The sequence below is a fragment of the Pyrgilauda ruficollis genome, unplaced genomic scaffold (genome assembly GCF_017590135.1).
Source record: "Pyrgilauda ruficollis isolate IOZ18807 unplaced genomic scaffold, ASM1759013v1 scaffold5, whole genome shotgun sequence".
Lineage (NCBI taxonomy): Eukaryota > Metazoa > Chordata > Aves > Passeriformes > Passeridae > Pyrgilauda > Pyrgilauda ruficollis.
The window spans coordinates 5,956,010-6,219,304 of NW_024526599.1; the positions used below are offsets into that span (position 1 = coordinate 5,956,010).

Below are 263,295 nucleotides of genomic sequence, written 5' to 3' on the forward strand. Positions count from 1 at the left end.
TGCTACCAGTGGACAATTTTGTGGTACACTTTTACTTTATTTAATCATAATCTTTGGTCTTCTGCAACACCATTCAGAAATTTTGGATGGGGTCCTGCACTTATCTGTAAGGGATGACTTTGTTACTGCATAGATCCCCATGTGATTGTTGTCAACACTGTGTCTATATGTGGCCATTTACAGGACAAAAACGGATCTGGGCATATAGGGAATTTTGAGCCCATGAGTTACTCACTAGTGCATTTTTGTTTCAAAGAGTAAGAAATTACTAAGATCCTATTCTGCCCTTTTGTATCTGCTTGGGTACTGCAATTTCTTTTATCAACTCGAAGAGGTAAAGAGCTCAGTAGGCAAGAAAGCTGAACTTTTAAGGTTTATATTCCCATATAAAGGCAAGCAGGAATGTAATATTTCTATAATTTCTATTGGTGAAGATTCCTCTGTGAGTCTTTCCTAAGCTGTGTGCTGAACAGTTGGAAGGGCACCGGTGTGTATGAGATTTTTATGTGTGTACGAGATTTTTATGTGTGTACTTATATGAACAACAATGGATATTGGGAGCTATTTCCAACATATTTTTTCTGGTTTGATAAAAATTTTATAGATATCAATACTGGTTGGCTAATTCCCATGAAAGCAGTTTGCAGAGGCTTCATACCTGGCTGAATGTAATGTTGGTGTAATGTAATCTTTGGTTAAAAGATCCTCCATGGTTATCAAATCCCTTCATATCAAACCAAACTACCTTTGCTTCAGGTGTGAGTTAGAACTTGCCAAACCCTGAGCCGAGAACCAGTGAAGTTTGCTCCAGCTAAAATATCAGAACACCCCAGTTTACGTCACAATGTGTATCATCTTCCAGTAGAGTCAGTATCAGGATTGGTTTTGGTGGAATTCATAGTTGTCCTACTGTAACTGTCCTCCTCTCCTTCAGATGGTTTTCGTAGCTCCACTGAAGTGTGAAAGACAGGTATCTTACATGATCTGCAGTGTAACTTGGAGCAATTTACGTGGTTGAGCCATTGATCTGACTTAGAGTGACTTGAGGCTTGATGTTAAGCAGTGAATGGAGAATAATTGAACTGAGGGCAGTGGCACAGGATGTAAAAAGGGATATGGAAGACTAATGAAGTCCTGGAAAGGAAAATGAATTTATATATTCAAAAAAATTACAAAGCTGAACAAATTCTTTTGAAAAACAATTTGGCTGGACCCATCCTATAAAAGTCTTGTGTGGCCATAGCCAAAGAAGAGGTAATTCTTGTCTTGGCTGTGAGTTGACAGTGCAGTACTTTTAATGCTAAATATAGAAAGATATATTTAGCATGTATATATAACAGTCGCTTTGAATAATGTATTGTGCTATTACAGCTAAATGTTTCACCCAAAGATGAATTCACAGCAGATTTGTTTTTCCTCCTCTAAAGATTTTGATTGAATGTCAACTTTATAATGAGTAACAAAACATTTATTTGATAATTTAAAATCTGGAAAGTAGATCATGAGTGTCAGACACCGATTTTAGCAAGGGGGTGCAATATTCTTAACAAATTTTACCTCTTCTCCTCTGTGTTTCCTTGTGTACGTTTGATTTACTTGACTATCACCATATTTTTAACCTGTAGTTTTGTAGGTATTGTCAGTATTTCAATTAAGGGATTGGAGGGCTACAAAAGACTGTCTCCTGGAATGTTCCCTAATTTTATTTTATTACAAAGTACTTAAGTGTAATATGTGTTGCAGCATTCTGTATCCTAAATAACCTGATTGATAGGCAGCCATTATCATTATTATCATTATCATTTCTTCATAACTCATTTCCTTAAAGTGAAGCTATGTCCAGTTGTTCATTTACTTAAGGAGAAATACTGTTAATCTGTCAATTCTGTTATGCTCTCAGAATGCATGAAATTAATTCTCCTTCCATCTACCTACATACTTGCTTAGTACAATATATTTTTAAATCATGCTTGGGATGTTAGCGGATTTTTTTGGTAGCTTACATTAAAAATTCACCAAACTGTAGGCTTTTTAAGCCACTAGTCTCTTTTAATCAGTGAGCTATATATATTTCAATTTACTGAGCAGTTTATTTTCTTTTAATTTGTTTGAAAGGCCACCTTACCTAATTTTAAAAGTAAAAATAAAGTGGGGTTTTTTTTTTCCCTATTGAAGGGTTGCAATTTATTGTGAATGCTGCAATCTTATTGCTCTGTTTCTAGGAAGACAACTTCAATAAATGTCAGATGTAGAATGCCATGACATATAATGACATTGCTGCAGCAAAACTTGTAGACTTGTCACATGTTCCTTAGGCCTTGGTCACCAAAACTACCTGGGGAAAAAAATCCAGAGTGTTTTTAATTTCTTTTACTTTCTTTCCTCCCTAGAGTGATCCCTTCCAGATGCCATTCCTAATTCTTCTCCCTGATATATTGGGGTAAATGAAGACTGAAAAGATCAGTGTCATAACTGTAATATCATTGTCCTTGTTGAAGGAGAGAGGCTTTTGCCTGAGAATTGTGATGATTCAGCATTGGGTACTTATTCTGGAAGAGTAATTTTTCATTGATCTGTTTTTGTGGGGTTTTCTTTGTTTTGCCTTTGTTTTGTGTGTAGTAGTGGTTTTGTTTGGCTTATTTGAATTTTTGCTGTACGATACATGGAAGGTATGAATTTCTTCAATTTCTTTGTATTTCATGTGTTATTGCCTTTTGGGAATGAGAATATTGTGTCTTCTCAAAATTAAATTAAAGTCTAGCATCAGTCACTTGGAACAAATCTCAGTGATTTCTGTCTGTAGAAGCAGCACAGACATGGATCACATTTAGTCCAACCTGTTGTGCATTCTGAAGTTATATATAAATGCCTTAGGAGTCAATTTGATCACTCATGAGGTTGTCAAAGGAACTTGAATGACAGCAGCCACCATTTAAGTATCACCAGCTGCCTCCAAGCAGTTGCAGAGACGTCCATCTAGCACTGCTGTCCATGAATCTCTGTGCCTTCACTGTGGCCTGCTAATAGCCAAGGGACAAATACAAGTGGCACCTTTGCCTCCCAGCTTTGGGAAGGGGAGCTGTCACAGTGAACTTGTGCCTCATACTTCAGGAGAGGTGAAGGTTGCAGTGGCCAGGACAATGAATCCTTTGGATGGAATAAGAGAGAAAGGGAGAGTTTGACCTCCTGCAGAGCACCTGGTTGGGGTATTTGCCAGTGTTTTAGGACATCGATGTCCCACCTTGGAAGCTGTGTAAAAATAAGGGTGTTGTCTACTCTGGAGGCAGGTTATAGAAAAGCATAAATGTAAGCACGTTTTAATTTTTGTGTATTGGTACTACCACCTTGGTGCCAAGCTGGTGATCTGTCACTGGGGTTCACCGTGCATCTCCTCCAGGTTTTTTTTTATTTTCTTTGTGATATATATATATATGTATATATCGAGTGTTCTACATTAATTTTACAGGCAGCTGTAGCACTTCTACTGGGGAAAAATGAGCATAATGTAAGACTGGCTTTCCTGACCTTTTTAATCATGACTTTACATTATTTTTTTCCCTGTAGAGTCACCATGGTAACACTTGTATTTTTAAAAGTGATAGTTGCATTTACTAATAGTAGCTATTAATACAGTCATTGACCTGCTAGCAGAGGGGAAACTAGTGCCTTCACTAAATAAGTTCTTATTTGCACAATCCAGGTGTTCAATAAAACCCAATTTTCTATGTAACTAATGTTCCTTAGCTTTTGTAATTTTAAATTTGTTTTATCCTACTAATTGTTTAAAATCCTGGTTTTTAACTGATGCATCCTTGTTTCCAGAGCACCAGCAGTTTAAATGACTGTAAGAGAGTCTGTTCTGTTTCTGTCACACAAGAGGCAGAGTCTCTCTCACCTTTTATATGTGCATTTTTAAGTGTGTATAACTTTAAACTTGCTTGCAGTGCAGTGACAGCTGCATGCTTACTCAGCAGTAATATTTTTAGCTATTAATTATTTTAATTGCAAACTTTATTTTAAAAACTGAGTTTTTTCATCAAACAAAAGATATGGTATTCTTTTCTAGTTTACTTTTAGGGATGGGTGATGCTGTAAAATAATGTAGAACAAGAATGTAGAATGCAGAATTAATATTCTTGTCATCTCCACAAATGAATGTGAGGTTTTCAAATTGTATAAGGTGCCATGCTGGAAGGATTTTAATTCCTGATATCTATTTACTTGAATTTCAGCATTGCACAGCTTAGATGTCCTTTGTCCTTGGACTCTTCACATTTATGTGTATAAATGTCTTCCTGCAATGTTTACAGAAACTTTGTATGGCAGCCACATTCATGTGGAGTAAGGGTGGGGTCTCTGCTGGGGATTTAATACAACTGTTTCTCAGTCCTTGAGAATTTTGTCATCCCTACTTGATTTCTCTTTTCTTCTCTCCTCTCCCTGACATTTAAAGAGTTTGTTTTTTAAATTAAGTGTTATAAGTGCAATGTCATCAGCTCAGCTTCAAATAAAAAGAAAAGCATATTCTGGAGGGCAAAACAGAGGCAGATCTCCATTGCACATTATCAGTGATGGTGGAGAGGTGTTATATGTGGCTTGGAATTACAAAGGAGTTTATGCATCTGTTTAATATAGTAAAGTATTTTAAAGAACTAATGCACAGGAGCTCATGCACAAATTAAAAAAAGAAAAAGGGTTCATAGCCAATGGTGATCTTGTAAGAAAAGATGGATGTAAATATGAGGGGACAACAGGAAAACTAAGTAAAGAATATGTGTGGGGGGGGTTGTTGTGGTTTCTTTTATTGTTGTCGTTTTTGTTTTGGGTTTTTGTTTTTTTTTTTTTTGGTTTTTTTTTTTTTCATTTATGAATCTAATTAACTGATGCTGAATCACAGAATAGTTAGGATTAGAAGGGACCTCTGGAGCTCATCTAGTCCAAATGCCCTCCAAGACAGGTCACCTGAAGCAGATGCCATAGTTGGGTTTTAAACACCTCTTGAGAGGGAGACTCCACAGCCTCAAGGGTAGCCTGTTCCAGTGTTCTGCCACCCTCAAAGTAAAGAAGTTCTTCCTCAGGTTGAGGTAGAACTTCTTGTGGTCATTACTCCTTGTTCAGTCTCTGAGTGCCAGTGAAAAGAATCTGGCACCACTCTGTTGACACACACCTTTGATATGTTTAAGTGTCGTGAGTCCCCTCTCAGTCTTGTTTTTCTCCTGACCAGGCCCAGCTCCTGCAGTCTCTGCTCATAAAGGAGATGCTTCAGACCTCCTCATCTTGCTTGGTTTGCAGGGAGTAGAACTGGATACAGCACTCCAGTAGGGCTAAGTAGAGTGGCAGGATCAATTCTCTTGACCTGCTGGCCACACTCTTCCTGATGTACCCAAGGATCCCACTGTCCCCAAGGGCACTGCTGGCTCATGGAAAGCTTGTTACCCCCAGAGACTCCCAGCTCCTTCCCCTCAGAGCTGCTCTCTAGATCAGTACCAGTGCCAACCTGTGCTGGTACTCAGGATTATTCCTCCCCAGGTGTGGGACCCTACACTTGCCCTTGTTGAACGTCATTAGGGTTTCTTTCCATCCAGCTCTCCAGCCTACCAAGGTCCTGCTGAATGGCAGCACAGCCTTTGAGTGTATCGCTTCTCCCACACTGTTTTTATCATCGTAAATTAATCTGAATTATTATGTAACGTATCAAAATACATTGATCTTGTGCTTCTGTAAGAAAATATTTTGTATTGTGTCGTGGAACAATAATTTAAAGCAAAATTGTGCTGAAAGGAAACAGCCAGAGGGAATTCTTTAAAACAAAGCACGTGAATGAACATTTGAGCCAGAGCTGCAAAACAGTGAGTGCCAAGACTAACTATTGCTGTGTCTGTCAAATTTGGGAATGTATATGTCATGCCAAAAATGAAAGAAACCTTCACAAAGAAGTAAGAAATTTCACTGTTGCCAAAACTACACAGGAGTTCATTTAGATGCTTAGCAAAATCTCACCAGGGCAATTCATGGTGAGTTTAGAAAATGTGAGAGCTGTAACTGTTCAAACTGTTGTAGAAAAATGATCATCTATAAAGGCAATCCAAAGACCAAACCAGTGAACAAATCAGTAAAGATTTTACTTTGACTATTTAACATGAAGCGACATTTTGTAGTTGATTTCCCAGATAACTAGGAGTTAATAATGAGCTAGGAGGACAGCAGGGGTGTGATTGATATTAGTTTTGCATTTGTCTGCCTCTTCTAGGTTTGGGGATGGTGCTTGCCTCTGTTTCTCTGCTTTTATACTTTCTCTTCTGGAACCTGGAAGACTATCTTAGGATTTAGGGAGGAGGGCAAGACAGTTGTGCATAGATGTGTTTGATTTTTCTCCTCTAAAAGACTGACCTGATTTTGAAATACACAGAGGAGAAGGGCAGGGAATTTGGAAAGTTAGAACTTGAAATAACATGCAGGTAGAATTTCTGTCACGTGGAACAAATTTTTCTCCACAGTGGATTTAATGTAACACATGAAAGAAACCACCATTGCAAAATACTATGATTGAGATTGTTCTTGATTCTTTATGGGATTGCTCAACCTCCTCAAATCAAATTGTTGCTTCAAAATCCTAGTTCTTTTGACCCTAATACAGTATATATGTGAAGTTGTATAAAGATGACAACACATGCATAATGGTAGTTGGTCTGGGTGTAAATGCAAGAGTCTGAAATACTGTGCTGTGCCTTTTGGTGCCTTATAGCTGGTTTACATTGATATTGTAAATTTGTTGTCCTCCTGCACCTGATTCCAGTGCATTTAGACTATAATTTGGCTTTACAGATAAATCTAGCATGAGGGAGCAGGTGGAAGAGGGAGTACAAAATATAGTAGCACATTGGCAATTACCATATCTACTTCCCAGCTAATAATGAGTTTTCATTCTTCAGTGAACAGAGAGCAAGTGAACTTAAAAATTAAAAACCTTTCAACTGTTGAAAAACATGGCTGCATCCACTGAGAAATAAGATCAAAGCAGATGCTTGAACAGCCTCTCTCTCAAGGCTGCTCAGTCACAGTTTTGCTTGTGGAACACAGAGCTTTGAACCCCTGCTCAGTTCTGGCAGCTGGCAGCAGTTTATAAGGCTGTGTTTTAACCCTCCATCTGCCTTCCCAATGCTATCTTTGGTCTGGTTCCATGGTATCTCAAGGATTAGCTGTGTGCATACTCCAACAGCTTTGCATGTCTCTTGGCAATATCCGGCTTTAAACTTAATACAGTAGGAGGTCATTCTTCCCATTGCTATGCTTCTTATTTGTTTAGATTTCATGCGGTCACTGGATCTGCCACAAGCTTTAAATTCTTGCAGGATTGGCTGGCCAGCGAGAGCACGTGTATAACTTACTGATAAGTGACACATTTTTGTCATTGTTTCCACACTGGTGCCGTTTGCTGTGCCTGCCGTTTTGTGTTCAGTGGTAATCTCTTTCAGCTGTTGTACGCTAACGCATCTTAATAAACTATTGCTTTGGACAAAATACCTGAATAATTTCATTATGCTTATATAAACAGTTATCTTTGTTGTTTTAACAGTTATCTTTCTAAGCAGAGATGGTAAGGCACAGCTGAGATGAGAAAGAAGTAAACCAGTTTTCAGGGCTCAGAGTTGTAGAGTGTGGATATGTACCCAACACCTCACTCACACCTGTGCCCAGTGAGGATAATGCATCATAAGGAAGCTCAGAGTTGACATTGCCTTAAAAATTTTCATTGTGGGGGATGTCTGTGAAATTTTATTTACTTGAATATACTTACTAGAGAAAAAGCAGGTATGAGTCCAAAGGAAAAAATGGAAAGTATCTTCTGGGATACCCCTAGCTGCTATAAAGAGAGGTGTAAGGGCATCACCAGGAATTTTGACTCTGATCAAAGAAATAAAATGAAATATTTAAGAACTGACTAGTAATAAATATTCTCTTTGTTTCATTTTCCAGAAGTCCTACAAATGTAACACTGTAAAAACTGTACTGAATATTATCAAATAATTTTGAATAGGCTGTTACTTAAGAAAAGCTCTGCTCTGACTCATGTGGTACTTAATCAGAATGAAATGTGTCAAGAAGCTCTTAACTCTCGCTGATGTTGCCAATTGTTTCTAGACCATGATTCCTTGCTTTAAACTTGATGACTTATTGAAGCCCGGCTAGTTTTACCTTGTTCAAATTTATTTTAAGCCTGACAATGTCTCCCTTTAATTTGGAATTCTTCTCCAATAACTTAATACTAAATAAATGCATTTCAGTCCTCTAATGTTTAAGAATAGATAAACTAATCTTCCCTACCTTGGAATAGCAGTTTTTGGTTTAATCCTGAGCACGCACAGTCATACTTTGGAAATGCCACTCACCCACTGCTAGCCCTTTCCAGAGTGAAATAAGAAATTTAATTCTGAGATTTCTGTGCCCATTAGCCAGTAGTCTCATGCACCTGTATAAAAAAGAAAAAAAAAGGTACATAATTAACCAAAACGTTATGTGTCTCTGTGCCCATTAGCCAGTAGTCTCATGCACCTGTATAAAAAATTAAAAAAAGGTGCATAATTAACCAAAACACTATGTGTTACTCAAAATTGGTATGCATTTCAATTTGTAATCCACACAGGTTTTCCCTGCTTTTTTCAGATTGTGAGGAGAATTTCCAGCTGGTGCCCGGCTGTCACACAGCGATGGCTCCTGCCCCTGAGCCCATCAGGGAGGCTGGAGGGCAGGGATCACACCGTGCTGTTCGCTTTGGTGGCCACCGGGTGTCATTCTAGGAGCAGCCTTTGGCCAGCCCTGGAGCACGACTGTGGCAGCACACTGTAAGTTGCTTTGCACCAAATCAGCCTCTAAAGCAATGACTATTTACCTTCTGTATCTATTTTTTTTTTCCCAATAATTATTCTAAAGTATAGACAGTGTTGTCAACTTCCATCTCTGCATTCAGAATGTGAAATGCTGCGATGTAACAAAAAGTGCTGAGGGAATCAAAGGCATTTGTGTTAAGATGTTCTGTAAATGCTACACTTGCAGCTAGGGAAAATTCTGCATCTACTCATCAAATTTGTATGAGCTTTAATACAGCATTTGTGAAAATATATTTTCAATGACTATTTCATGGGTAGCTGTTTTGAATCTGTACATAACTGACATTTTACAATTAAAGTGCAGGAGGAATGAGGAGGCAGAATGACTATTAGACACAAAAAATAATCTCTTTACAGTTTTTTGGGTTTTTTTCCCCCATTTCCAATAGAGAGGGAAATCCTAGTAAAGGTCCATAGCACCATGTAAGGCACCAGTATGGGCTTAGGTGGGTGTTGCACTGAAGAAAGCATGCTGAATTCAGTGTTGAACATATTGTTGGGCTTGTTTTAAATTCGTTTTAGGATTTAGGGCTTCATCTGGAAGAATGAGAAAAATGGGTGCACTGGATATCTTCAAGAACAGAAATCGTAGTGTGAAAAGAGCATGTGGAGAAAAGGAGATGAAGGGTTTAATGAAGTGGAGTAAGACAATAAGGGCAGATTTTGGTAGGGCAGAGCATTATGGTGCTTTAGAAGTGAAAATGTGAAACCTGAACTTAAAGCAGAAGTACAGTAGAAGAAAACTGGGTTGTAAAGAGGAGTAGGAGTTAGGATATTAGAGAGCACTTTCAGTGTACTGTAATGAGGAAAAGAAAGGGCTTGTTTTGTCCTGTGTGTCCCTGTTTATCTTCAGCTTAGTGTATCTGCTTCTTTAAGTGATAAAATACAATGAAGTTGAAAGCATTAGTGTCAATCCTAATAAATAAATCTGGAGATCCATGTAGAATGCTACTAAATTGCTGAGAAGTTTTTCAGGACAAATGGGAAAGGATTCATAGTGAGGCTTTTCAAGTAATATGTACCAGAATTTAAGGTAGTACTGGAATTATTGTTGCTGCATGTTGCATATGATCCTCAAAAAAAACTCCAAACCCTCCTGCTCCGCCCCACTATTTAATCCATTTGGCATTTATTCATCAACAAATATACTTGGTGTTTAAATTTTAAATATATTTGTGTATAATTATATAAAAAGTCACATATTTAAATGTTTTTTTTTCCTGGATGACACACACAGAGACCTGTCAACCCCACCTTGACCTAACAAATTGAAACCACTGCCTCTTGTTCTGTCACTGTCTGCCTGTATAAGATTGCCTTTCCTTTTCATAAAACCCTTTTTAGCTACTGGAAGGGTACATTATGGAAGTGGTTTCAAACATAAAGGGGACAGGTTTAGATGAGATATTAAAAAGAAAATCTTTACTGGGAAGGTGGTGAGACACTGGAAAAGGTTTCCCAGGGAAATTGTGCCTGCCCCAACCCTAGAAGTGTTTTAGGCCAGGTTGGGGCCCTGAGCAGCCTGATCTAGTAAATGGCATCCTTGCTCATGGCAGGGATGGGGATAGGCTGGAACTAGATGATCTTTAGGGGTCCTGTGCAACCCAAGCCATACCATGATCCTATGAATGCCCAGAGGCTGTCAGGGAGCAGATATTTTCGGTCTTGATAAGTGAGAGCAAGTTTTATGATGAGTTTATATGATGCAGGGGGTTTTGGATGTTGGTTGGAGAAGGGCAGACACATTTGTGGCAGCCCTGTAAAGGCTGATGCTCTTCCTGCCATCTTTGAGCTGAAATAGTTCTCATACTTAGAATTCCCAAATGCAGCTGGGTTGATGTACGGATTTTTTCTGAAGCAGTTGGATGACTTGAGATTGTCCAAAAACTCATGAGTTAAATGAAATACAAATTTTGGGTTTTAGTCAGATCAGACAAAGGAGCATTACATTTTTTGTCATTTCACTATGGTTGCATTTCTAGTAGTGTCAGATCTTGAAAACTTACCAACTTTTAAACCAATAGCTGCTTTAAAGACTGTCACATCTACAGCCAGTAAGTTTTCCTCTGAAGGTACTTCCAGAAAGAGTGCGGAGTAAGGCTCTCAAAGAAGTTGGTTTCATTTGAGCTATTTTTACATTAGAAAATAAGTAGCTTTTAAAATCCACATTTTGAAAAATGTTTTTGTCCCTATTCTTTGTACTTTGCACCATTATTGTTGTACCAAACTATCTGAGCATCAGCTCATATTGGGTTAATCAAGATGATTACTCTCTCATGTGGTGCTTTTCTTTCTCTTCCCTCTTGCCTCCCAAATTTCTCTCCAGGAAGAAAATAATGAATATTACATTCTGTATGTATGTTTGAAAGGTCTTACATACACACGTTCCTGTGCAGGTGTTAGAGATGGCAAAGCCAAAGCGGTGTGTGAGTTTAATTCAGAAGAGACATTCCCTGCAATAGTTGCTGATGGGAGGGACTGCTGATTTCAGTTCAGGTCAGAATCTGCTTTCTGGGGATTTTGGATGTCTTACGTGTCACGGGTTTGATGGTTTGAAGGAAAAAGTCAGGGGACTCAAAACCAGCTGGATGGCAGCTGAAAAAACTTGTCATCTCTCAACAGCTGAAAGTAGCAAAACTACCAAACATAGGAGTCTGGCAGGGGTGTAGTGTCGGTGGAACCTGAGGGACAAGAGGGTGAATCAGCCAGGTGTGGCTGAGCAGTTTAAAACTCAGTGGCACAGCACTGCGTTACCAGCTGCTCCAGAACCTTTCCTGTGCATGATAGCATATTCCTCTGCTTAACTAGCTCGTTTTAATTACAGTACGAAGTCATTTAAGTATTTCTTTGGCAAAAGCAATATGATCAGTGATTGTGAATGATCTTACTGCTGCTATTTTCCAACTTTTGGAGCTCTATTAAAAAATTATTTCGTGTCATTTCTAATCACTGCTCTAAAGATTGTCACTTCTGTTGCTAATAAAGTTTCTCACTGGAATAATGCCATCAAGAAAATACAAGCCACATTCATTCAATGGCTACAGATAAGAGTCTGGAGGTGGATTTCAGATTTGAAATATGCATATTGGTGTTCCTGTTCCTTCCAGGGTTTTTAACATTTTTTAGTGTTTTCTGCTGGATGCATGCCACCTTTTTGGGAGTGAAAACATTTGTCAGCTTCGTTTTGCCAGGGGTTATAATAATACACAGTTCACCCAGAACTCTTGGTGTGTCTCTCAACCACCTTTCCTTTGCAATAGAGTATTTATTGACTTATACCTGCCTGAGGGAGCCTTCTTCCCAGAAACTGTCATGGGCAGTGCTATTCCCACCTGGGCTCTTTGCAGACTGATCCTTGACAGGAAACACTCCTTAGCCCTTGGATGCTGTTAAGAACTTCAGTTTTCTTCTGATTCAGCTCTCATCTTCCTCCTCCTCCCTATCCTATCTTTAGACAAGTTCAACAATAAAACAGAAGGATCTGTATATCAAATATTTGCAAACAGGATTTTAGCTTAAAGATGGAAAATAAAGATATTTGTGAAAATCTTTAGACTAATTTTTGCTTTATAGCTTGGATTCATAGCTTCCTAGCTTTCTTAGTCTTCTTTCTACCCCAACAGCAGTGCTAGGAATTCAGTGTGCTGCGACACCTTATCTCACAATGGTTGCAACTGCTTCTGAATTTTCTTCCAGTGCCTCCTTCTGCCTTAGTGGTAAATTTTAGAGAATGGATGAAATGCCATGGAAAAAAAAGGACAGCTAGAAAGAGAAAAGCTGGATACTTTGCAGTGAATTCAGCTACCCCAACTGATACGCAGTTTACTGGGCCTTAAGTGAAGCACTTTTGACTGGATGGTTACTGAAGAGCCACTCATGTTTTAACCAGTTCAAGAGATTGCACACCAGCTGTTCACTTTTACTGAGTAATTTCATTTATATTAAATGCCACCACACACATAACACATATTCTATGAAGTCCGTGATTTATTTTCTGGGTACCTAAGGTCTTATTGACACAAATAACTGATGTAGCCACATATTGTTGGCTTAGATATATCTATTAGATCTGGTCTTGTTTTAAAGTGAATTCCCAGTATGTCTTAATCCTGTATTGGAGAAAAAGGTTTTGGTTTTTCTTTTTTTTTTGGTTTTTTTATATCTTTTATAACAAGTTATGCTAAACAGTTTGGGGTGTTGCAACAGACCTAATTATACTATTGTGTTCTTAACGAGACAGAAAAAATGGTATGTTACATACAAGTAGTAATTACTGGAAGACTTAGAAGATATATTTGAAGAAAGATCCACTGGTAATGGCTTAAAATATTGTAGCTGCTGCAGAGTTTGCTTTTAATGTTAGGTTGGATATATATTCATATACAATACATCTAGTTACCAAGTTTGACTTAACTAGTAGTTGTCTTGCTTATGATGTTGAACAAACAAAACAGAGAAAAAAACTACAATTTTTTTGAGGTTTACTTTCAGTCTTGGTTTTGTTTGGGTTTTTTCCCTTCTTTTTAAAGGAATAGTATTGTTGAAAATCTAAGAACTATAGGGTTTGAATGTGTTATCTTGGGCTGGGTACTGCCAAAGATGAATTTCACCATCCCTCTATCCATCCTTTTCAATGTGGAGCATCTTTGGGGAAGGGAAATCTTAGTTTTACTAGAAGAGAAAATTCTCTGCAAATGTCTGCCTGTATAGAGGGACAGAGAGAAAAATCTGTTTCTTCCACAGTGATATTATACTTTTCTTGAATAGTTATGGACCACGAAGACCACAGAATAAGGGAGGGAGTTCAGGCAAGCCCTGTTAAGACTTAACTACCATGTTTAGGCACTGTTTTTTACTCAGGAGCACTAAAGTGAGTATTACCTTCTAGCTCAAAAAAACTTTTTTATTTCTTTCTGGTAATATAGTTCTAAGTTGAGACCCTGCATCTGTGCATGAGTGGCCTGATCTATTCTTAAAAGACAGAACTTCTTGGGGTTTCCCCTACAGGAGAAAACTCTATTTGTGGTTGTTAATTGTTGCATGGGATGGGATGCTCCTGGTAATCCAGTGTGGTGCAATGTTTTTGAGTATTGGCCATCTTTACCTCTGCTCAAATATATTTGAAAAAGAGAGTGTATATTCACATGTAACTTGAAGCATGAAAATGCTTTAATCCAATGTCTCTATTGCAAAAAATAAGAATAATAAACATCAGAAAATTATCTCTGTCCTTCTGCCTTGTTTTTAGTGTCAGGCACAAATGAGAAACTGATAACTCTTATAGTAAGATCTGGTGCTTGAAAGAAGGTAAAACAGAATTATTCTCCTTCCTTTCATAAGACAATACTTGGGTTGTGAAACTAAAGACTGACACACAGAGGTTTGTGCTTGTTGGGAAAACAGTGTTTGGTGAAAATCTTTCCCTCCCTTCAGGTATAAATTAATTAAAAGTTATCTAACAAACCTATGCAATAAAGTTCCATTCAGATAGTATAAAAAATAGCTGCATTTAGTAATAATTAATACTGTGTAAATATTCCCAACAATTAACTAAGATATTAAAATCTCTTTAGTTTAAATATTACTTTATATGGTCTTAGTTTGCTCGCTCCAAGGCTTTCACTTCTATCTCCAGCAAACAGCCAGAATCAATATACACTCTAGTATCATAGGATCTGCACTTCCAACCAGAGATTTACTGCTGCTCTGATATGATTATAGCAATAATGAGCGATCCATGTGCTCCATGGCTGTGCAATTCATGCCTTTCAAGGTTGATTTTGCCCTAATCCCACTAAGTGCTATGCAGTATTTGTAGGGAGTTACTGAGTGACTGGAAGGCAACAAATTCCATTTTGGAATTAATTTTGTTCTCTGGAGATATTAAGTGAAGCTTTGTTGAGGGTAGTACAGATCTCCTTTGAGGGTTAATTGTCTGGCAACATAGAAATTCTCAATGGCACTCATTTTATTTTTTTCTTTTAGAAGATTACAGATTCCTAATCATTTTGTACCACCACCTTTTTCTGTTTCTATTGGAACAATTGCTCTAGTTCATCATACTTATCTAGTTAAGCATGGAGTTTCATATTAGTTTCACTGACTGATTTTTCTCAAATATCTCTAAAAAAAGTCATACAAATTCTTTCAGCTTTAACAGTTTTTGCAACAATCATGGCACATCCAAAAGGTCAGCTATAATACTTTAGAAATGAAGCCTGGAACATTTCTTTAAATTGTGTTGTAGAAGTCTACAAAGAAATATCATGTCTTTGTACCAAATGTTTGAAGACTTGATTTTAGAGGCTGTAGTTGCAAATCATCACAGTTTGTGTGTCTCAGGTGTGGAGGACCTAAATCTGATTCTAGAACCAGATGTTTTCTCCACACTGTTTCAGCAGACCCCTGATTTTTAAACTTCAGACACAAAGCAGTAAGGTAATGATATGAGTGAAGGTGAGAAGGAGAACTTGATCAAAACTTATGTAGAAAGGTAGTTGCAGTTTATGACATTGATAATAGCAAACCAAATACACAATAAAAGAGGGTTGACCAAGATTTATTTCTTGAACCATTTTGGTGTTTTTTGTTTTTTTTTTTTAATTAAAGTAACTAATGGAATATTAGGAAATAATTTGGGCCTGTAGGTTTTAGTACCCACTGCCATTTTAGTAAGTTCTCTGACACTTGAGTTGGAACCATACACATCTGATTTGTTTAGTTTTAGTTTGGGGGTTTTTATGTTTGCTTGTTTTCCTTGCAGTGATCACTTGTGACAGACAAAATATGTTCTTCAACACCACTGATTTTTTTATAAAAATAATAATAATAAGCTAGGTATTGCTTTCTTCTATGTATTTTTCATCTGTGTATAACATGTTTTTCTGGTGTAGATCATAGGGCTGCTAAAATTCTAAGTCTTTGCTGAGGAAATCCCAAAATCAATGTTTTGGGAAAATAAGGATCAAGGAGTGGGTAGACATAAAGATTCTTACTGGGGAAAGGGTAGATGCAGTGAGGGAACATAATTATTACCCTTTTATCTCTAGAAAGATTAAATTTTCAAACAACTTGATGCATGCTTTGACTTCTTATGTATGTATTTTAGTAACATAGACTAGAAACCCACACAGTTGTCTTTTACAATTAATTTTTGTAACTTCCCAATGAGTTTGTTGTTTTTCCCAACCAAAACCTATTTTGTTTCTTTGCCAGGAACCAAGTAGATAATTTTGCAGATTAAACCTCTGTGGGTATACTGGAATAAAAACTGGCTTGGTTTAGATGGAGGTTGAACCTTGCATTCCCCCTAGTCAGTGGGGACTTCATCTTTTTCTACAGGTGATGTAATTTGTATGACTGTTTGAAGAGACTTATGATACAACAATTATGGTTATAGGGAATCTGGAGTTCAGTGACTTACAAAGTCACTTGGATTTCAAGGTAAAATACAGCTTTATGCAGTAATCCTCATTTCAAGACACTAAACCAAATGTGGAACACTGAATTTGTCTATAGCTGTTGCAAACATTTAATTGATGGGATGGGTAGGTTGTTTCAGCAGACCACAGCTGGCACCTGCAGAGAATGGCATTGACATTTGTGTAGGGACAGGTAATAACACTGATTACATTTTGTACTCATATACAAATACCATACTATACATAAAAAATTAAAAAGCTAAAACTCTCCCCAGGTCAAGTACCATTCTCTGTTAGTTCAGCTGTGTCCTTTTACAAGCTGTCTTTAATGCTTTCATTGGTTGTGTTCTTAAAAGGCAAACACTGCTCCCTTTGGAGGCAGTTTCATAATCAATAGACTTCATTACAGGCAATGTTTTCCCTCACTTTGTTCTTTTTATTAACCCTAGATGACTCTTGCAATCTCTCAGGAATCTAATCCCTAACTCTCTTTGGATCACTTCCATACTTCAGCCCCCACCCTTATCCCACATATTTTGGAGATACCACACAATGCCTCCCAGCAAAAAACCTTCAGGAATTAACTTCTCTTTGCACTGTTGAACAAAGGGTGCACTTGATTAGTCATCTGATATACTTGCCAAAACTATTGCTTTTTTTTTTTTTTTTGTTAATGACTTTGTTTCCTATTCTCTTTCACTACCTGGTCCCATTAGGAACAAAAAATATCCTTTTTTTTCTTTTTTCCAAATGTTTGGAAGAACAAAATTGTTCACAGGACTAGGTTTGGAGGATGCAATAGACATTCAGCTTTGAAGGATGTTAGATTTCCAATTGCCTTCCTAACCAGCATTTAAAATCTCTTGCAATGAGAGAGATACAAAGGCTACACTGATGCAATGTAGTGGAACAGTAATTTACCTTTTTTCTTTTGTATTCTTTATTTGCACAATTTGATGGAATGGGTCCTTTTGCAAAGACAAGATTAACAGGAAGCGATCCAGTGTTGGTATGAAGTGAGAGATTTTGACTTTTTTCCTCAGCAGTGTAAGAAATAGCGCATGTACGCAAGGATTAGCTCAACCCAGTATGTGCCAGTTTATGAAAGATCTTTAAAAGGTGAATCCTGAAGTAGTTTGACAAAAAAGTGCTGTGAGTAAGGTGAACATTAAGCAATTTACTTTTCATTTAGAATATATTTATTACTTACATGGGCAAAATGTTTACAGGAATATGCTGAAACTCCTGTTTTTTCTCTTACTTGCCATAAAAGCATATCTCACTATAATCTTATTCATGACTTCTATTCTTTAATAGTATTTTTAAACCAGATGACAGTATGTCTTTTCAGATGGTGGGAAAGATGGTGTTTTCTATGGTAGAAAACAGCTAAAATTGGAAACTGAAATGCTTTAATGTTCACCAAGATGAAACAAATTATTAGCCTCTCTATATTTTGTAATTAGAATGCAAGCATTGAAGCCTGTGAGAGATGAGAAAATGAAAAAGCAGATTTCTTTCATTCTGCTTGCTTCTCATCAGGTCAGAAAATGGCATAAGCTATTTGTGGTCTGGCAGTGCAGGGGAAAAAAATAGTAAAGAACATGAAAAATTATTGATGGTGTCTGAAATATTGCCTAGTTGCCACAGATGTATCATGATATTTTTTTCAGAAGAGGGCAAGCACCTGCCTTATTCAGCACTGCCACACCCCATAAACTCTGCTGCTTAAAATCAGATTTCACAGTTTTTGACATAAAAGCATACTAATTTTTGATTCTTGTAACTCTTTATATTGTTTCAAAAGCAAAATACAATACTGCAGAGGAATTAAAACTCTCCCTGCTCACTCTGTACTCTGAAGTACTCATATCCCAGGACCTGAAGGGAAGATCAGCACAGGATTCTGCCTGTACTGTTCAGTGCCTGAGGTTATTAATATTTATTAAGAACCAAGCCTCTTTCATAATTTACTGCTTTCTCAATGAACAGATAAAAGTCTAGAAGCATAACTATAGTTCATGTAATAAGGAAAATTATGGCTACCAAGTTTCTACTATATTCCAAATTAACCCCCACTATTTACTGCTAATTTCAGTTTTAATCTTGCTTAGAAATATGGATAAGCCCTATCTTGCTCAGCTATTTTTCTGATTTTTTTTTTATTTTATTTTAAATGGGCAGGAAAAGGAAAAGGTTAAGATATGCCTTTATTGTGGGATTTAATGCTTTGACCATTATTCCAAAAGTCACTTGTGACTTTTCCTTCAAAGACCAATTGGCTCCTCAGTGACTGAATTCAAAAGGTCACTCAAGATCCTGTGGTAAGTAAGCTGTGTGCATTGATCCAGTTCATAAACTCGTACAAAATATGATTCAGTGTGCATGCTCCCATGAAATACATGATTAATTGTGTGGAAAGTCTTCACCCTGAAATTTGAACACTGCTGTGTGATGCAGGAAAGACTATTTTATGTCTCTGTGGGCTAATAATTTATTTAGAACTTAGAGAAACATCTGTTTGAGGACAACAGATGACCATGGCTCATCCAGCCATGGGACATCAGCATTTCTAAAGAGGTGGAAGCAGTTTATATTCCAAAAAGGAATATAAACCTTCAAGCTGTTCTGTGAATAAAGAACTGGCACTAGTTTTGGGTAAGTATCCCTCTTTCCTAATGTAGTCCTGGGAAGAAATTGAGCTTTTTAAATGGAGGAAAAAAAAAAAAATGGGGAGGTTGAGAGGAAAAAGTGTTTGTGCACAAACTGTACTTTTGCTAGCAAAATTGAAGAAAAAGCTCTTTACAGTCAGTACAGAGAGTGAGAGGCCATGGGATATGATCCAAAAAAAACCTTAGCATGTTAGATTTTGTAATTTAATTTATTCTTAATTTTTAATTTTTATTTATATAAATATATATTTTGTATAAATATAAATTAAATAGATATTTAATTTTTATTCAATACCATTGGGTAACCTGCCATTATAAAACCTTGTGTATGTTTAGAATTGCTAATTAATAGTTTTATTCTTTTCCCAATCCCTTTATGTAAGGTTCCTTCAGAATAAGAGTAATACACACAATTCTATTTTACTCATTGAGATGATAAAAAAGAAACCAAACCAACCAAGCAACACCAAAGAAAAGGAAAATAATGGATAGTTGGATAACTTTTATAGATATCTAAGAAGATTCTTGTTGTTATGCAGAAGAGGTTCCTTTGTGAAGTTGGAAATACATGTATATAAATCTATGTCTGAGATATTTGTGGTGCTCAGAAATATATTTCACATAAAAATCATAAATGGGAAGAACAAGAAAATATTATTTTCACTCTGAATTGCAGGAACAAAGACTTTTTGAGGGTTTTTTTGTTTGTTTTCATCTCTCACCTTTAGCCAGACTATTATTTTTCTAGACTATTGTCTTACAGGTGTAAGCCTGAGTTCCAAAAGGGACAATTATGATTTATTTCTTCTTGGTCCAGGCATTGGACTGTCCTACGAGCTTTCTAGAGACTGCAGCAGATCACTTATCTAAAGTTTATGTCACTTCTGAAGCTGCATTTATTCTAGTCCAGAGGGAGTAAAGCACTCATCTGCAAGCTGCTTCTTTAACAAGCACCTTCCCTAGACCATTTGGACAACTGTAGTATCAACTCTGTCCTTATAGCCTGCCATTATAATTAAATGCTTCCTTGTTCAATGTGAGGTGATGAATATGCTAGTTGTAATGCTTCAGCACTTCTGTTTGCCCTCCTTATTGGTAGCTTGTTTTATTTCACCTGATAAAGAGGAAGAAACTGTAAACAGGCATGTTTTCAATCAAGTCAGATTAAATAAATCCTGTTTTGAATTTTATTTAATAGTCATCATATTTGGTGACACTAGAAATTCAAACAAGCGCTCTGGCAAAGCTGATGAATGAGTCAGGACTAGAAAGGTTTATTGGTTTGATGGGGGCTTTTGGCAAGTATCAAGTATTTGTACTACTAGGACATTGTTTTGATATCTCTATGCAGTCTGAGTCCCTGATAAACAGTCAGGCTGAGTTTTCAAAATATGTATTGAAGAACAAAGTGGGCTACATGAAGGTATCTTACAGACCTGTAGCTCATCTCTCTGCTGTTTCCTTCTAACTCTCACTGTCTACACTACTCCTTGCTGCATCAGGTGGTCTGTACATATTGTATATTTTTTTGGGGATGTAGCTGAAAAAAATTCTATAATTGCAAGCTTAGAATGTGCCATTCCACCCTCTGCCTTTGCTCTGTGTGTGCATTATACTCCAATTTTCCCTTGACCGCCAGAGTAATTTCTGTTGTCACTATGAGCAGTGCATTAATTTCTCCCTTTAGATGAATCACTAGGCACTCCCACAGTAATGAGGGAAGGGTATGAGTCTGTGCATCCACCAGGATTTGGGACACCAGGATTTATATCAGTATATGAGGGAAGAAGGTATGTTTCTGTCAGAGGGCAAAGCATCAGGAGCTGCTATAATAGTTAAAAAGAAGTATTCATAACAGTGCTAGGTATAAGAGTAAAACCAATAAAAAGCTCAGCCCTGGCTCTGGATGCAGAGAACCTGCACCTGACACAGGAATTTCTGCCAACAGCACAATTTGGATTTCCTCTGGAGTCAGGAAGTTCAAGCAGCTGCATGATGACTACCTTAAATGCACACACTCTAAGTTGGGGGCTACTGTTGGTTCTTTCTTTCAGGCGTATCCAAGTCAGTATTTGGGCATCTCTGTAGCCAAATTGTAGATCTGCCACAATTTACTGTACATTTTTCTGCTTTTAAGGTAAATGCTGAACCCAAGAGCAGTGTACATACTTTGGAATGTACTTGCACAATAATGTTAGTACTCCCCACTGAATATTTTGTTGACCTCTGTAGTACAGTATCTTTGATTTTTTTTTCCCCTTTTTTCCTCATTTGTGGTGGATTTTTTTGTTTTGTTTAGGTTTTACACTCAAGAAATTATTCAGGCTAGTGGCCACTGCAGCTGCCAAGTCCACTCTGACCTGACAGAGAAAAATGCAGAGCATTTGAACTTTGTAGATCCAGCTGTATCAAAGAAGGTCACTGTAATATATGATTTTATATATGATGTATTAAAAGAAAGCAAAATTGTTCTCCATCTTTCATCTTGCCATTACTAATTTTATCTTGTTTTATCAAGGATTAGCAAAATGTGAACCTAGAAAGGATTATCTACTGCTTCATTTTGAGAAGATGCCCCCTCAGGAGAATAACTTAGAATTTTTTTGCAGTCTGTAAAACGTACAGAAAATAATACATTTTATTTGGCAATCTTTTATTTGAACTGAAGGAAAGTAAAATAAATAAAATTTAAATGAAAATAAAAAGGAGAGAAAATGGTGGTCTGATGGGGTCTAATGGGGAAAGCAGACTAAAAGGTTTGCTTTGGTTTAGCTAAAATACATTTCCTGAGTGTTCCTAAACAGCTGTCTGCTTGTGCTCCTTTCTGAGAACTTTTTGCCTTCCAGATTGGATATTGCATATTTAAATGACTGTTTTAAAAAATTGAGCTGATTTAAAAATTCTTACCTTGAGCAAACAGTCATAATTGATTCCATTCTCTCTCATGGGCTTACCAGCTTTTCTCTTTTTTAGCTCTTAGATGGCTATGCTGCCAAAAGTACACACATAACACATCCTATTTCTGGTCTTTTGACAGTTAAATTACACACAACTAATATTTTGGCAAATATTAGGTTTTAAAACCTAGTGCATGCATCACCCCAGTCTAATATCTAAGTTAATTAAACAATAAAGAGAAATGGGGCACAGAGAGTAAAATCCTTTTTTTATTTTGTAAGGCTATTTCATGTCTAAAAGTAATAAGCAACTATTCGGCCTTCTGGTCTAGAACTGATGGCACATCTTTTATTTCATCTTTTGCTAGATTTTTAGTACATAAGTACATTAGCATTTATATGAGATTTTGACTTGTATTTCTTCCTATCTTGCAGTTCTCCTCTTCACGGCGTGCTTTGGGCATCAGTTACAGTTGAGGAGAAGAACCCTAGTTTATTGTGAGCATTCCTTTCACAATTATATTCTGCAGTTAAAGGCAACAGTCATGGCAATCAGTTTGAGGTAAAGATGGGTGTTAAAAACATTGCATGTCCATTTTTTGAGGTGACCATAGACCATAAACCTTTTGTCAGATTAGGAAGATGGCCTTAGAACTGATTTTTTTGAAACGGCATGAGGTCGCTGGGAAAAGAAATGTTTACAAATGTTCGTATTCAAACAAAATGAAATACACAAACAGCTAAGCTATGCATCTTCCCTTGTTACTACACCACCACAGAAAGCAGACCTCACACTAGCAAAACAAGCAGGGAAAACCCATCGTTTCTTGGTTTGTTTAAATTTTATTTTATTAAATGGAAGAGAAAGAGCAGAAAGAAACGGAGTTTCTGGTAGATGATGAGGTAGCTATGCTGACCTGTTGCTGGCAAAGAACAAATGAGTGCAGAGGTGGTGGCTCTGGACTTTTACTTTTTAAATTGCCTTAAAACTAGGGTTGTGTGGGGAGTTACTGCACCAGAATTGGTTATCCTCACTCATCCTTAGTAAATTTAGACTTTTTATCTACAGGAGATCTGACCATCTGCATGGTTAGGTTTCCAGGAAACCTGGAAAAGCTTTGTAAACAAGCTGTTCCAAACAGCCCAAATAAAAAACTGCCCTCATTTCTTGGAGGGAAGGATGATCATTTCTATGGTGAAAAATTTTTAATCTTGTAAGTTTTGAATTCAAATTTTGTAGAGATGTAGAACTCCAAACTTATGTTCATGCAAAAGCATTCTGATTTTGCATCAATTATGTTCTCTCTGTATAAATGGTTTCATATAAAATGACAATGTGAGAGTCCACAGTTCAATTTCATGTGTGTAGAATTATGTCAACAGGATTTGGCAAATACTTGGATATATCCAAATATATGGTCTGTGCTTGCTTTAGTCTGATACCTGATAAAAGAGAGTCAGAGCTGTTGTATGATAGGTAAGCACAGCACTGAAATCTATAGAGACAGACTTCTGTATGTTAAAAAAGGACCAAATCCCATAGAAACAATGTTGATAGCTCATCCTTCATCTTGATGGTACTGGAGAATATTTTGTAGTCAGTCTAAAGAATTGCTCTGTAAGGTTTGATGAGGATCCAGGATTTTTTCTGCTTTAAGGACCCCACAGGGCCAAACTCATGCACAGAAAAGAGATACTAATACCATGTCTTTTGGACATCAGGCACTCAGTATTAAGCAGTGCAAAAATTGAGGCAGGAAAGACAGAGGAAAAGATTTTACTACTGTATTTTTATATAAAAGGATATTATTTAATGTTGCATAACATAGTACTAAAGGAGTCTTAAGGCTGTGCAACTGGGGAAAGAGGGATAATTTTCCTCTGCATATTCTCATGACTTTCCTATTTCTGTGTCTCTGAATATACCAGTGTCAATTTAGTCAGTTTGCACGTCGAAAAACATTTATTTTATTTTTCTAACTTCTTAAATGTGTTCTCTGCATTGAGAATCTAGCTCTGTATGAAATAGAGAAAAATGGGTTCACATTGTCAAATTCCAGCTGGAGTCTTAATAGTGAGTACCTCACTATTAAGGTATCCTGAACTACAAGGTATCCAGAACTATAGGGCATTAGCAGTGCCTGCTCAGCTCCTCTGTGCTTAGATGGCATCTTGGGAGTGCCTTGATCTTCCTTGAAGGTCTGTGGTGCCTGCATGGTAGGATCAGATCCCATGAGATAGAAGTGGGTAGCTCTGCTGAGGACCTGAGCCTTGACATCTGTTGAAGAATACTGCTGTGGCAAGAAAAGCTGTACATGCATTCTGATATGGATTAAGTGGTAAAATTGATTAAAGGCTTCTAACAGATCTGTTAGGATGTCATTGCATGCTTCAATTCTATTGGAAAATGTTCATGAATCTCACCAAGACATGGATCTGTTAGATTCCCTTCCTCTTTTGAAGTTTTGAGTTATTCATGTTACTGCAGTCTGGATTTCCATTGATGTTACCTTGCAAGCAAGTAAATCCCAAAAGGTAAGTGTAGGGGTGAATGAATATTGGTATAATCTATATAAACATGAACTCTTCAGCAGGTGACTAACAGGAAAACTCTAATCTAGTTCTTGACCTGAAATGAGAACTCTTTCTGTTGAAGCTGATGAGGGACTGCTGCCATGTTCTCCATTGCTAACTTTGAGCAGAATCAGCAGCATGAGTGAAAATAAGAGCTTCAAGGATCTTTAGTAAAGATATTGTGATATATAAGAACTAGAATTCAATTAGCGTTTATGATATGGGATTTTGTAAGTTAGGTTTTGAACTACTGTGACTAGAGAGTCTTTCACCAGAAAACTGTATTGGAGACTTCACAACAATTTTGAAGTTGTTAAAATGTTTTTCAAAATGGAAAACCAGTTAGATTTTGTTTCAAGAAAGAAGCATAAGAAACAAGACCTGTTTAAACAGTCTCTGCTCTAAGAATTTCTTAGGACTCTGAAGAGCTTTATAGACCCTGTAACTGAGAGAGGAAAGGGCAAGCTTGAAAGGTGGATGGGACCCCATTTCATAGTTCTGGGAGTCACTGTAATGGGAATCCTGTTTGTGAAAAGGAGAATGAGATATAGAAGAACAGGGCAGGAAAATCAGCTTCTTGTAAAAAAGAAATGTCAGCAGTAAAGGGACAACAACTGACATCAATATTGCACTTGGAAAAAGCCAACAAGCTTGGAGTCCATTGTGTAAAAATTTCTGGAATTACGGTAAAAATGTGTTGCCCCTCACCTGATGTTTCCCTAAATACGAAGAACTTTTAATCTTGAATGGTTGGCAATACATCTTTTTCCTCTGTTTTTAGCCCTGGGAAATGTTTCCAGAATCTTGTGTATCGACCAGCTAAAGCTGAAACTGAAAGAGGTGGGAGTGGGAGGGATCATCTTTTTTGTTTTTATGTTTCTAAGGCAACCTTCAATGAAGGAAGATGATTTTTTTTTTAAAAAAAAATCTCTTATTATAATAAGTCTCATGCTTTCTTTTCAGAAAAAAAAAAAGGTGCCTAGTGCAGGGAAACTTCCTCATGGAGAGTAGGATTTAAATATTTTGGGTCCCATTAAAATAATATAAAGCACAGCACAGAATGTTGGTAATAATAAGAACTGGCAAAATCCTTACTTTGGATCACATACTGTGTTCTGTGTTACTGAATGTACTTGCAGAGGACTACCAAAATCATCACCTCACCTTGCCAAGCCCCATGTTATTAAGTAGCAGATGCAGTACTAGAAATGAAAGAAAGAGTCATTAAGATTCTGTAAGGGTGAGAAATGCAGGCTCCATGCAGCAGCAGCTGCCAGCTGTTGCAGTCTTGTAGGACTGTGGTTGTAGGGGTAGTTTTGTAGGCATTTCTGATCAGGTTATCATTAGGAGAGGGTGTTATGGAGGGATTTCAGTGTACTATGTCATATCTTCAGATCTGCAGCATGACAAGTTCTAAATGAAATATGGTTGCTATAGGAGAACTAATACTTTTTGCATATCTTTGTAATGTACTGCAAGATTCCATTCTTTTATCAGCAAAGATAACCCAAGCAGTGCTAAAGATTGTGAACATGAGCAAGGAAAATTAATGGAAAGTTAATTTACCAGACATTTTGAAAACAGAAGAAAATGATGGTGAATGATGCAAATTTCTGCAGGATGCTACAGCATAAGTTATGCGTTTTTCAAAAACCCAAATGCAGAGCATTCATTTGCTGTCTCTCTTGTTAAAAGATTTCAAGGAATATTAAAACTGATGGACTGCAGTTAGCTCTGGACATATGCTGCAATTTCCTCAAGCCAATACACAAAGCCACAATTTTTAATCTTAGCCTTTGTATCAGAACAGACCTGGAAAATTCAGTTTTTCCAGGTCTGTTTCAGCATCTTTATTTGGAAAGTCTGCCTTGCTCATAATCTAAGTAAATTATGGTTACATCCTATGCTATTCCAGTGTCTGTTTTTGTCAGTTCAGTAACATAATGTACCAGCATCGATGTGTGTAGTTGAGGATGAGGATCCTCAGGCAAGGTAGAGGCCTAAGAGGTAGGCTTTTTTGTGCATATTACAGCATATGGCAGTCCATTCCCCACAACATGCACAATTATATTTTTCTGTAAGGAAGATAGCAGAAGTAAATGTCTAAATCTGCATTTAAATTTACAATTGCATAAGAGATGCATATATCAGAGATGTTTATTAGCAGTAACCAGTGCTTGCTCAGCTTGTTAAATCAAAGCTCTGCAATCTCTGACGTTTGCCCATGCCCCTGCTCCCCTCCCTGGAGCCTAGCTACCTGTCCCAGTCTTGCTTGGGACAGGTTTCTGTGCTGGAGTTACAACTTTAACCACATTCACTGAATTTGGACATATCAGGGAGTTGTTTTTTCTCAAATCTTACTGCTTTCCATTCTGTAGAGCGTACTTACCATCTGGAGTGAAACAGAAAAGCCATAGCAGTTGGTTGCTGGATACGTAACCAAAAGAAAAGGAATTTGTAAGTAATTGTGTCTGAAATCTGTTAACCAGAGAGAATAAATGGATAATGAAGAATACAGAAAGGTAAGTGATTGTTGAAGCTTGTAAATGTATAGGAAGTGTCAAGTGATATAACATAACATAGCACTGAAGGAGAAGCTGTATGAACAAAGCTCATTTGAGAAGCTTTGTACCTTTAGCCACTCACAGAAGTAAGAATAATTTTGTGTAGAGTACAATAAGAGCTCTCCACTATGCTGCACAGTTCAGTCCCACCAGAATTCTGTTTGACACAGTTCCACCACGGAGAACTAATACTTGGTGTTTCTAAGTCGTGAAGCACATTGCAGGTCTGTTGAGGAGCAGCTGCTTAAAAAAAAAGGAAAAATATAGATAACTCAGGTCTAGAAAAGTATTGTGTTCTATTCTTAATATTTGGGTGGTCATCAGATAAAAGGCTTTTTATTCAGAAACATTAGAGATTGTGCTACTTCCATCGGCTTAAAAATGGAGAGAAAACAAACAACAGAACAACCTATTGTTATGTAACATCACGCAAGTAAGTTAGAATGGGGCAAAAAATAATTGCTACAAAAGATGTGAATAAGCATTGTCTGTTTGAGTCCTATCCTGAGCTGCCTTAGCTGACTCATAAAACACAAATGAAACTGTGGAATTGATTATTTGCTGCACATTTAGGTAACATTAACACAATAACTGGTCACAAAAATTCCTTTTGCTAATGATTTTTATATCACTTGGTGTAGCTGTGTCTGTATATTACTATGCCTTGTGCTTTAGGACATCCTGGATGTACCAAAGAAATGCTGACAAATCAGATCATTCAGCTGTAAAGTTCTCCTTCTGATCCTTGCTTCTCTGTTATGGCTCACATTATCACAGTACCTCTAATTCAAGCTCTCACATTTTTGTAGAGGGGAGTAAGAAATATTGCTTAAATTATATAACCCAAGGAAAGCAGGGAAGGAAAATTAGCATGGGATAAAGCAGGATCTAAGGCACACAACCACAACTGCTAATTATTTCTATATAAATAGCAGGTAGGCATGGGCTAAGGTAGACCTCACAAGGTAACTGTGAGGACAGCTACTTAATTGTTACTAAATTCATAAAACAATATGTGAAAGTAAAGACATATTTGCAAAAGCCCAACAGCTTTTTTCTTTTCCTTCCCCTCCTCCAACCCCCTTCAGGTAAGAGGAGAAATGAAAATACCATCCAAGTGAAATAATCCCATCATATCTGTAATACAAAGAGAGAAAAGAGGATTTTTATAGTTTTCCATTTTAAAGCATTTTTATGGATTAGAGTACCAGCAGATCTCATGTTTGCTGTGTTTTGTGCCAAAAGCTTACACAGTCAGTACCAAATAACTAACGTAATAAAATTTCAGTGTGTGCTATTAAATGTGAATAAGTGTGCATTGAGGACAGCTCAAAATTAAATTTCACCAATGTTAATAAGAGCTTATAAAATATAGACATAGAAACAACACTCGAAAAAGGAACATATTCTAGGATAAGAAGGCTTGTAAGAGACAGTGCTGGAAATGCAGCATTTTCCTCTTTTCCTTTCATTGATCTCACAAAAGCATTGTATGTGGTAAGTTGCTGTGTTCTTTGCAGCCTCACAGAAAATCCTTATCTGTTTAAGTCATTTGCAGTGGACTTCAGAACTGCTTCATATGAATACCAACTGCTTCATATGAATACCAAAAATGAAGCTCAACAGGCTGATACTTTCCATAGGATGACTCAAAGAATCCATCTTGTAACTAGTCTTGTTCATGCTGTTCAGTACAGTGAGGTACCTGATTGCTGTGACCTTCAAATGAGCACTTGGATTTTTGAAATTCAGGAGTGTCACTTATTCTCTCCAAATAGTCTAAAAAAGCCAAATGGACTAGTTAAGAATTCTTGATTATAGCCACACATAGGGTTTCCACTCCAATTTCTAATTTGCAAGTGCTGGAACAGAAATTTATTCTTCTCCAGACAACTTTTAATTTGGCTGTCAGATGAAAAATTAGGGCTGCTAGAGGGAACAACAAAAGAATGTCTGCTGACCCTCTAAACTGAACTCCTTGTCAGAAAGCTGCTTGTTTTTTGGTATTTGCTGAGTAATAATTAATGCCTAGAGATGGACCCAGAAAAAAAAAAAAAGGTATTCCTGACAGGCACTTTCAAGAAAACAGTAGTCTGGCATCAGGCTCTGCACCAGGTGCTTTAAGGTTTTGAGCTTCATTTGTCCTGCAGGATAACTCTTTGGGAGCTGGACAGAAGATAAATCTGTGAACTGGAGTTCTGCTATGGAAACAACAGCTTTCCCCTCTCTGGAGGACAATGTGCAACGAATTGATCAGTGGCAATGTTCAGACTTTGTGTTCACCAAGGTGTTACTGACTAAAGTCCAGCTGTGAGAGACCAGAGAAATTGTCCATTTGAACTGAATGTAAGTGCTCAGCTCCTGTGCAGTGAGGTCAAACGGGTCAAAAGGAAGCAGGGTTACTGCCAGAGGGGCTGCAGAGCTGTAAATGTGCTCCTGACTGCTTGCAACACAGCACGAGACTCTTCAAGATGCCAACCACAGGTAATGGTGCAAGCAGCCTGGCTTTTGGAGGGAACACATGGGTCTATCCAAACTCTTTGGCTGGAGAATCATTCAAGTCAAAGGATGCACCCAGCAGCAGGAATGCCTTAGCCCACAGACTGTGGCAGCATAGGTTATTTAATGCCTGTGTACTCACCACACCTTGATTCACCATTGCCTCAAAATGCTCTCATCCTCAGCTATAAGAATTTTCCTCAAGTGACATCAAGATTTATATTAAGTATTATATTGTCCCTAATTTTAAACTTGCATCAAATTGTAAATAATAAGCTTTTGACTACTTGAGTCAGAGGTGAACATATTAAAACCACATTTGCATACAATCCAACTAGGATTAAAATTTTATTCTCCCTCATGAAATCTCCACAGAAAGTTCAAGGTTGGGAGGGAAATGTGAAAATTAGATGTGAAATTACACCAGGTTCTCTGGTAGGTGTGTGTGCGGCTTTTTGTGAGAGTTTAGTGACGTGAATTATCTTTTTTTTTTCTCTTCAGGGCAACACTGCACATGCTTATTTTAATATGGTAATTGGCAATGTAAATAATTGCCAATTACCATATTGCAGTGAATGTAAATGTGTGCTAAGATCAAACGATGCAAGACAGAAGTTTGTTTTTATGTGGGTAGTAGTCTGCAACAAAGGGACAGTAGGAGGTGATTCAATAGTGTCAGTGTTTTGAAGTGTTAAAGCCAAATCTGCCAAAATTACTTCTGTCTGAGACCTAGGTCTCATAACTACTGCTTTCTGTTAGTCCTGAGACAGTACTTTTATACCTTAAATTTTTCCCTGAGTTTACAGCTAAAAGCAACTTAAGTTTTGAAGAGCTCTCTGTATCTAATAGAATGAGACTAAAATTCTCCAATTATGTGTTGGTTAATATATTGTATTGTGAATGTGAAAGATGCCCATTATTGCTCAAGCAGGAGAAAAAGTAAGACTCTCTGCCTTCAAGTGCTTACAATCTTTGGACCTTATCCCTCCTGAAGCAGAGTTCTTCAGTTGCCTGTAAAAGGTGCAAGACTCAATTCCAGATCACCCTGAAAAACATTAAGGCCCTGTTAAATAAATGTACTTTTGCTAAGGAGCTGAAGAAAAAGCCACCAGACTAACTTATTCCATATAACCAAGAGGGTGATTAAATGTTCCAAATATGCACAAGTCAAATGTCCCATTTCTGCTTTAAATCTTTTCCTTTTATAGGCTGTGGGTTATACTCCCTGCTTTGAAAACCTGTGCTGTTTAGGAACAAGAATTTATTTACAGTTTTAAAAACTTGCAACTAATCTTGGATGAATAGTCTGAATTAACCTTTGGCAGAGAAGTTGTAATTTCTAAGCCAACACATAACTGTATTTTGCATTAGTTTAGGAATATTGGGTACTTTGAGGGGTTAAGAATGAAATATTTTCCATGATTCATATCTCTTTTAGCTTGAAAAGTCAACAACTCGATTCCAGTGTAGCCAAAAGGGGTTTTCAGTCCAAAATGTCTCATTGCTTGCAATTAATTTGGGCTCTTGCAATTAGGGTTTTGTATCCCAATGCATTAATGCATGAAAGCAGCTGCACAATGAGTAGTGCCACATGTTAGAACTAAAAATAATCTGTGTACATTGTTGCTGTGCAAACAGTTGTACATTTTGGTCACTGAAGATAATCTCTATGTTAGAACAGCAGAGATGTACATGAGATGCAAGTGGTACAACTGAGAGGGGGCAATTGTGTGCCTGCTTGTGCCACTTACCCACACCCTGTCCCTTTTTGGCTTAGCAAGTGTGCTGAATCCTGTTTAAATCCATGGTAAAGTACATCAAAACTTTTAGAGATAAATATACTTAGGCAAATGGAAACAGCTTTATTTTCCATGAAATAAGGATTTTGGAGCTTAGACAACTGACATTGTGCTTTAGGGAGGGGGGAAAAAGGTTGTGCTAGTTTAGAATGAATTCCGTCTTGCAGATGTATACATGGGAGAGGGTAAAAAGCCCCCTCAGCTGAAAATGGCATGCTTTCCAACTTTCTGAGCTCAATCCTTCTTCCACCATGCTGGTTTTGGCTGGGGTAGAGATAAATTTCTTCATGGTGTCTAGTACAGGGCTATGTTTTGGATTTGTGCTGACCACAGGGTTGATAATACAGAGATGTTTTTTGTTATTGCTGAGCAGGGCTTAAAGCAGGAAAGGCGTTGGCTCTGCCTTTGTGCTTCCAGGATGGCAAAGACATTGGGGGAGCATCAGAGGTTTAGAGGGGACACAGGCAGGACAGGTGACCCCAACACACCAAAGGGGTATTTCAGACCACATAGCATCATGCTCAGTATGTAAAGTGAAGGGGGGACATTTGGAATGACGGCGTTTGTCTTCCCAAGTAACCATTACATGTGATGGGACCCTGCTCTCCGGGAGGTGGCTGAACACCTGCCTGCCCATGGGAAGCAGTGAATTGATTCCTTGTTTTGCTTTGCTTGTGTATGCTGCTTTTGTTTTCCCTATGAAACTCTCTATCTTAACCCACTGGTTCTCTGGTTTTTATGTTTTCAATTCCCTCTCCAGTCCCACTGGTTGGGGGTGAGTGAGTAGCTGGGTGGTGCCTGATTGCTGACTGGTCAGTTTTGTGGCACCATTGAAGAGTCTTTGCCTTTCAAGAAACTCAAGCAAATTTATTCTGATCCCCATCCTCTTAACAATCATGAGCGGCTTGCCAGTAAGTGACTCATTTATCCCAAATAAGAGTAACCCTTGGGTCTCAAAAGCACTTGCTTCTACTTCCAGCCTTGCACCTTAATCTCTGCTCCCCATTCCAATGTAAATTATACAGAGGAATAGATTATGTCTAACTTTTTTTTCTCTTTTGTTGCAATTCTGAAGCCCACATCTTACACCATGTACACTGGTAGGTGTCCAGTGCAATACTGCACTAGACCAGAGCCTGGGTCCTCACAGGTGCTAGAAACTACTGGCAAAGTGCACCATAATGAAAGAGACTGTACCATGTTCCATTAGAGGATAACAGGACTGCCAGCTATCGCTGCTTTGTTGGTAATAACATCTTAGGCATGTTGCCTGTCTTTGTTTTCCAAGCTTCAGTACAGCGCAATGTGCTTCACTGCCAACCACCGTTACTGACAGACTTTGGCTGCTGCCTTTCAGCATGCACCCCTGTCTCCAGTCAAACAGCTTGGATTATAAATTTCCAGTGGAAATTATGAAACTCCATTACTGCAAGTAAGTCATGATCTTATTTGATGGGATGTAGTTGCAGGTGGCTGTTGGTCACCAAGCAAAATCTGAACAGTCTGTGTGTGCCCTGAGCACAACATGATGGCAATATTGGTGAAAAAACATGCCCAGTTATAGTACTAGCACATAATTTCTAACAGAGAATAATATAATTATGGTTTATATAAACTAGGTGCTTTTAACCATTTACCTGTCATTAGACAAATATCTAATGTTTTCCATAGTTTTCTTATGTTTGTTAAGTTAGGTTAATGACAATGTATTATCAAGCTGATACATGCACTTTCTTTCTCCCAAAAAGGCAGCATCAACTGAATACTGACAGTGGAGAAAGAGGGGCTGGGATCCTGCAGCTGAGCACACAAGAAATGCAGCACAAAAAACAGAGAAGTGTTTAGTTTCCCATTCAGAAGGAGACAAGAGAGGAAGTTTTTAAGTCCAGACTGTTAGCTATAAAGAGACTTTGATTTGTGGATAAAGAAACTGATTGCTATTGCATCTGTTCCTGAGAGAATGGGAAACAAAAAGGGATATATTCCCTCTAATTAGAATTACAGCTAAACCTGGTTATTAACTACTTGTAAAGGTAAAAAACTTGAGTACTGGGGCTAGAAAGAATGATGGGATTTGAGTACATCTTTCTCTTATTTCAGATATGTTCTCTGCTTTTAACCCTGTGTTCATTTTTTCCTTTAAGTTTTTTTACTCTTTTTTTTTTTTTCTCCCCCTTTTGAGTGTGAGACAAGAGTAATGTGTGCCCGTGGAAGGACTTGCTGTGTACAAGGGTTTCCACTCCATGTTGGCAGACAAGTAGATGTGGTTCTGGCATCTCATTTGTGCTCATTTGGGTTTATTTACTGACAGCAAACAAACAAAAAAAGAAAAAGCTGCGAGATAGCAATTTTTTACTTGTACTTTTGCCAAGTACTTGTGTATTCTCTCTGTGCCAGGATTTTCAGTAACGATGACATTAAACTATACTCCCTTCTCCCTTTGTCCGTAACATCTAAGCTCATTTATTTTTATTTAAATTGGCTATTTTAGAAATGCTCTTATCCATTAACCAGCTTCTCTTTTCTAGAATAATAACATGGTTGTGTGATGAAATCAAAATTTCATACTGCAAAAAAGATCTTGTAATGTAGAGCTAGAGAAAATTAGGCATTAATTTTATAATGTATAAAAGATTTCTGTGTTTCTCCCTCTTTACCATAATAGTTTGTTTGGACAAATTTTAAGGTAGGTTTGGCCCTAGAAATTTCAAGGTTCTGAATTCTGGATTTTTTTTCTTTTAAGAAGCTTAAAGACCCTGTACATCCAGCATTCCTTTATATGAGTTTTGTTCTCCACCTTTGATTTATAGACCATGAGAAAAGGAACACAAATATTTGTAAACAAAAAAAAAAAGTAAAGGAATTGCAGGTTTTGTGCCTTCCAAAAATATAAGCGGTAGCTTATTAACCCATGAAAATTTCTCTGTTGATTTATGATGATCTGTACCTCAGTAGTTTTGAGAACCAGCCCTAGGCTTCAAAGCCCACCTTCATGACCATGTACACTGTGGGGAGTACTCAGGAGGGTTTCATGATGAAAATGAAATCCAAACATTTACAAATTGTCGGTTTCAAAACAGACACCTAAAGGTGTCCAGTTAATACACTGTCACATTTTTTTCTTTTTTATTTTTTTTTAATCTAATCCTTCTCTTCACTTAGTTCTTGGTGTCTCTTTTTCACCAGAATCCACGTCCTAGAACCCTCTCTTTGTAGATTGTGGAAAGAACGGAAATCTCCTTTGAATATAATAACTTCCTTGGCTAGGCTGCCTGTCCATGTCCAGCATGTGCAGCACACAGGGGAATTTCCTCCTCTCCTTGGAGAGATATAGAATCAGAAGGATACAGGTTTTTCTTGGAAACTGGGGTCTCTGTCTCCTCTCCCCTTTTTCTTTTTTTTTTTTTTTTTTTTCCGGAAGATACACCAGCCTGAAGTGTGGGAATAAAAATGCATTTTCCAGTAAATCAGAGGGTGATCATCAGAAGGTATGAGACAATGTATTAGCTTAATGTTCATCATCTGTCTGGGATGGAGAATTGCCCAATTATATCAGTATTTATATTAAATAGTAGATAAAGAAATAATACATTTAGTGTTGGTTGTCCATGTACCAATTCTTTTGGCTATGCTCAGCTGTGGAATATTTTGTCTTCATTTTAGCTTTGCTGGTAAATAAATAACAGTGGTGTTTACTCATAGGTGCTTAAACATAGGAGCTACTATTCTTACGTCTCCATTGTTTTTACTGCCTTGTATTTCAGTGTCTATATGCTGCCATCTGCTTTGCTCTTTTTTTTTCTTCCCCCCATATCCTTGGAAAACTCAGCCTTGAGGAAAATTAGATGCATCTGGAAACATTCAAAATTGAGACACAAAGAGGAGGGTTAAATACTAAGGCATTTCAGGTTCCAGGATAAAGCAAGTAATACAGGGGTTTAAAGTTTCTCTTTTGGATTCTAATGCTGAAATTCCATGTCATGCCCACATTAGGCACCTAAGTCTTGCGTTTTCTAAACAAATAATAAGGGGGTATTATTAACAAGTATTCTTTGTAGATGTACTCAACTTCCTAGTATTGTAATTCTCTGTAAAACTGAACACTAAAATAAAGAAATGTTTAAGAAAGGTAAAATCCCTTTGACTTGTGTTAAAATGGTGTTCATGCAGCCCAACTGCTTTATGAGAGACATTTCTCTCCCTTAAGAAAATGTGGATACCTAAACCCAGAACAGAGGATGAAGCTTGGCTGCTACAGACCAGCACTTATTCTCCTCAGGAAAATATTAGCTAACTTCTAACATTCTGGATATGAGCTGTGGCAAGAAGCAGAAGTGTGAGAAATCAAGGATGACAGTGGAAACCCACAACAGAAGAGAGCAAATGGTCAAAGAGGAGCTCTCAGAAATCTGAGTCCATCCTGGCATTCTGTGCTGAACAGGAACACTGAGGCGGTGTGCTGCAAGCTCCTGCTGAATTAGAACAAGTGGTATTGGAACAACAGACACAAATAATTAGCAATTCTACTGTGTACTGCACTACTAAAATACAATTCAAGTAATGGAAGACTGTTCAAGCCAGGGTATCAGGGTCGGAATGATGTGTACCTCACCCACTTCAGAAAAGTAGGAAAGAAAAGAATGGAGAAGAGCAGATGTAAGGAAAGATTTAAAATGGAGGGTTTAAAATGCATACAGCTATTTAAAGTTTTTTTCCTTGAAAAAGTTTAACTAAAAAAAAGAGGGCACTATCTAAACAAATCTGTGATTGAGCTGAAGCTCTTATTGTATTTTACATAAGTCATGTTATCAAAAAAGGAAGTTAAAGTAATTTATCTGAATCACCTAACAATACTGCTTAGAAGTATAAATTTGACTAAGAAGTAAGAAAATTAGTCTTCTAAAACATGAAATAGGGCAGTAAAGATCAGTCTTGATTTCCAATGGCAGATAATTGTTTGATCAGTAAATAGCATAGAAGGCTATCAATAGCAAAAAAATAAATCTATTTTCATTTGTTTGTTCAAGTGAAATTAATTATTTAAAGGCAATGGTTTTACAGTAAATAAATTTGTTTCTATGTAAATGTAAAGAACAGTCATTGCAGAAACTCTTCACAGAGCATAATTTGGCAGGGGTTGTTTTGCTTGTGGTTGTTGTTTTGTTTTTTTTTTTTGTTAGGAATCCCAAAGGAATCTAAATATAGATATAAACAAAAATTGCTTCCTTTCCATTTGGTGAATTGACACTCTGCAAACAATTTATGCAAGAAAAAAGGCAGTATAACTTTAAAATGCGAGCTAGTCAATCCAGTGAAACCTGCTTGAAAGAAGGATGAAAAGAAGTTCCATTAGTAACAGTAACACACGTTATGGGGAGAACAGAATACTCTAAAGCAGATTAGAAAATATTAATGGGTTGTTTACTTTAAAACTTGCAAAGATTAGTGCTTTGAACAAAGGTACTAGTGGCCTTCTCCTGCAACACTGTGTTGACTGAGCACAATTTCAGTCAGCTGAGACTGAGTGCAATCCCTTCCAGCGGGCTGGAGGCATGGACTGCTCTCCTTCCTCGTGCTCTCAACAGGTCGCGCTTCTGAACTCCAGACTGACAGGTTCAAATGCTGTGGCACAAGGGTAGCAGGATAAAGGGTCTGTTTGTTCCTTTTGGTACTTGGGAAAGCAAATAAGGAAAAGAAATAGTATTATTAAGAAGGCAAAAATAAATGACCCTTTCCCACCAAAGCACAGTAATGAGATTGAATTGTAATGAAAAACAGGAGCTGGAAAAAAATGTTTTCCCGGTTTGGGTGGTGTTCTCACATACAAGTCCTTTCCCTAAAGAAATATTGCTTGATTTCTCCACTTTTTACATTCCCAGGGAATCCCTTTTAGAGAGAGGGGACCTATTCTCTGTGCAGTATAATGTCAGGGCCTAAAGGTACTGAGGCTTAGGGTTCAGGGTGCTCTGTGCTTGAAGATACTGACAGAGAAAACTTTACACCCATCCTCTCCTGTACTTGGAAAACTTAGTACTGGCTTCCTTATCATATCCAGACCCAGTAATGGCCATAGAAGAATAATAATCACAGTGATTGCTGTGCAGTAGAAGCTACACTAACCCTTTTACAAAACCAAAACATTATTTTTGAGGCAATAATTCCTCAGATTTGCTTGTGCTTGAGCAATTTATTCTAAGTTTTTTCAACTTTATACTATTTCAGATTATTATTATTATTATTACTAATCTCTGACCAGAACAAAAAGAGAGAACTTCTCAGACAACAGGTTATCTGGATGTGAGCAGTGGCATATAGACTTAAAGATAACAAGTAGGAATGGAACCGAACTTACCCAGAGGAGATCCTAAGTCTTTTTCTCAGGAAAAAAAATTGTCCTATGAAATTGCTTTTACACTTTTTTTTTTAACTGCTTTCTAAAAACTTGCTTTTATAGCCATAGGTATAGTAGATAAGATTATGCCATTTCTGATACTTCCACCAAATAATTTCTTAACAACAACATCTTTTTTTAATAACTTTGGAAATTACCTACAACTTATATTAATGTTTTAAATTAGCATAATTAGAATCCATTAGTGAGAATATGTAGTTTTTTTTTTTTTTCCCAAACAGAATTACTGCTCTTCCTCTTTTCTATTTCAGTAACATGTAATAAAAACAGAAAACAGGAAAGTCACATTTAACAACACTGATGCAATTAGTAATGACCCAGTTTCATTGCAAGATGCAAAAATATCTGGAAAGTCTGTTTTATGTTCAATATAGCTTCTGTCATTCTTAGAAGATGCAGCCACATCTGATATAAATATTGTACTTAAATGCAAGTAGGCTGGTTCCAGTTCAACTAGTGGAGACTGCAAAGCTAGGAAAAAGCAGAAAGGACTAAACTAACATGAAAAATTACTGACAGAAATTAAGACTTTTGTAGTGTGTCAAGTTGGTTAGCATTGTTTTGAGCCATTGGCAGTAACTGGTGTTTTCATAAACAATGTAAATTAATCCTTCAAATTTAGAAATCAGTATAATGCAGGTCAGGTGCAGATTTCTTCTGCCTGTTTCTTCACCAACCTACAAAGAGAAGAACAGGGGCTTGAATAAGTCTGTAAAGGCAATGTTCTATTGGCCAGGACGCCTCACATGCTGCCACACATTGCTCCAGGTAAGTGTACCTGAAAATTCAACTGACTTTTGGAAAAAGTGTCTATTCTGGAGCTGCTACTATATGTTTCTAAATTAATTTCTAGCTTAGGAAAATGGAGGTGGCTGAGAAATGAAGTTTTGTTGTCAAGAGCTAGGTTTTTGAGCACAAAATAATTTTTCATCATAGGTATAGCATTTCTGTGTACTAAATTTTTAGTAAAGGAAGTGGTAATTAAACATTAAAATTCCATATGCTATCTTGCTTACAAATTTAGGTCTGACATATTGGTTTAGAAGTGACAAGGCAATGTATAGTTACAGAACCAGTACAGACTGTTCTATTTGAGGCTTCATGCCATCCCCTGTGACATGATAGGCTTAGCTGTGTAGGTATTCTTAATATTCTGTTTAGCTGTCCACAGAGAGTAAAAAGAAACAGAATTCTTACATGTTATTCTGAAGTTCCTTTTAGAAATACAGCTAATCAATTCCTAGTATTAATTATAGATACATGACTATACCATGAATATATGTATTATTTCATATTAACTCCATTCTCATCATAGTGAACAATGTGAAAATGAAGGTTCATTGAAAATATAAAATGGAGCAGTTTCATTAGGGTAATTATTGTAACTGACAGCAATTGCTTTTTTTCTTTTTTTAAATATCTATATTACTGAAATGTAAAGCTGAGGTTATTCTAATGTAGAATAATGGGACTAAATGTAGAGGATTGTGACCCTTTAAGGATGGTAGTTAAGTACCAAAAGAAATGATCACATAAAGATTTGGTTTATAAGTCTTGCTACAGACTGATATTTCAGTCCTTTGCGTGCTCCATCCTTTCAAACAGTATTTGTGTTGGCACTCCACTGTCCTTTCCCACACATTCTCACTACGGTTTTTGGGAACTGATGCTATTTGGGAAGATTTTTTCTTTAAATATCTTCCTCTCTAACAAAGTTCATAACATAAGGGAAGGCCAAGCCAAGAAAACTAATATAGTTAGGAAAGAAAGCAGGGTAGCCACAGCCAACACATTGGCTATGGTACATGAGCCACTTTTCCATTTGAGAGATTTTGTGGATTTGAGCAGGTCAAGTGGAACAACCCTCTATTATGGGACTTTTTCTACAAAAAAGTAGAAATCCATTCTGGTGCACCTTTCTCAACGCTCGGTGCTTAACTATCAGAGGAAAAGTATAAGCAATAATTAAAAAGATCATTTTAACTATACACATTACACAGACAGGAGAATGTTAGACCAAAGAAAACCCCGACCCCATGGAGACCACTAAATAAATGTTTCCTTCACAGGGAAACATCTTCTACTTATTGCTTTGAGCATTAGATCTTTTTTTAAATCAAGCTTTTATTCTAGTTGCAAAGGAAGAAAATAATATGAGAATGTTTATCCATCAATAAACAGCCAGTGATATCACTACTACTCTGTCATCCTCAACAGAATTATTTTCATGATGTTCTTTGCAAGCATGGAGAACAAATTATAAGACCATCTGTTACTGTGTAGTGCTACACCTGCTTAGCTGTCTTCTGGTGTACAATCTAAAAAATTAAATGTCATCATTGGTATTGCAAATGCCACAGCAAAAATAAAAAAAAATCTGAAATGAAGTTTGTGCTGAAGCTTTAATCTACAAGTAAAACACAAAACTTTCTTCTGGAAACTGATTGAGAATGTTTCTCAGCTAGAGCTCTCAGACCTTGCTCTAAAACCTCTAGTCATTCAAATAAATCCTGATCTGGTGACCTGTGAGTTATTTTGCTGTAATGCTGCAGAGTAGATAATAATGGCTTCAATTTTGGGGTATTGTATAGTTTAAAACAGCATTTATAGGGAATTAAAAATGAAGCAATAATATTGAACACCTGCTGTACCAAAGCATATCACATTAGATGACCATCTCAACATTGCTAACTTCCAATGAGGTGCTCTCTGTAATAATCTGTAGCTTCCCCCATCCCAAACTTCATTAAAAATGGCTGAAAAGGTTTACTGTTCCTTCCAAATTCAGTCAGAAAGCCACACAATGAGAAAGGGCTACTCTTTGTCATACTGAGAACCTCCTACATGGCATTAGTATGCCACATGACAAGGGAAGATCAGGGGACCATGCACACAGGAAAATACTTTGACTATGGGAAAAGAACGACCTTCCTGAGAAAGTATGTGAAAATAGTAGAAATGTCTATAATCTGGCAGAAATAAATAACATAATAATTTACACATATACTATGTTTACAGTTGGTTTTAATATACCTTTTAGCAATGCAACACAAAATGTTGAGATGTGAGGTGTAAGAACAAGTTTTCATGATAGGCATTTTCTGTCTAATATTGTTATTTATATGGATAATGCTTCTGTCATTAGAATTCACATACACAGACCTGTGTCAAATGCTAGCAGATAGATTGGAAAAAATATACCTACTCACTGATATACATTTTACAAGTGTTAATCACCTCTGTCTTTCATCTTTATAGACAGAAAAATACCTTCCCACTATGTGAACATGTGTCAGATAGGATTATAAATGTTCCATAATTATTCTTGTAGTAAAAGATTGCATTGGAAAAAATTAGTTTTTAACAATGTTCCCTTTTTCTTTTCTTGGCTATTTCCTACCTCATTTGTTGGTTTTGGCTACAAATGCAAAACCTGAGCTTTTATTTCAACACATATGACAGGATATATTTTGGTGACAGAAGCCTCCTGAGTGCCCCAAGTGAAACAAAACCCAGCATTTGGCACAAAAAATGTTAAGTCTTTTTTTTAGAGCTGGGTCATGCCACAATGCCCAGGGAAGGATGTCAATTTAGTGTCTTCTTTCCCAGTCCTCCTTGTTGTCAGAAAAGATTTGTTACCAGCAGCCTTAGGGGCTTCCTCTTATAGAGCAGCCACTGGTCAGGCAGGTGTGAGCAGGTAGGGAGCAGCGACTGTCAGGGCTGGAAAGGGATTGGAGTGTGGCACAGGCAGTGCACTCAGTGCCAGGCACATCCAGGCAAGAAAAGTGGAAGCACATCAAACGAAGATTCGTACCTCACCCACACAACCAGCTTTTGCTCAGATCCTTATGATTTTGAATTACTGGATTCTTATTCAGTCTTTGAATTCACTTTTAATTTTCTGAAAGACAGAATTAGTTCCATGGAAAGTTGTTCTTCCGGAAGGCATAGGTATAGGCTGAAACAGACCAGTTCACTGCTCCTGAGGCACTGAGAATACTCTGCATGCACATACAAATCCCAAGATCCATCTCCCTCATCACTGAAAAAATACTGAAGGGAGAAAAAAAGGTGAATACTGAAGAAGGAAAAAAAAAAAAAAAAGAAAAAAGATATTGCAAAGGGTTTAGTCTCTCATTCCACAAATATTACAAAGATGACATTGTTTCCCTGATGTGAAAGGTCTTGAGAGGAATGAAGCTGAATCTACCACATCTTACCTTTAAGCTCCTTACCATTATGCCCCTTGGTATAAGAAGAGGAGGAGGAACAAGATTCTCATTCAAGACAGATAAGACTTATTGCCAGATGCATTTTCTAAAACCTAGAAAGGCAAGTTAGCAAATACGTTTGTATTTTATGCTGATGCTGCTGAAATGCTCTGCTAGCTCTGAGTTAAGCTTCTTCATTCCCTGTGGCTCCAGCCAAAAAGAACCTCTAGTTTTGCAAAAGTCCTGACTGTGGTATAACTTCTTTCCCATGAATAATCAGTCAAACCACAGACAATTAAGTAAATCCAGTGCGTGATGATGAGACCCTCTGACCTACTGCTACAGTATGGGAGTGCTACAGCCCCTTGCTCCTCAGCCACGAAGGGCCTTTACACCATGAATGAAAAACAAATTAATAGAACCCTGTGATATCCTTCCAATAAAGCCTCACCACATTCAAAGTCTCATAAATCCTGTTACTTGAAAAACAACAGAACATACTCATAGTGCTTTCAGTAGAAGAGCTGAGTTATAAAAACCATGGCAAATCTTCCCTTCACATCTGTTAAACAGCAGAACACAAGCCACTGTTATTTGATTTCTGTCCCTGCAATGGAATTGACCTTCCAGTGAAGATGGTGGGGAAGCAAGGTAGTAGAGAAAACAAAAATCACTCTCCTGAACAACCCTGAATGTAGAAACATGCAAGAATTGGGGTTTTACAGAATCATGGAATCATTAAGGTTGGCGAGGACATCCAAGATTGTCCAGTCCAGCCTTTGACAGAGCACCACCATACCAGCTAAACCATAGTGCTAAGTGCCATATCCAGAGATGTCTTGAACACTTCCAGGGATGGTGACTCCACCACATCACTGAAGGGGTGGTTAAGCATTGGAAAAGGCGGTCCAGGGAAGAAATTCTTCCTGAGGTCCAACCTGAACCTCCCACAAAAGAACTTGAGGCTTGAGGTTTCCTCTTGTCTTGTTGCTGTCCTGGGAGGAGACCAGTCCCCACCTGGTGACAAGTTCATTTCAGGCAGCTGTAGAGCATGATGAGGTCTCCCTGAGCCTCCTTTTTAGCAGGCTGATTCTGTACTAAGCATAATATGGGAAGCCATTTGGAATGCTGCTCTCATCTTGCTCCCCACTTTAGGAAGTAATTCTTATTCATTGTACCCAAGTCCTTTTTTCATACATCCAACTGAGAACTTGATCCCTCTGCTACTACCTGAGAGCCTATTGTTACCTGTGGATAACCAGAAGTGTATCATAACTTTGTTTTCTACTGTCTTTAATGTTTACTGAAAAAACTGCTACATCTTTTGGGGAATAGAAAGCGTTAAAGAAAAGTGAACTCCACTACTTGAAGTAACATTTGAAAAACAACAATTAAAGCAACCAAAAAGCTTCACCAACCCAAAAGCAAGTGAATTTCCTTACATGATTTTACTGTTATGTCTTTTGACACAGCAAATGCACAAAGCTATTTTAATGATACCTATAATAATATCTGAATATTAATATTTCTGTAATATGCTTTTTTCAAACCAACACTTTTAGAGGCTTTTATAGTTAAATAAATGAGATGAAAAGCAATTCAGAAAATGTCTTTTCTCTGCTTTAAATATCAAACAAACTACTATGGAAGTAGATTTACCTTCTGAACCAAGACACAAGAGAAATAGATATAACAGAGAATTGATGGCAGAAGGATCCTCAAGAAGTCATAAATAGAAATATTTTTTTTCTCTACATCTTCCACTACTTTCTTTTGTGGCCAGACTCCCAGACTTGGGGGCTTGCTAATGTATCACCCCAACACTTCAGGCAAAGCTTTCATTCACAAAGAAATTAATGCCTGACAATATGCATCACCTTATCTAATGAACTCCATAAATCAAAGTTCACTACAAAAATAAATATCTTTCTAACATTACAGACTTTACCTGTACTTGATACATCTGTGCTCTTATACAGGTGCTCATGACAAAATGAAGTATAGCACTTCTACCAATTTTTAGTGTTGGAATAAAAAAGAAGTCTGTTTCCATAATTTATTTTGTAAGACATTATTAAATAGCCACTTAATTATTTTTATTAGAGAACAGAAAGTTTTCTGAGATCTAATTATACATTCACTCTGCATAAATTGGGGAGATATTTAATGATTTCTCATGTGCAGACAGAAAAATATATATAGAAATACATATATCAATGTACCGGACCTACAGCTGAGCATATCACCTACAGCTCAACAGCAGCACCTCCATGATGTGTTTACAACCCATTGCTAATATAGCTTATACCACTGGAGAGCTGAGACAAGCCTTGAGAGAAAAAAAAAAAAAAACACATTTCTAAAAGAAAATAAAACAATTAATTCAAGATGAAAAAAAAAAAAGGGGAAGAAGGGAACTTAAGGGAACGTAGTCCAGCTTGTCTTGCTGCCTGGGGTTACTTAACTCAGCTGCAATATTCAGTGGTTCTTAACGTGGCAAAGACAAAATAAATTTGAATTTTCTCAGTTCAACCACCACTTGGGACTGCAGTGTGCCAGAAACAGACAGAATTCCAATTCCACTTCTGACACAGAATTTCACCTGATTGATGGCACCCTGTCTGCTAACTTGATGCTTGTCTGAGGTAAAAATCACTTTTCAGGCCTGCCTACTCTTTGGTTCACATACCACAAATGTCCCCGTAGACCATATTTTATACAGTGGGCCTTTATGTAATTTTGTGCAAGGTTCCGAGGACATGGTTATAAGATTTTTTTCTTTCCTTCTTAAATGTATTTTGTTCAGGTTAATCTTTAAAGTTTACTTTGTTCCAAAGTATCTGTAAGGATGAATGTTTGATCGCAGTGTCTGAAAGCTCTTAACCATTTCCTTATTTGCACAGCAGAAGAAAAAAAGGAAAAGGAAGAAAATTTCTTTTAATGAGACCATTCCCCAAGATGAGAATATTTTGAAGGGATACAGACATTACTCTAACAGTGTCCTAAGTCAAACCATACACCAAATGTTTCACAATTTGTAGTTTCCTTTGCTAAGCATAATACCTTATTCTGTCTGGGGTTCAAAACACTTTTCTAAGATGTTAAGCCACTTCCCACAAACTTCACTCTCAGGAAGTTTGAATTGGCTGCTTTTCCAAAGAGGTTTGAAGGATGCCAGTGTTCTCAGCTTTGTAAACTCAAAATGAACTTGTATTTATGTTTCAGATCAAATGAATGGCTTGAGTTTTACATTTTATTTTTTAATCACTGTGGTGGCACTTTGGAATCCAAATATCCAGTTCTCCTTTTATTTTTTTTAATTCTTTGCAAGCATTTGCACTCATATTTTGCCTAGTCTGTTTGACAGAACCATTAGCTTCAGACTTTACACAGCAAAAACACACAAACCCAGATACTGTATTTCTAAATCAGAGGCTGATGGAGAATTCAAAAAGGCTCCATGACAATAAATAAAATAATAATGAAATTAAACAGATGATACACAGTGGTCTCAACACACCTAAAAAGATCCACTGAAACCATGTTTCAAGTTTATTTTCTTTTTTTAGATCATGCCTTTTAAATCTGTAAACCTTAGACATTTTGATTTAAATAATATGTTAGGGGGCTGATAAGAGCCCTAGAAGCAATATACTTTTCTTATCTCTGGAGGAAAACAAACCAAACCAACCAAATAAAGAAACAAAACAAAACAACTCCGTAGTTATCCCAAGTACTTCAAGAGCAGTATCAGGTGAAAAACAAATTTTAAGGTACAGCAGCTCATGAATATAACACAAGAGAATTTTTACAAGTACCCCACATAAACAGTGAGCAAAAATGGAACTAATAATACAAAAGAAAACATGACATTTTTTGGCATGAAAATCTTAGGTTGAAGTTCTGTCACAGCCTTGTGGACTACTACTCTGCCTGTTGAGTTAAGAGAGGTCAAGACCCAGCCAAGGACAATCTGTTCTGAAGGTATCTAGGCTTGCCAGCCAAGGGTCCATTGTCTGCACAGAAATATGTGAAGCAGTCACCGTTCCTATTTTCAGCCATGAGCTAACTGAAGACAAGGGTATTTAATGTCTCTAAGCACTTCCTGAATTGCATTGCACCAGTTTACTCTTCCAGAAGAGCAAAGTCCTGAATTTCACCCTCCTTTCAGATATTCTCTTCTCCTACTTGTGAATGTTCTCACTTTTTGAAAAAAAAAAAAAAAAGCCAGAATAACTCAACTTTCAGGTGTGGATTTAAAAGACCACAGAATTTCTATTCAGTCACTAGACAGGATTATTTAAACTAGGGAGTGGAAAATAGAATGAATAAAAGCACAGGGAGGCAATGCTTCTGCCTATTGATTGTCAGCTGGTGCACACAGCCCGTTATACTTTTGGAGACAGCCTAACAAACTCCTCTTAGTGACTGGAAGGATGTGCAGCTAAGCTGAATATATCGATTTTACCTTCATTCCTCATGTGTACTAGACACCACCCTCACACAGACAGAGCCTGTGTCCTTTGAAACATACTTGGATTCAGCAAATTTATTACAGTTGATAGCACAACTTTCAATACCTAGAAATTAGACAGAAAGCTTTCCAGAAGCTCAAAGTGTCTCCCAAATTAATGAAAGAATTGTAGGGATTAATGTTTTACATATATTGCCTGGTCATTCATTTGAAGGGTTGGATGTTCAGGTGCTTAAAATTAAAAAAAAAAAAAAAAGCTTTAGAAGAAATGAAACTCTAGAAGTCTTCAAAGCAACACAGCTACTACTAAACATAAACCAGCACTATAAAGCAGTCACATCATTTAAAAATTATTTTTCACATAACTGAGCTGCACTACAATAAATATTCTGGACAGTAGATGTCCTAATTGTAACATGGCAACACCTTTTGACTGCACCAACATATTTAAATAAAGTGTCACACAGTTATTGAGTAAAATCCACCTTATAAAGTAAAGAAAACATTTCAATTTGAGATGTGCAATAAGCAGCAAACATATACCACTAGGTTTTGTTTTAGAGATTAAATAAACATACAAAATGTGAATCTGATAAAAGTTCTACAGCTGTCTGGTTAAGGGTTTTTTTTTTTTAAATATTTGTGATGTCTTAATTATATGGACCTGTAGAACAATCCCTGAACTGTATTAATGTGACGTTCCCAAGCAGGGAGTTTCTAAATAAAACTGGTGAATTTATTCACAAGATAAAAACAGAAGATCAAAGATAACCTCCATCACTGAGCAGTGTTGGAAAGGCAAGTCCATCACACTGTTAACACAAAGGTCAGATAAGCCCTTTTTCATATAAACAGTAGGCAAAAGTACTCTGAGACTGTGAGAGGCCATAAATCTGAGACAATATATAATAATGGATTCAGATTGTCTCCAGGCACCATCCAGCCAATCAATCCTACTCTTCAGACTAAAGTTTTGTTGGCTGTATAAAGACAAACAATAATTTTATTTACTGTACTGTAAGGAAGAAAAAGGTAAAGCATGAGGAAATTCTACAAGTCACAGTATGAAGTATAAATAGCTTTAGGTTTTAAAAAATATAAGCCAGGGAACTGAGCATTTCTGGATAACAAATACAAGGGCTTGTTTTAGACAAATGCATGCAGAAAGTCTTAAAATAACTGACAGCTTTACTTTGTTGTTCTATTTCAGTTTTTCCAAGCTATTTTGGAAACTTTTGAAATCTGTCTTTTCTGTGGAAAATAAATTTCAGTTGCAAGAAAAAACTTTTTCCACTATTGCATAGTTTTTTTAATAGCAAAAGACAAGCTGCAGTGCATTCAGAGTACTAACTTATCATTTTCTACAATTATCAAATATATCCAACAGAATATAAGTGGGTTAAAGATATCACAGAACTAAACAACTGCTCAAAGTTTAAGAATTCCTTGCTTCTGGAAAATGCCAGAGATGTCAAAACAGCTTACACAGGTCAGAAACAAAAATTCAACAAATTTTTTTCTTGATACGGACACTGTAACAAAGAAAGAGCCAGAGTTCTTGACTGATGGATTCCAGGAGTACAGAGAAACTAAAGGTATTTGAATACAGACCATCAAATTATATTAGAAAAAATATCAATTGAAATATATGTCAAAGTTGGTACTAGAGTTCAGAAAAAGATTTGAGGGTCAGGAAAACAATGAGGGTAAGACATTTCATGTGTTTATCTGCACCAACCATGCAAAGTGGATTCACGCCTGAGTAGGTATTTCTAGCTACTAATATAACTCCAGTCTAAAGCTCACAGCAAATGCACAGTGGTCAGCACATGTTAAATGAAAAAGTTTCTGCTCCATACATTGAACCAACTACATTCACCCAAAATTCCAACTATTATTCCACCCGAATACCTGCAAGTGTTAACTAAAGGAAAGCATGCCCTAAAAAAGGAAGTGTTCCTAGGCCTGAGAAAGGCCACTGGAATTTTTGTTTTGAATTCAACCTAAATTAAACCATACAAGTGGACCATTGTGATGTCCATTTCAAGCATCTACAGATTCTAGATGTCAATTGAGAATATAGTCCATTATAGAAGAAGATAATAAAACATGCAGCTTTGGCTGTACATGCTTTTATTGCCAGGTTGTACTCAGTATATCAAGCTGTTAAGTCTTATCAGCTGAAATAAACAAGATCAGGGGGACTCGGGGTGGTGGGAAAATGAAACTGTCTATCATGAGCTTTTCCCTTTCTATCCTTTCTGGTCATGTCTTTGCAGCTAAACAGTTCTCTCTTTCAGTAAGTCACATGACAGATGTTAGCTGTTAACCCAATTTAAACTCTTTTTCTTTCCTTTCCAGTATATTCCAATCAGCAGCATGAACCACAAAGAGTGCCCAGCAATTGGTGAGTGGCAGATGCCCGAATACCATGTTTTTCATCTCCTTTCAAAATCCTTGACTCATGCATTCCTGTCTGAGCTAATGTTAGTTTCCTGATTGCAGTGTGTCTGTATCCTTGGACTCTAAACAAAGGCCTGAACCATCCCAGAAAGCTCACTCTTCTTTGCTAGACTTCAGCTTCACTTCAGTGCTTTTAGTGACTGTCTCTCAAAACTACCTTGTTTTGCCAATTCACATCTGGAATTTCTAGATTTGCGTTGTTTTAGCACTCCATTCCTTTTCATCTAATTTAAAAGTAATCGTAGACCACCATATTAAAAAAACACTATTCAGTTCTAACTTTATTTGACCTCTAAGAAGACAATGAGCTGCCACCACCAAGAATTAAACTCACCATACTCCCATCAATACATTATCATATTCCTCCACTTGAACAAAATGCCCCCAAAACAGATATGAACCAGAAAAAACCAATTCCTTGTTTGTAATGTACTTGTACATTTCTTTGCCCAATACTCTGAAATTCTCCAAGTTACTGTCATGTTCTAGATACTTTAGCAGTGATTTCACACTACTTAATATTTTTGTAAATTTCTCTGAGTGTGAAGATGAAGTGCAATGATACTTAGTCCAAGAATCTGTTTGAAAGTAAAAGGATGCCTGTTAAAATGGAAGAGAAAACAGAAAAAAAAAAAAAAAAAAAAAGGAAAAAAGTAGCTTTATTTTTAGCTCTGATTCAGGAATATCATCCAGGAACAGAAAGAAAAGAACAGAGTTGCCAAGTACCAAATTTTCTTAAGTACCCTAGCTGTGACTAAGGTACAAAGAGTTATAGTTCTGTAGCAAACTCATTAATAGCATTAACTATGGATGGAAAAAAGTTTGTCTTTTTTCATCCTTTCGTGGCACGAAGTTAATATAAAACTGAAATTAGGGCCATTGCCTTTATTTTTACATGCTACAGCAGCATATAAACTATATGACACAGTTGGACAAACACTTTATTAAGCCACTAGTCTCAAACTTCAGCTGCATGTACTTCCATGTTCAGTTATTTACCATGGAGTCTTTTTTCTTTACCATCAGAACTTCTCACTATTTCCTTAACATTAAAAATATTTCCCCCAGGCCTTGTGATAGGGAAATACTCATACCTCTATTTTACAGAGGGAACCAAGATACAAGGTCCATACAGAAAGTCTATGGCCCAGCCAAGATTCCAGATATCCTGAGACTCACTGCAACACTTTCTCCCGTGCAGCCTTTTTATCTTTTCTTTCCTTCACACGTGACTAATCTATAAAAGGTATCTGTCTCAAAAATAGGCTTTAAGAACAAATACACACTCTCCATTATTTACAAAAACTAATCACACAAGCATTTTGAACAAGACTTGAGTCTTAGCAAATTCCACCTAGGTATTCAACACAGGAAAGCTTCTATGAAACTACAGGCACCTAATGTTGTAAACCTGTTCAAAAGTTTCAGTAAGCCTGAATTCATGACAAATGAATGGTGCTCAAAGAGCTCACAAAAAAAGCACATAGCCATCTTTAGCTTGCAGAAGATCAGTGCATGTATGCTATTTGAGCAATGAGACAGTATACAAGGTCAGAAGCCTACAGAGTTCCAATTCAAAGGTATTTACTCAAGTACAGACTGTATGTCTGAGCAATAATTGCCCCAATAATTAGTAGGGGCAGACAGGGTCTCACCTTAAACTATGAAACCAAAGGAAGAAATAATACCAACAGCAGCAGCTGCATAGTCTAGCGCTTTGACCAGAAACTTTAGGCAACAGATACAGCTTTGTTTCATCAGCCGTGTTTTTAAAATCAGGAATAATACTATTACCCCAAAGTACAGTCCACCCAAAAGAAACAAACTCAAAAGATGAGGAAATGAAGGCAGGAAGTGGCAAAGCATGTTTTGCAAGGTATAAAATCATACCTTACTTCTTCATAGATTTCTAGATTTCTTTTGGGAAAGAAATTATCGTGTTTTCCTTTTTCCCTGGGCTATTTTCCGCTGATTACTCACAGTGTTTATTCTCCCTACCAAAGCGCTGTGAAAGCATTAGCCACTCTTCCACTAGGCAGAGTGGTCATACACAGAGCAGAATCCCACTGTGGAGGTCTGGTTGATCAAGGCTTTCTTCTGCACCAAAATAATCCAGCAGCAATGCTAACATTGAGACATTCACAATAATCTCCTACTGATGCTACAATGACCATGATAGGTAGTTTTTCTTAATTTCTGTTTTGAAGCACTGGGTACTCTATTTATGAAAACAAACAAGCACACAACCAACCCAAGCCCAGCTTTCAAATAATGTCATTTGTTTCTGATTGTACTACCTTTATAAAATAATAAAAAATTACTGATGCTACAGTTCAGTTTACAATAATCAAGTCCAACACTGATGAAATGTTGAAGACAGTAAGATGCTAAGTATCACAATCCTGTTCACATCAAGAAACTGTATAAGTTGTGCAATGCACAGCAGATTCCTATTGTGATTTTCACTTTCTTGTTAAAAAGACAGTGAAAAAGCCTAAATGAGTGGGCATTCTGGGTTTTTTTTCTGATTCAAAATTGTTCAGATAAGTCTATACTGGAATCCATCCTGTGAATCTGTATTGTTCAGATGGCACTTAATTGCTCAGTTTGTGGAAGGAAATGATAGCTCATAGCCCTCTTAATAGCTGCAAGGAAGCTACCAAAAATGTAAGAGAATAAACTCATTATTCCTCACAGTATTTTTAAACTTCCCTATTCTTGAACCACAGCGTAGACTTGACTATATGTTCAGCCCATTTACAAAGCATATTGCTCAGATTAAGACAAGAAGTCTCTTCTTCCCAGCTGTGCAAGCACTGATCACAATAGCAGTCTCTAAGACCCATAATTTCAGCCTCATTCACAAATTTTTTCCAAGCTGTATTTACAGATCTCATAGTTAGACACTTTAGAAGTTGATTCTTTCCCCTCTGAAAAGAGAATAGCATGGAAGTGATGTGCCGGCAGGGAACAAGTCTTCCTAAAATAAGCATTTTTTTAAAAATGAGATATCTTAACTGAGAAGTAACTATAAAGTTAAGTTTATAAAAAGTGCTTTAACATTGCTATCTAAATGTCTTATTGTATAGGTATACCATGATAGGTGTGATACCAAAATGGATACAAAACCCATAGAAGTGAAATACCTTCCTCAGGTTTTGGAGGGTTTTTGCTGGTTTTGGGTTATTTTTGGTGTGGGTGTGTAGAACTGGTTTGGTTGGTTCATTTTTGCCTCTACTGATTGTAGTCTTTGAAAACTATTCCTACGCTATCTTGACAAATCTTTGCTGAAGATGTTCTTTGTATCTAGAAGTGTTTTGAAAGGTTTTGTGAGTAAGAACATCACAGATTTAATTCTTGGACATATTTGGCAATCATATTTCTTTAAATCAAAGGTCAATAGTTTCTTCTCGGAAGCTGTTTACAGTCCAGTGTAGAGTTTTCCAGAAACTGAGTTGCACAGATATTATGGAGATATTTCTCCATATACAATGTGACTTACTAAGAACTCTATTCAAATATTCTGCTGGTGCAAGTGCAAAATGACAGAATGTGACATTTCACGTAAGTTGAACCCGCAACTGAAAATACAGCACACCTGAAATTATTCTGAAATAGTCTGAATGTTATAACTGACCACAGTTATTTGTATTACCACTGTCTTTTTAAGGTATATTTCATCTTACATTTCATCGGAGAATGCAAATGTACAAATATACAGAATGCCCACATTTGTCATATTTAAGGAGCTTACAGTATATATTTCTGTGGGTGGTTATGAAATATTTGTGCTTTGCCACACACAACGATTCTGATTGCTATGGAGTTGTATTTATAAACTCGTGGGAGACTGGTGGCAGTAGCACATGTCACACTGAGAAAAAGCTTACTGGATATGTATTTACATCATACTGTATGCAGCACTAATTTGATCAAGAACAGCCCAAACAGGCCTGAATATAAACTACTGTTTTCAACTTAGTCTCAAGAATGCAAAGAATTTAATTTTTAAGATTTATACCACGTTCTTGTCCACAGGGAGCAGGAGCCTTAGTAATCTATTGCTCTGGATTCCAAGATTCTTCTCATATCATCTTATTAATAAAACTGTCAGTCACAAGACTGATCTTGGTGGGTTTTTTTGTAGATTTCTTTATTTTATTATGGCAAGAAGCTCTCATAGACTATTAACTGCTTTTAATTGAACACTTACTCTATTAAAATGAAACTATATCTGTCCAAGGGAAAAGTGCATTTAAAATCAAGTTATATTTTAAAAGGCTGCTTGGAATAAAAAAAGAAGTGGTTTGAGACAGTGAAATTTTCTACCACATGGAAAACTGATCTATAGGTGGTATCTGATATACATTCTCCATTGTTTATCACCAAATTGATTCAAATCTGTACAGAGACCTCCTTTTTTTTCTGTTTTACATAGACTTACTGGATTTGAAGAAACCTAAATATCTCCTTATATTATCATATCCTCTCACCTCAGATATTCTATAACCAATCCACCCATAATGTTTTTTCTTCAAAACAACATTCATGAACTTTTAATTGACCTAAGTAAAATCAATTGGTATAGACAACAGCACAGAAAGCCTAAGGCATTTATTAGGGCAAGAAAAGTATTAGAGAATGTAATAGTATCTATCCCTTTCTTAAAATGTCCAAGTACCTCAACTAGGTTAAGTCAGCAAGGTATCCAAATTTTAATACAGGAACAAACCTATAGACAATAATGGGCATTTGTTGCACATATCCTCCTTCTTACATGCCTGGCACATAGACTTGAAAGTATAGCAGCAGATTTGAATCCAAATAGGACAACATTCCATCTAATCTCTGTGTTCTGAGCTATCTTGTCTTCCACATCTACCCACAAGGTTTACAAATCAATCCATCAGAGCTTGTCTCATTTTAGGGGGAAAGGGGAGGGGCAAAGGTGAGGGTGAGGAAAACATTTAAGAAGTTGTCCCTGTGTGAATTATCCGTATCTCACATGATCTGCTCATGAATTTGGCTTGTGAAACTGAAGCAACTCCTGCTCCCCCTTGCCCACACAGGAGTGGCTGCCTCCTTTCCTCACTCTCTGTATGTATATGCAGAGTTTCACAGCTCAAGCCCCAGCTGCTCTTTGTACACAACCCAGCTGAGGTTCATGACTTCAACACTTCGGTGACATCCACTGAATAGTCCAAAATGCAGAAGTACATGCAACTATCATTCAGCTACTGTGAGGAAGAGGCAGAAGTTTCAATTCACCATAATTTATGAGTTTTTCAAGACAGCATGATGAAGTTACATAGACATCTTGGACTGATTTTCATTGAGGGTGAAAGCAGAATGTCCTTAGAAAGGGGTTGGCAAATTCTAGGGATTGTGAATTACCTGCTAGATTGGCCCTATACCTATCCTTTCAAGGAGAAAGCTGTTTTTTTTTTTTTTTTTTTTTTTTTCCCCCATGGGTGGATGAGCACAGAGATCTAAGCACATTTAGAAGCTTATCCCCAACAATCCAAGATTTGTTCGGAGTATTGGTTATCTACTGGATTTTTTTTAATGAGAAGGAATAGCATCATTACATATGATGAGGAAAGGAAATCTGCCTACCTTAAGAATAGTTTTAAATGCAATGGGTACACGAAAATATTCTGTAAATGTGACTAGGAAACATGTCCTGACTTGTTATTTCCATCTGCTGGGCTTAAGTCATACTTTTTGCTTTCAAGCCTTAAAGACAGTGTCAATGCCAAAATGTTTTTGCTGCTTAAGAAAGAATGAAACCATTTACTCCCTTAATAATACATTGCTACTATCCTGAAGAAACTGAATTTTCATTTGAAACCAACTGTGGATGCTACATTTTTTTTCAGTCTAGTGTTGGCACAAGCAATTCATCCATTCCTGTTCCTTTTTATTTCCGTTCTCATCAAAGCTCCCAATATCCTGACTATAGATCTGGAGTAATTTGTTATTGAAAGACTGCTTCTTATGCTGTTCCTTTGACTTCTGTGAGAAAGCCACATTAGGAGTTTCTGGGCAAGAACTGACCCTGAAAACAAGTTCTAATTCTTAAAGCGGGCTGCACCAGCATTATCAGAATCTGCCTAACAACAAAATCTAAAAAAACTTTCAAGGGAATAATGTAATTATACCAAAAAATTTCTACAACATTTTCTGTGGAGCAGCCAAATTACTGTTCTAGGAAGACATGTCTATAACACTTGCTAAATCTTCCAATTATCATTGTGTTGGGTAATTTTTTTTGACTTGTATACTTTTGCAAGCATATGTTTTTTATTTCAGGGGAAACTGTAAAGACATATACATATAAAGTACAGATTATCATCAAATAACAAAAACCATTAACTCCAATGAAGCAATATCCATTAGAAGGGATTGTGTCCTCTTAGCTCAGCCTACATTCTGTAACCGAAATCAGAGTATAACACAATTTGAAGCAATGGAGGTTTTATACACTATCTTCTCTTAATATGCTGCCACCCTGAAATATTCCTTATGACAAATACAATTATTCCTATGCTATTCTTTTTATAAGTTTTAATTCTGAGCTCTAAGCATTAATGTTTCCAGCCAGTCTGCAGTTCCTTGCAGTCCTTTTTGCTGCACATAACTTGCATCTTTAAAGTCTCAAGCCTTCAGCCACAACACATCATCAAAACTCCCAAGACTACTGTTGATCCCACACATCTGGAAACCATAGCTTCAGGGCAGAAAAACAAAATACAACAAAACCCAAACAAAATGAAACAAACAAAAAACCACACAAAATATCACCCCGCCAAAACCAACCAGAAATTCCCGCTGCTAATTTTATTTGGTCATACAACATATGTTTAAGTAGCTTTATATATCAGGATTTCACTGCTAACTTTGCAGTCCATTTCCATTTTTTATGTAGTACACATAATACTGACTTAAACTGTCACTCCATTAAGTAAACTGAAAATGTTCAATTTTCTGTCAGAAAAAAAGGCGTTTTCTGCAACTAAAACAGACTTTAACTTATTAGAAGAATTATGATTTTTAGTGATTCTTTACCAACTAACTTTTTGTGAAAATAGGTATTTCCACCAAACTTATAAACAACAGATGACAAATTAACTCAGTTCCTATATTCTTTTTTGGTATTGTTTTGAAGTATGTTATAGTCCTAGACTCTAAGATCAGGATGCCAAGAACATTTTAATTTCCACTGGCAAATGCCATCACTGAGGAGGAAGGACACTGATCATCAGATGAAAGCCTTGCTTGTACTCCTGCAGCATTCTGTATTTCATGTCCACATGTCACTGTGTCTGTAGCAGTTTGGATTTAACTACATTTCTGTGGAGTATTCTGATATAGCATGGAAAGAGGGATGCTTGCACATGGTTTAGCATGTGTTGGCCCATAAATAACCCTAAAACAGAGTTCTAATAGATGCTGTAACCTGATCTGTCCAGCAAATAGACACAAGCAGATATTTCTGTATTTTGTACTAAATAAACAAGCAGTTGATTAACTCCTGACACCCCAGTGCTTGGTAGAAATACAAGCAGAAGTAGTCTCTGCCACCAAAACCCATATATATAGGTTATTATGTAGGGCAGGAGCCAACCTCCAAAACTAGTCAGCTTCCCTTCACTGTATTTATTCAGTAACATCAGCCCAGCATTTGAGCTGGGAGCCTCTGCTGTGGCAGCAAACATGAATCCTTAAATAAGTCAGGCAAGGTTAATTACCAGTGTGTTTATGTATAAAGACAATCTGTGACAAGAAAGATTAAACACAGGTAAAACACCAGGTTGTTTGTTTAAGATTTTCATTGCTGTAAAAAGTAATTTTGTATCTCATGATCACAGCTATCAGAGCACAGCTCTTTATTTTGTTTAAGAAGCCTGTTCATTCAACGTTATCTAATTTGATCAAAAATCAGCATCCACACAGCACATATTTTCCCCCTCATAGGCTATCTATGTTGCTAGGTTGGGCAGTAACTGAACACTCTCACATGCAGATGTACTGCAGACCTATAAAACATTACCACAATTTACTGAGCCTGGTGAGGGTGCTTTTGTTACAGCTTTTGTTTTAAATCCAGTACTGTGTCTGCCTCCTAGGGCAATGAAGTAAGTCTCTTTAAAAAGAGCTACAGATTTATTCTTCCACTTTGAATAAGTGAAAATGTGTTTTGTTGAAACCTCCTGAGAATAAATGGATTTCCTATAGAATCCCCTTTTGTTTATGGCTTTGATGAAAGCATTTGGCACTTGATGGTTCCCAGGCTGTCCCCAGTTTAAAAAAGAAGAAATCAAGTGTGCTGAGTGTTAAAATGTTTTCAACTAACCTCAAAGCAAGTGTAATATAAAGACTTGCATCAGGTGTCAAATTAGTATGGAAGGGTAATGCTTCCTGTCTTGCCTCTTCAACATTTACACTCAGTACACTGTCCCATTTTGTTCTTAAAGCAGAGCTAAGGGCTGAACCTATTCAGGAAACCACCTGAAATACAAACCTTTTCCTCACAGTTTGATCATCTACTTCTTCTTCCATTTCAATTTCTTCTCAAAACTATGCAGAAATTGTTGAGATTACAGGCAGGTGCTAACTCCCTACAACCAGCCCTTGAACTAAAAGGACTGCAGACTGAAAGTTATTTGAACACAATGAACTTCCATTATATTATTAAACTCCTCATAAGAGATTGTTTTATGTTCCACTAGCAAAGTGGTTCAAAATAAAATTTCTTCTAGAAAGCCATTTACACTCTAAATACACAGAGGACACAACAAATTGACACTTCTAAAAGGCTTTGTGTAGAACTGGTTAACAGCAGTGCCAGATTTTGGTGAGAAAACATTATTTACACTGAAGCAGAGAAATATTAAACAAATCTACATCAACTTTTGGGACAATAATGATTTTTCATAATAAATTATCATGAATCAGCAAGCTCTTTAACACATAATACATCACGTGCATATCTCAGAACTAACTATTCCCATTTGGAATAGTCAGGACTTTTCTCATTAATTATTTTGAGAAAACAAATACTTATCATCCTAATCTAATTAATTGTAATTATAACATTGAACTTAGCTTGCCTTTTGCTTCATTGAACTTTTTATTACTGTTCTTATAAATAGATATGATGCAGTCCTGGCAAATCCATCCTAACTCGCAAACATCCACCTGATTGAATCAACTGCCACTGACCAATCAAACATCATAGTTCAAAGTCATTGGCTTTACAGTCATTTGCAAAAGAGCCACAGGTTTACCATTTCTTGTTAGAGCTGATATAGAAACTGAAGTTTCTATATTTTAGTTATCCCCTGCTCTATCTCTAAAATAACTTGACCTTTCATGTGCTTTGAGACACAGCAACACAACTGAGCTCAAAATAACTGCTTAACTTCAAGACATAAGCAAATTAAGCATAATTTCTAGTCCATGTGATCTCATTTCACTCTCATATTTCCTATGATACAGTTCAAACCTCCTGCCCAGAGACCACCAGCAGCCCCCAACTTATGTGTAAGAGACGTGCAAAAAATAATCATGCCCACAGTTTTATGGGCCCGGTTGATAATCAAAAGGACTTCATCCTTCCCTTCAGAGTGCTTGGGTTCCCATTGCTCGCCTCTGCGAATCACTTAGATATTGTATAGAATAACTATTTCTTCAGCTTAGCTTCCTGTACTACCAAGTAAAATCAGCTCACAGAAAGGGCCAATATCCCAGTCCCAAGACAGGCAAGTGATGCAAGCAGCACCTCTTATTTACAGTGCAGTGAAAATGGTCCATAGTATAACTCTATAAGATGCAGAAAGAGAAGAAAAGTATCTTAAAGGTACAGTGAATAACGCTATGAAGACATCAGGTCAGTGCAGACATGCCTACCTTTTTATTTTGAAGCACAACTACAAGGGAAGCACAAGTCTGAAGAGAATAGTAGAATTGGTAAGTGATGAAGTGAATGCAACAGGGATTTCCAGTATTTGTTTTCACACAAGAAGCTACTTGTTTCATTTTGACAAGGGCAACATTGAAGGGTAATGTGGCAGAGGCTCATAAAATCCCCTGTACTGTGACAAAATGAGATGAGAAAAAAATTCACTGCCTGTTTTAAAATAAGGGTTAAAGAAAGATGAGACTAGGGTCAGAGTAGTCAAAACAAACCAAAATGAGGCCTCTTCTTACAGTACAATGTATACTTAAGCTTGATGCAACCAAACTGTAACTACTCACATGTATGTTTATTGTTGTGCTTTATTGGGTTTTTTTTTGTTGTTGTTGTTGTTGTTGATTTTTGGGTGGGTTTTTGTTTGGGTTGGTTTTTTTTTCCTACAATAATCTGTGCAAGAAAATTAATTAAATCCAAAGTCACTCCCTCTACTTTGGTTGGTTCCTGAACCATGTGTTTACCCCATCTGTAAGAGTATTCAGAGAAATACCACTTCCACCATGTTCTGCTCTGATACTTTTCCATAGTAAAATTATTAGGAAGAGTAGAAAAAGCTTAACACAGCTCTGTCTGGTCTGAAACAGTGACAGCGCTGGCAGACCTATGCAGAAAAGAAGTGCACTTTCACTGGAGGACATCCCCAAATCTAAAAATCAACAAGCTGAAAATGACTTACTGAAGCAAAGCTCTTATGGAACACTAATTATTTGCATCATCTTACCAAAAACTTATTAATAATGGCTCATTTTTTCTTCTTTGTTTTCTATTACCATTTGCTCTTAATCATAAAAAAAAAAAGAAAGTCTCCTCCTACTGCAACTTGAAATCAGGGGCATACCAGATGCCCCTTATTGAAAAAGGAACACACTAGATGCCTAGATGAAATTTCTCACTTTGATGTGCTTGGATCTATTTCATATGCTTGCAGACCACCCCCTCTCCCACCCCCCATAATTTAATCAAAACTGGGGACAATCCAGAGAATTGCTTCAAAAGCACATCTGATTTGAAGTGCTAGGTCAGTGCAATGTGCCATCAGCATCAGGACAATTATAAAATAAGACTGTAAAAAAATAAGGAAAGAATTTAGAGGGTACAAAACTGGATTTTTAAAATAACAATTGGACTTTAAATAACAATTAGACTTTTAAATAACAACTTAGATACCCAAGAAAACACTGCTTCTGTTCTGTTGCCATGTTTTTACATTTTATGTTCAAACAGTCATGAAGCAGAACCAGGAGCAGGCATATTCTGAGGATGCATGAAAATATCTCAGCAAACAAAGTTGGGAATACAAGCCCTGCCCCTTTAGGAATCATCTTACCTGTGGTAGCAAAGCAGTACATGTCTCACTCACCCATCATCCCAATGTCACAGAGAACACAGACATGCATAAACACAAGGTGAACTTTTCAGTTCATCTATTCTTTTATGTTTTGCATTAAGGTTAATGTTTTAAAGAAAATGGAATAGAAATGTTTTTTTCTTTATGTACTTTAAACCAGTACTGAGTAATATTTCAATCTGTGTACCTGCTTAACCATATCTGAAAGTGTCTGTCAGTATAGCTTTAAACAACGTTTAACAAATATTGCCTTCATGAATCAGGCTCGTAGCCAGAATATTTTATCTACTGCTGACTAAAATTGGATATTTCTGAGGAAGGTACAAACTGGATACTTACAGAATAATATGTTCACAAGACAACTTTCCCTAGGTCCCATTAGCATTTCAGCACTTAAAATCTAATCCATTTGTGTTCTGTGCCCCTTTGCCAAGTACCTTTGGCACTTTCATACTTGAGTGTGAGCTAAAGCAAAGCTACCAGCTACTTTCTGGATTGTGTTTCCAGTCTCTAAGGAAAAGACCACGGGGAGGAAACCTGCAAGAAATGTTTGCAAATAACTCTTTTAGTTTGTTGCACTAGCAACACATCTGCTTGGAGAGCAGCAGCCACCAGACCAAATTAGTCTTTTTTGGCATCCCATCTCTTCTGCCTCCTTTTTGCTGTTGCTTTTTCTCACCTAAGGAAAGTGCCATATCAGCCTAACTTAAAAAATTAAATCCCATTATATCTTTTTGCCCTTCATGCTGTTCCTGTCTCCTCTTTCTCCATTTGGTTCTGGATATCAACATGACAAAGCAGCAGCTGCATACATTAGCTGAAAACATTTCAGTTGTAATTGATCTGAGACATAATAACTATACTAATGTTCTCATTTGCAGTGCTCTCATCAGAGCTTCAGACACAAAAAGACTTTTACAATTTTACAGATGAATTCCCTTCAGTCTTGGTGTAACTTTCAAAGTGGCTTCTGAGAAGTCAGTGTACATTCACTGAGGTGAGTCCTAGTACATAGCAGTAGTCATATGGAAGGAGAACCATCAAAACAAAGACAGGAGCAAAATGAACACAGCTATCCCATATGGCAGGAATTCTCCTTTCCAATACAACAATGCAGACAAAGCATGATAGCCACAAGTTTTAACAGTCCCAAAATGGAAATTGCTGTTTGTAATCAACTTCCTGCTCACTGATATAAAGCTTTCCAGACAATTCTTAGGTTTTGATTGTAATCCTGGGCCTACTGCATGTGTAAGACATATTAAAACAATTTTCTTCTAAAATCACTCCAGTGACTTAAATACATTCTTTATTTTGTTACATTTATCATTAAACACAGGTACTGCTCATCCTGTTTGGGCATTTACCTGCTTAAAATATTATAGCTGTGTGCTAATTACCAGGCTACTTCTGTATCACTCAAGTCTGCAGTCATAACACACAGTTGTCATGGCAGAACAAGACATTAAGTGTGATGGTATTATTCATGTTCGCCACTACCAGCATACAAAGTCCAACCAACAGAAATGCCTGTATTTTTGGGAAATCATAGAGTCAGCTAGGAAAATCTTCCCTCATGCTCAAGAGTGGCAGCAAAGCCCCTGTTTTCTCTACTTTGGAGGACTCCCATCTCTCTCTGTGCACATCACAATGCTACCTGCAGGCACTGACGGGATGGCCAGGGACAGCCCCACTGATGAAGACATTCACTTCAGCAACACTGAATCAGCTCCACTGTCAAAGAAAATGGACCGGGTTCACTCTCTGAAAACCTACACCAGTGCCTAGGCCTCCTTGTCCAGACATGAAAGAGAAGTGCCACAGCTGGTTAAATAATTCTGCTCAGAAGATTAAGTACGTAAGGCGGGCTGTCATGCTTCCCGTTGTCCTGATAGCCATGCACTTTACAAAAGATGCCAAGTGCTATTGCAAACACAGTTTGTACTTCCATGACAGTAAGTGCTTCTCTGTGTCTTTTCATTGCCACAGACCAGTGCTTTTGATCCATCAGCAGTTCTCAGGGCACATTCCCAAGGGAAATTCTTTGAAATGTACCTTCATTTTGATCACTGACCTCAAGCTGGTCCGCACCGCAAGCGCTAGTGCAAAGAGCTGCAGTTGCTTTGTGCAAAACTTTATCTGATTACCAGATTTCAAAGAAGCTAAACCAGGCTAATCCAGCACATAAAAGAGTAAAACTATTTTTTAATGCACGTTTTCTCTTTTAAACCTAACAAGCGACCTAAAATTCAGACCACAGTTTAGCACAGCGTTTTTTTTTTTTTGTCCCAGAGCCAGTCTGTTGCAGTTTATCACAGAAGATTATGCTGTATTAAGAATATTATTCTAGAGATAATAGAGCATTAGAAATACTTAGGAAAATCAAACATACATACAGATACAAGAAATAAACCTCCAAAAACACATGCAGAAAATGAAAATATAACAGCTTAATCTACTCAGAAAAAATTAGCTGTTATTACTTTATTTTGATACACTATTATATCTTGCAAAGACATCAGGGTTTTATATTTTGCTCAAATTAATGACTAACAAAGACTTAATGTAAAGGCTAATTCATTCTCTACTACATTTGATACAAGAGTTGCTTCATGGTAAGTTGTGTGAATTTTTTTCACATAACATCTGCAACACTTAAAAAAGAAAATGCTTATAATATATTGAGAGCCCCAGCTGTTGTGGGAATGAAGAAATCCTAATGATATCAGAAAGCAGGAATTATATTTCATTCATCCTTTTTGCTATGGTGAAAAGGCAGTCAACATGATCCAGATGTTTGTTCTGAGTGTTAGAGAATATCTATGTGGTAATTATTTTGTGAGACACAAAGCTTTTTCTTTATAGTGCTGAAATAATTGATTTAACCCAGAAGTAAAGAATTCAGAAATATAGTAGCCCTCTTCCATTATTTTCAGAGTAGAGGACATGGTTTAACATTTTTTTCATATTTTGATACTTAACATGAAGACTCATGAAATTTTCCAGTGGCCAAAAAAAGCATAAGGATAATGACATAAGTAAATTATGAAGCATTAGAATGGCAAGTTAGGTTTCCTACCAAGTTGAATGAAATTCTGGTTTTTGGCAATATATGCCATTTATCACTAAAGTCACAACAATCTTTTGTAATTATTTTCAGTTCTATGTGAGAATCATTCTCCTTTTTTTTTTTTTTTTAATGCAGTGAAAATTGAAGTTTGGAGTGCAAAGCATATTGCAACTACTCTAATTTTTTTAATTTATTTTTTTAAATCTGGTGCACTTACTTGCATCAAACCCACTATATCTGAGCTCATAAATTTCCCAATTCCAGCCCCACGAGTGTTTATGAATATGGAGGACTAGAGCACCAAAGGAGAAGAGAGCTCTCTCACCACAGACCCAACACAAGACCACTGAGGTAATGAGCTATGAAAGCACATTGCTCCTCTAGACCAGCTTAGGCTTTTGTAAATACACCAAGCAGCGTCAGAAATTTAAATCAGCCATCAGTACTGACATTTAGGCTGACAGAGCTTTAACACCATTACTCTCAGAAGCATCAGGTGAAGAGACAACTATTCCTGAGTACCAGAAAAGAGAGGAGCAGTAAATAGCTATACTTGCACTTGCATACAAGTTCCCATCATTACATTTTAGTAGACTGACAGAGTGTATGTTTACACCACATCCCCTTTCTTAATGTTTTACAATAGCAGCTGTGAGGAAAAAAAAAAATTTAAAAATCACATAACATTTTCCATTGATTTCTCCAGCTGATGATCGATGCCTCTGTGACACAGACAACCATCACATTGCACAGCCCATGCAAAGTCAACAGCAGCATAAAAACAATTATACTTGCAAAATTATTGGAGCTCCTGAGGCAGGAGAAAATGAAATATTGCAACAGGCCTGCTTCCTCTTGAACAGGCTTAGGATAAAATGGAACTTACTCAACTGGAGGAGCCAGACAAATCTACTGAGAGAAGCACCCAGGGAATGCTCTGGCCTTGCCTCTCTTTGCTTTAATCTCCTTGCTGTTACTTTAACATCACGAGCATAAATTAAAAGCCTTTTTATTATTATTATTTATTTAAATGAAAATGGCAGTGATAACTACAAAACTATTCCCTCCCCCCCAATAGTGGACAATTGCCTATGATGTTTATAAAGTCTTCTCAACTCCAGCATGGTGACAATGCAGTGCAAATAACTAACACAACCCAGCAGGGTGATGCCAATCTTATATGCAACACCTGACTTCAAAGGCTACACCAGTTGGAAAAAAAATAACATGAGCCATAAAATGATTCAATTTACAGCTTCAGTTAAGTGAGACTTTATTGAAAAATACTGTTTGCTCCTTGTGCACCTGTATTATGCACCAGATAGCAATCAATCAGAAATGCTGGTCTTTGGATGCTGCTTAAGTGAACATGTTTTCATTGGTTGTTTATTTGTAATGCATAATTTATTGCCAAATGCTTCAGAACCAAAAAAGCTGCAATGGTGTTTTCTCACATCCAACTTACAGTATTGGACTTAACCACATTTCTGCAAAGCCAGACACCCTCCTGGGTTCCTCTGGAAAGAGGCAGCATGCATAGTACAAAACTTAAAAGCCACTCAAACAGGTCCTGTTGAAACTTCCCTGAGGTGATCAGGAAACTGCAAACTACAGTGAAGCTTTAATCTCTATCACACACCACATTCACATATCAGCAATGAAAGGTGCTCTCCTAGGAAGACAGACAATGTCTGACCTCTTTTTTGGTACCAAAAATGTGTAACACTACACTGAAATTTGACTGGGGGCTGGGTAGGAATGGACACTAAATACTAACACCACACTCAGAAAGCTGCCTGGAGGTTCACAACTCAGCTAAGATGCAAAACATTTCAGGAAAATATCTAAAACATAGATAAAATTCAAAAAATAAATTTCCTTAAGAAGCTGGAACAACAATTTCCTTTGCAAAAGAAGTTCTTGAATAAACTTCCAAAAAGGAAAGACATGCAAACAAAACATATTAGAGTTAAATACTATTTATTTTTGAGGCCTTCAAGAAAATGTTGAACTGTTCCTTGACTAATAATTTCTTCAGAGCTTCTTAGATGAGGAAAACTTTGGGTTCAATTTCTTGTTATTTACATTAAAAAAAAAGTTAAAATCCACTGTGCAACATCCTGTGCATATTCATAAGATGAAGAATGAAGGGACAAAAACCAAAAGAATGTAAACAAAACCCAATACATAAAATGACTTATATTACTAAATTGCCCAGATTATTCTAAACATTTCTAATATTTTTTATGGTAAATGGAAACAACAAGATCATGCCAGTTGGCTAGAAGAGTCAAATTCCTAAATAAACTATTTATGCAAATACTCTGCTTTCAGTCATAGCAGCTAACATATCAAGACAAACTTCTCTGCCTTGATAAAATACCAATTTTATATTTATTTATTTATCTAAGTGCTAAAGTAGCAGTGAAGGACCCTGGGTGGCTATAATTGTGTCAATGAATGTACCTGTCTAATTTTGAAATAATCTCTCTTTACAGACAATAGAAAGAAATATTTCTGCGTAACAACTAATTTTTTTTGGCCATGACAAAGGCATCTTAAACAGGTAAGAAGAATCACATGCTAAAATTTTCTCTTTCTTTTCAAAGATTTTTGCAAGAACATGATGAGAAACTAAGGAGCAGGTACCTAGATCAGGAAACTCCTCTGCCCTTTTCCTGACAAAGCCTCTAGGGTTGGAGTCACCCCAGCTCTTAGGTGCAAGGTTCAAACCATTATCATTTGGGGAATATTTTTTCCCCCAATATGCATACAAGCCATTTCAATGCCACTACACACACCTTGTATCCTGTTTCTCTCACCAGAAATGGAAAAAAATAAAAAGCTCAAAAAGTAGAGCAGGACAAGTTTGTTCAGAGCACTTCACAACAGAATAAAAACTTCCCAGAAAATATGACTCTCTCATATTGTTTCCTCCTTGCTAAAAGATCCATAGTAACCTCCAATTTTTCTGTCACAATAGTTATCTGGGAGTTTAGAGAACTGTATGTGTTGCAAAATCTAGATTCTGTTTCAGCACATAAAACCATCTCTAGAATGAAAGAGGTTAGGCATCTACTTATGTTAATGAAATTCCCCAAACGTATATTTACACAAGCGAAGATAAGTCTTCATACATGTTTAGCTTTGCTGGAGCCTGGGGAAAAAGAGAAGCATGTTTCGTGCCAAACTAAAGACATCACACTGTGTTCTTGTGGAAATCTTTCCCCAGATTCCCCATCTTGACTGCTGATATTGGGCCTACATATCTTGACAGGAAGAGAAGTTAAGGAAAGAAAAGGTGTGACATTTAGGCTCAAAGTGCAGCAAGTTCCACTTTCTCTTCAATGGAATTGAAATTCAACAGGATTATTATTCTTGTGTCTCGTATTCTTGAGGCTACCAACAGACAAGTCACATTTTCCTTGTTTAGTTTAATTATTCAGCATCTTCTGCAGACCAGCAGGCACACGAGAAAGTCAGGGAAGCTACATGGTCACAGTGAGCTGAGTTTTTGTGAATCCAGAGCTGTTATTATATTCAGCATAGTTGTGAAGGTCATGTACCACAGTCTGACAGTTTGGACCATGGAAACCACCATCCTAGTCCATCATTATAAACACCACAGTTATCAAATATAGCCAGCACTGGAGTTCACAACAAACCACAAAATGATAGTTTCTGCAAAAGTCAGAGTGGCCCTCCATTTCCACTCACACCTGGTTTTGATCAAAATATTTGCAAGAATTTTTGGCTACTTGAAGCCATGTACTGGAGATGATGCTATACACAGCTCCCAGTCCTGGAACAGGGGACCACAGAAGCAGCAGCCCTGCCAGCACTGCACTCCCCAACTACTTTCCCACACTCCTAGCATTGTTCTGATATACAGGATTTTTTCCTCCCCTCATTCACATAGGTAAAGATAAGGAATTCTGCCTTTGAAAGTCCAAGGAATACTTGGTCATGATAACAAGTCAACTAGCAGGGACAGTATCATGCAGGTTACTATTAAAAATCAAACATCTAATTAACAAGGTCAAAGAAAAAAATACTGAACAATAAGAAGGTGAAATAAGCTGGGCTCAAATAAGTCAACACACCAAAATCTAGACATGTTTGTTACAAATATATTTTAACATCACTTTTGTGCCTTTATGGTTTTTTTGCCATGCACAGACAGATCCTTCAGGGGGATTAATTCAAAAAAGGTGCATCTTAGTTCTTACAAAATGTGGTTGGAACAGAGATGGCACCAGAGGTGGCATTAGAAAAAGAGGAGAAGACGAAAGGAAGGAGGCAAAACTCTGAACTGTTACTGAAGTCAGGAGAAGTCTCTATTGCCAGTATAACTTGGGTCAAATAGCAAAAGGTTCTCCAGTTGCTGACACAGGAGAAGCCTGAGGAGAAACGTCAAGGTTGCCCCAGGCCTGTAAGCACTTTCTCATGGCTGTTGACTAATCTCAAGACCTTAGCAACCTCTGTCCTGCCAAAGCACTGGTTCTTTTCTCACCTAATGACCCAGCTGGAGCTTCATGGGTGACCATAGGTGTTGTTGTGACTTAGTCACATAGAAAAAAACATCTGCATTTTCACCTATGTCCATCCACTGTTTGTATGTTGAGTGGGCAGTGCCAAATGCTTACACTCAGGACAGGACAGCATTAGACACATTAGCTGACCTCAACGCTATTTTAAAAGTTAGAGGCTTTGTAGTGTTTTCTCTCGTATGCATTTTGACACTTCCTAATTAAAGGAAGGTAAAAATAAGTAAAAAGAAACTAAAATTACCTCTGGTGGTTTTCCAACTGTGTGCTGTTTTACTGCTGCAAAAGCTTTTGAAGTTTGATTGCCAATGACATACATCACTGACTCCTGCAAGGCTTTGTAAAACAAGACAATAAATTTCTCTTTTGCAAGACTAATAAAAATTGTAACCGTGTCACATAGGATTGCAGATGACTTTTTGTACAAATTATTGGAAAGCTGATTTTGGTTCCATAGAATATATAGCCATATCATTATAATTTACTAGACCATGGAGGTGGAGGGCAAATCATATCCCACTTCATTGCTCTGCTGTTTCAAGGGGTTAAACATTTTTTTTAAGCCTCTTAGGTAGGAAAAGCAATAGAAGGCAAATATAAAAGCATCTCTAGCAAGAGGGGAGATGTTTCCTTAGGAAGCTGACTGAACAAGCTTAGTTCTTATATTCTTCTCAGTAAAATACCCATAATATGTACCTACTCTGCAGCTGATACTAAAAGCAGAAAAAAAATCAAATCTGTAGTTCTGAACCTAATTGAATGATGTTAAAAGGGAATAGCAGTCCAGGCAATTACAATGTTACTAATGCATAGGTTGGTTGAAGTGCTAAGAAGTACTAACTCAGCAAAACTCAATGCTCTCTCCATTTATTTAAAAATAATTATTATCTTTGTTGCCCACTATTAAAAAATTCCCCCAAATGCCTTATGAATTGACTCTTTGTAATTTGATTGTTTGAAGAGTTTTCTTTAAACATTTAAAATAAAATATTCCTCCCAATTTTTATATTAAATATTCAAAACATTTTCTTCAATTAAAAATATTTTTGCCAATTTTTCTCTTTTAAATGGTATTGAAGTAATGCTTGTAAATAGTGTTTCTTGGCATCCTTGTCATATGGCTGTAGTGTTCAAAATGTAATGAACTTTAAAAGAGAGGAATTTATTTTGCCTAATATGTGAGTCAGTAGATAAATCTGAAGACAATGACTGAAATGACTGAACTTGAACAAGAAACCATTTGTAGTTTCAACTGTGATTTATTGCTTACTTCTGAAATAATGTCAGACAAATCATTCCAAGTACCCAGTGCTGTACATAAGATGGCACATCAAATCTGTGGAGGTAGAAATCCTTTCTTTGTAGAACAGGAGTAGCTTAGAAATATTCATGCATTTAACAGGCTCCAAACCACTATGCTTTTTCCTATGCTTAACCAGTAATTCACACAAAAAATCCATATTGAGCAGTAAAAGGCTCCTGGCAATAGTAAAGGAGTGGCAAGAGGTTTGCAGAAACAGTTTAACTCACCCACTTATTTGCATTTGCCTTATTTTAGAAAGCCACAGTTAGAGGTACCAGTTTAGAAGTAGCATAAAGATATACAGGCAACTTGACTACACCAGTCTGAAAGTTTCATACTCATTTGGCTCCTACCTTCCTCTGTGGTACCTATATTTCTTGAAGGGGTTAAAGAGGTGGCTGAAATTCTTTCTGTACAAAGGGAAAAATCTTCTGGGCTTGTCCATAACTGCCCAAACCTTGGCAAAGCTAAACTAAGTGCACAGACCCAAATCCTGCCAAGAAATCTGAAGGTGATCCCCTTCCTTGCCAGGTTTTCTCAGCCTATGATTATTCTTTTTTCCTTTATCATTCTCATTTGAGAAAAAAACATCTAAACAAACAAAAACAAAAAAAAACAAAAAACCAAAAACCAAAAAACCATCAATTCTTTTCCTAAATTACACATATTTAGAGAGAAGGGTGGGACATTCTCTACACCAGAAGCACCTTCACTAGAACACCTGGCCAAGGAACAGAATGTGGCTTTAAATCTCTGCTGAAGGCGACAGAACAGGAAAAGTAAACTCTATGGGTTTACAGGGGTCTCTGGCATCTTTCTCCACAGAAGTAGCTCTTGTGTGGAAAAAGTACTTCATGGAAAGTGGAAAAGAAAGACATTGTAAGTCATCTTATACTCAATGACTCAATGTCAGAAAATTGGGTCCACAGAGAGCAAATGTACTGGCACAACCTAGGAATTAGAACATTTATTCAGGATAGGGATAGCTGGCCAGACACACTTTGTATTTTATATTACATATGCCATTATTTAAATGGCTAATTGAACAATTCCACAAGCAAAACTGAGAGTGCTTTATCACAGAATACTTTTACACTCCATGGCTTAAAGCATTCCCAGTGGAGACAGTTAAGTAGAGGTCAAACCTTGCCATTAAAGAAGAAATTTCAGCCTCAGCTTTCCAGAACCTGATAAAATATTTTAGCTTCTTCCTAGATGTTTTGTTTCTTTTTAAAGGGGTATTGTTCCAACAATGTTTTCTTTCTGAGAAGGTTATTAAAGGTACAAGCTGCTGATGGGGTGGATATACTGCAATCATATTTTGTGGGAACAATTGGCTCGTTCTTTTAAAACACCCATCTGTGGTTTTTGTCTTGGGAACAAAACTGCATTTAGAGACAGCTTAGTATCCCAATAAGTATCTGATTGGCTGTACTTGCCAGATTATCACATTCACTGACATTGGATTTATTAAATTTGATGAAATGAAGTAAAGGAGATTGGAAAAGGAGTGCCAGAAAACAGTACCTATCTGTGTCTTACAGTGCTTCTTCCTTAAGGGCAACCGGAGGTTGCTGCAGTTTCAAAATTGCCATTTCAAAACCCTCTGGATCTTGGCCACAGAACATTCTTTTCAAAATTGCCACAGACACAGATCACTCAGATATGGGACACACAGAGACAAAGCAAAAAACCAGCGAGATACAGAGCCACACACAAGCAGCTGCTGACTTTTGATGCAGGGCATACGTGGATTTGCCCACGGGCTTAACAAAAATATTCTTTGCCCCTCTTCCCCCGTTAGACATAAAAAACCCATAAAATCCTCTCTTAACTTTCTCAAAGGCTACTTTTAAATACTTTAAAACCTCTGTATTCTACTGGTATTTTTTTTCCCTAGCCTTCTCAAACTGCAGATTTTCTTAACTTAAAATGTACTCTTACCCTTTGTGATGATAAAGGTCCCAGGTCAACAACTTGTTTCTTCAAAACAAGAATCCCTCACTGCCACAGGAATACAAAGGAGAAGAGGAATGCAAACTTCTCAGCACTGCATCTGCTGAAGGTCTTTGAGCTGGTGCAAGTACAGGAAAATGCAATGCCAAGGGCTTTGCAGGAGCAGGAAGCACAACAGGTGTTTGAAATTTCTATCAGCTGAAGAGCAGCAGCAAAATGTAATTGCACCCAACAGCTAAATAACAGTTCTAGCAAAAAAATTTGTTTAAAAACCACCAACAACAAAAAAGGCATATGTGTCCTCCTAAGCTGAGATTTTGGCAGTACTTGCAGGTACACACACTGTACCATGCCTGTGTGCATGTGCAATGGTACAGCAGGATTGCTGGGAGCTGTGTGGCCAATGCCCAGATTTCGGATAAGGTGAAGATGCTTTGCTAGAATCCCCCAGACAAGGCCAGCCCTGCCCAGCATAGTAGTGAATTTCAGAGCCCTAAGAAACACCTGGGAGGAGTGCACAGGTGTTGCAAATTTGAGTGACAAATTTGAGTGTTTAGGTGACAAAAAAGAAGGTTTTTAAACATTTTGATAAATACTTTTAACATCTTAAATCCTTCTAAGGTCTGTGGAGTGGACCACAATTAGAAAACTTGCTGTCACTTCATTTGTTTTCCAATTGATAGAGGTAAGGGGAAATGCGAACTGCAGAAAATAAATATACAAGCATTCTTACCTATCAGATGTGACAGGAAATACCCATGATAACTTTTTACCACATAGAAAACTAAATTATTTATGCAATACTTACAATTTTTTTATCTTGAAAATCCTGATAATGTAACAAGCAATTCTTAAAATTAGATTTGTGAAAGAGGGAATTCTGCTTCACAAGCAAACTATTGACAGAAATAGAAATATTTCACATAATGCCATTACATTCCATTTTGTAAACTTTTAGCAAACAGCATTACTACATCTCTCCTCCAATTTCAGATCATTTACATGATCTTTATGCGTAGTCACTAGATATGCCTGTTTTAAGAGTCTAATGAAGTCTTGAGCCTTTCACATATTAGAAAATTCTAGACAGCCAACATTTAGGAAATGAATGTATCTATGGCTTAGTATTACAGCACTTTAAATAGTGATGAGTTTCAAATCCATCAAGTCTTATATCACATATTAACTAGAAATTGTAAAGCAAATAGGTGAGTTTTCAGCTTAGAAGTGGTGGAATTCATAACTATTAGCTTTGAAAGTCCTCAGAAATGCAGAAGGAGCATATTTTTGTGACAAATTTTTGACAATGATTGATGGCTCGATTTTCCATTTGAAAAATATAGTTGCTGAAATATAGTTAAAGCTATACTATTCTGCATCTTCAAACTTTTGTAAATTAACCTGCTTTGTTACTCTTATGAAAACTGTAAGCTTACACAATTTTACAAACTTAAACTTTTGATACATGAAATATTCTACTTCATCACGATGAAAGAGTAAAACAAAACAATAAAGCTGATTTTATATAATAATTTAAAAATAATTAGTTTGTATAAATAGCCGTTGTTCTAACTTTTTAAAGTGTTGATGAAAGAAGCAAAATCAAAACTCAGGATTTTATTGTATAGTGTAAGTGCATTTCATATTTTTACTCTATGTTGACAAAAAGAACAAGAGATTAACTTGGTTGATTTATTTTTCTTACATTAATTTCTGTGATTTCAAGAACATGAGAAGTTTTTAACTTTTACTTTAGATTTTCAATAATTTTTTATTTTTTTAAAACTTACTTGTGCAATGAATTTCAGTATAGCACAAATAAGCAGCAGGATTTAGTTTTGTTCACAGGATCTTGACCTTTTCTCACCTCTTATTCAATAAGCCAATCTGGACACATAGTAAACTATGTACTGAACATAATTATGCATTTCTGAAATCCTTTTCCTGTAAACAAATGGAGTAAACCCAGCCAGTAGCATAATTATTTTCAAAGATGATGGGAAAAAATCTGGGGTCATTGGATCAGTGGAAATTCCTTTGCCTTTTTAATAGGCCAGTAACCAAATTCAAAAAGACAATGCAGAATCTTGCAGAACCAAACAGAAGATCTGAGTAGCGTGGCAGTAGAGCATGGCAATGGCAGTGTGTCAAGATTTATCAAGCAAAACACTGAGATCAACACCTGATCCACAGCTCAGGGAGTGCTATTTTTGAGTAAAAAAAGTATTTTAAAAATCTCTCTTGCCATCATAGCTCTCTGTGAGCCATTGAATTAGAAATTGGTCTTACTGGTTGTAATATGTGTCCCTCTCTGCATAGGAAGTGGGTCAACACAAACAGGAGGCTTTTGCATTGTCTGCTGCAAGAATGAGATATAAGTATTATTTTGAGACTGTATATCTTGCTGTTCAGTAAAAAATGGAGGCAAATTTGTTTTTAAAGCAATCTTAAACTCACACCAGTACTTCTTAGAGGGATAATCACAGTTTGCTGAAAAATCAGCACAAACAAAGCAAGTCTATTTTTAGCTTTGTCATTTTTCATTTTTAAATTTGAGTGATGCTCCATTTCAATCATCAAAGTGTTAGGAAGTCAGGTAGAAAGTTTCTTCTCAGTTGTCCTTGCTGATAAAACGTTTGTCTGGGGTTTTCTTAAATGGCATGCTGAGAGAGAAAACTTGTACTTCTGAAACACACACAGAAAGATACGGACCATCCTTGCCTCTGAAAATGCTTAACTGGTTTTCTGATGAATCAGAAATACTAGCCATTGAAATAATAGCTCACCAGATGTCCTGTAGTTGCCAGAAAAAAAAGCATGAAGCAGCAGAAAAATATAAACCACAGTTTATGTGTTGATTCAAGGAAAAAAAAGGAGAAGGTTAAAAATAGAATGCCCATTTACATGTAAAAGAGTGGGAGTATCTTACTCCAAAGACAGTGACTGGCAGTAGATGGAACCATTCCAGAGAGTACACTTGCTGGTGAAGTAAATTTGGACTATTTTGAGTGACAGACAAGCAAATCCTGCAGGTTAGGGTAGCATAGGTGGAAATGTGGCCTGACCAATGGCGAGGGATGCAGTGTGATGTGTGGACTCTTTACGCATTCACTGTTTTCCATCCTACAGCTCTCTGCTGTGGTCAGTGGGGTGTGGTATTCACATGCCCTCTGAAGAGAGAGAAGCTGTGAGACAAGCAGAGAAGAAGGAAAAACATAATCCTTATCTCGCTTGCTGTGCCAAAGTAGAATGCAATATGGAGATTGTTTATCCAAAGTCAAGATGTTTTGTTCCCTCGGTCTACCAGGGCCAAGAAGGTGTCTGCGTGGGACTGTCACGAGACAGCCACGAGAGAATCAGAGATGAGTGCAGTTGTGTGCAGTTGTGAGCAAGGGTGAGTACAAGGCAGATTCAGTTTAGATGCAACGTATATCATATAGAATTATAAAGTAATTATTTAGCCTTCTTATGATGGAGTCAGATGCATCATTTTCTCTCCCTCACCCACGTCAGGTCGCCTTTGGTTTGTAATAGTGGGGGACATGGAAAGGACCACAAGGACCACTCCTGCTGGCTCCTGTCTCAGCACACACAGAGCATGGCTTGGGCAAAGGCACAACAGCATGCGAGTATAGACCTCTGCCTCTGCCTGGGATCGTGTTACAGCCTCAAGCACCACCTTCAGTTCCCTTACCCAGCCACACATTTTCCTTGCAAGACACTTTGTATGAATGAATACAAAGGAATAAACAGTGAAATACCCCCTCTGTGCTACCAAGAAGAATTTGAATGAGTTCTCCTTACAGGAAATCTGCTAGCTGACATGTCTTGCACAGCACTTGATTAAACTCAACCAACTTGGGTACAGATTCTTAGTTGCAATGTGGCTGGATTTTGCCACCCTGCGCTGCTGCACTTCTCGCCAATGAGTGCAATCAAGGAGAATTTTAAACAAGACTAAATCAGGGCAATCCTCAGGCTGTTTTATGGCTTGTGGAAGGCATCCCAGTCTGCAGGGGACGGCACAGCTGGAGAAATACAGGAAGTGAAAAAAAAAGGCCAGTGTTAAAACAAATTGGTTATTCTGAGCATGTATAAGAGTGACTGCAAACTGCCTCAACTTGGAACCATCTATCTTCACTTATCCATTTGAAGAAACAAGGAACTTAAGGCATCTTTTAAAGTAAGGAAGAACTTGACTCTTTTCTCCCTGGGCCTTCATAGTGAGTAATTCTGATGATGGGAGTTCCATTCCTTCACACTTATGGTGTTACAAGTAAGGAAGCAATGAAGGCTGGCTTCCTGCCCCTTTTTATTTGCATTCCAGAAACCAATTTTTGTGATCCTGTTGCAATACCTACATGAGTAGGTATATATGAGAAGGTAATATAGATTACCTTCAGACTTCATTGTAGATAAGACCACACATGGCAGAAGGCATGAAGAACAAACTCCCTGGGGCATTATCAACAGATGTGGCTAAGTCTCCTCCTCTTACAGGTAACAATCTGATCAGCTGCTGTAAGGGCAGCACCCCCAATTCCTGCTCCCCATGTAACTGGGGACCACGGGGATGTGCTTATTTTCCCTACTGAGAAAGGAGCTTTTTATGGTCAGCCCTCTGTAATACATGAATAGCTTTCCACACTCTCAGAAGAGAAATAAATTGGCTATACAGCGATTTTGCTCCGGACCAGAACAACACAATAAATCACAAAGCTTTGTCAGGGACGGTGATGTGAACTCTGGCACCTGGTTCAGGTGTTTCTCAGCAGCTTTCAACATAATCTGCAGAGAAAATGCCTGCCTGGAGTTGCCTCTACAAAGCCATTCTGTGCATTGCCCATGGGAAGCACGTACTTCTTACATCACCCTTCTTCCCCTCACAGTGCTTTGATTTTAGTAGTATGGCAAAACACCAGACCTATCTATATTCAGGCACAGCTTTTGCATGGAAATCTCTGTATAGCAGGCAGCTTTCTGGCTTTTTTTCCATCACAAATCTTACAGGAGAAGAGCAGCAGTTTCAAAGACTTTTACAAGGAAGCCTCAGGGCTTCTTTGCCAGACTTCAATGGATATGTTTAGAGCATGGTATATGGAGGTTGAACTGCCTGACTCTCATTAACATTAATAGAGTCAGAAGGCTAAATGCCTGCGCACCATTCTGGTGACGTACCCGCAGCATCTGGCAAGGAGCCTGCTGCCATTTCTAAGTCCTTTTTGGATATGATGTTTCCTTCTTCGGCATCAGGGTGGCAAAGTAAAACAGAGACGGAGAGCCTACTTTGCTTTAGCTAAGACATTCTGAAAAGTAAAATAACTGTGAGGGTTCTGCCTGAATTTTTACACAGGACCTTCCACTTGCACATGAACTTACATGAAGTAGAAGCCTTACAAACACTAAATTCAAAACCCCATATCAAGCAGGCAACAAACTGCTGTCAACTTCTTTGCTTAATGTGGAAGAGTAGGCTAGCAGTTACACAGGACTCATGGTCTCACGAAAATTCTAGGATGTTTGGACTATATGTGCTCTGGAAATTATAGATAAAGGAGGCACTTTCCAAACAATAGGCTGTTGCACAGCTGAAGCAAGCAGCTAATTTAAAATTTTACCTGTATTAATATAAAAGTTCTTCATTCCCTGTTTATGAACACCTGCAGTTTTTATCGCACACATTTTCACTGGAAACAATCTGTTAAAACTGTAAAATTATTATAGTGTAGTCCCATAGTATGTCACACTGGCAGTACCTTTGATCTCAGCCCCTGGGAAACATTTTTTCATGTGGGCAGCAGCAGCAGCTGTAAATACAATGTTAATACTGTTGAAGTATTAAATTTCTCTTTTATTTTGATGGCTGAAGTCTGAGTGCTTATGCAGTACTAAACTTCCCATATAACTTGCTTTCAAGTTTCTGAAGTTTCAAGATAATCTAGTGTCCGAGATAATGGACTGTCTTAGATACTTTTATAATGGTGTTAAAAGTGAAAAAAAGAGGACCTCTCAGTTTCTTTAAAATCTGGGAAAATATACTTTGGTGATAAATCTTAATCTCTCAACATCTTGATCCCCTCTTTAGCTGCTGGACAATTCCCAGCTTTTCTGCTCTAACCTGATTAGAAACAACCTGTTGGCTAAATTACTTTGTTACAACCTACAGATTACTGCGTGGTTTTTCTCACAGGTTTAGTCCTACTTTAACAAAAAAATGTCTCTTTTTAGAATGCTCTCTGCATCGCTGGTGATTGTCTTATCACAACCCTAGAATTCTAGGTCGTGTACCGACTTTGGCATACACGAAGAGCCCAAGGATCTGCCCTTAGCCTGCCATCGTGCTGTGCAGCCTATCAGCCGCCACACACCCAGCTCAACCACTCCTGATGCCAGCGGTATAAAGGCTGGATAATTCCCTGAGCAGTGTAAAAACAGTTTGAGCTAGATGAATGATTCTCTAACCCCTACAGTTTTATCCTGATGGAGTTGCTTTGCAATAATATCTCACTTGTTCAAGTTTTATATGGGGAAAATTATAAATGTTGGGCACTTCTATTGTTCATGTACTGAGTGCACATCTTCAGTAAGAATATTTCTTAAACAACATTTTTATAAAACAAACAGCACACATATTCTTTTAAGTGAAAATTTATACACATATCAGCGTTTTAAGTGCTTTATGCCTTTCAAGGGCAGTTGCATTAAAATGTCTTAGGAAAAGTGATTCTACCAAATAACATGCTAACAATCTCAAGTGTCAAAATTATCTTGATTTATCCTCTTATATTCACTGCTTTTGATTCGAACACACAAGCCACAAGGCCTTTTCTGCTTTGCATGCTCTGTACACACTGCCATCAAATGTGCATAATAATATGCATTTTCGTTCATTTTCAAATACCACTGTAATAGTCAGTTGTGTGCACACAAAGCTTTTTAAATGCATACACTGTGGTTTTGTGCCTTAAGGCAAATCTCATTTCATGCTCCTTGGTATCAATATAGCTTGGGAATGCAAGGACTGAAGCCTATTTTCAGGGTCTAAATCCAGAAAAGATATAAAAGACCTGTTAGAAGGAGGTGGGGATGAAGGGAGAGTTGGAGAAAGAGGGGCAAGCAGGAGAGTACACTTCCTACCACGGCAGGTACCTCTCTTTTCTCTTCAACCTCTGAGTACAATTAGGCATCCATTTGAGACTTATAATAGCCAGGAGGCTAATGTTCATGGGGTTTTTTGTTAATCAGGTATCAGGTAAAGCTTTTAAATAACCACTTGCAAGGACTGGAAGTCAGCCTTCCCCTTTTCCCAAGCAAGAGCTCCAATTGCCCCAGGACACCTAAGTAATATGACTATTTTGGCACAAATTCTGTGCACTCTCCCCCACCTCCTCCCACTAATGAAAATAAGTGGGATAATTTATTTTATTCCTGCATATTCCTTTTAAGCATAGAGCTTTTCACAGAGGAAAGCCCCCATTAGAATAGATTTTACATGGAAGATTGGGGTGAAAGAGGGACGTAAACCCCTTCTGCTAGGCAAAGATTGAACCCACATTGCACACTCATACTCCTGGATGAATGGAGACTCCCATCACCTGCTGCTGCTGCTGTGCTTCAAACACAGCCTGCACCATTAGTCATGCTCGGAGGATGCCAGCTGGATGGAGCCCCTCAGGTGAAACAGACTGAGGAATGCCTTGCTTATGAATTCAAATTAGGTTAAATGTAAATTACGGCTGGGTCACTCCATACTAAGCTGGTTTGGGGATGTCCAGGAAAAAAGAATTTAAAGCCTTCAGGAAATACAGGGATTTTGACATGAACGGGTGGCTAAAGACAGGTTCAGTCTGCACTCCCTCCAACGCAGCTCTAGCTAAGCCTGCTCCATTTGAGAAGCTGGGCAGCCATGTCAGTGTGAAAGCTCAGAAAAATGCATGGCAACTAAAGAATTCAGGTGGCCCCAAATTTATGTGACCTCTTTATGACTTCAAGGAGTCATAAAGGTTGCAGCTTGGAACACAGAGCCTTAAAGCAAGTATTAGGCGGCTTTGTTCCTTCATATTCATCCTGTCTTGATTTTCTTCATGTTGTTTATATGGTGGAAAATCCTAGTAACAGAAATTCAAAATTTTAGGGAGGAAAATTTCACATGACTTTAAATGGCTTGGTGGAAAGGTTTACACAACTACAAAATGCTACAAAAGATGGTGGTGTGTAAAAGAACAACCTGTCACATGTGAGCCAAGAGTGGAAAAGAAGGACAACCTATTTGACTCAGATCTGCAGGTGCCAGACCTTCTTTAAGGGGGAGGGTTCCAATCACCTGTTCTATAAAAAGCACATCACATCAGTAGGACTGTATCACAGCCTCCAGTGGCCCAAATCTGTTTATCTGCCCTGACAAAGCTGCTTCTTGGGCCACTCTTTCCAGCCTTGTTCTGGGTCACAAATGCAAGTGCCTTTAGCTGTGGTGGCAAAGGAAATTGTGCAAGGATGGACATGCTTCCTGAAATGTGACAGGAGCACACATCTGTGCATCCTTGACACCAAATCAGTCAGGGATGGCACCCATCAAGAAGATAGGGAGGAGAGAGATCTCTTTATAGCTTGGAAAATCTGTCTTGCCTCATATCAAATACTCTGTCTCCCACCTCAAAGACTGCTAAGGTACCTGCAAGCAAACTCCCATTCCCTGACCACTTTTGTTTTGCAAACACCTGTACAGTTTCATAGACTACTAGAGGAATGAAATAAATATATTTTAATAGAAATCATTCTCAAAAAAGCTGTGATCAGTGTCAAGATCTACCATTTAATCTCCCATTTGTTGTGGTAGATTTCAACTATGATAAGAACCTGTTCTTTGAGTAGTTCTGATATTTATGATTCCTTTTGATATACTAGATAGAGAAGAAACTATTCTATTTACTGTATAGAAATCAGCACACTGTATTATGTACAACTTGCAATAACATAAAACTGCTTTTTGTCAGTGTAAATATTTATAAAACTGTGACTCTAAAATATTGTAGGGTTTTTTTTAGCAAAGAACTTTTCCTGCAGTTTAGAAATATGTATTCTATTCAAAAAAATATCAGGAGGTACTTTTTCCTTTCCCACAGCATCCTGATATCTGAACTGGAACATTATGGGTGGTGGATCTGGATGGGTGGCCTACTAGATGGGTGAAAACCTGCCTGGGCCCTGGGGCCAAAAGGGTGGGTAGTTAATGGCACACGTTCTACCAGGAGGCCAGTTGTGATTTTTTTCAAGACCTCTCTTGTCTAACACGTTTCACAGTGATCTGGAGGAGAGGTCAGAGTTCATTTTCACCAAACTTTCAGGGGACACCTAGCTGGTGAACGCAGCCAATGTGCTCAAAGCCATGGGCACTTCCAGGAGCACCGGGCAGGCTGGAGGGATGGGCTGGCAGGAGCCCTAAGTAATAAAACAAGGGGAACTGCAAAGTTGTACCCCTTGAATGCATGAAACCCACACAGTGGTACAAGATTGTGGAGTAGCTCTGGAGAGAAGACAGTGGTGGATCTAAAGATAAACATGCTCTGGCAGTAGGGCAGGGTAGCAGTGTTTGAGGCTGTAGAGTCAGGGGCATACACAGTGGCTAAGGAGAAGTCTGTGCCCTTTAATTTCACATGTTGACCCTATCTAGGAGACTGTGTTTGGTTTGAGGTCTCTTGAGCAGTCAAGGAAGGCATTGTTAATCCAGCAGGTTCCGTGGAGGACTGCCAAGACAGCTGGGACCGCAGCAGGAGTGCAGGCATCCTGTAAGGAGAGGCTGAGGCTTGTTCATCTGGGAGGAGGAATGGTGATTCAGGGAACCCAATGGAGCCCCCAGTGCTTATGGTAAATTCAGCATGAACACTGGGTCACAAGGGTCCCTGTCAGGAGGGTGAGAGACAGCAGACATAAACTGGAATGGGGGAGGTCCCACAGTAATCAGGAGAATGCTCTTTTACTCTGATGGCAGTCCAGCCGTGGAACAGGCTGCCCAAGGAGGCTGTGCTGCCTTCAGCCTTGGAGGCTTTCAAGACCTAACTGGATCAAACCCTGAGCAGCCTGAGCTGACCTCAGGATTGATTCTGCTTTGAGTGGCAAGTTGGACTGGAGATCCTCTGGGGCTTTTTCCAACCTGGATTAATCTATGATTCATTGCATGTTTTAAGACCTTTCCTGGAGCTTTCAAATCACTACCTTCTTTAACTTCCTTTTGCTTTGGCATGAAAATCCTCTGAACTATTTCTAAAAGTACATCTAAAAGAACTTCCCTCAAAATAAGTGTTCTATTTTAAGTAAGTACTGTCATTATATATATGCGTGTATATATATATATATATATATATATAAGTTATAAATACTGCAGCTTATTTTGAAGGGCTCTTCACAAAATAATGAAAGCAAGGGCAAACTTTTAAAAATTTAATCTAGATGAGCTATGTAGGAATGAATTATGCCTAAGGATATGCTGTCATATTTAAATGTAGAAAGGTATAATTACAAGTATTACAAGTACAAAACACAGCTTCTTAGAGAAATTAGGACTCCTTTAAGAAAAATAAAAAGAATTGAAAATGTCTGTGTGGCTTAAGTTTTCTTCTTTTGTTACTATGGCTACAATAAAGAATTACCAAAGGAGAGAATTGGATTGCTACAGTATTAAGGATTTGAAGCGCTAATTAGTATTCTCCTTCTATTACTCTGATAGCCACATAATCCAAAGCCATTTATTCTAAATCACTTAACTTTGAATGCTTTTTAGCATTGTTTTGAAAGTAAATGCCAACTTTATTTATTACACATTTGTCTGTATTTAAAAAAAAAAAAAAACTCAGCTCAATTAACACATTTTTGAAGTCTAGACTTCTTCATTTTTTAAATACTCCAGACAGCCATTTATTTTCAACTTTTTAGGGATATTATTTTCTTTTGTGCAACTGCATTACACAGATACATAATCATTTTTGTAGTGCCTCCATAATTTTGGCCACACATACCTGTACATGTATTTGGATATAAGATTTCTCTATCCCAAAAATAGCCATTTTAAACTGAAACACATTTAGATTTTGTACCATTTTAATTGCACATTTTATATTTCTCTAACATTATAGAAATATCTTTAAAGTCAAGCTGACTATTGTGTACTTAAAAACTTCCACACTGCTCTTTTAATCTGAGTACTTACATTTCTGTCTCATTTTGTAATCTAAGTTGCATGATGTACATACACCAAATTAACCAAAAGCATATAAAACTGTTTGCAAATAAAAATAAAGGAGAGAAAGAAAGCAGGTACTTTATGTGGGCACAGTTCAAATGTTAAACCAGCCAGTGAAAAATACCACTAAATGGAAAAATCAAGAGAAGAGTTTTTTCTATGTGTTAGGCAGGCACTGATTTTGATTCAGATTTTGATTCATTCTTGGCTCTGTTTCAGACTTGATAAGGGACAAGCTATCTAATCTCCTTCCTGCCTGAGGTGGTGGATCGTGGAGTTAATCTGACTGCTGGCTGCTGCAGCCCTGCCATCCTCCCTGTCTCAGCTCCAACTCTGGCTAAGGCATTTCAGTTTGAAAAGCAGTATGAAAGGGTTTTGTTCTCTGCTCCCTGCTTTTTATAGCTTTGAGGCACAGAAACAGCCAAAATCAAGGCTGGACAAACATTAGAGTTAGAGGAAGTGAAGAGAGGATTGCTGGTTTGCCAGAAAAGACAAACTGCTCCAAGTGAGACTCAGTTATACTGCCTGGGATGCCAGCTTCAGTTTCTCTGCCTCTAACATTAGTTTAGTGTTGATTCCCTCTTTCTTTTCTCCCTTTTTTATCATAATTTGCTACCTGTAAGCTGTTTTATTTTATCGGTGATACATATTTGGGAACACTTACTAGTCATACATAAAGAACATATGCATAAAAGTTCTAAAGGAAAGATGTTGAAGGCAGTGAAAGGAAGCAACAGATGGATTTCTGCCAATAATGTAATTAAAGGCTTCTCAGAAGGTGTTTCAGCAGATGTGTAAGAGTATGATAAATATTTGAAAGCACTGGAGGACAGTTATACTCTTGCTCTTCATCATTACCATAACAGGTATTTTAATAGATGCATTAATAGCCCAATCTGCAATAATAAGATCAAGCAAACCACAGGGCCTTCCTTGAAAACAAAGACAGAACTAGGGGTCACCAATGTTTGTCTGCATTTTCATCTCAAAGTAATTTTTCACTGTTATGTCTGGTCTGGAAAAAATATTCTGTTTCATGAATAGTAAATTTGACAAGATTACCACTTGCTATTTGAGCAGACAATGATTTTGTCTGTCTAGGCGACAGTAAATTTTTTTTTCAAGGCAAAAGGAACAATTGAAGATTTGACTAGAAGTAGGGCAAGACTGTCTTAGAACAAGTTAATGGTTAGAAAATTTATGGAGGGGAAAGAATTGGAAATCATTTACATTTGAACAAAATCTCACTGGTTCCCAAGAAATAATGGGACAGGAGATACTCTTACTACTTTTCGTTTTTCAAATAGTCTGGGAATACCAGGTATGAGGGAGGACAGTGCTACTGATCACGTGTTAGCACAATGTTAGCTTTTCAATACAGGGTGGATAGGTGCAATTGCCTAAAAATCCCAAACCTATGGACATGGAAGTCCATAGTATGTGTGACATGAGCATAGGTCCTAACAAAGCCTACCGAGCTTGCAGAGCTTACTGAGATATCTCAACAGCAAGGAGATATCACCTCATTTATCTGCACAAGTGGACAAAGCAAGGAGTGAGAAAGAGCACACAAATAACACAATATTCTGTGTACCTTCCAGGAAACAACACGAGACAGATAATCTCCCCCACAGCAGAAGTCTTTGGAAAGTTGAATGTTGTGTATAAGAACATGTATATTTAAAGAATTTTTAAGTAACCTTCTTCAAAAGCTCACAGAGGCACTTCATGCACATTAAAGAGGTCTCCTTGACTGTAGGAGAACTACTCATGTGTGTTGAACTCTAAGCCTTTGACAGAGGCACTTCATGCACATTAAAGAGTTCTCCTTGACTGTAGGAGAACTAGAAGAAAGCCCTTGGAAAGTACATGAAGTGCACCAGTGACAATGAGCTGCTGACAGTGAGGTTCTCTAAGAAACTTGTATCAAAACTGAGCTTTAGTAGACATTCACTGGGGAAAGGACTGGATCAAATGCCACACCACCCAGCTGCTACCAACAGATGGGTAGCAGTCCTGGCACACTGAGCAGCTCTCACAATGGTATAGTGAGAACTGGGCAGGAAAGAGGGTACAGGGAGAAAAAACATGGAAGCAGAGTGGCTGGGGAGGTTGCTAGGATCTTTTGCATAAACAGCAATGACCTCATACGAGAGAGGTTTTTTTCATTCCTTCACAATTTGCTAGGAACTAGCAGACACAGAAAAAAATCAACACGTGGTACAAAAGACAGGTCTTTGGCAGCTACTTCTGTAGGGTCAATTGCTCGGCATGCAGACTGAAGTACCCAAACAGAGTGACACAGAGTAGGCAACCCTATAAATATATTCTTCCATTAATAAAGGCTTTGTACTGTTAACATAGCTGCAAGAAGTCTGCAATATAAAAAGGTTCACAAAACCCAATGCAGAGTCCTTATAAGGAACTTAAAACAGACCTGGGAAGTTTGATCTCCGGCAATATTCAATCTCCTCCACCTTGGGATTAGCAGACAAAAATCTTTGAAGAAAACCAGTAAATATATTAGTAAAGCATTAGAAACAGAATCTTTGAAGAAAACCAGTAAATACATTAGTAAAGCACTAGAACTGAGATCCTTAGGGAGACTGTACAACAAAGCGAGGTGGATTCATTTTCATCAGCTCCATTACCAATACTCTTGGGTGCAGGGATGAAGCACAGCCTCTGTTAGAAGACAGCAGGCAGATCTAGACTTATCTCTTTTGAAAACATTTCACAGCCTTCTTTGAACAAGCCTTGCCAATATCAGTGATGCATACAATTACAGTATTACATTTAATACCACCATGTGACAACCCTGCCTCTCTGCCCTATGAAAACAAAGAAAATGTAAAAAGTAGCATTCTGGAACTGTCAAAATATTTTAATTATTTTAAGGTCCACTTTAGACTTTCCTATTAATTTTGTGTGCAGGATACTCAGGTGTTAAAGTGATTATCTACAATGAAAAATGCAACTGTCACATATAAACTCAATTTCATTGGTTTACAAAAAAAAACCCAATACCATCATCACCCTAACACAAATAATACTAATCAATTTCAAAGTATAAAATAGATGTAAAAACACAAGGGTGTTATGACTCACTCAATGACACATCACATCATAAAGGGGTATGAATAATCATTATTTCAACAATCAAGCATTCAATCTTAATTTAATGCTATTGTTGGGAATGAAATAACACGCAAGAAGAAACATAGTAATTGTTCTGTGGCATTAATTATTTATACCACATATTGATGTTCCCTACAACAGAAACTGCAGTTCAGGTCTTGTGCTTTCCCATCCAGTTTTCTCAAACCCCGGTAAATCTGCAAATTCTTCACTGCAGGTGAAATATTCACATCTAAGGTGTGCTGTTCATGGTTATCAATGAGTCAGGAATTCTCCTAAGTCATTGCTGTAGGTGGGATTATCAGTGCCTGGCTTGCATATTGAAGCACTGCAGTAGGAAGAAATCTGTTGTCTCTGGTATAATCACTTTGATAGGAAAAAAGGCATTGGCATGGCATGATGTATCATGTAGGTGCAGCAGAATCTAATTATAACTCAGAATGATTAAAGCATTTTTTCACTCCTGAAGCTAGAAGCTCTTATAATTAGGATTTTCTGTTCTCTAAATGTGTTTTCTTCTAAGAAGTGACAAAAACAAGTGTGAGAAGAAAAAGATCCATCATAGATTCTTATCAAATTCATGTTTGCAAATAGAATTTTTGTAATTCCAATATTGTCACAACATAATTGAATGAATATTGACTCATTAAAAAATATAAAAATCACAATTTCCTCCATTTCCCTTAAGGTTTATTTCAGAGTAACTTTTCTATTTTAAATAGAGAAAAAATGTACTACATAAAATAAAATAAAAGTTAAATGTAAAGAAATAAAATATAAATATTAAAAGCTTTATTTCATTATCACAATTACTACATAAATAATGTGTATGATTTTCAGGACTGATCTCTTCTGATATCTTACCATAGGAATTTCACTTTTTTGGACCTATAATTTTATGAGTGATAGAAACTTCTACAGATCACATTCACATGCATGTTCACCTAAATAATACATTCAACTAATAACTTACTGAATAGCTTTTAAAAATTCCTCTATGCTCACTGATTACATGTTATTAATATATAATATACATGCATAAAACTTATATACTTTACTGTCATTTAACATTTCTCTCAGTTTCCCTGCAGTACCAATCTCCCCTGTCCCTTCAACTCATTATTTTCTGTTCCAAATAAGGTAAACAAAAATAGAAAGAGAATCTGACATATGCATTATTCAGTCAGCTTCCTGTGTTATTTTTCCCTTGAAGTGGCTCACTGAAATATGCTCCACAGGGCATATGAAGGTTATAGCACCTAGTCAAAGGAAATACTGATAACTATTATTTCTTTTCTGAACTTCCCACTGAGACCTTTCTTCACCTGAAATAGTTTGCATGTCTAGATTCTATCTTTTTAGTCCAATTGCCTATAAATTTCCTGAAATACAGACAGATGAACAATCTGTCTTAAGAAATCTGACACTTGGACAGAACACAGACACAAGACATCAGTGACAGTCTCTGAAGAGGTTGGTCATCAGTAGCTTGAAGGGTACCATTATAATATCCCTGTATTTATTAACATTGAATACATCAGTTGGAAACACTGCATGACCTTCAAGCTTTAGCTCACATTAAACCAAGACTACATGTTTTACTACTGCTCCCTGGAATTTCATGAGTACAATATTAGTAGTTGAAATAGAGAATGTGCACAAATGCCCATGGAAATATACTTACTAGATATTCTGATGGTTATTATTTCTTCACAGTGCAATCCCATCATTCACGTTACTTAGGGTGTACTTTCATTGTTCAGTTTCTGTGCCTGTGCACATAAATGGGAAAGGGATGCATGTTATGGGATGGTAAAAGGAATACTGTACTTGCCAATTTGAGCAAATACAAGAGCTACTCAGTGAGCTAAAGATGGCCTGCATGTACCACTCATAAATTGTCAGCTGTCTGTTCCTAATTAAATACAGCCAGCTCTCACAGCTTGGCTTGACCTTCTTCAGTATCAGACCACTCATTTAAACATCTACACCTTCTTCCCTCTTCCTCTATGCTAAGTGGAAAAGAATGTTATTTATAGCTCAGTACTTCCTAGGTAATTTCTTAGAATAACTGCTAAAAAGGAGATGCTGGGAAGTAAATGCAACAAGCAGACTTCTCATTGGAGAAACTTATTATGGTCTTACTCAGGATAGTAACTTGTTCCACTGTCACCCAGTGCTGCATTTAACATCACACCTCCCCTTGTCTTCTGATTGGGTTTTCACCACAGCCATAACATACTTTTAGGTCCATTAAAGAACATCCAAACAGGTCCTCAGACTTCATACCTTGTCTTGTCCACTTGATATATCTGATTCCATGCAGACATTTGAATAACTTCAAGGACACCCAATACTTCTAGAAGAAGAGTTGGAGTTTTTGTGATGTATGCATCTTAAATTCACAGGTTCTTAACAGAAATTTCATACATAACTGAATATCCATATGATAACATTAAAACCTGTCTGCAAGGATTTTTCTGCTGCTCTTTATGAGATGCCTGAGGACTTATTCACATTTTTTAGTGAAGATTCAGGTTATTTTATAGAAATAGGTGTACATACAATACAATACGATACAACCTCTCCTCTAGCCTGCTCCAGTCTCACAATCAAAATGAACCTACAGAAAAATATGGGGGAATTAAAATATTCTGTTCAGTCTCTTTCCTGTAAAGCAAAGTATAGCATATCTTTTATATGTTAATTAATGTCTCCTATGATTTTCTGCAACTGCAGACAAGATAAGAATAAGAAATAGTTACTTCTAGCAGTGGCTGATACAAAACACAAGGAATTAAAGCTGTACATGGGGATAATGTGTGGGAGTTGCTTTTACACACAGTGAAATTCTTTGGGGGTGAAAATGCACATGAACGCCTTAACAGTGCACTGTGATTTACATAAGAAAGACAGCTCACACATCTCACCTATTGGACTCAAAAAATAATAAAATATTAGAAACATCACATTTGTGAGATGGATCAAAAGGTGCTGTTCAGAGGAGGCTGTTGTATCTCTTTCCCCCAGATAACTAACAATAAGATTGTATCAAATTGATTTTCTTTTCCAAACAAAGACAACTTCAAACAAATTGAGTTATACTGAAGTCCCACTGTCTGGAGAAAAGGAAAATATTCCTGGGGGGGGAAAAAAAAAGTAACACTCCAAATTATATGCCACTTTTAAGTAATAACTTTGAGGAATCTTCTGTGATAGTCTCGTAATTCTTGACTTCATTTGCTTTCCAGAGACTCCATAGTCTATAAAAGGACTGGAAATTCTTATAATGAACATTATAGTAGAATTTATTATGCCAGCAGAATGAAGCCTGTGTCAACACTTCCATTATAAAATCTTGGTTTTAAGAGTTTGTAACGTATCTCTATAAATACCACATGCCCCACTGTATAAGTAAGTCCAACAATTGTTTTCCCACAGCATAAAATTATTGCCATGATATCACTGATTTTAACTGAACAAAGGTTTCAATTAACAGAGACTAAAAAGAGAAAATAACCTTATTGCTTTATCAATAAAGTGTTTATTTTTTAAACAGTGTGTCTGAATTCTAGAACATTCAACACTGGTTCATAATGGGGGTAATTGGACTGGGGACAGGAAGCAGCTTTCCTGTTGTCACTGAGTGTAAGTCTAAAATATGAAGCACTGAATACTTTCCTTTGTCTGTAATTTTCACTCTTTACCACTCATTCTTTTGTCAATATTATGGGGTTTTGTTTGCATGAAACTGCCATCATGACAGGAATGACAACATAGCAAATTAATAAAAAATATGTATATAAAACTAGAATGCATTGCAAGAAGACAAAGCTAATTTCATATTAAAGGTAAGAGCTGAAACAGACACACAGGCAACCAGGGATGTTTTCACTCTAAATGCAAAGTGTAGTCTATGAATGCACAAATAAGGAAATACACGTGTATATATATAGAAAGAAATAGCACTTTTAATATTGAAACATATTGAAACTATACCACAGAGATTTGCAACAATCCAGGCCCAATCAGGAACAACATGTTATATTTAAGCTGCATAGTTTTGGGCCTTTTTTAAAGTACAATAATTTAGATACTCAGCCTCAAGTTTCATATTCTTGCTGATAAGTTTTTTCATTTGTATCTGCCAAAAGAAGTATAAATTTGGATTTCTTTCAGTCTCAAAGGAGTGAGAAAGAAGAAAAAGTTCTTCAGCAAATCATGTGAATCCTGTAAGATGTTTTAAGTTAGAGAGAAGCATTTGCCATTTGTTTTCTTCTCTAAAGAAGACTAAGAAGAGCAAAATTCTCCCAGTTACATCAAAAATGGTCCCTAAAAACAAGAATAAATACCATTAGCAAATCCATCCAGAAATTAAAATGATTGCTAGTGACATATTGAACATGGATTTCTGATCTATCACATACATGGTAAAGACATCTGACCTGATAAAAACCAATTTATTTCAATCCCATTTATGCTCACATGCCCAAATGATCCATAGAAAGTAAAATTATTTCTATATTATCCTTCAAGCTATAGGTGGTAAGAAAAAACTGCAAGGAAGACAAACCACTGAAAAAACAACTATTCCTGAATTCCTGGCTTCACAGGCAATTCCCACTTTAATTAAATTTAATTTGCCAGGCTAGAGTGTGTCTGAAGCAGGGCAGACACAAACCAACCCACAAACTGTGGAGTCGATTGCACCCTTGAAAGGGTGCAACACTAGTTCTGCTGATATGGGAACAAAGTTGCACTAATGAAGATGTGCTAAAAAAATCCAATCAAAACAAAAAGGTACCACACTTCTATTTCAATGCATGTCTGGGTTACTGTGAGAAAGCAGAAGTTTCCAAATTATGAATGCTGCATGCAGCATCTCAGCACCTCATGAAATAATTGCCTTGGGAAATCACTGTCCTCCCCTTACGCGGCAATTCAATTACAAGACAAAAACTTCTGCAGCTCCATTTCTCTTTCATTCTGTCTTCCCTTGGGTTCATCCACATGGTGTTATTCCAAACCAGCTCATAACAAATAAAGTTGCATTTAGCATTGCAATTCCATATTCAGAATTAAAAGTGCCTTGTATAAAGAAGGTACCACCACCTAAATTCAACAGGGTAAATTAAGGAAGGGACAGGGAGTTGCTCAGCAATTCACCAGGCATCAGTGGCAGCATCAAGAGCACAATGCTGATTTCCAGTCTTAAAGGTTACTAGCTTGAAGGCAGAGGAGAAGGAGATGATGTTATTACATTAAAGCTAGAAATACAATTTTCGCTTATAAAAGCCCAGAATCTGTTGTTCAGAATTACAGTCTCAATTTCTCTATTTTCTTGTAATGCAAGAAACGTTCTGGTTTGTTGGAACCCTGGTTGCTGAGAATTTTAGACTTTCTGTGCTGACAAGCACTAACCCTCAGGAGAGCACTGCATTTGATCTGAGGCCATGGAACCTGCTTCCAAAATTGATCGATAGCACTGGGATTACAGGTCTGTGGTTGGTTAGAAGTGTGTAATATCACAGGGTGAGAAACTTAGTGTTTTGGGTTTTTAGTACGGAGGTGGATAGAAGACAAGATGGAGGATTTTGGATGTTGTCTGATCTCCTTGTTCTTCATCTACTCCATCTTCTGCAGTGTTGGTGGCATGGAGTGATTGGTTAGAAAGAACCGCAATGCAGATGCTGTGTGAACAGACAAATAATTAGTTATTGGTAGAAAGGTAAAAATAAAGTATGTTCTAAGAGCTAATTAGACCAAATAGCTTTAAAAACCTTGAATCTGTGTGTCTTGTGACTTTTCGTGCCTTCTTTCTGTATGTTAAGTCTGAGATGTAGATGTGTGCTGACCTTCCGATAACAGAAAAATAAGCAGCAACCTGAAGACCAAAAAACCCAAAAGTCCTGTCCATCTCTCAATAGTGGCACAGAACTTTTTAGGTGTCTCCCCATCAGGGGGATCCTCAGGGAGTGTTTCCACATGGTCTGCAAAAAAGAGAAAATTTTCCATGCAAACTGAATGGGCAATTCATTACAATGCAATCTGCCAGTTCATTAAATGTGTTTATGTAATATCACAAGAAAGATAATAGGCACACAGTTCAGAATGTGTCTCTGTCATCAAAGAAAATTTGATTTTAAAATCACTTGGAGCTCATAACAATCTAACTCCAACCATGGCAAGAGTACATTAAGCAAAAATCAGCATTCATTTGGACAATTTTTCCTTTTTCATGCTAGTAAAAAAAAAAAGATTACCATTAAGAGGATCTCTCTGTGACAAATATTCAAACTCATTGCCTTCCAGCGTTTGTGCACATTCATTCACTTGTGAAGGAGCTACACAGGGGTACAGTGTGATCTGCTGTACACAACCTGTGTGTTTAGGTATTTATATGCACTTGTGCTTCAAAACATCCCTCCTGCTCCATGCACTGTGCAGACAGAAGACCATGCAGAAAACAGAGCAGACTGTTTGATGGGCCCCAGTCCACTTCTTAAAATGAAGAAAATATGATGGTTTCAATATCTGCACATTAGGGAAAATGTCAATATAAAGAGACGGCAAAATACTCCCCAAAGTGCATTTATGCCTGCCCAGAAGGAAAGAGGATATGTTTGTGTTTGCTATTGGGCAAATAATCCATAGTCAGATGTCTGATACAACTAACTTGACAGTCACTAAATTGACAGGCAACATATTTGGAAACAGTTTTAAACTCTCAGCTTCTTCTGAAATGACCAAATGTGTTAGGGGAAAAAAAATAAAAGTATACATCAAAAAGTTTTTTAACTTTAGGTAGAAAGCTGAATATCCCACTGCAAATAAAAAAAAATATTTTAAAGATCTTTTGTAGAGTGAATGCATCATGTTATTTTACCATGCTTCCCACATGAAGCAATTTATTTCACCCATGGGAAACACAGGAAAATACATTTCACAGTACGTACCTCTGGTAAACAATTTTGCTGGAGCTCCAGTAAAAAGAAAAGTTTGAAACAGCACAAAATTAAACATAATACCTCCGATTACTGAAAATAATGTACCTACAGTAAAAATGAAATGAAGCAAAATAGGCTGAGAGAACACCAAAGAACTTCATACAGCAAACAGAAGACTTAGCTTTCAAAGTAAAGATATTCTTGTTTGCACAGTGGGAGGAAATTTCTAATAGATGTATCCAAGCTAGTTTTTGTAAATTAATTTCCCACTTTCTAGACTTGAGTCTCAAAGTACTCATGTCACTTAAATAGAAATTGCAGCAGGTCATTCCAGCTCTAAAAGTTTAGGATTTTCTGAACTAAATGGTAATAGACTGAAGCCAAAGATTACATGCCCCAATAATTAGGAGATAGCCAATATATTTAAACATTTCTTGTTTTCTGCTTAGAGCTAAATATTAGCCAGTTGCTCAGTCACAGTAAATCTAAATCATAGGCCTGATCCCAAGTTTTTATGCATATTGAATGTTTTAATCAAATTCTCAGCCTCTTGAAGTCTTCCTCAGCCATGTGCAACCACAACTCAGCTCTTGCCATTACAGTCTTCAATGGCTTTTCAGCAAACAGTAGAAAACCTCTCCAAATCCCTGCTCCTCCTTGCAATGTTTCCCTCTATGCTTTGCAGAAAATAGGCAAAGCACAACGTGAAATAGGAACAGCTGAGTGTTTGTCTCACTGCTGGGAACTGCAGCTCAAACCAATGACATACTCTTATGGCAGAATGGCAGAGAGCAAAGCATCCAATGAGAAGAAGAAAAGGACAGGAAAAGATTCTGACCAAAGCTTTGTCTCTTATAACTTAACAAAGTAATAACAACCAGACAGAACCTTGGGAGATGAGTTTCCTTCTTCAGCCTGAGAGAAGCCACACCTCACAACACCTCCAAAGAAACATCACCCAGAGCAGCACATTTGGTACCCAGGTGTGAAGGCATGGCAGATCTCTCCCAGTAGAGCATTCCCTCTGCCTAAATGCTTTCTGCCCCTGATGGCACACCCTTGCAAAGCCAGTCAGGAGTGCTCCTGCCTTTGTAGCCTCGGAGAAGACATTTACATAGGCACCAGTGACATACCTTCAGCCTACCAGAGTCATGGTGCCCATTAACAGGTCTCTGTCATGCTTGTTTTTGGCATCCTACACTTCCAGGCAGACTCAGAGCAGTGTGAACACAACTCACCTTCCTGCAGTGGAGATACACACCCTATCCCTTCAGAGCTCCTCAAACAATGAACACCACCAGCTCCCAAACAGAACCAGCTTCCTTTGTAAACACCATCCTTTGCATTGTGCTTAGTTTCTTCAGTCTTCCTACACCCCAGTCTCTTTTCAAAGATTAGTTTCTGATGCCATTTTTCTTTGCTCAAAGGGGAGATTTTCAAAGGCAGTAATAAAGTCACACCCTACAGCCCACTGGCTTTCAAGAGATGCTTACCTTATATTTGCGTCTGTAAAGAGTTCCTCTGACTCTTCCACTTTTCCTTCTTAGAGAAACTGAGCTTTATTTTTTTAAATTTATTTTTTGGAATGGACTAGCTGCTCTTCTCCACTTACTAATTCTATTGCTTAACTGCACTGATGCTGATCTCAAACATCCAAAAAGGACTGTTTCTACTTTCTGAGGCCCGTTAGCACAGCTTGTAGGCAGGAAGAATATGCACAGGCTCAGGCATTCTTGATGCACTGCTTGCAACGCAGAAGGATGTGCACAAAAAGAATATATGAAAGCAAATGAAATATTAGATTACAAGATTTCTATTTTAATCTTGTTACATTTTCCTACGAGAAGGAAGAAAATTTAAGTTTTAAGAGACAAACCTGAGTCCTAGCTCAGGAATCAGAGTCCCCTTTCTGCCAACAGGGAATGGCGTCTCAAGCCATCTTCCTGAAATTTAAAAATAAATCTGTACCTGACCTCTTCTCTTACATTTAAATAAGATTGCTGTCATGACCTCACTGTTTCAAACTGTCCCAAAGGTCACAAAGAAGTTTTTCATTGCAGTTGTCACTCGGAGTGACCTCTAAGGATTCTGCAAGGGCAGCCAAAATTCTAAAATCCATTAAGGTTACTTTAAAAATTTGTGAACTGTACTACCGTATTTAAGGCAACAATTTTAACCCACGTCACAAAGTGCTTTTACATGGTTGGTTGTGGTTAGTATAGCAGTGATATATTAATTTAGGTACTTTTATAGAATAAATTATTTATATAGAGAAACTTGTTCACTGCTTTCACACTGGAAAGAATGCTGTCTTTACTGATCTAAATGCCACCTTGAGCATGGGCAAGGGGAACTGCAACACTGCTTAAAAGCTCTATTGTTTTTTCACATTCCATCTGGCAAAAAGAATTTTTAAGTATTAGGATAGTTTAACTAGCTCTTCATCTTTTTTCCCCTTCCAGGAAGGCTAGGATGATCTCATTTGCCTTTACATATTTTCTCAAAGTAAATCAAGGACAATTCAACTTTGAAGGAGTGCATCCTTTCCACTGTGACTCCCAGGGGTCCTGGTCCCCAGCCCTGCATCCTGTGGGTATTTACACAGTGGCCTATCTCTGAGTTGATAGTTATCATCATCCTGTGTGGCACCATTCCTGGCATTGCTGCCCCTGGACAACATGCCATAAAATTGCTCTGATGTCATTTCCCAAATGACTAGAAACTCACATTCTCTACTTGCTCCTGTGAGGTACTTTTTGTCAGGGCAAAGTATTGCTAGCAAGTACGAGGGGAAAATGTCTATGTTTTTATGTGCTACATAAGGAAAAACCAAAACACAGAGAAACTGTTAAGTAAGAAATTTGGTAAGAGTTCAAAGGCTATTGCTTATACAAGAAACTTGATCTTACTTGAAAAATAAAGGTGTGATTTCACACAGGATATTGGCCTAGATATAGGCCATTTCCTATCACATAATGTACTATTATTTCACGTCCTTATCTCCAGTTTTTATCTTGAAAGAAATGATTAACAAAGCAGATATAAACCCTTAGAAGATTTTTCTGGGAGAAACTGAAGAATTTATCAGATCATAAACATTACAAGGCAATTTGATGCCTAGGTATATCCTTTACAGCATAAGAAAGTACTTGACTCTCTGCTTATTAATTCTTTGTTCTATGATGAGTTGAATATCTCAGTGTTAACACAAAGTTTTAATGTTTGTGGAAATTATATGTGTGCTACTCACAGAAAGGGATGTTCGAAGTGACCCCTGGAAATTATGTGGTTCCAGTCCTTTGCTCAAACTGGGCCACCTACAGCCAGTTGGCCACATAATGTCCAGGTGGCTTTTGAATATCTACAAGCAGGGAGACTCCAAAATCCCTTTGTGAAAACTCTACCAGTGCTGTGTTACTCTCACAGTGAGAAGGCCTTTCCTGATGTTCAGAGGGAAACTCCTGCTTTTCAGTTTGTATACATTAGTCACAGCTAAACAGACTTATTTTTGAGGCTTTTCATGTGGAGCATATCCTTTCTGGAGAACAGCAGTGGAATTTTGTTAATTTGAATTCCATACACCTTTCAGCTAGTCTGCTGTGACTTTTCAATTATGTCAAGGCACGAAGAAAAGCCAATTTCTGCCTGACACCTCCTCTCTGCAAGTATACCAAAAGTCTGCTTCGCCTTCAAGCATAAAGATGCTACATGGTACCCAGGTCACTGATTTCTCCTCACTGAAAATATATTAGTCACAGTAAAAGAGATGTCACCCTGAAGGCTAAAACAATCAGGGGGTTCAGCCTTTTAAAATCTGAGGAAATACAGACTTATGTGTTTACTGGTTTTGAGGGTAATCACTCAATTTATGACAAAAAAATACAGAATTAAAAAACTATTAATGAGGGTGAAAAACAGCCTCTCTTCCAAAATTGTGGAAACCCTCTAAAAGAGTGAAATCAAAGTTCAAAACATTTTCTTCTTCTCAGTCTCTAAATGAAGCCTTTTGAACAAGGTACTGAAGTTCATTTTACTACCTTTTGAGTCTCAAAGTTGCTAATTGTTCTGATCACTGTGTGATGCTGTTTTTGATATAATCCTAAACATTATGGCCTTCACTCTTAAATAAGTTTCAGTCTGAGACAAGACCCACCCCACAGATGTGTGAAGCAGGACAAAGACAGATAAACGAGCTTTCTTCCCAACCTTGCTAATTTACTGGGATTCTGCACAGTGAAAGGAAAGCAAGTCTACTGAGATGTGGTTTATCACTCACCCTAAACAGGAGAGACACCAGATCCAAGTTGGCTCGCATCTGTCTTCATTGAAGCAGAATCTGAAGAAAGCAATAAGGGCTTGAGTCAAACTGGCACTTCTGTCTTTACTTCATTAGGCAAAAAAAGCTGGCCTGATCAGCTATTTGGAAAGCTATTCCAGACTCAGAACTCCTTAACACTCTTTGAGATCGCAATGTTTTGTTCAGAAAACAGGCCTGTTTATGAAGTATTCCCATGGATTAACCTTATGCACCTAACAGAGCTGCCTCAGCTGGGAGGGCCAGGCTTTGCCTCTATACTTGATGAAGACAGACCAGCTCAATGAAGGCTGACACAGAGCAAGATTCAGAGCAGGAATATAGCTTATGTACTATCACAATTGCAAAAAAAAGCTGTCATCTTTCTCCCATGACTGAGCTGTAAACTTATCTTTCTTACAGCAGTCTGGAAAAACTGCAGTGAGGCAACAGGCAAACTGTTTTCTCTGAAAAGTCTGTCCAATTTATGCTGAATTAAGCAGCCATTTTTTTACAACATGATTTTGACAGAGAAACAAAACCAATGTTCTTTGGTTTAAAAGGTGCATGAAAGGACTTTCAAAGGCAAATTGATAAAGCATCCCGTGCAAAAAGCGATAAAAAGAGCAATCTTGCTGAAAGAAATTTAAATATCATATCACAGAGTCAGAAAAATTGATCTACTTAGCTTCAGCACCTGGTTTGAACAAGAATCTTGCAACCATGAATCTTTAGCATTTCTGCATGATGTTTGGTGAGAATGTCTTCAATGGCAGCACTGTTATTGTATCTTCAGAAGTCAAACAGCAGTGTTTACATTGTAAATGTAAATGTTTATAATTTTTATTTTCAGAATTTGAGTAATCAAAATGAGAGAATTTAAGCAGCTAGCATCTGAATTGCAAATTTTTAAGAGTTTCAACACAGCTCTTTGTTAGAAAGGAAATCAGGTAACAGCTTGCATTAGCTGATGCACTAGCTAATAAAAAAAAATCTTTGCATTTCTATCTTTTTTTTCTCCACACACTCTATTCTATCATCCACATTTTATTTTTCTCCTCTTCTGCTGAAAAGGAGCTGTAAGCCTGTTCAACCAGGCAGACACAGAGCAAAAACACTTAAAGTCTTTTAAGAGCCAAGAGATCTGCCGTTAACGCCCTTGGTGAGTAAAGATTTGGTGCTTCTCCACGACTCCCATGCTGGCCACAGCTGACAGGAGGGTTCCAGGAATGTGAGTATCTACAGAATCCATAAACACAAGGCTCAACATCAGTCATCAGCTCCCCCACCTATTCCTCTGGAGGGAACAATTACTTCTGACTGAAGACATTTATTGGGCATAGGATAAAACCTACAAAATCCATTTGGAGCTACTTTATCCCACTTGGTTGTTTCCACTGTTTAGACTCATTAGAAACAGCCATTATTGCCAAACACCTATGCTTACATTAATGCAATTCAGGAATTCATGGCTTAAAGTACACAGTAACATTTAAAAAAAATCTCCACCAAGATGTAACATCAAAACTTGCAACTTCTATTCCACATTAGAAAACGCTTACTACCCACTTATGTCAATCTATTTCCACATATCCTTAGCATTCAGCTGCCATTACTTGTAGCTGTGAAAGGCATCGTTAGCTGCTTGTTAGTAATTAATTATTAATATCTCCAGTCAGTTTTTACCACACCTTTTGCTTAGAAGTCACTCACGGCCAGGAGAGGCTGCTCTGCCTGGCAGGACCGGGGATGCAGCACCAAGCAGGAGAACTGCACCCTTCACTGCTTCCTGCAGCTGGTGCCTTTCCTACATCCCCTCCTGTAGGAGAAATGAGCCTCTCCAGACTCTTTCAGCTAGGGAGGAGGTGAAGTGCCAAATCTCCTGAATGTCTGAGGAGAGGTGGAAAAATGAAGTCCTGGCAGAAGCAGCGAGAAGACAAAGCCTGAGCATGGAGATGAGGGGGAGGCACAGAGCTCAACAAGGCTCGGCATGAGGGTGGCAAACAGAAATGGTGAGAAGGTGATACAAGGAGCAGAGGGGTAAGGAGCTCAAATACAGGCCCATAGCAAGCAGCTGGGGAGGAAACTGGTTCAAGGAACTGGCAAGGAAGAAAGAGCAAGAGGGGGATAATAGGAAAAAAACTACTTGTGACATTTGGAAAACATTACTCCCCATATCCCACATGGTTCCAGAAACTCCACGTTACTCTGCTGCCACCAAATACCTACTCCAAAATTCATGACCAGCCTTTTTCTCCTAGCAAGTCTACAGAGAGGATGAGATCTCCTGCATTTTTTACAGCAGAATCTTCTGTAATAGAATTACATTTTTTGATTCTTCTGCTGAATTATGATGCCAGAGGCTATGATTTAAATCTGTCTTTATCTTGACTTGCTGCTCAAAAGATCTTTAAATTAAAAAAAAAAAAAAAAAAAACAACCAAAAACAACCAAAAAAAGGGACACTATTAATGCAAAAACATCCCCAAAGACTCAAAACTCAAGTAAACCAGGTTTCTTGTGTGACCATAATTCTGCATTCTGATACAGGGTTAATATTCAGACTGGAAAATTATATGTCACATTTACATCAGGAATTTTTCTTACTGAGTAGGTGTTTGAGGGTGGGGACAAAATTAGAAGCCACCTGAATGCTTTCCAAAAGTGGTATCAGAAAGTCATACTAACTTGCAAAACAAACCCAAATTTTCATCAGAATTCACTTTCACTATGGAAACAATAGCAGAAGATGTTATTTCAATCTGATGGCTTCACATCCACACAATTTTGAACATTTTGAATGTTTGTACAAATAGCATCACATTAATTCCTCTCCTTTTTCTTGTGTAGTTACAGTAATGCAGAATTAATGAAGCAAGTGGAAGTCTTGGCAACAGAAGACTTTTGTTTTCAGAGCTGACTTTCAAAATGGTAAGAAAAAATCACCATCCTAACTTTTCCCATTAAATTGTATACTGGCAGGTTCAAATATGCAACCACACTGAAACATTTATTCTCCCAAAATTAGCATTATTACTTTATTTTGTGATTCATTACAATCTGAAAATCCAATAGTCAAAAAAATAAACTAGGCATAATGTTAAAGCATTTTACAAGCAAAATACTTTACTGTTTCCGTTTCAATTTGCATGGGGTGGGATAAGTGTATGGGTTAAAGAATAAAACATACAGAAGAACAATATCATAGAGTTCATCAAACTGCACTGCAGAGTGTTACGTTCCTGTGAGTGAACACCTCTTAAGCAGCTGTTTCTGTCAATGGAAAACCATACACTTCACCACTGACAAGGCTGCCTTCCAATGACCATGATGCATCATGATGGCTGCAAGCCACTGGTTTCTTTTCTTACATTGTAGGTCATTCTCCTTTAAAGAAATTAAAGAGTTAAACAAGCCAGAATGCATCCATCTATGCTCATTTACTTTCTACCTGAACAAAGGACAGCATGGAGAGAGAGAATTTTTAAAGTCAACTTTTGAAACTGGTTATAGTAACCTCTGTCTCTCATATTTTTAGTCTCATGGAGCTAGCAAGCTTAGAGCTTCATCCACACATCTCTGTCTCCTATTACCGTGCATCCAGGTGAAAAACCTGTACTTTTCACTTTGTAGAAACAAACTGCAAGGAGATCATGCTTCTTTCCCACTGTAGTCATATATCTGTTCCTCCAACTGTATAAGTCTGGCTTTAAAGTCTCACAAAACTAAAAAATAGTTGATCTAGGTTGTAATAAAAAAAAAAGAATATTAAATACCTTTGGTAAAAATAGATATATTTAACAAGTTTAGAAAAGCAAATAGTTATATCGTCAAAAGGAGAGTATAAAAATGTACACGATAAAAAATAACAAACACACAAAAAAATCATCAGCCATAGTAGTAAGAATAAAGGCACTGATCTTTTCAATGTTTGCTTCCTTAGCTCACATTATTGTCCAGTCTTCCTTCTAAAAGGCAGGAGCTTTACTAGAGCATATGGAAAAATCCAGTCCTTCCTACCAGCATTAGACAAATTAAATTTAATTCAGAAAAAGACAGTCTGTTTTAACCCAAGTTTATACAACAGAGAACGCTTTGATTTAGAGTACGTAGGAGTAGCTGAACACATAAAGATTTCAGGTGTTTTCAACCAGAGGCCAGATGTACTCGAGCTGTAGAAATGAGACAGCCAGCAGGATCAAGTCTCCATGATGTCAGCCTTCTAAATCTATTTTTTACTCCTAAATTATAAATCCATGTATTGCCAAGAAAATTGTGGGGAACAACAACAATACATATATTTTAAATCCCTCATTGATGCCTTTCTCCCATCCTTTCACTGGGCCTCCAAACAGAGCTGTCACACAACATATAATCCCAGTTTGGATTCTCCTCTTTTTAGAGCTCACTGTAAATCTTCAAGACGGAAGATCCCCAAAGCAAACAACTGAGATTACAGAAGGAGATAATGCACAAGCCCCATAATAGAATCAGCCATTGATTGAATGTGCTTTGAAAGAAAACAGCACAATTATATCATGTTTATCCTTCAGTATTCCTTTTGCACACACAGTCACACTCCTCGTGGTGTTCCAAAGGTACATCTGTCAATGATTTATGCAATCCCCGGACACCAATCCTTGGCTTCAGCTGAAGAACCTGAAGGAGAAAAAGCCAAGCATCAAAAAAACAGCAAGTGCTTCATCACACACCTAGACTGTGAGCTAGACTTCACTGGAAACCCACCGGATGACAGGAAGCATATTAAAACTGAATTTCCTCATTAATTCCACCCACTCGTTACTATTTTTGCTTTTACCTCAAGTCATTTACAAAATTGATTAATCATGTTGAACACAATTGAATCATGTTGCTTTACCAAAGAAGAGTCTTTCAATTTCAGATTTCCACTTAATTTTATTTAAGAGCAAACAGTAGAGTCAATCCAATTAGAAAATTCTATAATAAATAATTTTGGCTATAAATTTATAGCAGTGGAAATGAACAAATATTTGTTTCTTCATGAAGTCGATATCTACCACTAGAGAAAGAAGAATGAAAGGTATGGTTGTGATGTGTCTGAACCGCACCAGTAAATACCTTGGAAATTAATTAATAGATACACCGAAAAGAATATTAATAAGAAAGATTTTACCTTTTTCAATGCAATACCTAAGCAAAATGCTAAAAAATTATTTACTAAAAGTGCGATACATAAAATATTAAAATATTAATGTTGGTGCATTAATTTTATTAAAAATAAATGCCCTGATTGGCTTTCAGTGTTTCCAACATGCAGACATAAAAATAGTGCATGCCTCATGGTATTTTTTGGTGACTTTTGTTGGCACACATTGGCACTCGTTGCAGCTCTGCTGACAACAGGCACAGTTTCCACCACAGCGTTTCACCAGCAGGCACAGCGGCCAGAAGATGGTGTCCGTTCTCTTCAGCTCCTCCCTCAGCGACACCGAGAAGTTGCGCGGGGTGCAGCTGTACAGCCGCGCCTCCTCCTTCAGGAGGTTCAGATCCACCACTGCAAAGAGACAGAGAAAACCGCGCTTGCCTCATCTGCAATCCAAACTCCTTTGTGGCTGATCGACTTCAGCGGCGCAGAACCCATGGGGAAGGTTCACTTTTGTGCCGGTTCAGCACAGAAGTGCAGTACTGCGGTTCCATGAACACCCATGAAACTCATATGGAATGATCGCTGCACAGTGATATTCACCAATTATTGTATAACTCTGGCAAAGTTGGTTACACTTAAAGCAAGATTTGGCTGCTATGTTCCAGTACATGTTTTATCAAATCAACCCTCATGGAAGTCACTTTGTTCACACTAATACTCTGAGTTCTAGTGTTGCTATTCTACGGTCATTTTGGATTGGAGAAACACACACAGAGCAATTAAGAATCCTGCAAAACTTCAGGGACATTTTTAATTCATTTGCAATAAAGCATTCAAACTTCTTGTTACAATTTCAATTATCACTTCTTTGCTAGGGCATTTTAATTATAAGAATGACACCATTCGTATCTAAGCAGAAGTCACTTATATGGACTAAGAACTTCAAGAAGTTTTCATCACCAGGAAATTCTGCATAGAATAAATAACTGTACAAGAGTGTATATCTATATAACTATGAGCAGGTTCCATTTTCTCCTCCCTCTCCATAGCAGCATATATATGAATTTCTGTTTTTTCACTAGCTTTCATTTTCTCTTGATGTGTCTTAAATAAAAATTCCTCCTTGTAACCAAACTAAGTTGAAGTGCAAGTTAAAGATATTAATATTTGGCACCAGTTTCCCTATAAACTGGTTCCACTGTATTATACTAAAGCTTCACTGTGTCAACGGTTGAACAGCAAGTTCATGAAAAGATCTGAAAGACGACAAGCTCCTTTACATTCATCTTAGCTGCACAGTCAAGAGCTAACAAGCCTTGAAAGAAGCAGTTAAAATTGGGAAAACAATGAATAAGACTGGGGGAAAAAAGTGAGAAGCAATGTAAATTGAATTTATTTCAGAAAAGTCAGACTATAATGATCATGATCTAAGATGTTTTGTCTTAAGTGTTTTTTCTCCATGCCTACCATTAAGGAACAGAAGTGATGTCTAATTCACAAGGATACTACTCTCTCTAGTAAAAAACAAAAAAGATAAAGAGCAAATGAAAATCCTATGATAACATGGCTATTGAGATGAGTGAAGCAGGCTGAATAAAGTGCCAAAGATCTTTAACCAACTGGTTTTAAGCTAAATCAAGAGAAAAATAGGGGGAAAAAGAGCCCTAGTGCATTAATATAGCTTAAAAATTACTTTAACGTCATCTATTCATAAATAAACATAAATACAATAAAGCTAAAATAAGTTTGTGATCTGAATCACCCTCTAGAGAAATATCTTTTTTTCCCTCTCTACAATGTAAAGAGCCTCAAGAGGTCATCAAGAAGAACTTCAGCCTATCAAGGCACGATAATTCCTCCTAATTCTATTTAAACACATAAGACATAAAAAAAAATTGGAAGCTGAATTTCTTTAGCAGAAATGCTCACTGGTACTCTCCAAGGAGCAGATCTTTGGGAAGGAATTTCAATCCTTGTTCCTTCAAACATTTCTTTTGCAGGCATATCCACATACTGGCATCCATAAGTAAGGATTTATTGTTGTGAAAGGTCAGTTAAACACACTGAAGCCTTTTCTTTGCTTGCACTCACAGCGAATGCCAAGCTGGGGAACTTCATTCCATCACTATCAGGTTAACATAGGCTGCTAAATAAACAAACTGAATTTTAAGAGGGAGAAGTGTGTAATAACTCCAATAAAGTTACTGATAGGACACCAGTCTGCCTCCCACACTGCAAGAGCATTCCTTGGAGAAAGTTGAGAAGAGAGCAGAGGAAAAGAGAGACAAAACTTCCAGGGGAGAGATTCACTGTGAGGAACCAGAAATTATTTAAGCCCTTCTGATCAGCTAATAGCTCTAGGCTGAGTCACTTAAAAGGTGGATGTGTCTACCTCCATTAATCAAGGACTGTGGACAGGAATGGAGTATTTCTTTCTTCTGTAATGTTTTCAAACATGTAATAATTGAGCTGCCTGAATGAGGATAAAATGCCTGAAGCACACTGTGAGAAGCGCTAGTTCTGCTAATATTTTCTCCTGGAAGATTGTTTCTGCAGAGACTGATATTCTTGGTGCAGCGAATTTGAGGGAGCTAATTTCATCTGCTGCCCAACCCTTCACAATGGGATATTGAAAGTGAAAGTGGGCACTGGCACCTCTTCCAGCAGGCCCACGGAGCAGTGGGAGAGAGATTCTTGTGTGGTGATGACCTTCTCCATTGCCTCCTGCCTTCTGGCAGCAGCAGAGGAATGCATCAATTTCCACACCTACAGCTAGCTTAGTTATAGAGAAAAGGGCAATGCGCTAAAATAAACATGATGTTACTCACTTTGTCACAAAAAAGAAATCAATTTGAACTCAACCCCTCAGACCTGCAGACATTAATTTTAAAAGGGTTCTGCTGGAGAACACACAGCCAGCTCTTAGCAGACATCTTTCAGTATGCTGTACTGTTACAACAGGCTTCAGGAGAGATGAACAAATGTCATGTTTGATTTCCATGCTTTACTAGAATGTACTAAGGTATACCCTGTACATTTGTATACCTTGTATATTGCTATAATACCTCACAATGAACCCTTGCCCTATCTTATGTAATTCAATTTCATTAAAAGGTCTGTGGCAAATTTATCTAGTGCTTATATAATCACTTCTTTGAAGTGTGTGAATGAAGCTGTTATTTTTTCAAAGAGTAGCTGTCTGTTCAAAATTTATTTTAACACACTGTGGGCACGAAACTAGATGAGAGAATGTATATATTCCCTTAAAAGTGTTTACTTAACCACAATAAAAGGTTATGTGGATTTCCCAAGTGCACTGAGTTACAGTACCTGTTATAATGTGAACATTTAAACACTCCTTCAACTTGGCTTCCACTCATGTATCGTGTTTGACACAACAGTCAAGGTTCTTTTGTCTACCACTAGCTCAGGAGGAGTGAAAGGCTCTGCAGTAGCACATAAATGGGAAGCACTAAAATAAAAATAAGTGAAGCAGAAAAAATCTAGATGCAGGTAGGCCTACAGGAAAGTGTATTTCAAGAGTGTGCCGACACCGGCACACGCAACTGAACTAATCCATGTTCACAGCAGCCTGAAACTAAGTGTGTTATGCAATTGGCAATGCAATTTGCTGGCATCTTCTGGATGTGTATCGAGTACCACAGGGAAACTTCTTTCCCGAAACATTTTTCCAGCTGGATACTGTTCTCAAAGTCAATGAAACAAATTAAATTCCAGTTGGGGCTCTTGTGTGTGAGCACAGCAGCAGAATGGTTTTCATTCCCAAGCACTTTGGAGATGTTCCTGGGGATGTAAGTTTCTCACTGGCTTCTACAATAGGAGCTGTTACAAAATCTCAAGCAAGAAGTGGGGTATAAATAAAAAAATAAAATGACATAACTTGTACAAAACCCACAACTGCTAAGGACTACGCTTTGACTGGGACTATTTTTTTCCTCCTTAAAGAGATTTCAGAATATGATCTAAAGATTATACATAGATTTCAGTGGGAAGTGATGGGATAATTTTTTTTTTTGCAGAGCAAAATATATTTATTTTTAAGCATGTTTAATAGTATAAAAGAATTTAGAACTATATTTCGACATCAAAGCCTCTGAACTTGGTTTTTCTTATTTTTTTGACTAGAAGTTTTTGGAAGCATTTTATCCAGAGAAAACATCAGAGACAGAAGTTCTCTGGAATTTAGATTGTCTAAATATAGTTTTTTCATACAAATTATTATGTAGGAGTAGAGGATATTTCTCTACATAAGTAAGATACACTTTTAATAACTTCTTTATGAAAACAGAACAGTAATTTAGCTTTTACACTGCAACACTGTAAAAATGAAACTGATCTAATCATGAATGAAAGAGTCTGAATAAAGCAAAAAATTTTAGGATATGCCCTTCCCACAAACGTCTCTTATAAAGGTTTTGAAATACAGCCAACATGCTTCTTGAGAGAATATCATGGGAAAAAAAATTAAAAAGAAGAAAAATGTTTTGCTTTTCCTATCTATTGAATAGTCCTATGCCATTTCAACTGGACACATTTTCCACCTCAGGCTATTATATTACAGACTCAGTAATGCAGTCTGAGGGTGGTCTCTAAGACAAATGTGGCAATACCATGATATGTTTATTCAGTGAAAAAAACCTATTTCAGCATCTAATTAGAAGCCTTTAAAAGATTTACTTTGATAGTTTCTTTCTAGTATGTGTCTTGCAGGGAGTTTCTTTTGTCAATATAGATGTTATCCAACATCTGCATTTTGTTTTTCTCCCAATTCCTGCGTGCTTATGGCATGCATTTGGCAAATACTAAATCTCTTTAATTAAGGAAGTGTTAAATGACTATCTGAGAGCTTTTAAAGATGTTTCCTCCTCTTTGGCTCATAATTTAGCTGCTCTATGCACAGCTATAGCAATATGGATAGGGTACAAAGGCTGATTTCTGGGCTCTGATCTAAGAATTATCTGTCAAACCCTTAAATTTGAGCTATGCAAGGTTCTACTTCCTTCCCTTTCTTGCTGATCAGATGATAATCTTCTAGTTTATATCCACCAACAGGGAAGTCTGTTCAGTTATGCTCATATGTTTTCATTTTCATGCTGTATGGCAGACAAGGAAGGTGGTATTGCCTTCCTGCTATCCATGTTTATCCATAAACATGAAATAGTGGGTAGATCTGGATGGGATGTGGCAGGAAATTCAGGAGTGTCAGATGTAGAAGGAAGAAAATGAGTTGCTGATCAATAGACCTACAAAATTTGAAAATACAGTATACTTTACTTCTGATGAAGTTGACAACTCCATGATCAACCCAGACATGGACATTCCTTAAGGTGTCATCAAAGAGAAACATTTAGGTATTGCTCTCTATTAATTTCATGTAGAGACTGAAAAAATTTACGGGAAATAAAAAAATCATTCACATGATACAGTAAGTGTAAGACATTACCTACCTCAAATTAAAATAAAGTTTTTGCCCTCCATAAAAAAAGAAACCCACAAATTTCCAATATGTTACCCTATTAAGATGCCCTGCTAATTTAGGGAAATAAAGATCTCCCAGGTTCCCTACAGGAAACTGCTGTGTTTGCCTTTTTTTTTTTTTTAATTCCACATTGCTGCCTTATCCTGCTAAATTCCTTTAAGTTTTGAGTTTAGCTACTGTCCTTTTTCAAACAATACAGTTTTGAGGACAGTGAAGAACAATGGAACCTGCTCTCTTTCTAACATATTCCTCTCTTCGAACCAAAACTCAAGGTGAAGAACGCTCTTAATTCTTTGTCAAGAAATCATACCCGTAGCAAGCTGCAAGGCCAGACAGAAGAGTAAATTACCTCTTGACTTCCTCCCATGAATGTATGCTTTCCCAAGAAGCTGCCACGTTGGCCTGTACAAATCTTCCAAATCCAGCTGCCACCGATCTGGTTCGAGATAGCGGATAAGGTCTTCCACGGTGCTAAACCCAGCGACGGCGTTGTTTAATACATCCAAGGGCAAGGCTGAGGGGGGTAGCAGGGATGGGCTGGGTGCTTCTGTGTGGTGCTGCAATCAAACCCAAGAGAAGAGCACCAGTCAGAGGGTTAATGGATCTGCTCTGACAAAGTGCGGTACTTTACCCAGTTACATAGCTGGGAAAGTTTATAAGTGGATAGCTTGTTTCCAAAGTACAGTTTATCTAATAAGACAAATGACAAGAGTCAAAAAGTACCTAATTATTCTTTAGCAACAACTGTAAACAAACTTCCACTGCAGAGTTTGCCTACTTCTTATATTTCCAGCCTTGCAGCTAGCATGCCACTACACCTGTCCTTTGAAGATGTTCACTGAGTGACGGATGGGACTTTAGATACAGAACAAAGTGTGATTTAAAAATATGGCCCCATTTACAGGCATTTCCCAAACCCCTCTAGAAATCTGAAACATTTCACATTCTGCCTCTCCTCAGAAACTTAGCCACAATCTTTGTCTTCTCGTCCTTCAATGCAAAATATTAACATACCCCAGTACAAAGACAGCAAATATTCTTGCTTTCATCTAATTAAAAAAAAAAAAAAAAAAAAAAGCACCAGTTGTGTTTCATACAGTGCTAAGAATTATGTTTCTGGTTAAACAATAATGACCAATGTAATAACAACATCTGGCAAAACTAAAATTATTTCTCCCTTACAAATAGAAAAAAATGTTCCAAATGAAATCAAAAGTATTTAAACATTGAAATTGAGTCCCGAAAAAGTACTTTACCACAGTACAAATCTCATTGACAAGCTCAGTGAACAGGAGTACTTAGTCACAGACAATTCAAGCAAAGTGAGGCATCTGTTTTTGTTCACTCTACAATCTGTTTTAAAATTATGCATTGATTTGCATTTTCAAAAGAGTAAAAAAATGGCAGGAAGGTAAGCCTAAGTAGGAAGCTGCTTCTGAAGCACCTGCAGTTTAGGCTTCAGGCTTTTCTGTATGCAGACATTACTACAGACATTATGTCCACAGTAATGCACCAGAGCAATTAATCTGGCTCATGTAAGAAGGATGAAGAAAAATTTGAACATGCTGCCAATTTGGGGGATGGAGAGGACAAGACTATGTGTTTATATAGATATCTATATTTAAAAATCCTCATAACACTTAGTGTCAAAATGGCACTGTCAGCATTGTAATGTGAAGTGTGTATATACTATAATTTTTTCCATCCATAATGTCAGATCAATGGTAGGGTAGTCATTTACCTTTTCAAGATGATCAGGGAAATTGATGAGAAATGTAACAGTTATGCTGGAAAAGAAGATTTAGTGCAACACTCAGCAGAAGTTTTCTAAAATATATACTCCTGTGGTAGCTGCATCCCATACCAATAATAATATTTTATTTTCTGTCCTCTAGATTCTATTAAATATATAAAATTTTGGTTTCAGCTAAATGTGCGGTTGAAAGAGCAGCCAAATGGGAATAACCACCATGGCCTTCCTATTTTTTTGCTTGAAGGCTTTCTCTACAACTTCAAGAAATGCAGCCACTAGAAGGATTTGTGCTGCTTTGTAACTGCAAGTCTTGCAAAAATAATACAACACATAGATTAAGTGTTCTGCTACTGTTAATTTTACAATATTTTCATCGTGCTAATCTTTTCAAATAGAGTTGGTGAAACAGTTGTTTCCCATCCTGGATGAATGTGGTTTTCAAAATACTAAAATATTTCTTCTTCTCTTTGCTCCATTGCCTGCATTAAAAATAGTAACATGTTAATCCATCTATTCCATTATGATAATAAAGCAACAGATTCTGGTGTATAGTTTAAATAGTTGCTCTTAGCAAAATATGCTCCTTAGCAAGCTTCAGAACAGTGCTGTGACACTGTAATTCAGATGGTCAAAAAAGTAAACATTCCTAAATTTTTCTTCCTGTTTTTCTCCCCAGTGCTGAAACAGTCACATTTCCTGGTTTGAAGGTGCAGGGTTTTACTAAAGTGAAAAACAAAATCAACGGTAGAACTCATAACTGAAGTAAAAAAAAAAACAAAAAAAAAACTTCTATTTTGTTTTCAGCTGAAGAATTTACTTCAGTGTCTTACTTCTGCTGGGACTTTTGTTGGCAGAGAAACAGGTGGATTCTAGAAGAATATGTATTGATCTACAATCTATTTCCATATTTACAACTTACAACATCCACACTAAATGTTACATATGTAGCAAGTAATCCATCAGTTAATGGTATTCTGGATTCAATACGCATTTGCCTGAGTTAAAATGTTGTGAGGATATGGTGAATCATTGCACTTAATGGTATTAAAATTGCCATCACTTTCTAGTCATTCTCACAGCAGCCCAAAACAGAAAGAAAAAGTATTTGAAACAGCAAAATCATACAGCTTTGAATGTTTTAGAATAAAGTCATTAGATCTCAGGATTAAGAATGTTTTTTTCCAATACTTTTTAATGTTAGTTAATTTATATGACAGTTAAAATGTACCAAAGATTAAAAATGATTGATATCATAGAACTATAAAGGCTGTATATTGAATTTGTGACATAATAACCTTTATGAAATCTCAATTCAATAAACTGTTCAAGATAAATGGTACTTCTAATTATACTTTACATTGTTTTTACTTGCTAGAGGATACTAATTATTTTATAATTTAAATCTTTTGGACAGAACATCCAGGGCAGCCTAAGTGGTAATCCTTCCAGTGACTAAAACTATATATTGGAATTTTATACAATTTATAATTTCACTTGACTTTCTCAAAGTTTGTCATCTATAGGCATAGTTTACTCATACAATAAGGTTTTACTCACAGAGCAGAAAGCAGAAATTACTTGATGCAAGAAATTAAAACTCGACTTCATTGATGTTACACACCTTTTAGAACAAGCAAATGTGAAACTTCAGCATAACTCTGAAAAGTAACATCATAGTTGCAACTCAGAAATGCTGAAATAATTCCTACCTGAAGCTTTCAGTCACTTCATAGTAAGTCTGTCACTCCTGTTGCAATTTAATCTGCATTTCTCTAGGCAGTCCTACCTGGATGCCTCACTCCACCTGCATGGCTGACACTCACTGGTGTTCTCAAGGCACTCCCTGTGCTGTGCCATCACACCAGCAGCCAGTGGGTGTCAGAGAGAGCACTGCCATTTCACAGCAGAATGGGGCTGGGAAAGCCTCCCAGGAGGATCACTGATAATCTCTAGCTGTTTTGCTGCTCAGCATTGACGGAGATAATGATCTGATAATGAAGCAGCCACCTGTCAAGTGGACATTTATTCTATAGATGGCATCACCTAATTTATTCCACAGAAATTTCTCATGTCTCCCCTAACAGGTCATCTAAAAAATAATCAACCTTTGATTTAACATAAATTTATTTATCTGACAGGGGAAATACAACCCAAGATCCAAAATATCTTTTCTGATGGAAACCATTTTCTGAGAAGTGATGATCTCCATACTCTACTATAATAAATACTAATTGACAGTAAACACTTGTTCTGTCATAGCAACACATTCTAAACTCATGCCAATGTTTTAGGTTTGAGATCACCTTTCTTATTTTTTTTTCCCTGAGCATGAATAATTTCTGTCAAGACAGATTTGACAAATGCATCAAGTTCTTTATGCGATTCCTCTAGTAAAAAACATACTGTGATTTGTTTCTGTTTTTCTGACCAGGAAATAATTTCAAATTACTTTAATAAGCATAAATATGATTAGAACCAAGATAGAGGCAAACACTTGCATATTTACTGTTAGTTAAAATGATTCAGGATGAAAACCAGAGCAGAAAACATTGAACTGCTGCTGGCCTGTACAACAGCCAAGAATGACAATTGGTGTTGGATGAAACAGAATTTTCTTCAGGTTTGTTTATATTGTATTTCTGTACATGCACTCAGCTCTATCAAAACAAATACCACACAGAAATCCCCTAAAATGTTTACAAACATGACAGGCCAATAGACCCATTTAGGCAACAGTTAAAGAAATAGGCTTGGGAAAAAGGATGGAAATATGTCACAAAAGACCATCCAGCCCAGGACATCACTCATAACAGTGCCCCAGAAAAAAAGTTAGGGACTAAAATGCATCTTATGGTGCTCACAATGTCAGTTGTGCCCTATTAAAGGAATCAAAATACTCCATCTAGCCTCCTTCTCAAAGGGTTAAAAGAGTAGGACACTATTGTAAGTAGAATAAGAAGTCAACCCTCACTGAAGCAGCAGATCTGAACAAAAACTTCAACAAACAATTTCAAAATTATCTGGTTGAAGTTAAAGTCTAAAGTATTATTTAGTATACAGCCTAACTTGAAGACTTATGATTAATTTCTTGTTCTGACACATATTTCTTGTGTTATCCTGAGCACAGTATTTGGGTCAAACCTTCATAATGTAAAGCATCTGGAGGTAGTATCTCCTTGCTATGCCAGCACGACTGTGTATGTGGCTGAATAATAAATAAGAGGCAAACTTCTGAAAAAGAAGAATAGACCTGCAACAGCAAAGCCATCACAGCTGAAAGCACAGCAGTTGCTCACACAAATACAGTTTTAGATTCACTCTGGCACCAGGAATTTCACAGGTTTGTAACACAGCCTTAACAAATCTGTAAAATGAGCATAAAGGCAATTCTTTGATCTCACAGATTTTGTGAGAGAATGAATACAACCAATTTTTGTTAGATACTCATTACTGGTTTACCTAAAGAATACAGAAGTGTGTTAGACAGATTCTAGGTATAAATTTGGATATGAGATTGGATATTATAGCCTTTCCTGTTTGTCACTATCCATTTGTTCTTTCCTTGCACAGTAGCTGCTCCAAGGATAAACAACTCAGAAAATAACAGCACTGACCTACAATCTACACAACATCAGCTCTTAATAGCTCTATTATGACCTAAGAAAAGCCTTGATTTTGCTCCTGTTTCTCAGGATAAGAGTACTAACACCCTAAAGGTACTAACAGTACCCTCTTCCAGTTAAAGAAGGCAAAAAATAGAAATGTTAGGCTGCTGCCGCCAGGAGTAAGGAATTTCATGTTTAATAACGCAAGCACTAAGTTAAGATTGGAAAAACAACAACAAGTGAGTCAAATACTTGGCATGACAGAACACTTACAAGTACTGAATACTATGTCTAAAATAATTACCTCCCCACAAAAGAAATCCCCACTTTTTTTTTTTTCCTTTCTTGTCTTGAAGAAAATACTGTCAAGTAGTTTTTGAGTTATGACCCATTCATCAGTTGGCACAGTTCAGAGAAACTAATAAACATCAGTGTAGTTTAATCAAACTAGAAGGGACTCTACAAAAGCCTCAAAGGAACCTAGTCTCCCCTGAAACCCAACTAGGATCAGTAATTTGAAAGAAATAACATATTTCTCTTAATGAAATATCCTTAGAGTTTGTTGCTTTTTTTTTTTTTTTTTTTTTAATTATTATCCAGGAACACTCCAAGTCCTCTTAGATTTAAAGATATGCTTTTGAAACTTATAGTACATGCATATTCTTGTAACATGCACTAAAGAGCCTGTTTTTTTCCTTTATAATCACAGGTAACCCTCCTACTAGCATCATTAGAAACCCTGAGAGAAAGCAGATCTCCAACTCTTTTGAATTTGCCCTGAGGACACAAATTTCTCTGCATAACAATAGTTCTTTGTCTTCTCCCAGAAGTATATTCAGTAATAGGTGCGAAGAGCCTCTAGAAATCCTTACCTGCCTGAAAAAGCACACGCTTTTACTTGCTTGCATCTATGCAGTAGAAAAGAGAAAGCATTTGTGAAAGCCTCTCATTTATAAAGACATCTTCTCTGTGCAACATTAACGTGCACTGCTAAGAAAGTGTTAGCCCTGTTCGAGTTGCAAGGCAGAAGGAAGTGAGCAAGGATGTTTACTACACATGGCAGACATGGAAGTCAGGAAGGCTGCCACAGCTCTCATCCACTTTTTACTGCTTTGGATGAAGTTACTGTCAGGGCAGCAAGGATGGCTGCATGAGAGGCACATCACCCCGGGGCTGCAGAGCAGGTAGGTCTGGTGAAATAAGCTCCAGTGGCACTGAGTTAAACATCCCTTTCTTTCAGCTGGCCTCCTTTCAGGGATGCAACCTCTGCCAGTCAAATGACACAAGGTAGAGGGGTACCAGCCCTCCTCAATTTAATGCTTCTGCAAATGAGAACCAGACTGCAGGATGACAGCACCCCTCTTTCCTGGGCCCCCAGATCTCTGCCTTTCACAGGTTCCCTAAATTTTCTGTTCCTACAGAGTGCTACAACCTCTTATCAAAAGCTTGTTCAGGCTCTCTTCATGTGTGTGCAGGGTTTTCCTTTTATCTCACTGAGGACCTCATCTGCTGAGTATCCATGCATGCCCTTGCACCAATTTACATCTCAAAGCCAGAGATGGCTTTCCAAACTCTACATCCATATATTTTTACTGCAGTTTGAAGATTACTTTCTGAATAGTGTGTAACCTCTACTCTCCATAACCACTAACAGGAGAAAGATCACAGAGATCACAAGGGAAAATGGACACATTTGTGCCTTTCTGGTTTTGCCTGACACAGGTGGGAATAAAAGAATAAGGATGTGCAAAAGTAGCATTGGATAACAGTCTTACAGCTTAACTAACAGCACAACATTTCCTCAGGCTAAATTCTGAGATAAAATGTTTTTTTGAAAACGTTTAAATATTCTCCTAAACAGAGTTTCTGTGCAATTCACAGAGAAGGCCTGGAATTCTAATTGTGCTGGAAACAACTGCAAGATGCTCCCAAGGAAGCTAGCAGCATGGAAATAGCACAGGATGTTGTGCTATTTCCAAATAATCAGTGTTCCTCTGGCAAATTGCAGCTTTTTGCCTGAAGTCTATGCACACTGACACCTTTTGAAATAGACAGTACAGGTGTGAGAGACACTGTGTGAAGACAGAGCTGACACATTTAGGGCTAGCTCATTAACTCTCAGAGGATGCCATCAATTGCAATAATCTCTGGAACCTATTCTTAAAAAACCTTTAGGGATTGTTTAGTTATCATAAATATCTATAATCATATATGTGTACATAAATAGTTGTGATTATATATGCATAAAATACAGTTTGATTTTTTTCTGTGATCACCTGTATCAGTAATCAATCACACTAATTCATTTTAAAGACAAAAAGCAGAAAACTGATGCTTAGCCCTGTATTTTATGGGAGAACTTATTGTCAATACACTTCATCATGATAGTTTTAGAGGCTTCTATTCCTAGGAGATATATACACAGACACAACTATATTTCTTGGATGTAGTTGCATGTCATTGATTTTTTTCAGTGCATCTGGTAAGTCTCATTGAAGCAGCATGTGCTACTTCATGAGTATTTCATAAGCACTACAAAATTACCTGCCTTGTTTTTTTTACAAAATGACCCAGTGATTCTTGTATTCTTTTGGGGAAGAACTTTGATTCACTGATTTATTCTTTCAGCTAATTAAGGAGAGAAGAATTGTATAAACAACTCTGCTTGAAAGCTGGGTTGCCAGCTTCTTTGGCAACTGCAGAAATCTCAAGCCATAAAACATATAACCCCTGCAAGCCCCAGAATCCAGAAAGCTGGCAGATTCAGCCAGATACTTGCAATGGAAGTCAAATTCTGATGCCTTTTTTTTCTATATTCCTAATTGTTTTTTAATTGTATTTGCTTGCATTAGGAATTCGTGGATATGATAGTGAGCAGGATTCTAGATAGAAGACTCAAAGAAATGTGAGACATCTCACAACTTGGACACATTTTGACTCAGAAGACAAAGACCCAACCTTACTACTCTGAAAGCAGGACCTGATGAAGTTGAAATTCACTGAGTTGAACAGGAAGCATTTAAAAGCAAACACCCTGAGATAATCACATAGAACAAGTTATGGCATAGATTATCTCCAAGACAAGAAACTTCAAAGTAGAATCAGCATGTCAGTTTGAATCTAGAGTTACTTCCTGAAATAATTTGTCTTTTTTATCATTTTTAATTTACTGTAGATATACAAACTGATTTTAGGTTTGTTATCCCAGAGTCCTATTAAGCATACTTGTGGCAGAGTAACACTTAAAACATAACTACTTCCAAAATCTTAATTTTTAGTGAGCACTCTGCTTTTTTATGCATTTCTCTCTTTTAAATGAGACTTTAAAACAAAATTTAGAGTGAGCTTTCCCTCTACCATATAACTATATATATATGCTATAAGAAAAAGTCTACCTTTTTTATTCTAGTAACAACTGCTAAAAATTTTGATTTCTGAACCTCAGAGCAACTTTCATTGTATTTTCAAACCAAATTTATGAAATGCATTCAAAACTATCTGGCTGTTCCTGTCTCATGCATGAGCACATGGAAGGACTATTACTGCAAATTAAAAAAGCTATAACCCACTAGATAATGTTATGTCTTGTACAATTTAAATGCACAATAGAAATTTTTCGTCTAATTCAGACCATGGGCAATACTGACATTTATATACACATTTTAAAGGGTATGAAGTTTGTTTGTGTGTTTATACAGATAAGGTACCTGCTGAAAATGACTGAAAGTAGACTGCATATAGGCAAAATGAAGTACCAAAATAATTTACTGAAGTATAGTTTCTGTCATTACAATCTCGTAAAATCTTTCTTTGGAGAAAGATCTTGTCATGTGCTTGCTGCAAGGCGCTAAAACAGGCAAATCTCTCAATGTCTGAGAAATCATAACCTTCATGTCTTATAGCATTTTCTTTTTTATATTCACAGGACTGTCCTAAACAAATTAGCAGCTGCAGTGAATTCTTACAATGTGTGGAACATGTGAGGGAACATGCAGGACAGGTGGTCAACTATTCACATCTCACGGGACTGCTGCTGATTGCTGCAGGTTAAGTTTTGGAAACACAAAATCGTTTCCTAAGTAGTAACTCTGTCCTCCCTGTCTTAGTGCCTTCCTTTCAACTCTCCCTTATTAATTACCCATCACAGCATTTAAGGACATTTAAAGTTTATTCCCTGCTTAATAGAGCTCATTGTTAAGAGGTCACTGCAGTCTTGTACCCATTTACAGGGTAGAACTCTATATTGATTACTTGTTGACTTTTTAAAAAAATGGGATATTTTCTCCTCATACTGCTCTCACTGAGGAGTTGAAGTAGAACTCTACAGAGACCCTTCAAAAACTATGTCAATATTTCATTGCTTGATGACTTTCTGAATAAACCCACAATTACCTTTTTATGTTTCCACCCTAAGCTCTTAAGGTAGCTTCGTTTTTGTTTTGTGCTTGAACTGACCTTGATTAAAGCAGTAGGGTATTTAGTGACTGTTTTAAATAGTAATGACATTACTTTGCACTAAAATATTCCTTCATGGACATTCAAATGCACGAGTTGACAGCTAAATAAGAAGTGTTTTTTCCAAATGCTGCTATAAATAAACCTTTTACCTTCATTTCGTGAATAAAAAGTTAAATGTAATTTTCTAGGTTGTCTTATTTTGACAAATGTTGTATTATGCCTGCAATTCCCTTCTAGGAGGGAAATCTTATCAAGATTTATATATCAAATACTGGGAACAAGAAAGAGAATATCTCTTCTCAATATTCATAATGATATCCTTATATATTTTTTACAGTTTATATTTATTGTACAGAGACCCTGGCTCCAAGATTTAGCTGAACTTTAGCAGAACAGGATTCCACCAGAGCTTAGCTTCTTTCCCTGACACTTTGATACTAGGTAAGTCCAGTATACATACCTGAAGGCTGAAAGGAACACCTTTTACTTCAGTCAGGAGAACATGACAACCTGAATTTTGCTTACAATATGAAATTATCATCAAAAAGGAGGAATAACATTGTAGTTGAACTGACAGCAAATTTAGTGCCCAAATAAATGCAAAAAGAGACTCCTGCAATCAGATGGCAGTGGGCACGTAGTCTTATGTCTGCTCAGATCTTAGTGTAAATGGGGTTACTGTGACTATCAATCACTACCATTTATAGACACACCTATAATTCAAGCAGGAAGAAGTTGCATCTGCTATATTTATGATTTACAGAAGCATTTTTTTTATTTTCTGCACACAAAGCTCTAGCTCTTAGTTGACTAACAGCAGCTGACAAGTAATAAACAGCCAACATACGTGCAGCTGTTCTGAACAGAAAAAAAGTTTTTATACTTTCTTCTATGACAGTTAGAGGACACCATGTCTGCAGACCTTTTTTAAAATTACTCATTTTACTCAAAACACATATAACAGCTTAATCGAATTAAACAACAGTAAGTGTTTGGAGGCAGTGAATGAACTGCTCTTTAAGTTCCCTCTAGGAACTTCCCCACTGGAAATGGGTAGGTGTTCTTAAGAAAATGTTTACTTATCCCAGTATGCTCACAGGGGGCACATCAAACATTAAACAGTAGGAATGAACATTTATTACAACTGAAAAGTGTATTTGTGAAGGACAATGAAAATTACCTCTACACTGAACACTACTTTAATTTGCTCCTTCACTATTCATGTTAAATTGCATTCCACAACAGCTTTCTGTTCATTTCATATCACAATAAAATGAACACACCCAACATTCCTGTACAGCAGACATTGCAAATCAGAGCTTGTCCTGCCTTGAAGGTAAAAAGTCCTTGAACAATGAATTACTTTGCAGGGAAAGAACTTCATCTATGTCCTAATATATCCATTCTTAATGTTATCAAACATTTCATGTTACCTCATTATACTTTGATATACATTACACAAGTAGAATAATGTGATTGCACAACAAATAAAAGTCAAGATTAATTGGGAAAGTATGCTTACAAGAGAAATTTAAGAAAAAAGTACTTTGAAATGCCTTGAATTTAGGAGTAAAATATTAAAAGCATAAATACAAAATCATAGGTAGAGTCTGAAGCAGAACAAAGTGTTACAGAGACCTAAACCTGAATAAGAGACGATGGGATCCTGTTTTAAAAACTCAAATCTCATTCAGATATTTTCAGAACAACATCCTAAAAGTAGATATTGAGCTGCTAGAGAGGTCTCAGCTGAAATACAGTGTTCAGATTTATCTCCAGCACTTGTGAGATACAGGCAGAGAGAAACAGGATATTCACATGAAAGAGCAAGATGAAAACAAAAGAATGAACAATGATAAAAGATCAAGTGATACAACTTTCTTTCATCTCTACAAGACCAGGCTGATAGGAGATAACAAACATGCAAAAGCATCAGAAGATCAGCTGTCCCCTAGTCCATCAATGACAAGAATTATTTATGTTAAGTGTTTGAAAAAAGCATTATACAATGTAAAAGTGTGCAACAGATGACATGGGGAATCTCTGAAATCTTCATCCCTGGATTTCAGGAACAGCACTAGCAAGAATCTAGCAAGAATGAGCTTAGTGTGTCTGCTCCCCCTTAGAGCAGGACAATTGCTCAGAAAAGAGCCAGTCCCACTGTGTTCCCTTCCAGCCTTGCATCCCTGTGATTGTATTGCAAAGCATCTACCTGGTGACCTTGATTCGTCTACAAGATCCGTGAAATTGTGCTGAGGGACATGCTGAATCTTAAAAACTAATTAATTCTAAATAATTTTAAAATCTGTTTTGACTAACTATGCCAGAAGCTCTTCTGAATACATAACCAAACACTTTTTTCCCTCAGTTACTCTTTGTCCATTTGTACATTTTAACCCTTTGGATTTAGAAAATTAATGGTACATATAAAAATAAATAACTGCATGCCAGTATACCTAAATATAGAATATATGGTAGAAAAATACTTTTTTTTTCTTTAGCTCAATGTCAAACCACAAGCCCTTAACTAAAATGAGAATGAGACTACTTCAATTTTGGACTTTAATTTAGCTACTATCTCTTGAAGTGAATTAAGGAGTCACAGGCTTTTTTATTAAAAGTTGGTTCCTTGGGAGTAGCAGAAGTTCCTTTGGCAGTATCATTTACAATTTCTTTGAAACCTCAAAATAGTATGTAATATAACACACTTGAGAAGATGGTTTTAGTATCAGCTATAAAATAAAAGTAGATGCATTTCTGCCATGCTCTACTTTTTCAAAGCTATTTAAAATTGAGCCTTCAAAGATGGTTTGAAAGCAGACTGCTTCATTCTATTTCTAATAGTCTCCCATGAAATTTGGTGCTGCTTACAGCATGAAAAAATCCATTAAAATAGAATTAGGTTGAATTTTAAGGTACCACTATAAACAACTGCCTCAGCCTGCTTCTTGGTGTTATTAAAAATTAAATAAATCTTTGAAACTATCTAATTACTTCTATTATAATGAATAAATATACATTTTCCTTTGTACATGCAATTCCTTTTTAGCCATTTCCTGGACAAAAAAAGAAAAGAAGGAAATATGGCATCTGCCAAGTAATAAACCCATGTTATTAACAAACCCAATATTTTGGAGAGAAAATACCATTCTCCTGAGGGCTGCTAGTTAATCAGCTGTCTTCCATTAGGACTGATATCTTCAGCTGTAACAATGTCACTGTCCACAGATGTGACCAAATTCTCTCTAACTGATCTGATGGTCAACTAGATCATGTATCTTGATCTTGATGATGGATGGATGGATGGACGGATGGATGGATGGATGGATGGATGGATGGATGGATGGATAATTATAGTCCTTTGGGCTTGCTATGGGTACTCTTTTTAACAGAAATGATAGCAAATTATGCTGCTTTATGTCCTCAGCCAGGCCATTAATATTCCTTGAGGCATTTTAAACAAGTCTATTCCGGCATCGATTGTGGCCACAGTGCTGCCACCAGGCTGTTCACAGCAGTGACACTGACTGAAAGGGATGTCCCCACGTGCACAGACCTTCATCTGGTTTCCTCCTGTCACACTACCCTGGGTTTGCACGTTCACTGTGCTGGAAAGCTACCAAGTCACAACACCTGCACAGGAAAGGAAGTGCTGCACACTAACACCAGTCATAACCCATTTACAAACTGCTGCTATCTGCTGGACCTTACTGTCACTTTGGAAAGAGGTGAAGGTTTTCTTCAGTTTTGTATTTTAAAAGCATAATTTTGAAAGAGTTGCAAAGCGTTTTAAAGAGGCACCTTTGATTCTATTCCCCTCATGTACCCTTTTTAATACCCATTTGAAAAATTAATATTTATGCTCTGAAACATACTTTTCTGCTTCTATATATGCTTAAAATATCCCTGTGTCTCTTATTTTTCCATTCACTGATTTAACAATACTGTCAGTTTCTGATGATTTAATGTAGAATATATGGAGCTAATTACAGAACACAAGACATCAAAAACTGTGGTTTTCTAAACTTTAGTTAATTGTGGTTTCACAAGCTGCTATTCAATGTAATCTAGGAAGTGGTTAGATGTAGGGCTTATTATCAGTTTAAGTAAAAAGCCAAAGTGTGAGGCACAGGTTGCACCTGAATTTTCCAGCTCATAAGAAATATGACTTTTTGTGAACTGCAGAAATTGTGGGGTTCAACAGCGAGAAAACAAAGTGATTTTTTGCTTTAGCCTATTGGACTGAAAGACACTGGCTAACCACAAGTTTATCTTTTGACAAAGTCAGAAAATCTACTTTACAGCCATATCAGTGAAAATGCTCTTTTGCATCCCCAACAATGCACCATCTCAGAAACAAGCCAAATAAGAAGATAATTTAAGATGATATTAAAAAGGTATTATTTACAAGCAATGATCACTGAATTTATATCGTGGTATGGATTTCCAGGGCATGATGGACACTGCAAGAAAAGTGCAAAAAAAAAGAGTGAGTCAGGGGGGAGGGAAGTGACTTTGCAAGGAAAACACCTATCAAGAACACTCATTGAAGAGATCTGCATGGCTAATTCTGGTGGGATTTCTCCCACCTGCCCTACACAGTCAAGCCCCATGAGACTATGTTTGTTTAAATAAGGATAAAAACACATTCTGAAGGTTATCAATACCAAAAATGAAACGTAATTGAGATGTTCTGCATGAATTACACTTATGAAGCAACATTAAACAAGTTGACTAAAGTGACTGTGGTGACTACCATGCTTTGCTGAAGGAAGACTCAGTCTTGTATTTGGAGAAAATATTTTCTGTTTTTGTAAATGTTTATACGTTCTAATTGCCAGGAAGATAGTATTACCATGTTCTTAGCCTTCTTTCATTATTTGCTATTTAATTTGAAGCTACTTTGCATCTTTCAGATTATCTGTGCAGTCCCAGTGGACAAACAATGATTTGAATTAGGATGCCTGAGCACTAATCACTTGGGGAATGGGAGGGAAGACAAATTGTCATTTCAAGTACAGCAGCATAAACTTAATGTAAATTGCCTGAATTTAGGTGAGCATAAATTCCCATTGTGAGGCTATATTTCAGTTAAGAAATCAGAAGAGGACATTTTGCTATTTAACAATTCAGGTTATATTCTCTTCTCAAACAATATACTAGTATTAGATATGGGTTACCTTAGCAACTATTATGTTGTCAAAGAGAATTCTGAGAAACTAGGATGCCTTAGTAAGCAACTAAAACATTGACAATGCTCTTCTTTTTTATCTCCTACAACTCAACTTCTCCCACAGAAAATTAAACCATTTTTTTGGGACAGCCACTGACTGTAATCTCAGAATGGGATCATCAATACTGGTTTTAACCTGATAAGCATCAAAGTTTAATTCCTCCGAGTAATCTTGACTTCATTACTAAATTTGGTCCATGGTGTATTATTCACTTAATTTGGAGATTAGAGGAATACGTAGATGCTGGGCAGAACATTATTCTCAGAGTAATAAATACATATAGGGAAACAGTTATTTGTCAATCAATTAATTAATATTCTTTTTTAAATAAAAAAACCCCACCAAAATCTATTTAGGATTGAATCATGTGACCATTATTGTGATGGTGTGGTCATTGTTTTTCAGACTCACAATACCTAATAGCTGCTGTTGAAGGCAATGGGAACTGCATGTTTAAAAATCTGCCACCAGCCACACTGTAAATGACAAAAAAACTAGAATCAAAACTTCCAAAGATGTCAAGCCAATAAATTGGAAAGTATATGACTCTTATTGAAATTTCAGTAGTCTTGTATATGAATAGAAATAACATTAAAATTGTATGAAATAATTAATTCAAGTTGGTGCATTGTAAAAAAACCTTTAAAATACAATTATTCACCCAATAAAGCCCACAGGAATACCATTTGCATTTTTATTTGTAAACAAGATAACCTAACCATGACAATTTGGCACTACAGCAATTGCCAGTTATCACCCCTTAGGTAACTTGACTATTGTTTTCACTTTCTCCTCTGAACCTCAATACCTGGCAGAAAAAGACTGCCATCCTTTTCCTGCAGAAAGAAAAATAGTGGAAATTGCCACTATGCAAGAAGCCATGGCCCACGGCAGACTGCAACAGAACACTGTGCATGACAAAGTCAGCGCAGGGTAAGAAAGATCTAAACTGAAAAATTCCCATGCTGTATCCCATGCAAGATGAGTTGCTTCCTAGCTCTCTTGGGGGATTCTTAATTACTCGATTAGAAGATTACCTTTTGTAAGTATTTAACCAAGGACAATGGAGAAGTCTTTCAAAAGTAATTGCACTCTTATAATTTATTAGGGAATCAAATTTAGAGAAAAATTGTGAAAGTAATGGTGTTATTAAATCACAATTTATTTGAAATGGCCTGCACAGAAAAGTTGGTCTTGTTCACACTTTGATACCTTTTAATACATTGATTTTCCAAACTCCTTTGTGATTTCTAAGTTTCAGGTAATGAAATATCAAACTTTAAAATGGAAATTTTAAGATTTTTTTTTCCTCTTTAACAGCAAGTCTCTTTTCCTTTTTTCTCTTTAACAGCAAAAGATTCCAATTTAGAGAATTGAAAACCTTACTGAAAATTTTTAGTTGTCTTCGTACTGTTAATCTGACCATTTATCTTTGTTTTTGGTGAAAAGCTGAGCTATATTCTGAAGTTTTTACACCAGCAAACAGTTTCAAAACACTCTTATGAACCTTAATTCCACATTAATTTTGCATCAGAAATACACTGCTGTTTTAGGCACCAAACTGAAAAGAATTTTTTTTTCTACATTAAAGGCGCCTATGACTTTATTAAGCAGAAAGGCAATTAAATAAAGTAAATACAGTATTTTAAGATATATATATTGACAGAGTGCAAACAGGAGGAGATCAATGACAGAACTTAGTTAAACTAAGACAAGCATTCCAAGCCAAAAAGGCATTACACAGATGAGTTAAGAGCAGGAAGTATTTTATTATTAACTTTTGATTACCCAGAACACGTCACATTGAAACCCCAAAGACAAATACGCACACACAAATCAGAAGAGTTCAGCAGATCAGAATGATTTTAGAAGATAAGCAAGGGCAACCCTATTAACAGCTTATATATTAAAAGCTTACATGTATGTGGCTAACTGTCCTTCCAGTTAGAAAGTTAAAAATTATTTTTAATAAAAAATATAGATGATGACACCTCAAGAAATACAGATGATGACTGAGAGGGTTTGATAATCTGGCTCAACTAAGTCATTTTACTCTCCTTGGCTACTTAGTAATTTGGTTCTGTCAGTCAGCAGGGAAGTTCAGGATTAGTTGCACAGTTAGCAAAAATTTGTTTTCAAATATATTTTAAATCTTAGGGGTTTTCAAGCTTCAAAGACAGTGGCCTTTTAAACACTCATATGCAGGCACAGTAAGAAAATTAGTGAAAATAAAACACTTGAAAATTCAAATTCAGCAATTGCATTTACTATGTCAGCCATTCACTAAAATATGAAGATACTGATTTCTAACAAAACTTCCTTAGCATTGCATCTGTCTTTTTAAAGATGGTCATGATTTCTAAAAGGTGCTTGTCATACTATTAGAAGAATATGAATATTTAGAATAAGAGATGTGTACTGACAAACTGAAGCTAAGTGCTACCAAAAGACACCAGAGCTAGATTCTGAACAATAAATCACCATCTTGATTTAATTATCAGTACTGCACTGAAACCCCCCTATCCTCCTAAAACACTCAGATGAGACCAAGAAGTGATGTAAGGGATGTCAGGGTGGAGTTATTAGAGAGTTCCCCCAAGAAACTCTTTTGGAGCTGAAAGGGAAAGGCTATTGGGATCCACCAACCTCCACAGTGCCTGTAGGATTACATGCAGAATTTCTTGGAAAGGCTGCGTCAGCTGCTTTTACACATCCACCTTTCAAGTGCATTTCAACCTGGTCTTTCATGCATTAAAACACGCCCTTCAATATGAAGACCAGCATTCTATTTCTCCTTGTAAATGACCTTTACTTTTTATTTTTTTTTTTCCTGTGATTTATTGCTCAGCTCAAAAGCAGAGTGAAATTAATAGTCAAGCCTCTGGAAATGTCTTTGGTCAAACAAACTGCCTTCCATTTCCGAAAGCTAGGTTCTTTAAATTTTGGGTTTTTTTTAAACAATTACAGTTCTTCAACAACATCAGCCAGCTAGGAGCAAACATGGACGCAGCCTTCCTGAATTCCTTGTCTACTCCCCTAGCCTGAGATAATTACAAGAACAGATGTGACAGCTTTGTGATTTCCTAGACTTTCCCATGAAAACAAAACTGAAAGCTTTTCAACAACAATCCTGGCTTCTTCAGCCAAACCTTTCATCATCATCATTAAAAAGGTTTTGAGCACTTATAGAAGCTAACAAATGACAGCTCATAATCCCCATCTGTAACACCAGAGGCCAGGTACTGCAAAGACAAGACAGGTGCAAATTTTGGTATTCCCATAGTGCTTATTAACAACCCCTTTTTAGAAAGAAAAGGATTTGTCTTAACACCACTACCAATATTCCACATTAATCTTCCCACAAGCAAACTCTTACCCTGAAGCTACTATACAGTGTTATTACTCTGTCAAGAAATTTTCTTCAGAATTTAAAGTGGTGCCTCTACCAAGTGTGGAGCTAGATTGTCCTGTAAGCCACCTACAGAAGCTGCTCCACAGCTGAGTTTATCTCAAATGTCTAGAGCTGCCCCCTTCAGAGCTCTAGCATGTGAAAATGAAATAAAATAAATTGAGAAGTTGCACTCTTCTATCCCAGCTTCTTTAATTTCATTTCTGCTTTTGCCTTTTCCTAACAGATTCATAGTAAGAAAATTTAGCACAGTACACACCGCTCTAATTAGTTACTGCCTGTTTTGCTGGGGTGAGGCAAAGGATAGGATTGTGGCATGACTAAGACACTAACTATGAATAGGGACAGAACAGGAATGCACCTAAATGGCATAACTGAAAACTATGGTGGTGCCTGAAACCTAGTATCAAATGTACATTTGCTTACCTTTCTTTCAGTTAGCAACCATGTCAGACACAATGTCTCAGTGTGATTTGAAAGAAAAAAAAAAAAAAATCAGGACTGTGCCAGTTACACAGGGGATGACTTTCAGAGTGGGATAGAATCACTCTGCTTTGGAATTTGTAGAGAAGCCATCAGCATGCTTTCTCAAAAATGTTGATCCTGAAAATTGGAGAAGGGATAGTCAACTAGATGATTCTGTAGTACTTAAAGTATAAAAAATATGGATTGCTAAAAAAACTTCGGGGAAGAGGAAGGCGGTGTTGGGAGTTCTTTGTGATTTTTGTTTGGTTTTTTTTGTGGGTTTTTTTGTGTGTGGACATTTTGTTGCCTTTTTTTGTTCAGGGTTTTTGGAGGTAGGATGGTTTTGGTTTTTTAAACCAAACATATAAAGTGAAAACTAGCTCATAAAATATTTAGGAAAGGATTAAATTAAAAATTAAAACCATTGAGACACTGCATTCTTTAGGATAGATATGATCAATTAGATTGAACAAATAAACTTGAACCATGACTACAGAATTATCTTGCAAGACTAAAGGAACATTTTAACATCATTGTGAAATATTTCTGTTGAAGTAGCACCCAAAGCTCCAATTACATGATAGTATTGAGTTTACAGCTGAAGAGTGACATTTTTATATATATATACAGATTGCTCTTAAGTCACAGCCTTGAAGTTTTGTTGTTTTTTTTTTTTTTTTTTGTTTGAGGACCCTCATATAAAACTTCTAAATTTTTTGAAAACAGCAGAGCACACAACATTAAAATTTACACTAGAACACTACAACAAGCAAATTGTAGACCACGTAAACCTCATTTCCAAGTTAAATATGCATACATAAATTTATCTGCTGAAATGCTATGAGACACTAATAAAGTTTTCAAATATTAAAAAAGAGTCCCTGACAATATAAATATCCATTACTAAATGGCAACTTAATAAAAGCCTTTGGGTAATTTAAAGAGAATGAAGAAAAGAGATTGTCCCATGTATTTGAAATACTTTTCCAATGCATTTTCTAAACTTTTCCACTTTTTAGGGTATTTAATTGTTTCCACTGAATATTCTGTGGTCTGCTTTCATCTGGGAGGAGAGGATTAATATGTGATCAAAGACATTATTTGGGACAAGGAGCAATAAAGGTTGCCTGCTTATCTTTGAAAGATGCATCACCCCATCTCCTGTTTATGGTAATAATTTCTGCTTGAAACAAATTGACAGAGACTGATCTAACTTGGACATAATACTCTGGAAGGAGAGTAGTTTTCACAGGCTCTTTTCCATGTCACTTTTTGAGATTGCCCCTCAATACTTTCTTTCAAAAAATGCCCCCAAACTCAAAAATTAAAGAGCTTTAAGACTTATATTAATGTTCCATTAAAAACATGCTTTGATATTTGCTGAACAATCCTGAATTTTTCAGGAAGAAAACTTGTACAGAATTTTTTGTAAAGAAAAAAATACCAAATGACATTTGTGATAATGTAATTGCATTTAATTTTGAAATTACTTCTAGTTATTTAGAAATAAAATTAGCTGATTTTTCATCTCTTGCCTTAGTGATACAAGATGTGATATTCAATAAACTTCCCAAATCAATGAACTTGAATTTTAGTCAAATATATGATAAATTTGTAAAAAAGTTTAATCCAAGGAAATTAAATTACTTTTTTTTTCCACAATGAAACAATTTGTGATTCTTTTCCGCCTCAGCCACTGCAAGACTAACAAAAAAATATGAATCAAATGGTTTATAGTATATGTGCTACATGAGAAACTGCATTCAGATTTTTGCCAAAGGGAAAGGAACCTTGTCCTTCAAAGTACAAAACTTGCTATCAGAAAAGTATACTCATTCCTTTCAAGAACTAAGTGACGATACCAAAATGGTTCAAAATATCACTCTTCCTTTTAGAGTCTCAGAAAATCCTCACTGACACCTCAGGTTGTGAAGGTCAAGGATACACTTCTATGGACTTCTGTGCAGGTCCATAATCTTGCTAGATTCTTGTCTAACCCTCTCTAGTCTAACCTCTCCAGTGTCTCTGCAAGTCTGCTTCACACACACAGATCTTTAAACTTTTTATGATGTCCATGGGACAGAATGAGATATGGTCACAGGAAAAAAAGGCATTATGATTTAATTAGAAAGTATATTTCAGAGGTTCTGTTGCCTCAAAGTTTTTTTTTTCCCCCACCACTCATTTTTGTCCCATGGATAATAGCCACTCTCAGTTTGCACTTTTTTTTTTTTTTAACTGAAGCATTTCACTCCTGTCTATGTATTTTGGGGTAATATTTAATGTCTCATCTACGAAATTGTCTCATCTAAGACATTAAGCAAAAATTTAATGCAAAGCAGAATCTCCAAGAAGGAATTTGTTCCAAAACATCTTTGATTTACAATGAATTTTTGCACACAAAAGAAAATGAATACATGGAATTTGCACACTGGAGCATCTTTAGAAGCCTGTTCAATTATTTAGACTAAGGTTTCACTGTACCTAATCAGTGGAAACTCTGAACACAGAGGTTTTGTTTTAGAGTCCTTGCCAGCACATGAAGGGTTTTCACAGCTCTTTTTCACTTCATGTAGAATTGCAAACTGCTACACAACACTCATCCACTCCCCCAACTCTTCTTCCTACCACCTTGGCTTAAACAATCCTGAAATAATTTTTCTTTCTAAAATCTTTTGACCACTTCTAAAGAGAGTACAGAAAAAACTTTGTTTAGAAGAACAATAATGCTCTTTATGATAGTTCTGGATGGATTTCCATTTACTGCAGACACAGTTAAGCATCTCTTGGGCTTCAGCACAAACACGTGAGAAACACACCTGATTGCTGTGAAATCTGGAGACTTGTGAAAGGAAGTGTAATCAGGGTATAAGCTTTCCCCTCTGTTCTAGTTTTATGCACTTTTTCTATTAGTATTTTAATTTTATTTGCCTGTTTCAATCAACAAGCTAAATTAAAAAGGTTCCACAAAAAAAAAAAAACGTAATATGCTCAATCTTTAAAGAGCAATGCTTGGCCAACTCAGATGAAATAAAGGAAGTGTTATTACATAGTTCTAAAAAGAGTGTCTTTTTAACTTTCATTACTGCTAAAAGCAAGAGCAATACTAACAAAATACCTGCATCAAAAGGGGAAAAAAAGAAAAGCAAAGCAAACCAGACCACTCTCTTGGATTGACACCCACATAGCCAAACAGGTACTGCACCAAAATCCCAAACCACCCAAAGTCACTTTTAAATCAGGTCAGGCTTTAGACAGCTTCTTGGAGTTTCATCTTTGCTTGCATAAAAGAGGGTTAAGTCTGTTCTTTTCAAAGATCTTTGGCATGATCTTTGATGACAAATGACATGCTACCATATGCCAAAAAAGAAGGGGAATACAGTCACCCCCAGCTTCAACTTTAACTGGAGCTGCTTTGTTCTGAGTGCCCTGAATAATTAATAACTACTTTGGCAATCAGTCATGCATTCCTTAATGGCACCTCAGGCATCAAGTATCCCATTCACCCGCTTCCCAACTAACAATGGACTTTATTACATCAAGTTTTCTCTGCCAAACTTGTAACTGACATAGTTTAAACTAAACAAGTCACTAGGAAGACTGAGGCTCAAATGTATATTATAAGAGTTTTTAAGATTTTCCTCAATTTCATGTGGCCACTATACGGGACAAGTGAGAAGAAGAGGAAAAGAAATGAAATATGGATTGTTTTTGCAATAAAGTTCTAGGAGGGTTTTGGTGGCACAGTGCTGCCAAAATCATGACGTTTAATAAATGGATAGCTGGTCAAAACTGAGAACCATCTCTAGGCAGCCCTTACTGAATAAAACAGCTCACCAGTAAGCACAGAGTAAGTGACAGGGCAGAGCATGAAAGAGTGACTGAGAATAACAGCTGTGCTGAAAGGAGCATAATAATTTTGGAATAACACAAACTATGTTTGCTTAATAGGAATAAGCTTTTTCAACACTTGCTTCCACTTCATGGTATCGCAGACAAATTGACTTATAACTATAAAATAGAGGAAAGAAAGTGGGAGTAAGACCAGAATTACAGAAAGTTCCAGGGTACTCAACTTAAAATGGAAGAAATTCAAATTATTAAAATCTAATTAGTTAGAATATGATGACAAGGACTGTGTTTTTTTGGGGAACATTCTGTTTGCATATAGTATATGCACTGCTTTTAAGCAGTGTCTTCCAATCCCGCATCAAACCTTTCTAGAGAATGATGTTGGATTCACTAACATTGGAATGGCTGTGAGTCCCTTCTTTAGAGTGACTAAATCCTAGAAATAAAGTAATCAGATCAATAGCCATTCTCCTACAACTTATCATGTGAGAAATTGGTTTGAAATATATAAAGTAAAAAAAAAAACCAAACAAAAAATGTATATATATATATATATATACACACACGATAAATTACAGCAGATCTAAACAAAGTCACTCCTCTTGCTCTTTAAAAGACCTGAAAATGTGTCCGGTGCCCCTCACTGTGTGTGGCCTTCAAATACAGAAACAACCTTGCACTGTTTTATTTCAGTTTTGCTTCATTTCTCCCCAAACAATCTCTCACTTCTAGTCTACCAGGCATCTCCCCCTCCCCACTACTTGTGGAAAAAAAAAAGAGGAAAAGAAATTAACTGTTTAGGATCAATTCATTGAACTGAATCTCTTAGTGAATCAGTTATGATTTTGCAAGAATTATTTAAAATTTAAGCTAATTTCTATAGCTGACCTCTTTTTTGTGGGGATGTGGGAGGGGGGCTGTAAATTTTATCTTCTCTTGAAAAGCTGGATAAGATAACTTTATAAAAGCAAGCTACTTTTTTTGGCATTGGTTTTCAATTGCTTTAGGTACAAGAAGGTGGTTTAATCTTGGAAGTAAACAATATCCATTTAATTTACAATCTGCTGTCTGAAATGTGTAATTGTATTCTGCATGTCTGAAATGTGTAATTGTATTTTGCATTCTGCAAAAACCAATATTTTTTGTTGAAAAAGATCACAGCTCCTTTAGTGGCAGATTTAGAAATTAACTGATAAGAAGTTGTTCTACTGCACATTTTGGGACTCATTCCAAATTCTTATGACAGCAAGTGAGCTGCTCTTGTTCCTTGCATGTGTTAGGTGTGACTAGTTTGAACACTAAACCATTGTTTTGTGAGTAATTTAAATTTTCTAACTGTCTTCCCCATCAAATATGAAGGAACAAACTCAGTCCATTTTTACAGCATGACACAAAAATAATTATACATATACTCCTATTTTCAGGTGCCTTTGTTTAATCAGTTCCACAGGAATGGGATCACACATAAGTTAGATGCAAACATAGCAGGTAGGGTGTAATACTAGAGCTGTGACAACGGAATTTGGCACCAGCCCCACAAATAGATGTATTTGTTGATTTTCTTTTACCATTTTCTAAAAGTAAACACACTTATTACATTCTGCCCTCAGGTGTACTGATGTTTAAACCTGGCCTTATTTCAAGTTTGGAGACTGACATTTTATTTAATTTTAAAGTTTACCACTATTGAGTCATAACATTCTACTAACAAAAGTTATTCTAACTCATAAAAGAGTCAAATATGCAGATCAAACATTTAGTTCCTTTAGAAGAAGTAGTTCTTCCTTAGGCATAAGTAGTTAAAATATTTCTAGGAAAACAACACAAATATATATATATATATATATATATATATATATATGCACAAACATCTCGCCCCCACTACACTATGCTGACACCATCATCATCATGGTAAATATATTCTTCTCAATAACTTAAATTTTGCCAATAGGGAGAAGTAGCAAAAATAGCAGAAAAATAAAGCCAGCCAAGTGCATTCTGAGTGAAGCACATTTCAGTGGGGTTACAACATGGATTCTTTTGATCAAGTTTTTTTTTTTGAGCTTGGAGATATTTTCCACCAACCAAATACCACAGACCATGAGACTACTTAGGAGACTGAAAGTGAATCATGAGGAATTTAACAAAAAATAGTCCTTACTCTCTTTAAATATGGAATACCTATTAAAGAAAATGCTCCTGTTTTCCTCTATTTTAATGTTTCAGAACATTACCTCACCCTTAAAATTCTGTAAACATATTTTTGCTACCACAGGTCTTTTAGTTAATGAAAATAGTAAGAGAAAACTGTTGAGATTGAAATTAGTCACATTTTAGACAATGACTAGTTTAATATCTGTGACTTACAAGCTTTAAGCAACATTCAAGAGGAGTCTAAAGTACAGATTACAAGGAAAATGCAGTGAAAAATGAGTATTATGGGTTGTCTGCTTTGCCTCTATAATAAAACTACCTAGAATCATAAGAACTCTTCTGTTTGGGAACTAGGTATAATCATCTGGTTGAGTATGTCTAATAGCATCTGACTAAGAAAAACATTAATCTCCTCAGTTTCCTTTTCATAACTTCCCAATCCTCTTTCAACACCACACTGCTGATTCATAAATTGATCTGTCTTCTTCCTAAAGCTGGAGTTCTTTTTTGTTTTCCACAGTACATTATTAGGAATGTAAACATTTTACTGAATTTTCCACACAAATAACCGAGCCCACAACTTCCTAGTCCAAAGCCATCCAAAAAGAACCACAGGAACACTCAGCTAAAAACAGAAACAAAATATACAATTCAGGAAGACAGACTGCACACTGTTATTATTATTAAGAAATAAACAGTAATTAATCTTACCCTATTAAAATATTCTTTTGAGCCACCACTTCAAAGATTTTGTATCCTGAAATGTTTCAATCGGAAACATGTTACTTACTGGCATAAGAAGTGTATAATGGATGCAGAACCCAGGTTCAGAAGGGAAATATTCATCAGACACAAATCTTATTCTGATCTGGTTTCCTTTGGAGATTTGTCTGCTTGGCACAGTACTGGAACCACACCAGCGACCTAAAACGGTGCCATCACTAGGCTCTTCAACTTCTACAAAGTCATACCTGAACAGAAAAGAAAATAAAATGTTTATTTACTGACAAAAATTCTATAAACTTCCTAATTTAACCAATAAACTGACTCTGCAATTTTTTATTTGTTTAAGGGCTAAAATTATGCAGCCAAAGCCAGCTATTTTGAACTTAGCTCCCAAGTTGCTACTGACTTACATACATAATAAAATCATACAGTGAGGTTAAGAAAATAAAAGCAGAGTTAGCATTTTGAAGAGACCCAAGTGTATGGTTTTGCTTCTTGTACAGAGAGCAATTACCACATGTCTGACAGGGCAGAATAAAATCAGAGAAAAAAAAGGCTATAATCGCCTGAGTGGCACAGTAAATTGTGCTGCAGTGTCACCAGCAGCACACTGCATGCCACCAGGGAAAGTTCAGGGGTTTTTTGGTACTGAAAACCTGCTTTCCTGGAAAATCAGAGGTGAATAACTTCCTAAATGTTAAATTAAGGCTTAGAGAAACTTGGAAGGAGTTGATGCATATCCCAAGAAGACATTTGTTGAGCAAAGACCTAGACCCCACTTCATGTGAGAAAGAACCGGGTATTCTGGAAATATTGACAAGAAACATATGGGTAGGCAACATTGAGAGAATAAAACATATTGAGTCTGATTTAGTTTCATTGCTTTTAACATGTGGTCTGGGTATCCCTGGGGATCAGTGAACAACTTCAAGCAGATCCATGCAAGGTAACTCAGACATGCCAGTCAATCATCAATAAGCTTCAGTATGCCATACAAAGGTCCTCGTTTTCACTGGAAACGTTTAGTGGGTTCCCAAGTCATAAAAACATGGAAAGCCACTGCTCTAGAAGGTACATCTGGTTTCAGTGCTTTAACCTGCTTCATGTCAGTTCCCCAGCCGCCCACTGACAGAATAAACACTGAGCATTTCAGCTGCATTTTCCCTGCTCCAGCTTGAATCCCCCAGTGGCAGCACAGCCCGGTGGTTTGGGAAGGTGAGTGTGTGCTGGTAAAACCAGGGCAAGCACTCGGCTGTTTTCAGTTCCAGCTTCCCCAGCCAAGTTTTTACTTTTAAACCATAATTTGTATCCTAAGCATGAGCATAACAAACCTCTGAGAGAGTTTTGAGGTTTCTGATATTTTTATGTCCTCTTGCATGTGCAGTCATATATTAAATACATCTCACATAAATCTAAATTCGTAAATAGGAGAGTCCTTTTCAAGAGTACAAACAGTCCTACCTCTGATGATAGCAAAGGCTCATATTTTAAAAAAATGCACACAAACACACTCTACCAAATATGCCAAACTATATTTAATGTGAAAATTATTACCTCATAAACATTTTCTACTAAAGCTTTTTCTGGATTTTTTTTTCAGTAAATCTAATCTTTATAATGATTCCCAGTTCCCTAGTTAGACAGCAGGCAATAAATTCTTGTGGTGCATGTTTGTGCAAGACTGACTCGCACATTTATTATCTCCATTTAAAGGACCACTATTTTTTCCACTTAATTAAAAATGAATGCAATGAATATGCTCATTAACTGTGTTCAAAATCCATTACTGCCATGTACCACAGTTTTAAATCTTTGTTCAACTTATGATACTAATTACTTTATCATTATCTTTTTTCCCCCAAACACAAACTAATTCCTTTAACAGATCCACCAGTGTTTTTACTTTATGATCAAGTATACAACTTATTACAAAGGCAATGTGTACATTAATTGTACTAAGGCCCCAGGGCTCAACACATTTATCAAATTCATTTGGAGCACTGAGCATTTTTTCTTTTCAAGATCAGCTTTTGAAATTTCTAAAGACAACTTTTTTATTTTTCAGTTAAGAATATGAAATAATTACCTACCTTTCTGATTCTTAAAGAGTGAAATAAGCTAATATTTACATTTATTGACTTAGGTTTAAGATGTTGAGGGGAGTCAGGGGGCTTAGTGCCTCTACCTAACTTGCAGTGTTTTTTATTGCACTCTTTGGTCTTCTGGTACACCTGAAGTAAAAGAGAAACTCAAATTCCACAGTGTAAATCCTAGACCCTTCAAAATAAAGCTAATTAATGCCATTAGTAGAGAGGTAAACTTGAGGGAAATAAATATCCTGAAAAACCAAATAAAATTCAGCTTGGATAATGACATTTTTAGCCAATAACTAATCCTGTCAGTTATCTAGGTTAAATGTGCTACAAGAGCCTGCCAAAAAGCCTTCTGTGAGACTAAAATTCCTCTCATCATACATCTGGACTGATGTCTGAACTTTTTGTAAAAATAACAAAACAAAGCTGTTCAGATGCTTTAGCATTTACATTAATGTGCTACGTAATTTTGCAGCTGATGTCATGGGGCTAAGCATCAGCAGGGACAACAGCACAGCCATGGAAAACTATTTCCCCATCAAGAGAAGCTTGTACTTGAAACACAAGAGATCTAGGATAAATAACCAAGAACTGAGATGCCATTTTACAATTGCAATGGAGTAAGCAAATGTTAAAATGCATGTTGAACTTACCAAAGCAGAAGCCTTCTTTTCTTTGCAGTGTGCAAAGGAGAAAACACAAGCCTCTTTGAAAATGACTAAAGAAATGCTCTGGTGCTGTATCTGTAATATTTTTTTAAATACAACCAAGTAAAATTTATGCCAAAAGGCAGTCTAATCTCCTTTCTGGGGACTACAGATGCTCTGGCCTTTAGGCATGATGCCCATAATGCCTTCTGTTATACCTGTTGCAGAAGATCTAATCCTCTCCCCTAAGGCCTGGGTGCCTGGGAACATGGATTGAATTAACAACTTGAGCAAAGACAATTTACTGGAAAGGAGCAAGGAAGTAACATAAGCAGCTCAAAGCTTCAACAGCTTTCCAACCAGGAAATGTATTTTCCAAGGGAATATGTTTTCCTCTCCTTTCTTTATGTTTTTCTGTGGTTTATACTGTCATTTCCTAAACATATTCTGACAGGCTGTTTATCTTGGCTTGAAGTTTTGTGACCTTTCTATGGCTTCTCTCTGCCTCCAGAATTCCACAAATATATCAAAAAAATATAAGAAGCAAAAATCCACCAGGTAAAACCGTTTGTCATATCAGTGGTGTTGGACCTTTCCATCTGCATACAGATGCATGCTAGACAAAACTCTAGAAAAGCCCTTTAACACAGTTTGTGACAGGTGAAATTTATTCTTCCTTCCCCTTTTGACAAAAACAAGTTTCTTTTTCTTTAGTTAAGAAATAAGAAGTGTTAACAATCCCTAGTGAATTTTTTATGGCATTTTGTGGGGCAATGTAATATTTCTATTCCAACTTGTTTTAAAGCACATAGAATTCTGAGGTTTTCCTGGTGTTCGCATAGCACACCCAAAACATCTGGCAGTTCACCAGACAAACAGTTGTAAAATAGCACTGAAATGGTTTGGGCAGCTTCTATTTTGGAAACACTGGAAATTACTAAAAACTTGTCATCATGCAAATATAACTTTGATATTTTACTAATAAGAATTTTAACACCATCATTCCAAAGAAAACTTCACTTCCCTCTTTCAGCTCTATTTGAAATAATTTCAGTTTCTGCTATGGCAATATTTATATTTCCTATGACACAAAAGTCTTGGTTTCCATCATTTGACATAACTGTTCCTTTGTATAGACAGAAGTGTGAGGTACCGGTGATACCTTAGCTAGTCTTCACTTCTTAGATCACTTTCAAATCACATCTGTAAAAAATAATATTGCTCTTTGTAAAATAAACATATTTGCCTATAGAGGAAACCAAGGCCAAACATTTAGCTCAACAACATTTTTTTCAAAGCTTGGCAGATTCACATTTATCCAAGTGGAAAATGGGACACTGAAGCATGACAGAGGCACTCAAATCCATGGTACCTAATAGCAACTTTGTTATTCCCTGCAGGCCAATATAGAGCAAAGATGTGTGATAGGACAAGAGGAATGCAGAGTTTATGATAAAGGACAGAGGGAAAATAGGAGGACCTCAAGAAGGGAGAAAAGGACAGAGCGGCATGCTGGACTACAGGAAAAAAATTATTCCAGCTAAGGAACAAGTCTACAGACATAGCAATACAGTTGTAAAAAGAAAAGCATACTCCATCATTCATTCAACAGGTGGAGAATTTTCTTTTTTCAATACCAATACTACCCCTCTCACTGAGACAAAATTAATTTTTCCTCAAAGACAAAAGCACAGACCCAAAAGATACATCACATGAGATGAAAATCAAAATGACACAAAATTTAAGTCATCGGTAATCATGAAACTGCAGGTACTTGTGCAGTAATTTTCAGCTTATATAAAATGAAATTTTAACTCAGGTATTATTTTTTTACTTTACAATGTGACCAGGTCAGGCAGCTCAACCACCTATTGCCCAACTTTACAAGCTTCAGAGAAGCTATTTAATTCCATTGCCTTTCAAATGCATTAATTTACACCATACTCTTCTGCATTTGCTGCCAGACAGAAATATCCATATTAATGTCAGACTGGCCTGTTCAGTCCAGTCCCCCATTAAGCACATCAGTATAAGTTACCTATGAATAATGGCACTTGCCAGACAGGCAGCAGAGAAAAGAACTCAGAAAGCAGATTTCCTGGAGGGACAGAAGGGACATTGCACCTTGACTTAAATGGTGGCTCTGTGACAGCACCAGAAAATTCCATACAGGGAAAAAATTCCGTAAAGATTATTCTGCTTAACATCACCAGAAATATTTAACTGGCACTACTTTGAGTGACATTAAAGTCAGGACACTGGAACAAAACATTTTTCAAAAACTAACCATTGCAAAATTTTTATTATTTAAAATATTTCCTCTGGATTTTGTTTTTCCAATACGAATTTCCAAACAAAGTTACCCAGAGTCATTTGACTGCGTTTCCTGAGGCTCACAACATGGGTGATTTACCCCTAAGACTCACCCTCGTTAGGAGGACTTGGCAGTGTCTTCTTCTGCAAGAGGAAACTCCTTTGGATATCATTACAGATCATCCAACAATTGAGAAAAGGCCTATGTCCTATCATTTCTGTCATGAAATCATCATGCTTGATGTTTTAACATGAAAACAGAGAAAAGATGATGGAACACTAGTGATTTGATGAGAAATAAATTTCCATAGTAGTTTCTGTATTTGCTGATCTTATACACACTGTGTCATAACAGTCACTGGAAAGAAACAACAAACCCAGATATAATCCAAATAAATAACTGATGAGGTCAGTTTTTGTACTCAGAAAATTATGTTTAATTATATACAAACATCACTTCTAGCAGTAGACATCACTTGCAGCCAACAAATGAGCATAAAACCCCCAAGTATCCTGGCGTGTCTACATTTTCCATGAAATAAAGATACTCAAGGTATAAACAGAGAACATTTCTAACTGCCATTCCCCAAATATGGATTGTAATTTCTGCGCCAACCTACTTTGAATACATCTATTTTAGAATATGCAGTACTGCACATTAGGAACTGCCTTATGGAAACACAGATTCATTCACAAATGTTACACGGTTGCCATGGTTCTCCCTGTTTAATCTTTTCTCACACTGATTAATAACAGCCTGGGGCTTCTAACACAACCACACAGCTCTCTCTGTATTTCTACCTTGTTATTTAGAATACATGGGGAAAAAAAAGTTTAATCCTTAGATTTCACTGCAAGCCACTTTGATCATAAATATACACTTAACCACACTACAAGTGGAAAGGAAAAACAAGACAGAGTTCAAACCCCAATTTCTACTCTTCAAACATTCAAACCTTTTTTATTAAAAGGATGCACTGATTGTTTGATTTGGAGAAATTAACTGCTGCATTACCACACTCCATTCTACCAGAAAATATATTTTCCATTTTCTGTGGACCAGTTTCATGTGAAGGTGAGAAATACACATTTTGCAAAGCAGCTTTTGTCCCTTGGTGAATGCATTTTGGCACTGCAGGCAAAAATAAGAAGTTCAAATAAATGTGTCTCTTTTCCTCAAAACTCCCATTTTTATCAAAGGTTTACTTCAGTGCTAATTAATAAACTGTGTATTGCTGAAAACATTTCCCTGATGACTAGGCAGTTGGCACACAACTTCATCTAGGAAATAAATCCTCATGACTGATATCTAAGTGCACTGATAAACACTTATGTTTCTCATCCATAAGCACATGAATATCCCATAGCCTCTGAAGGCGACATCCACCTTGTGGGGACAAAGGGACAAGAATGAGAAATTTCAAACTAGATGCATTGGTAAATGTACTTCAGGCTCTGAAACAAAAACAATTCTATGTTCAATCAGCAAGCTTTCAACTATTTAAGCATATATTAAAGTACTGATACGGATTAAGCACATAAACAAGGAATGACAGGAATACACAATGACAGAATTCAGCCTCTACTACAAACTAATTTATAGCCATACAACTTCTATTTATACAGCATTTCAAGCACTTGAATAAGAATCTTATCGATAGAGACAGTATAATCCTGCAGGTCAGAGTTGGAGGTAAGGAAAGAAGATGTTTTCCCAAACTCTTTCTTTTACAACATCGATTGTCAAATTTCTTAGAAGCTACTTATCTTCATTGTACTACAGAATGACAGTATCCCCAATGACAGTCAGAAATATGTTTAGCTTTTTTAAAACACAGATTAAATTTGGTACAAAAATGGCCTTTTATGAGTACAACAGACATAGAAACCAAAAAAGTGCATGACATTTCATACCATCACTATTACCATAGATCAAAGAAGAATTTGGGAAAAAAGGGTGAGCTTGGAAAAAATGTACACACACAAATAAGCCTGCAAATGATGCTCCAGTCCATGCACTTACTTTGGCCTTTATCTTTAAATACAAAGAATTAAGTTCTGTGTAGATGAAGATTCCAAGGATTACCAACACTCACAGTTAATATGCTACACTTACCTTTCTCCTATCTGACTACACATTCTCCTGTAGTCTTATAAAATACAGTAAATAAAAAAGATTTTCCACAAAATTAGAAGTTACTTGGAAAGGTTATTTTTCAAGGACTAAAAATGGGTAACATTTACAAGAAACCCTTTCCTGTACCATTTCACCTCTAACTGTCTATTTTGTGCTATTCACTGGACCTCCTTAGTATTCTGCACCAGTTATAAACTAAATAATAACACACACAAGAAAAAATGGTAATTGGACAAAGTATTCTTACTCTTTTGCACAGCAGCACTTCTATTATTGGCTTTGTCTTCTGCTGTGCAAGGCATTACCAGTATTATTATTATTATTGTTATGTTACAGTAAGACATTGTGTGGAAATGAACACCAAAGTTTCAGGGTTCTGCTGTACTGGACACTACAATCTCCAAAGCACTTTTGCTTTCATAAAGATGCAGCGGCTGTCTCTCCTCACAGAGTGAATCATCTTAGTAAGTATCCTGCACTATACAGTACTACACATTCCAGATTTTGGAGAACTAAATTGTCGCCTTGCTTTCTTAAGATTTTTCTAAGCCTTCTGATGTTTGCATTCTTGTATCAAACTTTCTCACACACTTTCTGTAAACAACTTATTGTTTTGCATTCCTTTATGGAGGAGGAGAAACTTGATGGACTGTTCGTTTGTCCAGTGTCCCTGGAGAAGTAGCACTTTCACCCTCCAATCCTATGTCACCTTTGGAAATCTATAAAAGTAGGAGTCAGAAAATAAATCGCTCTCTTCCTAGCCTAAGAACAGCAGTGTGTCTGCATCGTGTTGTCTTGTGTCCTATAGCAACACTAAATGCCTTACCAAATTTTTCCCAGGACTCCTCTGTAAAGTCCGGTATACTTTATCTTGGGAATTACAGCAATCATAATAAATCACACGTTCCTACTGTACAGATCAACGTTTTGTAGAAAACCAAAAAATCTAATGGATCTTAGAGTTCACATTTAACAGGCAAGGTTGTAAAGCACTATTTCTATAAAATTTCTTCCTCTATTCACACTGTTCACAGTGGTCAGTGCATCTGTTCCAGCTTCTGTGAATCCACAAACACATATTTTACCATTGGTTTTCAAGCAGCATTATAAACATTTATTCTAGTATCCCAAAGAGTAATTTCTTCTTTATGCACTTTCCAAGATATTCCAGGGCATAAATCCTAGAATGCAGCAATGGCTCCAGACAATGATGCGCAAACTACGGCTAAGCAATATTCAAAAGTATAGTTTTTGGTGAAAAAAAACATAAGGAGCATAAGGGGCATTTTTATCAATGCAAAGATTCTGCCAGGGCAGTGCTTCCCTTCCCCTAAAGCACCCTCTGAAATTAGAACACCATGACATGCCTGGATAAGCTCCTCATCTTCCCTTCCCCTCCTCCTGCCTACTTCAGGGGAGGCTGGGGCTCTATCTATGTTCGTTTAAATGAAAACACCTTTATTTTCTTTAGCTCACAATAACATATGGCCTCTTGGCAGCCACACCTGCACACAGGATTTGCCAATCCAGGACAGAGCAGTTGTCACAGTCTGATATTCTGCTTCAGGACAGACTAGTAATTGCTAATCAAACAAAAGGTGAAAAAACCCTGTAATGTAACAGACCAGTCTGCATGAGCCATAAAAAAAATGTATTCCCAATCCTAGAAGATCACTTTTTACCTAAGTAGCATAAAAAGTTTCCTCTCACTTCAGTTTTACTAGTTATAAATTGATGATCATAAAATTATGCAAATCTATTTTCAGTTCAGCCACAGTACCAAAGGTTAGTCTGAAGAGGTATGTCTTAATAACTGGTGCTACAGTGCTGGTCTCCCTCTTCACATGCTACTTTCAGAAAATGAGATGATCTAATAATTTACCTTATAAAACCCCTATGATGCTCCCACATGACCACCTAATTATTTTTACAATAATACATCTTTCTTTCTTTTTCTGATGCACATGCATCTTCTCAGATATCCTGATGACCAGATTGATGTAAATTGCATTACATTTTACTTCTACTTTATCCTAATGGATTGTTACTAACTTGTCTGACTGAAAATATTTGCTGCTAATGCGGTCTGACTACAATTGCATGTGAGAAACATACTTTGTTAAAATGCTGATGATACACTTAAAGAAGCAAGGACAGCATTTAGGAAGATGGTAAGTGGAGAAACAAAGGTAAAAGGAAAAGCCGCACAACAGGTGAAAAAACACACTGTCCATCTAGAAACAGGACAGCTGGAATGTCTGCTATTCCTGTTTAATCCTGCTTATATACCTGATGGTGAGTCTAACATCGTAACTGTACCTGGACTTTCAGTAATCAGAAAACATCAACAAGGGACTGTATGCTATACTTACTTACATATTTAGACACTACATGGGGTAACTTTAGATTATTTTGTTGGTCCTGACTCTGCAGCTTGCAGAGTCTTGTCATCAGGAGCTAAACTGAGCCTTACCAGAAACTACAGGTGGCTACAGAGTCTGTCTGTGTCCCTGAGCTCAGGTGGTGGTGGCTCACAGTATGTTTTTCTGCCCTTGAAAGTAGAGATTTACTTCTCTGTTTTAATAAGTGGTAGGGTGATAGCAGAAGAACTCCATCAACTACAACTGCTGCCAGAACACCTTAGAAAGAAGCAAGACCCATCAGTTCCAAATTCACATTCGAAGAAAATAACTTTGGCCTCCACCATTAGAAACACTGCCAACTATGGTAACATAAAACAATTTTAGAAGCAATAAATTAGCATTAGGACCGTTTACAAAAATATTTTGATAGTGGGGACACAGTTTACTTTATTCAAACAGCTTGCTTGAGATTGTGAGGACTAGGAAGAAATTTTAAGAAGCCTAAATTTTTTTTAAGTCAATGACTGTAGTCTCTGGTGTGAAAAAGGAGTAAGGGATTCAACTGCCCACTCATCAGCAATCATTCTCCTACACACTCATGCAGGCTGTGAAAACAGGCATCAATTACTTCCAAAATAATATCTATTATAGTGTCCTCTAGCAACAGTGGATACTAAAAATGAATGCTGCATTTACAGAAATTGAGGGAAAAGTGGGTAGGTGAGTAGGCGGTCTCTAGGTTTGTGCAGAGTGCCCTTCTCATCACATCACCTGCACTCTGCTGTCCTCCCATTCCACCCAGAGAAGCATCTCCTTCACTCTTCCTTTCTTGTGTTTCACTCTGATTTGCTTAGAGAATACAGTTTTGCAGCTTTAAGAGCTTTCTGTACAAAAGAAGAGTTTACTCTTCTTGAAGCCTCGGAAATGTGTGTTACAGAGTAGCCTCAGTTACAACCACACTGAGCTTTGCTTTCCTGATTTGTTTTTAGCATTTTTTGTTGCCTGTGATACCTGCTTTGTCACACTTATAAATCTCTTATCATGAGAATGGTATTAAGCAGCTTTTAATAAGCAGTAGAGAACTCAAAAGAAAGGATACACACCACTGCCACACTGGGAACATTGGACAGCAGCTAAACCAAAAGGATGGGACCAGCTGAAAGACGAGCTATTGTTTGAATTACGTGGAATGTTTTATCTGGAATCACAAAATATCCAAAAGGAAGATATTTCTTAAAAAAACCCTAATAAACCAAACCACCAAAATCCAAAAACAAAATTAAAAAATTCCCACTACAGTTTTGTTCAATGAAATCAGAATAGAGAAGAAACAGACCCAGATATTTCTTTTTATGCAAAAACTCCACTCATTTTTTTCTTTAAAACACTAAGAAAGCAGGAAGCATAAGTTTGTTGGATTTTTCATCAGAATTCTATTCATTAAATTGAAAGAATATTGTTACATTGCAACTCACATGAGAGAAATAACTTTTGTAGTATAAAACTATTTTATTTATATATAAAGGAATTTTTAGATAATCACAGGACTCTGCTCCTAAATCAATGTAACTTCTTACAAATTTTGATTCCCATCCCCCATTCTTATCCATTTAGCATCCAAACTTCTCTTGCACTACTTTTTAGTTGTCTTGCAAATGGATCAAAGAATTAAAAATCAAAACCATAAAAATCCACTCTACAAACATCAGAAGAAATTACTCCATCAGCCTAAACTGACTCAAGTTTTATGTAATTTTCTACATAATTTTCCTAAAATACCACCTTTCTGCCACTGATAAAACATCAATGCTGCTACAAAGGGCTTCAGATTAAATTAGGTACTTCATACTAATTCTCTGCCATCAGTATTTCAATTAAACCAAGGCAGTTGAATGCTAGAACTCATCCCAACCATTTAAATTATATGTCCCCCTTTCATACTTTGAATAAAAATGATTAACAATTTATTTATGTCTTGGGAAAAAATTAAATATTTTGTATTGAGGAATGAGAGTTCATATGCTTTTTATAACCCTGAATATTAATGAATCATTCCTTTCCAAATGCATCTGAGTCACAGAACAGAGCTATAATAAATTCTAACTCAGTTATGGTTTCATTTTTGCAGAAGTTACAGCCAATTATGAGAAACTTCAGTATGACTGATAGGTAGAGTCACCTAAACAGAGTTCAGCCCACCCATGTGTCAAATCTCACAGAATTACAGAATATTCTGGGTTGGAAGAGACCCACAAAGACGATCGAGTCCAGCTCCTGGCCCTGCACAGGACCATCCCCAAGAGTCACACCCCGTGCCCAAGAGCACTGTCCAAACACTTCCTGAACTCTGTCAGGCTGGTGCTGTGACCACTTCCCTGGGGAGCTGTTCCAGTGCCTGATCACCCTCTGGGTGAAGAACCTTTTCCTGATATCCAACCTAAACTGCCCCTGATATATCTTCAAGCCATTTCCTCGGGTCCCATGGTTGGGCACCACAGAGAAGAGATCAGCATCTGCACCTCTTCTGCTCCCTGCAGAAGAAGTTGCAACTGCAATGATGTCTCCTCTTCTCCAGGCTGAAAGGACCAAGTGACCTCAGCTGCTCCTCACACAGCTTCCCCTCCAGAGCCTTCCCCATCCTTGTGGCCCTCATCTGGACACTCACTACAGCTTAATTTTTATTTTTTTTTTAAATTTTTGTATTGTGGCACCCAAAACTGCACATAATGTTCAAGGTGAGGCTGCCCCAGAGCAGAGCGGGACAATCCCCTCCCTTGCCCAGCTGGTGATGCTGTGCCTGATGCCCCCCAGGACACGCTTTGCCCTCTTGGCTGCCAGGGCACAGTGACTCATGTTCAACTTGCCATTGACCAGGACCCCCAGCTCCCTTTCCATGGCACTGCTCTCTAGCACCTCATTCCCCAGTCTGTCTGTACACCCAGAGCTGCCCCACCTCAGGTGCAGAATCCAACACTTGCCCAAGTTGAACATTGAATCATTGGAGATTATCTCATGAAAAAACAGGTGGTTAAAATTGAACATACTGAAATGCTAAGGCAACAGCTGTAAGAAAAGAGTTTTAAGGATTAGTCTTCACTATAACTTTCATCTCTGCTTTCTGGATTCTGTGGGTTTTGGTACTCAATGTTTTGGGGACTTTCCCAGTTTGAAGCCTTAAAATTTTTGGGGACTCTATTTTGAATTCTCAAATAAAGATGGCAGCAGCAACCCCTTCATTTTCAGAAATATGTGAGGAAGCAGTAAAAATCCCAGCAGCCCAGCTACTTAGCAACATGAGTCACTGTGAACATTGTCTGCACCAATTCCACTTTAAATACAGAGTTCACTTAAAGGTCCTTATGCAGTTATTCAAAGCCAACTTGAACTTTGTACTTACTCAGGAGATAACTTCACCTTCTGTAACCACAGTCAATGAGAAGAATTTAACTGATAGTAAAGTCAGCCCATCAATTGTGTCCAGAAAACAATTTTCTTGGGAACCAGACCTTGATAAGGAACTTGTTGCCCTCAAAAGCCCCAGAAGTAATACTTACTTTATGTGAAGAGTTATATTTCTTTCACAAATCTATGCTTAATACTGGTGTGGTCTTCACACATATACCATTGACTCTATAATGCACCAAGGTAAAAAGCTTTTTCTTCCCTAGGGGGCAGAGTGTGGGATGGAGTTTCTTCTGAATAGAAGAAAATGATGCTGACATTATCCTTTCATGCATGCACTCTCTTGATGCTGCAAGGTGTTTCCATACAAAAGCGCAAAATTTCCATACAAAAGCGCAAAAACAGAAGCAAAATTTCTGTTGTTGTTTTTACTGAAGCATTAGAGAGTCACTGTTATGCATCCATATCTTACTCCACATATTAGACATTGTAATAATGACAAGAAACAAAGTTCCACATGGTGCAAGTAACTCATTGTGTCTTATATTACACAGAAAGATGTCTTTGGAAAATTATGTGACAAAATGTTCAGTCTTTCTATTGTGTTTAGTGTAAATTATCACTGCCTAGCATCCATCTGAAACAAATTATGCAAAAAAAAAAAAAAAAAGAAAAAAAGACTGCTAAGCAAACATTTTCTTTCTTCATAGTCACAGATGAAAGACAGTGTCTGTATGTTTCCTCTTTAATACACCTTTTTCAGTGTTGTCAGACTAAGCCAAATCTTCTAATTCTTTAATTCTTATAAAGAATTTCCTAACAATATATTCATTAGGAACCCATATGACTGATGAAGCAGTCTGGATCACAGCTTCTATCCCAGAATCTTGATGTTCCATGAATGGAAAGCAACAGCTCAGTCACAACAGACCTGCAGTGAAGGAAAGTAGCCAAAGGAAACATGGAAAGGGGAGGTAGTGAATTTAATACATGTGGCACTGAATAATAAAGCATCAACCTAAGAATCCTCAGAGGAAGAATATTCCCAGGATTAAAAAATTAAGTATTGAATTTGAGAGGAAAAGGAAAAACAAGTCGCACAGATTTTACCCTATGTTAGCACTGATGGCTGCCTTCAGCTTAACTAATTTTCTGCAGGAAGAAGTTCCACAAATTACAAATATCAAGTAGACAAGCTTTTAAATCTCTTTCAAAACATTATAGGTTAATGCTTTACTTATACATGTAAATGAACAGACTCACATCTGCAGCTGCTAAAAGCCTCCCTCCACCCCTAAACAAACAAACTATAGTTGATAATTTAAATTATTAGAGGGCTAAAGAGAGTTGGAAATTAGTGTAAGCATCCTAAAATAAAGATGTTGCTAAAATGGTATTTATTATTCTACTATCAGTTAGTTCCACAGCCTTTTACTCAGGCATTTCATCCTTATCACCTTAACTATAGTAATTGCACTTTGGATTTGTGACACATTTCTGTGTTTTATTACATATAATAAAAGTCAGACTGTAATCATCAGATGATTAGAAAGAACAGCTGCAACCACTACTCAGATGAACAACTAGAGCCATTCCATGCACAGGGAGAGAGCAAGAAGAAAGATTCTTTCCTTTCCCTTTCCTATTTTTGCCTTGCATTTTAATGCTCTGACCAACTCACATAATCAGACTTCCTTTCAAGGTCAAGTGTAATATCTATGCTCTTGCTGGAAGAAAGCTAAATCTATGTCTTCCTGTCACAGAGGAGTTAATCATAAAGCTGTTATCACTTCATGTTCTTATTGACAGAAAGCAACAAATTTGAACAACAAGCAACAGCTGAGCAGAAGTCAGTTTTTGGTCAAGAAGAGTTATGGCAGCTCCCTGGCAATAGGAGCTGTCTGGCACAGGAGTCTAATGGCTTTATGATTAAAACAGGATTGAGGGGCTACCATCATAAAAATAATGACCTGTCATATCAGCTACCATACCAACAGCAGAAAAACTGCATTTTCATTTCATCAGAAAGGGCAGGCGTATGCAATCCAAATTCGCAATGCCTCTGCTAGAAATTCACTGCCACTTTTATCATGTAAACAGTACTGCACAAAACACCCAAGAGTTACATCCTTCTCCTTTCTCCTTGGTTGGTTTGAAGGGGGATTATTTTGCTTGTAATATTTTTCTTTTGCAAGTCACAACTGAAATGAAACAGAGTGTATGAAACTGAAGTTACCACAATATTGCAGAGATTTATACATTCCTACTGTCTACCAAATAACCTACATGTCTTCTAGACATATGCATGGATCTAGTTTCCAAAAAAAGTGGAGTTTGTGTTCACTTTGGAAAGGACTTCTTAACATTTTGTCCATTGGAAGGATGAAGTGCAGATGATGTAGAACTATTGTGAAGAAAACCAAAAAACAAAAAACATTGACTAGCTTTAAAGGAATGAAAACATGATGTGCTTGAATTTCACGTACATCACCATTGTAAAACCAGGATAAAAATCACTTGGTTAAATACAGGCAAAATACCAGAATTTTATTCTAAAAATCCTGTAATTTAAAACCGTGTAATCATGCTTAAGACTGTTGAGAATTAGCAGAATGTGCACGTTAATGCAGGTGAGGCTGAGTCAGAAGGGCTGGCCTTAACACAATTTTTTTGTAATGCAAATTTGCTACATTAGTAAATACTCTAAGTTGAATGGCAAGTAAAAACCGAGTGGGGAAAAAAAAAAAAGCCATGCAGGATCACTTTGATTTGCATTTGAGAAAATATTTGAAGTACAGCCTAGAGTGATACCTGAAAAATATCTGTAAAATGTGATATTTGCTATAGATGAAAAGACTTCACTGAATAGCCTGAAATGTCAGAACTGACTTTGAAGAAATCCAAGGTCAGATACAGGACAAAACTTGCCATAGCTTCAGGATACATCTATGACATTTTTTAGTCACCACTACTATTGTATTCCTGATGTAGAACCATGCTAAACAAAAAACACTTGTACAACTGGATATGTTTGAGTTTCATTTTTCTCCAAATTATGGGCAATATTTGAATTACTATGAGATGCAAAAACTGCTAATTATCTTAAACTGTTATACTCCAGACTATTCTCTCATTGGCCCTATGAGCTGACACCACAGGGCCCCACAGTCTGCAGAGATGACAAAGAAAGTTCTGGCATTACCCAGAATGAACAGCTTAAACAGGCAGAGAGACTGAAAACTGTGACACTGACCACAGCAGGTAACTCATGAGGTTGTCTCAGACACTACAGAAGGGAGAAAATGATATCCTGATACACACTGTACACTGCATAGAAAGTCTAATGTTTCCTGGCTGCAGTTTTTACTTAGTTTCAGTCATATGTCAAAGCTAAAGGTATAGAATTATAATAGATCAAACTTCATGTGATGTTTCATTCTGTCCTTGGTCATACAAATCTGCTATTGGAGAAGTCGTTGAGCACTCTACATGAACAATAGTGATCTGTGTGTTTCAAGATGGCAGAAGCACGGTACAGTAATAAATTCTGTGGGATGTAGTCAATAAAAAAAACCCTAGTTTTTCTACAGAACGTATTGGAAGAAGTATAAATAATTTTATTAGGAACTCTAAGGGTAAGAAATGCAAGACATAACTCATAAAGAGATATTACTCAGGTAACTGGTAACTTACTTGACCTGTGTAGAATTATTTTACATATGTAATCTGTCTCTTAGTTATTTCCTCAACTTGTTTGTTATTTATACTACCTTTACATTAAACAAGTTGCAATTTCTCTTCCTTTACTGAACTTGCTACTGAAATTGAAGTCCAGAGGAATCCTGGAGTTAAAATCAAAAATATAAATCTTTTCCAGAGAGAAATATAACTCTCTTTTTAATCTTCCAAACCAAAAAGCCCAGTATTTTTTCAGTAGGACACATATCAGGAATTGCAGTCATGCAACTTCCTGGTATCCCTGAACAATTACAAGCATGGTAAGATTCTAACTGAGTGAAGATTGAGTGACTTGCTACTGTTTCTTAATTTGTCAGTCCTTTTGTATTTAGCACATTATTTACCTAAAATAAATCTACTCACAATTAAAATACTATTCTAGTTATAATATTATAAAATATTTTAACTTATCTTTCTTCTCTTTTTGCAAGTGGATGAATGAGTCACCCTACCTGGATTTTCTTTCACTTGCCACTTCACTCTGCCATATGCAAAGAAAAGGAAAAGCAAGCTAAGTTTTTACTTGAAGAAAAGACTTATTGTGCAAAGGGAGTGCACTCATTCAAGCAAACCTGTGTTTACAGTCATTAGCATATAGTATAGTACTGATATGGCCTTGGTAATTACTTGCTTTAGAATTCTGAGAAAAAGATATTCATCTGTTATAAACACCTTTTCCCAAATTAAGGATAAGTGCAAAAATAACCTCTAAAGAATTCAAATTTGTTATCAAAAGTTGATACACGCCAATGGAATAACAGTCAATTAAAAAAACTGAAAACAAGAATCAAGTCAAATGCGTGTATGATGTACATAAAAATAAAAATCAAATCAGAAAAACAAAAAAAACCCCAAAAATATTACTTTGAAACAAAAATCTTGTGTGAACTACTTCTCCAGGAAGGTATCAAAGGAGAAAATGCCATTTAAATGACATATTTTATTTAATTTACTGAAGAGTGCAGACAACATACCACTATTCACACATCAGGACTTTTTATGATGTGTTGCTGAGAATACAGACAGATACAGGATACAAGAGTTTAGGATGTCTCCTCTTTCACCCTCCCACAGGAAATGTCAGTCCTACTGCCTCTCAAAACATCCAAAACTTTACCAACCACATGGCTTGGTTCAGAACTACATCTGTGCTGACGCCTGTTATGTCACAACTGTTTCTCTCCTAAATTACAAAGCCTTCAGCTGAGAATCATGGAAGGAAACAGAGACCCCACAAGTCCTACAGAAACCTTTGCCAGTGACTGAGCATGCAGATGCTTACTGAAGTCAGGGAAAAACCAGTACCACTGAAGAATGTCAATTAGCACAGTACTTCAAGTGCTGTTTTTCACAGATAACTTGACAACTTAAGGCCATTAAAATATTGTAGAGTAGTGTGTGCGGGTGTCTTAAACAGCGGTGTAATACTTTTTGTCATGATCTGAATTCTGCTTCAGGCAACTTACTCACCAAAATTTACTCTGCAAAAACTAGACATTCATCATTCTAACATTCTGTCAATAATATTTTCCCAGATGTCAAAACTTTCACTTGAGAGGGAGATTAAATATGTCACATTTTTCTATTGTAATATATCTATGGCCTAGGTATTGAATGCAGAAGTAAAAATAGGAGCACACCAGAACTTTCAAGCATGAATAACTCCTGTAGCACTATAAAAGAAAATCATAAACCAATACTTTAAAAGATGCATTTTATATGTAAATTAACATGCAAGTGTTGATTTTTGCAAAACTCAAGCAGTACCTTTTTTCTTCATCTCCAATCACCTCCTTTCAGAATTTCCTAAGTAAAAGGGAAGGTAACTTACTTGCAAATGTCATCTTCTGGGTCCTCAAGCCCAAATCTTTCATCAAAAGTAAGCTGTATCCATACGTTTTCATCAAGAGCTACTAATCTCCACACTAGCACAGTGTTGCGTGGGTATGTGTGTGGAAACTTGGGGCTGTGAATACTCCCATTAGTAGTCACAGTAATTATCTTCTCATGGTGAGGGTCCTGCACACCTACAGGAAGGACAGAAAACAGAGGCATCAATACTCATTCATTCTCCTTTCCCCAAAGTGTCAGTATAGTATGCACAAATAAAGATGCTTTTGCTTTATTTGCTTTTCTTCATCTGGCAAGAATTTCTGCTTGAAAAGTCCATATAATAACAAAAAGACAAGAGTTTTTCTAAAACCTGTATATTGTCAGATTGGTATCCACTCAGTAAATTATAGGAGTTCTCTGAGGTAGCTATTAATAAATTTGTAACAAAACAAGGTCGCAGTTTTATAGAGGAGATTTTATATTCCTTTCTTTTCAGCTATTCTTTTTTTTTTCCAGTTAGATATTCTACCTTGTTTTTCTGACTTTTCTTTATAAACAGCATTCTGATGAACATTCATTTGAATTTATAAAACACATACATACTTTAATCTACTATGAAAATATACGCTGCAATTGCATACTTCAATATAGCCATATATAAAAGTCAACAGCTAAATTAATGTAGTGCAAGAAAAGACCACAGACACTGCATTGCTATTTCAAAAGAATCAATCTATACTTAAAAATAATTTAAAGTCTGACGAACTTCTTCCTTCTATTATTCTGGACTTGTGCTTTCTACTTTTGGTATGAAAATGGTATGTTTTCTTTTAAGTAGAATGGCTGCTTGTATCAAGCTAATGGAGTGTGGTCTCGCCCACATCCATGCACACTTGCAAAGGACTGACTGCAGTAACAGAGGACAGCATGCAGTAATAAGAAAAAAAGGCACAAAACCAGAATTCCTAATTTAGATACTTCTTTGGGTTTTTGTTAGCTGAGTCACAAACATTTTTCTATAATGTACAGTCTGTCAGCTGAGAGCTGCTTGCTACACACAGGAGCCAACAATAATAAAAATTACTTTCCCAGAGATTAGTGCACTAGAGTGCTATTTCCAAAGCATTCAAAAGACCACCATTTCAGATAAACGTGTCAAAGTGTGGTATCTGATGACACTATACTTAGTGATACTTTCTGTCCCTAAAAACACAAACAGAAACCATGACATATTTCACAACATATTAAAAAGTGTTTTCTTTTGCATCATCAGGGCACTGATAATAACAGCATTGCAAGTAAGGACTGTAAATAGTCCAGGGATATCATGATTGGGAAGTCAATAAAAAAGGGGAAAGGAATGAAGACATATCTATTATTTGGTGAACTGCATCTCCAGTACCTTCAAGCTCCCCCATTTATAATGGAAAAAATATCTATTTGCTTTACACACAACAGTGTTACATGAACATATCAAATTTCCACACACACCACTTGCTCCATTTCAAATATTTGCTTTCTCACAGTGGAATTTCTTCTCTTACAAAAGAATTATTTTGTATGACTACAAAGGCAAGTAATTGCTGTCACTGGAGAATGAAGCTATTTAATTCTATTCAGGTAAGCTGCAATATTCCTTTTTATCTGTTCTACAGAATTTGTACCAGTGTACCTCAAAACTCTAACCTTTTTCTCCTGAGTTCATGCATGGTCTGAAAATTGCTTCTGTAGACTGTGAAAAGCACAGCTACCTGTGCATGGCTAAAATGAGACTATAGTTTTTGATCTTTGTGGAATGACCTTGCAATTCCTGGCTTTATTTTAGGTATAAATCAGTCCAAGTTACACTAAAAAGGCAGTAACAAGCTCACTCAGATTTACAGCAGCCAGCTGCAGAACTCCAAATCTATATACATAGCTGTTGTGGGCTGTCTGCCTTTCTATGAACAACCATCCTCCCCACACTCATCCTGATGTCCCTTCACTGTCAAAAAAAAAAAAATATTACTGTAAAAAACAGCAGTGAAAAACTCTGAAGCATCAGTTCAGCTGAGGACAGGTGAGGACTGAGACAAGGCACCATCTCAGCCAGGAGACAACTGGGAAAATGGGGACAGACAAGGACCAGACAATGCATTTGCATCTTCAGTAAAAAGCTTCAGCAGACAATGAGCAACTAAGATCATCTTCAGGAGAAAGTCCTGGAAATGAGTCAAACTAGACAGGAAAAATCCCTGAGCTGACCTAGAGATATGACACGGTTGTATTTATTAGGAAAGGACGGCACACACTGAACATAGCCTGAAGTTGAAGAATGAGTCGCCGCAGTCGTCTTTGATGTGGTACAAGATGTTATCACCAGATTTATACATCCATCAGTGCAGAACGTCTGCCCCTGAAAATTACAAGATTCCAGGCATTCTGAAAGCACAGCAGTGCCTAACCCTTCCACCCATGTAGTACTGCAGAAGAAAAACCACAGTATCACCAAACAGATCAGTAGATGCCACTGTAAACTGAAATTAAACCCACCAACTAGACAAGCTCATTCCTGCCTACTTCAAAGTAAGTCTCTTCCCCCATGGGCACAACACATTTCACAAAGATCAGCACTGACACTTTTTAAATACAGCAAATACCTCTTAGTACATTGTAATCTCTACATTTTAGCAAGGGTCATGGTTAAAACTCAGACAAATTGCATGCAGTTCAGGAGGTAGAAGAGGAACTGCAGAAGAAGAGAGGAGCACCATGGGTGGAATAATGACCTCGGCACTGATTCACTTAAAAGGCCATACAGTACTGGAAAAATTTGTTTTTAAATCTTTTTGTTAAAATTACACTTTTTCCACAACAGGACAACTAATCACAGTTGGTAATCAACAGTACTGCTAATCACACAGTCTTTATATATATTATTTGGTTAATTTCATCTGGTAGCCCTAAATTATTAAAAATAACTTTAGGCCTTCAGAAAGAACATTAGCTCATGTGTGGGTATCATTGCTTAAAAAAAACAAAGCCAAATCCAAACATAAAATATCCGAACTCCAAATATTTACCAATAAACATTAGAAATTTTTGAGATATACAGAAACATTGCAGTTTGTGAATCTTCTGTTTTAAAACTGAGGGAAAAAAGGTGCCAGTAACTATTTGGTCATTACCATAGAACTTGAGAGGGAAACAGGGCTTTTTAATTAATTGAAAGGATTTCTGGACAGCATTCCCATATAATTTTTATAACGCACCCATCTGTACAGCAACTGAGACTTTGTAAAAGAAATTCTTTAAAATATAACATATTTTTTCCTGTTTCCCCAGAATTTCAAGAAGCAATAAGTCTGCTTTCAAAAGCAGTAACTCAAGCCATGCAGGGGTACCTCTTTCTGTCCTGTCTCTGATTCAGTTGCCTCCAGGCACTTCTTAGCTATTATTTGAATACAACAGTCAAAAGAAATTTAACTCTTTTTGCCAGGAACAAAAGAAAAACTGGAAATTCGTCTGTTATTGGCAGAATATTGAAGACAAATACCTCTCTTCTACATTGTTTGCACATAAAATGGCTATCAGGGCAAAGTCACTCCAAGTCATACAAATGCTGCTTTGCAGAGACCTCGGGAGACCCCCAGCCCCAGCTCCTGCTTAGGTCACAGCTCCTGCTCACACCAGAGCAGCTCAGTCATTGGAGGGCTGGCATTTCCAGACAATGCCCAAAGCCCCTCACACATGGAAACTCCACAGTGCCTTGGGATAACTTGTTCCATTGCTGCACTGCCTCTCTAGGTAAGATGTTATTTCCTAATACTAAATTTGATCCTCTCAAGCTGCAATTTTTCAGCCATGATTATTTTGTTATTTTGCGGGGGTTTTTTGTTTGTTTATTTGTTTTGGGTTTTTTGGGGGGATAAAGGGGGGTTGGTTGGTGGGTTTTTGGTTTTTTGGGGGGTTTGGGGGTTATTTTTTTTTATTTTGGTTTTTTGGGGTTTTTTTCAGGATTCATTCTGGGGTTACATTCTGTACCTCCTACCAGGAAGAGCTTAACTTTTCCATCCCCTGCAACTGCTCTTCAGGCAAATGGGGGCCTGTTATGGCTGCCTCACAACCTTCTCTTCCTCAGACAAAAAAAAAGAACCAGACTGTCCATCAGTACCTGCCACCAGCCAGCTGAGCCTTCAAGCCTGGCCATCCAGCCAACGCTCAACCTAAGTAAGCAGTCTACTCTTCCAAAACTTTTGCCCCAAGTTGCACAAGAAATGTTTCTGAAGCTCACAGGGTTGGCTTTCATCATCAACTTTTCCAGTCGATGATGACTAAGAAAAAGAAAATTTAATACTGACTTGCTCTATCTCTTAAGAGAGCTTCCCTAAGCAGTATAATCTGCCGCTTTTCTGGGATACATTTCTTGAGATGGATCTTCTGTGAATTTTCCATTTTCAGTTGCTTCTATGATACAGCTACCTACTTTAAGTCTTGACATGATTCTTGAAGTATTAGCAAGAAATTAGAAAGAGAGATGAACACTACCCACAGTACACACACACAATATACACGTGATCTGTCAACATCACAGCATGATAAATTCAACCTCTAACTAGAAATCAGATAATTTTCACAGTTACATGTAATCCCAAATTAGAAAACTTAAGAAATACAATTTATAAAGTATCATATAGATATAAAGTAACAAAGTAGGAACATGTAAGATAAATATTACATTTTGTTTACATTACTCCTCCCTCTGACACATAACTCACACACTTGGAAAGATGTGAAAACATTCTAGTTGCCACAACTTAAGATAAATGCATAGAAGAACTGTATTTCGTTTTTGGTTTTTTTTTTTAATCCTACAATTTAACCTATTCCTTTTTTCTTCAGTTACTATTTTGAGTTCAAACTTGTGCTGTTACCTTAGGCACTGAATATCACACACTATTTGACTGCTGGCTAAAGGTCTTTCTGCCTTTCACATTACGTTAAGGACTGAACACAGAAGAAGTGAGCAGAGAAGAAAAAGTTCTCTAATTGATCTTCAGGAGCCCTCAGTTTTGGCAGCTGGCCCAACAGGGAGGACAAAAGGAAGAAAAAGAAAGAGAGGACAGAGGGGTGGAGGGGGGGAAGACATCAATGGGTGACAGAGCATGGAACTGCAGTAACAGATTTAATAAAGTTTCCACACAGCTGTGTGATTTAATGTCCTGCAGAAGATAATAATGACTAATCAGAAAGTAACAAACTTTTTTTGATTTCAAATTGCATCAAGAAACAGAAATTAATTTATATTTTTACTTTACAAGTTCATACTTTATAACCTTCAAGTATTCTGCCAGCGCTTTGCCTAGTACTCTGGCTTCTGCTCAAAGAAGAGAATGGCAATTAAACAGCGGTGGTTTTTTGGTGGGGTTTTTTTGGTAGGTTTTTTTTGGTTAGTTGGTTGGCTGGTTGTTGTCGCAGGGTTTTTTTTTTCCTCCACAGTAAATCTTCTTGCATTAAAAGTAACGCCTTTTGCGATCTGTTTTCAGACCAAATTCTTTTGGAAGGCAGTCTTGGTCCTGGACTTCTCAATGTCTTTTAAAACTAGATAAATACTACATTGTAGCCAAGATAAAGAATTCCTACTGCTAAATGTTAGATGAGGTAACTTTTTGCTGTTATCACATGCTCAAAGATGTAATTATTGTAGGGTGTTTCAATAAGCATTTATTCCAATGTCCACAGGTAAAGTCTTGGCTACACTGGCATCTATATTAAAGCCCCTGCTGACTTGAATATGAAAGGAATTCCATTTATGCTAAATACATAAACCTGCTAGAATTATTTTATAGTGAACTGATAATAATATGATCTGTTTTCTTTATCGTGAAAAAAAATAGGATTATTAGTATATTGCATATTCATAAGACAAATACCTGTACTGGTCATTCAAAAATTAACAAAGTAGTGCGTAATACAAAAATTAGCAGTTGAAGTTTTATAAACATCCTTCTTTTCTCTTATGGATGAAATAAATACCAAGCCCATCCTTTTGATTTGTTTTTTTTTCATTTTTTCTTGTCTCAGTGTTTTTTTTCCCTAGTAAAATTATTATACAGTAGGTAACCATCACATAACATACAGTTTCTAGTCAAGGAATTCTCCCTGTCTCTGTCCTCTAGCTAGAGTGATTGGAGTCATCTTAGACAGAAGAGGCATCACATAAGGAAAGAAAACTCTGGCCTCTTCTTACAACCAATGCTATTAATATATTTATCAAAATAATCCAGGATTATGGTTTTTTTTTCCTGGAGGCACAATACTATAAAGAGAAATGTATATCAAATGTCCAGCAGAAAGTGTTTTAGAAGTTTTAAAGGCACTATATTAGAGTTAATTCCATTCCTTTTTTTTATTCAATTTGGGGTATGGCCTCTGAATGTCAAAGCAGTACCTGAAAGTGTGATGACAAAAACAAAGTCTCAACTAAATAGATGGAGAAAGAGTGGAAAAGAGAGAGACACAGAGAGGAGAGGAGAGGAAAAGGGAAAGAAGGTAAAGACCATCATTCTGAGTAGATCACTCCCCCAACCATGACACGGACTGGCAGATAGTAAACAGCTCTATGATCAACAGTGTGCAGGGCAGACAACAAATGCAATCAGCCTAAATACCTGGCCTTCACTCTTCAACACATGAGTGCTTCATGACTTCTCATCTTCCTGCAACAAGACCACTCTTACATTTTTCTTTTCTGCTATATTCCAGAGCATCAACCTGCTACACAATATTTTTTGTGTATTCTGTTTCCTATTTTCTCTTCCCCTGCTGAAGGGGGAAGCATTTTATGTATTCTCCACTCAAAAGTCCCTCTCTGCAAAATTATTTCAGTTGAAAACTGCTGAAGCTGAAGCAAAGCATAACAGTATGCAGTGACAGATCCATTTTCCAGCTTCATCCCATGGAAGGCTAGAACATCAGGTTCAGTCTTCTTTAATAACGAACAGATAAAATGGGTGGTACTGAATGGTAACATAACTCAGGAAGGGAAAGGTTTTTGAAAGCTACTCACCCATGCTTTTACAAACACATGATTAAATGGCGTGGGATAGAAGGAAATGCAAGTCTCCTTGGAAAAGTACAACTTGATCTACATGAAAAATCTCAGTAGAAAAGATCTGCAGGAACTTTTAATGCTGAGAGGGATGAGGAAGCAAACACAAACAGTTAACCAGGAAAAGGTTTGCCCAGCTGGAGATATTTATATCTACTCAGAGATAACAAAGTTATTTATTTACTTTATAAAGAAGAAAAAAAAAACACCTATTTTTAAAGTCTTATGTGTTTGGGAGGTTTGGGGGAAGAAATCTTAGTACTTTCCAATCTGTAATCTTTCCAATTCTGTTACTAAAAATAATTGTTTCTTTTTTTTCCTATGGGAACTGATTTAGAAAAGTTTTGAAAAACATAACTTAATTCTGACATGCAAACAAACATCAACAGGAAGTACAATTATAAATAGTATCTACAGCAACAACAGAAACACAAGTGAATGTAAAAACCATCACATATAAATGCTTGAGCCCCTGCTTCCAATTTGTTTTCAATTTTACTACAACAGTGCTTAGAAGCTACATCCAAAATTAGCTTTGTTAGTACTGGAGACCACACACATGCCCACACAGTATCAGTCAGTCTGTCTTGAAAAGCTGCACATACCAGCCGAGATAGGAAGGGACAGGGAAACAGAGCAGCATTACCCTGACTTTCCAGACTGTGCATGGCGCAGAGTGGTTACAAGTGCAAGAAGATAACTTCAACAAAACAGTGAAATGAACCTGGATTTTCTTCCACCTCCGTTAAAAGCATTAGTTTCAATGCCATATATTAAAACCTACTTATAGCTCATTTATTAATACTAGCTCATCATGTGCTTTTAAATTCATGTGATTCATGTCCTTTATAGAAAAAAAGTCTTTAAAATCCAAACCATTTGAAACTTGCACTTCCTGATCTTAAGTCAGACTTAGCTGAAAAGCAAGGTTTAATTTTATTATGCCCCCTTTCTTTATGGTGCCTTCAGTTTATATTGTGCAGCACTTGTTAAGAGCAGATACTAGTAAACATTTGGGAAAAAGATTATCCATGGTCCATGTGGAATTCAGTCTGAATAAATAGACTCTATGGATACGGAATGTGTCAAACAGCTCTCTCTCATTTTAGGCATTATTCAGAATGAAAAAAATAATCCCAGACTGATCATGTTTCAAGAGGTGGAAAGATGAAGGAAAAAGAAAAGATAAAACTACCACCCTAATCTTCAGAAATACCAGCCCTGAAATGCTTTGGTTTGATGTTTGCACTGTGTTACTATTTCTATGGATTTTGGTTTTTTAATTCTTTACACAGTAGAGTACGTTATATATATAGCAATTCAAACATTTATGAAGATCATCAGTAATAGTCTAAGGTCTGAAAAAAAAATGTGCTGCCCAAGACCACATGGAAAAGCATCACTGCAAACTCTTTTAGTCAGAAAATTACAGTGATGAAGTCCTGTAAGAGGGGACATAAAAGGAAAGCAGAGACTGAAGGGTTTGTGCACTACAGTTGGAGGCAGGAACGCAGCACGTGTAGGGCTAGTTTTACCTACACTGCAAGAGTAACTATAAGAATGAAGCCAATGTGGCATCCAGTTCACTATCAAAAATGCAGAGGATCCTAAGTAAAACAGTACAGAAATGACATTGCCACTGGAAACTCCAAAAACAGCTGAAAATTGTCCCAGGCCTACCTCACATTCACACAAAATGTAACTCCAGTATATTCTTGTGTTAAAAAGGCAATAGAAACAAAAAAACAAAAAAATTATAAATAAATAATTTGGCATCTCTTTATGTATTTTCTGAACTAGACTACACTACACTTCCAAATTCAGAGACACAAAAGCATTACATCTTTAATGTCCATTTAAGCAAAAAAATATTTTATCTAGTGTTAGCCTCTTAAAACAAAGCTTTTGGAATAATATGATATCTTCACCTTACTAAAATTTGATTCCTAGAAGATCATTTCACAGGAAGCAGTCATGTATTATCAATACAGATCTGCAAAGATGGATGCAATGCAACTGTTATTGAAATGGAAGTACTTCAGACAGACAGAACTCTGTACAAAATCAAAATTAAAGCATTCATTTGTACAAAATCAAAATTAAAGCATTCATTTCTAAGGTCTTTGAAGGGAAGGTTAAATCATGCAACACTTAACAGAATTTGCATGTGTAGAAGAAATTTAGAAAGGAAGCACAAGTCCAGCAGACAGTCTGCTTGATCTGTAAGGACAAAATGAGAAAGCTTTGTAGAGTATAAAATCATCATATGGAGAACTAATACTTTTTACGAGTCTGTTATCATGCATCTCTGAGCCTGCTGCCTATTGAACACATGCATACGTGAAAACCAGAAGCTCTTTTTACAGACAGACCACAATGACAAGAATCTGATAGTTAGACAAAATGATGAGAATTTTCTTAGGACAGAGAGATTTTCAAGCTTCAGGGAGAGAACTCTTGCCATTCTCTCTAAATAAGTAAAACACTTTCCCTTTTCAGGTAACTGCAAGTGGTACAAGCCTAACTGATCATTTATTCCTTACTCTCCAGGGAAGCCAGATGAACAATACCATGACACTTGCAAACAATTTATCCTTATTTTTCTGTGACCTTTGTATTTTTCCAAAGACCATAAAGGCATAATGGAGCATCCATAAGAGACCTGTATCCCATAGGCTATTGAGTATAAAATACCATAGGCACATGGTATTTTATGTAAAAACACTTCAAAAGACACTTTTGCTAATCTAGCATAGCAGGTGTCTTTAAGGAGGATTGACAGCAGGGCCCAAGTCACCACCAGTCAATTTATGCCACTGAAAATATATATGCAGTGCTGCAGTCTTCAGAAACATATTGATACACTGATTTAGACTTGACTCCCCAGAGCTGCCAATGTTCACCGTATTTCCCATGTTAATTTATGATTTTATTTGTTCACAAACAATTTGGGATTTTTTTCACACAATAAGCTCAAGATTTTATCACTAGATGATTTAATGTTTTTTTCTGCTGTCTTTAATATAAAAATCTTCTCAGACAGTTACGTCTAAGCCAATATCAAAAAACTCTGTATAGGTTCATCTGAAAAAAGCTTCACAGTTATGATATGAAAAGTGACATTTGAAACTCTTAAGTCATTCCAATCTCCCTAGTTTCAGACAAGTTTCACATTTGTCAACCCTTTCAAAACTATAGAAGTTTTAAAACTTTAAAACTTGTTAAACTGGCAGTGATCTCCCCAAGGGTCTTGGCAATGCTGTCCTTTAACATAATTTGCTCAATCAGCACTGCTCATTTTGAAATCCAGCATGAGAAATATGCTACTTTCCACAACAGTCTCATCCTCAGTGTCAGTCAGGATCAGAATGAAGTCAGATCTGTCACTTCACCTTTCTAGAAGCTTCGACCCTTGCCAAAACACCCTTCAGTATTCTTCAAATTTTTTCAAAAGCAGAGACATATGGGCATATGGGAGGGTTGGCGGAAATCAATGCTTAAAATGCATTTTGGTTGCAGTGCCCCTGCAGTTCTGCAGAACATGCAAGCAGTATAAAAGGAAAGCAGACCCTTAGCAGGGAAACTCAGAGACTGCTCGAGTAGATTGGCTTCAATCAGGAAAAAAAGGCTTTCCCTTAAGAGTCAGTGGTAGAACAAACACTGACGTGTGATGGAAACCCATCTGCCCACCAATAAATAAGACCTGCTTTCCTGATAATTTATCCTAGGTGAACAGTAAACTAGGTTAGGATAGTTAATGGAAACCACTTTCCAGCCTCTTCACTCACATTTGGAAGGCGTTTTGGATGCCAGTTTGTATTGCCATTCGAACTCCTTGGGGAGAAAGGTAGAACTATTTATTTCACAGGCACATGCAGAAACTGCACTTTTTAAGAGCAGTTTGGACAAGTTGAATTCAAAGTTCACATCACATCACATGAGTCTCAAGACAAGAAGGAAATTAAATGCCAGAACTCTGTTTACCAAAGAGAAGGTAAATAGAAATACTTTTCCCCTAGTTACACTTGGAGTCACTACAGAACGACTCAAGTGTTAATCCCCGTGCTGTAATTGTAAGAGTTATTTATATTTTAAAATAGAGGAAAACTATAGCAATTTCAATTAAATGAAATTGTGCCTTATATTCAAGGCACTGCATTTTTCCAGGGCATAGCACCAAGTTACTATATGAAAGAGAACAGCTTTTGTAAAGATTCACATCTCAATGCACGCTTCATTTACAATTTTATGCCTAAGAATTCCAATGCATCCCCAACAGAAGGCATTTATCAACAGCTTCAACACTAATAGGTGAAGCTAGTAATTCAATTGCAAAGCAAACAACATAGGAATATCAAGCCCTCAAGCTTATGCCTTCACGTAAATTAGAAGGAACAAAACAATTAATACATGCTTAATCTAATCCAGCACTGCAATTAACGGGATGTCTGAATCACTTGGTGATAAACACTCTGCAATAACTAAACACATATATATTATACACAATGGCTGAAGAAGAAAGTAAATATTTCTCATATCTAATCAGTTTCCCTCTACAGAATTTTAGCAATATCAGTGTCTACAAACTTTGATGGTCCATAATGTTGTTTACTCAGTCCACCATAGCATTGCATGAAAAAGAATTCCATACATGCAGAATGCTTAAGACAAACCTGAAGATTGTTAATTAATAGCTTACTGAAATTTTTAGCCATGTTAATATTTTTTCTTATTTCTAGGCACCTTAGCAGAAGTCTATTTTATTAAAAACTTGCACAATTAAGAAAAAAAAGAAGTAGAAAGGTCCAAAGTGCTATGGCAGATGTTTTGTTTGAAATTGAAATCTTGAAGTTAAGATTATAATATGCCACAGGTAAAGTATTATCTGCACATCAAAGCATCACTGCTATAAAGAAAAATGAAGCACCAGATGCCAAATGTTGACTACCTCCACTACGAAGCTGAAAAAAGAACCAAAGACTGCTGAATGAAAATCAACTGAGAATGTTTAGGATTTGGGAGAGGTGAGGGTGGTCTTGCTGTTTCAGTTCCTGGTTGTTTTAGAATTTTTTGAAACAGCATATTAACATGTTTTACATATTTCAGGTCTTCTGTAAAAGCAGAAAAGTTATGTTATCACACTAGCAAATCTGACTTGATGATTGCTGATTTCAGTCTTTTAAGACTCCTTCCTCACTGAATCAATTTGAGGGAAGTAACTGATTCATTTCTAGCTGGTTGCACTTTAAATTAACACAATTTGGTTTTTTAGTCTCCGAATAAAGAAGTTTGCCTTTGAGAACATTATTCCCTTAGATTCTTCAAAAACATGGGCATCATATACAATTTCTTTTAGAATGCTCAAAAAAGCAAGGGTCAGGAATTATTTTTATAATCCAGAGATGTCTTAAGTTCACCTCACTTAGGTTCAGGTTTTCAAAAGAAGCAGAAAGAGGAGGATTGGTATTTCATGGTATCACCTATTTGTATAGAACTGAATGCAACTGAGTCTGTTGATTTCACAGCAAGTTTAGGGGATTCTCTTCAATGAGAAAAATTTTCAAAATAACCTTTAAGTTGAGGTGTTACTGTTCAAAGAACAGTGCAGGACCGTGAGCACTAAAACAACCTACTTTAAAACGTCTTCTCTTTTAAATCTGACAAATACAGACTTGCTAACAGACATACATTCCTTCATAGGGTACTAACTTTATTCTGGTTTCAAATTCATTATTTTGTATATTTCAAAGAGACTTAAAGCTCGCTCTATTAGAAGTAATTAGACAATTCTTTTTAGATTATCAGCAGGATACACCCAATACAAAGACCTGATGGTTTTAATTATTATTTTAAAAAATTTCTATGTGCAGAACTTTCCCCTAAACTATTTAAATATCCTTATATGAAGAGCAGGATGGCTTATGGGTTGCATTGTTGCAAAGACAAACCACATGCATACATATACAGGCATTTACTGAAGAACTGGTGAAAAAAATATAAATTCTTCCACCATTTAATACTATTTGTTACTTCACAGTTCAGCAGAAGTAGTTCTGTGATGTCTTCTCAGATTTAACACTTGTTTAAAAAAAAAAATATTTTTCTTGGATGGGGATCTCATCCTAATCTTTTAATTTTTATGGTATGTCTAATTACTGCTAAGTGCACTTCTGGAAGTAACATCAAATCTACTTGCAAGACCCAGGGAGTTCATAGCACAAGGGAAAGTGAGAAAATAATTAAAAGGAGTAACAACAAAATAAGTCATCATCTCATTTTGAAATCAGCCAAATCTGATGAAGGCTAAAGTGATCACATACTCTCAGCTCATGGGAATGCACACTTGCCTCTGGAAGATTCTTGTTGTACCAAATTGGAAGAGGAGAGCAGAAACTGTTTCTGCTATCTGTGAAGCTGCAGGCCTAAAACTAATAAAGATGAAAGTCTTTGTGCCCACTTCAGAAGGGATGGATGTGAAATATATCAAATATCAGAGGCATACATGAAGTCAACAGTGCTAACAGCTGTATTAAAACAAGTCCATACCATTAGAATCATTACTAGCAGACAAGGAAATTAAGGGTAAAAATTAAAAATGTGCCAGATTCAGACTAGCACGGTTCCAGGGATTTTTCAAATTACAACCCAAGGATGCCCTCGGATCAGAACTAACCAGTCTTGGTATGGAGTGGTCAAAAATATGCTCCAGTTCAGCAGAGACTTTGAGAGATGTTAAACAGACTTTAAGAATATCAAAAAGAACGGGGGGAAAAAATCTCACCACCAGCATCCCAAGAGATTCCACACATCAGGAGAACAGAAAGTTCCCCCTTCCCCTCCCACAAGCTGCATTTCCCATTTGCTCCATTACTCTACCCCAGCTTCCCACAGCTGTGAGGATCCCCAGAGCGGGGCCCTTCCGTGGCACGCGGGAGACCAGCCCCGGGACAGCCCCGCTCCTGCTGCTTCCTCTGCCATCCTCACTGGAGTTGAGCTTGGCACCAGCTGCACTCCAGGGCAATTGTGGCTTTAAGGCAGTTCAGATGGCTTAGCAGCACCATCCATGCACACCATCAGAGAGACACTCGTATCTTATAGCCACTGGTAAATGCCTTTCTTCACTGCGAGAGAGCAGATAGAAGAATGAAGATGTATTAGGGCACTTCATGCATTTGCTGTACTGATAAAGTTTCCTTTAAGAGACTTCCCACAAGGGCTGGAAGTTTCCACAAGGGTCTGCATTTGCACTTTGTCCAGTGTTGCTTATTACCCTCACTACTTCCAGAGACTGGTCTAGGAAAATGTTAGGCGAAAGCTCAATTGAAACAAAGTAACCTTTGTAAAGTAAAAACAGTATAGATTAATAAAGGGTCTAGAAACACAGCTTCTTTCTTTATTTTGGCAATTCTTCATATACAACTCCCTCCAACCCCCAACAGCTGGAAGACTGGGTTTTCATTCTGTTTTCTGGTACATCCTGCAGACGACAGTAAACCCACTCTACCATTTGCAAAATCACTTGCTTTCCTTGCGGCTGCTGTTAAAATTCAAGCTGATAACAAAACCATCCTCCTTCTCAAGGAGACACACAGCATTCCCCAGCACATACCCCTCAAACACTAATGCCTGGTGCAGAATGGGATTACTAGGGATCAGAAGTTGGCAGATCTGGGTATCTACTCACAGCTAAGCCCAAAGCCATTCACAAAGACAATATTCTGGGTCTCACTGAAGGCATTTAGTTATAGCTGTTCTTGTTTTCAATCTAACAATTTCCTTCACAGGACAACATTATTTGTTAGTGCTACTAAAAAAGAGTGCCACATAAATTTTGAACAAAGTCAATACTTATCAGCAATTCCCAATTAAATATCCCAGAGACTTGTTTAATTCATCTCCTAAAGCTTTTACAGTTTCTGTATGAAGAGGAAAGCAAAATACACTTCCTTTTGTGTTATAAATTTCTATTTAATAATATTTATTCTAATTCTGGTTACAAGCCAAAATAAATGTGTATCATTGTGAAAAGGCAGGAGTTAAAATAACAATTATAAATGAACAAAAGCAACTAATGATAAATACTTACTGTGCCTGTCTACTCATGGAGATGAGTATCCTGAAAGATGATGAGAACCCCATCCCTTTTTCCAGCAGAGCATGTAATTATCTCTTCACCCGGCTCATATTACCAACCAGTCTGGGCTGGAAGACCAGTCTTATATTGCTAACATAATAAAATCTTACACCTTTAGTACAATGGAAGTTATTTTAAGTCAAAGCAAAAAACAAACCAAAACCTGAAAACATTTACTGACCTCCAAAGCTAAAGAAAACAACTTATTTTCTATAAGTGCACTAAACAGTTCACGATTAATGTCTATATTTTAGTACTACCTTAACAGAACATGAGAACTTCATTTCATCCTCCTTTATCACTGTCATTTATTTCTGCCATTATTGGGGAGTCGCAGCAGGCATATGTTTCCTTTTTTTTTTTCCTTTAAATTCAGAGTACTATACCTAAATTACCTAAATGTTTAAATTAGTCATAGTCATTTGATGACACAATCTACTGGAATCCTTCTCTTCTTCTCTTTCCTTCTTTTATTCCATGTACATTACAGCTGGTAACGTGGATGAAATCCAGATGTTATGTAAAACAGCTGCAAGTATGTGCTTCTATTTAAGCCTCCAGTACTTTTACTCATATACAGAAAATGCTTATACACTCAGTGTCTGTGAGATCAGTTCACTGGAAAAAAAATTAAGTCAGCTGCTATGCTTTGTTAACAGAAGTCAAAAAGAACCCTCAGCCAAACTCAGTTCTTAAAGCTGAATACCAGCTAGTTTATCAACTTATTCATTCAATGACAAAATATACTATTTTGTGTATCATTTTTGTGCTTTTTCCCCCCCTATAAACTCACTATTCATCCCATTTTATTTTTTTATTTTCATCTACATGTACATAACAGCACTATATAAAAGCAGATTACCTGTTCACTTCCAAGGTTTGGCAAAGTTTTATCTGAATCTGCAGTCCTAGTTCATTAAGGCAAATTAAAGCTCTTATATTTCTCCCATTCTGTTGCTTTAACACAAAATCATATTGTTTCTATTCATAACACACTTTTTAGGTAAATTAAGTGAGGAAGGAAAGATTGATTAATCACAGCAGAAAAATCAAACAAGAACCCACAAATAAAACTCCAGTTCTAATACATGCATAGAATAACACCACATTAAGAACAGTTTAGAGAAAAAAAAAGGAAAGAAGAGGACATTGATGAATTTTATTTTAGTCTCAGGTAAATATCAGATTTGTGAAGTTCAATGTGAAATTATCAAATATCAGTATTTGTATATTTGCAAATACATCAGGAACAAAAGAAGGGCAAGAGAGAATCTCCATTTTTATGGATGCATGGGGAAACATAATGAAAAAGGATAAAGAAACTTTAATTGTTAGTCATCATGCCAGACTGTTTCCCAAGACTGGCTTCTTTAACAAGGAAAGGAGAGAAAGCAACCAGAAAATATTTTCTGCCATTTACTATGCAGAACCAATTAAACACTTCAGCCAAAGTAAGACATATTACTTTTATTTATCCATGCATACACACACACGCAAAAACACCCTATGCACAATTCTAAATAATCATGTTTGTGAGGAGGCCTGTGGTATTTTCTCTGTAAGCACACAGCTCTGTCTAAATAGCTCAGAAAGAATCACCTACCTGCCTGCAGCACACTTAGCCCCCAGATGAAATTCTGAGCAAGGTGTCATGCAGGGACTCTGAATATCAAAGCAGCTAGCTGCCCAACTCTATCACCAATTCCTAATTTTTAATCCACAGTGGTCTTGTGCAGCTATGATATTTTATTAAAAATCCTTTCCTAGGATTTTTTCCCTCCTGAGAGCTGAGGGCCTCAGGAGAGAAATGTAAACAATTACTATCTGCTGCTGTGGAATGCAACAGGTGCATCTTCCGTTAGTCCATGTGAATTGTTTTCCATTGATGACCAATCACAGCCACCTGTGCCAAGGCTGTGAGCAGTCACAAGATTTTGTTATGCATTCTATTCTATTCTTGTTCTTTGTAGCCTTCTAATCTTTCTTTTCTTTCTGTTCTTTTAGTATAGTTTTAATGTAGCATTTTAATATATATATAACATAACAAATCAACCTTCTGAAATGGAGTCAAGCCTTGTGTCTCCACACATGGGGTGTTCACCTCAAGAGTCTTGCAGAATTTTAGCATACATATGCAGCTGAGCATAGCCTGAGACAGCTGAATAATAAAGAGGGGAGCATGAACACAAGGAACAGTGAACCTGTTGCCTTGTGTGAGGCTACAGAGAAGTTCTGAATCCAGAACTGGTCTAAGTTTAAGGAACAAACTGTCCAAATCTTTTCTACAAATGCAGTCCTGCAGTATCCTTCTCCTGTATCAGTGACCAAGATCAGACAGCGCATTTAGGAAAACTTTGATAGGCCACTATCTCCTGACTAGTGGGAATCTAAGACAAAAGAAACTCTTCCAATTAATAAAGATAAACAATGTGTGTCACAACAGAGAGAGCAGTGTAACAGCATTACCCTGACAGTGAAACAGCCAGGGCAGCAAACACCTACAACCACCTTTCCCATTTCCACACGTTGACATGCAGTAGTTCTGTGCACAAAAACCTCAGATGTAATATCTCTCAAGTTATTTATTTTTTTTTTTCCTTTGTCAGATCATAATTTTACTGCATTTGTTTGGGTTTGGAACAGTAGATTGCAAAGGTTTTCCAATCTGAAAACTATTTCATGGATAATGAAGGTTCTCAAGTTTGCCACTACAGAAGGAAAACTGGGCACTGCTTAACAAGTACTGACTGACAACATGGTTGGTTATAAACAGGATTATTATTATTATTATTATTATTATTACTACTTTTTTTTTATCATCATCATCTTTTACACTGAAATGTAGGTGAGATTATCAAAATGGCCACTTGCTTAGTTTGTGCAGTAATGGTTTACGGACTACTGTATTCAGAAAAAAAATGTAGAAGTCTGAAAATGTAACACAAAGTTCCTAAAGTTCTGAATTCATCATTGCTCACCAGTTTGAACTGGGAAAAAACAATTTGCAATTTAATTCCATATTATCCTATGCTTTTTGGTTCTTGGTTTTCCAGAACAAAATACCATTTTGACAAGACATAATTCAGTACAAACTGCAGTCAGTCACTGACAGTAGTGGTGAAACTTTTCAATACATGAATTTTTAATAAAAGGCCTTTCTTCTCCCTGAATTATACTCTTTCATATCCCATTACTGATACTTTCCACTTCTATTACCAAAAGCAGGAGTTTAAATTTCTTACTTAACAAAGATGAAGCTTTACTCTTTCTCCTTATTGTAGTATTTATGATTTACATCTCCTTTGAATTTTGAAAAAGGTTGAATTAAATGGGATGGGAAAAAAATGTTGGAAAAAAAAAGTCCCTGCTTTCTCTTATGGGGAAAAAAAGAAATAATTTAGAAAATGTTTTCACCAAACACTTTTTATTCTTCCTTTCCCACCAAATGAATAAGAAAATAAGTACAAATATTTTAATCAGTAATTAACAATTTTTACAAGTTGAAACATTTCTGGTTTGTAAGGCCACAGCTTTAAAATTTAAGCTTTAAACTAATTTTCTATTTTCCACTTACATGTGCAAATTAAGTTTCATACACAGGAAGAAACCATGGAAGGGTTTTTTAAATTTAACCAAATTACACAGACAACATGAGAGTTCTGCTACCCTACTTTTTGCAGAGTAACTCTATTTTCCAAAATAAGACCTCCCTCAAGTAGCTTTCCATTGTTTTAGCAGATTCATTTAAGCTACTTTCATCTCTCTTGAAAGATAAAAATCTAGTCAACAGCAGAATATAGATCAAAAAGCCTTTGCCTTCAAAGGCAAACAACTTCAAATTGTGGCTCATAAAACAACAACACTCCAAGTTTATTCACTGCGTCTTTGTTTCAAAAGGTGTTTTTAGGTATTTTTCCTGCAAATTTACCTTCTTTTCTCCTTCTACATAACTACCCTTGTCACTAGTAAGTCTCAAAATGCAGTGAAATCAAACTATTTCTGGGACTTGGAAATACCACGATGGAGGATTACTACACACATGCAAGTGTACAGGTGTTTGATATTTCTTAATTTATATTAGCAATCTCTGGGTGCTTCTGCAGCCACCAAGAAGGTGCTGGGAGTGCTTTTTAATCAGATACCAAGATGAAGCATTTCCATACCAGCTGCCTCCCTCCAGAAGGACATGTGTGTAGTTAGGAAGCAGGCAAGCTAAACACTATTTTTGCAGCTTATTCTTGCAGCTGTCTTCATTCTCTTAATACAGCTGTGCAAGCCATGAAAAGTCTACGTCATAATTAACTACTATGTTTTCACTTTTCATCTCCTCTATAAAAGGCATATAATCAGTCACTTTTATGCTGAAGCTCCTAATATACATCAGTATAATTACTGCTATAGTATTTAAACAAAACTTAACAAGTGCTATTTAGTCAGAATCATGGTGGCACTTACAGTGTTAACTAATGGCTGCTGCTAGTGACAAATTACTCTCAGTAGATACTTTATAAAGTACATATCATTTCTCTTTTGGCTGCATTACTATCAGATAATGAGATTGCTTGTGCTTTTGGGGTTCGTTTTTTGTTTGTTATTTTAAATAACTCCCAGGAGAAAAACTCCCAAAATTTCAAGATTAATTATAGGATACTTATGTCCTGTACTTTGGTGCTGTTCCTATGCTCTAACAAGGATAATCTGGCAGGATTGTAACATCCTGCTGTTACTTAATTTTCTGTCAGACTACAGGTAAAAATTCATAATTTTTGATAGCTGTATTATATAAATACACTTTTTTGTAAAAGTCTGTTTAAAATATCTGAGAGCTTTTCCAGTCTAAATATTTATTCTCACTACTACTTTTGAGGTCTCCAGTTTCTGTAGTCACTCTTACAACTTTCACCAAGGTCTCATTGATGCACAGTCAGCTTCTGCCATCTCCCTGGGGATTACTCTCAGACTAACACATTCTTCATAATGATTAAATCCAGTGGGGTGGGCTCCTCAGGAGTATCAGACTGTTTGAATTAGCAGCATCTTCAAAGAAAAAAGGTCTTCAGTGTAAAGCTACTTTTCCAGACTACATCTACCCAAAGCCCAGCAGAAGTCTAACAAAATTCAATAGTTCTGTGTTCATAAATGGCAAGAGCCAAGCTTTGTCTCACAGAACCCAGGCTGCAGTCAGGAACGTTATTATGAGCACACTTGCCATCTGTACTCAAATGCTAATGGCACAACTGGATTGACTGTATATGGACAGAAACGGTCTCAGAAAGATTTGGATTACAAAACAGATAAAATATAACAGATGTGCCCATCAGCAGGCAGGCTGGCATTCGCTCCGCAGCAGCTGAAGCTTCCAAGACTAAGCATACTGGAGTAATTCATCTCTTTCAAGCTTTCAAGTCACAAAAAGCACAAGTTCAAAAGTACCCTAAATATATAAGAGAAGGAAAAAAAAAAAAAAAAGGAAAAAAGATTTCTTGTTCCTTGAACCATGGATTGATTATAAACAAGCTCTAGTTCCAAGCCCTGTAATATTGTTCTGCTCTGCATCCAGCCTCAACCAACCCATTCTGCAATTCCTGAGTGTGCCTCAGCTCCCCGGTGAGCCAGGCAGAGCAGCTCCCTGCTCACAGGGACTCCAGGCACACCAGAAACGGGGTGAGACGAGCAAACACCATGGTGCAAACCTGCAACAAGCACTCTGGCACTGCCCACTCGACTGAAGCAGGTTTCAGCATTGCAATGCCCACAGTCCCCAGAGCCCCCGTGCTGGGCAGCAGGCTGGAGAGCAAAGCAGAGTGTTTGCAGTTCTTCCCCACTGCCTAGAGCTGGCTAAGGGGGGCACAGATTGCACCACTACACAGCCAGCTTGGGCTCCTGCTTCAGCTGAAGGTCAGCATCACACACTTGTAGCAGCATCAAAGGGCCACCTTCCTCATGGGAAAATGGAGATGCTTGAAAATCCTGGGAAAATCTCTTCGGGCTAGGAACTGATCTGTTTCCTAAATCCCATGCAAGTATGTTAAGGGAAAGGGAAGGGAACAGCCACCATCTCTTCGAGTAATCTTGCTGTTAAATTACCAAAGCCAGTGACAGATTTACACCGAAATTTTTTTGACCGTATGTTCAGATGGTGTTCCACTTTCAAAGACCATAATTTATTGTGTATGTCACCATGTTCAAGGGGGGGGAAAATTTAAAAATCCATCTCTTAATATTTGCCAAGCTTCTACCAGACTGGCAGGCACATCTGACAGTTTTATCCTACTTTACTACTTTTGGGGGAAAAAAAAAAATGCAACACATAGAAATACTGTTTCCAAACTGAAAGACAGAATTTTGGAAGAATCTCAACTTTTTTCCACTCTACTGATCTGAAAATGACATAATGACCTGATGAAGTCAACTGCCAAATACTTCTGAGGCAGACTTCAGGAGCTCCAGATGGCATTATTCAGAAGTTCTTAGAGCCTCATCCTACTGGCTGGCTCAACAGCATTAAAAAATTGTTATTTTCCATATGAAATCCTACTTCTGATCACAGTAGTATTTCCACAACAAAAAGGATACCTGCTTAAAGATGACAAAAGGCAGACTGGATTTTGTCTAATATGTCTCCAGCCTTCAAATAAAATTAATATGTCATTAGATGGCATTATTAGTTAGTATTAAAATTAATATTGTACCTATATTAGAATTCTAAACAAGTACACAACTGAAAATCAGATGTTGAAGATTATATGCATTCCAATCTTGTCTTGCTAGTTCCAGCTCTGGAAAAGTCAAGTTCTCAGATGATTCAGGTCAATGCCAGCACATTGCTTTTAGTTTTTTATAAGAACACTTTAGTATACCTCTACAAAGGATTCTCCAAAGGTTATCAGAAGTACTGTCTGGAGAGGACCTGAATGTCAGAGTCTAAAGTCAGAATACAAGTACTGTAGAAATTGGCATTAAAAGCAGCACAGGTCTCAGTTTTCCACAGATCAGGACATAACCAAGCCAATGTTAATACCTTGTGTAAAGGAGACACTTTCATAGTTTTTTTTCTGCCTTCTCAATACCAAATGAAATATCAGCATAATTCACTTTGCTGGAAGTGAAACTGTGCTGGCAAAATGACTGTGACGTAAAAGAGCTTCAGCACTTGATTTTATGTGGTTTTCTTGTGATGTCTGGTCATTTAAGTAGAAAAAAAGTCACAACTATTAATAATGCTGATGGCTAATATTACTCCACCTCAAGGACTGATGTCCTGCTGGACATTATCTTTGAGAATCAATACACAAATATACAAAATAAGAATGCAGGTGATTTACAAAAGTAATGAATTAGCAGTTATTTTTTAATGAACCTGTTACGCAAAAAGAAAGGCTAATGACAATACTCTGGCCATGATATAGTTCTTTCTCTTCCCCCTTCAACTTGAGTGAAAATTTTAGTTTGACCTTCCAGCAATTCTCCTCTAATTGCTACAAAATCTGCTGATCTCATTTCAACATTCCTCACTTTTCTTTGCTCAGATCTCGGGTGGCCATTTGTGAAACAGTGCAGATCAACAGGAAAGATGAGAATCAGCAAGCTAGCTGAACAACATGAAAATATCTCCTGGCATATGGTCTCCAGGAGCCGCATGTGAACACAACTGCCACTTCCCAGAGGGACCAGTGCGACACCAGGCAGATTGCAGCTCCATCAGCAGCCCAACATCAGACCCTTCAGAGGAAAATCAGAGGTGTAACTACTCCACTGCAAGACAATAATGACAAGGAGACCAAAACACCAACAGAAAGTAGTTTGAGCAAAAATATTCCTGGAAATATTTCATCTATGGACATTTATATGAAATATCGAACAATGCCTTTGAAAGTTACCAAAATAAATTAATATTGGAGGCATGCAGCAGCTGGGAAAGTCTGGTATTTAGTAAGGGATCCTCATTTACAGGTCTTAGTTCTCTGAAGTAAGCATAAGCAAAAAGTTTTTGTTCTTCGAAGATTATTCTGTGCTTTTCATTTTGATCATTCTGAAATAAGAAAACATTGTTGCAATGCCTTGGTATGTTAATGGTGACCTTAATAAGGTATTTATGTGAACTGTAAATTTACAAAATCTTTCAAAACAAACAAACAAAAATCCACATCAATGGGACATATTTCTCCCTGTAAAACAGCTTATTATTTACAACCTCAATTTTGAAAACACTTATTCATGTGCTCAGTGTTAAAGACTGCAGTTAGTACCACAAAGGTTAGTGAAATCATGCAAGTAAATTTAGACCTTCACAAAAAGCAGGTACATAAATGAATAAAGTGGTTTTAATAGAAATTTTTGTTTTGATAGAATTTATGTAGAAACCTTTATTTTTTTAGATGACATCTACAAGAGTGACTTAGGTCAGAAGTGGTTTCCCTAAAGACTAATAACTAGCAAAATCCAGAAAATGAAGGGCGTGGAAGGGCGTGTACTGGGGAGGTTTGAGAGGGATATTTTGTTACTTGCTTAAGTTTATTTATGTTTGTTTTTAATTTAAAGACAACCATGTGGTCACTCAAACTGAAACTACCATTGCTGGTCTATTAGTGATTTTTTTAAAGTAGACCAGGGCAGGCAGGGACAGCCACTGATAAGGTGCTGGCTCTGCAAGGAAGGTCCTGGGCATTGTGGTGGGCAGCAAAAATAAACAAGTGAGCATCCTTGCAGCAACAAAACCTAAACACCCACCTGGCTGCACCTGAGAGTGGGACTGCTCAAAGTGCTCCTCTGCTTGCAGCAAATGATGCAGGAGGAAAGACTGAAGGACCTGAGTCCATTAAGCATGGAGAAAAGAAAGGAAAGGATGCATCTCATAGCGGCCATCCACAACCTAAACAAGGGTCATAGAGGTGTAATTTGGGACACAAGCAACAGGACAAAAGCCAGTGGTGGCCAGCTGCAAGAAGACAAGGTCTGGCAGAACATGAGAACAATGAGGGTTCTCAGAAAGCTGTCAAGCATTAGAACAGGTACCCACGAAGGCTGTGAATCTTCGTCCTTAGAGACTTTGAAAATTTAGCTGCATAAGGCCCTGAGCTACCCCATCTAAGTTCCCCTTGCTGCAAGAAGGAGGCTGGAAAAGGCGACCTGTAGAGCTCCCCAGCTAAAACTTCAGAATAACTGGCATGGAACAGCTACATTATGCTTCAGTGAAGCTGGAAGATAGTCAAATGCAAGACCAAAGACTACAAATGGACTTGTTAAATCTATTACATAGTGATTTCTTTAAACTCCAAATATTCCAAACAAAGAACCTCAAGCATGAGACCATACCTGAAGTCTGTTCTGGATCTGCATTCTGCAGCACATCTCACCTGCATGCAGACACAGGCTGGCTCCTGACAAACTAAGTGCTCCAGGCACAGGGACAAAGACTGCAACAGTTGATGGTCAAGTGAACTTTAAGTCACACCATGTACTTATTTCATGTACTTACAAGTACTTACATGTTCTCATGTACTCCTTCAACTACCTGGAACACTGAGGGTAACCCTGAACACAGAAAGAACCTTCAGAAATATTATTTTTGCATGTGTGCAGAACTATCAAGAAAGATATGCTTAACATAATCTTGAACTATGTTAAAGATTAACATAGAGCTTATAGAGCTTGACATTATTCCTGAGAATTTTAAAATGGTTTCAATGTCAAATGATACAATTGCCTCACACAACATAATACAACAAAAAGCAGAACTCCTTGGTAAGTTTTATGCTATCCTAAAACACCAAGATAACTTCACTACAAAAAGAAAACATATTTTTTAACAGGTGATTCTAAACCCCACAGGAAATTCAAGTAGTGAATCCCAAAAGCCAAGATACCAAAATGACCATGCTCCATGGGTACCAATTACTCTATCCTTATCAGCAATATTAAGATGTAATTGCTGCATATTAACAGAAAACACATGCCTATGTACTAATATACACACTAGCAACTATCAAATGCAATTTCTTTCCAGGAACATAGGTTCTAACTTCTCACTCTACAGGCAGACTGAAGAGAAAAGAACACAAAGCATTTTCTGATGTATGCAACAACATTACATATATTAAAAAAAAACAACAAAAAAAAAACCTCACAACTTGTGCCCATACTAAAGGCAATCTGCCAGAATTATTATGTGTTCATGAGAAAAATTCTAAGTCTTTAATATAACTGTAGTTATTATAAAACCTCATGTCCAGTTTTGGGAAAAAAAAAAAATCCACAACTCATTTGGGGAAAAGCAAAAAAAAAAAAAAACCACAACCCTTTTGGGAAAAAAAAAAAAAAAAAAAAAAAAAAAAAAAAAAGTAAAGAAAAATTTAGGGCCTCTTTCTTTCAAAAATTCAAATCAAATTCTTTTTCCCTCTCTATTTTAGAATTCTATGCATTGATAATTTTTTTCATGTTTTGGAACTAAATTAAGGATAGGAAGATTCTTTTGCTAAATATACACATATATATACACATATTAAGATATCTAAGTAACTGTACCTGTCCACTTAATAAGAAAAGCAGGCACTGCTTATGCTATGTTAAAGACAGTGGAATGACTTTCCCTGCATTAATAGCATTTTGCTTAATTGTTGGTGTCTTTAATTTTGCACAAACAGGATTTACAATAGGACAAAATATTTTAAAAGGTAGAAAGAGATGTAATAGAAAAAAAACCTTCTAAAACTGCAAGTACAACACAGTTCTTCCCATTTAAGATGATATTTCATGCAGTAACATTCAGGAATGTCCAGCAAGATAAGAAGTAAAGTTCTCTGTAACAGTAAAGAAATAAACGAACGAATTATTATTGAAAAAGCAACAGCATTCAAATCTGATTCAGAAACTGAACTAGGTAGAAAAAAACTTAGAGAAGTAAAACAAGAGTAAGGAAATGTTTTCCCTGGAATTTCTCCTTTAAAAGCTCTAGAATACATTCCTGGAATTTCACACACAGGCTTTGCTATGCACATTAAATATACAATTGAACAGAAGCCTCATGATTAAACTTCACACAATTTTTAATTAACCAATATTCTGTGATTCAGAATTATAATCAGTTCTGTCAATCAACACACTCATCAGTGCCAAAGTTACCTTGAAAATGTGCAAAAAGTATATAGCCCTTTCTCTGAAAATTATAGATTTACTGCAAATTGCAAGAAATAAGTGTTCCTTGCACCAGCAATGTCTTACAGCATGCTGCTTAAAAATGAAAAAGGCACATTCATGAAACATTTACAGCAAGGACAAAGAGGAAAAGCTCCACCTCATATGGAATTCATAAATCAATGTGCTTTAGAAATGTTTCAGTGAAACAAAGTAAAAAATGAAAAAATTGATTCCACCAATTATTGGTCAAAAAACTTGTACCTACACAAAAATACTAAAACATTCCATAAATACTGGTTGTCTAAATGGGGATACAGTAAGACTTCAGAAGAGATAAATATCCCTCACTTGGCCTTACCTACTACTGGTCCAACTCCACCCAAATAACAAATATGCGACTGATTTTATTTTTAGCATGTAATGTGATCTAGTTATCTTTTTCTTTACTTTTAAGCTATTGTAATTTCATACTCACTCAATACATGGCTTTTGCACTTAACTGGGCCTGAACACAAAAATGGATCATTTTTCTGCATCCAAAAGCACATAAAGAAGACAGAATAGTTACATTTTTCTCTTTGCGCAATAGGCACACCACTTCTTGAGCTGAAATGACACTGGGGGAATCTTAATTTGCACAAGCTGTCATCATTCTATGCTCCAATTTTTGTTGAAAATTTGGAAAGTGACAATACAGGGCAGTTCATAACTTATTTCATATGGCCTCTAGCAATGACCAAAGTGCCTGTGCAATTTAGTAGATTCTAAGTGAAAAATCTACAAAACTCAACTGTTCAGTCAGTGTCTTGAACTTACCTTCTCTGTCTCATTCCATTTATCTTATTCCCTCCAATCACTGATAGAGTATCTAATTTTACACCTACCACCACAAATATTTACTGCCATAAAATGTCACAACATGATAAATTGTAAAGTAATTGTACACTGCCACAGACTTTATGACTCTCTAGGCAATGTTAGGAAAGATCAATAAATGAGTAATCATGCGACTTATCAAAGGAACTGAAAATACATAAAACTGGGTTGGAGAAAGATGAAAATGGCTATAATAATATTGAGTAACAAAGATTCTCTTTGCTAATTCCAAGGATTTTATGTTGTTGACGGCTGGGGAAGTCCTTGAGACTGGCCATATTAAATTAAATCCTGTGCAATCCCAACCAGAAATTCTACCATTCCTTGGATTTATCTCTTTTCCTACACAATGCCCAGCTAGCTGGCAGTAAAGCAGATTTATAGAATAAAAACAAACTGCTATTATTTCTTCCTGACTCTTGTTTTCTTCTGATTATCTTCTGAAAGCTTTGTAATAGAGCCAAAGTTAATTTATAGCCAAATTGAAATGAAGTGAATAACAAGCAACTGCATAGTATTAGATTTCTTTACAGGGTAGCACTCCAAAGAGCAGACAAAACAAGCTGGCCTAGGGAGGCAGCAATAGTAAATTACACTTCATTAAACACATTAAGGCTTTAATTCTGTTCAATGAGCTTTTGTTAAATTTCTGCTTCTTTGAAATTAAAATGGTCATAAAAAAGGAAAAGTGAGGTAACTTTAAAGGATTGTAGCAGGAAGGCATCTGTTGTCCCAGAGACATTCAGTGCATTCATACTCTATTAGTGAAGGACTGAGAAAAGTGATGGAAATGTCAATTTTGCAGCACTACAAACTACAGAGCTCTTCAAGCTGGCCTTCAGTGGGATGGTCAAAGGAGGCTCATGATTCTTCCTTTGAGCATGCTTCCCCAAAACTCAAGCTGTGACCATTGCTCCTGGCATCAGAGCAGCAAAAAGACCCAAAACCATTTCCACCAAATTTTATGCTATGAATGACTGAAGAAATGAACCTGCCAACACATCCATACAGTAGTCTACAAAAAAAATAACATTCTCCACTTTTTAATGCATATGTATCGCAAACAAAGGAATTTGCAAAATTGCTGCTACAGTGTTTCAGCCATTCTCACTCAAGGTAAACATGAAGTTTCAAGGACATTTACTCCTGCACTCACCCTTTACAGCATCACCGTTTGCTATTCCACAAGTCAGATTTGTTACATTAATATATATTTTCACTAGCCTCACATTTTGTGCCTCCTTCCCAGTGAGGCACAAAAAGCATTCACTATTACTTCGCGTGCAACCAGATTGACAAGTAAGACTGGAGGAAAAAAAAAGCACACATACAGGGAAAAAAAAAAAAAGGCAAAACAATAACACAACAACACAAATGCAAATAATGGTGTTTTTTTTTTTTTTCCTTTTAAGGGCCACAGTAGGTCAGTCACTTGCAAGCTAGGAGTGACACAAATTTTGCAGAGCAGGGTGAGGCAAACACCACAGGAACACCAAATTGGCAGCTAAGCACATGGCAAGGTTTGCATCCTTCAAGTATTTCCATTTCCTTAGGATAAGATTGGCATGTAAAATGGACAGGCTTCTGTCATAGCAGAAGGTTCACAGTAGAAGGTGAGTGAGGAGAGGTCCAATCACTGAGCAGCTGCAGGCAGCAGGCTCAAAAAAACAAAGAATGCAATTCTTTACATAAATGCATGGCTGACCTGTAAATATCTTTACCACAGAGTCCTGTGGGTGCTGAAAATATACACCAAGTGAAGTAGACTGAAGGCTGGACATGTTAACAGAATAGGAGTTCACTATGCACAGAAACTGCCTCTGATTATGAGCTATAGCCTGGGAAAGAATTCATGCATAGTTTATCTTTATTCTCTTTCATATTTACCAATCTGTTTAACTTTAGCCACTTCTCAGACAGGGCATACAGAGGTCTCTGAGCATGTCTCTGCTCATGTTTAAAATAAAATAAAAAGCAAGTTATGCATGTACTTGTAGATTTTTCTTTTGATTTTTTTCTAATATTTCATATTTCTATAATCAAAAAAACTTATCCTGTGTCACAGACTAATGTAATGGATAAGAATGGCACTGATTTTTATACTGTTAACTACTTTAGATCAAATTGTTTTTAAAGAGTATCTTGTCCTTATTCAGCAAAATTTGGCACAATAATATGGGAAGACTCAGAAAAATAAAAATTACTGGGTTGATAAACAATGTCTTCTAAACTGCATCACTGTTAGACAAAGTGATTTAACCATGTTGCAGTTCCTCCACAAACATCAGTCTAGTCTAGAATTACCAAAATATCTTATTTGCCCAAGCTGTGTATGTGTTGGGTTTTTTTAAAACAGCTATAGAATCACAGATAAGTTTGAGTTTTTAGAAGGGATCTCCAAAACCACCCAGTTCCAACCGCTCTGCCATGGGCAGAGACCCCTTCAACTAGACCAGGTGGCTCAGAGCCCCGTGCAGCCTGGCCTTGAACACTGACAGGGATGGGGCAGCCACAGCTACTCTGAGGAACCTGTTTCAGTGCCTCAACACTCACAGCAAAGAATTTCTTCCTTATATCTAATCTAAACCTACTCTCGGTTTGAAGCCATTCCCCCTTGCCCTGTCACTACACACCCTTGTGAGAAGTCCCTCTCCAGCTTTCCTGTAGGCTCCCTTCAGGCACTGAAAGGCTGCAGTGAGGTCACCCTGGAGCCTCCTCTGCTTCAGAATGAACAAGCCCCAGCTCTCTCTGTCTCCACAGAGGAGAGGTGCTCCAGTCCTCTGATCATCTTGGTTATCCTTTGGACTCACTCTGACAAATCCATTTCCTTCCACCTGAGGACTCCAGAGCTGGATGCACTGCTCCAGGTGGGAAGTGAACAATAAATGCAGTAAAGTAACTTCAAATATTTAAAACACAACAAAATACTATGTTGCTATCAATAATAAACCCTGCAGCTTAATCTACAAAACCTGTATAACTAGACACTCTTCAACACTCCAAAAGAGAATTTTGAAAGAAATATCTTTCAATATAAGCTTTTTAACATGAACATTGCATGTTTTGATAGCTCAGGAGGGCTCATCCCTCATAATTGGATGAATACTCCTAATAGTAGAAAACCATGGTAAAATATGAGAGTTGGAACCACTTCTTCCAGACTTCTCCCTTTCAGGAAGAAATAAGGTACCTTGCATATAAGGCTGCCTCACATGCCAAAGAAGGCATCCAACTATTGCTAAATTTTATATAGATTACAATTCTTCGAAGGTGAAGGAACTAGGTTTTTTCCTCGGGTGAGAAAGGAGATCAGGAACAGTAAAGAAATAACTGTTTGCTCCTATTTTTACACAGGCAGGCCAGACATTGTGCCTTTTCCTTTTCAGCTTGATGAAGACAACTAAGTACATATTTTTGCTGCCTATGGTGAAAAAAACACATTACTTAACCACAAAATCACATTCAGTGTTGACACGATATTGAGATACAATTTACAAATAAAATGCAATACACGTGACTGGCTTTCTTCACTGACATTTAGCTGCCATATATGAAAAGGGCCTAAAAACAAACTAGAGAAATTGTAGGCTAAGAAACATCTGTTTAAAGAACCACTTTATTTATAGCCTATTAATTTTAGGCAGATGTCCCCAAATCAATATTTATAGTATTTTTAACCAAGAGTTGTTTAAAATAAATGATTTGATTCAAAACCTATTAAAAATAAATCCCACAAGCTTGCAACCTCTGCAGTTTTATTACTGCAGCACCAAGCATTGATAGCAGTGTGAGGAATGCAGGTGTTGAAGAAGAGTGCAGATGGAAATAAAGCCCTTCAGAGAGTTTGCCTCAAATCTATTTCAAGCTTTGAAGATAAGAGTATTTCATTTCTCCTCCAAATGGGGGAAGGGGGACAACAAACAATCTTAACTCTTCTCTTTCAGCAAGTGTTTGACTAATAGGGGTAGTGGTCTCCTGTGCAAACAATATTTGAGCCTGGGTTCAAAGTATTCTCAGGAATACACGGGCTCCTTTTAAAAATGACAGACTAGGTGTGCTCTGTAGTTAAGCACACAGAGCCCTGTATCAGCTTCTCAGAAGGGCAAACTAGCCCATGCAGAAAAATCCTGGTCCTGAGACTCCTGGATAAAGCTGTACAGGGCAGAATAAAAGCCCTTGTAAGTCTACTGAAATGCACCATAGATTCACATCACTTTAAAACAAAACAAAGACCCCCAAAACTTTTATGCCATCCAGCTACACTTAACTCTGCCAACATGCATGGGGAGTTGTGCTTTCTCAGTTTTAATTTTCTCCTTAAAAGGAGATTTTGCCTCAAAGGACATTATCTCCACGTCCCCAAGAAGTCACAGAAACCAGAGCAAAATGTTATTCTGGATGTTAATCTATTATTTTACTTTCTAATTTAAACAGCTGTAAGAAGCACCCAGTTCAGATTTGGTTTACATGCATCGAATGCTATTTAACATAAACATCTTCCTTGCATCCAGTGAGGATTGCCATGTCATTTCCAAATGCATCAGGCCTGTGCACTGACCACAAAGAGCCATTCTTAGCCCAAACTACTGAAGTCCTTCTTTCCAGGGCAGCAATGACTACATTACCACACTCTCTTCGGACAGCGAGCTCACCCATCTCAGATACTTTTAATTAGAGGACAAAACTAAGCTGCTGTCTAAATGTAACAAGGAAGGCCAGAGCTGGGGATCATAATTCTGGTATCAAGGGCATTCCAGTCATGTCCACTGCCTCTAGCCAGAACCCACAACTCTCACATCCTCCAGCTAAGTCAGTAACACAGTTTTAGAAAGCTCTGTCTCTTCTGTCTGCAAGGCACCATTCTGCAGAAAAACTGTTCTCATCAGCTCTAAGACAAGCCATAAAAAGCCAAGTCACTAGATCTCTTATCTGCAATTTTACTTGTCATCTCCAATTATCTGTAAATTCCTGAGAGAATCCCTGTAGAATAAATTCTCAAGAAGTGTGATTTGTTCTACCCACCACATACACACATAATTCAGAAAAAATTGAATGGCAAGCATTGTGTTTCCATCCTCACCCCCTTTATCCTCAGATACAGCAAAATATGGGTGGAACTTAAGAAAAAAAAAGAAATTGTCCCCAAAAAAATCAATCAGGGGCAATCCCTGCATCTTACTTTAGATGATTTGCAACCTACCTGAAAGGTAGAATTTCTCAGAAACATTTGTTAGTGGGTATATGCTAAAACACTGAGCTTATGCCCTATCAGCACAATTTGAGATATACAGCTGTTAAGAACCGTGGTCTAAGTGCCGCTGTATCACTCATCACATATCAGACAACATGTTACATAAAAAGAAAAAAAGAATTTATATCACAGAGCTTTCCAAAATACAAAATAAAGAGCATGCCTGCAAAACATTTAGGTCTGAACAAAAAACAAATACACTTGAAAAAGATTGACTGCTTGAGTCAGGCAGGGCACTTGAAACATGGTTGTTACAGACAAATCAAAGAACAGAAACACAGTCTCACCAGAAGATTTAGAGCTGGGTTATCCATTTTGAACTATGTACCATCACGAATTCCTCAATTCCACTGCCTTTTAAACTGCTTGTTTCCACACTGTCTTCTTAATTTGCTTACAGCCCAGAATAATTTTGTTATCAGTCACATTGTTTATCAATATTATTTAATCTACATTTAAGAAGTGCTCCTCAAAAGATGCAATTTGGCAAGAGAAAGGTTTATTATTCATTTGTATTAAAAGAAAAATTGTCAAGAATTAGAATCACAAATATGTTGAGAGAGTAAAAATTTTCCTTACACTTTTTTGTATAAAAGTCCTAGCTTTATTATTCAAATTATTTTTTTTAAATTCTACATATTCTAAAATAGAAGGAGCCATTTACAATAACCCAGGTTTTGCCCAAACTCCACACAACTACAACACACTTCTAAACAGAAAAGGTAAGAAGCAAGGTAAATTTCCTGAACTGAGTTGCATTATAATTAAACGTGGTGAGAAGTTGTGAAAAAAATATTGGAAAGACAGATTGATTTATAGTTATTAAAGCCTGAGAAGAGGACAAAGGTTGTTCTTTGAAGTTTTAGGGAGGCAGGTATCATTTTAACGTTGACTTCAATAACTCCTGCTTGGCAATTAGAAGTCATATTTCTTACAAGTCAGTCTTAGCATATCTAAGCATTTTACTGATAAAAGGTAGGATAACCTGAAATCGTTCAAATTAAATTTGAATGGTCCACTGAACCCTTAATGATGTCTAATCCCTTCCTTTTTGAGATTGTGGATGTATTTCCAGAGGCTGCTGAAAAGACGATCTTCAAACAAGCCTGAGAAGCTTCTTAAGTCTCAAAGAGATTCAGAACAAGACAATAAGCAGATCCCACGTACAACCAGGAAAAGCTGCAGTGAATAAACCTACCTGAAGCTGGTATAAAACACAATAAAATATATCATGAATACCAAACAGTATGGTTTACATACATGTTTCAAATAATAATTCATAAAATATCCCCCCTACAATATCTTTATAATTATTAATTAGTATTATCAGAATCTGAACATCTGGTATAAGTATTAGAAAAGGGTTTGGATTGCAAACCTTTTGCTGATTTTGCTGACTACCCTGTCAAATAGTCACTAAACCCTCCTAGTTCAAGTCACAACTATCTTGGCACTAGTTATTAACCAGCTTGTTTAGAAAACTTCACACTTCAAAAATAGAGAACCATTAATTTATAGATGGATTTGAATCCATGTTTTTGCTTGTATATGTAGCATACACAATAAGCTAAACACAGCTCTAAAGGTCAAAATTTTCTCCACCAGTTAAGAGCTCATGAGACTAAAAAGCACACAACTAAATTAATCCAACATATGTGTTTTGCTACTTAGTAATGTTACATGATAGCATCCAAGACCTCCTGTTTTAATGTTCTTGGAGAGGCGTTTAAAGACAGCATTGCTCAAAAGAGGAAAATACTGTTATTCCCTGTGCATATTTGGGTGCTGAAATAATAAACACAAGAGAATATATTCCAAATTAGCAGGAATTCAACTATTCCTGAAAAAAAAAGGAAGCAAAAATCCGAATATTGATGGTTGTTATTACAGGCATAGACCTTGCAACGAGGTTTCCTACAAAGAAATCTTCACTAGGATACTGACACAAATCCCTTTACTGAAAGCTTCAGGTTACTTAGCAGACAGTAAGAGAATCATCTTATACTTCAGATAATTAAATTCTAATTCGTACCTACCTACCTTAGTTTTTTTAGGCTAACTATATTACTTAATTAACTCTTTTTTAAAGGATTGTGCTTTTAATAGCTGTATATAATTTTCTACATGCAATAATGCATATATTTATAATTTTTTTTTGCTATGGGAAAAATGGCTAATCCTAGATTTTAAACATGCAGTAATTTATCCTATGACTTTTGAAAATGTGTTTGTGCAAATCAGCTCAGTTATTGCTGAACTTTCACAAGATAAATATATTACTGACATTTCAAACATTGCTGAAATCATCTTACAGGCTAGAAAATGGGATTGTCAGTAGCCACTTTCTCTAGGGGAACACACTAGCATAATTTCAGCATAACTACATTCAATAAGCAGTTCAAATACACCTTACTTTTGGTTCAGTGCCACATGCAGAAAGGTTGGATGTGCATCAGTACATTCTCCTTGCTGCCAGTTTCCCTAGAAAAGAATGTCCAGCTTGCTCAGATCATGCCTAGTCCCAGCAATATCAGCTGGTGACTGCTGAAATTGCAGCAACCACCACAACAGGTAAACCTCACATTACTTCTGTGAAAATTTTCTGACTTATCTTGAAACAGGGATGAATTCCAAAAGCAGCAGCACAGTATATGCATGTTCTAAATAACTGTGTTTTAACATTCACAGTGACATGAGCTTAAAGCAAAAAAAATAATTGTAATTCTTTCATAGTGCCCTAGGGACCAAGGCCTCAACAGACATGATTTTTACTACTAGGAAAGCTGTTGATTCTTCAGATATTGAGCTTGTTTCTGCTGGTTTTCTTTTTTTATTATTATTTTTAATATTTGGTCATTTTATATTCTACAGCATCTTTTAGTAGACTCTAAAAGGGATGCTTAAACTGATGCTCAGCTTCCAGTACTGCTTACACTGTACATGCAAACACCATTCTGAACTGTGGTTAATAAACGTGATATAGTTCAGATTTTCCTCACTCTGGGAACAAAATGTTTAAAACATCCACCTTAGAACAGATTCTGCAATGCTGCTGTTCAAAGAACCCAGAGTGATTGTGTATAGGTTTGCATTCATGAAGACCACCTCACACTCTGCATTTCAAAGTGTTACACCAACGCAGAAAGTTAGGTAATTTCAACTGTTAGTAGGAATCTCAAGGGAACAACATAAATCACTAATCTCTCAGGTGACTTCCCCCCATCCTGCTATTAGATCCTCAAATAATTATCAGCAGCTTCACTGCAAGCAACAGTTGATGAAAATGGAAAGCTGATGGAATATAAAAATATATAATTTATAAAATACATAAAAACATAAAGCCATGGAATTCACAATGGTAATAAATTCTCTCTGTTAAGTCACACTATAATCTTCATTTAAAATCACTCCTGGAAAAAAAGGCATTCACAATTTTTACCATCAGCTTACTATTTTTTAAATTATTTTTAAATAATTTTAATAGAGCAGGACTTCCTAAACTTTCAAAGAATAAGAGGAAACCCTGAGAAAATAGATAATTTTGCCCTTTTAAATACCTGCTTGTATAAGCTTTTCTTAAGGGAGTTTGCAACTCCCTTAATTCTCCTTCTCCTACTGCAACTCCCCAGGAACTCTCAACAGTCAAACCCTGCAATGCAGACCAAAGGGGTTAAACCAAAGCTTAGAGTGGAAAACTGATGTGAGAATGGTCTGGTGTACCTCTTGCTGCCTCAGGACCAGTTCTGAACAGCACACATGGGAGGAGAAAACAAGCATTGTAGGAACAAGCATGCACATAGGGATGCTTAAAGCTTTCACAGAGCTGCTGCTGTGCAGTTTGAAAAAATACATGCAATCATTTGGCAGTCTTGAGAGCAAAGTGGAACCTGCATCTTCAACCCATCACTCGACAACCTCAGCCCTTCCCAGGTGCATTCAGCAAACTAGCAGGACAATTTGTCACTTTTCAAGCTGCTGTACACTGACAGCATGAACTGCATTTGTTTAAGAGGTCTCAAGTTCTCCAGGCCTTTTTAAATAGCTATGGGTTATTCTGCAGACTGAGGAGGTGAAGTGCCAAGTATTAATACATCATTATATTTTGAGATAAAGACAACTGAACTTGTCCCCCTGCAAGTTCAGATGGCAGAACAACAGCTGCCCTCCTATTTCTTGTCAGGCAAAATAGAAACAAGGAGAAAAAGCAGAAGAAAAGCATGTGCAGCTGCAAATTTCTCCAATAAATAGATTTTCCATTTCACTCAGAAAACTACCACATAATTTCAAGTATTTTTTCAATCTGCATTTTATTCCTCATAATAATGTCTCGTTTTTTTTCTTTCTTCCTGTCTGTCCAGCTACCATTTCTGCTCACACCCACCTAAATAAATTTCCTTTTTCCCCAGAACTGAAGCAATTTCAATTGTTCTAAGGTTTATTACATTTGCCTTAGGTATTGCTTAGCTAAAATACACATTTTCAGCTCATAATTTGCTATAAATAACTCTGCAACTTTCCTTTGAGCTTTATCCAAGTCATAACAGTATCTAGCTCCAAAACCAATCTCATTGGAGTCCCATACTTTAGACAAGGGTAGTTAAAACTGCCCAGCATCTCTGGAAGTTGAAAAAGTCTTTCTTTGCTACCACATGGCTCCACAGTCCTCTCTGACACCACTGTTTTCACTAGCTCTTCCTTGGATTGAATTTCTGTGCTCCAGTGCTATCAAAGTGATCTTTTCATCTTCTATATTTATTTCTTGGTTCTTGGCTGTCAGGTACTCAATTTTTTTTATCTTTCTGCAAAAAAATATTCAGAGAAATTCTTCACTTTTGATTCTACTGTAAGTATTGCTTTTGCGGTCTTCACAGTTTGCAGCACACATTTTCCACCTCTTTTTCTGATTACAATACCAGGACCCCATAATGCAGTCTTACCACTGTGCTTCAGCCTTACCCATCTCAGACCTAAGTGAACTGAAGTCAGCACTTCTGAATTTGAATTTCCTCCTAATTCAATATTGCATGTAGTAAACTCAGAAGCAAACATCTACTCTATTTCATTATGTGCCTATTCACCTTCTCTACACTTTTCATCTCCCTCTGGTCTGCTAAAGGAATTTCAGACATCAAAAAAACCCAAAATAAACTAAAAAAAAATCTGTTGCTTTAAAGATAGAGTTGGATTAATTTATCAAAAAAGATCATCCAACTTAAAAAGAACAAGCTGAGGCATCAAATTCCTTACTTCTATAAAAATAATCTACTTCTTAACCACTAAAACTTACAATGGTAGAATACTCAACATAGAGATACAGGACATCCAGTCACAGAGATGGTGAGGAGCTGTTTGACTAAAAATACTTTTTCTACTGCTCTATGCCACAGTAAGAGTTAAGGATCCATCCTAAAAGTCATCATGGGTAAGCCTCAAAAAAGCTTAAATTTAAGGTAGAGGCTTTAAGAATTTATGTGGACACTGCACATTTAAAATTCAAGAATCCACAAGACACACAAGAAAAAAAAAAATTTTTTTTGCCCTTTTGCCCTATTTGTATTCTCTCTTCCAATCCACTATCTAAAAATAATTGAAACTTTTAAGGAGTATGAATTTGGGCGGCTCTTTGACTTATCCTTCCATTATACACCCACTAAAAAATAAAGCAAAAATTCACAGCAAGGCATTAGGTCTGAGCAATACTTCAATGTTCACAGTTTTAAAACTGTTTTTAGAACAACTGGATGTGACACTTAGTGTCTAGTTGACAAGGTGGTGACCAGTCAAGGGTGGGACTTACTCTTAGAGGTTTTTTCCCAGCCTATATGATTCTGTGATTGCTTCTTACACATAAGAAGCTTATAAAGAATTTCTTGTTATACATATTGTATGAACATATAGCAACAACATGACACCCTTAATAGGAATTACTGCTTTGAAAGAAAAGTCATCCTGTGGAAAAATAACTTTCCTTAAGGAAGACTTTAGATATAAATATACACCTAAAAAAATATACATACATATATGTGTAATGTCTTCCAAATCCTTCTTTTGCATATAAATTCTTCAGCAAAATGTTTTGCTTTAGTACAGATGATTAGTTTACATTAGATGATCCTTGGAGTCTTTCAAGACTAAAAGTATAAGTGAATGAATGTAACTCTGAGGAAACATTTTGCCATAATCCAAGACTGGGACATGGAAGATGTCCCCTCACACAAAGTATATCTAGGAAAGATACAGGTACATCAGAATAGCAGGTTGTCTGCATTAGGGAAACTTTAACAGACACATTGCAGCGCCAAAAAGCCACATTTGCTTACTACTGAGAATGTCAAGTACAATCCAGTTATTCTGAGGAAATTATAAACTGTATTCTGCTTTAGAAATCTGTGTTACACAGAAAACTTCAGTATGTACTACAACAGAGAGTAAATAACATCGTTTAAAAATATCAAATACAATATTAATGAGGTAAGTGATGTACATGTCAAATCAGTCATAGTTCTTAATTGGTATTTCATTTCTGAAAAAAGGTCTAACAGAAGAGAAAAAGCGGCTTAATTGTATTTGTAATATGAAGACATTGAAATATGCAGCAATGTCTAAAATGTCTTTTTAGCACAACAGTCTGTTTCATCTTCTCAAAATGAGCCCTGAAAATGGGCTGCTTTGCAGTATAGCAACATATCTGCTTTTTCCAGATCAAATGTTTTGACCTACAGTAACCACAGGTTAAGTTGAATGACACCAAATTATTTCAACCAATTGCAATTTTATCCTAGTCATCCCAGTTTATCCAGTATCTTGCCTTTCCCAAGAAGATGTATTTATCATCTATGCATCGGTGCTTCTTTATCTCCCATTTCTTTCATTTTGCCATTCCTCCACAGTAAAGGAACTGAAATCTCTTTTCTCATGCTCCCTGATTAGCTCTTACATTCCTTTCCATATCACTTTCTCACATATTCCCTATCTGTCAATATCCTTCCATACAGGAAGTCTAGGGACCAAGCTCAACCACCACAGCACCACTTGCTAACACATTTTTATCTGGAATTTTTTCCTGCTGTGAATTCAGCCTAATTCATTTTAATCACTTTGGGATTCAGAATCAAACCTCTAGTAAGCAGCCTCATAAAATTCTCCAAGTAACTATGCTACTGTACACCAACACTGCCCATTATATTACTTGAGCAAAGTAATTTATGGGGTGAAGGGGTAGAGACAAAGATATCCTTGAAATCCTGTGCTATTGGCTGTTGGAAAAGAGTAATGAGCAGCTGGAACAAGGATGGATGAAAATACAGTGTTATGAAGAAACAGAACACATTACTTTGCAGCTTAACACTGAACTTGTGACCTGGCTAACGAGAAGCACCACAGACACACCTCGCTGCAGAAGAGTGAGAGAATCCTCTGTTTTCAGGAGGAGAGCACAGAGCCGGAGCTTAGCTGAAATATTTATCTACAGAACTTCAGATTTATGCAGAGATTAAATCCACCACTTCAGAGCACTCAACCACTGCTTCTCCACGGGGGGCCTGGTACTAAGATGTGCGTGGTGGGTCTCTGCTGTGGAAACAGCTGATTACAATACTCTAGTCAAAGAAGTCACCTCCAACACACTGAACAAGGGAGCTGAGCACCACTGCCTATCAAAGGCTACCCACTAAATGCACATATATAAATGCCATCTTTATCCTTTCAGCTTTGTTTAACAAAAAAAGACCTCTTTGGATTTTTAAGGGGAAAATATTTTCAAGAAACATACTCTTTGTCTCTGTTTCCTGAGGCGCACACAAGCAGGGACTCCTTGGTCCGAGCCATGTTCTGAGGTCTAAAGAAGTATAATGAGGATCACTGCTTCACTGGGGTCAAGGATAAGATTCTCAGTGACTTCAGCAGGCACCAAGGTGTATTTTCTATGTCCACAACCATTGTACACAGCTGACAGGGGTTTATTTGTTTATTTATTTATTTGGTTTTTAAACTACTAGTCTGAAGTTACTTGTAGCTTCAAAAAAAACCCAAACAAAAAACCAACAACTAACCAAAAAACTGGGTCCTCTATAGGTGTAAGGTAGGAAAGAAAATGCTTCACATCCAGTGAAGCAGTTTTTCAGGCCAATACATATACATGCTACTACATTTTTCAGTAAAATAATTAACTCCAATTTCACATGAATACATGAATTAATACATGAAATGCAGGCTAAAATCAAGAGGTATATGTTTCAATAGTCAGAAATTTGTCATCAATACAGTAGTCAAGTATAGAGATTCCCAATCTTTTTATCATTAGTGGGAGATATAGTACAGGCACTGTTACAGTGAGTAAACATGTAAAATAAATAGAAAGTAAAATAATTACAAAAAATGGTAAAGAAAAACAAAGCACTGCCACTATGTCCTTGCAACAAGCCTGAAACTCTGTCACCAGGTTTAACTCTTAATACAGCCAAAAAAAAAAGAAGCTTTGAAGCAGGATACTCATGCCACGTTTTATTCTGCAAAGGTGACAAGGATGCTGTTTGTTCACTGCAAGTTACTGAGATAGCAAGGCTAAGCCAGGTATCCTAGGCACTGCTTCTGGCCTTTTGCATGGGAAGTCTTCAGAAAGGGCTGCTGAGGAGCCAGAGCAGGCTACAAAAGCACCAGCTCAAAAAAGATAAATACCCATTATTATACCTGTAGTACTTTGCAGATTTTATGTCACAGACACTAATTAGGAGACATACTTCTCAGTGCATCTAATTAAGCCTGAAAATTAACAAGTCCACTGTGATGATTATCTGACAATGAAGCAGGTATTCTGAAGTCTTCAAGATGATTTTCATGCAGTTAAAACATCCTCACAGAACCCACATATATGCAACTGCAGTCACTACACAGTGTGAAAGAACTGATCACTGCAGCTATTGACAAGAAATTCAGCTTTATTTATAATACCAGGCACAGACCTGTAACTGTTTTTTCTTCCCAGAGCTCATGAGACTGCTTGTGTCAGGTCAGACACAGCCACTGAGCTACAGGATGCATCCAGGTAAATGCTGAAAATGCTGCAATCACAAAGCAGCAATCTTACCCAAGCATAGTAGAGAACAATGAAAAAAAAAAAAACCCTACCCTTTTATTTCCTGGGAAAGAGTCATCTCTATGTTTTCCACATCATATCAGTATGGGATCTAAATCCTAAGTAATGGAGTACATAATGCGACAATGGCATTTTAGTGAAAGCTGAGATTAATACTGACATATAAAAATTTAAAACCAGTTCAAAATATTCTTAACAAACCTTTCACTATTCTGCTGGATTTTGTGGGTTTGGTGTCCTTTTTTCTCTTAAAAAAAAAGTCTCAGTAAGCCTTCTCATATATTAGCTTTTAGGAAAAATGTTTCTAGGATTCAATGTTTGCTGTCCAGTGTGAAGTTTTGAATAGCACAATGTTAAGATGATAAATGTGTGACTAATTCATGGATTATTTAAATAGCATGCACAATATTACACGGACACTGCTCAGATTTCTCGAGCTAAAGATTTGCCCATGTTCCTCCAGTAAATTCCTACTTTTACAGGGATAGAGATTAGTATTTTGTAACCAATCTGGAATGGAATGGTTCACAACAGTTAATTTCAAAATGATTGCTAGTTTTGTATTTACAAACATACAAAACCAAAGATTCAACCATATGCACAAACATGTGCATCCCAAAATTTGTAGCACTTTGTACATAACCTGTCACTTGACCAAATTTATTTCTAAAAACTTAGCTTGATTCTAGACAAATTCAAAGGTTTTCCTTCAAAGTCATCATCTAAACACCAAGTTTTGCTGTTACAGCATTTCACATAAAAATATTTCATATGCATATGCTCAAATGCATAATTCATATGCTTTAAATATATGTGTATATATATATATATATGTATATAAACACATACCCCCAAGCAAAAAAAATCCAGGCCTTCTGTTGTTACATTTTTGCCCAAAACCCAAGTCTTATTCATAGTAACATAGTAAAAATATATATATTTTTTTTTTTCAGGTCAATTTAAACACACACACTTCGGAGTGTTTGACTTTATTTTTGCTTGGGTGTTAACTTAAAAACTAACCTGTATCTCTCAAGGCCCACCAGAGTCAGGCAACTGCAACAGTGTCTCTTGATGGGCCAACAATCAAAACGAGAAGCTGTGCATAAAACAAAGTAGCAAGATCTGCTACTGTTGCCAGTTTCATGGACTTTCAGAGTCGGCAATTACTATTTTTGATTTTTCATTCATCCACCCTATTCCATACCACAAGACAATTCCATCAGCAGAGTTTCTTAATTTCCCACTATTTTTAGCGCATATGAAGAACAGTTTTCAGAATGTGTCTATTTTAAAAAATGCATACTTCACTGATAGTAAAATGTAGAAGCACAAAAAATCAGATTTTAAGCTCATGGGCCACAGAATATACATATTATAAATTTGTCCCATGCATTCACTTTGTACAGTTGCTTTAATTAGTAACATGCTTAACATAACTCCACAAATTGTTTGGGGTTTTTTTTTCCCCTTTCAAGCCAGAAAAGCTATGGGTTGGAAACAGAACTCCATCAGGCACTGGTCACATGATCCTGAGGACTGTTCAACAAACTTTACCCCAAAAAATAATATGTAAAGTAAACTATCCCCGTAATTGAGGGGTAAACAGGAAAGATTGATGAACCAATTTGCCAGATACCTTAGAAACATACGACTCATGGGAAAATTTTTGCTGCTGACTGGTCTCATATCCCATGTGTATCCCAGAATGTTTTACAAGTTACATATAATTTATTGCTCTCTTGCATAAACCCTGTGTAAGGGCTTCTAAGCAAGATCAGTCCTAAATGTAAAAACCAGCATTATTCAGGCAGTCTCTTTATATTGGTCAAGCAACTACTTTTATAGCCTGAAAGGACCACCTGTGTGAGCTTAAGTAATAAAATGGCACAAAAAAAAGAAAGGAAAATAGGAAACATGAAGAGGTGATGGGACAGACACAAGAGGGAAGATGAGAGTCCTAAGATTTATTTTGTAGATGCAAAAACATTGTGTAATTTGTAAACAGCTCTACTTCTTTAGTGGTTTCTCACCAAAGCAAGTGATAGTTTTTCAGGACTCCAGCCACACTGCAAAGCCTACTAACTTCGAAAAGGTAACAATCAAGTCAACAGGAAGCACCAAACATATCAATTCAGTTTTTTAGTCAAATCATCTTCCTGCAGAGAAAAAGAAACTCATCCCATTCTTAGCATCACACCTTTTATGACATGCAGGTGTTCTGAACTGTTTCTTCACTTCCCACCTAACCTGGTAGGGTAGGCATGACCTCACAGAGCGCAGCAGACAAGATATCTTCTAGATTCACACATCTAGAACACAATCACAATTTACCAGCTTAGCAATTACAAGTGAAGTCTGATCCTATAAGCTCTTAGCCAGACATTTCACTGGGACTGACTCCATAGGCTTTGAATGATCCCACTAGTTGTGTAAAGCTGTCTGCAGGAGATCAGAGGCTGGTCCTGCCAAGATATGCATGCCCAACAGGGTCTCCTTCCTCTTTTATTGCAGAGGAGATCAAAGACTGAACGGTACAGTGCTGCACTGCTTCACATGCAGGGGGACAACATTCACCTTTTTCTCATGCCAACACAGTATTTTAATGCTGACAGCATGTCTATGATGCTAAATTAAAAAGCTTTTAAATTTTACACCTATCTCTCTGGTTTAACTTCTCTTCAATTTAAAGCAAAATAACTTTCCTTTCATGGTATGATACAATGAGTTTCTGTAATATGTGGCTTCCATAAGAATTCAGATATAATGGCCTTCATCAAGCTGATCATGTGAAAAATCAAATTTTTTCATATACTTGTCAAGAAATTAGAATTTTATGGACACTTAAAATCTACATATTTATCCATGCTCCAGTTCTTAGTAGGACCACCATAGTAACAGTCTACTTTTCTACTTACAAAACAGACCAAATGAGACAACAGTGTTGGTATTAACTTGTATGTTGAAAAAAAAGGCCCAAGTAAAATATCTGAGAAGTCAGTGATATTTACATCAAAGAAACCTCAACAACATGAAAGCAACTGGAAATTGAAGCTACCCATCACTTTTATGAGAAGTTGCAAAACCCTCTTATTTATAGATACACTGAGTTTTCAAAATTTGTAGCAACTAAATTCAGTTTTAAGTTGGGATAACACTATGACAGTCAACCCCAACCTTGAGTTCAGCTGAACTTGGTGCATTTCTAACATCATATTAACTACAAAATTAGAATCTCAAAAGCCACAATTCAGAACTGCCTCAGTTGACTTTCCTCCCACTTAGATAGGCCAAGAATGGGTTTTTGTCAGAACAAAAACAGGGCACCAGAAAAGCCACCAAATCACAACTTTCAAAGTATCTGTTTTGTAGGTCTGTCCACCAGCTGCTATGAATACTGAAGTTGATAATGTATAATACTGTTTATTCACATTTAAATTTGTGAGTTTACAAGACTCACATTCAATATTACATTATGTTCATACAACAGAAAAAGAAGATCCACTACATCTCTAAACAAGAGGGTCTCATTATTTTGCATTCAAATCTATAATACCTTTCAAAAAAAGTATCAATAAAGCCTAATAACAATAACAATTATTTCACACTCTCATATTATCATTCAAATTGTGATAAATACTCTATTTCATAGATTTGTTTTGCTTGCTTGTTTCTAGAAACCAAAGCTGTATCAAATTCTCTTGTAAATTTGATGAGTTCTTGAAACTTGAAATACCCGAGTCTCTGAAGATATTAAAATACTTCAAGGATTAAGCTTTAATTATATTTATTACCTGTTACACAGCCAAAATTCTCTAAGTTTTGTATTTTAGCTTTACTCTTAACAAAGCACAAAGGGTCAGCTGCAAAACAGATTTCTGGAAATCTCACAGTCAATGGGCCTCAAGTTACACTTCACTGTAGGGTTTATGCAAACAAGAAGGGGAAAAAAAAGAGGTTAGAGTGGAAGAGAATAATGGTGAAATGAGGTCTAGAAGCTAAAGTGACTGACAATCTCTGAATAGAGCACAGCTATTCTTTAAAGTTTCTATTTAGCAAACAGAATAAAATGAAAACAAATGTATCTCACCAACATCAATACTTACTATCTACTGATATTGAAATGTGGATTATCAAAGACTAATGTTTAAAGTAATATAAACCTATCAATGTGACTGCATTTTCATAAGCTCCTTGAAAACTGAGATCTTAAAACCATGTTTCACAGATCTGTGATTTTTTTCCTCACCACAGACTATTCTTTCCACAGATTAGCATTCATTTATAGAACAACCTAAATCAAAAGCGTAAATTTTACTTTTACTAAAAATAATGCTAGACAAATGCAAGTGCTTTGTTTTTTGGGGTGACAGGGTATGTTCATTGGTTTTGTTTGCTGATTGGCTTGGGTTTTTCACAAAAAAAAAAAGGAAGCTACAATTTTTAGAAGAACCATATAAAAATTGTACATTCAAAGTATGAAAATGTGAAAGGAAAGTTACAAGAAAAAAAAAAAATCTCATGATCACCATCATACCTAAATGTTTGGCACATGGTCTGGTTTCCAAACAAATCTGAAAGCCTGTATTAGGCTCTTGGAAAGAAAAACTTTATTTAAAGAACAACAAACCACACACTCATCCCAGTTCAAATCAGTATGTGTACCATGAAACGACTTAAAGCAGACTCAAGGGAAAAAACCATCTTCTTCCCATAGTGGGAATAAGATGTGCTTTTTTGGAGTTTTGCTTTGAAATAAGTCCTTCTTCTCTCAAAGAAGTCAGTGCTCCACTCAAAGCTGATCTACTCAGATCTGCAAGTTAAAAACTCCTCCCAAAGGTCTTAAGGTATTTAAACATCAGAACTATTTAAGTCATATTTTAATTCTACTCAGTCATAGATGTGTTCAAATTTACAAACTTATATGCTCCTGGAGGGATCCTGAAATGCCATGCTACAGCTTTTCTCCAGGAAAATCAGACACAAGGTTTGAAATCCCTCTGATCAAGTCCTGTATCTGTCTCATCATGTGCTAAGCTTGAGGAAAGAACATCAGATTTCTTTACTGCAAGAAAGAGGTATGGCCATTGTAGTTTTCTAAGACCATATGTATGTAAATGTAAATAAAGTACAGACTAATACTCAGTTAAAAGTCATCTGGGAAGTTCAGCAAAATAAAACATCATCTGCATTTGGAGACAGCTCATATGATGAAAAAGCATCAGCTCAGCTTACCAGGAGCAGAGTATTTCTGGATATACACAGGAGCCAAGCTTTTTGGGAAGTCAGCAACTACTAATAAGAAGAGTATCAAGACATGATTTTTTTTCTGCTCTCCCATCTCACCAAAGATAGGAAAGTCATTTTGTGATGTCATAGATGATAAACACAAATGACAATAATTACCTAGGCCAGAACAGCAGGATAAAAACCCTGGAAAACCTTGAAATTTAAGTAAACCTTCCAGCCAAGGTCAAATTCCTTAAAATATAAAAAAAACTTACCTTTCCTATTCTGTGAATTGCATGCACTTTAAAAACGGAGGACAAGGAAAATGCTGCCATCGACTATTTCAACTTTGAATTATGTCAGCTTCAAAATATTCTTCTGTTTCACTACAATTTTAATAAACGAACAACCTTAGTCCTAAACTTGAGCAGTAACTGAGGATACTATTACAAATATAAAATTGGCAATAAAATCAACTTTAGCCGAGTCTAACTTAGTAATACCACACTCAGTGTCACATTCCCTGCTTCATCAGTTTAAAAACAGGACTTCCATTTTCCTGTCCAAAACCTTTAAAATCCTATTTTCATACCATTTTTCTGCATCTCATTAAAAACCCCACACACAGTAAGAAAAAGCCCACCCACACCACAAAACTCCAAACCAATCACTATCTGGTGGGAATGCAAAAGAGATTGACTCTAAACAGACAAAACTGAGAGGAGCTGTGAAAGCAGAGGATGCAACAGCTCCACAGTTTTGACCTTTAGAAGGACCCAGCTTTTCAGCAAACATGAATTCTTTTGTACTGGAGGTGAAATGGCAAATATTTCCTGTTATTAAGGAAGGTTTTGGATTACCTTCTACTCAATCAAATACAAGACTTCTGATAGCTAACCATAAAGACAATAAAAAGACTGTTAAGACTATCCTGAAGCTGTACTTAAAAGCAGATCACATTTCTGTTGGGAAGAACAATAACACTGCATACATGGCCATCACAAAAATTGCATTAAGCTTTTTTGATGGTGCAAACAATTTCAGAGCTCTGACAGCTAGGAATTATTCCTCTCCTAATTCCAGATATAAAACCAACAACCATGGAACATAAAAACTAATGACCTGCTGCTTTAAAGGTGAAGATATCTGAAAATAAAGACTGAATTTTAACCATTTGGTGCCATCACAACCACAGCTCCCACAAATATCCCAGGCTTACAAATACAGCTTTCCTGTCAGCTTAGTTTGGAAAGAGTTGCCAGAATTTTTACCAAGGCTTTGAATCACAGAAAGGTTTTGTCTTTGGCACTTTTCATTGATGATTCCACAACTGTAGAGTTTTGTTCCTTTATTCCCTCCATACCATGTTTTCAGCTTCAGTGGTAATAGAGGATGCCATCTGGTTCGTTATCATTCAAAGCAAGAGGTAGCCTTTAAGTAACCAAACAAATTTTTGTGTAGTTCAGAGCAAAAACTGATGTTACATGCACAAAGCCCATTAAAAAGCACAGATGAGATGCAAAACAACAGGGCTCTTGAATTTAATATGAAATCTCATACTTTCCATGGGTAGTCAGATTCAAATTACTATTTTGTAGCCAAATTTGAGTATGCAGTTATAATGCACAGGCTGTTACATCAAAACACCTTATTTTATCATCCTTTACAGTTTAACTACCACTAGTCACTGGAGCAGAAGAAACAGATCTGAATCTACAAGATACTCCACACTCTGACCCCAACCTAGCAATGCACCGAAGCAGCAGCTGATCTTTCAGCACAGAGTCCCTCTGAAGAGTTTCCTGATCAGGATCAAAGCACTCACATCGTATCTAACACAGGAGAACCAGCTCCTGTCTAGTAAGTCATGCATGTGATTCGCACCTGAAACATGAATCAGCTTCGTGATACTGAGTATGGCTAACTGAGGAACAAGTTTAATGTGCAAGCACAGGAAAGAGAGGTCAATAAGACCTTTGAGAAGTCACCCAGCTCATGCCTTCAGCAATGACATCACTAACCAACATCAACTACAAAATCACACAGAGGAGAAAATAACCCATACCGTATAATGATACCAATAACCACCATAGGCAGCTAGAAATGGGAAAAGAGCACAAAAGGTAAACTGATATAAGGAAGCAGGAGAAACAAAAACTAAAGAAGACAGGAAAATAAAAAGATGGTGTCCTGCTTTCTAGAGTAATACTTCATAGAAGACATAGTTTAGGCTAACATCAAAAGGCAGCTTTAACTAAAAAATTTGTGGATTAGTTATTTGTATCTCCAGTTAATTGCACATGGCATGCCCTGTGAATCGAGAGATAATTAAACACATTAAGTGACAATTGAATTCTAAGAATACACTTGATCCCCTTGAGGCCAAATTTTCTCTGTTTTAATCCTGCTCACTTATTTCCACTTAAATAATAGCTCTGCTTGCCTCTGGCTGAGCAAAGTTCAGGATCACACCACTAATTAACTAGTGGCACTGGGATTTCTAGGCCTACACAACGTAGCAAATACTTAAGTTGAGCAAGTGCCCTAGAAACTCTGCTATGCCACTGATTTTTACTTCTTTGGAACAGGAATTACTTCCTTGGTTCATCTATGGTAGGGTTACATATTTTCGAAGATTACATAGCACCAGTCAATGCAAGAACATGACCTTGGAGAGAAAGCTCCCTATAGTATGGAAGCCTCTGCAAGGTAATCTTAATTGTCTGAATTCCTACTTGTACGGACTGATTCTGAGAACTTGCACACAGCCCACTTGCAAATTTTTAAGCCAAATTCTTTATGGATGTCTCCACTGACTGCAAATTTAGACCTCTGGGAACTTAACTGCACCAATTCTGCCTTTGCAGAACGGTATGACCAAAGGGAGCCTAAGAGAAAGGGAACTGGATATTACATGCAATTCATCTTTTCTGAGTAGAAAAAAAACCCCAGCTTCCCAAAGACGTTATCTTGATTTGAAACTGAATGTTTAGAACACATAAAAGCACCACAATTGAAAATATATGATACATATGAAACATGTCTTTACAATGTTCAGCTTGTTGTTATTTTACTTTGACCTAATTAAACAGTCCTGAAATAAAAAACACTTCTATGGCAACTCTCCCATCTCACTGCACAAAGATCCACATGGTACAATGCATCTTTGGGAAACTGAGTTGGAATTTTGAAACCTACCCCTTTTAGTATTCAACAAGTGATTATTCTTCTTCCTGTAGGCATTTTTCTTATCCAGAAAGTATTAAAGGGCTTTTTTTCTGATTAATCCAAAGACAGAAAGTAACCACTTTTAAGAAAACCTATTTAAAAATTTTTAGTATAAAACAGAGTGGATACTGTGGGCATCATGGTGTAAGAACTAAAAACTATCTAGCTCTTGTACATATTTCAAGTGTTTCCAACTGTCCAATAGCTTCAGACTATTTGCAATTTCCAAGAGTTGATGGAAAATTAAACCCCACCTGGACACATTTTGTAGGGCACATTACAGGTTCCCTAAAACACTATGCCATTTCACATAAAAGAAAGCACATATTTATTATACTCTCTGCAGCTAAATTGCTACACAAGTAAATTATTTTATTTGTGCCTTCTTGAGACAATGATGCTTTTTGACAGTGACATTTTAATGTTCTGCATTCATCTTTCAGGGCTGGAGATCACTCAAATTGAATCAAAATTTCTTTGATAGGTGAAATTTGCCTGCAGAAAACTAATATTTTTGAAATATTTCCATTTCATTTGGGTGAATTTTTGTTGGTTTGCGAGATTTTTTCCTAAGAATATTATCGCTAGATACTATTGTTCCATTATGATCAACTGACACTGAGTAGCTAGAAAGACTTTTAGATATTTTAAAAAGACATTATCAACTGCATCTCTTGATAAACAGACATTTTGAAAAGAGGACACACAGTCATGAGAGCTTGATTTAAGTGTCATTTTTATAAACAAACCTGAATGAGGCAAATTAGGTTAGCAAAAACCATCAACCTTAAAACCTATTTGTTTATCTTAAAGTATTTTACTACTGAAAAAAAAGAAAAAAATTTACATTTTTTGCCTTTAATCCCCTAAACTTCTTTATTTAAACCAAAGTTTACGAAGTATTAGCTGTAAGTTTCTGAACTGCATACTTGGAAATGTGTAGTTCTCTGGGCAGCTCACAGACAGAGGGCAACACCCCTTCCAGACCATAAAAGGTCCGAGTGCATGTTCTCAAGCGGAAAATGTGTGGGATCTTATTTACAAACGCATAAATACATGCCATTCCTTTGCGCTCACAGGCACACTTGAAAGCGAGCCAGAAAAGGAACTACTAGCAACTTGATCTGAGATTTCTATTACATTTTGTCTGGCACGGTACCACTTCAGCCTGTATTTTGATAAATGTCTAATTATTGCAGTGAATTAGGTCAGAAAATGTTGCCCAAATATGAATCGTGTTTCTCAGTCAGTGCTCCAAACATCTATTTCTCCTCATTCCTCCCCCAATACCTTCACACCCTCCTAAGGCAGAGACAGGAGACCTGGGGAAAAGGCTCAAGAGATCAGTACTGGATCCAGCAGCAACCAAGAAATAAATCTCACAGCAAGCAGCTTTTCCCTTGGGAAAGGTTTCCAGCAGACAAGAGCCCCTGGCAAGCAGTATGGCACTGGACCATCCTCAGGGACATCAGTCCCTGCTCTTAGCACTGCCTACCAAGAACCAGGCTTGGTTCACTACAGGCTTGACTTCACAGGGTCATCCAAATTTCAGCAGAGCATGCATCAGATTGTTCATGATTGCATAATTCATTCATTCTCCCAAAATCCATTAGAGAGAAAAAACCAAAACAAATAATAGTTCAATTGCTAGGTTCTCTCTAAATATAAAAGGCAATCTTGAAAATTATTCCTCTAAATCATCTCAATATAAATTACAAATAATTTTCCAGGGTAAATTTGAAGGTTACTTTCAATTTGACAATTTAAACAAAATAGTGGTGTGTCATTTTTCAGAACTGCAGATTTTAAAAATACTACTAGAAAATAAGCATCTAGTTCTTATGTGGTCATCTCTACCTGATGAGGTTAGGGAGGATTATCATTTGAGCAGGTGTTATTTATTCCATGCATAAGAACTGGAACTTCAGAGCACAGAACAAACCAGAGGTACACAAGTTCTCTATTTTTCTAAAATATTTTCCTCTACTTTTCTAAGAATATTTTTTTTTTGCTTGCAGTCAAAAACCCCATTCCTAAATGCAGAATGGCATCCAAATGCTGACTCAAGCAAAAATTGAAAGATAGATAGGTGAAGCATCTGGTATTCTAAAATATGTTTTTCTTCATGTAAGAAACCCTAGAAAATATTCTGTTTAAAGAGGAGGGGGGAGTGGAAATCAATCACTACTCACACACAAGGTAGACAAAGGTGGGGCTACCTCATGAGAGAAACTCAACCCTAAAGAAATAAAATTCAAGTCTAAAATAGGGAAAGGAACAGGATGGGAGACCAGCAACTCCTTTGCAGTATCTTAATATCACTGGCCACACTGAAGAACCAGCTTACCCCCAGGGGCAGGTTTTCCTTCAAACTAGGATCTAAAATCAGCAAGGACTAAAAAAACTCCAAACCCTTAAGTCTCTGCTCTTAGGCAGAGGCATAATGGAGGAATAGATTCTGTCCATGAAGGTTTACAAATGAAAAAAAGGTCTATGGGAAGGAAACCAAGGCCAAAACAAACAGAACACCACTTGACACCACAACTTAACACTAGGAAAGAACACTTGAGAAAGTTTACTTTCCATTTTTACTGTCACCACCTGATTTACAGCATCTTTTACCCATATTAACAATGATATACTCGAAGTGGAACATTGAAATGTGTTGATCCTGTGAAATTTATAGTTTTGAGTCACTGCAGTCTCTATCACTTCCAGACCTGAGCACAACACAAAGCAATTTCTGAGCATCTTTCCCATGTGCAGAGCTGCTATCTGTCCTACTGGGACAGGACTACACATCTGAGAGGAAAACCTGAATATTAGGAACTTGAGGCAAAAGCATGGAAAGCTAGAGAAAACACTATTACTGTGTAAATCCAGGGTCTTCTCATATCTTGAATACTGCTTCCCAGTATTTTTTAATACTTGAAATACCAGAAGATACATACTTTTTGTGTATTTTTGCACATATACATGCATATTTGCTACAGGAAAACACATAAACACTCCACAGAACAGTGTGGCAGGTACAAGGCTTGGAGCAGCTACTAGCTGAGGTTCCACAACAGCTGATCAAACTTAAAAATCATAGGCAAAACCAAAGAGCAAGATGATACCAAATAAAATGATCCAACAGTGTGCATGAAACAACCAAAATAAGATATTTATCACTTATGTGGTTAAGCTTTCTCACTAGAAACTGTAAATAGAAAAAGTTTTCAAGACTTCAAAAATCCCTTGGGCTACCAAACACCCAAATTCTGTCGGCAACTTGTACACATTTCTGACTCCTGCAACACTGTAAGGCAGGAGAATAGTCCAGTGAATCATTGTTACATTTCTTACTGGGTATGTGAAGCAAAGCACACTGAGCCAACTATACCTTTAATTTGTCCTGGAATGGCTGCTGTTATCTTCTAGAACTTTCCCAGGGAATTGCCTTGGCACACTGGTTTCATTCCCTAGTGCTTTCTTTTAATCTACAGTCTTGAGATCACAGCATTATACCTAACCTTATCTCTTCCTTTTGGCCTCATTACTACTTGATGATATTCAAAATTCACATATTATTCCATATCTTTAATTACCTTGCCTACCTTTAATAAAATTGTTTCATCTCAAATACAAAGCACTTCTTTTTGAGTACAATCAACAGTATTTTTTTCTTGAATTCTCCTCAGCCTAATATTAATTATATAAGCTACCTACCATTAAGTTTTACTTCTTTAAAAATATCCATATTTACAAGGTAAACTGCCAATTCTTATTTAATTTTTTCTTGGTGAGCAGGAGTCATGTCTGAGTGAACTTTGCAGTTTTTCTGCCCATAATTCTGTTCCATTTCTCTTCTCTTTCTCAAAGATTCTAGTTCTGTTTTCAAGCCCTGGTTCCTACAGTCTCCCCAAGTTAAAAATGAAATTTGACAAATTGACTATTTAGTCACATCTTCCATGTAAATATCTCAAAAAATACTAAAACAGACACAAAGTTGTATAAAGCTGGGCAACAGAACAGCAACTACATTCTTAACAGATGCAAATGGTAGATAAGGACCTCAAAGTAGTTCATAAAAGGTTGCTCTAATTGCAGACATTATTGTAAAGCAAGAAAATTTAGTGTTTACAAAGGAATTTATGGGGACCAAAAGCAATTCTCCAATTTCATGTTGGTCAGAACAGTGTGCTAACCTGCAGCAAGTAATAGGGGATGTCAGTCACTGTCTCAAACCTCCAGCATGAATGGGGGGAGAGAAAGGCAAAAACATAACAAAACAAGCAACAAAACCCTCACAAACAATTAAAGAAGAGCCTTCACATCCCCTCCAGCACCAACACAGATGGAAGACCAGCACTGTCTTCACACCCTCTTCATCTCTGTATTTCTTTGAAAGCCAACTCAGGTAGTAGCTAAACCTAATTTCAACTGAGATACAAGAACAGAACCTCAGCCTTGTGTTTTCAACTGCTCATGCTTTGTTACTACCTGAACGATGCCATGATACCAAGAAATATCACAGAAGTGTTACACACAGAGACTGTCATTAAATGAAGTCCCTGGCAACACTTCTGCCTCAAGGCAGTAATAAAAAGATCTTCATGATCCTGGAAGATTTCTGCAAGTGCTTCAACAAAGTTGTTGACATACCTAAAGCCTAATATACAGCTACAGCTTGAAAAGTGTATATTTAAATTGCATATGAATAAAATTGTTGGAGGTGGCATCATCATTAGATAACTGCCTGCAGAGAGATCAAGATGGTAAAATTCTGAAGTGAATTATGAGAAAGCTATGAAAAGAAAAGAATTATTCCTACCTCAGAAATTAACAACATAGAAATATTTTACTTTACCTTAAAAAAGACAAGTAACTATCTGAAGCTATTTAGGGAGTTATTTTCTGGACACAATCCTTTTGAATGTAATATTGCTTATTTGAACTGGTATTTGTAAATAGAGGTTTGAAGAAGTGGGGAAAATATTGCACCTAGAAACAATGTACCAGATACTCTATTAATAAAGGAATAAAATTCAGAGAAGCTGAATTCCATGCAGAAGGCTTCAGTTGTGGAGCTGAAGGAAATTCCAGTTCAGGAAGAATTTTAAGAACAAGGGTACTCACCTTAAAAACAAAATGCAAACCTTTCATTTTCAGAGAATGAAAGAAGTTGCCTGTACCCCAGACAACTCCAGTAGGATGCAAGATCTTTCCCTCTAGCCCTTTCTAACTGTGACAAAGCAGATGACAGCTGAGCACTCAAGCCTGATGCCCACCATTAGAACTTATTTCTGCTAAAGGTGGTTCCAGAGGCTCCAGGGCTGCTTAGGGGCAGAGAAATTACCAAAGCTCCTCTTCCTCCTGTTTTCCCCATCCTCATAAATATACGCATCTAACAATTTCTGATCAAAGTCTTTCTGGCAGGTGCAAGATGCTGACCTTCCTAATCAAAAAACAACCCTTTAACCACCGTCTGGTTCACACACTTTTTCCTTAGGGCTCAGTTTATTTAAAAAAAAAAAAATTCCAAAACATACATATCCACACACACACAAACCACCACCCCCCCCGCCAAAAAAACAAAAAAACAATAAACAACAAAAAACAAACAAACAAAAAAAAAAAAAAAACAGGAAGAAGAGAAGAAGGGAAGCCTTCTTCCTTTGCAATTTTATTTATCCTCAGAAACATTTCAAGCATTATGAAATAATTTTTTTAAAAAGTGAAAAAAAAAAAAAAAAAAAGGTTGCAGTGAATCTATATTACCTATATTGGCACCAAGGTACCACTGAGCAGTTTGTTGCATTCTATCCTCTGGCTTTAAGGATCAAGCTCCCAGCAGCAGCATAAGCACGTGCCAGAAAAGTAAATATATGGATAATTTTTCAGAGACTTATGATTTCCCAATTGCCATTCATAGGTTTCATTTTTTTAAATGCTTTGGTCTTGATTTTTAGAAGTATTATAATTTCCTCTTGTTTAAAATAATGATGAGTATTGGTACAAAGTCATCCCTGAAAGCCACACTTACTGGCCACACAGAAGACAAGTAATTTGAAAGGCTATGTCTGATATGTTAATTTTGGTGCACCAGAAAAAAAAAAAACACAGGAAAATAGAGATTGCTCATGTTATTAATCCAATATTGATAAAAAGCCTAAGCATCTGCTACTTTATCTGCAGTTCATCAGACATACAAATGCTTACGTGACACTGAAAAATGTTTTAGCATGAAAAAATTGTAACAGCTGAAAGAATGTTTGTTTGTTCACTCCCTGGGATATGAGCCCTGATTACCTACAGGTTTAAACCACCAACACCATACACACCCTGTGTTTTGAGGAACAGCCCATCAAAAAGAGCTGTCAGTAATGCTGAGGACAAACCAAGCCAGTATATTGCAGTGTTTAGGAACTGACCACTGTCATTGCTGTTTACAGCTTCATGTCCTGTACTAGTGAAAAGACTGCCAAACTCCCCTTTTAAATATCTCTACATGATGGAAAAATCAGGTGATAACAATCTAGAAGTATCAAATAAGCTCCCCATGCACAACAGGATGAAAAAAATAATTAACCCCATTCAGTAATCATCAAAGAAGAGCTACTGTGCTGGAGCCCTTTTGTTCATTCTTCTACTACAGAAAGAAAAAAAAAGACACAAAGAAAAACAATTTCCATGCAGTGTTGTCACAACATCTTAGTTTCTTCTATTGTTAACTTTCAACACAGACTTCTTTCACATTTCTGTCTTTACCTCTCAACATATATCACTTCCTTATACTTTAAGGCATTCAATGTTGTTTAGCTATTCTGCCAATTGCAAAAAGAGCAATTCTCCCTTGCCATAAAGGCAGAAGCATGGGGGGTTTTGTTACAGTTTTTATCAAATTTTTATCAAGAGCACAGATATTCATATTTGTCCATAGTATTTTACTGCAAATGGAGTAAATGGAGTATTTTACTGTGACTGTTGGACAGCATACAGCTTGGACTCCTTAGCTTATTGAGTATAAGAAAGCTATAAAAGAAAACAAAACGTAAAATATGAAAGCATGATTAGATTTTATCTTTCAAATACTATTTTACATAAATAAACTTCATTACACTTTAACCATTATTATTTGGTTTTTTTCCAGATAAGTAATTCAGATGCAGTTAATGATTTTTATAGCTAGACAGGCACAGCCACCATAGCAAACATGAATACAATTGCTGAGTTTAATTTCACATTTAATGGACATAGCCAAAAATCTGAAAAAGAAGTCATCAAGATATTTCCCTTTTCCAGGTTTTGAATTAATGACAAGGTCTTGATCTTGCAAATGTGCATCATGTAATTTTTTCATTCTAACTAGATCAAATCACTTCCCAGCTTCAATGGAATTCCTCATTCAAGGTCAAGCCCTTTTGTGTATCTTAGGGAACAATTCCATAATACATCTTTGCATCTATCCAGTCCAAAGTACTGTCAGTGGGGAAGTCCAGGGATTACAGCTAGTCAGCTGGTATGGTAACACACTATTTATAAAAAAAGCATGCATACTTAGTACACATTATAAATTGCTAGTAGATATAATAGCATACTTTATAGCAATTAGCAACTTTAGAAACTGCTTTTATGTTAAGGATTTGACTAAAGCAGGGACAGAAATTAATATTTTTGATAATAGCTTGCTTTTATGTTATCTTGTATGTTACAAGATACCTTTTAGAGTAGACTTTGAGCTTCAAAGTAATGAATATTCAGCAAAATAATGGAAAGGAAAATGTAACTGAGAAATCCAGCTACCTCTGAAAATCATTATATTTTAGTTGACTCTGAAGTCTTAAATCAGCCAAGGGGTTGCAGTAGAGACAGCAATAAAAATTTGTTCTTAATAAATTAGTTATTAATAAATATATGACCATGCACTTAAAAAATTTAATTAAAAAAACACCACTAAAAAAGCCAAACAAAAAACTCCTACCTATTCCAAAATTGGTTTTGAAGATCCTAGAGTAGGGCTAGGGAATCAGGACTGAGAAACCAAGAGCTCCTATATTCTGTACTCAGTAGCAGCATCTGGGTACACACAAATTCCAAAACCATAATGCTGTGAACCCTCTTCAGCCACATGTTATCCCTCTGTGGAGCAGAGAGCTCAATATGCAGCTTGGCGGTGGCTGAGCATACACATGTTCAAAAGCCTCTATTGCCCGGAATTAAATGATTTTAAGAACAGTTGACATGCAGAAGAGCAGAAAAGATTCCATTCTTCCCAAACCCAAGAAAATGAAAGTAAAATATAAATATTGTCATGTTACCTAGCATTAGTTGATCTCCATGTAAACATAAAAGTTCACTATTTAAACTCTACACAATTTATTAAATGTTTTAGGACCTATTAACACACTGACAGACCACCTTAAATTCAGTCAAAATACTTTTAACTCCAATATTCACCATTGCTTGCCCAAGCCAACTTAAAACAAGAGATTCCTGGATTCCCCTGCTTTCTTTCAAACTACAGAGTTTTCATTTATTTTCTTTAATTTCTTTTAACTATGTTAAAAGCAGTAACAATTTGGAAACATTTCACTGCTACTTCATTGGGTATTACCGCTACACCAACCTCCACACCATCTTGACAAATGAGGCCCATCAGAGTTGTGTAAGATTCTTGCTGATAAGGCAGGCACACACTTAGAAACATGTTTATCTTTCTACTTGACAACTATACAAAACCATCTTTTTCCCCACAAGCAATATGGAAATGTTGCAAATCAGGCAGGTATTTAAGCAACAAAGCTCTCTTTACTGTCATACTCTGCCGAGGTGTGGCATTCTTGAGGTGTTAGGTAATATCAAAGACAATCTCAGTGGTATCTCTTCAAATGGAAATTATTGAACTCAAAATCTATGTCAGTACTGTTTGGACTCAGCCTGGGACACCCACTTCCCCACACACATACCAGTTCTTGCAGGTACTGAGATCAGGTATAGAATAAAGATTCCCAAGGAAGAAGAAACAAAAGGAAAAAAAAAAAGGCTGTTCTCAGCAACTTATGCCAATCTTTATGAAGGCTCTTAGGCAGAGAGGTAAGGATTGTTGAAAGACTCAACTGTCACAAATTCAATCTCCATTTCAAAAGGAGCTCAAGAATGCCTTAGCACTACAGGCAAGTACTTTGGGACTTCTCATAGGTACTCATACAGCAAGTACTGTGAGAAATATAGTGAGTGCTTAGCAGAAATTTTTACAGTATTTAAAGTTTCAGACTCCAGTCTGCCTATAAATATGCAGCGCACCTTGGGCCTGGGATTTTTGAATGACACAAAGAAAGCAAGGCCATCAAGAATGTTTAGCCATATTTTAAAACAATAGGCAAGGTCAAATCCAACTGTCTAATCCCCTTTTATAGAGATCATGTTTGTTTTGGAGCCATTACTTGTTAGCTGTCAATTAAGAGGTTTTACCTCCCTTTCAGATCCATTATAGCTTCACAAGCAACAGAAATGTTGGTAGGTATGAACCTTCCTGTGTAACAACAGACCAACTAAGTAGTAAGACTTGGAAGCCTTGACATATTAAGATAGACCACTTACTCCAAAATTATTTTTGAAACACAAATTGTCAATAATATACATATAAACCTTTTATACTTGACACTGTCTGAAGCAACTTTCATTCTAATCACTTTCTGAAGGTCTTCTTCAAATGCCGCATAATCACACATACGCATTTTCCAGGTAAGAACTGTTAGTTTCACAGGCACATTATCAAGCACAAGAGAGATACATCAACAGTTCATTATTTAGCACTGTACATACATATAGAGAGCTTCACCCACGTACACTTAATTACTACTAACTCCAGACTTGTGCTTCACGAAGTTATTTTCTTTCTGAAATGATCTGCAGATTTTAGTGCATGAAGAGTTATGAAAGGTAACTGAAGTTGCTTTGGGAGTCAGAGAGCAAGCACATCTCATGAGAAGGGAAGCACCTCATAGTAGCTAACACCAATATCCCTCCCCTCCAAATGTGAGAAAATTGTCCATCCTTAGGCTTATATTTACATCAAAGCAAATAAATGACCCACAGAATGCATCTTAACATGCAGAAGTTGTAGTTATCATATTTTTCACTCCTCTCCAACAAGTGACAAAATCAGGAAGGCCTTATGAGGTGACACACCATGGATAAGACGATCAGTACTTCAATGAGATACAACACACGTTTCTGTGACTAACACAGCTTAGCTTGGATCACAGTCACTGCTGTTCTGTGCAAACCTGTTTATACTGACAGAGCAGAGAGCCAAAATGGTTGCTTTGTAATTAGTTCAGGCATGTTTGAATCCAGAAGGGAAACTCTTTTAGTTGATTTTCCCTGGGAACACTACAAAGTTCCACTACAGCTTCACAGTGTAACCATGAAGATTAAGAAAGGCTCCTCATTCACCTAGAAAAATAACAAATCACAGTACTGAATTGTTCTCCTGCACTTGGCTTTACTGTGAATGCACTGAAATGTTTGAAAACACTTTTTCTGAAAATTTGTCATCTGTAGTGTCAAAGGAATTCCTGGCAGAGAAAGAAAATCTTGTTGAGGGCAAAATTCAGTCAAGATGACTGTAAAAACCTAATCCACACCTTTGAATTTGGACTGAATATCCATCACTTAAACATCTTGTAAATGACCCAATTTGTTTACATGGCCCTGTAGCTTTTTATGACTTTTCCATAAAGAAGTTATTACATCCATTCCTTTTATTTTGTTTTAGAGCGTTTGAATGAGCCCCAGAACCACAAGCAAGTGAAACAGATTCTCTGCAGATGGAAGTGGCCTCATATAACTCTCCACTACCGGTGGAATAGTCAGAACAACACTTTCAGTTTGCAAATGCCATACCTTCACACACAGCAAAAGAATTTCCTGTGCAATATGTCTTTTTTTAATGTTTAACTCTTGCATAAAATGAGTGCTGGTTTCCTTGTCAATCCAAGGAGGAACTCGGAGCCCCTAGGATTGTTTGGAACAAGGGTGAACACAATTGGATGGATACACAGAGAATTACACTGGGGGACAAAAAATAATAAAACCAAAAATATAATCAAACTTAGATATTCTAGCTGCTATCATACAATATCTCATCCAATGAAGCTCCCTAGATAACAGTTTAGTAAAAGACTGGACAACTGAGTTTTGTGAAAAATACTATAACTATAGATAACAATTGAAACAAGTGATACTGTGCATTAATTCAGAAATAAGTACCTCTTCCAGCAAGGTCACTTTCCCACTTCATGTGCTTTTAAACAAATAATGCTGAAAAAGAGGCATAGAGAAATTAGGAGCTACACATTGACAGGGAAGGTGTGCTAAGAGCACTTCCAAAATAATTTTTCCACTGTAAACTACTCTTCAAACATGACACTCCCTAGTATTTTACACACACAGAAACTTACAACTTTGCTGGTATGTGCCAAACTGAGTAATGGTTTAAAGACGTAGAATATTGAAACTACAAAAAGGGCACCACTCCTTTACCTTTTACTGCTTGAACCTATTTTGAAGCCCATTTATCAGATTACAGGACCAATTCCCTAATTAACTGCAGCATCTAACTCCTTGCCCCCCCCACCTTCTCACATGATTTATTGCCAATTTATAATAAGAATATTACAGCAGCAGCAATGTAAAAATGAATTAACTGTACAGAAAACACAAGCAGCATTGTTTCCTCTTCCCAAGACATTCTTTGCTTTTTCTGAGACAGACAGATTAAAGTTTCAAAAAGAGCCACAAAAGGGTGATAAGGGATCCAGCACCCCAAACTATCACTGGCCATGCCAGATATTTGCTGAAACTAGGAAGACCTCCCCTGCTTTCCTCTGGTAGTACAGTTGTATCATAGGGAACATATTAGGATAGGTAACCATGCATGACCAAAGGAAAGCCCTGGCCTGCCTGACTTCACCAAGCTTTATTCAGGATCAGTAGTACCCTCCACTTCATGTGGAGAAATCAGCACAACAGTGATCAAACTAAGCAATGCCTGCATGCTGTTTTAATGCAGCTAATAACAAGTTTTAACTAATTCAACAAGAAATTTCAGTGTTTTGGGCTTTCAGGGAGGTAGGAACAGAGGTGACCTTCATACTAGAAGAATCTCCTTAAAACACCCATGTTTATAATGATACCTTGAATGAATTTACCACAAAATGGCAAGTTTAAAGAATAATTTATGGGAATTAATTCACTAAAAGGCACATTGCTGCAGAAAAAAAAAAGGTGCTATTGATTATTCCCTTGCAGCTCTCATTCTCAGTAGTATAAAAGGATGCCACTTCATGGGAAATAACCTTTGAAAATTTTCTTATTTTGTTTCTCTTTCTGCCTGTACTGTATTAAAGGGAGTTAAATTCATATCCTCTTTCCCCAGCTCCAAACACCTGCATATAAAAATTGCAGAAAGCAAATAAAATTCCACTAACAAAAGCAGCAACCATCACTGTGAAGATCCTCACTGCAGAGTTAACCTGCATAGTCTTAAATTAGCCCATGAAAATGAGAATAATAATCCAGTGGCTCAAAGAGACACAGCTAAACAGCTGAGGAGTTCTTTTAACTTCAGTTGCAGCCAGCTCATATGAGGGTCTGGTCAGCAAAGGTGAAAAAGCACATTGCCATGGCTTGGTGGTGGCACACACTCACAGGACTTGTGGCAAGAAGCCAAGCAGGCTCCAAGCTCAGGGCAAATATTAGGTCATGCCTACACAGGGAGAACACCCAAGTCCAAAACTGAAGGCATGCTCAACAGAGATGCAATAGCAGGAAGAAAACTAATTAAGATCAGAAAAAAACCAGCACTTGCAAACCCTAATGCAGAAGGCTTGCAGGAGATAAAGGAATTAGCTGGGCTTTCTCCTTTGTTTATACTAGTTTTTTAATAGTTCTTATACTCTCTGTGTGTAAGACTTTCTCCCAGAGCACCCAGAGTCCTGCCTTTTGTCACCCAGCCAAACAACTGCTGTGGAAACTGAGCAAGTTATGGAAATGTAGTGAGTTGTTAATGTACACATGCTTTGTAAAGATGAGGTATCTTCACACATAAGAAGACTGCTTAGTATGCTGTAGAATCATGAAATTAAACACAAATAGCCCAATGTAACACTGAAGATTTCTTTGAAAAATCTCAGTAGAATGACGCCAAGAAGAGGTGATCAGAAGACAGATGAACCCTAAGGCTAGGATGTCTATGGATTGAGTCAGGAGTAAATTTTCCAGGCCTTGTCACCTTAAAATAACATCCTACAGTCTAAGAAAGCCCCTTCAAAACACCAATTGATATTTTAGCTGCACAATAACACATTATGAATTTTCACTTTCCTACTTAAATAAAAGCATTTCACATTCAAACACAAGCTGAAAAAGTTCTCCCCAAAAGGGAATGACAGGGCTGAGTAAGTTTTAATATGCAATTAATTTCTCAGAAACTCTGAAACAACAAAGCACTCATACAGACACCTAAGTGCTACTAAAATAACTGTTTCTATGTGTAAGCTCTATTTCCTTTCTGTTCCTGTAACTTTTTCTAAGTCATGCTGGTTTCTGCTAAAAGGCTACATCTGTACAGGCCAATTCTTAAGATGCTTACACACCAAGAAGTGTATTTCCCATGGCACGCACTTTGGGACTAAAAAGCAAAGGCATGGCTCTCTGGCAAAGCCAAGAGCTATCTATAAAGCAATTGAAGAGGCTCATTTCCCGATAAGGGAAGTGGGCTTGCTCAGCACATCCTCTTTCTAGTAACCAGGAACTGCCAGACATAGCAAAAACCAAAAGCAGCAACCACCCAACAGAGACAGAAACCCCCAAAACCACTGCTATAATTCACAACCACTGCTGTATGATGTAAACCAGTACTTTGCTATTACATGTTGACTATGCAATGATTAAAACTCAAAGGGTCTGGAAAAAGCTCTAAGATATAAAAGACATTATGTTTATGGAAAGACAAAGTTGAACATAAGCTCTTTGACAATACAGCTGTCCCTGACTCAGGGTATGCCTCATGTTTCTTCTCCATTATAAAACTATATCTAACTGACAGACAACTAAAAAGCCCCCAGACAACAAGACATAAAGCTTTGAAGTCCAATCTACAAATTTAATAAGAACTAGTTAATGCAAAAATAAGATTTTACACCATTCAAGACTCCATTTTACACTAAATTCCATTCCAACCCTAAAGAAAGACATGGACAGGTTGGAATGACTACATATTTGAGACAAGGAATAAAAAGTCTGTGCTTTTAAAACCCTTATTTTACCTAACAGAAGAAACTGAGGGAAGCAACAGGACTAAGGAGAAGTCCCAAGCATCACTCTGCTGAATGGCAAATATGCCACAAGTCAACTACAAACACAAAAAAAACCGTTTTAAAACAGGTTTTTAAATTCCTCTGCAATTTGTTGTTGTGTTAAACAACTTCTCTAATTTGCCGCAATCTTCTGCTTAAAGTCAAAAGAGGATGTGTTGTAACTCATTACTTTCCAGGAAAACAGCTTTAAAACATTTCAAAACAAGCCTTGGACTAGGCAGAAATAGATCAGACTTGAAAAAATTTGTATCGCTATCAAGTTTCCCTTCAGATGACACAGCTTATCTATTATTCTTCCTTATCTTCTCAAAACTAAGACAATTTTTGCTAGCCAGCAGCAGTCAATAGGCTGTGCTGGCACTCTTCAATTCAACATGAGCCAGTGAAAGTGGCATCACACCATGATAAAATATCTTCAGTTATAAGACAGAATTTTGCAGTCAAATTTTTATTCTGCTTTCAAGCAAAATGATTGACATTCCTGTCTGTAAGGATTCAATGTGCCACATCACTTGGAGAGCCACACGTTCTCCTGATGTTCAGCCCAAGTTAAAGAAACTTAATCAGAAACCCTTTGTTGCAAGGCTGTCCTGCTCCCTGAAGTAACTGGGAGCTCTCTTTGGACATACACAAATCAGGGAATCCTCTGTGTGGTTCAGAGTAGGCATGGCAGGCCACACACACGTCGAGGTGATGAGAGAATCCTCCTCTGGCACTTCAGCTACTCACTCAGTTCCAGATGCATCCACCAACTTTTCCCAAGGATGGCCTGAAATATGCAAGTTTCAAACTGTCTCAAGGACACACTTTTGCGTTTGGTTTTTATAAGCTACATAAATCTTCCCCATTTCAGAAGATTTAAGAAATAGATTATGAAGTGTTCAGTTAGTGAAACTTATTATTAGAGGTTTCCATTCATGTGAAGAAAGAAGAAAACAACCTAATTCCTTTTGAGATCTGTGAAAAGACAGATCATGACTGACACATTACCTGCGCTACAGACTTGACAGAAATCAAGTAAGTGCCTCAGTTTTCTAAGATGTACTTCAGCAACTCTATTTACTGCAGTTCATTCATACTTGAAACTGACTGCAGGACAATCAGTCCTGGTGAGTTTCTAACTGACCTTAAGTCCTTGGCCTTCTCAAGTCATTCAGAACTACACTTGAATTGTACACACCACATAAGCTGTACACATCATTGCTTATGGCATCCAACAGTAGCTTTTACATTATTTTATGTATATACACTCATATTTCTCATAGAAAATGTAACAGCTGATAGTTTAGCAAAATTACTTTAAGCATTTACTGCATCTTGTTCTAAGGCAGCCAAGAAAACAGGTCTTAGATTCTCCTGCCATCTCATGTTGTAATCAAATCCAGATTAAGCTAATAACATCACATAAGCAGGTGCACTCAAGACTAACAGAGTTAAGTCACTAGAATTAAGTCATTCACAGTACTCAACTTACCAACAGCCCCCTCAGACATTTCTGAAGCTAAAGAAACACCATGAAGATACTATGTTGAAAACAGGAGTCAAAAGTAGATAGAAATGAAGAAAGTAGAAGTAAGTAAAACATCCAATTAATCAAATTCAATATGACATTGAGTTTTGTGATTTAAAAGAAACTGAGCAGTCAAATTTTCTTGACTCTTTGCTTCAATACGGAAAAATTGTAGTAAATACATCAAAGAGCTATAAGAGAAATGATAAAGCCACCTAAGTATGAAAAACCCTTCAAAGCATAATCTGACAAAGCATAGTAGAAATAAAATCCACCCAGATAAATGGAAGCCCTCACTACATGCACCATTTACTACTACTTTACTTTCCAGAAAACTGTTGCATAAACTTCTTTGATCCTCTAGATGATTATTTACTCAGTGGAATAAAATAAAAACATTAAATATAAATAGGATTTTTTTCACTTGCTGTCAAGCAGAGTTACAAATAAAACCTGTTCTTAAAGAAAATCTCAATGTAACAGAGGACAGGCAAATAAAAACATGGAGGTAGTTTTTAGTGGTTTCAAATAGAGCTACAGTGGCCCCACAACAACCAACAAACTGAATTTCCAGGAGGTACCAGCAAAACACTATGTTCTAAAATATTTAATTTACAATTGCAAAAAAAAATATTTACACTAGGAAATTGCCACCCAAAATAATATTCACTATGTAGCAAAACCAAGAGAACTTCTTATGCAAACAATTAACAAATGAGTCAAATTGTCATTTTGAATAAGTAAATAAGTTAATATTAGTTAATCCTTAAGCACATGCTTATCCTTTGAAACACAAGTAGTCCCACTGAATTAATAACTGGTCACATGCATCTTCAGCATCACCTTGAAGCAATAGCTATAGCACCCATGTGTGCAGCTGAGTAACACTGTAATCCATTCTACTGCAAAACTTCTTGGCCACTTAGCAGTTTTACAAGTTGAGGACAGAATTTTTATTTGTAGACTGTGTGAGTAAAAAATCTCCCTTTCTCCTGACCAGAGATTATTTGGCACATGAACAGCAATATCTCATTCTCATACTCCAGGGAGTTTTAACCTGCCTCTAGCTAAAAGCTATACAATCTTTAGATTGCAGCAGAGTGTAAAAATCACTCTAATTAAATCAAGTAAGAACTGGTTGGACTAGTGTTACTGATCCCCCAAATAATTAAAATCAGTTAAGAAAAGTCAGAGGTTGGTACTTAGCTATACCTAAACTTGTGCTATTTTTTTAAGTAAGTTTTGCAATTCAACAACTATGAAAAAGCAAATTTAAAGTAAGCTACAAGGGGAACCTGGACTGATCTGAGTATAAACTACCACATAATACAGTTTCAGGTAGTTTTTGTTTTTTTTTTTTTTTTTTTTTAATGTATATAAAATTTCTCCTGGCTTTGCAGTTGTTCTAAGACATAGTGAGTATATCTTAGAGCATGCCAAATTTCATTGCAAACCAGTTGAAGCCTGACCTAAGGCAGCTGCATTTCTGATATATGTGAACAGAATCTAGTTTGCACTGTCACATATACTTACACCTATTTGCACCAGTTTTGCTTCCATACTGTATGATGTAGCTTTTACACTGTTGTGCTCCCACTGTTGCACCCTGGAGGCCTTTCAGGGCCCAGCTGCATTATCCCGGAATCCTGGAACAAACCTTTTAGAGGAGACTGACAGCATAGCAGGTTTCTTTCCAGTCCTGACAAAGTTAAAGCAAAGCAATGACAATACTCTGTGTGTTGATAAGCTCCATATGCACACCATGCAAATTTAAGAGAAGGCAGCATAACAGTATCAGTATATAATTGCCAAGCCCATTTTATCACAAACTGATGCCCTAGAGCCTCTAAACACCAGGTAGGATAGGAAGGGGTAGAAAGTGAGTGATTTCTCACACAGAGCAGATAATTTCCTGTACTGTGCACAAAGTCTGATTGGTTTCCTGTCAGAATAGCCCAGTCTCTAAGTCTTTTGATCACTTTCCTCTGGCCCTTCACAGTTGCTCTGATTAGAGATTGATCCCCATGCTGCTCTTTGATCAGCAGCTCCGGCAGCCTGCAGGTGCCATATATCATCACATTAACAGGCCACAGCAGCATTAATCTCCCCCTTCTAAATTTGTTAGTGCACTGCATATTCTACCCACTCAAAGAACACTCGCAGAGGTCTCTAAAACTTTGCTTTCTATTAGAACTTTTATCTGGGGTGTCCCAAGTTCAAAGTTAAGAGAATTGAATTAGCCTCGAATCTGTGTTTCTGCTTTATTTCATTACAGTTCAGAGAGTTTTGAGAGCTCCCAGCTTGGCCTTTTGTGTTGGTTTGTGCCCAGGGAGAAAGCTTGTTCTAGCTGACATGCTAAGTACTAAATTTTTCAAACACGCCCCCCCCGCCCCCCACCCCGTACTTTAAACACCAGGGTTTCCACGAATGTGTGCAAACAGCCTTAATTTTAGATGTTCTACAGTAAGCATGGTTTCATGCAGTATATAACGTTACAGTTTGTAAAGTATTCTTTAAAATGACTTCATAATAGCAGATCAAGAGGAAAGGCGCTTAAAAATCTGAATAATGTAAATCATATGGAGTTCAGAGGCTAAGCAAATTACACACCCCGAAGCTGCCCTTGCTGTATGAAAGGAGTCTTTCTCCAGCTCTGCGCAGCCCCAGCCCAGGGGAACTTGCATTTGAGAGTTTTCTAAACATTTCAGGTACACTTGAAAGTTGAAAGTAATTCTCATTTCCTATGCAGGATTAGCTCGTTTCCAGCCCGTACAAAACACCACTCATTCACGCACAGACACAAAAATCCACCCCCCGAGAGCGAAGCATTTAGGGTACAAAGGTGCGCGGGTTGTTGTTGGGTTTAGGTTGCTGTTTTTCAGTTTGTTTGGATTTGTAGCAGGGCGAGGCGGCGGACGGGAGGGGGGCACATTTTGCACCTCAAGTACCGCAGAAGAGCGAGCCGCCGCGCTCCCCCCGCGTCCGCCGAACCTTTTAGCGCTGCCCTTTTACCCGGAGCCGGCGGGCAGAGCCGCGCTGCCCCCGCGCCCACCGCCCCGGGGCCGCGCTCCCGCCCCGCGGCGGGAGGAGAGGAGCCGGGAGGAGAGGAGCCGGGAGGAGAGCTCCGCTCCGCTCCGTTCCGCGCCGGCCGGGCGCACGCCCCCGCCCTGCCCCGAGCTGCGCAGCGGCGGGCGCTGCGGCTCCTTACCGTTCTGCTCCTTGGCGCCGGAGAAGGCGAACTTGCTGCTGAGATCCGACTCGGCGACGGCCCCCTGCCTCCGGCCGGCCAGGGCAGATGTCAGCAGGAGCAGCCCGAGGAGGAGCATTGGGCCGGCAGGGCGAGGGGCTCCGGCACAGCAGGCACTGGCGGCGCGGCACCGAGGCCCGGGCGTCTCTCAGCAGCGCCCGGCGCGGGCTGCGCCGCTGGGGAGAAGGCAGCACTGAGCCTGCTCTGGCAGCGGAGAATTGCAGGGTAGTTTCCACATAATCCCATCCAAAACTTTTTCCTAGAGCCCTTTTCTGTGTCTCCAGGTTTTGTTTTCCTTTGGCTTTTTTTCCCCCCTCTCTTAAAAAGAAAAAAAAAAAAAAAGGATCAAAGGAAAATCTGGACCCAGACCAGCTTCCCAAGGACTAAACAATCCGTGGCCGTGGCGGGCGGGGGTCGGAGGAGCCGGGGCTGGTGCGGGGCCGCCGCGGAGGAGCGCGCACCTGTCAGGCGGGGGCGGGCAGCCCGCGCTCACACAGCAGCGCTCCCCTCGCCCGCAGCTCGGCGGCCGCGCTGCCAGCCCGGGCCGTGCCTGCCGGCTCCCCCCTCCCTCCCACGCCCGCCGTCCCATCACGGCGAGGGCGGCACCTGGCGCGGCCGTTTACGCCCCGGGAAGTTGTCGGTGGGAAGAAGGAGGCTGGCGGGCGGCCCCCGCTGCTGCCCCCTCTGCAGCGGCCAAGTGGCGGCGCAACAGGTGCTGGGAAGGGAACCGGGGGGGCTCCCCAGCCCCGTGTGCCCCACGAAGGGGGCTCCCTCCGCCGTCCCCCGAGGAGGACCCGAGGTCACGGCGGTCCGGAGTCAGTTTTGTGTGTTTGGCAATTAGGGCGAGATGCTGGCTTACCAGTATTTGTTTACTGGGTTGTTATTATGGTAATTGGGTTTGTGCTTGAAAACTTGGTGCTTGGTTAAACATTTCGTCTGAAGGATGCCCTTGGTAGTGGGAACTAAAACATTGAGAGGAGGTTTTAAAAAGTCTCTGAATACTTTTTTTTTCTTTTTTTCTTTGCTTGTTTGGGTTTGTTTGTTTTGCGTTTTTTTTTGTACTAGAAGTTGTTTTGGTTACCCTGAACTGGGACATCTAACAGTTACATAAGCAGATGGAAACATAGGTTCAAGTCTTTGTAACTGTCCCTGGCTTGTTGCGATGCCTTGTGGTACTTGGTGAAGTAAAGCAGATAGGATTGGGTTCCTTTTTGCTGTTTCACCAGAAACCAGAACTGAGATTATGTCAGGGAGTATTCCCCTATTAATGCTGGTGAGGACTAAAAGGACTGATGATGTTCAGCACCCATATGGATCTTTGCTAGAGATGGCATTTCTAGTTTGCTCCAGGACTGGAACTGTGGCTATGTGGCAGGTCTGGGTAACAACACCAAATGCTAACTGGATACCAGAAGGGCAAAAGAAGCAATTAAGACAAACCTCTTTATCTTGATTGAGAAGTTTTGGGAGGGTTTCTTAAAATTTTTACTTCAGCCCCCATAGTTCTAAGGTTGTTTTGGGGATGGATGGGGGACCTATACAGCCAGATATTTTGGGGGGGGGGGCTATATAACCCTGATATGTGCAAGACATACAAGAGAGAAACTGAGTCTGCACTGCCAGAATCTCGAGCACACACTACATAAATTTCTTATCCTTTGACCCAGCTCTTTCCATTATATAACTGAGCTGATTCTTCGCCTCAGCCAAAGTAACCCTTGAGACAGTGATAAACAACCCCTCTGTTCCTAATAAGTGACATATTTCCAGTAGCAACTGAAAGCTGTCCAGCCAAGCTGGGCTGTCTTCTGAAAAGCAGACTTGGAGCATACCATAAATAGCAACCCTTCACTTACAGAGCGTGAAGAAAGAAATGTACTGCACAAAGCAGACTATGTAGTTACTTTTATTATTGTTATCCTTGTATTTTTTTTTTTTTTTTTGCTTCACTGTTGTTATTTTTAAATGGAAATAAAAATAACATGTGCAATTTTCTAGGTCTTCTACCCTGATGATTACAAGCAGTGTTTTGGGGTTTTTTAAATCAAATTAAGCATTACACTGTAGCTTAACCTTCATTGCCTGAGGATTTTGTGAGATTCTTTGTATTTTGGAGTACTGGTGGCAAGTTCACTCTGAAAAACATGGACCTAATGTCTTATGTTGTGTACATGAAAAATAAACTATCCATTGAAAAATCTAGGCTTCATCAGACCAGGGTTTCATCTGGAGGTGCTGGAGCATGCCCAGAGAAGGGCAGTGGAACTGGTGAAGGATCTGGCACACAACTCTTATGAGGAGTGGCTGAGAGATGTAGGGTTGTTTAGCCTGGAGAAAAGGAGGCTCAGGGGAAAGACTCTATTGCTCTCTTCAGCTGCCTGAAAAGGAGGCAGTAACAAGGTAGGGATTGTTCTCTTCTCCCAAGTAATAAGAAACAGGACAAGGTGAAACAGAAGTTAGGTTAGGGAGGTTTAGCTTGAATATTAGGGAAAACCTCTTCACAGAAAGGGTTGTGAAGCATTGCCACAAGCTGCCTGGGGAAGGGGTGATCATGATTCCTGAGGTGTTTAAAAGATATGTAGATATGTCACATAGGAACATGGTTTAGTGGTGGACTTGGCAGTGCTGGATTTGTAGTTGTACTTGGTCATTTTGGTCTTTTCCAACCTAAATGATTCCACAATTCTGTGGTCCTGGCTTAGACTTTTCAAAGGAAAATGCAAGAACCCACATAGTGGATGAATATGGAATAACACTGCCTAGGGTGGAAGCTTCCCTTCTAAACCTCCTGTAATTAGAGGTCAGGGTATAATTTTGATCATTGAAGCTTTACTTCTCTAAAAAACGCTTTTGTTGCAAATTCCACCCAAAATATCAGGTGAGATAATCTCTATCCTTAAATGTGTCCAGTCTTCTCTGAAATTCATGCTAAGCATTTATCACCAGCTATGTTTATTTTTGATATTATTGCTCTCCAGTTTCATCAGGTATATCTATGTGCTTGGGTTATGAAAATAAATAATTTATGTTTGCCTCCTTTAACCTCTTCATCTTCCATGTAACATCTGTATCATGTCCTTTCCCAGATTGGCATTTTTACTATGGTTTTCACATGAACACCTTAGGCTTCCTAAGTGCCATCTGTTTTTGTTGTGTTTTATTTGGGGTGGGACAAACAGAACAGAACATTCCAAGTGAAGGCCTAATCTAACATTACATAGTGAATGAAAATAGAATGTTTCATTGTATATAGTATCTGTTGTTCATATCTTTAACTTTTTATATGATCTACTCATGTAATAACATATGGAAGTACTGGCATTAAAAAAGTAAATGTCTAGGTAATTATGACAAACTAATGTAAATGTAGTTCAGATAATTCAGATATTGCATTGCCCATACTGAATTTCACTGCAGATCACAATGCCAATGCAGCTAAGAGTTCTGGTGACTCAATGCCCAGTAAAAATTTCTCTGGATATCATTTTTTCTACATACATTATAAATATTTTTAATTACATAGAGCTTTATGTTCCTAAATTTTCTCCATTATTAGAATTGTACTTCAGTTTTTGTCTTTTTTATCAGTCACCTCACCATAACTCATCTCACAATTATTTAGTTGACACTGTAGTCTTTCAAAAACTTTTTTTCCTAATGTTTTGTAATGTAGTCTATAAAGTGCGCCTCAAGTATTTTTCAACTTAAATATTACAACAGGTGTTTCTCTGTAAATTGTGATATTCAAATTGTCTGAGATGCCAACTTTGCCCTGTAGAATAGCCTCACTGATTTTACATATTTTCAGATTGTTTTATGACTCTGTTTTTTATGATCCTCATTGAGAACTGACTTTGAAGGAGTATTTCTTTTACTTGAATAAAATTTGAACTATCTGGATTATCCCACAGGAATGTATTGTGTTGAGACTTAGCCACCATAGAAGGCAACAGAAATTTGGCCTGTTAGGATATCAGAGACTTACTGTGATGCTGTATAGCCTTCTTGAACTATAAATATCCTTGATATGAAAAGGCATTCTCTGTGATTATTATTAACTGAAAGGATTACCATTAAAACATACATTCATCACACAATCTTCAAAACCTTCACTTACCTCAGCAAATAGAATTCCCCACACCAAAGTCAAAATAATATGGTCACAATGCCAACAGATGTGGACAGTCACAGACACGTGCTCCTCACCTTGTCCCTTCACCGCTTTGCAACAAGAAAGGTTCCCCATTATTTTGGAAGTGGGCTGGAACTGGCAAGGTGCATAGATGTTCACTGACTGCCATTTATGGTTTGGGCTGATGCCAAGAGATATAGACTGATTTCAGGGAGCTCTAAATATCCCAAGTAAGTTCTGTAAGGAATTGTACTATTTCCTTCTCCTCATGTGCTGTTTCAGACTTTTTTCCCCTCCAAAAGCTTTGCAATGACATAAGCATTTCTCTCATGAGAAGGAATAGGATGAGAGATACAATGTTTGGGGGAAAATAGCAAAAGGCTGAGAGACAAACCCATTTTTAGGCACGATGAACCAAAGGAAAGTGCTTCTGGTGATGTATAACTCCAGAAATGCAGTAACTTCTATCAAATTCATGTCTCACAAGAGTCAGGACTAGACATTTACATACCTTTGCAAGACTACAAAAAAAACCACTGTTGGGAAAAGAAGATTGATTGATTCTCTTTTCTCTCCAAAGCTTGTTTCACTTCTTAAAAAAAATAAGGGAAAAAATTAATTAATAAATATGCACTTTTATATTCCCATATATTCTAAATGAACCTGTATAATCCTTGGAAGTTCATACTAAAGACAAAACAGTATTTTGCAAAGCTTAGAATATCATTAGAACTAATAAATATCTGCTCATCCAGACACACAGGCAAGTGTCCATTTTTGTGCAAAGTGCTCCTGATTTCAGTGTAGTTACACATGAATTACTTACTGGTGTAAAAGGGCTGAGCTTTAAATGCTCATACTATAGAATTATTTTTAATTATTAAATTAGTTATTAATATGTTTTGTTAAAATCTTTTTATGGATGAGTGATAAATATGAAAACAGAAATTGCGTTACAAACATTGATTGTCTTTTAGAAAAGCAATAATAAAATGTCTTACTCTCATGATCACTGAGCAATTGGAAAAGGCATTTGTACAAATTAACATGACTCTTCTAAACATACTCATGTGAGGTGCAAAGGCTGTGTGTGGAATTGAATAGAATGTCATTCCTATGTTAGTACTCCTGTAAAAAAGGTAAGGATAAATTTTAGTGTTTTAGTCTTATTGTCTGTTCCTACTGAATTTGTAAGTGAGCTAAAGATTTATTTTCCCATTTCCATGCTGCATTTGAAAATATAATAAAGAAAAATGTGAAGTCCAAAGAGACTTCAATTCTGTTGATGCTTGTGTGGTGTGGACTACTCAGACATGAACAGAGGAGGAGGAACTCCAAACACAGTTGGGTCACTTGAATCACACCCCTAAATAAAAGGTGCCATTTCTATTTTGCAAATCCTAAAATGAGACTTGGGTCTTAAAAATACACCTACAAATAAGCCTTTGAAAACAGATTTCTAAGCATATCAGTGTTGTTCTGCTTGATGGTGCATAGCTTAATCATTTTTCAAAATGTCTCAAATATTTGGGATCAAAGTCTTTATTGCACTTTTGTGCGGTTTCCACTTATAAGCATTGTTTTAGAGCAGTCACATATAAGAATTCCAACGATTCAGTCAATTACATACACATATATAGTCCAAGTTACAATGCAACTTTGCTTTATGTAGGCTGTAGGAGCTACATCAGGAGACAAGGAAGGAGGCCCACTAGAGGTCTCCCAAACTGTGTAAAAGAGCACTACCCACTTCTGGCACCTGCTAGCTCGTTTGGGTCTTGATGGGCTTCCAAAGTCAGCATGTAAAATGTGGGCTGTGGAGGTCACTTTTGCCTTGTAATATGTTTGCCAAACTTCAACATGGACTAAACCCAGCCTGAAAGCATCAAGTCCATGTCAGTCTGAAAGTCAGTGTTTCCCCATGGGATATGTAGGAGCGTTCTAGGTGGGAAGGTGTCTCTCTCAAAGCATTCACTTCCTTCTGTATGCTTTCAAAGTAGGAGCGCCTGTCATTTTACACCCCTGTTCAGATGCACCTCAGTATTCAAATGGTGTGTGCTCTTAGGCACATGCTTGAGCAAGTCCATAAGGACTTAAGTGCCCAGACAACAGACTTGCTCAGGTACTCATGAATGTTTGACTCTTTGTGACTGTGTGTGTGATGACTTTGGTTATTTGTGTCAGAAGTAAGTTTTCTGGCTTCTTTTCAATCAGATGACATCACTTATTAATCACTAACATCTTTGGTTCTATCAACATGCGTGGAATCCTGTCATGATCAATACTGAAGATGGCATGTCTCTTTAGAGCTGTGTCAGTTATTGATTTCTGGATAACTATTGGTCTTCCTGCCTGTCTTCCTTTCACTGAGCATTGCAAGATACAGATATGCAATCAGAATACAAATTCTGGTTAGTATTTCTAAGCATTACTAACCACTGCTATTTGAAAAAAATAGTATGTGTCATGTAGTTATAAAGTCACATCACTATATCCAGATTCAGTAAAACTAAGGGTAAACTGTATTATCCAAAACTCATATAAACCGATTATTTCAAACACTGATAAAATCCACTTATTACAAGATTTTTTTAAATACTGAAATAATTCTAAGCTATTTATATATAAATATTCAATGGCTTTGAAACTGCTCTTCAGAGAAATGAAACTCAGCTGAGAGTATTTGTGGCACAGCAGCATAATTTTGCTACCAATATTTGCAATTTATCTGGAACTTAACAGCCTGAATGCAGATTGTCTATCAAATAGTTATACTAAGATCTGTCACATTTATTTGAATTGAATATTTATATCTATTGAGTTTGAAGCAGAAAAATAACGTCTTGATTTAGTCTATGTTGCAGGAATTTTATGCTTACAATATTTAGAAGAGTATTGATAAAAAAAAAAATTTGGTTGTTGAACATGTTTAATTGAACCAGATTTTTTTGTATAGCTGTTGCACTTCAGCTTTAGTCTTCTGATACTTCAGTCCAGACAGCAGGAGTAATGCTGAGACAATTACATAGCTATGAGCCTTCATTTAAGTACTAAGTCAGGTGAAAAGAACAGGAATTGTATTGACAACATCAGCTTCCAAACAGCATTGTTTAAAGGCTGTACTGAGGTTACAGTTTAATTGGTTAATGAGATCCATCTAAGAAGATATGGAAAACAAGTCCATAGGTTAGAGAACATCAGGAATCTAACAAGAGTAGAGGAGTAAAGGTGAACTGAAGAGCAGGAACAACCACTCAGGAATGATGAGGCACTGGAGCAAAATTTCTGCTACATATGGATGTCTGTCTTCCCTAACCCTGATTTGCCACTTTACATTTCCTCTCATTTGTCCTTTCCCTGTCTCTTCCCTGGTCTTCCTCTCTTTCACCTCCTCCCTTTCATCCTTCTCAATTAATTAGTTACTATTTCTACTGCACTCATTATTTAATTAAAGTCTTGTTCCCCTAATCTTATCTCTCCACTCTTAAGTCCTATCTTTCCTAATCCACCTCCTTTCCTTCATATCTGGCCCACTGATACTCTCTAGCACTCATATTTGTTTCCTCTTTGTAGTTTGCCCTGTTTTATTTCCTGTCAATCTCCAGGCCAGATTTGCTTACCACAGCAAATATTTTTATCCCCATTTTCATCTCACAGAAGGACTTTTCCACACCTTTACTCAGGCCTCCATTGCATTGATTTGTTCAACATGCGCTAGTGGAGTTCGCTGCATTCAATTCAGCTGTCCTGTTTACAGCCTGATGAATGGATTTTGATCTTTTTTTGATGCAGGAAATAATGAAAGCTTTATTTTCAGTGCCACACCTGGTCACGACCAGCTAAGTCATACTAAAGCAAAATGATCACTAAGAGCGGGTAAAGCTACAGAATAACTCATACATGAGTTATTACTCCTCTGATTGTCCAGCTTGTATTCCGCTCCTCAGTTTTCAGGACTCTGGCATATCTATTATTTTCTACCCATTCCATTATTAATTGCTTGTGTACTTACTTCTACCTACAAAAATATTCAGTGGTAAGATGTGTCTAAGAAGGTGTCTTTCTTCTCAAAACTAAACTCCAGTGTAAATTACCTGCTATTCTGTCTTTCCCAACTCTCATGACACCTTTCTGAGGTCCCTCTTATTTTAACCTACAGTACATACATCTCCTTATTGATGGAGTGTCTCTGCCTCTGAACAGCTTCCCTGTTCCGCTCTGCACAGAGACAACAGGAGAGAACGTGTTCTAACGATTCACCTGAATCTACGCTCAGCATCATCCACAGAAGCACACCAGAGTGTTATTTAGGCCATCTGGAGCTTTTCCACAGAAGAGAGGAAGAGCTTCCAAGGGACTGATCTGTAACATTTAAGAATGTACAGATCAGATGCAAAGTTTAATTTTCCAAGTTTTTTAAAATTTATTAATTTATGCAAAAAAAAAAAAGCATCAAGGCCATGTTCAAAGTAGTTTATATCACTTCCTAAAACAATAACTCATCAGAAATTTTTTAAAAGGCTTTAACAGGGGGGACATACAAAACCACAGACTCTGAGTTTCTCATCAGTTGCTTCATTCACAGAACTATCTAAGTTATTTTGGCAGAAATAAAGTTCAAAATGGAACATGAAGGCTTTAATCCCATGTATTTTTCCAAAGTCAAAAATAGTAAGTCTTTTAAAATATCTGGTCACTTTAGTAAAAAGCAACAGTCTTTATATTTTCAGATGTTTTTTTAAAAGATCTCATTTAACCCCTTCATTCAATAATATGTTTTAAAAGCAGACATAGATTCTACAATTTTTTTTCCATAAGATAAAATGTTATTGGTAAGGGCTGAGCAGCTTAATTCTACCAAATTTTTTTCTACCCCTTCCTACATAAATATAGGTAGAATTTCTGCATATTATAAATATATTAGAATAATCTGAGATACTGAAGAGCAGTTAAATTATTACTTAGCTATACTGCAAAAGAACACAGAGTAAAGCCTACTTCAGTTTTATTATTTCAAATCATACATTGTTTTTGTGTCTGGAAATCCAGGTAATTCTGCAGCAGCTGGACTGCCAGCTGGACAAGAGTATGAAGAATATACAAATGATGCATTATTCATACCAATATATTCTCATTGTTATTTCCTTGCCAATTCACTGAATGGAAATACACTACAAAGGAAAATAATTTTAAAGCTTTTTCCAGTAATTTTTCAAAGCTATCCCACAATGATTCACTGGACTTCATGTCATCCAGTTAAGAATGCACAATATTCCAGAGTATTGCCAACATTTTTATTTATTGATCACACACTAGCATGAGTCTTGCATTCCCATAGCACCATAAAAAGTGAGAACTTCAGCTTCACAGCCACATGGATCACAGATCATCCCATAAATATGTTTAGCTTGATAGTAGGTCTGTGAACTATGTATTTCATATTATGTTTGTAATATTGTTGTATGTTGTGCCCTGACACAATCCATGTTGAAAAGAATACCACTCCATTAATGTTGAAATTTATAAACAATACTCTTTTCTCCTCAGACTATGTGTCTAGTAAGGTGTTTAGAGCGGATTTGTGGACGTAAATAGTGATATTGTTATTCCATAGTGCTCCTTCAGCATTCTGGTTACTGTCAGTAGCCCAAAATTAAACATGGGCTAAAGGAGATAGAGGAGCTGAAGCTGCTGAGGTTTTCAGCATCTTTTTGGGTGGAACTCAGTACCTCCCAGGATCATGCCTTCCTTCAAAAAGCACATCAGCAATGCCCAGAATGAATAGTGTGAATAGAGGTGGACCTGAAGAAGCTCTTAATCAATGCAAAATATGAATGTTATTACAAGGACATATTTTAAAAGAGTAATCAAATTTTGAGGTGATAGTTCTTAATTTACTCAAGGGCTCCTGATCTAAATGGATTTGTAGGACCAGATTCCTCGTCCTCAACCGCTACACTACTGGACGAGAGCCTAAATATTCTTCTGCACGAGGAGTCCTGTCACACACATAGAAAGAGTAAGCCTGTTCACGCCTGAATAAAACAAATATGACTTGAACCTTTGTAGCTCAACACATTTTTGCTCAGCTCTGTGAACCACTGAACTGAGTAATGTTAATTCCATTATATTCATTAAAAAATCAAAAACAAAGCTAAGAAAGAGTGCTCAGTCCCTCATGTAATTGGAAATTAATGAGAAAGATGGTTCAATAGTGAATTCCCTGCATTCAATTCAGCTGTCCTGTTTACAGCCTGATGAATGGATTTTGATCTTTTTTTGATGCAGGAAATAATGAAAGCTTTATTTTCAGTGCCACACCTGGTCACGACCAGCTAAGTCATACTAAAGCAAAATGATCACTAAGAGCGGGTAAAGCTACAGAAGCTGAGTTATTACCTCTTTGATTGCCCAGTTTGTATTCTGCTCCTCAGTTTTCAGGACTCTGGCATATCTATTATTTTCTACCCATTCCATTATTAATTGCTTGTGTACTTATTGCTACCTACGAAAATATTTTGTCACATAAAATTAGTTGTTATGGTTGTATATTTCAAGCAGAAAATTTTTGTGTGCAGTAAGTTTTAACAAGTGATTATAGTAATAGCTTTCTTGTTCCTGTTGAATATCTTATGACAGGAGAAGGAATTTTACTTTGGAAAAGACAGCAGATGATGGCCAATAGACTGTCCTTTTTTTCTTCTGTTGTAATACAGCAGAATTCTACTTATGGACAGATAAATCAATTCTGGTTTTGTAGTGGAGGGTAGTTATTATTTTAAGGGCATTATAAATATGGACCATATTTATTCTTCCAGCAGTTTCCTGGAAAGCTGTTTGTGAGGATCATTCAATCAAAGTGGGACTACTCTAGCCACTGAAAGATGATCATTCAGTCACCATGCCCCTTCACCCCACAAACTATGGCCAGACAAATATCCTTGTACTCAAAAATACCAAGCTACTGTAAATGTACTTTTAACATCTGCAGTTTTAGTTAAGACTAATATATGGCTTTAGGTAACTTAGAGAAATTAATGCTAATTGAATAGATGAGAAGAATGTTATTCATTGCACAGATTAATTCAAAACTGCTTATGCAGTTATCAGATGGAAGTCAGATTTGTCGTATCAGTTAATTCTTATATGAATATTATGGCATTAAGAATAGCTGCTACATGTTGAGACAGTGGAAAACTCTAAATGCTTTTCACATTCCTGTTCCATTTCTTTTTCCAAGGTTGTTAGCTTTGATTTGTAGTTCTTTATCTTATACTGAGTGAATTTTTTTCATGCAGGACCAAGTGCATTAATAGCTTAGGGCAATATTATGAGTTATTTTAGGTAAATCTGCCCATAGAACAATGTTTACAGCTGCTAAATAATACCATGTTGGTTCTCAAGGTTATTAAATCAGGTTCTAACTTGTAATACACTATAAAAGGAAAATAAACAATATAATAAATGATATAATATTTTGGGAATTAATGAGTTTAAGAATCTGTCAAGTATCCAGTGTATAAAATAAACATTCATGCCCCACTTTGCAGATGTGAACTTGTTCATTTTACTGCAGAGCAGAGTACAACATCCAGAAGGAAAAAAGAAAAAAACCCCAAAGCCTTCCAGCAACGTGTTCCCTTTTCTGTAGTCACTCATCACTCATCTCTGGTATATCAGGGACAGAAAGCAAAGGGAGTAAAATATAAGAATCACCAAGTGACATCTGACATTTATTCAACTGGAACTGCTGAAACAGCTACAAAAAATGAAAGCAGAATAGAAAATTTCATTACAGAGAAATCACTATGGGGATTAAGTAAGGTCTAACTGATTTGCATGCAAAGTTGTGCTAGCATGATCATGGTACTTTTTGAATGTCAGCTTGTGTATTTTTGCAGTGCTGCATTCTGCCTTCAGGAGGTATCAGTGCTCTCAAAGAGCTAAAGCATTTTCATCCAGCCCAGCTCAACTTAAATCCAGCCTAATCTTGTTCCTCTCCGTGACAGGTTTGTCTGGATCCTCAGTTTGACAGCACCATTGTGGGGCAGTCCACAGGCCCCCCTGGTACATGGCAGCACTGTGTGGGCCGGTAGCAGCTTATCTGCAACCAACTTAATCAACACAACATTTTGTAGCATTATTCTAAGATATTATCTAAAATTCTGGGGAAAATAGACTTGGGCCAACTCAGCACTTTGCTTGAGATGGAACTGAGACCATTGTGCTCCTAGGATGTATCTGGTAATTTGTGTAGCTGACTTTCTTGGCTCTAATTTAGGCTTTCCTATATGATGCTCTGTTAATAGGATTTTAGAATCATATATTTTGTCTGTTTGATTGTAAGTTTGTTTTACCATCACCTAAGTTATGCTTTAGAATACTTATATTCCAGCCTACTAAATTCTCCTGATATTCACACCAGCTGAAAAAGAAATGCTTCTGCAGATATGGAAAAGTCTGTGTTAGTACAGCATCAAAAGTGAAGACTATACACTTTCTATTCCCAAAGTAACTGAGAAGACTGGTAAGCAGCAGCTACTAAAAATAACCATCTAAATCTTACTGACTGGTGCCCAATCCAAGAAATCTGTCTCAAGGAAATTTCAATTTTTTTTGTTGATTTTGCTTAAGCCTGGACTAATAGAGGAGATTTATAAAACTGGAAAAAGCAAGTGGTTATGGTTCTACCTTGATGGGAGTGGGGTATAAAATAATCATTGCCACATCATGGCCTGTGGCAAATTAAAGTCTGAAGTTATCTGTAAATCTTGAGTTCCTTAAAAAGGGGCTGAATGAGAACTTAGAATGATCCAAGTCAGAAGAAATGCATTAGCTTGACTTTGATAAATTAGTAGAGAACTAAGGGTGATTATATTTTTATCCATTAATTGAAATCATTCAGCACTGTTTATGGCAGAAAGGATTTGATGCTTTTTTATTTTTTAGTAAGAATACACACTTTGTTGCTCAAAGTAATAGTGTTGATAGTGTTGATGTAAAATGCCTCATAGAAATTTAAGTGTATGATATGGTACAACATAACATCTTGATTAAAAGACTGGAATGTAAAATCAACAAGGAATGGAAGGAAGAGCTGTTTGAAGCCCTAGGGGCTGAAGGCAAGAACAGTATCTCAGAATAAGTTCTCATTATTCTGCATCTTCTCGATTCAGCTCAGAAAAGCAATGCTACATGATGCTGTTTAAAATCTCAGCCAGGACACATGACCCAAACTGACCAAAGGAATATTCCAGACCAAATGGCATCATGCTCAGTATATAAAGCTGAGGAAGATGAAGGAGGAGAAGATTTGGAGTGATGACATTCATCTTCCCAAGTCACCGTCAACGTGATGCGGCCCTGCTCTCCTGGAGACAGCTGAACATGTGCCTGTGGGAAGCAGTGAATTAATTCCTAGTTTTGCCCTGCTTGTGTCCATGACTTTTGTTTTCCCTATTAAGCTGTCTCTATATCTCAACCCATGAGTTCTCTCACTTTTGCCCTTCCAATTCTCTCCCCAGTCCCATTGGTGGGAGAGTGAGCAAAGGGCTGTGTGGCACTTGGTGGCTGGCTGGCATTAAACCACAACACTGAGTTGTAAAGACCACCAGAGGACAGAACATTTACATAAGGTGCTGCAATTCTCAACTCTGTTATGAATTTTCTAAAAAATAGTGCATTCTTTGATTACCAGGTCGTTTTAAGTTACATCACAATGCGACCATGGAGATCAGACATCATGTACTTATTAAAGCTGACATCTGAAGGTTTTTCCAAAAATAAATTCTCCCTTTGCAGAGAGGATTTCTCAATCACCTTAATCTTCTGTGGTATTTGAAGATAAAAAGACTCTCCAATTACTGGAAATTTTCCAAAAGGATATCTGGAAAATTGCGAAATAAAGACCTATATGTGATTCATGAATTGGCCATTCATTTATGAGATTATCCTATCGTACTTTCTAGCTGAGGACTGAAAGAAACAGACACTGCATTATTCAGCTTTCAGGTTCTATGTCTCCATATATTAGATCCTTTCCTGATACATCAGGAGGTGTTCTTCCATCGTGTGAATCACCCATAAAGGATGTGCCTGCCCCATAGGGAACCTCCTCCACTGCTGGCTTAGTGGTTTGAGTACTTAGGAAACAGAAAATCTAGGTTTAATTACCTTTTCAACCTGATGGTGGCCTAATCACACCAATCCCTCTGAGAGGCTTTGAGGAAAGAGCTGTTCTCTAAGTGACCTAGTGAAGTGATGTTTGTGTTCAGTAGCAGATCCCAGTTTCACTGGATGACAGGAAGAAAGCTTTGGTCCCTAAGTCTAGATAATATTGTTAGTGTGGGTGAGGGCATACTGAACCCTTACTTGCATATTTCTTTTTAGAGTTTAGTGGAAACTATGAACACCAAACTAGGATTTTCCAACTCTGTTTTCTCTTTTCAGTGCTGCAACAAGGAGATAATAGAATCATAGTTGTTGTTTGGGGTTTTTTCTCTCTCTTCTAATCTTGTATCCTTTGCACAGTAATATTTATTCAACAGGAAAGGCTTTAGATATTTCTGTTGTTTTTTACTGGAAAGGACTCATATTTTGTGTATAGAATGGGAATTCCAGGAAACTGTTCTATGTACTCTACTCTTTCCAGTTTTACTTAAGAAACACTTAATCTCCTGACTGTTCTGAAAGCCTGGGAATTTTCCCAGTCCACGTCGATTCTGAACAGAAACAGAGCACCAAGCATCTAAAGAAATTCAAGGGCTCATAAAAGGAGACAACAGCAAGTTTAGGTGCTGCTAGTGCCTACATTAAAGCTACACGGTTTTGTTTTCTTTAGTTGTAGTAGCAGGTAGAGTTGTGGTATTGGACAGAGGCAGAGAAAAGTGCTTCATTAATCATTCAAGCTAATGAACATTATATTAGCTTAATTATGTTTCTAAAACTGGGTGACTTCATTGTTTCTCAAATGGGAAAGCTGATACATAAGGAAAATAAGGACCTGTTTTGATATAAGTGTTCTCTGCTCCTAGCTCAAGTCAGAAGGCCAAATATATTTTTTCCCTGCTTTTTCTGGTCAGGCTTTTAGTGAATATTAAATAATTAAATTATACAGTGAAGTTTGCCAAGAGGCACATAAATTAATACCTAGAATAGACTTCCTGCACCATTGACAGCTCCCATACCTGATAGCTTAGTTTTAGAATTGTTTTCCTAGAAACAATTTGCCTACAGTATTCCAAATGAGATTTCCGTTTGCTTTAATACTTCTTCATCACTACTTGAAATACTAAATCTAGTTGGACCACTAGTCCTCAATGTCATTAATGTATTCAAATATTTTCTACATTGGAAGTCCTAATAGGCATAATTCTTACAGTTTCTTCTACAGCAGAAATTCTTATTAGCATCTTTTTCTCTGAGTTTAAATTAATATTATTTTCCATTTAACTATTTTTTTTGCTAAGCCTCATAATCATTCCTCATGTATAATAAGCTATTCTCCCCTTTCTTCATGATTCTTCTCATCTTCAGTGTCAGAAAATTATGCTAACACAAAGTCATTAAGGAAATAAACACCACTTAAGAGAAGTACAAATTAAAAATCTAAATGGAACACACCTCCAAAGTTAGTTTAAGACAGTGTAGAACAAATAATTATCTCTTTAACCTTTTGCTCTCAGCAGAATGTATTCCAATTGTGGGATGGATTTAATCAGGATGGTTACAACCATATCTTGGAATCTTGAAATAAGCTACATATAATTAATATTCCAGAAGCTCCATGCTGCTGTATGCTTCTTGTCTGGGGAGAAAACCAAACGGAAACACAACAGTATATACCAGACCATTATTATTATGTAAAATCCCACTTGTAACTCCAAATACAGAAGAAAAAAAAATTGTTGGTTCTTAATAGGAAGTAAAACTGCATTAGAAAAAAGTCTGGAAAAGTAGTGTCATAACTACTGCATGATACAGTCATTCTTAAAAAACCAAGCCAATAATGAACTCATCTGCTGAACTAACAGCTCACTGCTTATGCTACTGAAAAGTGTTAAAGTGTTTCAGGGAAAACTGAAAGAAGCTGAGGAAAAGGTTCTGAGATTTTTTATTTTCTTTTTCTTTTTTTTTTTAATCCAGTATTTTGAAGAAAGGGGCAAACAGGATTTATTTACTTAACTTTCATTTAAGATGGGTTGATATTTTCTCACCCAAACTTATCAATTTTTCCTAACTTCTTTATGATGAAACTATATACACTTTACTGAATTTAAATCAAGTAGGTAGAGTTAATTGAGTTCCTACAGGGCATGCCAGGCAGGCAGATTGGCAGCAGCGATAGCTATCCCTGATGTTTTCACAAGGGGTTGGGGTCTCATGGCCCAGAGATCTGAAGCAGACCTGGCCAGGCTGTGTTTATGTGCTGCAGAGTCGCATCTATTAACATCTTAGCCTGAATGAGGGAACTAGAAAGCTGTTTCTCACCAATGCAGTCAGGTTGCATTGCAAACCAGGGCCAGCTTGGGTTCACCCGCAGTTTTCATCTGCAGCAGGTCAGAAGCAGCTCAGCATTGGCGTTCAGCCTCTCTGCCTGGTGTGGAACTGAGGGTTAGGCGGACACATTAGGAGAAAGAGACTCTGTTACCTCTGCCTGTAAGCAGCCATTCTGGAAGCTCAAGCCTACATGTGGGCTCAGTCAGGGAACAAAAAATGGAGGGAGTGCAGCTGGTTCACCACACATGGTGTTCACTCAAACACTGCAAATGCTGTTTCTAGTAGGGAACTTTCCTGGAATTTCTGGTTGTAGGTCCCTGAAATAACATTAAAGTTACAAAATATTGGAATTTCCCAGTTTTACTCACAGTATGAGTCAAAAGCAGATTCCAGTTTCAAACTGCAGTTTGAAAGAAATCCCTTTTGCAGGAATTGTTAGTAAGCGATAACTTTCCACCCCACAGCCCCAAGAATGTCAGTAAATAAAAATGCTACACAGAGACCTGGAGCTTAAGGTTTAGTGAGAGTTAGGGCCTCACATTGGCACCTACATGGTGTATTTTGACAAAGCTCAGACTTGAAATGGCATTGCTTCATGTAAGATCGATCTCCATTTCTTCTTTCCTGGTCACACCTCTTGATTTCAATGTTTCTTATTTCTCTGAACTTAAAGAGGTTTTGTTTGGTTTAGTTTGGTTTGGTTTGGTCAGGATAATGTGAAATACAACTCAAAATCCCACAGCTTATTTGACAATATTGTGACGTAATGTGCTTGAGGATGTTACCTGCATTTCTACACCTGTTCTCATCACACACCCTCACACTTACTTCAGAATGACTAAAAGCAAAAGATAAATAGATAGATAGATAGATAGATAGATAGATAGATAGATAGATAGATAGATATGTCCAAAACTAAATGTGCTTGGTAATGCTTATCTCTTCCTGCTCTTAAAAGCTTTTATTTTTTGCCTTTTTTCCCTCTTATTAAACATATCTGTGTTTCCATTTCCTTTTGAACTGAGATCCAAGTTAATACCAGAGATGCAAACAGAATATATAAATCCTATACATTGTTTCTGTGGTGCTGTAGCCAGAAAAGAAAAAAAAAAAAATCAGTAATTGATTAAACAGAAATAGCATATGTTGGTAATCACATCACTTAAACTCTGAAATATAAACAATAAGGTTAGAAGGATATACTTTAAATAAAATACTTTAAAAATATTTTCTGTGTTCCTCTCTCTCTTTGAGACCTTTCCTAAGTTCTTTTAAAGATTGCAGACAAGAGACAATAATTGGATTTCCAGACCTGTCTTTATTACTTGAACTATAAAGAGAAGTCCAGAATGAATGGTCTAACTTTTTGCCAGAATGGATTCATAACTTATATGAACTGACTCTGGTTTTGCTCATCTAGGAAAAGGGCCCTATCACGTTTATGCACATAGAGGAAGTCTGCTGCTCAGTCTTTAGAGATGCAACAAGCAAATTACAAGTTTTAATTACATGCTGATCTGCAACATTTATGTAGATGCTCATTCTAAAACAAAAGCAAAAAGAAAAAAAATCAAAACTAGAAAAGGAGAAAGAAAATCAAACAAGAATTAATAGCTTTTTAAAGTGTGTAAATTTTTTTGTTGTTTTTTACATTATGTCTTTCTAAGCTAGAAATTTTATCTCCAAAAGCATACTCAGTCTGAAATTCTGGTACATTATTTTTTAGGAAACTTGCTGATGTCTCAAAGTAGCAGAAATCTGTCTTGTTCATTTTCTATCAGAGATTTCTTGAGTTATTACTAAGATCTAAGAATTCATTTTGGACAGAAAACACCAGCTCCATTACAAAAATAAAATAAAATAAAATAGTATAAAATAAAATAAAACTTAAAAGGATTAAGAAGCATTCTTTTCTATGTATACAAAATAAATTACTTCCTTAGATTTCTAGTAGACTTGACTGATACATATAAGTGATTTTTAACAATGCACTGCTGAATGTTACAGGTTCCTTCCTGTATTGAGAACAAAGCATCTTTTCAGACTGAGCTTGTATTCCTAGTTCAGGGAGTTTCCACTGTGTCTGCTAGAGTCCCCATACCCTCAAGGGGAATGGCTCTGACATTACCATGATTCTGTGGAGCTGGACACCAAATGGACTCCAAAATATGTCAGTGAAGTGCTATGTCAGTGGCTTCACATCCAAATTCTTTGCTAATATGGGAATTTCCCAATTCAGCCTCTCATCAGATCCTACAAGTGCTGAAGCTGAGGGGTATTTTTGGTTCAGACATCATCACTAGAGCATGAAGCAGAAATATCTCCCTGTTTAAAGTGTTAGTAAATATGATTATACTGTTAAACTAATTCTATACATGCAATAGGTGTCAGAGGAAAATCTAATTTACTCTCTTAAACCGGTCTGTCATACTAACCAGATTAACATGCATAGAAGTAAAGGTATTTTTAATTCTGATTGCACTGGGGGACACATCTTCATAGCATATGGTGCCAACTTTATATGACTGGAAATAACATCTGAAATTATGGATGGGCATAAAATTGTTTTCAAATTTTTTTTACGCATTCTTTATACCTTGTTTCATATCCATCCTTGGATTAGAAATATATTTTTAACCCTGGAAAGCCTTAGGAGAGATATACTCTAATTGTGGCAGCTAAATGTGACATAAATGCTGGACAAATAATGAAAGGTTTTCAGAGGTTTCTAGCCCACATCAATTTGATGGTCTTTGACTAATTCAAGTAAGCTTCAAACAAACACCCTTCTTCAAATTAAAGGCAAACTTCAAACCTCCTTAGAATTGCCTGGAAAAAATATCCTGGAAATTAATACTACATGAACTTCTATGTGATGGTATTATTTGCACTGACCGATATCTAGGGAAAGGACTTTTAATCTTCTTTGCTTCAAATCAAACATAACTACATTGGGAGAATTGCACTCACAACAACTTGAAGTTAGTGTGGTAGGTTAAAAATATCTTGAAATTTCCTACCTTTTTCCACCCACAGCTATGAACCTGATTATAGTGTCCTTAAATCCTGTCTGAATCTCTGCTAATTTGGCCAAAAGTACTGATTATGAAGCAATATTAAACACTGTTTATATCTAAGAAGCTGTTATATATGGACACAATGTATGTGCTGACCCCTTGGTGAAAGAACATGGTCATATACAAAATGCAAGATGGCACCAAAACTCAAAAAACAATGCCCTAAAAGAAACAGAGGTGGCAGTAATTTTTTTTTTTTTTCTTTCTTGAAAATTACTAGAAAATGCATTTTCTTTTCTTTGGAATATGTCTGAATGATGTCTGCAAATGAATTGTGCTGGGAAAGAGAAACTTGGCTGGGATATGACAATCTTCAGATAGTTTACCTAATTTAAACACAAATTTATACACTAACTATCTTGTTGATGCCTTTCATCCTGTCTTAATCTAGTTTCATTTTTAATCTCTTTCCTGTTTTTCAACTTCACCAGGTGAAGAATCACTTTGCATCATAGAATAATTTAGACTACCCAGAATGAATGCTTCTGGGGACAGTTGCAGCCAGGTCCACCGACAGAAACAAACTCTCTGCTGACCATAAGGGGTTTGGTATCAGATCTTAGCTCCAGTAGCCTGTTTTTAGTTGTCCAAAAAGAAGATTCTATTCCAAAAGGAAATTAAAGGAAAAGGAAGGATGTTTGTGACTCAGCAGATATTAACATCCCTTGTACAAATTCCTGGCTAAGGAAACCAAACCTGTTCAGTCTTTGTTATGCCCTTGAACCAAAAGAAAAAAGGAGACTGATGTGTATCAGTATGAAGCCTTGCATTTGTAATACCAGGCCTGAGCTGAAATTCTCTAAGCAGGAACAGGTTTTTTATATGAGAGAATGATTATGACTCCTCAGCTTCCATACTGGCATTTGTTCTTCTCTATTTAAGACAATTTTATTCTTTCTGCAGTGTTTTATTGTACTCTGTCAGTTTTTTTTTTTTAATTTGAGTCCTCAAAGAGTCTTGAGTCTGCAACAGAAAACTGTAAAACCATAGAAAATTAATTCCCTGACTAATTAAAACTTCTGCAGGGAATATTTTACCTCGTTATAGAATGAGGCTTGCTAGTCAGTCTATCACTGTTAAAAGAAAGTCCTGGTCTTTCCCTGATTCATTGCTTGCTATTCAAACCAGGACTGTTCTTTTTGGAATTAAATGAATTTTTTGTTCTCTTTTGCTTCTTATGTATTCAGAGATCACCCTTGAACAAATTTCCCCAAGGCCTGTGTGACAGCAACCTGAAATTGACCCCTGGAATTAAATGACATTTAAAATTAAATTATGTATTTGTTTACAGAAATGTTGACTGACTAAATGCCTTAGGACTGCCAAGGTTCTCCTGTGTTGCTAAAATGATTTTAGAAAAAATGTGGGTTTGTAACATCTGCTTGCTCCTGTTCATTCATGTCCAGTCTGGTCTACCTGGAAAGCCCTCCATGAGCTCCTGCAGCCAGTGGTGCCTCTCTGACTTTGTCAGTTCCTTTATCTGTCACGGATGCCCTGCTTAAAACAAACACACAAGGCAGTTATCTTACTACAGGAAGGAGCATGGCTACTGGTGACAGACATGGCACCAGAGGAATCTGTGTGGTCCTTGGCTACAGTCACTTCCAGCCAGGAAAACAATTTTTTCTTCCTTCATTTCACAGCTCCCAGCTTTCAGGGCAGGAATTTCATTATACTTTTGATGGGTGGAAAAGCTACAGACAAATGCCTGTGGCAGGTAGACAGGAAGGTTGCTATGGGCCCTCAAAGCAGAAGAAACAGAAAAAAACCACCTTAAGGCTTCAAGAAAAACAAAAAGTTTTCAAAGAGTGTTTTACAAAGCAGTACCTATTTGAGCTCTCTCAGCACTGTCAGGGTTGATGACTCTGCAGCCATCCCTGCTGTCAGGAGAGAAATGAGAAGTCAGAAAGAGCCACTAGTGATGTCTATTGTGAAACACCAGGAATAAATTGCTTTGTATTGTGAAACCAGAATGTCAAATATTGTTTAAATTAAAATTTAGAAAAGTGAGTGGAAGACTTGCCCCTCTTAAATAACCTAGTAATCTAATTAAAGTATTCTAAGCATACCTAACAGTTTGCAACTGTTAAACCCAGTGGGAATCAGAACAGGACATGTACTTTAATAGAAATGCACACATCAGACTTCAGTTTGGTTTGAAAGCTGCTAGCAGGGTCTAGCCTTATGTTTATTTTAATTTATCTTTTCTGTCCTTACAAACATCCTAACTTTTCTCTCATCAAAATAAGAGGCAGCAAATTTGAGTAGTGAAACAAAAAGGGGGAAAAAAGACCCAAACACAAGAGCAACTGGGAACATTAGGTAGTGAGTAACATTGGGAACACTTGGAAAGTGAGTATTTCTGCACTTGCTTGTATATGGCTTTGAGTAGGGAGCCAAGAGCAGGACTGATGCTTTTTCACATCAGCATTCTCACAGAATGCTGGAGCAGAAGGAAGTTCTGCATCCTGCTCTCTCAGCTTTCCATGAAGCCCACTAGAGGCTCTTGCACAATCTCTCCAAAAACCTCCTAAACAGAAAAAGACAAAAGACACTTGGTCTTCATTAGACCTTCAGTACAGTATGATGGTGCATTTTCTAGCCCATTCCTATGCAGCATGGTGAAGAATTTTTCCATGACTGAAAGTCTGTAAGCCTCTGCTGAAAGAAAATAATGCTCTTGTAGATATTTTTGGGTAACAAGCATTTCTAATGGCAAGTTTTATTTTATATACTCTCTTTTTTTTTTTTAATTCAGATCTCAGTTGGTCGAGTTTATAGTTTTGAAATCTTGAAAGGAGAACATGTGAGTTGCCAGCTTTCATTCAAAGATGGGAAAACTTCTAAAAGTAACTTACATATTTTAACCTAAAGGTAACTTCTCTGTCTTGCTCCATATAGACACTGTACCTCATAAGACCTAGATCTGAAATTATAGATATAAGTTTTATCACGTGCCTTAAAGCACATAAAATAGACTGTAGCCAGACCAGCTGTCCAAGTTTCTATGTAAACAAAAAAATATAACAGCAACCTTTCTAAGCTGGGAGCCCAACATTCTCATCTAATCCTTAACAGTCTTCTGGACAATTCTTTGTTAATTTCTGTCTCTCCTTGAAGTCTGAATCACCAACTATAACTAGGTGTGAGATGGGGATGTGTTGCTCACAGACTCATAGACCAGCCTAATACTGATGTGTATGTAAACTGGTTCATGTAAGTAGTCCCACTAAAGTCACAACTGAGGAGAGGAATATGCTAACAGCAGTAAATGCAGAGCAAAGTTATTCTCACAAAATACCTTCCCTTTGTGATTTGAATACACTTGCTAAAAATGCACTTCATGCTTTTACATAGAGAATCACTGTTACAAGTTTAAATACTCATAATTGTAAATATATTATTAAGTTAGAGAAGGAATAACCATGACCCACACTTTCATGAAGAAATAATTCTTTCAGTCTGAAATCTTACTCCTACTTTATACCCTTGAGTTTCTCTGAAGCCTGAGTTTCTCTGTACTTCAAAAAAAAAAAAAAAAAAGCATTACAACACCTTTTCTTCCAATACAGAAAAACAAATATTCAAAGAATATCTGGATAGTCTTTCAATGTGGTTGTCTAAAGAGGTAGTTTCCAACAAGCTTTCTTGTCTTCTTATTTGCCTTTACTGCTCTAAGGTGATAAATTGGTTTACTTTTAGTAACATTTACAATTTTTTAGTCTGAATTCCAATGAAGTAAATAAGTCTTCAGGAAATTAACTTAAACCAATGGGGGTTTTTTATTTTGTTTTGTTTTGTTTGCTTTTTCTATAAAGCTTCCGAAAAATCTTGTTGACCAGGAAATTTCTCAAGGGCTGGGTAAGGTTATGAAGTCAACAGCCTAAAGAGGAAACTGCAGCTGGCAGTTTTAGGTATATTGAGCAATTGCATTTTCAAGAAATCCTTGTTTGTTTTTAGCTTTTATGGTAACCATTCATGAGGCTTCATGTGGCTGGTGTTTCTTGTGTAAGGGAAAAAAACCTGCCTGCGAGATTTATTTTTGATGCTTTTTTCTTTTGCAACTGGAAAGTAAATAATAATTACTTTTGTAAACACAACGATGCAGGAGTTCAATACTAAAAGTAGGGAAGTGCAGACTACTCATGTGCACGGATGTCAGGAATATATGCAATTTAAGAAAGTAGTTATGGGAATTTGGAAAATACTTTTCATTTTTCTTACATCCTTCTCCTTTCGTTATATTCCTTTGGGACTTGTTTATAAAGAACTCCAGGCAAAATTTCCTTGAAGCCCTCTGTGACTTTCTCTGAATTTTGGTTCAGACTAAAACTTGTGCTTAACACCAAGGGAACAAGAGGCTGGAGAGCAGCTCTGCAGAAAGGGAGATGGGGGTCCTGGTCAATGGCAAGTTGAACACAAGTCACTATGGCCTGGCAGCCAAAAGGGCCAACCCTGTCCTGGGGGGCATCAGGCACAGCATGGCCAGCAGGCAAAGGAGGGGATTGTCCCGCTCTGCTCTGAGCTGGGGCAGCCTCACCTCAAGTTCTGGGGGCAGTTTTGGGTGCCACAACTTAAAAAAGATATAAAGCTATTGGAGTGTCCAAAGGAGTACAACAAAGATGGTGAAGGGCCTTGAGGAGAAACCATTTGAGGAGTGTTTGAGATCACTTGGTCTGTTCAGCCTGGAGGAGACTGAGAGGAGACCTCACTGCAGTTACAGCTTCCTGGTGAGGGGCACAGGAGGGGCAGGCACTGATCTCTGCTCTGTGGTGACAGTGACAGCAGCTGAGGGAATGGCCTGAAGTTCTGTCAGGGCAGGTTTAGGTCGGATATCAGGAAAAGGTTCTTCACCGAAATGGTGGTTGGGCACTGGAACAGCTCTCCAGGAAAGTGGTCACAGCACCTGAGTGACCACAGACAGAATTCAAGAAGCATTCGGACAATGCTGTCAGGCTCATGGTGTGATTCTTGGAGCTGTCCAATCCAGAGGCAGGAGTTAAACTTCAGTGGTCCTTGTGGGTCCTTTCCAATTCAGCATATTCTATGATACTCTGGTCAAGGCCAATGATGATGGATGCTAGGATGGACTGCTCTGCAGACACTGCTATGTATCAAAGTTACAAAGTCAGCTAGGCTCTAATATAACAAAAATCTGAGATTGTAGTTTTATCTACCAGTTTCAATTAATATAAATTCATAGATTATGGGAAGGATGATCTCTAAAATGCATGTGTGAGAGAAGTGACTTTGGTTTGTTATTTAAAAAATAAGTAATTCTAATAGAATTTAAGCATCAAATAGTTCATAGTTCTTTTATTTCTTTTTTTTTAATTATTTTTTGTGAGTGTGATCTAAAGATAATTTGGAAAATAGATACAAAAAAACACTGAATACCCATATCAACAGAAGCCATTTTTCAGAATTCTTAAGCTTTTGAATAAAGAAAATAATCAAATGATGTTAAATAAAAAAACCACATCATAAGGTATATGTCACAATGCAATCTTTAAAAAAATCAAAGATATCTAGCCAAAAAGTTACCTCATAGCTTAGAAAGCATTGGAACGCATTAGTATTTCCATATGGAAAAGTTCTGTCACTGGTGGGGCCTTGCATCATTCATCACTTTCTTTTTTTTCCATTGAAAGCAAGAGGTAAGGAGGGTTAATTATGAGGAAAGAATAAGTGTAATGCTCCAAATGAGAAAGAGGTGGAGCATATGTTGATAAAATCTGTACTGTGTATTAAATATATGGAGCCAAACTCAGGCCTGGCAGCAAGCGAAAAGTTTTAGCTTTGAGCAAAAGAGGTTAAAAATCCAGTTAGCGAGTAAAAACAAAAAATCAACCCAACAAAAAAAACCCACTACTAAAAAGTGTATTAAGTTAAATGCATTAAATTGTCACTGGAAGAATTAAACTAGCTGATTAAACATAACTCCTGTATGTGAGAAAATCCATAAATCCATCAGCCAAAATGACAGGCCACAAAATAGTGCTTTCTGCCTAAGTAGGACTTATCTCTAACTGGGGTCTAGTTTCTCTTGAATTCCATTCAAGATAGAATATTTGGTAACTTGAGCAGGTAAACTCTCATTTTGGAGGTCAATGACATATCACCATCATGACAACACTGGCCAAGGCAGTGCCAGGTGTCACCAGAGAAAGGCATTGTGAGCAGGCATGGATTTCTTTAACAATATGTGTTCTTCTTAAAGATGGCTGAGGTTGTAAAAGGTTTTAAAGAGCAGGTCGCGGTGTATACTCTTTCTTGTTGCTCTACTAATACAACTCCTATGGACATCAACAGGAGCTATGTCTTGGCTGAAAAGCAGGGCACAGAGTAGTGGTGGAAGATTAAGGGGGCTATTTTTATTTTATTTAATTTGTTCCTGCTTGAAAATGGGACTTTATAACACTTTTTTTGGGAACACTTTAACAGAGAAATGCAGGTAGAATCTGTTGGTGATCATATGTCTTTAAAGATGGAAAGAAGTATTTATTTGTGCTCTTTCCCAAGTGAAAGGATTGCAAGATTAATCAGTGCCTACCTGCCTGCCTGCCTTGGAGGCCTGCTCTTCTCTGTCTGCTCATCTGCCACACCAGTTTGCATTTTAGCTGTGATTTCAACCATACTCTTCTTCCAGTCGATGGTGATTTCTTTAAACTCTTGACCATTCCTCTTTGCATAAGCTACACATTATGCAAGACACAGGCAAAAAGGATCTCTTTTTCTTCATATATGGTAGAGACTTAACAAAACAGAGTACATCAGTTCCATTATTTTTCCTGCAAGGCATTAGAGGTTTTTATGGCAATCACACTCCTTTTCAAAGAGAAACCCAGAGAGTGAAGGAGAGGTATTGAAACTACATCTTATCTGTCTGCTGCGAATGATTTAATCTCATAAAGTTTATAAAGCAGGGAAAGTTATTATTAAGCTTTCCAGATCTAAAACATGAGAGCTAAACATTTCCTAAATATGAGAAGTGATTTTGGCAGAGAATAGAGGAGAAAGGAAATGGTACCAGGTGCTGCACTGTCTTTTCCTATTTTTTGAGGTAGCCTTAGTGAGGTCATTGGCAACCATGTTCTCAACCACACAGGGTTTTCTGCCATTTTTATGTGTGAGGAATTGTTTAGAAAACTGACATGATTTGAAAACTAAGCAGACTGTCATTCTTGCTTTTAAAGCTCTCTGCTGTTTAAGCCATTGTCAGAATCCACCTGTATGTCAAATTCAGGGATTGTGTTATAACGTCTTTGCATACATGGAGGTGCCAGAGACTGCAAAAATCTCTTTACTGTGCCAAAGCAAATAAATGAAGAAAGTCTCCAAGAACAAGAGGTGAGTGGAACAGATGTGATAGCTTTACTTTACATTCGCCTGCCTCATACATAGGTGCCACTTAAGAAATACTGTTTGAGTGTTGTACTCAGCCAATAGTCAGCAATATTAAAGGCTTTTAGCATGTGGACAGCCACACTTAAGTCATGTCAACCCTAACACTGCTGCAAATTATTCAAGATGCTGAAATTTGGATAATTTACAAATCCCCTTCCGAGCCGAGGCATACTGATCAAGTGTTACATCACTTGAAAAGGGAATTGAATTTTTATCCTTGTAATCTTGTGCTTCTACCTTTTTCACCCTAATAAAGTGGGATTTTTTTTCCTATTGCAAAACACAAAAGAGAAGGAAAGGAAAAAGAACTTGCCAACTGGCTGATTTCCAGTCTGCATGGGTATAACTGAATACAAAATCAGCCCAGTATTTGGCTTTATTTAGAAACATGGGCCCTTTTCCAGATCCCATTAGGACTGATGAAAAATGCACTTCATTGATTTTGCTGACAGTGGATTGAGTCCATTAAGAAAAATGAGTTTGGTTTCAAGGATAGTGACAGTTTCAGTGTAAAACAGAAAGAATGTAATCATTTGTAGACCAAAGGAATATATTTTCACAATTTTAATATGAATTCCAAACAAAATTTTTGAAATTTAATTCAAAATTAAGCTAGTGCCTGTGCACAGCTAGGATTTTCTTACTGAGAAACACTGCTGGAAGAGTTTAATGTGTCTCCTACTTATCTATCAAGAAGACAAATATTAATAAAGACTATCTTCCCAACATATCATTCAGTGTGGCTGCAGAACCTTTAAAGAGAAAACCATTAGCTGTGATACATTTCAGAGAACCATTTAGGCTGGGAAGGATCTCTGAAGTTATTGAATCTAACCATTAACTCAGTACTCCCAAGTTCCCACTGAACATCCATGAATCTTTTCAATACCCTCCAGGGAACCATTCCCTGGGCAGCTTCACAACCCATCTTGTGAAGAAAATTTCCTCATTTCCAATCCAAACCTCTCCTGGCACAACCTGAGGCTGTTTCTTCTTGTCCTGTTTCTTGTTATTTGAGAGAAGAGACTGACCCTCACCTGGCTACAGCCTCCTTTGAGGTGGTTGTAGAGGGTAATAAGGTCACCCCTGAATCTCCTCTTCTCTGGGCTAAACATCCCTGGCTCCCTCAGTTGCTCCTCATAAGACTTGAGCTCCAGACCCTTCACCAGCTCTGGGCCTGGCCACCCAGTCAGTTTTTTACCCAGAGAAGAGTGCACCTGTCCTCTAGACACACCCCTTCTCTAGACCTGCTCCAAGTCCTTCCTGTAGTGAGCAGCCCAAAACTGGGCACAGGACGTAAAGTGTGGCCTCATCAGTGCTGAGGGGAACAGTCACTTCCCTGGTCCTGCTGGCCACACTATTGCTGATCAAAGCCACAATGCCATTGGCCTTCTTGGCCACTCTGGGACCCAGAATCCTTTTCCACTGGCCAGCCTTCCAGCTTTCCAGCTTTCCACTCTGCTCCCAGTCTGTAGCCCTGCACAGAGTTGTTGTGACTCACAAGCCAGAACTTGGCCTTGTTGAATCTCGTAAAATTGGCCTTGGCCTATGATCCAGCTTGTCCATATCCCTCTGCATATCCTTCCCACCTTCCAGCAGATGAACACTCCTACCCAGCTTGGTGTCATCTGAATGACTGAGGGTGCTCTCAGTCACCTCGTCCAGGTCATCAATAAAGACACTACACAGGGCTGGCCCCAGTACTGAGCCCTGGGGAGCACCACTGGTGACCAGCTGCCAGCTGGATGGAACTCCATTCACCACCACTCTCTGGGCCTGGCCACCCAGCCAGTTTTTTACCCAGAGAACAGTGCACCCGTCCAAGCTGTAAACAGGCAGATTCTCTAGGAGAATGCTGTGGGAAAGATCTAAGGCTTTACTGAATTCCAGGTAAACAACATTCAGGGCCTTTCTTTCATTTACTGCTTTGCCGGAGAAGGAGATCAGGCTGGTCAAGCAAGACCTGCCTTTTATAAACCTATGCTTGGCTGGATGCTAATAGTTTACTTGTATCCCACAGTCTTGGGAGAAACAGATAAAGAGCTGGTATTTTCTTTTACTGACACTAAATGGCTAATGTGAAGTTAACTCGAAATGACTGTTTTGCTCTGGGGGAAGAATAGCTGCACATTTGTTATTTAGAGTACCAGAGGGGTTGAATATGCCTTGCACTGACGATTGAAGTCTTGCAGGATGTGCCAGAGTGTGTGACTGCTGTGCTGGGAAATGGTTTCTCCCCTGGTGGAACCAAGGTTGAAGCCACTTATTAGAGTGCCCTTGGCTCACCTCACATTACCTCTTCATGCATGTGCAGAGCGTGCCCATGGTCAGATGTTTGCAGAAATATAATTTTCCTTAAAACACATAGGCAATCCTAGGACCATACAGATATTCAACACATGGTCACCACTTAGTAATGTCAGTGTAACACCTTTGTGCAATCCCTAAAAATAGGATTTTCACTTCAGCCACCAGACAGGAACCACATGTCTAAAGAATGTCTCCAATTTGCAGCATCCTAACAGAGAAGCCCAAATCACAGCCTAGTTCATGCCCATGAATGGAGATATATACTTGGTCAGAATCAAGGAAATGCCCAAGTTTTTTTAAGGAGAGCAAGAATCTATGGACTAAGATGTATTATGGGAAAGGTAAGATTTTAACTTTTTTTTCTCCAGAAATACAATGTTCTCATGACACATAGACAAGAATAGTTTTGAAGACTTAATGCTGACAAAGGCAGTGAAAACAAGGTGAGTCTTATGGAAGTCCTGAGATTTTAGCAAAGAAAATGCTAATAGGAACTTCACTGTTAACTCATCTCAGAAAACAAACAAACAGGTTTGGGGAGCCTCTCTTCCCATTGATGTGGATAGCCTCAGTTATCAAGTCAAGGGAAAAAGTCATGTATAGGGGCTCCATTTATATTCCAGGGTCTTATGTAGGAAGACTAATTTTTTTTTTCCCCTTGCCCCTTTCCCCTTTGTTTCCATTTTTCCTTTTCTCTTTTTTTGTTGGTTTGTTTTTTTGATTTTGTTTTCTTTTTCCTTTACTGTCTAAGTCAGATCCCAGGCAGCGTTTGAGTTCATTCAGGAAATGATAAAACCTGACCTCACTTCTGAGCTGAAATCACTGCCAGGATATATGAGGATTGTAAATCTGTCCCAAGGCAAAGTCAAAGAGCTTAGCTTTGTGTAGCTTTCCCCTTTGACAGAGGAAGAAAGCAATGCTTTCAGAGCTGGGAATCATCCCTTTCTAAACATTAGTGGCCAGCAACACAGTCTCCCAGTAGATCTGCATGGGAGATCCCTGGATGGACAGAGTTGGATCTGCTTTGGATGGCTGGATCTCCTTCCACACAATTGCCATGTGGTCAGAGCAGGCCAAGTTGTGGGCCATGCCTGGGTGTTTCGTCAATCAAATTGTACACTAAACTCATATTTGGACTGAATCATCAACAAACATCAGTGTCTAGTTTTACAAAAAAAAAAAATTAAATTAAGATTTTTTATGTGGCCTTTTTTCTGGCTAAGCTAATAAAAGGTTTTGGTTACATTTCCTTACACATTAATGTTTTCATTTGTTTATTTTCCACCACTTTGACAACAAAACTGTTGCTCTGAACTTGTACTGGAAATATCTGACTGGCAACAACATTGTTTTGAAAGACAAGAAAAACAATTTTAAAAAATCCTTTAATCTACACCGACAAAGATATTCCACAACTAGAGCACAAAATCCTGGTTCACATGTACCAAAAGGGAATTTTTTTATTAACTGTGTCTGAGCAAGGGCTGTCTATACTTTTGAACAAGTTGTCAGGTCTCTTTTTTTGTTTGGTTTGTTCAAAAAGTTCACTGGACATTTCAGAGATAATGATAACATGTTGCATAGAGGCATATCAGTTATATATGGCTTTTTCACTCTCAGTAAATCACAGTGAGCATCTCAAGATTTTGATGTTTTGCTGTGATCTGTATCTCTGCAAAGTTCCAAGCCAAGGCACTTATTAAAGGGAACTGTTCAGTTAATTTTGAAATATTTAATGAAATAAACAGTGGAGTTATGCATTGTAAAGTAGCCCTATATCCATTTTATGCAAAGGGTCCAGTACTTGAAGTAGATTTAATAAGAAAAAAGGAAGTCACTTCATTTTTGGAGTGACTAACCTACTGATGTGAAAATTCAGAGAATTGGTACAAATCTGATTTTTAGTATTTTTGAAGTTAGCGACATATTTAAAGACAGGAAACCAGACATTGCTGGAACTGCAAACTGGGTGCTGGTTCAATTCTTTTCAACTATTATGAGAAGACAGCAAAAGAGGAATGTGAAATTCCAGAAAGGAAAAGGGCATACCATATTTGTTTCATCAAATTCTATACACCTAAAAGATGAGGTGCTAAGAAGCATGCAATATGGGCTTGTCAAAACACACCATGGCAACCATTCGCTGGCAGCACCCTAGCCTGCCCTGGAAATGAATAAACAGGAGTGAAAGCATTTGACTTTAGTAAGGTTGGGCTGTGTTGTGTATCTCAGCATAAGCAAATAAGGAAATTTCGTCTAATTCAAACCTTATTAGTGCTAATCCAACGTCCTTATCATCAGCAGAACACCACAATTTGTTCCCTCTCCCCTAGGCAGGGTTTCTAATGCCCAGTGCTGTTCAGTCACCATTCAACTGGAGACCTTCCTAGCTTATGACTGCCAGCCTAAACATCTAACTTAAGTAGAGTAACTCATCTCCTTTATGCCAGTTGTCTAAAGCTGTTTTATCTAGAGGTCCTTAACTCCAATCAAGGCTTCACCGATGAGCCCACCCAGGCAGTTTGGAACTGAGTCCCCCAGGCTGGCAATGGGTGAGAGAGACCTGATATCTCCCACATGCTATGTGTTAGCATTCAGGCCCTCAAGCAAGACTCAGAGAGTGGGATTGGATAGGCTGACAGTAGTCATTAAGATTAGATTAGAGTGGGTGCTGAGAGGCTGGACTGGGAAACTCCATAATAGGAATTGAGAGGGGAATGTAGTGACTGAAGGAGAAAGTAAAGCAAGGACAGCTTGTGTGGCAGACTAGGTCCAAGCAATCTGAGGTCAGACAGCTTGGGATGTGTGCCTGAGATCTGTAGATAGAAAGGCTGGAAACTGCTCTGGACAGCAAGCTGCTGTGTTTGCATCACACCATACTGCCGCATGCCACTGCAGCATGGCAAAACATTCAGAAGGAGGTTGAGCGGCAGCAAAATGTCTCTTGTAATCTAGTTTTCCTGAGTTTCATAGCTGAGGAGTGCAACTGCAACACTGTTCATATTTATTCCTTGTGTGATTTTGAAACCATCTGCCTTGGATGCATTTTATTTATACTATCACTTTTCCACCAGAAAACATCACCCTCAGCATCTAGACCATTAAGTAACCAGTAAATATTGTCAATAATTAAGAGTCTCCAGACTGTCACTGACTGTAAGGAGCTTGATGAGATGAGCCACCAGAAAAGAGACCTCCCTGGATATTAGAGAATGTTGATGGGACTTATAAATGTTGCAAAACCCATTAGAGATACACTTCTGCTATCCTTGCTGCTACCAGCTATATATAGCAACTATAGCGGCTGTTCCTAAAGTCACTGTCCAGTTTGCTGACATCTTTACTAGCTCATTATTTTGGTACATGATACCATGACTCGGTCTCAGCTTTTGGTTCACATGCCAGTCATAAAGAGATTGACCAGATCCTTTGTTAATGTGGTCTCAGCAGACTCTGTGGCCTTTTGCTGGTCAGCTGCACTTCCAGCAGCAAGAAGATCTAACAAAATGGAAAACAGCTTCTGGAGGCTCCTCTCTAAGATGTGTTCAGGGCATATTCAGAGTCACGTTCCAGTAACTCCTAGTCACTGGACTGGAAAGCAGAATAGTTACTGTCTGGTCTGTCTCACTGAAAGTCTGTATGTTTGGATCCAGATCCTGGAATGCTAACCTAAAGATCTTTCTTTACAAACTTAATGGTCAGACCAGAGGAGAAGCAGGGAAGGATCAGAATGAAGATTGAAAACCACTTCTGCTTGTGAATCTGAGTTGGGTCTGGGTTATGAAACAAGAAAAATGGGGAAAAAATAGAAAAACTGGGGCAAATACTTGTGCACATGTACTGCAAATCAGAAGAAAACATATCATAAAGACCCTGGCATTTCTAGCTCTTATTTTCCCAGTTTTTCTGCCCTATGGGAATTTATTTCTTGGAGCAGAGTCATAATGCTGGACTGGACAGTTGCAGCAGCCAGTCTCAGGCTATTTCTCTGCAGTCTGACAGTTCCTCTGTGTACCCAACCTTCCCCATATTCTTCTTTTCCTAACTTGGAGTGGAAGGGCAGCAGTGCACCTTGCTCTAATGTACCGAGGTCTATGTACTTGCAAAATGGTATTCAGAAATCCCCCGTGTAGAAAATGGCTGGAGTTTGGAAAGATATTTGGGTAAAAAGTAACATCTGCTGGTCCTGTTCATACTCTTCCCTATACATCTGCCTGTGGCCATTGGTGCAGACAAAATGCTGTTTTATGGGGTCCAGTGGTCTGAAGCAGCTTTTATGAAGTCACTTGATAATCTTCATCAAATATTTAATGACTGCATGGTCTTCGTATGGACACTACTGAATTCATACTGCATACAGAATAACTGACTGGTACTTGGACAAAATAGATCAATCTGGGCAGACAAACCCTAGCCCTAATCTTTTAAGTGTTCAAAATTGAATATTTCTATTGAGTTTAGCATTTGAAATCACTGCAGGATCTATGATATTAATTATGTTTAAGAAAAGTGCTAACACAGAATACAGACCTTTAATCAAAAAAAGCATTTCAATACACACTTAAGGATGTGAATAATTACAATTACGAAGGTAGAAATATAACAACAATCAGATGCAATCGGAAAATTAGAATGTATTTTTTTCTAGCATAAAAATCATTCTCCCCAGCAACACTGATGTCAGATCCATTAGCATGCATGAGTCTTTCCTATTTCAAGATAGGAAGGATGATGTCTTAGACAAGAGAAGATTATGCTAAGGATGCATTCAGAGGTCAGTATGTTCTTTAATATTGAATGATCACCCATCTTCTAGCACCTATGTTTACAGCTAGATATTAAAAAAAAAATTAGCAGCGCAAGAACTTTCACCACAGTTTCTTGAAGTTTCAGTGCTAGATTTATTTTTAATGTTGCTGTAAGGTACGTAATTTACCCTGTACATTTCAAGTGTAATGTGTAAAATCCTTGTTTTCATAACAAGCTGTCATTTTAGAATGAATGGTCTTTCTACAGGGATTTCTGGGTAGCATATTTTTGGAGATTTCTATTTTGTAAATTATTAGTTGCTATTATAATTTCTGAGAAACCATGTAGTGTAATAACTAGGCACCAAGTATATAATTATTATTACGCTGAAGTGTGTTTTTCAGACTAAAAGGATATGGCCTTTCTTGCATGGTTAATTGTATTCAAACCTCTGAAAAGTATGCTCAGTCAAGAGGGTTCATATAACAGTTATCATTCCAACCCCTAAATTTGTCCAACATTCCTATTCTTGAAAAATATCTCCTTAAATAGTGTGTCACATACCTGCGTTGGTGCCTCAGGCAGCTGTTCTTCTTTTTGAGTTCATTCATTCTCCAGGACTTCCACTGACTGCTGTACAGGTAATGATTCTACTGCATTTCACAGTCCTCATTTCACAGTCCTTATTTCACTCCTTACCGAAACAATCAGCATTGAGGCATTGCTAGTTCTCCTGGTTTTCTGGAAAAAAAAAAAATAGTAGGGCTTTAACTTCAGAGTAAATTTAACAGTGTCTTTTGGGATCTCCTAAGGCAGATCCTTTAACATGCATGGATCCTTCACAGTGGTGTGAAAACCAGACACTCTCTCAATTATTATGGCGGTGTCCCTTTTCTGAACTGCTAAATCTGAATGAGGGGACAGATTCTAAAGTTCAGACAGACATATATCTGCATAAATATAGAGAATATAATTTTTTTAGACTAAGAACCAAACTAAGACCTTAGAGTGAGATTCTGCTGAAATAGCTCTCTTAAAGGCAGAAAGGATTTGTTTTCTTTAGGTAAAAATTTTGGGCCTCAGATCCTGTCTGGAATTGGAGCCTGGGAAAGGCGCAATTCATAATAACACCATGACAGTGTGCTAAAAGTGTTCCAAAGACTGCAACTGAGCATCTTGTGCGTTGTAAGAAATTTTCCCTGTGGGTCTTTAGCACCATATGTCTAGCAGGTAGCTGACAGCTGTTCAGCTGAGTGCAAATCAAGAAGAATTTAAGTAAAGAGCAACTACTAGAGTAGAGCACATCAGCAGTGTGATTTAGGTATAATGTGTGTGCTATGGTGAGCAAAAAGGAAATTTGAATGTGATGTTGCATGCTGTCCTCACTTTTGTCCTCAGGAACATCTAGGTACCTTTTCAAAATAGTCAGCCAGGAGGAATACTGAATCATGCTTAAAACTCTTATTAGATGGAATTGCCTTGACTTGTCCAACAAGGCATCTGTCTCTTCTTTTTATTATGTAAGTAGAGGAAATAAAGACAGGTACTTAATTCTGTATAGCACTTTGCATGCAATAAGTGCCTTCAGAAAGAGTCTATGTGGCAGAAAGTATAGGTGCTATTAAATGACATCTCAACAATCACTGTCTTCCTGATTATTTTCAAGGTTAAGCTATATTCTTTATCAATTTGTATAGATATTGTTGTGGCACAGCTATTCATAAGACATGCAGTTCATGCCTGTAGCTTGTTGATAACAATTACTAATCATGCATTAACTCTTCACAAGTCATTTACATCTACCATTTATGCATGAACAAACGCTGCCTTTAAGAACTTTGAAGCTGACAGGCTAATCCTTTTCACCACTGACTTGTATCTCAATTCCTCAATGACAGTATAATCCAGAAAAGAATCCAAAATGGCACTAAACTTATTCAGTCAATTAATTACACCATTTTATTGAGACTTAAGGGTTAAATGAGAGCATATGAGTTAAATTTGGATGCAGACAAATAGGTATCTTTCGATTTAATTATATTTTTTTTTCTCACAAAACTGGTGTGACAGTATTTTTCAACTTTCTAAAATATCTTACAGGAAGAAAATGAGCCTCTGTAATTTTCAAGAGATGTTTAGTTGGGGTTTTTTTTAGCACTATTATAGGTATATGAGTGTGTTCAAAACTGTTTTTTCTAAGGTATTATCACTGTGAACGTTATAATGTGCAACACTTAGTGTTGTACTGTGCAACAAGAGTTTAAAGTCTTTAAACAATAAAGTTTAGGGGAGGAGGGCAGTCAGGAGAAGGATAGGAAAGCGTAAGAGTAAAGAAGAATACAGAAGACCCTACTGTTGAGTCACAAGGTTCAGAGTAGACCCTTGTGCTAAACTGAGCCTGACTTTACCAACAGTTTATGCCTGAAAGCTCAACAGCCATTAACCTTAACAACACTTAAATTTAATAGCACTTAATCCATAACTTAGGATGGACAACTTAGCAGAGGATTCATATAGAATTTGCTATAGCACAACAGTAACTCACTTACAGGCTTAACTTACTTTCAAACCTAAAGTACTTAAGAATCTAGGAGAGCAACATTCCTAGTAATTTGCTATAGCATATTCACACTTGCTCACACAGACATAAAGTGTCTGTACAATGTACCTGTGAAAAATTACCCTGGAGTTCAGCGAAGTGCTCACTTCAGATGCCTTTGCATCTTCTCAACAGGCACAGGGTTGAGCCTCGAGGAGCTGGGGTATCAGCCCAGAACCATCATCATCATTCAGTGATCCTCTGAGCAGAGCAAACTCGAGAGTTCACTGGCTCTGAAAGATGTCCCAGGCAGAGAGAGGTTGCTGGTTGCAGTTGCTGTGGTCTGGGAGAGCTCAGAGGGTCTCACTTTAGGCTGCTGTTTTCAGAATCACGAGAGGTGGCTTTAGTCATAGTAATCTTCCATCTTGGCCACAATTCAGATCAGAAAATTTCTTTCAAAATTTGATAATGAAAATATTATTTCACTTGGGTTGTTGTTCAGACAGAAAAATGAGTTTCCAAGGCTGTTTGCTAAAGCCCAGGTGATCATTAGACAGTACTAGTTGCTGGGAGCAGACAGTGATCCTGATAGGCTCCAGGTGCACCTTTTCAAGGCAGAGGCTTAGGAATTCCAGGACTGTAGTGTGGCAAGGGTTGGGGGAGTGGTGTGTGCACTCCTGCATGGGGAAAAAAATCATAAAATCATACAAACAGCTTGACACTGGTTTGCACATGGAGATCTGTCAGCAAAGGCATAGCTACATAGTAAATGTAAGCAATAAAATGCAAAAGGCTGCAAGGAACATATGCTTGTATGATCTTGACTTCCTATAAATCTATGACATCAATTAGACATGGCTGCTTCCTCTATTCATAATATTCATATGTAGTATTCATAATACGAATATGCTTCCATATTCATATTATGAATATGGTCATGTCTATTATGATCAATGTATGCAATAGCTGTTTTGACAAGCTCTTTATCTATCAGATACATAATGCCTAACATATATATATACACATATATACTTACCAGCATTAACAGGTTTGAAGGGGCACAGGCTTCTAATAATTTTCTCATTTAATTTTAATAAATGAGACACTTCATTGTGTGTGCAGCTCTCTCAAAAAACTTAATTTTAGAGCTTCCACCAAGGCATAATAGTCTGAATTTTCCAGTCAGATTTGCCACATCGACCCTGTAAGGATCATCTGTCATACTCAGTATCTGTAAAGGAGAGAAAGATGAGAGAACTGGAACATTAAGGAGGACAGACTATAATTTTCTTCATGTGATGGTTCATCTGTTTGCTATTTTTTTTTTTTTTTTTTTTTTTTTGCTGATGGGTTTGCTATTTCAAATTTCTGTATTTCAAAACGAAAGGAAAATCATTAGTCTTCATTTCAAAGAAATAAAATCAGGTTACTTCCACAGTTCTGGACATTTGTGCCAGATGGGAGAAACCTTGTAAACAAAATACCTATTATGTCTGTATTTCCTACAGACGTGAGGATGTATAACCATTACAACAGTAGAGAAGGAAAGAAAGAGCTTTCATCATCCTTTGGAAATCAGTCTTTCTTAGGTGCTCTGTAAATCTCTAAGTCTCCTGGATGTTCACTATAGCCATCAAGATGTGACAGGTGATAAAAAAAAACATTTTTAATTACACAGTTTGAAGAACATTAAATCCTTTCTAAAACTGAGTTTTTCAATTGTGTGAATTAAATCAACTCAATTTATAAGAAAAACAACTTTGGTGAGCATTGAAATTAATGAAATATGATTTTAATTTGATTTGGATCTTCTGTCTGCCTGGCTTTTCAACTGAATTAGTCTGAAAACCAAGGCATGGGTCCTTGTGTTAATAGAAATTTGAAAATATATATTTGCTTTCCTGAAAAAGGCTTGGAAGAGGCTTTAATAAAATTTGGTCAGCTATTTGACATTAGAAGTTTGTTTTTCAGCCATCATTCATCCTCTAGTGAAGTAAATTCTTTATGAATTAGATAGGTTTGTGGCTAAAGAACTTGTAATCACTTTTTCCTAAGTGCTTTTTCTGATTTCTAGTGACCACTCAGGCCTGTCTGCTGGCTCTCTTACTTTTCTTCCTTCTGCAGAAAAATTAGCTTAATCTGATTTTAATCCAGGTGCCTTCACAACCAGCAGAACACACAGGACTACTCTCTGAGTCCTCTGACTTTTTTTAAAAGTTATTGTTATTACTTTAAATGTGGTATAAATAACTTCAAAAAATTAAAGATTTGAAAACAAGCTGTTTGAAATATATACACATACAGTGTTTTTACACAAAATTCAATACCTTAATGAGACTAAAAAGAGCAATAAACCCAAAGAAATTCTATCTTATACAGCTGCAAAGTATCTTTTGTGTGATCAAACAGAAGAGCTGGACCTTCAGATGTCCATGTTCTACTACTGCAAACTAAAGAAACAACTAATGTCCTTGGGCTGATCCCTAGGAAATGTCTGGTTATATTTTGCATTTGGTTTACACAAGAATTTTCTAGTGAATATTGTCTAAATCAGGAATTTATGGGCTTTGTTCCTAAATTAGATAATTTAACATGGTTAGATGTTCCCACCTCTTGACAAGGCAGCAATTGCAAGCAGAGGAAAGATAGTTAAATCTACCACTGCATTTTGAAATACAGTGAATATTGAGACAGATGTGTGCCTTCCCCTACACATTCATTTACCAGTAAAACTTGTGCTTTATTAACTTCTTTTCAATAGATCTCTGAAATGCAAAACAATATGGCCAAAACCAATCAGCAGAAGCTGGACCATTACTCATGATCAAGTGGCTTGGGTGTATAAGGTTTCTCATAAGGCTGTTTTCTTCATTTCTTCCTGTTTGGGCATTGCCAGCTCAGCTGGCACTGCAACAGGACATCTGAAAGGTGTGCAGGCTGTCCTCCAGAGCCTTGCATGCATGACAGCTCTGGCTTCCTCTTGCAAGTGTCCAGTGAGGGAATAGAGTGATTATTCTGTCCTTGCTGGCCTGCCAAGAAGGTGCTGCCAGGCAGGAAAGCAGCTGTCTGTGACCTTGGACTGCTTTTATAGGGTGAGAGGCAGAAGAAGAGGCCTTTTCTTACAGAATCTTCACTGCATTGCCCTGATCAGGAAGATCTTGCCAATGTCTGTACCTGATGGATTGAGATGGATCCTGCTGCCCAAAGCAAGACCCTTCTTGCTCCCTTCAGACTTAGATTTGCCCCAGTCCTAGTTTTCATGAGGCTGTAGCAAGTGCTCTAAGATGACAGTGTTAGGAGGATAGTAACTTTAGAAGAACTGAAATAGTAGTAAAACATCTGGGTCATGAGAAGTGATGTAGTGCCAGTTTGGGTAGAGATCTGCTTAAAAGGCAAATGAACAGAAGTGGCAAGGAGGGAGGGAGCAAGTGAAAAGTGAAATTAAATGTTTCTGGAGATAAATGGAAGCAGCTCTGCATCCCCAGCAATGGGGAGTAAAAGAAATTATAAAGAAATGCAGGCAGCAATTAAGAAAAAGTCCATGTACCTGGGGGGCAGTTGAACCTGGCAGGGCAAGTCAGAGGGATGAGCATCCTCTGGGTCAGGCTTTCCAAGCTTCTGAAAAGCATCCTGTGGGCTGGGAAGAGATTGTCCTTAGCAGTGTGATGGAGGCTCCAAGACGTGCTCCATGGTGCCACCATGTCTGGCTGGAAATGCATGGGGGCCATGGTGGGGCAAGGGCAGCCAGACCAGGGCATTTGGCAGAGGCAGATCAGGCTCACAGCAAGTCAGGACAAAGAGCTGGTGGCCCTGCTGAGGCAAGTGGAAGTTGTCCAGCCAAAACTTTTGTTGTTGCCAGAAGTGTAAAACACTTACACAAAACTCTTTTGCTCAAGCAGACTCCAGAAACATATTCTCTCCTTTCTCTTTTTAAAATGTATTTTCTCCATGCATTCCCCTGCCAGGAAACATGCCTATGGAAGGTTGGGGCTGACTTGCTTTTTATTCCCCTTTCTTCATGGGAGAGCCTATCTCAGGATGAACAGCCTCTGTGGGACTTGGTCAGGATGGGTTGAAATAGGAACTGTTCTGGTTTGGGCTGCAATATATACTTTTCTCTTTTTTTAAATGTGGTTTCTTGGTATTAGAAAACAACCAATTGTGCAGCCCAGCATGTGCTGTGGTTGATTGCTGGAGGGGTGATTCCTTTGCTGAAGCTCACATGGAATGTTTTAAACTGAAGGGTTTTTATGGCTTTGGGGTACTAAGCACCACTGAACAGGTCCTGGGATCTTCCCTGCCAGCAGGGCTGGGGCTCTGCACCTTCTGGGACATGCCAGCTTCTCCTGTGTGTCCCAGTGCATGGGGGCAAGCTGCAGGAAGAAATTGGAGTTTCCTAACAGAAAACAGTTCTGAATTTAATCATCAGCCTAATTTTTTTTTGGCTGCTGAGTATGGGAAGGTTAGACTCTGTCCTGGTCTCCTAAGATGTTGCTGCATGTGCTGCTGTGTCCACATTAGAGCGCCTGTAAGTCCCAACACAGCTCAACTCACAGGCAAGGTCTTTGTTTTCTACACATTTTGGTGGGTACAAACCCACCAAATAAAATAAGAGGAACGTAAAAGTCTCAGCAATTGCCACAGTTCATCCTCACCCCTGGAACTGTTGCCACTCCAAAACGAAAACTTCCCCAAGGGACAGATAAGGCTCTGTGGTTCTACGCCACACTTGCCAGTAAACTTTCTTCCATGACTTTGTTCAAAGACAGTTTCTTTACCTGAGAAGAACTTAGCAAAAGCATTTTTCTATTGCAGCTTCTTTGAAGCAGTGCATGTCAAAACCCCTGATGCTGGGGCAAGGCAGGGACCAGCCATGGGCAGCAGCCCCTGGTGTCCTGGGATGCCTCCTGCCCGTTCCACAGGCCTGGTAAGGGACTGCTGGAAAAAGAACTGATCCTCACCCTTATGCAACCTCTTTTCAGTTGTAGAGAGCAGAAAAGTTTTGTCTGAGCCTTCTTTTCTCCAGGCTAAACATGCCCACCTCTCAGCTGCTCCTCATAGGACTTACTGTCCAGACCCTCCACCAGCTTTGTTGCCCTTCTCTGCACTGTCTACAGCACCTCGATGTCCTTCCTTTAGTGAGGGTCCCAAAACTGAACACAGGATCTGAGGTGCAGCCTCACCAGTGCCAAGTACAGAGGGACAATCACTGCCCTGGTCCCGCTGGCCACACTATTGTTGATCCAGGCCAGGATGCCACTGGCCTTCTTGGCCACCTGGGCACACGCTGGCTGTCGATCAGCAGCCAGAGTGCTTTGGGCACTCTCCCCCACCCGGTAGCCCTGCACGGGGCTAAAGGGGCTGTTGCGACCCAAAGGCAGGATGCCGCACTTGGCCTTGTTGAGCCTCATACAATTGGCCTCGGCCCACTGAGCCACCATTCCACTAACCTGTGCAAGCCTGCACTCCCTCTTCCTCTCATCCTACTCAGTCTCTCTTCGCTAATCTCTTGTACCTGCCAACTCTGTTAGGTATCTCTCAACACCGTCATCGAACGCATTCTCCTCTCGCCAGAGACCAGAGGATGCTTCGCTCCGCCACCCCCTTCTCCACCTCCCACCGCCTCGCCGGTGCCCCGTGTCCAGGGCGGGAGGGCCGGGGTGCCGGGGTTGCCGGCCCCGCTGTCCCCTCCCGGCGCGCAGTGCCCGAGTGTGGGCGGGCTCCGGGACGTGCTCGCTGGGGAGCGCCGCGGTGCCGCACATGCTCACTGGCCGCGGAGGCACCGCCGGAGGTAGGGGCTCGCTCCGCCGCCGGAGGAGCCGCGCTGTCGCTGCGGCCGGGCCGCGGCATGGCCCGCCCGCTCCCGGGCCGCCGCCGCCGCTGAGCGCGGGGGGATCGCAGCGTTCGGCGGTGAGCGCGG

The 263,295-nt window shown here is 37.4% G+C and overlaps 1 protein-coding gene across 3 annotated transcripts; it reads right to left on the reverse strand.

The window, feature by feature from the left end:
* Window positions 1-100,714: 100,714 nt before the first annotated feature.
* Window positions 100,715-221,324, reverse strand: PDGFC (platelet derived growth factor C). 3 transcript variants are annotated; one of them, XM_041480158.1, is made up of 7 exons: window positions 221,270-221,324; window positions 220,625-220,981; window positions 151,498-151,693; window positions 133,038-133,218; window positions 107,667-107,874; window positions 102,008-102,225; window positions 100,715-101,348 (listed from the first exon to the last, which is right to left on the reverse strand). In XM_041480158.1, the coding sequence occupies exons 2-7, from the start codon at window positions 220,740-220,742 to the stop codon at window positions 101,232-101,234; spliced, it is 1,038 nt and encodes a 345-aa protein (XP_041336092.1). In that variant the 5' UTR covers window positions 220,743-220,981; window positions 221,270-221,324; the 3' UTR covers window positions 100,715-101,231. The 3 variants fall into 3 exon arrangements, with proteins under 3 accessions (XP_041336092.1, XP_041336093.1, XP_041336091.1); XM_041480159.1 differs by lacking the exon at window positions 221,270-221,324 and adding an exon at window positions 221,125-221,220; XM_041480157.1 differs by lacking the exon at window positions 221,270-221,324 and having other exon boundaries at window positions 220,625-221,220.
* Window positions 221,325-263,295: the final 41,971 nt, after the last annotated feature.

Coding starts and splice junctions, on each gene's coding strand:
- PDGFC (XM_041480158.1), bottom strand. CDS start 220,742: ATGCTCCTCCTCGGGCTGCTCCTGCTGACATCTGCCCTGGCCGGCCGG. Junction 107,875..133,037: donor ATTATACACTTCTTATGCCA/GTAAGTAACATG, acceptor GTTTGATTGCAG/CACCACACAGAAGCACCCAG. Junction 101,349..102,007: donor TCACCAAAAAATACCATGAG/GCATGCACTATT, acceptor TTTCTCCTTCAG/GTTCTTCAGCTGAAGCCAAG.